The sequence below is a fragment of the Phyllostomus hastatus genome, unplaced genomic scaffold (genome assembly GCF_019186645.2).
Source record: "Phyllostomus hastatus isolate PE091 unplaced genomic scaffold, TTU_PhHast_1.1 phas_contig_80, whole genome shotgun sequence".
NCBI lineage: Eukaryota > Metazoa > Chordata > Mammalia > Chiroptera > Phyllostomidae > Phyllostomus > Phyllostomus hastatus.
Genome location: NW_025333960.1, coordinates 49423015 through 49707260, shown reverse-complemented (window position 1 = coordinate 49707260; position 284246 = coordinate 49423015). Strand labels below are relative to the sequence as shown.

The following is a 284246-nucleotide window of genomic DNA, read 5'->3' as shown; positions in this document are numbered from 1 at the left end:
CTCAGTGGTAAGAGCCCCCCAGTGAAATTAAGGCCTTGTATTCGAATAGCCCTGAGAGGTTTCGCAAAGGATCTCCATTTACCTAACCTCTGAATGCAACGAAAAAAATGTTCTTGGGTGAGGATTAAAAATTAAAAAACTCTAAAAGCAAAACTGTTACATGGCCATTTAAACAGGGGCTGCTTTTATCATTGTGCTTAACATGATGTTACACCATTTTTTTCTTTACATAGGAAGGCACAGGAAATTCGTTTCAACGACAAAGACGTACGCATGCATACATTTGTGTGCAGGCATACGTATCTATGGCTACCACCTACCCTCTTGCCTACCATATTACCTAAGCTAGTTCTCACAACAACCATGTCAAAACTAAATTAGATAACATAGGCCCCATTTTACAGTTCAGTACACTGAGGCTCCAGATGCTTCAGTGGACAAGGGGCAGTGCCCGGGTTTGACTCTGAGGCCGTGAAGACTCCAAGGCCATGCTCCTTCCACGCCCACACCCTGCAGCGATGGTGCGGACTCTGCCACCCAAGTCCTCCTCGAGACAGTCCGGCTCTGGCCGTCCAGACGGGAACTGCGTGCCCTTGCCCCAGAAGTGTGTCCCTCACTAGACTGCACTGGTGCCCGAAATATCCATCACGACCTTTCACCCCTTCACACCTCGGCGCTGAGTCCCAGCAGGTGCCTCCTGATGCTGATCAGCCCTCAAAACTCATCTTACTTCGAAGCCTCTTCTAGCAAGGAAGACTCAAGGAGAACCCACTCAAGGGTGGGTTCGGGGTCAGGAGAGGCCCGAGGGAAGCCCAGAGCCCGAGGCAGGACCGGACCAGGCAGATGCCGCAGAGGACACCGGGGCCCATCAGAGCACCCCAGCGGTCAGGAGGGGTGGGACCAAGGACATGTGTCCATCTCTGTGATTTGTTTTGTTTTTTTCATGAGTAGAATTGATTGCCTAAGACTCTCTACCCCTTTTGCTGTAATAAACTTGCAGAATAGTTGAGCTAGAAGCGGCCTCGGGGATTATCCAAGCCATTCCTTTCCAGGTGGAAAAACTGGACTCATGACTTGCCGGAAACCAGACTTTGTCAGAGGCACACGCAGCAGGGAGGCCGTGGGGCGGCTCCTCGGAGAGCAAGGGAAGGAGGCTAAGGAAGACGGAAGCACCGGGAATTCCTGCCCAAGTGAAAAGACGGTGGAAGGAAGGCCCACAAAGCCACGTTGTTGGAATGGCTTGACCGGCAAGAATTTAGCTTCTGAGTGTCCCAGGTTCGATTCCCAGCCAGGGTACATTCCTGGGTTGCAGGCCAGAACCCCCAGCAACCACACATTGATGTTTCTCTCTCTCTCTCTCTCTCTCTCTCTCTCTTTCTCCCCTCCTCCCTCCCTTCCCTCTCTAAAAATAAATAAATAAAATCTTTTAAAAAAAAAAAGAATTTAGCTTCTGAACTGAAAGCATCGCAGGCGCCCGCCAGGCATTCGATGTCCTGCTGAGCAGGGAGATTCGTGGGGAGGCAAGTAGGTACTTAGAGCAGAATAAAGAAAGATACTTGCCGTCTGTGAGATCCTTAATGGAGTTGTTGATCTGACCTTTCGTTTCTTCCAGTTTATCTTTGAAGTCAACAGTTTCCATTTCCTTGGCGTAGGGTCTCTTCGTGGAGCTGACGAACTCCTGAAAAGCAGCCGGTTCATAAAATCACAAGATAGTTCACGGTCTGTAGCCAAACTCTCACACTGTCACCCAGTTCTAACGAAAGGGCTTTTAAGTGTCCATGGCTATGAATACACTTCCAAAATCTGAACTGTCAGGTAACGTGAAACTTCATGCAGACACCTTCGTGTTTCTTTGTATTGAATGTTTCCTTTCTTTAATTCCAAGACAAGAACAATTATTAAATGCATTCATCAATTTAGTATCGACTTTGGGGGGAAAGAAGCACCCTGCTAAATGTATGTTAACAGTTAATGTGTGATTTCAGGAACATTAAAATGTGTGCACACAGGTGTGTCTTAGAATGGAAGAAGTGTACATACAGAAAAGAGAACTCTATCAGCAGAAAACACTACCCTCACTGAGACAAATATTCTACAGACTCTTGCCACTCAAACTGTGGCCCGAGAACGAAAGCCCCCACGTCATCCCCTGGGACCGAAGTGCAGAACCTCAGAGCCCCCCGAGTTGCTGCATCAAAATGCGGCTTCTATCACGATGCCAGGGTGATTCGCCTGCACCTTGAGTTTGAAACAGTGGAGAAATAGCAGTGGGTCTAATTCTAATGCTGGTTGAAATGCAGAACCCTAAATCCCATCCCTCGTCATTGTGATGCAAGCGACCTGAGGCCAGAAACGTGCCCTTTGCACACCCAGGTGGCTCTGCGGCAGGTGGCCATCCTCACACCTCACCTGTCTGCACCATCACCCGTGAATCCGCAAGTGCTAGACAGCCGCCAGGAGCCATGGAAAGCAGCTGAAATAAAATTCCTTGCAATTCCCGGTTTGGTTGAAATAATTCAAAATGTTGAACAGAAGTTCAACCAAACTAAAAAACACAGCTGATTAAATATGCAAACACAGAGCTCCCCCAATTTCTTCAGAGCAGCCGTGGCCTTAGCCCATTTGATTCCATTAATTGCAACCCAACCTCGGGGCCAAGTGTTGCCCTTGACCGAAAGAATGGAGGCCACCTCAGAACACCGGAGCCTCAGTAAGGTAAATGGCCTCCGCCATCCTCAATGCCAGCAAGAAAATGTATTAAGCATCTTCTTAAGGAGTACCTAAGAAGCTTTTAAAATTTTTCTATACCTAGGCCCCAACTCACATCTCAATATTTTATTTTATTTCCCTGAGTGACCGTGGGAAGGAAAATGGCCACGTATATGTCTTCACACAGCAAGAACAAACTCACAACCATGTCTAGTGACCAATGTCCTCAAAAGATCTCAACCAGAGAAACAAAAAGCTACTCCAGAAAGTAATAAAACTATGGTAAAATGTCTAACTGGTAGTCTACCTTTTAGGTTTGGAAAGCTCAAAATTCTGGCCATCCAAACACAAACTGAATCAACTCTGTATTACTAACATAGACAGGAAACTTCTTTTGTGTAGTCTAGGATGCTGACTGTGTATTTCAAGGACAGATTTTCCTAAATCTTATGTTATACTCTGGAATCAAAGCGAAGGGCACCACAGTGTTCTTTATGGGATTCTTTCAAGAAACGGCTGAAATTAAATACCCAGAACAACCTGTATAGACACCCCCATGACCAGCCTAGGAAAACCAACAAAAACAATTGGTGACTGATGAAAACTGTTGATTCATATAGTTATTACTTTTCATATTGATTTTGAGAAGGTCAGGAGAATGTTACACACACACACAATGAGGTGCAGAACTTGAACTGTTGCCCCAGCCTGAGTGCCCACCCTGCTATGTGGGGAGAAAGGTGTAAATCTCGAGTTGTCTTGCATCTACAGAGATTGTTATTACCCACTCCACTCCCCATTTCTCTGAGTGAGGAAGCCACGGGGAAGGGTAGGATCTGCGAGGGTTCAAGAGGGAACGAGGAGGCTGTGAACTTCTCCCTGTTTTGAGCTGGAAGATGTGACTGCAGTTGAATCCCACTAAATCCAACCCCTCCACTGGGACTGACTCATGTTCATGAGCCTCAGATCAGACATGAGCACCCCAGAAGTGAGTTTCACCGGAAATGACATTGAACGACTTACTGTGGAAGGATTCAGGGACTTGTCTACATAGAGCCGTTTGATTAGTTTCAGCGCATAGAAGGAACTAAGCTTGTTGACATCTGATGTTACTGTTTGAAATCCAAAGGGCACGTCTTTGACATTTTCAAAATGAAAGACCTGCGAAGAGGGGAAAAAAGCATCCGTGACCCATGAGGCATCATCGTGTCTTCCCACGGCAGTGGGACACATGGTGACTGTCACCGACCGTGAGGGATGCACAGTCTCCCTGCTCCGTTGTCCCACGAGGTGAGGCTTCTCAACCTCAGCACTGCTGATGTTTGGGGCAGGACATTGTTGCCGGGGCAGGGTGCTGGGTATTGTAGGGTGTTTGACAGCATCTCTGACCTACTAGGCACCCTTTGAGACAACCAAAAATGTCTCTGGACACTGTCAAAGACCCCCAGGGAGTGGGGGGCAAAATTGTCCCCATTGTACTCTGTCATTAAGTACTCTTCTCTGGATTTAACTATAAGGAAAATTTGCCCTTTCTTCAAAATGTCACCTCTAATGCTCATACAGAAAGCTTTTCAAACGTGGAAAAGAGTGACACAGGGTTATAATTTTCATCTAATTTAGACACACGAAGAGAGAGATGACTAGCAAAATAGGCATTAGGCAGTTATCAGACTCCAGCCCGGAGGTGTCTCCAGTGCCTTCAGTTTCTCTGACGAGTGCCAAATGGGCCAGCGCGTCATTTCTGGTGGGCCGCCCCCATCCACGGTGGGCTGCCTGGGGTGGGCCGGGGTCCGGCAGCCTGGCCTTGAGCCCCAGCCTGTGTCCACTAGGAATATAATCTAGCCCAGCTCTGCAAGGCTGCACCTTTCCCTCTACAAACCGGACTGGGAATACCCACTACTCTCAATTTCAATAATTTGAGTGCCCTCAATTTCAAGTATGAAGTTTTCACTTATCACGACCCAAAAAATACTTCATGGGTCATACTTTCTGGGGGCTTATAGATACAAGGAGATGCTCCCTGTTTAAATGCTATGAGCTCATGCAAAGAAAGATTCTGTTGAGCCTAGGATGGCCAACATAAGAACAATAATGAATAGAGTTAGACAGGCATTCACATACTATCCAAAAGTAAATGGGGGAGGGGGCAGAAACAGGTGGGGAGAAGTAAAAAGATACAAGTTTCCAGCTACATATAAGGCACAGGGATGCAATGTACAGCGTGGTGTATTATTATAGTTAATAATGCTGTATTGCATATTTGGAAGTTAAGAGAGTAGACCTTGAAATTGCTCATCGCAAGAAAAAGAAATTCTGTAACTGTGAATGACGACGGATGTTAACTAGACTTATTGTCCTGATCTTTGTGCAATATATACAAATATCAAATTCTTACATTGTACTCCTACAACAAATATCACGTTGAATGTCCGGTATACCCCAATAAAAAATAGCAATAAAGCATGATGCTGTGAATACATTTTGTGCACAAGACGGGAATATAGATTTTGTACTTTCTGGTCAGCGTATTTGCAGTAGAACATTCAATAAGCACCGCCCTGATGGATCCTTGCAGTAGAACACTCACAAAGATGCCAGGTGACTCGCCAGAGGCCACTCATTAGTGGAAACCTTGTGATTCCCTAGCAGATCCCCAGGTGCCCCATCACACACAGTGCCTGGGTCACAGGGCAGGTAGAGGAGCTTTCTTTCCCACTTAAAAATGGATGGAGAGAGTGTGAGAAGGGGCCCAGCTCTCCCTCCCGAGCAGCTCTGGCCTCAGAACCCCAGTCGCTCTTCTCTCGGCTCCGCCCACATTGTCTAACAACCATTCCCTCTCTCCCAGCAGACCCAAGGCGTGGGGCTCACCTGTCCGATTTCACTGGCTGTGTCACCTTTGGCTCCTACTTGAACGAGGGACAGGGAGGTGGAGAGACAGATCGGAGAGAACAGGACATTGCCCGCTGGCTCCTGCTCACACAGCTTTTTGAAGAGGTCAACCGCGAAAGCCGAGTTCGCCAGCTGCAGGGCGTCCATCGTGGGCCTGGAACAAAGGACACGGGCCTTTAAAGCCTTCTCGCCCACACGCTGCCAACCCAGTGAGGATCCCACCTCAACAAAGCAATGGCCTGCACTAGAGGAGAGGAAGGAACTGTCCACGAAGGGCAATTGTAAAGGCCGGTGGGGAAGAAACTTCTGGGCAAATGCCCCAAGGGCTGAACAGCAGCACCCAAGGTCTCCGTGTGCACAGCTCTGCCCAGAATCCTCCGATTCAGAGGATTGTCGAAAGCCAGACGCCCACGCCTCTTCCTCCGCTAGCAGTCAGAGCAGTTGGTGGCACTGATCAGAATTGCTTTGTTTTATTTATCCATATACAATCAATTAGCATGTAGGTTAAGCATACAAAAATTGAAAAGCAGCCAAAATCACAGCAGTTTTGTGTGGTTCAGTTTAATAGCTGGTAAGTGTTATGGGTTGGACGTGTGTCTCCCCCAAAAGATATGCTGACGTCCCACCCCTGGGTACCGATGAACGAGACCTTATTTGAAAATAGCATCTTTGCAGACTTAAGTAAGCTGAGGTTGTTAGGGTTGCCCTCATCCAATATGGCTGGCATCCTTCTCAGAAAGAACAGGAGGAAACACAGAGGCAGACATGCACAATAGGGGAGGTGACATGAAGACACACCGGGAAAGGCCAGGCGATGGCAGAGGCAGAGACTGGAGTGACGCTCCTGCGAGCCAGGGAACCCTGGGGACACACAGAAGCTAAGAGAGAGGCGAGGACACACGTCTCCCAGGGCTAAGGAGCCCAGCCCTGCCAGGACCCTGACTTCAGGCTCTGGCCTCCAGAACTGTGGGAGGATCCATCTCTGTTGCTCTAAGACACCCAGTGTGTGACACGTGGTGACGTCAGCCCTAGGAGACCACTGCAGTGAGAAACACCTCAGTAGGGCACCCAACACACAGCAGTGTTCCATGTGCAGAAGCCGTTACTGTTTTTGAGGTTAATACATTTTGGAAGGCCCTGTACATAGAATCACAAGGGTGAACTAAGTTCCTTCTCTCGTGAGTTTGCCATCTACTTGGGCAGATACGTGGAAAATAAGGAAAATGCACGACAGCCCAGTGCCTTATAAGCGGCACACCGAGTCCTGCAGAGTCCAAGGGAAGGCAGAGAGGGCAGCTGGGCTAAAGGTGCGGAAGCCGGTGAAGCGGAAAGAGTGTGGGTGACCTGGGTCCTGACCCAGAATTTCCGTCATTGTGATGCTGGCGTCCTCTCAGGGGCGTCCGTTGACCCCTGGCAGTCCCTACGACCCTTTCAGCAGGTTTGTGAGGTCACCACTGTTTTCATAGTAATACTCAGACACCATTCGCCTCGTCACTCACCGCCTCTCCCAAACATACAGAGCAGTTTCCCGGAGGCGGAACGGTGGGTCCCCCGTTAGCCCGATGGGAAGGAGACCTGCAGAGGTGGAAACCAGCACTGCGCGTCCCCCTGCCCTTCTTCCCCTTAGAAAACAGCTGTTTTTTCCCCATTGAAATTTGTTATCTATGTTAATGTGCAATGGTAACAATGCTTTTTGTTTACTTTTTGTTTTTATTGAATTGATTGGATCGACATTGGTTAATAAAATTATGTAGGTTTCGGGGGTACCATTCCATGTAACACGTCATCTGTGTATTGTACTGTGTGTTCCCCACCCCAAGTCAGGTCTCCTTCTGTCACTGTTTATCCTCCTTTACCTTCCTCCACCTCCTCCACCCCCGGTAACAGTATTATTTTAATGAAAGAGTAAATAAATATTTCAAACTTGCTCCAGTTTTAACTTCTGATTTGGTAAATATTGCTGGACATTACTAACATTTTCTGAAAGAAAAGAAAAATGGGGGAAAGAAGGGGAAGGGTCAAGTCAAGGAACGTGTATAAAGGACCCGCGGACAAGGACAGCAGGAGGAGGGGAAGGGGAGAGAGTGGGAGGTGGGTAGGGCAGGGGAGAGCCATGGGGGAGAAAATGAGGACAACTGTAATTAAATCATTTTCATTTTTTTAAAAAGATGGTGATAATGGTAACTTAACAATGAAAGAAGGAAAAGAAAAAGAAAAATAGATCCGCAGTAATCTGAACATGTAAAGCGGCCCCGAGACTTAAAAGTCTGAGAGCTGCTTTTCTAATGAAAGTTCTGCCCGTCTCGTCCTGTAGCGACTGACCACGTCTGGAGTTCCTGGGATCCATCGAGCCGCCGGGCACAGCTCTTTCCGGAAGCTGAGCTGAGCTACGTGGACCCGCCCGGCTCTGCCTGGCCCAGGACAGCGTGTTTCTAAGGAACATCGACTTACATGAATGCCCCTGAGTGACTGGTACACAGATGAAGGCTGGAAGCCCACCTCGGTCTGGCACTGTGCAGTCACGCGCACAGACATGGAGTGCAATCATGACATTGAAGGTCATCGGGTGGGGCATGCTCCCTGGCATCACCACTCGGGATGGAGCGCTTCCTTCAACCAGACCCAAGGAGGCGTCAGACCTCAGAGGAATCTGCTGAAGGAGTTTGATGACAAAAGCCGCAGAGGGCACCCCGGGGTAAGGGAGTGCTCGTGTTGCCCGTCTGTTCCACGGAGGCGTGTTTCTGTCACCCACCGTCACATTCTGAGACCCATGTAGTCCGAGCAGCTCCCTCTGAGTGCAGGCTCACGGTGGTTGTTGGGACAGTTAATTACACAATACAATCACCACCGTGTTGCAATTCCAGGCGTAGATTCAGGTCCCTGCCGGAGAATGCCAACCAGCCCACCCCTGACATCAGAGGCGTTTCCATGGGTGGCAGAACCTCCTTTCGAAGAGTCCCTTCCTTCGCACGAGAGTCCTCAGTGTGTGAGTCCCACAGACCCGCCTCCCCATCCAGGAGATCGGTCCCGAGTGACCTGAAACCACTGTGAATCTAGCCTAGGCTAAGGTGGTTCAAGGGATGACCTGGGCCTTGGCCAATGGCCGCCTCACCATGCTGCAACACAATCAAAGAATTTAAACAGATCTTAGCAACGTGAGCGACACACACAGGAAAATGTGTCAGGTTCCTCATGGGCCATTTTACGTAGCAAATGCTGTAAAACTTACGGTACAAGAGGAGAAATGAACAGGACCTCCAGAGTGAACTGACATGTCCAGTGACTTCTGTTCAGAGCGCTAAAATTGCTAGACGCTTTCCTTTTATTATCACTGTGTCACAGCAATAACTTCCTTGATCTTCATGAAAACCTCCCAACGATTATACCAAGCAAAGAGAATTTCATTTGCAGCTCCAATGTAGAAAACCCTGCATTTTTTGTCACTTAAAACTTTAAAAAAGCACTTTTTTTTAACCAGGGAAGAGCGAGATGGAAATTTAAGCAGTCATACAAATGCAACAAAGGAACAACAAAGAGCTGTGAGAATGTGTCACTCGGTGGCCTGGTTATTTGCAACACGTCTTCAAGTCATAAACCGTAAAACGGGACGAGGTCTTGGCCTGGACCTCTCCTGGCTCCACGCTTTCACTTTACAGAGGAGGAAAGCGAGGCAGACCGAGACGAAGTGATCCCCCAGGCCTCCCACGCAGGGACTGAAAGTGGTGAAACCAGCCCGGCGTTCCCTTCTCCCAGCGCCCAGCCAGGTGCGTTTAACCACACCTCACCCCCCGGCCCCTGCCACTGTCTGCGCGGGGGCTGGCGAGCTTGCAAGCCCAGCATTCCAAAACTCCCGTGTGTCCTGAGCTCCCCTTCGGAGACACCAAGGTACCCGGCATGTTTTTTTTTTTAAACCAACACAAACTTCTTTTTTGTTTTCCTCCTTGAAGAGTCTCTTGGTCTCTTTCTGCCATTTATGTTGCACATTATTAACGTGGCATCACTTTCGTCCAATAAGTATTAACTGAGCACTGAATGCACGTCAGGCTCTGAGTTAGGCGTTAAGACGTCAAAGGTGAACCCAACACGGTCCTGCCTCCACTGAGCTGGCAGCCTAGTGGTGTGATGTGTGTAATGAGTCCTGAGCATTTCCATGGTGGGGGGTGGGGCGGGGGGCGAGCTGCTGTGGGAGCCCTTTGGCGAGAGAGCTCATTTATAGCAGAAACCTCGGTGAGGTCTCCTCAGAGACAATGACAGCTACGTAAGCCACACTAAAGGTGAGTCCCAAAGACAAGGAGGAGTTAGCTATGCAAAAATGCGGGCCGGCAAGACCTGACAAAACTCTGAGACTGCAAGCAAGCCCGGATGAATGGAGAAACGTGCACTAGAATGTGAGGAGGGGCAGGCGTGCTCCCGTTCTGAGACTTAACAGCTGCTCGCCGGCCCTCTGCGTCAAGAGGCCCAAAGTTTTAATGCATCTAAGCCAGTGGCCCTCCCTCAGCCTTGTTGTCTGCAGACCACTGGGGTGAGAAAAACGCCTCTTTCATTCTCACAGCTGGGCTGTGTTTTGAGCAATGTATGTTCAGCCTTCCTACAGACCACCCACCCCACTCACCTACACACATGTGCACACACGCACACACGGCCAGGTGCACAGTTTTTTCATTCCTTAAACTCCTTTCCACTGTGCCAGGTTCTTGTGGATATCCCTCAATCCCAACCCGCCTCCTATTACAGATGAAGAAAAATGCAAAGGGGAAAAAAAAAATCTCTTAAGTATTTGGTGTAATCGATCCTCAGGCAATGACCTTGAGAAACCTTGCCCATTAGGATAACTACTGTGGAATGTCTAAGAACATAGGCTCTGCGGTCCTTACTCCAACTTCAGGAGGAAAAACACGGAGCCAGGTGCAGAAGACGGGAGACCGCGCAGGGTCTGCGGTGCGAGAGAATGTCAGGGGATTGCAGGAAGCGACAAAAGGCATGCTTTGGGAAGGTCTCTGTTAGCAGGAAAGGACAACGCGGCTGTCAGCAATAAGGTCACGTTCCTAATTTCCAACAGCAAGAGAGCCCCTTCTTTGCTCCGAGATTCTGGGACGTCATATCTGCTCCTGTCTGTGCAGACACCCATCTTGACCATTTAATCATCCCATGGGTGACTAACAGTACATGGGAGCCAGACCGGCCAGGCCAGCATAACCAAAACTGCTGAGGCTGCGACGCTCAAAGTCAACCCACTAACCCGGAGGGACTGAAGTGGCAGAACTCAAGGCGTTGGGAAGCGAAGGTGGAAACCTGCTGAGTCATCTTCTGCGGAGAAGCCTCTCTCCAGGCCGGCTTGCCTCCCGGCTGCCATCCCGGAACCCAGCAAGTGCTCGCACCTCTGGAGGGGGCTGAAGTTGGAGACCCACCCCGTTCTGTTCAAAACCTTTGGAGTGACTCGAGTGACATGGGGAGGGGAAAGGCCACCGAGAATACCCATAGTGTCACGAAAACATCTGCAAGCTGTGAGTGCGAAGGCCTCGGTTCTGCTGGTCTTGCCACGTAGAAGCCTTGTGACTCAGTCAGCCACGCCACCCCGGTGAGCTGCCTGAGAGGAAGCACGTCCGGGACCCCCCCACCCCCGCCCTGAATCCGAGTCTACAGGAGGACCTGGCACGTTCATTGATCTTTCATAGGATACACTTAGATGAGGCCATAAAAGCAGGAGCATCTATAACAAGAAGCTACGAGCCGGCGACCTGTTTGAAAAGTTGCCCAAGAACATACATTTGAAATCTCTAACTTGTTTCAACTATCCCAAAACACAGAAACAGGGAGACCGGATAGAAACAGGGTTTCTGCCCAGGAGAACACAGTTGCAAGTAAACGAACACTGACTAGATGTTTAAAAATGCCGAAAGGAAGAGCAGCGGTAACGTCTGACTCTCAGCCCCACCAAGCCAACCAGGAAGGTGAGTCAGACACCCCAATGCACCTCCACTTTCTCCAGGTTTTGAGTGCCAGCCCCTTCTGGAGGAGGCACTGCGAAATTCATTCTTCCTTCCCAGAGCGGGCTAAAAGTGTGTTCAGAAACACTTTCCCTTCTGTCAGTTACTGCGGCGCCCCCCACCCTCCCACCACCCAAATCTCCCAGCCACGTGATTTCTTCGTAGTCTTACCGTGTATGGCTAAGTGATTCTCTCCCTACCTGGCATCCTCGTTCCCAAAGGCCTGAGGGCTGGAGATGCCGCCCGAGGTGGGGGCTGCCAGAGATGGGGGCTGCCAGAGATGGGCAACAGTCCCCAGGCCAACGGCCTATCCCTGAAAAGCACCCATTCTGTCGACTGTGCTCACCATCTTGAATCAACCCAAACGCCTCTTTGGTTTCCAAGGATTGCCCTAGAGAGGGAAATCACCAGGCCTGCTCCCTCCACTTCGCTTACCTGGAGTTACAGTTACGCTGGAAAGCACAGAGCAGGGAAGAGGGAAGCGAGGCTCAGAAGGACCTGGACGTGGAAGCAGCTCTGAGGTGAGAGACACAGGCTGGCTCACCTGAACCCCGGCCACTCCCGCTGGCCACGCCCCTCCCGCACTCCGCGCCCCTCCCACTTCTGCGCCTCAGCTCTTCTTACTCACGTCTCCTGGCAGCTTCTCCGCGATTGAAGAGACCATTCAGGCTGAAGTTGCTGTTGCCTGTGCAGCTTCCAAAGGCCTCCGACATGCTCGGGCAGGAAAGGGCTGTCACAACCCCGCCTTGGCCGTGATACACACATATCTAAGGGCAACCCTAGGAGCCCACGTGAGACCGGGAGGTGAAATATTATATGAAATAGGAGGCATATGCGATGGTCGTAAATAACGCATACTTGTCGAACACGGTCTTGCCACAAAGAGCACCCTAACCTCTATCCTTTCCATGTAAATTCCAGTGGGTCCTTCTGTTGCAGCCAAAGAGGCAGCTACCTATTAAACAAAAAAGCAATCACAAAAGAAAGAAGAGGATGTATCAATTAAATAAATTGTACTTAGCAAAATATACAATACCAAATTGATGAGAGGAATTGATTGAGGTAAACCAAATCCCCTCGTTTTACCCATAAAATGTGGGGATTTGGTTTGCACGGCCCGGCCCTGGAGCCTCTCTGTGCAGCCTGCTCTGTGCCGATTCTCTCTCTCGTCGCCCTGACTTCCTGAGGGTCCCTCACTCAGGGGCGGGCCCTCCTCCTCCCTTCCTCCCCATTCTGCTCTCAGGAAAGGACCTCGACTGAGCCGGTTCCTTCTCTGCTGCTGTGCTCCCCCAATATTCCCTGTTGTCCGCGGACCCCATTGTTTCATAGTAATCTACTTGCTGCCGATCTCTATCTGGATACAAGAATCTTGGTAAAGACCCAACCTCCTTCCTTTTGGTGACACCGACCCTTGGCATGGACTTGACTTGCAGGGTGCCGTCCATAAGTGCGGGCTGACTGAATGAACGACAGCAACTCGTGTTGCTAAACGAACACTGACTAGGAGCTTTCCCTCCCCCAGACCCCTCGATTTTCTTATCGACCAGGACCCAAGTCACCAACTAAGCAAGTTAAACTCCAGAAGCAGAATTTCAGGCATCAGTGGAGCCCATGGAGGCACGTAGGTCCTACAAGAGTGATGGGGGCAGGATAGCTCCCAAAATGCCCATGCTCAGGGGCCAAGTCATAAACTTGGAGAAACCGACGCTACCCCTCATTGCTTGATAAATTTTAGACCAAGGGCTTCGCCTCTCAAGCCTCTGTTTGCTCATCTGTATGATGAGGCATGCATACACGTGAACAGACAATCTATTAACGTGTAAAGTGCCTGCACACAGCATGCGGTCCCTAACGACGGTGGTGATCATCAGCAGACAGGCACCTATTCCTCAGACAGGCACAGCCTCGAGGAATATCGAAATGGCCAAAAGGCTGGCACAGGATATTCACATCTAAGTCACTAAGATAATGTCTTGAACACCTGCTGCATGCTTGCTACTGTGACCGAAGGATTTTAAGAGACGGGCACTTGCATCAGACAGCTTTGTCCATTCTCCCTATTGATGGCTGACTTCCCTCTATCACGCCCCTATTCAGGGCTTGCCTAACCTGGACAGAAACACTTCCAGAGGCAGGAATTCCGTGATACCCAAGGAAGCCCACACATAGCTCTGATTGTTGGAGACAAATGTTTCTTTAAATATATTCAGTAGGAAATGATGTGCCTGCTTGCAGGAGAAGCATTTGCTCTGTAACTCCAAAAATGATTCATGGTTTTCTTCTCTTTTAATTGTCACAAAAACCATGTTATTGACTGTATATAAAAAGAGTAGTTTTTAACTTAAAAAAATGAATTACCCATTCATTCATCAAACAAACTTATTGAATAATAATACCCTCTAGTTTAGCAAACGTAATCATCAGCCCAAATATTTAATAACCTAGGAGACTGCTCTGTGGGTGCTTTTTCTTACCTATAGGTTGAAACGTTGCAGACATTATAACTTGATTATTCAGAATTCAGGTTGAGGAATGGCTGGCACACCCAGCCACTCCCAGGAACAACTCAAAAGGAGCTTTGTTATAGCATGCTTAGAACCATTCATAGTTTCTCTCTCTCTCTCTCTCTCTCTCTCTCTCTCAGAAGGTAAATTTCAGCCACAAATTCTTGAGCAACCTCCCCAGTTACCTACAAATAGTCAAGTGTTTTTCCCCACTGGTAAGTATGACGGTTTCCCTTCCAGCAGAGGAGTAAGAAGAACCTTGATCATTTCAGCAATTCGCTGAAACGATACCAGAACAGCTCCCTTCTAGTCGCTGAGAACTATTACCTCTGTTTCACACGTGGAGAAACTGAGTCGGGAAAGATAAGGCGACTTTACCCTAGAGTTTCTGAGACAGAAAAAGAAAATGGTACAAAACCTCCGATGTATAATCCTTGACCCTAACTACATCTTTTTCAAGAATAAAGGAGCCTGCCAGGATTTTGGTCTCACAAGCTTCTTAGTGTTTAAGAAGCCCAACCTTCTGTTTAGAAGCAAGTTTATAGGAAATGATAACTTGTTATGGAAAATAACTTACGTGTAATTTTCTGCTAAGAAAAACCTTAAGAAGAGAATTTTAAAAGACCAAAAAAATAAATATTAAATAAGTAAGGAAAGAGTAATACTCACAAGATTAAGTTGTGTGACAGTAGGTTAAGAAATATATATGTAGATGTATATTGAGGGACTTTTGTTTCTTGCTATAATCCACTTAAGGATTCCTTGATTTTGCAATGAAAATGGCATATGTGTGGGTATGCTTAGAAGACAAAGAAAATGCATAAAATAATTTTAACAATAGTTATTTCTGGCTGTTGAAGGTAAAGGTGATTTTAATTTTTTTATGTAGCGACCTGGATCTTCCAAATTGTCTACAGTCATCATCTATTATGTCTTATGATTAGAAAGTTCTGTTTCTTGACGAGTTACTTCCAAAAAGCTGTCCGCCACAACTGAGCCTTTGCATAATAAATCTCTACTTGTAGTCAATTACAACCCACTGCACACGGACAGGTACCTCCTATTGTAGTGGCTAACAAAGAGCTAAGTAACTTTTTAAAATAAGTTATGTCTCTGAAGAAGAAGAAATTCCAAAGTGTGCCTCGGTGAGGTCTAGGCGCTTGAAGGGGCCGGCCCAGCAGAAGCTGGGCTCACACCGGAGACAGCAAACAGCCCTGGCCCCTCCAGAGGTGGACCAGGCCCAGGACAGGAGGCGGAGGCAGTGCCCACCAAGAGGAGCACTTCCTGGAGGGTCCCTGGCCCTCACCCCCATAAGGAGATGCCTGTGGGAACCAGGCTGACCCTTTCTCCCCCTCCCCTGCCCCACCCTCCTCCCCCTCTGCAGCACCAGCCCCCATGCTGACTCTGCCTGATGGCATGACGTAGCTCCAGGTGTCAAGGAGAAGCCCACACTCAGCTGTGAAGGAACCTGGGCCACCACCAAGTCCAAACCCTTGTTTCCAAACAGAGGAGACACCTAAGCCCCCAGCGCCTGTGTGAGCGTTTTTAAAGCGAAGTTAGGAAGACCTTTTACCATATGATTTGTAATAACGATTTTTACATAAGTTCTATTATTATTCCATTTTATAAATGAAGAGGAAAATAACCACTGAGGTACGGGGCTAGTGGGCAACTTCTCCCAGGTCTCGATGTTGATTTTGGGGGAACCAGAGCCCCAAATTCAGCCCCAGTGGTGCTCTTAGCAAATGCACGGCCCCCCCTGTACTAAATAAACACCATGCTGTTGCGTGTAATCTGAGATTAAACGTGGATTGTGGAGCATGCTCTGCGGAATATGGGAAGTGCCCCTTCCTCTACAAGCGTTAGTTCAATGTGATGACGCGGAACTCCGAGAGCGGGAATGTGAGAATGTACGCATCCCAGAGACGTGAAGTCAGCTGGCTTCCCCAGGAAAAGGAGGAAATTTTCAGGAAGCGCCCGAGATATGTGGGAGGAGCAGGAGAAATGCGGGGGTTTCACCTGGACTGTGCGTGTAAGCCACCTGGCCAAGCTCCTCAGGGCAGAACCCTGAATTTTGGCGTCCTCCTCCTAAGAGGAGATCTAAGGCGTTCTCTCTCTCCTGAGTGTGCATTTCCCCACCCCCCCCCACCCCCCATAGGCCTGGAGGACTTTGGGGTTCGCTGGTTGTAGCTCCAAGTCCTCCCCATGTGGGACCCGGAGACCGGCATTTCTTCGCTTGTTGCCCTGCATCACACTCACTGTTGGGGCAGTTGAGCCTGGTCTCCACTCCCCAGGCCTAAGCCACAGGGAGAGCAGGGACCACACACCCCCTCCTACAGCTCACGCAGTGCTTTGCACGCTAGGCCTTAAATGCACGTGCCTGGAATTTGTAAAGGGACGCGTGAGCAGATATCCAGGAGGAGAAAGCAGTATTTGCAGCAGCGAAAAATGCAAACAATGATTGTTATGAAAGCAGCCGGTGCCCACGTCTAAGAAAGAGAGTTGCTATTTTAACCTTTTGAAGCATAAAGAATTAAACATTATAGTAAGGCCTACGAAGAGACGAAATACTGCCACTTGTGATGACACGGGTGGACCTTGAGAATATCATGCTACTCGTAAATAAGTCAGGAAAAGTCAAGAACCACATGTGAGTATTTTACTCCTATGGGGGATATGGCACTGAGAGCAACAAGTAAACAAACAAGACAATCAAACGAAAACTCGTAGACACAGATGACAGCGTGGTGGCCGCCAGAGGGAAGGGACATGGGAGAGGAAGCAAAGGGGAAAGGAGTCTAGTATATGGTGACAGAAGGCGACTTGACTTTGGGTGGGGGGCACGCAATGCAATATACAGATGATGTCCCGTAGAATTTTACACTTGAAACCTATATACTCTTATCAACCAATGTCACCCCAGTAAATTTAATTTTAAAAGTATTGGCCCTGGCTGGCATAGCTCAGTGGATTGAGCGCGGGCTGTGAACCAAAGTGTCACAGGTTCCCTTCCCAGTCAGGGTACATGTCTGGGTTGCAGGCCACGGCCCCCAGCAACCAGACGTTGATGTTTCTCTCTCTCTCTTTCTCCCTCCCTTCCCTCTCTAAAATTAAATAAATAAAATCTTTAAATAAATAAATAAAAAGTATTGTAAGTCAATCAAAGTTTTCCTTTTCATCCAGTCATATGAAAATACTCATGCTACTGGTTCTCTGGCATCATCGTGCATCAGAATATTAGGGATGGAGATGGGGTGGGGGAGGTAGAGGAAAGAAATGCAACCAAACTGCACATTCCCAGGCCCAAATCTCCAGATATGATTCCACACGTCTAGGCCCCGGAATCTGAATTCCTTCCTTCCAGGGGTTCAGCACTGGTTGTTCACAGCTCACGCTTCCAAAATCACAGGCACCTGGCGGGTGCCCCGCCGACACAGGCTGTCCAGTGGTGAGCGCTGATTCTGGCGGGAGACCGGCTGGTCCCCAGCTCTGCCATTTGCTAACTCCACAGCCTCGAGCAAATTGCTAAGTCTCCCTGTGCCTCAGTCTCCTCAACTGTAAAATGGGGTGACATTAGCAGCCCTCAGCAGCCCTCATAGGGTTAGAATGAGGACTGAACAAGAAAACGCATGCAAAGTGCTTAGAAAAGCCCCTTCTACCAATAAATGTCCAGAAATGTTAGCTAGCATGGTTTTTACTCCCTAAAAACTGTGATGAGAGATTAAACCTGAGAGAGATTAATTTTACCTATACAGTAAATGTGGAGGGAGAAAAGACAGACTGTTTTCATTGGAGGAAAATGTGACAGTGTCTCTGAAGCTTGGAAGGAAGTAAGAGTGTTGGGCTGTGTCACACGCACACGCACACACATACACACTCATCATGTGGGGTTTTCACGGTCTACATTCAGTTCCAGGTGTCTTACAAACAGCAAAGAGCAATAGCAAAAGAACAAATTTTAACCCAAGAATAAAAGTGGGAACTACAAGTAGTGAAAGAGGGATATGAAGACTTTGAAGACAAGAGCGTACATTTAATATATCATAAGAAACTTCATTCTAAATAATGGACACATCATTACCACCATTCTAACAACTTGTAATGCAATTTAGAAGTTTTTATTGCCTGCCCAGCCCTATCCCCAGAGCAATGTTACATATATTATCTCTTTCGAGTCAGTGACTTGATTCTAATGATTGATTCTGCTATGATCCTAATTTCACGAATGAGGAAAGCAATACTAGAAGCGTAAGCAAGGAATGGCTAGGAAGCAATGGGGTCAAGCTCGCACCCAGAACTCAGACTCCAAGCTCTGGGCCTGGGACCCCACTTTCCACTGCTTAAAAAAGAAATGTTTTCAAAGTTCACAAATCAATGTGGAGTTCAGAGTGGAAGAAAACAAATGAATCCAGCATAACTCCCTCGACGTCAATGATCGGTTTCCTGTTCAAAGGAGATTTTGAGGGGGAAAGCCCCAGCCTCCGCATAAAGCTGAACCGCTCTCTGGCCTCACTGGGCTGGCGGGGAGCCCCGCGCTCTCCCCTCCCCCCACCGCGGGCTCAGAGCCCTTCACGGGGGCGGATGGGGGGGGGGGGGGGCGTCCGGCCGCGCTCTGAGAAGGGCGTCTCCCACCCACGTCCCTTAACTGAATTACACTGTCAGCTGCAAGCCTTGTTAGTATTGCAAAGATGATGTAACCACTCTTCTTGTGTAAAATTATGCCTCCTTCATATTAGTCTTCAACCTACTTTCTTCAAGGTCTTTGTATTCCAGGCTTTGATAAGCCAACTAGTGTTTACCCGCTGATACCAATCTTCAGAAGGTGTCATTAGCCGGAGGAGGGGCCGCAGGCAAGTGGGGCAAGTTTGGGAGTCCATCTGGAGCAGGAGGAGGAGGAGTGGGAGAACGGCCAGGGCCGTCCTTCCCCTTGGCCTGTCCTAGAGATTACAAGGATGCCTTCGAATAGCTAGCACGCAGAGCATCGTGGGTAGCTGGAAGTTAGCAAGGAGAAACACTGAAAAGGTATGCAGTTCCCTAAAAAATAAGTCAATAAATACCTTTAGTGGCACATGAGTTGAGAATTAAATAAAAAGAAGAAACGGGAGGTGCAAAGTAAACAGATTCCTCGCCCAATAGGTAAAATATGTGGCAGTTAACTTCAGAATGGCAAGCCCACGGTACATTGAAGGTACCAGCCATTCTTTTCAAGGAGGAGCTAGGTCACTAAGTCGTCATCAGGTCACCAGGTGGGTTTCAGGAGAGTTGTCAGGTGAATAATAAAACAGATCTAATGTCAGGAAAAAAAGAGCTTCTCAGTTTCTTCCTTTTGAAAATCACCTTGTGTTGCCCCAGCTGGTGTGGCTCAGTTGGTTGGAGTGTCCATAGACCAAAGGGTTGCAGGTTCGATTCTCAGTAGTCAGGGTACATACCCAGATTGCAGGTTCAATCCCCGGTCAGGGTATGTACAAGAAGGCAACCAATCGATGTTTCTCTCTCACATGGATGTTTCTCTCTCTCTTTCTCTCTCTCTCTCCCTGCCACCTTCCTTCCCTCCCTTCCTCTCTCTCTCTCTCTCTCTCTCTCTGAAAGCAATGAAACAATGTCCTCCAGTGAGGATAAAAAATAATAATAATAAAATTTAAAATAAATGAAAATCACTCTATGTTAACCTTCTCTCCCCCTCGCTCTTGCACCACTGGCAGCAGCGCTTATGCTGACGAGGCAAGTTTCGCTAACGTCTAAGCACTTAGAGGCTGTTGGGGCAATTAGTCTGGGTGGAGAGCACGAACTGTGTCTGTTCCAGCTCCCAAGTGCTGGGGCGATTTTAACTTCAGCATCTCTCCACTGAAAAATCCGGGAGTCGACCCCAGGGTCGAGAAGACGGAGTCCCAAGAATGATGTCATCTCCTGTTTGACTCAGGCTCACAACTACATGTGACTTGTCAGCGTGAACTGAACGTGTTCGAACTTGAATACAGGCTTCAGACAGGAAGTGATCCATGCACACGAAACAGCTCTAGCTCAGAGAAGAAATGGTTGTGGTGTCCCAGTCCCCGGTGCATGACAGTCAAAGCATCTGACTCCAGAGGAGAGCTTTCTGTCCTGGTCACACTAGAGGGAGATCTGTTATAGCAAACTGTGGCAAATCAAATGTTTTAGCCAGCCAGCAAGCATGTGCGCATTACCAACGTTGTGTCAGGCATTATGAGATCAAGTACTCCATTGATAAGTCCCAGTGGCACCAAGTGTCCTCAAATTTTGGCACACTGCACAACTCACTGTGTCAGAACTGAGCCACTGGTCTCGAACCCCCTTTTTCTCTGGCTCTCCCTAGATCTCTCTTCCTCAGCATGAAATTTAAAATTAAGCCGTGCATAAATTTTCTCATCTTTCATGGTGACACCCTCTCAGCTCGGGGCAAGTTGCTCTTATATCTTTTTCAAGTCTCCATTTTCTTATCTTTAAAATGAAGGCAATAACATCTAGCTCTCAGAGAGAAGGGAGAAATAATTAGCCCCGAAATGCTTTGAAGATGAAAAGTGCTCACCGTTTAGCAACAGACGCCGAATCTCCCATTTGCCTTGGCATGCTCTTCAGGAAAACCGAAGGTGGGACTGCACGAAGGGAGTTTGTGTGGTTAATTCTTGGCAAATGAGGCAACAGAGTCTAGAGCTGCAATCTTCTCCCCTAACCAACTCACTGTTTTGAAAACAAAGGTAAAATGGAAAGAACCCAACTTTAATTTTTTCTTTCAGGTAACCAAATAGTTCATAAACAGTTTTCTCTGTATTGATATATTTCAGCTAAGGGACAAAGAAGAAATGGTAGGACTAGTACACCATTGTATAACCCCTAGTAAATTAACTCATCTGGGCGTTGACCATCAATGGCAGATCCCATGACAAAAAGAGACACATTTGGGCACTGGCCAGTGTGGTTCAGTTGGTTGGAGCATCGTCCCCTACACCAAAAGGTTGCAGGTTCGATCCCTGATTGGGGCATATATGGGGAGCGAGCAACCCATCGATGTTTCCCTCACATCTATGTTTTTGTTTCTGTTTCTCTCCCTCTCTCTCTCCGCCTTGTGTGTGTGTGTCTTCTTTCCTCACTCTCTAAAATCAGTAAATATCCTCAAGTGAGGATTTTTTAAAGAAGAATACACTTGGACTCCTACCTCACACTGTATTAACTCAAAATGGCTCACTGACCTATAAGTATTAGAGCAAATACTATAAAACTCTTCGAAGAAAACACCGGAGTAAGTCTTTGTGACCTTGGATTAATCAGTGTCTTAGAAATGACGTCAAAGCACAACAACAACAAATAGATAAATTAGACCTTATCACAGTTAAAAAACTTGTGATGCAAAAGATAAAAAATGTGAAAAGACCATATATATGTCCTCCATAGAATGGGAGTAAACATTTGCAAATCAGGAAAGGTATTTGCATCCAGAATATATAAAGAATTCTTATCTCTCCACAATAAAAAGACAAACAACCCAATTTTTTAAAGATTTTATTTCTTTATTTTTAGAGCGAAGAGAAAGGAGGGAGAAAGAAAGAGAGAGAGAAACATCAATGTGCGGTTGCTGGGGGCCATGGCCTGCAACGCAGGCATGTGCCCTGACTGGGAATCGAACCTGCAACACTTTGATTTGCAGCCCGTGCTCAGTCCACTGAGCTATGCCAGCCAGGGCAAACAACCCAATTTTTAAACATAGGTTAAGGTTTTGAACAGATGTTTTTCCAAGGAAGGTATTCTAATGGCCAATAAACATATGGAGAAACTCTCAGCATTATTAGAGATTAGGGAAATGCAAAGAAAAACCACGAGATCCTACTTCACACCCACTAAGATGAAAACAATAAAAAAGACAGCAGATAACAAGTCTTCAGATCCAGAGAAAGTGGACCCCTGTGCATTTCTGGCGGGACTGTCAAACGTTCAGCTGCTTCAGGAAACAGGGCGGCGGTTCTTCCAAACGCTAAGCACGTGACTGGGAACTTCACCCCTCAGGCCATGCCCCCCAAAATGAAACCCTGTGTGCCTGTGAATGTCCCTCACAGTATTATTCATAACAACAAAAAGTGAAAACAGCCCAAGAGTCCATCAGCTGAGGAATAGGTTAATGAAGTGTGGTATAGTCATACAGTGGATATTATGGAGCCATAAAAAGAAGCAAAGTCCTGATACATGCCACAACATGGGCGGACCTTGAAAACATTATGCTCGGTGAAAGGAGCCAGACCCAAAGAGTCACATATTATGTGATTTTATGTGTATGAAATGCCTAGAAAAAAAACAATCTATAGAAGCAGAACACAGTTTGGTTTCCTAGGACTGAGAGAGGGGCAGGAGGCAGGGAGTGGTGGTCAAAGCGAACCGGGTTTATTTTAGGGGTGATGAAAATGTCTAAAATCAGGTGGAAGTGCCAGCAGCATAACTGTGTGAATATATGAAAAACCACTGAACTGTATACTGGAAGAGTGAATTTTTAAAAATTATTTTATTGTTGTTCAATTATACAGTTGTCTGTATTTTCCCCCCACCCCTCCCCAGCCAAACCCACCTCCCTCCCTTGCTTCCACACTTCCCCTTGGTTTTGTCCATGTGTCCTTTATAGTGGTTCCTGAAAACCCTTCCCCCCGTTGTCCCCTGCCCTCTCCCCTCTGGCTGTTGTTAGATTGTTCTTAATTTCAATGACCCTGATTATATTTTATCTACTTTTTTCTTTTGTTGATTATGTTCCAATTAAAGGTGAGATCATATGGTATTTGTCCTTCACTGCCTGGCTTATTTCACTTAGCATAATGCTCTCCAGCTCCATCCATGCTGTCGCAAAGGGTAGGAGCTCCTTCTTTCTTTCTGCTGCATAGAATTCCACTGTGTAAATGTACCACAGTTTTTGACCCACTCACTTACTAATGGGCACCTAGGTTGCTTCCAGCACTTGGCTGTTGTAAATTGTGCTGCTATGAACATTGGGGTGCATAGGTTCTTTTGAATTGGTGTTTTAGGGTTCTTAGGATATAATCCTAGCAGTGGAATTGCTGGGTCAAAAGGCAGATCCATTTTTAGTTTCCTAAGGAAATTCCATACTGCTTTCCATAGTGGTTGTACCAGTCTGCATTCCCACCAACAGTGCACTAGGGTCCCCTTTTCTCTACATCCTCTCCAGCACTTGTTTGTTAATTTGTTTTTGATGGCCATTCTCACTGGTGTGAAGTGGTATCTCATTGTGGGTTTAATTTGCATCTTTCTGATGGCTAGTGATGCCGAGCATCTTTTCACATGTCTCTGGGTTCTCTGTATGTCCTCCTTGGAGAAGTGTCTGTTCAAGTCTTTTGCCCATTTTTTAATTGGATGTTTTGTCTAGAAGAATGAATTTGATGGCATGTGAACTATGTGTATCTCCATGGAGCTGTTATTTTAAAAAGATTTCTACAGGAAAGTCAGACAGATGACTATCAATAGTCAGGAAAGAATCAAGCTTTTCAGGACACCTCTTGATAGACTCAGGGCTGCTCCGGAGGCTCTGGGAGAAGAAATGATGCCAGGTGCTGCTGGGGGCCATCCTCGGGAGATGGCACGGGGGGGGGGGGTTGAGTGAGCAGCTGGAGCGGCGTGCAGCCCTCGGGTTGTGTTCCCGGGCTAAAGGGGTCCCCGGGCTTTGGGGAGGGGCTTGTTTTGCAATTACACATTGCACAAAAGACTTCTCTGTTGCCTTCTAGTCATCATTCCTGAGTCCTCCTGAAAAATCTAAAACCTAGAACATCAGTCTCTTTTTAAACTCAACAAAGTTTACCTTCAAAACCAAAGTTCTTGGGTTGTGACCCACTGAGAAAAATGCCCCTAGACATACCTCAAAGAGGCAGCAAATCTCTGAGATTCCTGTACTTAACTGAAAGGAGCACTGTACAAAGGAGAGTCAACTGTAATGGAACAATGGGTGGGGCAGCTCAGGGTAGTGTCTAAACAGCCCCTGGCTACTGGGAGCTCTCGGTGAGTAAGCGTGAATCTGCCAAAGTCAAGGCCAAGCCCATTAGTCTGGTGGCCAGTGATCTCACAGGCCAGGCAGAGAGGACAGCTCACGGCTGTGGTCACACCTCTGCACCAAAGCTGTGTCAGATCGGGCCTGAAACACTGTAAAGGAGGGGGTGAGAGATTAAGTACCCCCTCTCCATTTTCACGTGTGAATTCATGTTCCGCTGAAATTCAAAACCACTACGAAACTGGGAGAACAAGAGGCAGCAGTCCTGGGCAGCCCCTGTCCAGGAGGAAGTCACAGGCTTCGGGGAAGGGGTCTCCGCCACCGTGAGTGGGTGGAGTCACGACTCTGTGTGCAGGAAGCTGGCCTCCCTCTTTTTCTCGTGACGGAGACTCCTGGAAATCAGAAACTGACCAGGTTCTGTCCTGTTGGTTCATCATTCATGACATTGCAAGCTCAGGATCTACCTAAGCTTATAAAATACTATATACATCCTATACGAAGGCATTGGAACACCAGCTCATTCAAATTCCCAAAGTGAAACCCATCTGTTTTTCATTTTTCCATAGCATCTCCCTGCGGAAGGACACAGCGAGATATGTTAGGTCTTTGGCCCCGGAATCCAGTGCTCGTCCCAACATTCATAATATATACGTCCTTCGATTAATTATACAACTTGTCCGAGCCTCAGTAGTTTCATCTATAAAATGAGGACAATGATACTAAACTCACAGAAGTATAGTGAGACTTCAACGAACACCTTCAACTGTAAGTAATTCCCATTGCCCATGTGTGCGGTCGAATGCCGACTTCGCCCTAGACCACCAGTCGTCTGGCAAGGGCTCTCCCAGCCCGAGCTGCGTGTCCGAGCTGCCTGGGAGCAGGAAATAAGGACAGTTCCCAAGGTCTACCCCCAGAAATACTAGTGTAATGGATGTGGGGCGGGGCACGGCAACAGTATTCTTTTAAGTGCTCCAGAGCAATTCTAAATAGCAACCAGGGTTGAGAATCACTGATAGGTGTGCTCTCCCATTATGATTTAGGAATTGGTTTCAACAGAATCGCCAGGGTTGATTGTAGAAGGAGAATTCCAGGGCAGGGCACCGCCCTGTGCCTACTGGGTCAGAATTCTGGGAGGAACCCCCACATCTCCATTTTCAACAACTTCCCAGATAATTCGAATGTATGCTAAGATTCCAGATAGGAAAGAGGTGGGGGGGTGTGACTAATGCTTCCTAAATCTGGTTGAAAAGACAGTTCTCTGAACCCAACCCCCAGAAAAGATGGTCGTTTTTTTTTTATTATCTCTTTGAGATTCTGAAGTTTGGAGATCAGTCATCTGGACTTCCACCGCTGCTATCACTTAGCTGTAAGGGACAGATTGTGTGACAGATGACCCAAAACCCGTATTCAGGGTGAGGACATCCTCAAGCCAATTTGGCTATCACATTTCTGCATGAAAGAGTAGGTGCGAGACACAGATGCCTATTCAATTAGGAAGAAATATGAGTCAATAGTATGTTGGGAATCCCCATCTTCCCTCACCCTTTTTGAACTTCTCCCAATCTCCAGCTCAAGGAGAGAAACGCCATAAAAATAACATATTTGCCCTGACCAGTCTGGCTCAATTGGTTGGGTGTCATCCTGCAAAGCGAAAGGTCGCCGGTTCTATTCCCAGGAAGGCACATGTCCAGGTTGTGGGTTTGTCCCCAGTGGGGGCGTGTAAGAGACGCAACCAACCGAGCCCTGTTTCTCCCTCACATTGCTGTTTCTTTCCCTCTCTCCCTCCCTCCCCCTTGCTCTAAAAATAAATACAACCTTTTAACAATAAAAAGTAAAATGAACATATTTATTCAAAAAGAATATATTCACTAATACAGCCATTAGAATCACATATACATGTATCCATACATTACACACAGTTGATACATGCATACTCTTATATACACACAAATACACACACATATTCATTGAATTCACTCGGGAGTGTTTTTTCAGTGAGTTGATCCTGCAGTAAACCGACTTTAAGTGAGTCGGCCTAGAGCCCCTATTCTGATCACTGATATCGCTGCCCTGTTCCCTGGATAAACCTTTTTTTTTTTCCTGCTTTTGTACCATTTCTGCTGGCACACCTGGAGGAGCTCATTTCCCCTTTCCCCAGCAGTGAACTAATGCTAAAGAGCATCACGACATTGGGCAAGTCCTTTTGGTTGCGAGTGGTAGAAAAGCAAACTGGCCTGAAAACTAAACTGAAAGGGAGACAGTGCAGCCCATTAAACCCAGTGGCGGTTAGTTAAGGCAGGAATGCCCCAGGCTTCAACCCCATCAGAACTCTCTCCCATGCCTCTCATCGCCGCCTCTCATCTCTGCCTGTCGGCCTCACCCCCCCACCCCCCGCAGGTGGGCTTCCCCAGGCAGAGGGACTCAGCCACACAGGGTACCAGTCTCCGCCCTGAGCCCCCCCCCAGAACACAGGGCTGTTTCCCGCCAGCCCCACCCGAAAACCCTCAGGGAAGTGTCCCGCCCGCCCTGGCTGCGGGCACATCCCCAGACAAACGCTGGCGCCCGAGTCTGATCTCAGCTGAGGACACCCTGACAGCTCTTCGAATTCCAGTTGTCCGCTGGAAAGGGGAACACCCCTCGCATGACCTTCTAGAGACCTTAGAGCAGGTCTCACTCTAATGATTAAACAATAATTGCTCTAATATTAGCAATAAGTCAAACAGCTTCATTGGTTTCAACTCCATTAATTTGAAATGTATTCTCATCCATACATGGTACTGTGATTTGTATTTGCTTCAAAGTTCAAAACAACTTGGCTTTTTTATGTACATTGATGTATGACATAGGGCTAAAAAATTACACCTAACAGTTGACTAATAACCACAGGCATTTTAGTGTATTATCCATAACATAACATTTTTTTCATGGATTTTTTAAAAGATTTTATTTATTTATTTGAAGAGAGAGGAGGGAGGGAGAAAGAGAGAGAGAGACATCAGTGTGTGGTTGCCCCTCATGCAGCTCCTACTGGGGACCTGGCCCACAACCCAGGCATGTGCCCTGACTGGGAATCGAACCTGCGGTGCTTTGATTCGAAGCCTGCGCTCAATCCACTGAGCTACACCAGCCAGGGCTGTAACATAACATTTTAAAATAATAAATTCTTTCAAGTACTCTGTAATTCAGAATTTTCCCTTATCCAAATTCAGATTTTTCCTAAACATGCTAAACCATCCTTAAACATTTCCCTCTTTCCCCCCCTTGCCTTCCTCCTCTCTCTCACCTCTGGCACAGCCACCCCTTTTCGGCGGCACAGCCACCCCTTTTCGGCGGCCCAGCGTGGCGTCTTTCGGATGCAAATGTGATTGGTAGGTTCCCCGCCCCAGGTCTGGGCACAGTTCCCAGCGGGGTTTGTCCCCACGGAGCCCTGCCCCAACAAGCCCCTACAGGACCATGGCCAGTCCCAGTTTCTAGAAATGAGCGTCTGGGTTACACATTCGAAAGGAACGTGTCGTCAGGGTGTGGGGCAAGCCCTGTCGCCACCAAATCTCAGCTCAACACGATGAGCTCCCTTTGAAGAAAGGCCGGGGAAGGGACTTGGGGGAGCATTCTAAAAAATGCACCCCCTTTCGGGTCTTCCGTCAGCCCAGGAGTGAGGCTTTGAGGAACGGATACGGAGTACACCGACGTCACCTTCACTCTGCTGTAGGGATCCATTTTTATGTGGTGACAAGAAATCACACATATACGTGTGCATCTGCAGAGACACATGTACGTCGGAAGGAACTGGAAGCAGAGCAAACTGTTTCCCTGGGGACCCGGTTTTCCAACTTCCTGTCAGCCCCCGGGAGTGACTGCCAAGGAGTGACTTCATCGCTGCCTCATTCAGGCAGCGCATTCGGAAAAGACACTCAACTTGACCCACTCAGACACACGGGGGAGGGGTGGGGGGAGGAAGCGGGGGAGAGTAACCTACAAGCTACCGCGTGCTTTTAATTTATTGCACTTTCAAACACCCAGTCGTTTCCACAAGGTCAAACACAGGAAGCTTTAATGCCCAAGAAATAAAATAAGCGATCTTGTTTCCAATCACAATGAATAAATAAAAATAATAACAACATGAGTGTTTTTATCAGGACCACGGTGTGAAAAGCTCCCAGAACGCAGGGTAAGTTCTGGCTCCTCGGAAATGCTGCACCTCGGCTGCCAGGACACTGCCCTGACTCGGGTCCCCTCGATTCCAACACCTGCTGCCACTCATTCTCGGGGCAAACCTGAGATCCCATTTGTTCCCAGGCTCGCTCCCCTGTCCTGACTGGGTCCTGTGCTCCTGAGCCCCACAACCCCCCCAGCCACCCAGTCTGCATGGGGCCACTGGAGACCCCTGTGCCCTTGGGAACACAGTGGGTATCTTGTGCGATGGGGTTGCCGGTGGCTCCCACCCTCTGGACGCATCTGTCATTCACACTCTCAGGCCCGCCCACCAGCCCGGGCGTGGCCAGAATCAGTGACCAAAGATGCCGAAAGGAGGAGAGCAGAAGGGATGCGAAAGGAGGAGAGCTGAGCAGCCCTGGCTGCCTGAGGCCCTACTCCCTCTCCTCCGGGAGGGGGGAGGAGGAAGGTGTGGAAAGGAAGCAGGAGGGCGGCGCTCAGAGTGGGAGCCGCACGGCCTGCCCGTCCCTCGGCAAGTCTGGGTGGAGGTGGAACGAGGAGCAAGAGCACACGATACAGCCCCCTTGTGAGTTTCCAAATTCAAGGGCAGTCAGGGCCTGAGCCTCGAGTGCTGGGGCAGGGAGGCCCAGAGCGAGAACACACCCCTCCAACAGCCTCCCCCCAGAGTTACCAGGCTGCCGCAACCCTACAGGAGAAATGGCAATGTGAGACTGTGTGGGCATGGGCTTTGGGGGGGCATCAGCACGTGCCAGCCCCCCCACCCCACCCCAGAGGACGGCTGTGGCAGGGATGCAAAACCACCCCTTCCTGACGTCTCTCCCGGCACAGGGAGAGTGCCCGGCATGGTGACCCTGAATGTGGCTGCCTTTGTTCTGCCCCTGACAAAGTTCTAAATCAGTCATGCCTTCTGCAGATTCCTGAACGGACCTGGAGTGACCGGTCACTAGCCAGACCGTTTTCTTTCTCTCTATTAAAACTAAATTCAGGCATCGAAACAGTTACATGTGCTATGTCTGACTTTCGAAAGTTCGTCGCACGACCTGCCTCATTTGCCCTACGCCGTGGAACATTCCCTTGGAGGCCTGTTTGGTCTCCACGCACGCGGCTCCTTGGGCCTGGACTGGCCCCCAAGGTCCCCACCCGCCTCCCAGTCTCTTCTAGAGGGAGCACGTTTAGCCAGTTCTCCCTCCTGGGCAGCCTCCTAGGGCCACCCCTCTCCTCTCCGAAACATTCCCACCGCACGCTCTCGCCCGAGCACGTGTTGTACTTACGATTGTGTGTGATTATCTATCTTACTATTTATTTACTATTATTATTTACTGTCGTGACTGCACGATGCATCTCTTCTGGACTGTCTCCACCTCTGGGTCCGGCCAGGTGCCTGTCCCGCAGTAGTTGTTCAATAAAATCCGGTATACGCGTGTGCCTCACAAACCTCCCCAGCTTTACTCCAGCCCCTCTGGAAGGCGAGACCGCGTCACGTCCATCGCCGGCAGTGTTACGGGCTGAGCCCCACTGCCGAGACCGTTCATCTGCGGCTAAGGAAGTAGGCGGGCCGTTCCACTCTGTCTCCGTGCGTGAACTGTGCTTCTTCTGTGAAGAAGCCCCACTTCCATCCGCGGGCATCTCCCCTGATCGTCCAAGTCCAATTTAAAACGTTCGAAGTTCTATATCTCATCCAGAAGAACACTGAGTTCTGCTTGGTCTAGACCGGTGAGGATTACCCATTTGAAATGACCTTGACGATTTACTTTTAGCTTTCTGGGCAGACTTGGAGGCAAAGTCGACCAGTACAGGGAGGGAGAAATAAGAGCTACCTTGACAAGGAATTGAGGTCGTGGGAGCGGGGGTGGGGGGGTGTTGGCTAAGGTGTCATAACAGGTATGGAGAAATGGAAGGCCCTTGCCTCATGAATTCCGGCGGGGGGGGCTGTAATTGCCACTGGTATTCCAGACCCTTCCTAGAGCAGCAGGCCGTATACGGGCTGCCGCTTGACTGGTTTCGTGGCGCATCTCTCAAAGCCTGTCTGGACTGTGTCCCACGCCCAGTGGTAGGAAGAGCCGTGTGCGGGGTCAGCGGAGAGCAGGGGCCCAGCCTGGGGAGGGGCAGACACTCTCGGAGAGGAAGGGGGCTCAGGACCGGGGAGGGTGAGCGTCTGTCCGCCGCGTATGGGAAAGGAAGGAGCTAAGTCCTCACCTTCCAGAGTGAAAAGCCAATAGTACTGACTAAAGCTGCGAAATCCAGAAGCCGAAACGCCTACGTGCTCTTTGGGGGATTGGAAGTCGATTTGAAAGTGACCGATTCAAAAGAGGAAAACTGGAAGGAAGGGAAAGTTCTACGTGTCGAACCATGTAAAACTCTTGGGTGTCACCGACAAAAACTAAAAAGGAAGAGGAAAAGCATTCGTTGGAACCTTGCTCTGAAAGCTGCGTCCCATCATCCTATGAAGACGTCATGCTGTTAGGCAGTCTCCTATTGTTGAATATTTCAGTTGTTCCTGCTTTTCCCTAATAAGAGGCGGCCGTGTTGGACAGCCCCAGCCGGCGATCTTGGTCTGCGTCTCTCACTGCCTCCCGCATCTCTCATCACCTCCTGAGTGCAGATCTCCATTCTAGGGCAGAAGCTCATGCGCTCTGTTAGAAAGGCCATGCCCTTCCCCATAAATCTTAAGCCCTTCTATCAGACCCAACAAAAATGCCTTGAGAACAAAGACCTGATAATCAATAATAAATTCCATTAGTTTAATTATATACTCGTTTTAACCAGTGTAATCACATATGCTCATTCATTAGTTTAATTCTACATCTGCATCGCATGTTTAGCTAGCCACCCCCAGCCGCAGACCCCACGAGAAGGGGAAGGAAGCCAAGAGTGTGGCCGCCAGCGTCAAGGTGGTCAGCCATCCCGGGGCCCAGGACCCATCCCCTCTGGCCAGGCCTGTGGGCCCCGGGTTTGGGTCCAGAGCGGAGGGCTGCAGCCACCCTGAGAGCTGGCAGAGACGTACCAGAGTTGGATGGAGACGGAAAGCCATTACCCACTGTCCCGCAGGAACTCGGCACGCAAAGCCAGACTGGGGCTCAGGTTGCCTGGCGTCCATGCCCGCAAGCGAAACTCTGGGTGCGCAACATCCACCCACTTTCCAGGCCCCTTATAAAGTTATGCTCCACCAGTCATACAAAACAAACAAACAAGCAAACAACATGAACCTCTAGACTCCTGCAAACCAATTTACTCATGCTTAATGGTCCTTTTCTAAATGGATTTTGTGCCACTATGAGATGCTACCTTGAGCTATGTATGAATTGTAAACCACAAAACAGCTGATGGCACATCGCTTCTTCTCCCTGTTCCTGCTGGAGTTTCTCTGGTCCCTGCTCTTTCATGAACCGCCCGCACCGAGGGGCCACTGAGCACCTACCTGAACGTGACTGGTGCAGGTCGGGGTGTGCTACAAGTAGAAAGCACACCCGGAATTTCTAAGATGTAATGCAAGAAAAGGTAACTAAATATTTCTATATTGGTTACATACCGAAGGGCTATGTGTTGGATGCACTGGGTTAAAGAAAGATACACACTTACAATTAATTTTGCTTGTTTGGGTTCCCTTGTTTTAATGTGGCCACTGGGAAATTTAAAATGGCCTATGTGCCTTGCATTATTTTTTTTAATTGAACAGCCTTATTGTATAAAGAAGCATTTTTCTATAAAAAAGTGTTGTTCTGGAGAGCTGTAGGCCAATACTCACTTCAAACCTGGTTGCCTAACCCGTGCCTCTTCTTGTTTCTGTCCCAAGGCTACAAGTATCTCCAACAATTTTCAAGGGGGCAGTCGGGTACAACAAAAGATTAACTGCTTAGTTCTGAATCCCTGTGGGGCAGATGCATTGGTAAAAGAAAACTGTAGTTTCTATAACTAGCCAGGAGAGGGAGCCCTTACCACACTTAGGACTGAAAACTAGAGCCTACTGCAGAAAACAACCTCTTTGAAACAGGTTCTTAATTAACTGATTGAACTAAGAAAATGAGTTCACTCATTTAGTGGGAAAATTTCTTTAAAAGTAGTATGTGGACTTGATATTTGGGAACTGCTTCCCTGGCCAAAAAATATTTAAAAGGAGAACTATCTCTCAACTCCTCTTTTCATTTATTTTCCTAAAATTCTTTTAATTAAAAACTTTAAAATAATTTGAATTCCTCTCTTGGGCCTTTAGACAGTAAAGAGTAAAATTTTAAAATTTCCTGAACTAACTACTTCATTTATAAAGGAGCTTTGTCCTTTGGTGTTTGTGTAAAATAGTTACAACAAAAGGGTGACCTGGTAGTCCATGTTTGATGCCCTGTCAAAATTAATGCTTTTTTTAGCCCGTGAAAACACTAATGGGTTGCTTTATTATTATTACTTTTAATTTTTTAAAGATTTTATTTATTTATTTTTAGAGAGGGAAGGGAGGAAGAAAGAGAGAGAGAAACATCAATGTGCGGTTGCTGGGGGCCATGGCCTGCAACCCAGGCATGTGCCCTGACTGGGAATTGAACCTGCGACACTTTGGTTCGCAGCCTGCACTCAATCCACTGAGCTACGCCAGCCAGGATTACTTTTAATTCTTGCCCGAAGACATGCTCACGGATTGGAGGGGGAGAGAAAGGGGGAGAGAAAAGGAGGCAGAGAGGGAAGCGTCGGTAGTTTGACTCCCACTGCCTCCCACAGGCACCTGGACCAGGGCTCAAACCCATGAGCTTTTTTGGTGTCCAAGATGATGCTCCAACCAAGTAAGGCACTCGGCTAGGACTGGATTCCTTTATTTTTTAATTGAATTTATTGGGGCGACATCAGTTAATAACATTATATAGGTTTCAGGTGTACCATTCTATAATGCATCATCTGTATATTGCACTGCGTGTTCACCACCCAAAGTCAGGTGTCCTTCTGTCACCATGCACCCCCTTTACACTCTGCTGCCACCCCCACCCCCACCCCCACCCCGTGGGTCATCACCACACAGGTGCCTGCCTATGAGGCATAATTCACGTTCTTCATGGCAGTCACTCCTCTCATTGTCTCCGGGTCCTGCTGCTCTTTGGAGACCTCCGGGAATATTTGTATACGACGTTAGTTTAATTTGAGGTTGCCATACTCAGAGTTTTCTCTTGCAAACAAAGAAAAACTAACCTTGTCTAATGTAAATAAAGGAGAGGGAATGAGTTGAAAGGCTATCAGACAATGGTGGCACTGAAGGGAAGGTCCAAGGATCAAGTTCAGGAATCAAAGCCTGAACCAAAGGAAGGCAGAACTCTCCCCACTCAGCCACCCGCATGTCACCGCCACTCGCAGGGCCAGGTTACGGGGTCCAGGCACCCTTTGGTTCCTCTCCATAAAGCCCGGGGCCACTAGCTCAGGGATGTGAAGGTCAGACAAGGGCACCGAGCTGAGGCTGCGAGCTCGCATTCTGCACCCCAGAGTGACAGCCCCCCACCCAGCCTCCACACCGAGGGTCCTGCTTCCCTGCAGTACTTGGGCAATCCTGGTGTTGTGGTTGAGTTGTGTCCTCCCAAAATAGACATGTTCAAGTCCTAACCGCCAGTCCCTGTAATTGGGGCCTTATTTGGAAATAGGGTCTTGGCAAATGCAACCGAACCGAGATGAGGTCTACAAGAAAAAAAATTGTGACTGTGTGTGGTGATGGTTTCACAACGTATGCCCGTATCGCACCATGAGGTGGCACACCTGGAGTTAATTTGATGGTACATGTCAATTAAATCTCAATGGGGAATAAAATGAAAATGGGACCAGCCCTAGTCGGGTGGGGCATCGCCCTGTAGACCAAAAAATTGCGTGTTCGATCCCTGGTCAGGGCACATACGAGAGGGCAGCCAATTGATGTGTCTCCCTCACATCCTCTCTCTCTCTCAAAAACACTGAAAAAATGCCCTTGGATGAGGATTTAAAAAAAAAGATCACACTGGATTTGTGTGGGCCCTTAATCTGAGATGGCTGATGTCCTTATTAAAAAAAGAGAGAAAGTTGTGCAAAGAGGCTCAGACTCAAGAACACGATGTGACAACAGGCAGAGACTGGAGTCATTCAGCTACAAACCAAGAGACGCCAAGGATGGCAGGCCACTTGCCAGGAACCGGGAGAGGCAAGAAAGGGTCCCCAGGGAGCCCTCGGAGAGAGCGTGGCTGGCCAACCCTCTGACTGGGGACTTCCAGCCTCCAGACTTGTGAGAAAATGCACTGCTGTTGCTTGGCAAGTTTGGGGGGCTGGGTTACAGCAGCCCCCGGACACTGAAGCACTGGGGGAGGGGCCCTAAACAAGAAAAGGTGGTTTGGGAGCTGGCCCACCCCACCGCCCACACACGGCCTTCTGCTTTGTGTGCTGATACACTGGGCAGGATCTCTCTAAAATTATCTTCGCGAGTCTTTCAACCCATCACAGAAATATTTCAGAAATAGCAAAGAGTTAGGAAATCTACAGATTTACTACATTTGGTTTTATTCACCTAAGTATGTGAGTCAATTTGTGAATAAACTCATATAAAATCAGTAAACTGTAGAGATATCTGTGACCCCATCATGTACACACACGCGCGCGCACACACACACACACACACACACACACACACATATGGAGAGAGAGAGACAGAGGATGGAGAGTTTCTCCATCTCACGCTTCTCTGGGGGCTGCTCCCTCCCAGTAACACGGGTTCCCATTGTCAATGGACCCTCGACCCTGGCAGTAACTGGATTTAATACGGACTGGACACGTGGTCTAGCCGAGTTCATGCACCCAGCACAAGACGCCCACTCTTCTTCCCTGTGGAAAGCTATGAAGAGTGTCCACAGCAGAGATAAGCTTATGAACTGACTGGGAAGCAAGGACGGTCCGTCAAACTCCTCTGCACAAAGCACCTGGTGGGCAGCAGCCTGCCCCACGCCTGGCCCCGGCCTCTCCCCTCCTGCCAGCCTAGGGGCCCTTCCTCAATGAGCAGCCCGCCCCGCCAGCCCAGGGCATGTCCTCGCCCTACAGGCCCTGTGACCTGGCACACTCAGCTCGCCCGAGTCTCCCTGCGTGGCCTATGGCTCCCCTCCCCATGCAGAACAGATCACGCGCTCTTTGAGAGCAGGAGTTGTGCCTCATCCAGGCAGCTACCAGCCAAACCGTCAAAGCAATTTTTGGCTTAAAGTAGCAAGAGATTTCAGGCATGATCTGTCTCCGCCCCGCCCCCCCCCCCCCCCCGGCCCCTTCTCAGACAAGCAAAGTAAAGACGAGGGCTGCTAACGACCTTCCTAGTGTCAAGAAGCAAGGCAGCCAGCGGCCCAGCGGGCACAGAGCTGGGGGCTTCTGAGGAAATCACACAGCGCCTCCTCTGAACCCCTCTCTTAACTCTCAGATGAAGGACACAAAGCCGGACGTGTTACAGACCAACATGCACTTGTGAGCACCACCAGGAGGTCACAGGGTCAAGTGCAGTGGACAGGATAAACCGGTGATTTTCCCCTGGTGCGCTGCAAGAATCTTCAAGACATGCGGTACCTGACTGTTTCATCAGGGGCGCTGGCCCCTTTTCCCTTAGATTGTCAAGTAAAAAAACAACAGCCCACACAATAACAGCTGCCCAGTGTGAAGGAATCAAAATGACACCTATTTTTTTTTTTGGTCAGACCAACAACAAAAAAATATTACAATATATTTTCTTGGTGTGCCACATAATTTCAGAAATTAGTTTATGTGTGCCACAAGATGGAAAAGGTTGGAAATCGCTGGGATATATTCATTCGAAGTTGAGTCTGGGGTCAAGCTTCAGAGTGTAAGATTGAAGGGTTTCTAACTCTGCACCTTGTGGTGGTCGCTGTTGGCGCCGAGGATGAAGAAGGGAAGGAAGTGGCCGAGGATGCCAGAAACCTGCGTGCCGGCTTGCGTTTGCCCGAGAGAAAGAGGAAGCGGCCAGCAGCATCCAGATGTGGCACAAATGCAGAAGCACAGGGCCGCGGGGGCCACTGCATGCCGGGGGGCGGGGCTGGTAAAGGGGAGGAGCCTGGAGAGGATGGCTGAGGGCAGGGCCAGGCTGAGAAGAGGCTCCGCCCAGTCCGTACTGCTGCCCCTCCAGTCGACAGAGCTGCCCTGACCCCCTGGGCAGACCGCGGTCATTCGGTGTCAGAGTGAACTGTATGATCAGAGGAGTGAAAAGCGTCACAAAGGTAACATCCAATACCTTTGTACGGTAATGGACTCCCTCTGGGGTCCATTAGGACGCTTTCCTAAAATTTCAGGCTGGAACGCCATCTACATGACAAAAGGTGGCATTATGCTGTGTCTGCCACGGCGATGCCTTAGAAACTGTAGATTGTTATGAACTCTTTTATTTTCCCGGAGGAATAACGCTACACCGTGCATCGAGTCGTTCGTAGAGGGACAAATAAAGAGCACCCCCCATTTATTGAATGTCCACCATGGGCCCAGACATTGTAGTTCACTATCTCTCATCTTTGCAGTAACCTTGTAAAGCAGGAGTTATTAGTCCAGTGTTAAAGATAAAACTGTGTTTCAGAGCGGTTAAGTGCCCGACCTTGGGTCCCATTTCAACGTCCCTCATACTTTCTGCTATAAGTAGTGCCTCGGCAATCTGGCGTAAAAACAGAAATGCAACTTAAGCGTCCACAGTCAACTCAAGTAATACAACTCTGCTTTTCTGCCAGGCGTTGGTTTAAAGCAGCAAGAGATTTCAGAGATGACCTTGCCCATGCCCTTCCCAGACGAGCCAACTAAATACAAGAGCAGCTAACAACCTTCCTAAGGCCCCAAAGCAGGGCATCTGCATAGCTTGAGTATAGAACTGGGGTCTTCTGATGAAGTCACGTGGCGTTTTATCTACACTCCTCTCTTAACTCTCTGAAAAGGGCCACAGAGCTGTTGAGTGGGAGAGCCAGGATTAGAATCTCTGACGTCAAGACCCCAAAACCCAAAGAGAGCCCTTCCCGCCACACGGCAACATGCAGACACAGCGCAGTGAAAATTACGACATCCCTGTTGGCACTTCCAAGATACATTTGTGTTGTAATACCCTTGAGTTAGACAATGAATGCACAATGCTGGCCTTTTTCATTCGGGAAATTTAGACGGCGCTTGGAGGGTTGGATGCCTTTCACATAATAGTCAACTCAATTTAGATTTGTTAATTGACACATTGTCCACTTGGATCAATTACATGATACCTTACAGTCTGGGGTCTTTGAAGAGAGCCAAATTCTAAATAAGTTAATGTCTCCATCTCTCTCCAAGGTATATGTTTCCCCTGACCTAAATCCACCCCTTGGGGGCTTTTATAATATCCCTTTCCTGGAATTTCTCTCTGGCACAATAAAACCACTTTCTTTGGGGGTATTCCTTGCCTTGATAGGGGTAGTATACTTTCTCTTGTAAGAAGGAACCTGAATCGTTTGCATCTACAAAGTTCCACCACTTTAAAAACAGGCCCTAAAACGTGAAGGATGAAAGCTGAGCATTTCAGCCTTTTCGCATCTCTATTTGACATTTCCCGCAGCGCGATCGCTCTTATCACCGCGGTCGGACAGCCTGGCAGCACCTGATTGGCACGGCCCGTGGGAGGCAGTGGTCATCAACACCGCGCCGATTTGCCTCCTTCTCCGTATGACTGGTAGACTCAAGTTGCCTCTTTATAACGTTTATCACAAAATTGCTTTTGAGGCTGCTACTAGTTGTCATTCACGTTACTAAGTGTCTTTTATGTAAGTGTCTGGCCCCTCTGCTTTGTTGCACTAGGTGAGGTAAGCCGAGGAGCTCTCCAAGAGCACCAGGGGTGGAGGGTGACATTTTCCAACGAAAAGTACAGCGATTTTGCAACTTCAGAAATATCATTGGCCAGGAGTTGCCCTTGGGAGTGGTTTGCCTGGCGTAGAATATCCTATTTTGCAGCATGACCTTAGGATATAATTTGGTAATGAGATCATTTGGCAACCTTGAGCTTTAAATACAGTGAAATTAAATAATTGAATTGGCTGCGGTTTTCAATCTACCCTTCGTCTTCCAAAGTGGACTTTGGCCAAGATTATGAATACACACTTGAGCTTTCAAGACTCCTATTTTGTAATTATAAATTGAATAATATGAAAGGACACCTCTCCTTGGTAGCACAGAGTGTCTTTATACGAACACAGGGAAGTTCCTTCACCGGAGCTGAAGTTTTCTCTCCAGGCTCAATGCAAGCCCAGCATTTCCATGATCACTGTAGCCAGCGTTCCTCACCACTTGTTTTTCTTTTTCTTTTTCTTGCATTTATTGGGTAGCATTGGTTAATAAAATCATATAGGTTTCAGGTGTACAATCTCACTGCTTGTTTTTAACTCAGAAGGCATCCATTGCATTGATCATTTATGTTGACAGTAAAGACGGCTTTCTCTGTGGGACTGCTTGATTTTTCCAATTGTATTAGAAGAAGTTCCTGGACAAGGAGCTGTGTTTGACTTCTCCTTCGGATACATTGAAACATCAGTGTCAGGAACCGTATACCTACCAGGGGCTCAACCACCACCCAGTTGGCTGCATGATTGAAAAATATCACAGGTGGGCTTCAGGGATGCTCTGGGTTCAACTCCAGACCACTGCAATAAAGCAAGTATTGTAATAAAGCAAGTAGGAATCCTTTTACTGGTGGAGGTTCTCGCCTTCAATTTGTTTGGGGGGGTAGGGGACAAAAAGCCCTGGCTGAGTAGCTCAGCGGGTTAGAGCATTGTCCTGATAACCCAGGGCTGTGGGTTCCACCGATGGGCAGGGCGCACATAAGTGGAACAACAAGTCAGTCTCTTTCTCTCTCTGAAAACAAATTTAAAAGAATAATAAAATATATTTTAAAAAAACAAAGAATGACATCTGTGAAATGCAATAAAATGAGGTATGCTCATATTGATTAGTTCAAGTATAAGTGTGTCCCCAAGTCCATTGTCTCTTCTTAGAGTTCCAGGGCTCACGTCGACTTACACATATAAATAGGAATTCCACCCCACGTGCTTCGATTCCGAAGTCCAAGAAATAGAGTAGGAGTGGGAGTATTAAGTGTCTTATCTAGTGAAAAGATGGACCTTAATTAAGGGGCAATAAACAACAATACAACATTTTTTAGGTTTGGCACTTTTTGGTTTTTCATTTTACTATTGAAACATATCATTTGCAAATCTGTTTTTAAATACGAAACAGGGCAACTGATCGATCAAAGGGAGAAAGTTGACAGCTGATCTTCAATCTTAAAATGACCCGGTTGACCTTTTACTCAGAGCTCCGGGGTCCTGTCCCCACACACCCTCTCCCCAGAATCTTACCTGCTGAAATTTGCCACAGTGCCATTCCCAAAACACGTAGCTAGTAGTTAAATTATACGTTCTACACAAAACCACAACACATTTATTTTTTTTCCTAAAGTGATACCTCTTTGAAAATGTTTGCAGATGGAAGCTTATATACCTAAAAATGAAGAGACTTGGGTGGGGCCAGAGTGGAAAAGGGCATTTGAAGCTGCGTCTTGCGCATGCATTACAGTGTTGCTGGTGTTCACAGTCTGGGGCATGAGGGGGTTGGGCAGCAAACGTCTTGAGAGCAGGGACCTCAGGGACCTCATCTTTTCTTCCACGCTAACAATGTGCAGTGCGTCACATTTGCCTGAGGTCATCCACCACGACATCCACCATGGAGGACGGCTTCTGCAGTCAAGGTGCCTTCCCTCACATGGCTGAGGGGTCCCTTCTCAAACCCGCTTAGTCCAGAAGCTCTCTGTGGCTTCGAAGGAATTAAACGAAGAGCAATGAGGAAGCCAGGGCGGGGCCTCCAGGTGCCGAAAGGTATGCTGCCCCACATGGTGAACAGGTCCCCTGCCTGGGCACAGCCTGAGTCACTTCCTTCACATGACCAGCACTGTCAGAACACCACCGTCCTCGTGGCTCTGTTACAGGTCAGAGCTGGTGACTCAGCAGGCAGAGACCTTCCTTACTCCAAGGTGGACACACTGGCCGGTGTGCTGCGAGGGCTTTCGTATTACGTATTTCCTTTAAGATGGTCTGGGTGCATGGATTCGGTCCTGGACGGGCTGGACGGGAGACCCCCCAGAGAACTACATCTACAAGTGCCACCTACTGACCTACTGTCCCTTTTCATTGTGAATAGAGGGCACATGATACCAGTATGACTTATTATTGCTAATAAAGGAGGGATGTTTGTTTGGTTCATATTCAGCATCTAAAACAGCCTGGCTCATGGTGGTATTCAATACCTGAATGGACTCACGTTTCCCTAGTATGTGTCTGTGCCTTCCACCGAAGTGTAAACTTGTTCATGGCAAAGGCTGCACCTTATTCCTCTTTGTAGTTTCCTAATGCTTAGTGGACTTGGGTCTAGTGGGTGGTCGGTGAGCATTTAGGGATTGAATTGAAAGGTGCACTGGAGTCTGATTGTATGGGCAAGAGTCAGCATGTTCTCTGTGACTGTAGGGGACCTAGGGGTGTACAGGAGCACTAGTGGATGGAGGCGGAGGGAGGGCTTTGGGCTTTGAGTTCCGAGTCTGGATGACGGAGGCATGCCATGGTATCATTCTGAGGACAGACCAGAGAAAAAAGTGGTGGGGCAGAAGATAATTAATTTGACTCCCAATGTGTGGGAAATCCCTGTGGTTTTCGCAGACCTCTGGAGCTGATAGTAAATGCGAGGCAGGGGGCAGACACGATGCACGCACAGATCTAGATTTGAGGCAGCTTCTGCTCCGCTAATACCTGAAGGCCAGGCAGGGGCTAAGGCGAGCAGAGATGCAGTAGTGAGAGCGAAGACAACATCGGCCTCCAGGAAACTCTGCAGGTAGAGAGGAGTAGCAAGGGGAGACAGGGAAGGATATAAAGGCCACAGAATGCTCTGCAAGTGACATTTCTAAATTTAGGTTGTGGGCAGCACCAAATACAAAGGGGGAGCAAAGCGCTTCGATTACTGAGGAGGTGGCAGATGATTGGAAAGAATCAGGGAGTGAGTGGGAAACAAAATGCTGAAGTGGTTAAACGTCTATTCCCTTTCCTTTGAGCTTATGTGGACAGGGAAGAAACTTTCCTCTACCCTCAAGGTTCTTTGGGGCTGGTCTAATAACCAAAAGACATGAGACCAATTAGCAAGAGAAAATAACCAAATTTACTGCATACATATGCATGAAAACCCTGCATACATGACAGAGTCAGAGACTCCCCCCCCCTCACTCCCCATGCACGGGAGGTTCAGAGATAGAAAAGGGAACATGAGTCTGTGGAACGTTGAGTTAGGGATGAGGAAGGTGCCTTGGGGGATTCAAAGGGTCAGTACAGGATGGTAAGAACAGGCCCCTAGTTCAAGTTCTTCCAGATAGTTAAGGGATGGGTGGAGGTTTCTCTTGAGCCTGCGATTGAAGTTGCCTTTAGCTCAGTCTGCACACCAGAGACACATCTCGGGGTGCCTGGTTTTGAACCGACACACTTAACGATGAAAGGAAGAAGAAAAAGAGGGTTGTGACTGCAAACAACAGAAAGGCGGAGGCAAGGTGTCAGCTCTGCCCTAACCCCCTCGCTTGTGTGACCTCATATAAAGCGCTTAACCTGTCCAGCCATCAACCTTCCTGTTACATAAACCGCATCCGGTCTACCAGTTCCACAAGACTTGTGTTCGCCAGGCTGCGGGCTGCTGGGGACAGCGGCCGTACACACACCAGGGAGCTCAAGGCCTCTAGCACCGCGACGGTAATCATCTGAAACACGCTTGGTGGGTGAAGTGCGAATGAGAGCAGTAACCGGGGGCGCTCGGATCTTAACACTCGCCCTGGGCCGCGCTCTGCGCCCGCCCGAGCACGCCTCTTCTCCTGCACAGCCCTGCAATCGCCCCCGTTTCACAGCGGAGGAGACAGCGTAAACGGGGCAGGTCCGGGGCCCGACGTCCACGGCCGGCGGGCCTCGGAGACGGGCTGACTGTTTTCAACTCAATGCGTTAGAGTGACAGAGCAGGATCCAAGAGTGAGAAGACCCAGAGTCAACAACTCATCTTAAAAGCACAAAACTTCCGCTAAAAGGAAGAAAAGAGAACTGTTCTCGGCGAGAGGCGGTCCAAACCTCGGCGGGGTCCGGGAATTCCTCTCCCAGCCTCGCGAGGCCCCAGGCAGCGACGAGGCCCGGACTGAGACCTGGGTAGTGCGCATGCTGATGACGAAAGCGGAAGTACGGGTCGGAGGCGGGATCCTGAGATCCCAGAGGGGCTCAGGATTGCGGAAGTTTTGCGGGGAGGGTCTGGCGGCCTTTAGAGCTCCGTGTGGTTTTTGGACACGTTCCGGAAGGGAGGCCGCTGCTAGAGGTCCGAGACCCACCAGCCTGCGCACGTTTGGGGCTACCCCAGGCGCGACTCGACGTCGCCGCTGTTGGTCCAGTGCCCTCGTTCCTCCCCGAAGAACCGCTTCGGGGCTCCGCCATGGCATCCACCTCGTCTAACCTCCAGGTATCACTGTCGTCCCTCCGCCTGGAGGGCCGGAGCCGAGGGGAGGCGCCGGGCGGGGGCTGGGGCCGGGGGGCGGGGAGGTGGGAGGGAGCGGCCGCGCCCCCGGGGCCGGGCGGGCGAGGGGGGGGTCCTGCCGCAGGTGGGCGCGCCCGGTGCCTTCCTCCAGCTTCCGGGGTCTCCCGATCCCACTGACTTTCTGAGATCTTGACTTCTGTGGAGGCTTTTCTTTTTTTTCCTTCAAATCAGCCGAATTTGAACCGAACTGGGCAGAGCTGTGACCAGACCCTTCATCAGTGTGAGAGAGTGGAAAGCAAGTAACGTTGCAAAGCACCGCTCTGAAAATAGGCTGGTCCCAGTGCTCGCCCAGTCTCTCAGGCTGGCACTGCAAGCCCCTCTAAAGCTGTCAAGTGAATGGAAGCGCGAGCACAGTCTTGGACCCTGGAGAATCCGTGGGTTCATTGAGCATAGAGATGCGTGTGCTCACACTCCTCTATGGCTCCCAAAATGTGATGTGGGAGATCAGGGAATGTTATTTAACTTACTCTGTGGCCCCACCTCCCTACTGCCACCGCAGTCAGCACACTACTTTGCACACAGACCGTAGAGTCCTAAAATTTTAGACTTAATTGTTAGACTTCTGTGGAGTGGGCATTGAGAAATTTCTGAAAGTATCTCCCATCCTCAGAATGGATCTGGGGCTTCATTGGGGTTTAGAATGTGACTTGGGGTTCAGTGGGGTTCAGAATATGACTTGACGCCCAGTCCATGGGGTCAGTTCAGACTTAGGAGTAAAGGGAAATACCTGTGAAGATTCCTCGTCTTGGTCTTGCAGTTAGTAGCTGGCTGAGTGGGCATTTCCTGAGCACGTGGCATCAGCACCAAGGATAAGGAGGGCCTGCTTCACTGGGGACCATTGACCCTGAAGGAAGACCTCGGAGAGTAGACCCATTGAAATCTTTTCCAACAAGATTGCATTAAACCGAAACAACAGCCTTCACTTAATGGTAGTTTTTTGTAGCCCTGTTCAGAAAGGCTCTTTTGGTAAACGTACTTGGAAAAATTATTGGTGATTCCGTAAAGGTCTTGTTCTTTGAATATTGAAGGTGGATTCTTTTGAAACACCCATCTTGTCATCATCCTTTTTGGTTTGTCAGTTACCTAGTTTTACTCCAGCAGCTCTTCGCTTGTCAGACTTTGCATGTGACTTGGGCATTCTGCAACGTGATTCTAGTCCATTTATTGATACAGCTTCTCTTTTGGAAGATATGCATATTTGCTTTATGATCAGTTTGCATTATATTTGAACTGCATTACTGTGTGTTCTTGAGTCAGCTAGAGGTTGACCCACATTAAAGGCATAGTTTCCACTGTTAAACAGGGAGAGATACTGAGTTAAATTCTGTTAGTGGTTGATTCACAGATGCACTTTCTCATTCACCCTTCTAACCTAGGAAACAGGATGAAAAATACTTAGATAACAAATATTTTTCCACCAAATGAGGCAAAAAATCCCTGTATCCAGTTACTTGTAATCTAATGGAGGGATGCAGATAACTAAAAATGAAAATTATAAAATAATACAATAAATAGAATTAGAGGGTAGTGGTGGTGGGGGGGGGGAGGAAGGAGGGGTATGTCTAACTCTCCCAGGAAAAATGAGAAACATCCCACAGAGGAAGGATTGTGAGCTTAGTTTATACAGTGAAAGGTGCTGACGCTAATTGTCCACCTGTTGTTTGATGTGATTTTATTTAATCCTCAAAACAGCTCTTTAAGGTAAATATTATTTCAGTTTTGCAGTAAGAAATTGAAGCTTATTTAGGTTAAATTTTCTCATAGACATACAGTTAGTTAATGTCGAAGATAGTTTTGAATCCAGGACTTTGTGCCTACAACTTCTGCTCTTTTCGCTACAAGATTATGCATCCTTGGACAAGAAAGGGGGACTCATTCCAGATAGAGAAAAACAACATATCCTCAATTTAGAAATGGAATGAACCTTGCAGAGGGTTGGGAGAATTGCAAGTGATGCAGTATGCGTAGAACTTAAAGCTTACTTGGAACTGAATTTTTTGGAGTGTCTACTGTGCGGTGCATCTTGCTAAGTCTTGGGGAATCGTAAAAGAAATAATGTTATTCTTGACGTCCAAGGGCTTCTATTTTGGTGTGAAAACAGACATGTGGAGTGACCGGCAGGATACTCTGTGATCGCCGGAAGTGTGTCCAGGGGCGGTGGAAACCCAGAGGAGGCACAGGAATAGGCCCCCCGAGGGTGCTGGGAGGGGCTTGGCCGCAGGAGGACCAGGACTGCGCTGGCCCAGCAGCAGCTGCAGCGTTACGGGCAGACAGTGGGAGCCGGCGTTCCAGGTGGTGGGGACACTGAGGCATGGCGTCTGAGTGGCCGGGTTGTCCCCGGGGTTTGGTGTGGCTGGAACGAGTGTGCAAGCTGGGAAGACGAGCTGGATAGGCCATGTCACAGACATGACTCGTTCTCCTCCAGGTCTGGATGGGAGTCGCAGACGGCAATGTGCTTGGGTTTCTGTTTTAGAACGAAACCACCACGTGTCCAGGGAACAGCTTGACTGGTGGAAAGCCTGGAGCGGGGAGACCAAGCGGGCAGGGTTCTGTGTGATGGGAGACGGCGGGGCCCAAAGTAGGATCGCCCCTGTCGGAGTGAAGAAGGGAGTGATCAGACCCCAGCTGAAGAGGAGAATAGTTAGGCTTGGATCTGCATTTAGAAAGTGAGGGAGGAGGGGGAGTCTGGCTCCTCTTCCAGAGTCCTGGTTGGCTATCGGAGCGGGGAGGACTTGGTTCTGGGATTACAAAACGAGGGCCATATTTGGGGCCAGGGTGGTCCTGAACTCCTGGAGTCCGAAGTGCCTGTGGGGACAGCCGAGAGGAAGTGTCCAGTGAGCAGTTGGATGCGAATGTGTAGGACTAGAGAGAGAGGGAGTTGGGGAGTTACTGGCATGCAGATGGTAGCCGAGGGTGTGTGCATCCTTATAGAAGGAGGAAAACAAGGGCCAGGGTGGAAACCCTGGGGAGTAGGGGGCATGTAAGGAGAGAGGAAAGGGAGCCAGAGAGAGGACCGTCACGCAGTCAAGAGTGAAGCCAGGAGAGAACGGTGCCACGCGAGCCAGAGCAGCGGCGTGTCCTGGGGTCGGTTGTTACTGTGGAGAGGGCGGTCTGTGACAGGGAGGTTGGGCGCCCGGGGAGCAGGAGGCATCGACACGGGAGGAGTCGAGAAACCGGGATGGACCTGGGGTTCCCGTTGGGGCTCTGCGGCGGGGGTGAACAGGCAGTAAGGTGGGAGCCGGAGGGGAACCCAGGCCCTGGGGAGTGGTGTCCTTGGCCTGTTTGCAGACAGCAGTCCAAGGTGGGGTTTGCACACCATTGTACACTGAGGGAGGCCCCACCAGAGGGGAGAACTTCGGTGGGGGGGACAGTAGGGTGGCGTCTGACTGGCGGGATGAGTGCCCCGAAGGGAAGGTGGGCATGGGCTCAAGAGCACGGGGAAAGAACGGGCTCTGACAGACAAGGGCTGGGGCATCCTTCCTCCCCTCCCCCCGAGAGAGGTGAATTTCCCGGCTCCCCAGGCTGTTCCGGTGTGGATGTGGCGCAGTCTCCCGATCTGGAAAGGACAGTCCTGGGTGTCCCCAGCCCTTCCGCATCAGGGTGGATGACGAGGTCCTGACTCAGCCTGGGGTCGGGTATTCGTGCAGTCCGGTGCCAGCCCCTGTGCCGGCGGGCTCTGGGGTGTGAGAGAGTGGGTTCCGCAGGCGTGCCTCCCCTCCTCAGGGCGTTTGCCTCCCAGTGGAAGGAGACGGGCAGAAACGACCCCACCCCCACTCCCCACACACATAGGAGTGAGCCGCTGGCAGGGTTTTAAATGAACGGGTGATGGTTTTAAAATTGAATAAACCTAGGAGTCATCAGCATAAAGATAATCAGCTTAAATCATCAAAAATAGATTACGCAAGGATCGATCAGAAAGAAGTGACTCTCCCCCACCCAAACCCCGAAACACCCTAACAGTTCAGCATGGGGTGCCGGAGGAAGAATCGGCAAAGCAGACGGAGCAGGCGCGGCAGAGAGGTGGGGGGGATGGTGCTGCGGCGCTCAGCGGGGGGCAGTTGTTCAGCTGGGGAGTGGAGGAGATATCACAGAATGTTGTCAAGCCATCACGATGAAATTGGAGCCGGCCTTTGGATGTGGCATCAGAGAGAGCCTGGTCTGAGCCGCTGTGCTGAAGCGATGAGGGACAGAAAGGCCCAGGTGGGCTAGCTGCAGGGTACGTTGTGGGGAGAGGAGCTGGAAGAGGCTGCTTTGGTGCGGTTTCGGCTCTGAACGGTTGCAGAGAAACAGAACTGAGCCGAAGGGTGTGGCAGTGCCTAGGCAGGATTTCTGAAGGAGGCTGTTACACATGCTGATGGAAGTGTCCAGTGGGCAGAGAGACGGTCGTTGGAGGTGACAGAGGCGGAATGCTGAGAGGAGGGCTATGGCAAAGCGATGGGGGCGGTTTTTCATTTGTTCAGTAATTGTCTCGAGCACCACGTGTGCCACGCACTGTCTGGGCTCTGCAGGGATGACGCAGAGCGCCAGGCAAGGTCCCCGTCCTCACGGAGCTCACTGTCCCTCCCCCGGAGACAGACGGCCAGCGAGCGAGGGGACAGTGCGTGTAGCGCCAGACACGACGGCGGGGTGGGCGTGCGGGGGCGAGAGGAGAGCTGGCGGCGGGGTGCAGTGTGCCTTTGGAACGGGAGATCAGCGAGGGCCTTGAGGGCCTCTCTGGGGACTGCCGTTGGAACCGTGGCCGACAAGAGACCCTCGGGTGTCCATTGGCGGGGGAGAGCAGGGCAGAGTGTTCTGGGCGGAGGGCTCCACGGTGCACGGGCTGCGGAGTGAGGGAGGACCACAGGGCTGCGGGGCCGGGGGGGCGGGGGGGCAGATGGAGCCAGTCCCAGGTCCTCTAAGGTCTTGGGTCACGACCCAGCACGTGGGTGTTCTTGTTCACGGCGGGAGATTCAGCTGAGGGTGCCCTGCGCTGGCTGCTGTGTGGACTCCAGGGTGTCAAGTGAGGGAGCAGGCTGGCCCCCGAGGAGACGGGGTGGCCGTGTGGACACATGTGATCGTGGAGCGAACCAGAGTGGGAGCGAAGAAGATGATCCTCTGAGACAGTCGTTCGGACCCCCAAACCACACCAGACACCTCGCCTCACCTCACTTCACGTGAAACGTGCTCACAGAAACGAGGGTGGATTGGGGCGTCCGGCAGGGAAAACAGATGCGTAGCCTCAGCTTATCTCCTTGATTAAAGGTTTAGCACGTGGTGTCCAGAGCAGTCGCTACATGGGGCTCTTTAAATTGCGCTTGTCAGCCCGCAGCCACACCCACCACAGTGCTGGAGAGCCACATGCGGCTGGCGGTCCCTCCACTGGACAGTGCGGGTACCTGTCCATCACCAGAGAAGGGCTGGGGTGAAGCCACTGCTCCCTGTTTTGGAGTTAGATTAAAAACACCGATTGTAAGCGTTTCCCTGTGACCGAGGTTAACGCGGTGCCTACAGGAGGGCTGACCGTGCAGGAGGGGTTGCCTGGCTGAACTGGTGAGCGGCACAGTCGTTCAAAATGGAACGAGGAGGAGATGACAGTCGGACAGGACAGAACTTCTTTCTGTGGCGCATTTTTACGTGAGCGGGCCCCAGGTGACCGCCTGCTCCGATTCCACTTTAGAGGCGTTGGCCAGACTTCTCAAAATTCAGCTTTAGGTTCATGTTCGTTGAGCTCTGAAGCGCATGACTTCTCAGCTCTAGAGCATGTGATTGTCGCGCTTCCCTCCTGCTGTAGCGCGGGGTGCCGTGCCCAGTGAGGGCCTCTTCTCCGGTTTACGGTGTTCCTCCTTCCCTTCCCAGTGCAGTCCCCGAGTGACTGCCCCCAGAGGGACCGAACGTTCTCGCCTGTGATTGGTTTGGGGGTTGAGTAATTTCTTCTTACCCCAATTACATGCTTATTTCTAACGGAGTGTAACCATGGTCATTTTTATCCTCCTGGCTTGCTCTTCTGTTGAATACAATTTTACTACCTAAATTAGTCCCGTTGGAATGTTTTAATAAACCATGATTGTTTTTCACTTGTATGTATATGTTTTTTAAAAGTTAAAGATGGTTGTTTAATGAAAACTTCATTTTGACATAATTATAGATCCACACGCAGTTGTGAGAAATAACAGACAGATCCGGTGTACGCTCGACCCCGTGGCCTCGCGTGGTGGCCGCTCGCCAGGCTGCAGTACTGGGTCACAGCCAGCACGGTCGCGCTGGTACAGCCCACCGCCCGTGTTCCGGTTTCCCGGTTTCACTTGTGCCGGTGTGCGTCTGTGTGTGGGCCAGACTCTGGCACCTGCAGCTACGGGTGTCTGCGACTGCAGTCCCCACGCAGGACAGTTCCTTCCATCCGGCCGCTCCTTCCCTCCCCTCCCCTCCCCCACCTTTCATGACCAGGATCACCTCTTCCTCCCCTGAGCCCCGCCATCCCAGCCCGGTATCAAGAGTACCTACCTTTGTCTCTGGCTGGTGTGGCTCAGTGGATGGAGCACTGGCCTGCGAACCAAAGGGTCACAGGTTTGATTCCCAGTTAGGGCACGTGCCTGGGAAATAAATAAATGAAATCTTTTATTAAAAAAAAAGAGCTCCTTCCTTTGCGGTGCTAGTACCCCATGGTGCAGGTGTACCCCCGCTTGTGTACCACACAGCCGTCGACGGACAGACGTGTTTTGATGGTTTGATTTTGATTGCGTGGTTTGGACGTGGCGACCGTGGTGGTGAGGTTCTGACGGTGTGATCCCGCTTCTCTCCACACAGAAGGCCATAGACCTGGCGAGCAAGGCCGCGCAGGAGGACAAAGCCGGGAACTACGAGGAGGCCCTGCAGCTCTACCAGCACGCTGTGCAGTACTTTCTGCACGTGGTCAAATGTAAGGCCGTCGTTGGCGTTTCTGTTTAAAAACGCTAAAAGAAAAATTCTGTTTAATATTTGTGAAAATTGCAATACAGTGCCAGGAAATTCTAAACCATCAACGTATATAAAAAAAAAAATCCCACTGGCGTTCTAGACAGGCTGTAGGGACTCAGCTAACGTGTGCCCAGCTCTTCCGGTTATCACTTTGCTAACTGAACGTACGAAAACGTCATGTAGTCGGTGGAAACATGTTTTTATTTGATGTACCCCGATTACGTGATCTGAACCTACTCATATTCTGAGCATCTCTGTGATTTACAGGTGGGTTGGGAAACTTTTTTTCGTGTATTTTTCAGTTCTCGGATGTTCACCATGTGCCAGGCTCTGCTCTAGGCACTGGGATATAGCAGTGAGGGGAAAAGGGGTACAAATTCCCGCCTTCGTGTATCTTAAGCCTAATGCTGAACTTGGGGGAAATAAGACGTTAAAAAAGACATCTTTCTGGTAAACTTTTAAGTTATTTTCAAATAAAAAACTTAAGTAATTGGCCAGTTTAGCATTTTCCTTTGAGCTCTCCCACTTGAGTTCTGAGATTTTTCTGCCGAATTACAGTGAAACTAAGAGTGAAGTGTAACGTGGAGCACGCAGGGCTCAGCCCGCGCCGCGTGCGGGGCCGAGGTCTGCTCCTCGGGCAGCTCTGCTGTTGGGGACCTGCCGTGCACTGTGCTGAGGGGTCCGGTCACTGCTCGTGCTCCGAAATGCAGCTCACTCTGAAGTGTGGGCATTCATGGGAATGGGTCCTAGTGCTTCATTTCTGTTTGTCTTATAAATTGGTTCTGTGTGAGACAAGCAGCTTCCAACTCTCCGCACAGAATGTGAAGGAAGAGTATGAAACCCACAGGAATACCGACTGATTTCTTACTCCAAGCATTAAATTAAAAATGGCCTAGGGCCTTGCTCAGATCTCTTTCTGAATCAAACCCCCCAGCCTGAGAAGGACTAGAAGAGAATTGATAATCCTTGGTTACGGTGAGCCAGAGATGGTCTTCCTCCCCACAAAATAGGGTTTCCTTGTTTGCAAGTGTACGGAAGAGCCTGAACGCGCCTGGAGGGGGCACTGATGGGAGACTCTCCCCGTTTCCCTTCAACAGATGAGGCGCAGGGGGAGAAAGCCAAGCAGAGTATCAGGGCCAAGTGTACGGAGTATCTTGACCGAGCAGAGAAACTAAAGGATTACCTGAAAAATAAAGAGAAAAAACCACAGAAGCCAGTGAAAGAGGGGCAGCCGAGTCCAGCTGATGAGAAGGGGTATGTATTTTAGAGATTAAAAAACATTTATCTTTGATTAAAAGATAACCTTGAGTTTTGTTTGTCAAATGAATTCTGTCTAAACTAGGTGTTGGTGGGCCGTGGCTCATGGGCCAAATGCGACCTGCAGCCTGTGTTTTTGTTCTTTAATTGTATTTTTTCTCTGTTACCATTTAGTCCCTCTACACTCCCTCTGTCCTTTAGCCTCTTTTTGTAGATAAAGTTTTACTGGAACAGAACCACACCCATTCATTTACGTATTGTCTGTGGCTGCTCTTGTGCTGTACCTACAAGGCTAACAAGGTTGAGTAGTTGCAGCAGAGACTGAATGACCCACGAAACCTAGAATGTCTACTGCCTGGTCCTCTACAGAGGAGCGTTCCCAGCCCCTACGCTGCCCAGCGCAGGGGCTGGTGTAACTCCCGTGACTCTCCTGACCACTGGGCAGTGGCAGGGCCAACATTTGTGGGTTGGTACTCAGTTCTCGAGGCCGTTGTGTAACGGTGAAGTTTAAAATGACAGGAGTGGTCTGGGAGTCAAATCTTTGATTAGTAGTACTAATACCCACGTGGACAAAATGAAAAAGGACTCCGGTAATGTAAATCATTTTTTGGACATCTTATGTAAAGTTGTTTGATGTGGATTTGCTTTTACCTTGTCATTGTGAAGAAATCAACACGGCATAGTTTATAAACATCAAAACCCAGTTTTGGACGGTCTCCCCAGAGGGGAGAGGTGTCACTTGCAGACGCAGAGTTCGCTGTTCAGCGTGCTCGTGCCAAGCTCCGTGCCGAGCAGGGAACACATTCTGCGCGGATCCTCGGACCGTTGGTTCCATTAATCGGTGCCGGAAGTGGTTCCAGACGACACCACGCTCTGAGAAAATGAGGTTCGGGATGGAGTTGTTGGGCCTGTTGGGTTTGAGGGCAGGAGGTTCTGGTTAGCTTAGAGCATGTGACGCTCACAGTTCATGGGATGTAGGGGCACGCGCGACCTAGCCAGCCCCCGTGGCCACCGGGAGTGGTGCACCTTGAGGGCAGTGCCGTGGGGGCTTGGCGGCCACTCCCGCAGGCCAGTTTGAAGGACGTGGGCAACAGGAGAACTAGAGTTAACTGGCTGCTTCAGACTACATGGCAGAGTCGGAAGAAAGGAGTAAGCTCAGGGTTTCGTATTCTCTGTTCAAGCGTGGTTCCGGGAAGCAGGGGTTCCCGTGACCCCGAAGAGTGTTTTTACCTTCTGCAGCTGCAGCCCTGACATGAGGAAAATCAGGCCCCAGCTCATCCTGTGGGTTAGTGACCTTCAACTTCATCAGCCTTCTTTTAGAAAAGGTGGGGCATTTGTTGGAAGACTGGGACCCCACACTTTGAGTGAAACTCTTGGGAAGAGTTAGTTGCCCACCAGAGCCTGGGCCCCCAGCCCCCCGGAAGCTGCCCGGCCAGCAGATCGTCCCCTCCTGTCTGAGGGCGGAGGCTCTCCCGGCCTCGCCTGAGCGCCCCACAGTGCTCTCCGCTGAGGCGCAGCTCTCAGTTGAGCAGCGGGACCCACTTTGGCTGACTGAAGCAGGGTGGGGTTTATTATAGTGTACTACCCCCCAGAGTTGGGGGCCAGGGAATCGAGCTTCGGTTCCATGTGTGTAGGAGAAATGCCCAGCTCCAGCAGGGGCACGCTGCTGCCAGCTAACTGCCAAGCCCTTCAGCCGCCGGGGAGTGGGGGTGGGATCCGCCACAGCCCCCTTGGCAAAGCCAGCGCTCCCGCCCCAGGTGGGATCTCGCATGCAGATCTCCTCTGCCTGGCTTGCTTCCTTCCTGGGGAAACCTGGGTCTCCCGTGGAGCCCTGACTGCAGGGGAGCCCAGGAAGGGCCGTGTTGAGCAGCGCGGCCTTCCCCGCACGGAAAGCCCCGGTGGAAGGGGGTTCGCGTGCATGTCGGGTGGCCTGGTTTGCCCCCTCGGCCTTGCAGCCTCTCCGTCCCGTGACAACCGTTTGCGGATAAAACCTGCCAGGCTTTGTATCAGCCTTTATAGCTTGCGTTTGAAAAATGATGTAATGCCCTATTTTTTGCTTTATCACTTTTTCACTCAAATCGCATCATGAACATCTTTCCAGTGAGCTAGTTCTACAGCATCATTTTGTTAAGATGGCAGTGTATTCTCTCATGTGCTAATCCCTGTATTTGAACATACATTGTGCCAGTGTTTCCTGTTGGAAACAGTGTGGGCATCATTATCCATATAGTCAAACCCTCGAGCTCATTTTAAATTATTTCCTCAGAGTACATCCTTAGTTTTGAAGTGCCTGGGTTGATCTGCTTGTTTCTTGAGCTGTTTGTTTTCATCAGAAGCTTCATGTATCCTTCGGGTCCCCCAGACTGAGGGTTGTAGAGCATCGTACCTTAAATAATGAGTACTGGGGTTTTTCTTCCTGGTTATGACTTCTTGTTGTAACACATAGTTCGCTCGATTATTCTGGGGTTTTTATCGTGGCTTACAACTCTCCTGTAACTCATCGGAAATCTTTTATTGGACGAGGTGTGGGGTATGCGTCTGTATGAATTAACACGAGGTGTGTCTTGGGAATTGGGAGCTAGTTCCTGACTTCATTCTGGTCTTTTGCCCTTGTCCTGTGTGTGAAGCCATGTCGATGGATAATATGCTATGTAACAGTCTATTTAATATATTTTTAGAATAATAAAATAAGCATAACTTCTAATGTGAATATCTTATTTTGCCACTTACAAATATTTCGAGTTAATCTTTCCTTCATTTTTCCTTATTTTGATAGCAGTGAGTGACCATTTGAATATATTAAATTCTTTTTATTAGGAATGACAGTGATGGGGAAGGAGAATCTGATGATCCCGAAACAAAGAAACTACAGAATCAACTTCAAGGTTGCTTTAGATTTCATTTCTAAACTTGCTATCTCATTTTTAAAAAACTCATGGTAAATTGTTTAAATTGCTTTCTTTCCCCCGTGTCTAAATGAGGTTCAAGAACTGGCTTTAGTTCCCAGGGGTCACATGCTGGTTTTCATGGTGTTTTCTTTTTAGGGTCTCTAATGAGTGTGTTGGTCTTTTTTTCTTTCCCATGCAGTAAAATTTTTTTTTGATCTGCCTTAAAAAGTCTGTCAGTTGACCTATTCTCTCTCATTTTTGCCTCGTTTGCCCCCGTCAGAGAAGGGACCACTGAGACTAGTAGCACACGACCAGATAGGAGGGTGTTAGGCTGCCCTGCCAGAGGAACAGAATGAACTAGAACTTGCACTTGGCTTTTACTGCTGTTGCTGTAGCTTTTTCATTGACAGTTTATTTCATGTCTCCTACCTGCTCTTCCTCATCTCCTTTTTTATTCTCTTTCAGCACTGCCATTTATCTCTTCCCACTTCCTGTTTTTACCTCTCACACAGAAAAAAAAAAAATCCTTTCATTCTTCTGGACTGTGGTCGAGGGGCATGATGGAGGGAGCGTAGATTTTGGCTCCATTCAGATCTGCATAGCACCCGAGTCTTCTGCCTAACCATTGGGCGAGTTCCCCAGGGTCTCGGAGTCCGAGACCCTAGCTCTGAAAGAGCAGCGAATAATATTTCCCTTTCAGGGCTAGCGAAGATTTCTGACGACGTAAAAGCAGCCTAATATTGTACTTAACAAGTTCTGGGAACTCAATAAATGGTAGCTTTGTATATCTAAAAAGTAACCTATCTAATTGTAGGCTTCTTCAGTTACTGAGATCGGGTTGTTTTTTTAAATGTTAGCTAATGGTTTTTCAAGTTGAATTTGATGCATTTTGTTCATTTGCATCTTGCCAAATAGAGTGCGTGACTGGGACCGATTCGCATTCTGTAGGTGGGTCAGGTTAGTGAACATGACAGACCATAAAGGTCTGGCTGGGCCAGACCTTTGACCTTGCCACACTGGGCTTTTCATTTTGGAGTGTTCTGTCCCACCAGCCTCACTGGGAGCAACAGGAGACTCCTGTAGGGACATTGTCTTAACAGCACTGCAGTTAATGAGGATATGTTTACAAACCCAGAACTTCAGTGGTGGGTGTGGTCCGAGGACAGAACTGAGTCCCCCCACCACACCTCTGCCCGGGGCAGTGGGGACTCACACTTCAGACTCAGCGAGTTTGGGTGGACAACCCAGTGGTCCGTGCCAAGTGGCCTTATTTCAGTTGTGAGGCAAAAAGCGCTCTTCTGTCTGTTTTTTTCAGGGGGATGATGGGGGGAGTTGGTTTGCTTCCCCTCTCCCCAGCTCCACCCACCCACCAGGGAAAAATTGGATTGTATCTTTAATTTTTAAAGTGATACAACTCAGTTTTTAACTGGGTTTTTTCTTTAAAAATCAGTAATGAGAAGGACCAGAAGTGTATAAAAATAGAAATGCCTAAGACATTTAAATGAAGAAATTTGTTTGGAATTTTAAGATGTGGAATATGAAAGGAGCCCTAGTCTTTTATATCTGAGAACTCTTTTTTCCATCTTTTAATTTAATGGTTTGCTGATGGATTTCTATAATGTAATATATAATAAAATATTGTATAATATATTTTTTTACTCCTGTCTTTTTCCTTGAACCTTTTAAATTTTTAACTTCTGTTTTAGGTTAATGGCATGAAGTATAATATTTGATTGTTAAAATTAAAGAGGTTATGATTTGAGGCTTCTGTTAGCTAAATTTGCTATTAATGCCTTTTTGAGATTAAATCACAAGTTAGTATAATAAGTAGTATAATCAAGGCTACATAAATTTATGTAATTGGAAACAGTCAAATTATTTGACCTTCATTTTTCAATAATTCTTCCCCCCTTTAATTTGACAAACCATTAAGCAATGTCTAATAATTAATATTACTTTTATTTAAATAATCTTTTATCACTGAACATTCTAAAGCCACCTTTAAACTTTAAGATAAAAAGTATTAGTTAAGACAATTAATTTTGACATATTTAGAAAATTTATAGCAGAAAAACTTTAGTTGACTGGATGATGCTGATATATAAAGTAAAATCACTTTTGTTTAACTAGTCCTGTCTGATGCCCTAAACTGTTTTCTCAGGTAGGGTTACTAATCTGAATGGGACGTAGAAAAGAACAAGTGAATTGGTTTTCTTAATTCATATTTAGTCTGAACTTTAGGTGCAAAATTGTGTTTATGGTTTTATTTAATTTTAACATATAGCTAAAGATTTTCATAATTTAGGGAAGTTGCAGAGTAGAACTCCTCTTAGAGTAATAGGTATTTCCTAATGAGAAGAATACCCATAAGAATAATTTGACAGGTAACCAGTAGACTGTGTCCGTGATGGTGTTTTATTACACTTGAATAATTACACATCACTTTGGAACGGACTGCTTAATAGTCTGTAGTTGAGCAATTTCTGTACCGGAAAGTTGGACATGCATAAACTAAAATGCTTTGCCGATAGCTACATTAAAAGAAGTCTTTGGGAAAAAAAGAAGTCTTTGGACTCTTATTGCAACAATTGCTATGGTTTTTGAATATATGATGTTCAAAAACTGAATTATTTAAATAACTTTGTTAATGTAAAAATATTGTAACTAGGTCTGTTTAGAAGCCAAGCAGAAAATTTGGCAAAGTTTGGAAAAATATTGCAAGTCTACAAGAGTACCTGTTCTCTCTCTCCTTCCTCATCCTCTTCCCTTACTTCCCTTCCCCTCCTATCCCTCTTCCCTTCTGTCTCTCCATCTGTCTGTCTGTCTTCAGTGAACTGTGGTGAAGTGTATTCTCTTTCTGTGGCTAAAGCAGAGCATTATCAGATCACCATTTTTTGTTGTTGTTTGGTTAAAAGGAGAAACCACCCCCAATGAACAAGTACTTTCAGTGCCCCAGAATTAGTGCTGTCATGTAATGTTGGAGCCTTTCCAAGCGTTCTAATAGTTACTACGTCATCTGACCCTTACGCAGACCCATCTGAGTAGTTCGGGCAGTGGCAGTGTTTTTGTTTCACGGTGGGGAGGCGGCCGTCGGAAAGTGACTTACCGGGTCGGCTAGCCGTCCGCCCCAGGTCTCTGGCTCCTGCTCACTGCGCCCTGCTCCCAGCTGCTTGCTTCGCCATCACGCTCTGTCAGAGAGGTTTTTAGTACACAAATGTTCCCAGGCAGTTTTATGGTATGTTTCTTTCCATCATTATTTCATGTTGTCTTTTAACTCAGATGAAATAGTCCTCCTCAATCTAAGGGTGATGTAATTCTTCGTAGGTGCCATCATTATGGAGCGGCCCAACGTGAAGTGGAACGACGTTGCTGGTCTGGAAGGAGCCAAGGAAGCGCTGAAAGAGGCCGTGATACTGCCTATTAAGTTCCCGCACCTTTTCACGGGTGAGATGGCTGTTGAGCGGTCCGTCTGGGCGGTCTCCCAGAGCCGCGTTGACGACTGAGGCGGATCCTCGCGAACCTTTGCCGCCACAGCCCGCGTCACTGCCTTAAGTAAATTCTAAGGCAGCGCCACACCTTCATGCAGAGAGGTTTATTGCGTGTACAAACCCGCGCGCGTACTTTTAATGCACACACTGCAGAGCACCCTGCGTGTCCCCGGCAGGCAGTGCCGCATTGCGCGCTCGCCACGTGGTGTGCGTCGTCTGGGTTCAAAAACTCAGACAGAGGTCGTGGTTGCCACAGGAGGGGGTGCACCTGTGCTGTAAAGGTCAGAAAGCAAGTTGTGAAATACGTGTAGATGATCCCGTGTTCGGGGCATGAATGTGCATGCTGAGAGGTGGGTGTGGGTGGATTGACGTAAATGAGGTGGGTCGTTTTACTTTTCCTTTTGACTTTCATCTGAGTTTTTTTAATGGACATGCACTAGTTTTATAGGAGTATCTCTATTTCTTAAAAAGAGGAGTAAGAATTATTTACCGTTTTCGGGTGACGTGTGTATCCCTCAGTGGCGGAGGGACAGCCTGTCGGACTGTGAGGAGCATGGTGCTGGCCCGCTGCCTGGGTGCAGTTGGGGCTGTAGCTCAGCAGCGGGTGGTGGGTCTGTGCCAGACCATTCCTTCTCGTCCTCTTTGTGACTGGCAGCCTGTGTTTGTGATTTGTCTACACCCGCAGTCCAACAGTGAGACAGAGTTGGGGTTTTTCCCCTCTTACCAGCTGGCCGGTGTATGTCGAGAGCAGATCTGTGGTGCTGGCCTCAGCTGCACAGGTCCTGACAGTGAGGCCATGTAGAGCAGCGAGGAAGAGTAAAGAGCACGTGGGCCACCGCAGTCCCCCCAGCTTCGAGGTCCGCCTCGCAGCCTGGCTCCAGGAACGTGAAACTGCGGTAGAAAAGTTGGCGTCGTAGTCCCGTAGAGACGCAAATACAGATGAGTTGGCCTTACTGTATATTACGTATGCCAGTGTTTCTCAATCACGAGTCATTCATGTATTATCTTCATGAATTTTTTCATATGCGTGTGCCATTATGTAAAAATGTTTTTCCTTAAATCACTCACTTTGAGAGCAAATCTTTATTAAAGTACAGCATAAATACACAGACACATGCAGAAACCCTAAGTGTTCAGCTTCATAAAGTATCACAAAGTCAGCACAGTCGTCAACCAGATCAGCAAATACTGCCAGTAACCCCGAAATCCCGGCTGCCTCTTGCCTCCCAAGAGGCCGTCACTCTCCCAGCCCCAAATACCACACATTGTTTTGCCCATATTTGAACTTTTAATTCATGTCACTTTTTAAAGATTTTATTTATTATTTTTAGAGAGGGGAAAGGAGGGAAAAAGTGAGAGAGAGAAATATTAATGTGCGGTTGCCTCTCACATGGCCCCCTACTGGGGGCCTGGCCTGCAACTCAGGCATGTGCCCTGACTGGGAATCGAACTGGTGACCCTTTAGTTTGCAGCCTGTGCTCAATCTGCTGAGCTATGCCAGCCAGGGTTCATCTCACTTATTTTACTTAGTAACTTTATTTTAAAAGCTGCTTTGTGTCCACTATAAATGGAGAAACTGGTGTTTGTCTAATACCCATGAAAAAGATAGTCACCTAAGTACGAAGTGTCTGTACACCACTTAAAAGCACTTCTGATGCGGCCAGTGGCATGGGGAGCACGCTTAAGGGACACTGGCTGACTGCCGACATGTAAAACAGGGAAACCGAGTTCAAGGAGAGGTTGAGGCTTTAGAGACAATAAATGCAACAGTATTTGCTTTTGCCATTGGTCGTCTACACATTATTCTTTTGCGTGTACTCTGTGCGCACCCACAGTTTGCACTTAGCAGCTTTTTTCAGTGTGCTTTTGCTACTTTATTGTCATGTGTAACCCAGCCTGATTTATTCTGGGCAGCATTATAATTTCTCATTAGCAGAATTGAGATACAAAGAGTTGATTTGGTCACATGTTATATTTTGGGAAAACTAGGGTTTAGGGGAGAGTCCCTCTCACTGCCCAACTCTTTGAATGAGAGTGCGCTGCCTGTAAAAGTAACCCGCGCTTCTTTGTAGAATCAGGAGTTAAGTAGAAGAACTTCACAAGGGCTCAGCCACACTGTTAGTTTCATTCCTCCTTCATGCATGTTTAAAGGAAAATATTTCCAGCTGCTTTCCCCCCGTGGTCTGACATCAAGCAGTGAGCATAGTGGATGGTCAGAAGCGCCCTCTCACTGAACTCTTTTTCCCACCAGACTGTAAGCCCGTGGAGGGCCGCAGTGCTTGTGTGTTCGTGGTTCTCTGTGCTTTGTGGCTTCTGCATGGTGGGTGGAGGAGGGGCAAGCCAGTGAACTTCCTGTGGGAAGGATTGTATTCATGTGAACACTTTTGACAGAGTGGTCTCTCAAAAGAGCCAATAAAACACATCTCAGACTAGCCTTTGATTTATTTGAAACTTTTGATTCTGCTGATAGCTTTAGAGTGAACACCTCTCACAGTATTCTTCAGGATGGACAGTGTCTCTGGTACCTGAAATCGGCAGTCTGGAAATTCTCATGTCATTGTTCGCACGCATTTCAGGCAAGAGAACACCCTGGAGGGGAATCCTCTTGTTTGGACCACCCGGCACGGGAAAGTCCTACTTAGCCAAAGCCGTGGCCACGGAAGCAAACAACTCCACGTTCTTTTCGATTCATTCCTCCCACCTTGTTTCTAAGTGGCTGGGTGAAAGTGAAAAGTAAGTAAGAAGTTGGGTTCGGTTTGGTTTTCTTCCAGTTGTTCCTTGACTGGCAGTTGCTATTCACTCTATAAAGTAATAGGTTTCTTACATCATTAACAGACATTCAGAAAAGTGACAAGATGGAGGGGTTCATTTCTCTTGTCCAATCAGTGCCTCGCTGGGAGTTTATTGCATGGGGGAAGGTAATATGTGTATAGTTTAATAAAGCATCAAGTGAATTATCTGTTCGTAGCATTCTTATTTCCTGGATCAAAACCTGACTAGGCTTTTTTTAATCTATAGAGTTCCTGTGACATTGTGTATTGTTTTGTTTTTGTCTTTTCAGTAAGTCGTGTCCTCTATTGTTTTTTAGAAACTGAAAGCTTTTACTTATTTGTAGGCTGGTTAAGAACTTGTTCCAGCTTGCCAGAGAGAACAAGCCTTCCATCATCTTCATTGACGAGATCGACTCGCTGTGTGGCTCGAGGAGCGAGAACGAGAGCGAGGCGGCGCGCAGAATTAAGACGGAGTTCCTCGTTCAAATGCAAGGTGGCGCACTGACTCCCGTGCGGTTTCTGCTGCGTGACCGTTGTTACCGCAGCTTGTGGGAATTACCCCAGCAGTCGTGGGAAAGATCCGAGCAGAATCCGTTCGCTCCGGCCGACTGTCCACTGTGCCGTGCCCCCCTCTGAGGGTCTTCCATCCCCTGCGGTCGTCCGGCGGCGGGGTGTGCTGGCGCAGACGGCAAAGAGATCCGTGCGCTCCTCGCGCCGGGGACGGTGTCAGGGACAGGAACGTGCAGACTTCAAGTGCAGTCTCTCGAGAAGTATTTTAAAACAATATTCATAGGATTTGTCCACAGTCTAGGAGGCTCAGTTCTTGGCAATATTTGCATCATGTTTCAGTTATTTGGTATCTGATTGGATACAGTTTGTTTTGTTTTGTTTTTTTCAGAGAGAGACTTGCAAGATGAGGTACTTTGATGTTAAAGCGTCACATTGTTAACAGAACATAGAGACGAGGCTTAATGAACACTAAAATGACAAATTATCTAAAATATTACCTGTGTTGATGCAGGGGTCGGTGTGGACAACGACGGAATTTTGGTGCTGGGAGCTACAAACATCCCCTGGGTTCTGGACTCTGCCATCAGGCGAAGGTACGGTGCCGTAGGAAATACTTTTATCTGCCGCTCCGACGAGCGAGTGAGAGTTCCCACCCCGTCTGGGGCGGAGTCACTCTGATACGTTGGGAGCACTTTGTCAGTGTGCCCTGACCCTGTCGCCCCCTGCCCTGGGGACAGAGAGGCAGGCATCCGGGTGTCTGTTTGCCTGTCTGCCCCGCTGAAGATGCGAGACTGCCATGCGGTGGAGCTTCCCACGCTGGGGAAGGTAACACCTGGCACTTGCCCGGAGTGTTGATGAAGCCTCGCAGGCACCGATGCTTCAGAACTTCACACGTACAGTGTGACGTTTCCATGAAGAACCTTCACACACACCTTTGAGCAAAATTAAAATCATACAAGGTGAAGGACGACAACCAGGATCGTATTTTTAGTTGGAAACGTGTGTCTGTAATTTTTAAATTGCATGTGAAACTCGAGCTGCAGGAAAGGCATCTACTCTGATGGTTGTTTTACTGCCTCACAATCCTCTATTGCAGTCGGTTTTGAGGGGTGAAAATTAATACTTCTGTTTTTGCCACTTTTCTCTTACCCATGTGATGGCTTGCCAGGGTGCTAGAGTGCCATCCGGTACCAACAAAGGAAACGTGCTGATTACTTATGAAGATGGCTAAATTCCAAACCCATCTCTAGAGATAATGCCGACTCCTTAGATTCTTCTCATTGCCAGAGAATTACCTGAAGGAAAAAAAAACATCTTCACAGACCACTTAAATCCCTCCTCACTGCTTCCCCCCTGTCTGTAATGCTGAAATTCTGAGAGGCCAAGGAAAATTCTTGTTAATAAATGCAACATGGTGTTTATTTATGACATAGTAGAGTTATTTGTTCTGGATATGCATTGTAATAAAGTGGACATTTTGTGTAATGCATGCTTACTCTAAAAGATTTTCAGTAAGTTTCCTATTTTGAATTTAGAGAATTATTTTGTCATCTCTAATTTCATACTGTCAGCTGTACTGATGTTTTGATCAGGAGTTCAGGGTGTGATTCTGTGGGAGAGAGTCATCCTGGGGGACTAAGCCATGCGAAGAGACTAAACCTCTTCAAACCAGTTCCCTGGCTGTTTCGGTTTTACTTGTTTTGTGTTCTGAATATTTTCCCTATTTAACCTAAACAGATGTAGTTAACTCTGACACATGTGGGCCCATTTAACTTACTCAACTTTGTAGAAATGAGAATATCTAAATATCTTGTTTCTCCTTGGAAATATCCTACTTTTCAGTTGAAGCATACGTAGTAATATTCTCGTTGGGATTTTCGTTCATTCCAAGATTCGAGAAGCGGATCTACATCCCTCTGCCGGAGGCGCACGCGCGGGCCGCGATGTTCCGGCTGCACCTGGGGACCACGCAGAACAGCCTGGCGGAGGCGGACTTCCGGGAGCTGGGCCGGAGGACCGAGGGCTACTCGGGCGCCGACATCAGCATCATCGTGCGCGACGCGCTCATGCAGCCCGTCCGGAAAGTGCAGTCGGCCACGCATTTCAGGAGGGTGAGCGGCTTGCACCCGTGCTCTCGGGTTTTGAAATCAGTTTCCGGACCATCGTTGCTTTGTCTTCGGAGAATTTTAGGAAGGCTGTAGTTTTGTATGATAAATATGTGGACTTACGTAACAGACTTACTTCTGTTTCCCTGAAAACGAGCTCTCGAAGGAGACCTGACTTCGGCTGCTGAACCCTGGTGCAGTCAGTGCAAGGGGGGTGCGCCGTGGCACCGCACACTGGACACTGAGGTGCCGTTACTAACCAGTGTCACCCCAGGGACAGCGGTCTGAAAATGCTATAGCAAAGAAGGTTTTCCGTAGGTTTGTTAATTAGCCATCATTAATAGTCCTAAAATACATGTTTTAAATTTTCTATGCAGTGACTTCTGAAACACTTATTACTTTGATGTAAGTGTAGAAACGTAAATCTCTAGTTACCTCTGTGTAACTGGGATACCCCAGAGCAGAATCCGGTGTACCCGTGCCTCATTAACAAAGTGAAACTAAGAATGGCCAGCATCGTAAAGCCTGACGTGCCTGGCGCTGTGCTCTTTTCTCCTGCTTGTTCATTGGGGCTTCACACAGAAGACGTGCATGCAGGCACCTCTTGATGCTGCGCCTGACACGTAGGTGTCGGCATGATTAAACTGGCACCTGGAGGCTGACACCTGGTGCCAAGGTACAGCTGGAGAGGGGCAGAGGTGTGATTGTCCCCCGGGTCGGGTGGGCTGCAGAGTCTGAGGGCTCAGCCATTCTGCTCTCCTGCCTGCCCCCCCCCCCCACACACACACACAGTGTGCTGTGTATCTGCACGAAGAGGTTCAGCCTGGCTGGGTAAAAAGACCGGCCTGGGGGTGTCCGGTGTGAGGAACAGCGCACTAGGTGATGTGGGCCGACCCTTCTGCTGAGGACAGCAGTATCCAGCGTCACTCATGAACACAGATGTGACAGTTCTGAAACTCCCTCAGCGCACATAGCCCCGCAGTGTGTGACAAGACTGGTACGTCGTGACTAAGATGCGTATGTGTGTCTCAATCCCGCAGTAAAACTGGGTTTTTTTAAAGTATGAACGTGGGTTAAAACCTGAATATTAATCCTGACTCCACAGTTTTCTTGTTATATCTTCTTGAGCAAATTACTACATTATCTGTTTAAGGGTCATTTTTATCATGTCTGAAACAGGGGTGGTAGCACTACTTTGTAGTGGTGCTGGGAGGAAGTAACGGTCACAACACACCTTCGTGGTACCTGAAGAGCCTGGGAAATATTACTGTTCTCTTCTTCCTCAGCCGTTTCATTGCTGAGAGACGTGCAGTCAGCTTAGATCGAGTTACGCCACAACCACAGCGCCTTCTCTCAAATTCCCTTTGCCATTTCCTTTCCCACCCACAACGTGTCATTGATGCTGCCAGGGACAGCTTCTGTGACCCTGAAGCCAGGCCCTTGTTAGCCGTGAAGGTGACGTGGGCTGTCACCATCTACGAGGAGGCCTTTCGTGTCACCACCTGCGCAGTCCGCCCCCCACAGCTCCGTCCTTTGTCCCTCTCTCGGCCTCCAAGGACAAGTCCGCCTGCTGCTGTAGCAAACAGCTAAAGGACTCATCTTGGCCCGGAGGTTCAGCTGTAAAGCACAGAAGTCAGAACACACAAAAATCCCTGCAGCTGAAATTTTTTGTGAGGAAAGGCGGACAATAAATGAGGATACTTATTTCTATTTTTGGTTTTGAGAATTATTTCCACTTAACAAGCACTAGGAAAAGAAGGGAAATTGTAGCCACAGGAAACTCTTTTTTTTTTAATTTTAACTCATATTCTCCCTGAGATTATTGTAGGAAATTTCAGAACATAGAAAAGCATCGAGGAAGAAAATCAAAATCAAGCAGAATCTATCCCAGCCCCCAGAGATAACCGCTTTTTGTTTTATATTCTTCTATTTTCAGAAGTAGATATTTTAATGAAACAAGAAATGATAGTGTAAGTTCAGGTTTCCCGAGAATGGCCTGACCCCAACATTTATTTAATTGGTTCCGATGACGACGCTAGACTCTGCTCCTCGTTCCAGGTGCAGGGGCCCTCGCGCGCTGACCCCGACGCCATGGTGGACGACCTGCTGACGCCCTGCTCTCCGGGCGACCCTGGCGCCATCGAAATGACGTGGGTGGATGTCCCCGGGGACAAACTCTTGGAGCCGATTGTTTCCATGGTTTGGCATTTTTGTTTCATTTTAAGAAAAAGTTTAAAGCCTTATACTTTGTGATTTATCAAAGGTAAAAATTTTCGGTTACGTAACGTTAACTAGGAGATGTTAGCCTGTCCGACTTATTTAATACTATCTGCTCACCTAAAAAGTTGGAAAATTGATTGAACTTAAAAGATTAAAAAATTACCTTTAAAATATTTTCTTGGACTTTGAAGAAAATTTAAAGTGAATAAGCTGTTTTTCAAAAACACAGGTTTCTGACCTTATAGGTTTTGTAGTTGGGATACTATTGCCAAAATGTTCGTATAGGTTGCATAAATTATTATCAAGATTTATTAAAAAGGATTAGTGGAAAATTTTTTCCTCTGGATCTCATATTAGGTAAGATATCCAGAAACCCTATTGCATGTATCATAGTATTCATAATGGTGTTTTTCTATTTTATTTCTCAAGGCTTTATAGAAAGTTAATGCAGTGTTGGAAAAAATTGTGAGACAGTTTTTATAATAAAAAGTTACATTCCTGTTATTTATATTGAAGGAGTTAAAATAATTCATAAGGCTTTATTTGGTAAGGCATGTAATTTTTAGGGAACTTACTGTGATTGAAAAGGTACATTTGTTATGTTTATGTTTTCTGGTTGATAAATACTCAGTTTTTAAAATCTTCAGTCACAGATTTTCAAAGAGCTTTATGTCAGGATGAACAGAACTTGCAGGGAAGAAACTTTTGCATGATATGTAAACATTGATATAAAGATGTATGTAACCATATGTATGTATATAAATATATGTGTGGGTGTGTAGGTATATTTATGTGTTAATTACCTGTAATGCTTATCTGAGAAGTTATGCAGAAACCCTTTTTTCTTTATTTCAATCCTTGATTTGTTTATTAGTCTTGGTTCTTTTGACGATTTTCATACTTTTTTATAGGAAATAGCCGTAGCCCAGAACTTAATTTTTTAAAACATTTTATTTATTTATTTTTAAAGAGAGGGGAAGGGAGGGAGAAAGAGAGGGGGAGAAACATCAGTGTGTGGTTGCCTCTCACGTGACCCCCCCCACTGGGGACCTGGCCTGCAACCCAGGCATGTTCCCTGACTGGGAATCGAACCGGCAACCCTTTGGTCCGCAGCCAGTGCTCAATCCACTGAGCCACACCAGCCAGGGCCAAAACTTAATTTTTTAACAAGTACCAAATATTAGCCTATTTCCTTATCATTTTTATTTTAATTTTAACTAATAGTTTAAAATTCTGATTAGCTGAGTTTGATCAAATAACAACCTGTTTCACGTAAGTGTAAGTGAGTGACTGTATTCCTTTGGGGTAGCACCTGGAAACCCGCTCTCTCGTCTAGGAAAACAACGGTAAGGCCAGGAGAGGGACGGGGCGCGCACGGAGCGGGTCTCGATCCTGGTGCTGAGAGGCCTGGCTGCCTCTGGTGGGAGGCAGGCGCTGCGGAGGTCGCGGTCGGGACAGGGGGCAGCTGCCGGGCTGACGCGGGCAGGGCTGTGTGTAGGGGAGCAGGAGTTCAAGGGCGGCAGCCTGTGATACGGTGATGGTAACGCGGGATCGAGTCCAGGACCGACACCCCCCTTTCTTCCCGACAGACGGACATGTTGCGGTCCCTGTCGAGCACCAAACCCACAGTCAACGCACACGACCTGTTGAAATTAAAGAAGTTTTCAGAAGATTTTGGCCAGGAAGGCTGAACCAGAGACGACGAAGGCGACGTGGACTGCGGCTGCCCTTCCTTGTGGGGGTGTCTCTGCCCTTCCTGGGTGGCGGCCAGGGGTCTCAGCGAGACACGCGACCACGGGGAGCGCGGGTCTCCCTTCAGTGTTCCCTGACTTCTACGTGTGTTTCCGCTGTTACCAATTAAATGCTCCTTTTTAACAGAAATTATAAAATAATGGACTCTGAGGAAATGAGTGATACACGAATGGCAAAAAATAGAAATTACTCAGTACAAAAGAGGATTAAAATTGATTGAGATACAAGTATTTAAAAATGCTATGAATAGTGGTCTTTGTAAAGAACATTTATCTTTTTTTTTTTTTTTACTAAAATGAAATGGGGTTTGTTTCATATTTTTTAAAAAGCCTTACGTATCATTTTCGTCAATGTAAGTTTCTTTACTTAATCAAACATGACACAACCTCTACTCTCAGGGATGGGGCATGGAAGAGCAGAGCGCGCTGGGATGGGGCTTGAGGGGGCCTGAGTCGTGCTCCAGCCGAGGCTCTCATTGCTGTTTTCAGCGGGTTGTAGGTTTAAACAACGTCCTTAAGCGCTGCAGGCTTTTGTATCTAACTAAATAATACCTTTCACTGTGCAATCTCAAGAGAAAGCCTTTCTAAATTAGGCATTGTCTTTATCGTGAAGGAAAAATCGTCCCTTTCAAATGTGTCTTTTTGTAGCAAGATTGACCTAACCCAGTAGTAAATAAAATAGGTCCTTTTTAATCGACTCTGACATAAGATACTGTAATGGGAAGCTTTGCTAAAAGGAGTGGCCTTTTGTTGGGTTATGGGAGGTGTCCTGTGTGTGCTGTGGGTTTATCTGTGTACATACATATATGTAATTTTTTTAAAATAAGGCAGCAAGAGTCTTTTATTTTTTAAGTTCAGGAAGCAGTGTGTCCTGGCCACACGCACATGTTACCAGTGTGATGCTTCGTGACACTGTAGAAAGGAGCTGATGCCTCATTCGGTAGTAAATTACAGACATGACACTATGTTATTGTAATGTGTTGAGATAAATTCTGAGGGTCTGTGTTACTGACGTTAGCACCAACACTAAGTTGTGCCTTGTGTATCTGCGCTGGTTGTACATGCAGAGGGGAATTAATTTAGCTGGAATGAGGTAGGTTCCTGCATTATTGTAAAGCTCTACCTTGCAAATACTGTGGAATGACTTGCATTTTAAAATATATTTGCACATTTGGTGTGGTTGCCTTAGGGTGTTCTGTACAGACTGTTTTTGTTGGTATGAAATGGAAATCATAGCCCTAACAGATGTTGTTGTTCCGTGAAGTAAACTGGTGTAACCTAGTGTTGTCTGTACCCCGTGTGTGCTTCTTTATTTTGGGGTCTTCTGTATGGGGGAAAATATTATTGTCTACGTTGATTAGATACAAAAAATACTTTTACATTATTAAGAATGTACGCATGAAGATCCTATTTTCAACAACTTTTATGTAAGGATTGGGAGTTAACTTGGCAGACCAATGCTGAACTGTTTATGGATGTCTCATAAGATAATATGTATACTTTATCAGACTCTGAATTGTGTAATATTGCTATTGTATCATTAAGAGACTTAACATAATTATATTAATTATATAGTAGTTGAAATCCAGAAGTTTTTGTGAACCCAGAATTTGTTTTGAGGAAGTATTTCGCTTAAATAGATCAAATACATAAGCAAATAGTATGTAAGTTCAGTGTTGATGGTAAGTGGATAATTTATCACACTTAATTCTTACACGTGCTGTGAGAACTGTGCCTCAGTGTTCATTATCACTTCTGGCCACAGCTCTGCTTTCTGCGTGTCTGGTTCTAAAACCGCTTCTGGGATCTGATGGTTTCAGACTTGCTCTGGACTTACTCTAGAGCGGTGGGACACGGGCCGTGTCTGTGCGCTCGTTGCGGACGGATAAACAGCGGAGACCAAGTGGCCAGCCTTTGGTTGTCTTGACTGTTATGAAATTTTGGACGGTCGTTTCCGGAGCCAGCAGGTAAACCCTACCTGCGGAGCATCTTCGTGAGCCGTCGCCTGGATGTCGAAGAACATTTTTTGTCTCAGCCTGAAAACTCTCCGTGCACCTTAATTATGAAGTGTTTCAATATACAATGGGCGTTTGAGTTCCCTGTCGTCTACATGCAGAAAACAGAAGAAGTATATTTGATATATCAGATTACTTGATGATTAATGTGAAGTACTGTTTTCTTTCCCTCACCTGAGGATGTCTTCATTGATTTCCGATAGAGAGGAGGGGGTGGAGACGGACAGACAGACATTGATCAGTTCCCTCCCGGATGCGTCTAACTGGGGTGTGTGTTGGGTGACGTGTCGTTACCAGTTGGGTTCTCCAGAAGCTAACAGGTAGAATGTGGGGGCCAAGGTGTTTATTGCAGGTCAGCACCCGTGAGGAGAAGGGGAGGAGGCAGCACTGGCAGAAAAGGAAGTTAAAATAATACAGAGTTCCTGTGTAACCTTCAGAAGCTTCCCCTCAGGCAGGGGTGTCAGACTCACGTTCCCCGGGGGCCACATCAGCCTATCGGTTGCCCTCGAAGGGCCGAATGTAATTTCACAGTCCTTAACAGTGAAGGAGTAGTTACATTCGCACAGTCCTACAGTTATTTCGGCCTTTGAAGGCAGCCGCAGGCTGACGTGGCCCCCGGGGAACGTGAGTCGGACACCCCCGCCCCAAGGCTAACACCCCACGGAACCGTGGTGCAGACAAACCAAGAAATGAACGTCGCCACCCAACCGCTCCTTAACCGAACCGCAACATGATGTGGGTTTCATCGATGTTTCCACCAACGTCCCTTTTCTGTTCGGGGATTCCATCGAGGATGGCATTTATCGTCATGTCCCCTAGTCTACTTTAACTGGTGGTGCTCTTTCCGTCTTTCCTTGTTTGTCATGAACTGGAGACACTTCTGAGCAGTTTTGGCCAGGTATTCTGAAGACTGACTGTGAATGGAGGTTCACCCGATGTCCTCTCCTAATCGGATTAACTTTAGAGATTTGGGGGAAGGACACCACCTGAATGGTGTGTCCCACTATCACATCAGATCAGGGCGACGTGATATCAAGGCCCCATTCTCAGTCACGTTGGTTATCTTTGGTCCCGTGACTAAGGTGATGAGCAGTGGGCGTCTTCCACGGTAGGGTCACCGGCTTTCCTTTCCGTGCTCTGGTCTTCAGTAGCCGGTCACCGAGTCCAGCCGTGGAGGACAGAGGAAATGAAGCTACACCTCGTGGGGGGAGAGAATCAGAGAATGGGGAGTGCTTGTTAGCGCCTCACAGTGGTTGATGAGCCATGGGGGGAGACCCACCAAGGCTGTGCATCATTCCATTTCTCCTTGATTTTCTACCCGTTCGCCGTCGATCTTGCCGATGGCAGCGGCGACTGCTTGTTCCACTGGTGATTTTCTCAGTTCCTCTCACCTCTGCTACCTTCATTCATCGGAATTCTGTAAGTAAGAGTTGTCCTTTTCCAGTGTCAAGGTTTTTTTCCCTTAACCTACAGTTTTACATTATAAGCTAAACTGTGGAAGTGAAGTCTGTATTCTTATTTTTAATCACAAGTGCTGAAGTCATACAGATTTAACTGGACTTTTGTGTAAAACAAAACACTGTGCCCGAGTGTGGCCCGTGGCTGCTAAGGATGACGATGGAGTGATGCAAAGAAATGAACACCAACGCATCTGTATTCGTCTCATGTGAACAGTGGTGTAGTTCCCACTGGGGACTGATGGTGAGGTGTGAAAACCATGGTGAGTCCTTACTGAGGAGGTGGGCTGCTGAACGGAACAGTGCAACCCAGCGTACGTGGGATTTACATCCAACTGTAAAGAAATGCGTTCAAAACCAAAAGCACTTGAAGGACGATTGAATGACACAGCCAGCCGGTAGAGGCCCAGGGGAGTGAGCACTGGGCTTTGCAGGCTTTTAAATAAGCAGCCTGTGTGCGAAGACGAGACACGGAGATGGCAGGGAAACAATCCGACGGCAGGGAAGCTGCGCCAAGGAAGGCCGCCCAAGGGCCGTTTTCCCACCAGCCTCAGCGGAACGCCCAGGAACTGAGCGCCAGTTCGTAGAACAAGTAAGCCGGCTGAGCACCCTCCTCGCGCCTTCCTGGGTGCACAGACGCGGTAACGGCAGTTCTCTTAGTGTAAATGCAATTTTAACCTGAGATGAAAAAAGTGATTTCCAGTTTCCTTGCTGACAAACATGGTTAACTTGGAGATTTGTGAAACTGGGAAAGATGCCTCTCTCCACCTGTGGCTTTTTCAAAAAGTCCTCACCCAAGGATATGACTTTTGATTTTAGAGAGAGAAGAAGGGACGAAGGGAGAGAGAGAGAGAAACACACTGATTGGTTGCCTCCCATAAGCACCCCAACTGGGAACTGAACCTGTGACCTTTTTGGTGTATGGGGCGACACCCTAACCAACTGAGCCACCGAGCCAGGGCAAATGTGGCTTCTCGTTTCAGTTTTCTGTAGGGACGTGTTCGGACAGGGCCGCTGCCGTAGCGGGACCACGTGCTCTGATAGGGAGCTTGTGCCAGAATGTGCGTCAGGGCACTGCTCCCTCCTTGCTATGAACAGTAGGCTTCGTGAAGTAGTAAAACGTGTGGGTCCCAGAACGTTTATAACTGAAGTTTCAAATTATTTAAAATCTTTATTTTTTTACATTTTATTTTATTTTTCATTTTAGAGAGAGGGGGGTAGAGGAAGGGAAGACAAGAAACAGATGTACGAGAGAAACATCAGTTGGTTGCCTTCCACACATGCCCCAGAGGGTGACCTGTTAAGACAGAGGGGGAAGGGAGGACGAAAGACGGAGAGAAACATGGATATGTGAGAGACATCTCAACTGGTTGCCCCTTCAACAACCCCAGCCGGGGACCCTGCCTGCAATCCAGGCACGTGCCCTGACCAGGAATCGGACCCAAAGGTTCATAGGCCAGCAGCATTCAATCCACTGAGCCGCACCAGCCAAGGGCAAAGTTGCCATCATTTAATGGCATGTCAGCTAGGACAGCCGTAACAAAATGCCATTGGCTAGGTGGCTCGGACAACAGAAATTTGTTTCTCACAGTTCCAGAGTCTGAAGTCCAAGGTCCAGGTGCCAGCGGCTTCCGTTTCTGGCGAGAGCTGTTTCCGGCTTTCAGAAACTGCCTGCTTGCTGCGTCTGCAGCTGCCAGTGCTTGGATGTTGGGCTGCCCAGCCTGCAGAGCTGTGAGGAACAGATTTCTCTGTTGTTTATCAAGCAGCCGGCCAGTCTGTGATTTTCTGTTCCAGCAGCCCAAATGGACTAAGGCAATAGATAGCCTTAATACTTTCCTCAAGACGCACTCGTGGGGAAAGCATTTCCCTAATTATTACTTGTTCAATGGGCAAAAAACAGATTAGCTGGATATAAGACCTCAGCTCAACATTCTTCCCTTGAGAACCTCATCATTCTCGTGTGCAGTGTTACTGGGGAGAAATCTGAAACCAGCCTGATTTCTTTCTTAAATAAGTAACCTGATTTTCTTTCCCTCTGACCGACCAAAGTCTTCCTTCTTTTAAAATCCGATGTGTTTTCTGAAGGTCCCGTAGTTTTGCATGTAAGCCCGTGATCCCTTCTGTACTAGTCAGGGTCCCCCAGAGAGACAGACACAACAGCAGACACTCGGGGCCTGGTGATGTTAGAGAAACTCCCTCATGGGGAGGGCGGTGCCCAGAGCAGTTCACGGTGAAGGGGAACCGGTTTCGCAGGAACCTGCCACCAGGAAATGCAAAGAGGTGCACTGTGTGCACAGCAGATAGACTCTGGGCCTGACTTTGGGCCCCACCTGAGGGCTGCTGGGCCTGGAGCCACTCGAGCCACTCGGGCCACTCGGGCGGTGTCCTGGGCACAGGTCTCTGTTGTCCACAAGAAGAGCCACTTGGTTCCCGGATGCCAGTCTCAAGGTGAATGGACAGAGTCCTTGTCGGGAAGGCTGCCACTCTGCCCGAAGAAGGTAAAGACAAGTGGCTCAGCTGGCCAAGTTGCGTGCTGTCAGTCCCTGCATTTGGGCGTGGAACCAGCTCCTGTGCACTGGCTAAGGGCCTGGCCGTATGGCTAGGTAGAAGGGCGGTGGGAAGTAAGCCGTTCAGGGGATGGCTGTAGGGGGCACGGATGTTTGGAAGTCGTCATGGACGCCCAAGGGTACATTGAAGTAGGCCTTGTCCCTTGTCACCAGAAGAACCTCCTGAGATCAGAAGGCAGTCGGAACCAGCAAGGGCACATCTTGGTGTGCTCGCTTGAGGCGGCCACCTGGGTCCCCGGAGTGAGGGGATGAGGGGGCCGCAGCCACGCAGAGACGATGCGGATCCTAACGAAGTTCTCGTGTTCCCTCTGGGGCACAGCCGGCTTCGGACAGACGCTGGCGGCCCTGGAAGGTTACAAGTGGGTCTGGACAGAGTAGACAGACTCTGGACCGGGCTGGGCCCACTCAGAGGTCGATGCGATGCTCCAAATATTGGGTTGGCCCAAAAGTCTGTTTATGTTTTTTCCATACAATGACACATTTCATGTTTACCAATAACTTTATGGACTTGGCTATTTCGAGGATGTTGACTATATGCTGTGTGATATAATGATTGTTCTCAACGTCTCAATTTAATCGCTATCAACTTCACCCAGTCTGCTCGACCATGGAGCATCATCCACTGAGAAATCTCCAGCATGAAACTTTGCAAACCACTTCTGACTCATTCAATCAGTTACAGCACCTTCTCCACACACAGCACAAATATTTTCTTGTGTTTCAGCTGCGCTTTTACCTTTCTTGAAATAATAAAGCATAATAGGCCAAAAAATGTTGCATATTTTCTTCCATCTTCAATATTAAAATGACTATACAAAAATTCACCAATTTTGATAAAAAATTTTTTTTAATGCACGCTGGTAGGGCAGGTGTCCGACAGAATTAATGAAGTTGTTTCGAATAAAGAGAATTAAGCGCTGTTAGAGCCTTCTTACAGAAAAAAGCAAGTGAACTTTTGGGCCAACCCAATAATACTATTAAAGGACTAAGTCAGAAGATACTGCACCAATTTGGGCCTCTGAATTATGTTTCTTCAGACCTAGAAGTGTATTTTACAGCCCATAGTCTCCGACGGTGCTCTAAGAGATGTCACACGAAATGGACACAGTATGTTGCAAATCATCCTCCGAGCAAGGGTCTAATAGTTGACACAGGTGGTTGGAACCACAGGGGAAGATAAAGGCAGGAAGGGCTGATGCACACGCCTTGCTGGATGTGCGCTCACACTCAGGGGGAAGGGGGCCAAGGGAAGGCCCCACTAGGTAGATTCCTCTACCTTCTGGGGGGGATTTGGAGGAGAAGGATGCTGGAATGACTGTATAGTTCTCGCAACTATACACGAGTATAGTCTCCGTATCGTCTCCATTTTCTGTTTTTTTGAGCTGATGGAGTGAGCGGTGGAGCGCTGTCCCGGTCTTACCGGTGAGGTTGCCGTGCTGACATCGGTGGTCAGAGCTACAGGGAGATTGAGTAAAGAGCCTCCTCCCCAAATTAGGCATCTGTTTAACTGTGGGAGCGCTTGGAATAAAGACCAGGGAATGGCCTGTGAGTCAAGAATCTGGCCCAAAGAGGTCTGGCCTATTATGTCTTTGAAGATTTTATTCGTTCTCGTTTTTAGAGAGGAGGAGGAGGAGGGAAGGCAAAGAGGGAGAGAAACCCCAGGGATACATCAGTTGCCTCTCCCACGCCCCCAAATGAGGATCTGGCCCACAACCCAGGCATGTGCCCTGACTGGGAATTGAACTGCGACCTTTCTGTTCCCAGGCCAACACCCTGAACCACACCAGTGAGGGCTGCTGGCCTTTGTCTTTGGCTTCCACGAAGTAATCTGTGTCACCCCTGACAGAAATGTCTTTGTTTAGATGAGGTCTGAACAGGACAGAAAGACCAACTGTGTGGTGTACGTGGAAGCTGAGTATCTTGTATTATCAGTTGCCCTAGAGACCGAGTTCAGCCATGTGGGCAGTCCATCAATCACACCTACATAATAAAGCCCCATCACACAGAGGTTTTTACATAATGAGAACCTCTGGACACCAGATGAGCTTCCCTGCTTGGCAAGGCTCCATGCACAGTGTCACACACCAGCAATGGGACGGTCACAGCGCCCTCACTCCACAGGAGGGGCCGAAGCGTTGCTTTTACAGCCCTGCAGACTTCGGCCCATTCACTTTTCCCTGTAGCCGACTTTGCCACAAGCCATAGCCATAAGAATAACAGTTCTCAGTGAGTGCAGCGCGGCCTTGTAGAGACTCATCCACACAGAAGGTGGTCTGGGAACCCCTCCAACTTCAAACTGGTGTCAGAAGGCTCGGGGCCTGTGTCCTCAAACCTTGCAGTTTGGCTAACTCTGGGCAATAAATTAGTAAAGAAGAAAAACTCAGAACCTTTGCGCCTTAGTATTTCTAAAAATAACAACAAAAAAGAAAAGCAAGCAAACAAAACTATGTGCCTTATGCAAGTCAGAATTACAATGAATCATCGCTTCACACCCACTAGGAAGGCTGTAATTAAAAAACGTGATTAAGTGCCGCAGAGGATATGGAGAAAGGGGAATCCTCACACATCGTCGGTGGGAATGGACGATGGCACAGCTGCTTTGGAAACCAGTCTGGCAGTCCTGGGGAAACACAGAGTCAACCATAAGGTTGTCCGCATCAGAATGGTCAAACCTGTAGACAACTGTTATAAAAAAAATTTTATTTGAGGATAAGCCTGGAAACAAGATCTCAACACACGGAGATCCCGAGAAATGCCCGTGTGCAGCTGCTGTGTGCGTTTGGAAGTAAGGAACATGAGCTGAAGGTGGGAGAAAGCAAGGTGGGGATTGGGTGGCAGCATAGTTAATAAGATTATGTGTTCTCTTGAGGTCACACTTTAGAAGGAGGGGTCTAAAGAGATCATTTCAAAGGTGTGTAAACCTGGATGCACAGAAACAATAAAGTTTGCTTAAGGCAAAGGTAAGCCTTTTCCTACAGAAGTTGCTGGGGGTGACGCCTGCCCAGTTAGGAAACCATGACCGGATCACCGGGTGAGGTTACTCTCCGCAGAACCCCGTCCCGGCCACCAGATCCAGGGTCTAAACCCAAAATACATGAAAACATACGTCCCCAGAAAAACTTGTATGCGGAGGTTCGCAGAGGCATTATTTATAAAAGCCCCGACGTGGGAACGAACAGCCGAAATGTCCATCAGCTAGTGACTGGATAAATGAAATGCGTTGTATCCACACAGTGGAATCTCATTGGATGATGGAAACAATACAGTGGCGGGTGGCTGGGTTGCTTAGTCCATACACCAAGGTTGAGGCCCAGTCAGGGCACCGCCAAGAATCAACCAATGAAGTCGTACATAAGTGGAACAACAAATCAATGTCTTTCTCCCCCTTCCTCTAAAATTAATAAAAAACATTTTTAAGTCGGTGGATGCCGGCACACGGTACAGCATGGCTGAGCCCTGAGAACACCATGCCGAGGGAATGAAAGAAGGCAGACACAGCAGGCTGTGGCGTGTGCGATCCCACCTCCAGGAAACACCCACAACAAGCAAACCTGCCGAGACAGGAAGAGGGAATGGGTAGGGACTGCCAGCGGGGATAGGATTGGGGGGCAAGGGGGTGTGATGAAATGTTCTAAACTGCGGCGGGCGCGGGGCTGGGGGAGGGGGTTCTGCTCAACTCTTGAGAGCACTCAAGTCCAAGTACTGTGCACTTAAAATCGGGATGTGAATTAGATCTCAAGCTTTTCCTCATATTAATTTAAATCCTGCCTTGGTCAAAACAAAACAAAATAAAACCAAAGCAACTGTGTTCAACGACATCGAGTTATCTGAGTGATTCTGGAAGTGCCACATCCAGGTTTTCCCGTGCCTCCGAGGAGCGACCGCGGGCTGTGACCGTTTACGCCCAGAGACTAGGAAATGGAGGCCGAGGTTTCGTTTTGATGCCAGGCCTTCCAGGCACCGGCGCGGTCCGGTGGCCGCACAGCCCGCCAGGTCGTCCCGCACACAGCCTCCGGCCGGGCAGGCGGGCCCCCGGGTTCGGCGACACCCGGCGACTGGGCGGAACCGCACGACCGGAGCGGGCCCGACGCCCCGACGCGCGGTCGGAGGGTCCGGAAACCAGTTCTCCGCGGTCCTAAGACGCACCCGCGACACGAACCAACGATGTCACCGCGCCCACGCAGTGGCGCTCGGGTGGCGCCGCCGGGGGCAGAGGGGGAGGAAGGGGCGGGCTGAGGGCCCCGAGGGGAGGCTGCAGGGCCCGGCCGGACGCCGGGCACTAGAGACCCGGCCCCGCATCCCCGCGGGTGGCACCGCCCCGCGGCGGTCGCGCCCTCTGCCGGCTCCGCCTCTTCCCCTCGGCCACCGCCCCGCCCGGAACCCAAACGCCGGCTCCTGCTGCGCGGCCGCGCGTGATCGCCTGCGCCGCCGGCCCCCAGGCCCAGGCCCGGCCCGCCGAGCGATGCTGCTGCTCGTGGCCACCTGCGTCGTGGCGTTCGTGCTGCTGCTGTACATGCTGTCCCCGCTCATCAGCCCCAAGCCCCTCGCGCTGCCCGGGGCGCATGTGGTGGTGAGTGGCTCCCCGTGCGCGCGCCCCAGCCCCGGCCGGCTCGGCCGCCCGGAGCCCGCCCCCTGGCCGCGGGGCCGCCACCGCCCCTTCTCCAAAGGAGGGTCACCAGCCTTCATGCACCCCGGCACTGTCCCCGCGGAGGGCCTCGGGGACCCGTCCTGCCCTCCGCGGCTGCTGGCTCTTCCCGGCGGGTGCTCCGGGGGGCTCGCGAGCCGCTCGCCCATCCCAGGCGCATCCCCGGGTGGTGGCTGTTTTTGTCCTCGGTGTTCCCGATGAGTCACCTGAGGAACAGAGAGGCTGAGAAACTTTGTCAAGGACACCGCGGTCGGTGACGGCTCGGGGTGATGAGGCGGGGAACAGAGTCCCAGCCGCGGGGACCGGCCGAGGCGGCCCCGCAGCTGGGAGATGGCTGGTGCGAGGGGCAGACAGCTGTTGCCAAAGGCATCTAGGGAGTGACTCACGGGGGGAAAATTGGTCCGAGGCCAGTGGGCCCGGAGCCCTGGCTGGATGTAGGCGCTGGGACGCTTCTGCCCGGTCTACACTGCTCATCTGTCTCCGAGCTCAGCCTGGGGTCCCAGGGCGGTCCTGTGCCCCCGTGTCAGAGTCAGAGGGATGAGCCCAGCCACCTGGCAGATGCTTTAGGAATGAGGGGATGTGCACGGGCTTGCTTTGTTTCTTCCTGGAGGATCACGTCTTCAAAGGCCCCCTTTCTGCAGGTGTAGCACCTGTCTTCAACCGAGCCAGAACACCTCCCTACCTGCGCCTGGCACCGTGCTGTTGGCGGTGGCTCTGAATGCCGCCTCCCTGAGGCACACTGAGGCCGGAGGTTATGAGTAAAAGGACAGTTGGTTACTAACCAACCCTCCTGGTACCCGAGGTGACACACTTGAGCGTCCCCACTGGGGTGTGATGGGACAGGACGGCCATTCCTTTTAGCGTGCTTGAAATCTGGACAAGCAGGCAAGAGGAGCCAAATGCTGCAGTCACGCTGAACCGGGAAGGTGTCCCGTCCACGCACAGGACAACTTCTGCCGCAAAAGCAGGGCTTTAAAAGTTGGCTTCTGTCACAGCTTATGCTTGCAGAGCGTAACTTGGTAAAAGGTAACGCCAGAAGCAGTGGAGAATTTTGAGTCAGTTGTTGAGGAGAGTGTTTCCCTTGACCTTGACTCTGGTCTTGCCAGCCCCATCAGGCCGCCCGTCGCAGGTGGGTAAGACGGCAGAGGTGCCTGGGATTGACCGGGGTGGGGTTCTTATTTTCACCGAGTTTTCAGACGCCCTTATAAACAATGCGAGGATGATGTGGGTGACTCCCATGGAGTCACTACCTGCCGTCTTTGTTGACGCCATAGGAGGCGTGAAGGTGTGATTGTGTTTCCTGAGATTTGTTCGGGCCAGACCAGGCGGTGTGAGGAGGGGCAGCTGACGTGTAGAGTGCCTGCTTCTGTGGAGGTGTGAATGGACTGGGTCGTAACTGTTTGTTGTTCGTTTCTGTTATCGCCCTGACTACCTTGTGGATGTGTTACAGGGGGTGTGCTTATTTAGATCAGTTGGTTTTTAAAAAGCTGTTTCATTGACCCCAGGACTGGAAAATCAAGTTCTCCTTTCTTGAGGATGGTTGGCAGCAACACTCCCTGCCACGCTCCCCGCCTTTCGCCCTCAGTAGGAGGGTTGGGGAGTGATCAAAGAGTTGGTCCCATCTACACAGTATTTCCAATGAACATAGTAAGAGGGAATGGGAGAGGAAGGAAGTTAATCCTTAGTGTCCCGCATCTGGGCTCGGTTTACCAATGGTCAGGCAACTCCATACCGATTCACCATTTCTCTAAGTCATTGTGCAAATCTCATATTTGCTTGTAGCGTTCAGAATAACACAGCCCAGAGATGGCTAACCCTTAGATGTCTGCTGAGGGTTGGGTGACTTGCCAGGAAGGCTGGTTTCCCGTGAACCGTGACCCAAAAGCTGACGTCTTGCTCTTGTTCTTCTGGAAGAATCTTAGAAGCGATCGGGTGGAGCAGTTCTTTGATGTGCAGACTAGCTCGTTTGGGTGACGCTGTGGTTGGACGTTTATGTAACTCACGAAGTGATCCCCCAGTAATCCCCGTACCCGCCTGGCACCATGCACTGTTACTATGGCAGCATTGACTGTACTCCGTGCGCTGGGCTCTGCATCCCCGTGACTGCTGTGTAACCCCCAGCCTGTACTCCTCAACCCCTTCCCCTTCACACCCATCCACCCAACCCGCCCTCCCCACCGACAACCATAGGTTTATTTTCCCTGTATCTGTGTCTGTTCCTGTTCTGTGTGTTCGTTTATATTGTTCTTCTTAATGTAGTGGTTTAGATTCCACATATGAGTGAAATCATATTGTTTGTCTTTCTCTGACTGGCTTATTTCACTGAGCATAATACCCTCGAGGTCCATCCATGCTGTTGCAAATGGGAAGACTCCCTTCTTTTTTAGGGCTGAGTAATGTTTCATGGCAGACATGCACCACAGCTTTACCCACTTGCCTGTTGATGAGTGCTTAGGACTAATGTATTATTAATTAGCTAGACTAAGGGTACCACTTTCTCTCCAGTGAACTCAGGAAAGTACTTGTAGATGCGCTGTGTACAGCTCAGCGCCAGGGACAGTGACAGATTGCAGCAGAGCCTGGAGAAGTGACAGTAGTTATAGAACTACTTTTTTAAAAAAAAACATCAATGGTTTAGAGAGTGGGAGCATTTAAGAGAGGGAGAGAAACATCAGTGTGTGGTTGCCTCTCGTGTGCTCCCTACTGGGGACCTGGCCTGCAACCCAGGCATGGCCCCTGACTGGGAATTGAACCTGTGACCCTTTGACTCACAGGCCGGAGTTCAGCCACTGAGCCACACCAGCCAGGGCTCAGACCTACCTCTTCTGTTGGCTCTTAGAGCCCGTGATAATCATGTTAAGTACACTTCCCTCAGAAGGGTGACGCCAAGTGCTCAGGAGCCTTTTCGTGTTTTTGCTTCCAGGTCACCGGAGGCTCCAGCGGCATCGGAAAGTGCATCGCTATCGAGTGCTACAAACAGGGAGCGTTCATAACTCTGGTTGCCCGGAACGAGGTGAGTCGGCGCTCACGGCCCGAGAGGCTGCCCAAACGGCCCGGTTTGACGCCAGCACTGGGAGTCTCTGGGTCGAGGCGACATTCCCGAACCACTGGTTGTTTCTGCTGTTATTCAGGACAGTTTCTTGGCCGAAGACAGATCAGCTCCCCTAAAATGTATTTAGTGCCAGCCACCGTTAGGGGACCCTGTAGACGCTGGTGACCTTGAACCAGGAGCGGCCGAGAGGAAGTTGAGTGGCCGGCCGCCTGGCTGGAAGTAGGAGGCTCTGGAGGGCCCTCCCCGCGCCCGAGGTGGGAGGGGATGGCGGAGGTGACACTGAGTCCTGAAGGACGGGCTCAGGACCGGAGGCAGGTCTTCAGGGAAGCCACACGCCAGAGGAATATCACCCTTCCCGGCAACGTGGCAGAACGTGTGTTCTTCTGTGTTCAGTTTACACAAGCTCTGCCATTCTTGTTATTCGGGGTCTGTTGTTTTTTTCAAAGTTGCCTCCGTGGCCCTGCATTTACGGGGTCTCTGGCAAGTCCTCTTGCTCCATGGGGGGCGGGGGAAGTGACCAGGGTGGAACCGTCCGCTGCTGGTGTCCTGTGCCCGGCGCGGCTGGCTTCAGCGGGCACTCAGACAGCTCTGCTGGATGAGGGCATGAGGGGGACGACGGAGGGAATGGGGACGCAGCGTGGCCTCGGTGCTTGGGGACCCGGGCACCCCCACGCGGAGGGAGGGCAGGAACGGGATCACCATCACCGGCGAGCACGGCTCTGTGGGAACCGCTGGCTGTGGGGTGCTTCGGGGCACACGTTTAAATGAGGGTACAGGACTCAGCCTGGACGTCCACATTTTCTTTTTCAAATCAAGAAGGGCAGAATTAGACCTTTTCCTAGATTGGGCTGGTTGGCTCTCCTTGCAGAAAAGCATGAGTGTGGACTCGGCTTCTCCCCAAAGCCTGCCCTGCCCTGAAGCACCCAGTTCTCGGGAACCTTCACCAGCGCCTGAGGTTTGTGAGCCTGAGGAAAACCATGCATCCTTGCCAGTGTCATCTGCTGAGACACTCCACACACAGACTGGCCCAGCCCTGTACACTCAGTGAGAGATTTCAGAGACAGGCGTATCTCAGCCTCCAGCAGATGCAGGAACTTTCCAACGTCCTGAACCTCAGCCACAAACAGATTAAGACCCGGTTCCAGAACCAGAGAATGAAATGTAAGAGGCGGCAGAAGTACAACCGGCCGAAGAATAGCAACCGTTGAACTCAGATGAGCTCAGCAACTAACTACAGAGTACCTGGGCTTCTCTTCCTGTCATCACCAGGCGTGTCTGGTGAATGCTTCTGGAAACCTTCCAGTGTGGGGCAACCAGACCTGCAGTGACCTCTCTTGCAGCAACCATTCCCGGAACAGCCCATCTTGGAACGAACCTTCCTGGAATAGTCGGACCTGGTGCCTCCCAGGCCTAGAACAGCCAGGCCTGGGCCAATCAGGTCTATAGTCATGGAGAGGAATCCCTGCAGCTCCAGATCCAGTTCCAGCAAACTCCCATCGGTGATTTAGAGGTCACCTTGGAAACCGCTGGGGAAAGCTATGATGCAACACTGCAAACCCCTGTGTATTATACCACCCAGCGAACCATGGATCTATTCCCAGATTACTCCATGAATATGCAGCCTGACTCCACAGACATCTAGTCCTGAGCCTTCAGTGTGACAACAGGTGTATTCAGTCTCCATTTGGCAGTGGTCATAGCTCTCCTAGGATTTTTCAGCGTGTCTCTGCCTTCACATTATGCTGCTTCTCATTATGCCAATTTGGAGCGGTGGGGGTGAGGTGCGCAGAGTCTAATGAGAGACTTCCGTAGCCTTGCGGCTAGAGACACGTAAGATATCTCTGACTGTAGATAAATATAATACTATTTTGAATCACTCTGGGGTGTAGAATCTCAAACTCAAGAGTAGAAATGAAAAGTACAAAGATGTGTGATAGAAGATCATTTGTGTTTTCTGGGATTGGGAGGCCTGTTAAAAACCCCAGCTCAGGCGAATGGGTAAGCTGCAATATACTTACCTGATTTCCTCTGCCCCTTTTGCCGTTTTACCACGCACCCCAATTCATTACTCAAGTATTTGTGATAGATGTTCTGTATTCCGCTGTGTCATCAGATTACCAGTTTCGCTGGTTGGTTTATGAGTTTAAATGCAAATAAATAAAACACCTATTTTCCCATTAAAAAAAAAGAAAGAAAGAAAGGCAGAATTAGCGACCTTGTACTTATACGCTGACTTCTCTCCCAGTGTGTTTGCTTTGCGCTGACAGCACCTCACGGGGACGGAAACACAGCTTTGATAGAGAGGTGTTTTGTGAGGGTGAAACAGTGCCCATCTTGGACACGGGGCAGATGGAAAAGGGGGCGGGCGGCCCCGTGTTGTGGGTGCTCACAGGCCCCCTGTGTGGTCCTGGGAGGGGCGGGAGGTGAGGACCCCACGCCTCTGGCATCCGGGAGTCCTTTACTTTGTCACGTGATGTTTTTTAATTCCGATTTGGGCAAAGTCAGGCGGTGTCTCTCTTTATTAGTAGAACAGCGTTATTTTTGTCATAGACGCATTCACGTTTAGGAAACCTCTGTGTCTTTCTGGAGGATGGCCCTCCTTCTTTGTGCGGTTCTGCTGTCGTGATGTATTTGAACTACATCTCTTGTAGAGCAAACTAAGACAGGGTAGGTCGATATTTGTCTCCTTGAACGTGCGTGAAACGAGCAAAATCGAGGCCCTGGAAGAATGGCTGTCACCTGGATAGCTTTGCTTGTCTGAAGAGCATCTTCTAGAGCAGCCAGGCACAGGTTTGCCCCGTCCGCCTAAAGAGTGACTCGCTTTGGGGGCAGAGGAGGAAGATATCGGGCGACCCCTTGGCGTGGAATCGCGTGCACTCTGATTGCATATCCCTGTGGTTGTTCTTGTCTTATATCAACTAAAAAAATCTCAGATCTAACTATGGATTAGACCTGATAGGGCAACCCTCAGCGATTAGTACCGTTGATTGGGAGCTGGCAGTTCATTTATTTTCCTGTTACCTTCCCATGCCACGATCTTAAAAACCTGCCGTCACGAAGCCCTGACGTGTGACACACTCTGTAGCTCCTTTCCTTCAGAGACCGGCCCGTCGCCGTGCGACGGGGGTGCTGCCTTCTGTGTTTCCCAGAATCCAGTGCAGACACTGACCACGGCCTTTGCTCTCCCGTCGAACGGGCAAGCAGACGCACGGCCAGTTGCCAGAACTAACTGTTCTCTCTTGCTTTCAGGACAGGCTGCTGCAAGCCAAGAAGGAAATCGAAAAGCACTCTATCAATGATAAACAGGTAAGATCACCGTCCCCGTGATGCCTTTGCTGTATGCATCGACGCCGTCGCACAAAGGACAGGAAGGGTGACTTCAACTCTGAATGGTTTGTTAAAAGAGACGAGATTTTCCTGATTGTCAGATACCTGTGAGGCTGTTTTTAAGAAGGTGAAATCGTTTTGAATTGTCTGGAACTTCAGGTTATGACGGAAAACACAGACTCGAACGCACACAGATGATCTGACAACAGAATGCTTCACTAGAAAGCTATTTTATTTCAGTTCTTTATTTTAATCCACTTTAGAGCCACACTTAAGGAAAAGGGGGCCTTGAAAAACACTTTTGGGTGATGGAATTGTTTGATAGATGAAATGTTGTATGTATGTACACGTATTGGTACACCATGTGATTTGTTATTACACGCATCGCCCAGCTTAGACACGGGACTGGCCAGGGCCCCAAGGCCCCTCTGCGAGCGCCCCCCCCCCCCGTCAGCTCGCCCTGTGTGTCACCCCTAGAGGGACCCCTCCTAGGTTTTGTGTTGACCCTCTTTTTGCTTTTCTCTATATGAGCCACCTGAGCTACATAATTTATGTATAATTTGTGTATTGTTTATGTAACTTACAATTCTTTTAAATAACACTTGAGATAGAATTTATATGCGATGAACCACACCCATTTAAAGACGTACACACTTGTGAAACCACCGCCGACTTCCAGACACAGAGCATCTCCAGCGCCCCCCAGAGCCGGCCCTCGCCCCTGCAGGCCATCCCTGCCTCCCCTCGCGGCTGCACGTGGTGGTCCACCTGCCTTCTGTCACTTAGATTAGTGGCACAGTGGAGCATTTTTACATTTATTTCTGTGTCCAGCCTTACTGAGGTATAATTGACAAATAATAATTATATGTACTTCAAGTGTCTGACGTGACAATTGAATACACGTTCACACTGTAAAATGATCACCACAGTCAATTCTGTTAACACACCCAGCACCTCGCATAGCTGTGTGTGTGTGTGTGTGTGTGTGTGTGTGTGTGGTGGGAACAGTTAAGACCCACTCTCAGTGTATTTCACGTATACAGTAGGTCGGTATTAGTCATGACAGACCCCGTGTTCTATGTCAGGTCCCGGAACTCGGTCAGCTTGGACCTGGGAGTCTGTGCCCTCTGGCCCACATTTCTCTCGCGTGTGCTCAAAATAGTTTTCTACAAAAACTGGGTAGAAAATTCAGAGTCTGCTCATTGCATTGTCAACAGATTTGCAGCAATGCAGTTGGTGTACCCAGAGTGGGACTCCTTATCTTTTGGAAAGCATTGTCCTTAATTAGAAAAAAATAAACAAAAACTCGTTTCGGAGACCTGTGTGGCTTTGATCGCTCTCGCCCCCTTCTGACAGGTGGTGCTCTGTATATCAGTCGACGTCTCCCAAGACTACAGCCAAGTGGAAAATGTCATAAAACAAGTAAGAGGCTGGGCTACTGAACCCACCTGCCTTTTGGTGTTCCCCCCATTCCGCTGTGTGGCCGGGAACCGGGACATCTTCCTGGCGGGTTCAGTGGTTGTATGGATTTTACGTATTGGCATCGCCTGGCTCCTAAGGAGTCCTCCTTCCTCCCTGTCCTTGTCCACCCCGCTCACCTTTCCCAGGCGCAGGAGAAACTGGGCCCGGTGGACATGCTCGTGAACTGTGCCGGCATGTCGCTTTCAGGGAAGTTTGAAGACCTTGAAGTCGGGACTTTTGAAGTAAGTGAAAATCCGGTTTTTGCTCAGGGGGGCAGCCAATACACACTACAAGCTGAACCAGGCCTGGGGCAGGGGCTTTACGAACGACAAAGATGAAAGTGTTCAGGTTGCGTAGAAGCTTTGGAAGAGTAGACAGGGAGGAGGCTGTGTAAGCTTTTGGTCCCGGTGCCCTGACTGTCCAGCCTCTTAAGGGTTTAGATGGGTCTCTGGACCTGGGTGTCGCCGGGTGTGAAATGGGAATGGACCCTTCGGTCTGGCCCAGGAGACCCTGACGGAACCCTGAGGCAGTACCTGTGAGAGGGAGCTCCGTGAGCCAAGGGACGCTGGGTTTCAGTGTCAAGTGTCCGTATTCCTAACACGGAAAAGCCAAGAAGTTGAGGAACAGACTCCTTATTTAAGAGTTCTGAAGTCAGAATAAAAAGAGCAGGCGTCGTATTTATGGTTACATTTTTACGCAGGCATGCCGTGGAACCTCTCTTGGTCATTTATTTCAGCCCATTCTTCGGAAACGGACATCAGATTGGAAATCTTTTAAGTGCCAAACCCTTTTTTTAGCTGACATTGCACCAGCCCTCTTTTCCCTAATGTTCTCCCGAGCCTTCATCACGGTGCGCCAGCCCGTGCAGGGAAACCACGCCCGCTTTGGAGAAGGAGCCAGCGGCAGCGGCGGTTTACACACCTCGCTTCTGGTGGGCGGTGGGCGAGCCCCGTGGGCTCCGATTCACAGCCAAGTCCAAGTCCAAGTCCAGGTCGGGGGATCCCAGACGTAATACGCGCAGGGTGGTGCCCTGCCTGGGGCTCCAGAGTCTTACGGCTCCTCTATCAACTAGGCAGAAAGACAGACAACCAGTCCACTTCTGTCTGTGCGTGACCCAAGGGGAATTTGGGAGATTATGTCGGTAGCTGCGTGAAGAATCAGTGAGGGGCAGGGAATGGCTATAGCAGCCATCGCAGCAGGAAATGGTGGCAGAGGGACCTCAGAGGTGGCTTCACAAGAGGAGTGTGTGTGTGTGTGTGTGTGTGCGCGCGTGCATGTGCACACGCACACGTGTGTGAGAGAGAGATGACAAGCAGGGACAATCAGCAGACTTTCCCTGACGCAGTGTGGGGGGCAGAGAGGACAGCGGGGTTCCTGGTTGCAGGGTTGCAGTAGGTGCACGCACAGTTGTAAAGCTAGGGCCTTGGGGAGCGGGACGGGTCTGCCTGGGGACGGAGGAGTCGGGGTGGTCTACATTTGTGTGTCCGTGGAAGTCGGGAGGTCGCTGAGTGGAGGGATGTGTTGTGGGGGGTGTCACCGAGAGCAGGGACAGCGGACACTAAGTGCACGGCCCCGGGGGTGGGGGGAGGCCTGTGCGTGGTGTCAGTGACGAGGAGCAGTGCGAAGCAGGTGAGACGGAGGGAGAAGGAAAATCAGCATAATGTGAAGCTTGTAAAACACTTAAAAATGCACAATTCTAATCTTGAAAAAAGCAACAACTGTGCTCTCAAATTTCTATCTCCTGCTCAGTTTCCTTTCCTTCCGTCCCTCCCTTTTTTCCTTCCTTCCTTCTTTCCTTCCTTCCTCCCTCCCTCTCCTCCCCCTCTCTCATTTAAAAATAACACACCAAGCACAACCGATTTCTTGTCCGCACACCAGCACCTTTCCGCCCCTGCGGGCGCCCGTGTGACTCTTTGCTGCTCTCTGTCCCCAGCAGGCACAGCAGAACAAATGTGGACTTTGGCATCAGGCTAGACCAGCTTGACCCCTTAGGTCTAATGGTTTCTGTTCTGATCATTTGGTGGCTGTGTGATCGCAGATAGATCATCCTTTCTCCTCCGGCCCCAGCTCCCATCTCTGTACTGGATAGACAGCCCCCAGAGCTGTGAGGATTAGATAATATAATGTGTGCACGACACCCAGCCCATGTTACTTGCTTAGGAAATACCAGTGTCATGAGCCCTGGCTGGTATAGCTCAGTGGATTGAGCATGGGCCTGTGAAGCAAAGGGTCGCAGGTTTGATTCCTAGTCAGGGCGCATGCCTGGGTTGCAGGTCAGGTCCCCAGTAGGGGGTGTGCAAGAGGCAACCACACACTGATGTTTTTCACCCTCTCTTTCTCCTTCCCTTCCTCTCTCTCTAAAAATAAAATAAATAAACCTAAAAAAATACTAATGTCCTTCCCCTGGTAAACACGCAACCCACAAATACTTGTGAAAGTCTCTCCTGAGTCCAGCGTTGTTCTGGGTCCTGAGGGAGGTGGAGAGCAAGAGAATAAAGTCTGGGCCCTGGTGAGGAGGGCAGAGCCCACAGGAGCAAACAGACAACAGCGTGATTGCAGACTGGGGTATGTGGTGTGGGGAAAGTAAAAGGGGCTCGGCCTGGTGGTGTGGAGGGAGACCCAGCCTGGGGGCTCTGAGACCTGGAGGAGGGGGGCGGCCAGAGAAGAGACCTCAGATGGAAGAGCCTGCAGCTGCGTGGCTGCAGGTGGGAGGAGCTCTGCAAAGCCCAGCAGCCTCCAGCAGGCCCACGTGGCTGCAGCATCCCTGAGGGTGGGTGGAGCAGAGCACAGCCGGGTCTGCTGGGGCCTTGAGGGCCACCCAGAGCAGGATGGAGTTTAGTCTGAAACCTCCCAAGAGGTGTAAGCTGGCAAGGCAGTCGGGCTCTCCTGCTGCGTCAGGGAGACTTCCAGGAGCTCTTGGGGTGGTTGAGGGAAGAAGTGGTGTTGGAAAGTGGATGGGGGTAGAATATTGGGCGACCAAGGAGTGTGGAGTTGCAAGAGTGGGGGACAGGTCAGCGCAGGGGCTCAAGCAGCTGATAGTGGGTGCTGGAAGAGGCCCCGCCCACAGTGAGAACTGGTAACAGTCCTAAAAAGGAAGGACCGTTACCCCCAAGCTTGGGGCCTCCAGTCCAGCCTGACGCTGGGAGACCCTCTCTGCCCACCCTCCTCTGGCTGCCCCCATGGAGGCCTCAGGGACCCGGCACCTCCCGAGGCCCCTCTCCCCTCTGGGGTGCAGTCACTTGCTTTGTTCTAGTCAGACCCAGGGATCCTCAGGGAGCCCTGTTGGAACACACCTCTGGTGCGTGTTCCAAAGCTAAGAGTTCATGTTCGTGCAAAACAAATTCTGTCGCAGTTGCTTTTGTTTGGCCTCTTGTTTTCAGTCTTCATCATACTGAAATTCACGTGCCCATAGAGCGCCTGTGCACCGTTCCCAGCCCACGTCCTCACTGCACAGGGCGGGCTGGGGTGGGGGACGGTGGGAGGAAGCGAGCATACCCTGTGTGAGCCCACAGACAGCCAAGCTCCAGAAACCAGTGCCTGGCATCTTTGGACTCTGCCCCGGGCGCCTCTGCGTCTGCTCCCTGCAATAAGCCCTAGTCACGACCAGCACAACGCTGGGCAGAGTCCGGCGAGGCCTTCCCGTGAATCACAAACCTGGAGGTGAACTTGGGGACCTCCCACGCACTTCCTTCTCTTCATCGTCCTGTATTTTTTTTTAAGATTTTTAAAAAATTTATTTGTAGACAGAGGGGAAGGGAGGGAGAGAGAGGGAGAGAAATGTCAATGTGTGGTTGTCTCTCCTGCACTCCCTACGGGGGACCTGGCCCACAACCCAGGCATGTGCCCTGACTGGGAGCTGACTGGGATGCGAACTGGTGACCCTTTGGTTGGTAGACCGGCGCTCAATCCACTGAGCCACACCAGCCAGGGTCATCGTCCTTTTTGATGCCTTTCTTTGCGGTGTCTTGGAGCTGTGTCTTGGGTTCTCTCCACCTGTGGATATTGAGCTGATTTACATTTTTGGTTGGGATTCCGTTGACTGTAGGTCCACTTAGGGAGAATTGACATCTTAACCATATTGTCTTCTAACCCGTGGAGACGGCCTAGACCTCCCCTTGGTTAGGCTTTCTTTCGTTTCAGCGAAGTTTCGTAGTTATCTCAGCGCACGGGTCTTGCACGTTGCTTTTTGGTATTTCATAGTTTTTGATTCTGGAATGGTATAAATTTTATCTTTTAACATTCCGGTTTCTGGCTGTTCATTGCTCACACAGTGAAGGACAATTGAGTTTTGGATATTGATCTTGCAACCTAGCCAAACTCAATTACAATTCCAGTGTTCTCTGGATTTCCGACTCTGAAGGTCACGTCCCCTGCGACCGTTTTGTGGGTCATGTCGTCTTCCGGACAGCCTTGTTGCTCTGCCGGAACTTCCGGCGGGCACAGTTTTGGGTGGCAGTGTTGAGAACAGGCATTCCTGTCTTGCCCCTGATCTGAGGGAGAGCACACTCAGTCTTGACCATTTACGCAGGCTGGTAGCTGTGGTTTTGTTTTTGTGGTTTTGGTTAATGCCCTTTGTCGAGCAGAAGAAATCCCCTTCTATTTCTAGTTCGACGAAGAGTGTTTGTAAAATAAGGAATGGATGTTGAATTTTGTCCAATGCTTTTTCTGCATCTGTGGGGGTGATCGGACATTAGTTTCCACATGTTAAACCAACCTTGCATTCCCGGGATGCATCCCACTTGGTTGTGCTGTCTTATTTCTATGTTCTTGAGGGATAGTTTCCTTTCTCGTGATGTTATTTTCTCGTTTTGGAATAAGGGGTAATGCCAGCCTCGTGGGATGAGTGGGGGAGTGTTCTCTTCCCACCAGTTTTCTGGAAGAGTTTGTATAGAATTGGTATTGTTCTTTCTTAAATGTTGGGTGGAATTCTTTGTGGGGCGATTTATTTATGCCTTTAATTCTGTTTCTTTAATAAATCGATGGCTACATGGGTATGTTCTTTTTGAGTGGCTTGTGGTACCTGTGTCTTTCAGGGAACTTGTCTCTTTCATCTAAGTCGTTGAATTTGTTGGCACGGTGTTACTCACTGTATTCCGTTATTGTCCTTCTCGTTTCTATCGAGTTTGTAGTGTCACCTCTCTCACTCTGGGGACTGATAATCTGTCCTCGCCCTTTCCCGGCCAGCGTGACTGGACGTTTATCAATTTTATTGATTTTTCTCAATAACCAGCTTTTGGTTTATGATTTTTCTATTGTTTTTTTTTCTGTTTCCTATTTCATTTATTCCCTCTGTTATTTTCATTGTCTCCTTTTTTCTGCTTGCTTCTGTTTTAATTTGCTCTTCTTTTCATAGTTTCTTCAGGTGGAAGCTGAGATCATTGACTGGAGGCCTTTCGCCGTCTCAGCCCCACTGTCACAGAAGGTGTTTCCACTTGCGTTCAGTTAAACTATTTTATAATTTCCCTCATCATTTCTGCTTTGCCACTTGGGTTATTTAAAAGTGTGTTATTTAGTTTCCAAATATTTGAGTGTTTTTTCAGAAATCTTTCTCTTCATTGATTTCCAGTTTCATTCCATTGGGGTCAGCGAACATACTTGGTATGACTTGAATGAATCTTTTCACATTTATTGAGACTCAGTTTAGGGTCCAGAATATGGTCTACCCTGCAGCCTTTCCGTGGGCACCTGAAAAGCGCACCGGTAACATCGTTCAGATCTCCTGTGTCCTTGCTGGTGTTGTGTCTCCTTGTTCTGCCGACTACGGAAAAAGAGATATCGAAATCTCCGATTATAATTGTGAACTTGCCTATCTGACTGTCTTTGCAAACAAACTCTTAGTCGAAACTCTTGTCTTTCAGCCGCGTGCCCCCCACTCCTGCCCCCAGAGGGCCTTGGGTCTCCTGGGGGTTCTGGGCTGCATGCTTTTTAGCTTCTCTACTCCTTGCCTAGCATTCGGCTTTCTGCTGAGCTAGTTATCTGTCACTTGTGCTTCTGTTCCTCAGCTTTCAAACTATCACTGCTGGTATTTTCTTTCCTATTTCCTCTGCTCTTTTGGATGCTTTAAAAAAATATATAGATTTTTACTGAAGTTGTAGTGGAGGGTTCTGAAGGGGCTGAGGGTGACCCTGGGATGCAGTGCGTCATCTCTTTTCAAATACCGTTTTAGAGAATTGTTATTACTAAAACTGTATAACAGTATTAAAAGATGTTTGGGGAGGAGGGAGTGGGAATCCCAGCATCCTAACACAGTCACATAGAATTTTCTGCTTCTTTGTTTTTATGCCTGCGCACGTAGGCTTTTATTTCCTATTTGAAATAGTTACAGTCACAGTGTGAATTCATCATCTGCCCTCGACTTTTTTTAAACGTACAGAGTAACGATTCCCCCCTCCTGATGTTTCTGGTCATTATTTCTAAAAGTGATCTAACATTCTATTGAGTTAACAAGTCACGATGGATTCAAAGTTCCCCCAATGAAGTGTTTGGCTTCACATGGCGGTTGATCTAATATTTTTACAACGCCTTTAACGTAAGTACATTTCAGTGCACGTGGTCTTAGATTTTCAAGTGAAGATGTAAGGTGTTTAAGAATTCCCAGGAAGAGGGGAAAGTATACTGTGGGTACTTAGGTAAGATCTTACCCACTGTAATATAAAAGCCAACACTTACCGAGTACTGACTCTGGGTCAGGGGCTGTGCTAGCACCGGACCTGGGTTCCCTCTTGTAACCCTCGCAGCAGCCCTGTGGGAGAATCCCGTTATGAGAGAATACCGTGTTTCCCGCTGCCCAGGGCTTTCTTGCGGATCGTCACATGGGCAGTAAACGGTAGGGCCGAGGCTCCGAACCACAGTCCAGGCTGTCGGGGCACCGTCCTGGGCTCTCTGCGGTCTGTCTTGAGCTTAGAACTAAAGGGCTGGACCTGTTCGGAAGCTCATTTCTCACACTGCCTTCCCAAAAGTATTACCTGCAGGGAGAAAACGAGTTTGGACCCATTTTCAGCAAAGACGTAGCTGTGGTCACCGTGAGAACGCAAGACCGGATTTCAAATAACAGATCCTGAGCATCGCAGCTCAGTTACAGGGTCCTTTTCTTGTTCGTTTGTTTGTTTGTTCATTGGTTCATTCACTCGTCCATTCAACGAGTCAGCCAAGCTCCCGCCTGGAGAGCAGACCGCATGCCCGGGAGCGTGTGCAGCCTTGTGGCTTTGACCTTCCGCGTGGCCCCTCTGTTCCCTGCAGAAACTGATGAGCGTCAACTACCTGGGCAGCGTGTACGCCAGCCGAGCGGTCATCACCACCATGAAGGAGCGCCGGGTGGGCAGGATCGTCTTCCTGTCCTCCCAGGCGGGGCAGGTGGGACTCTTCGGCTTCACCGCCTACTCCCCGTCCAAGTTCGCCATCAGGGGCTTAGCGGAAGCGCTGCAGATGGAGGTGAGCCCCACACGCGGTTTTCTGCTTCTTCCCGTCAGCACAGCAAACGTTCCCCCTTTCGCTGGTCGCGCCTTCACACACGTCGTTACAAACTACAGATTTGTAAACTTGACATTCGTGAAAGAGCGCTGGCTCCGTGCCCAGCCGCACCTTGCAATTACAACGTTAACATTTTTATTGCATAAAATGATGATAGTTGCGATGAGCAAAATGGCTGTGGGGTTTTTGCTTGCTTAATTGAGTGCACGAAGTACGACTAAGGTCTCCATTCCATCATGGGTCTGATACCGTGTGAGCCTGTGTAGTAAGGTTGACCAGATATTTCATTCTCTAATGGTGTTTCTTGAACAAACAGACCTGCCCTTCTGACTGGCTAATACAGTGAGCGTGTGTTTGAGGGCAGAGCTGAAGCTGTCTCGCTGTGAGCTTTTGGACACGTCATTGAACTTGCTCTCGGTTTACTTCTCTGTAAAATGGGAGGGTTGGACTAAAAAACAATCATTTGATTCTCCTAATACTTACATTCAGTTTCTTAAAGAAATATTGATCAGAGTGATGGCTTTTTATTTTCACAGTTGCTAGAACCTTTTGTGGCAGAGGGGGAGGTTAAGGTTGGTGTCGGAGGGAGTGGCTTGCGGCGATGTGACCGTCTTGGGCCTCGGCTGTGCGGAGTCGGCTCCCGCGGGCCTGTCACGCGGGAATGCTTACAGCCCTGCACGCAGACCTGTCCGAAGTCGCACACTGAAAAAGGCAAGGCAGACTTTTACTGCTGCCATAGGTGCAGAGACGTAACACTGCAGCCTGATGTTAAAGACCCAGAGGACAATTCACTGGGACCAGCCCTCTTGTAGTTACTGTGTGATTTGAGAATCCCATTTAACGACTTCAGTCAAGGGTTGGAACATTATTTCTCTGTCACCGTCCAAATAGTAATATTTTAGCCTTCGAGGGCTCGGTGGTTTCTGTCATAACTACTCAAGCCTCCTGTGGGGAGCAGAGGGAGGAGAAGCAGACTGTGGACAGGTGAGCAGGGAACCAGGTGGCGGAGTCCTGGCTGTGAATTCTCAGGGACACAAGTGCTGATTGCTGGGGTCAGCAGTGACGTAGCACACTCAGGTGACGCCAGACTGACCTCATTTCCTTTTCTGCTAGGGTTGCGGGATTCATCGATGAAAGGAGAGTACAGAGATAGTTTAATGTATTTAGATTTTTAGCACAGTATCTGACCCAGAATTTCAGGAGACTGGAAGCTCCGTGAGAGCAAGGGTTCTGTCTGGTTTGCTCACATCCGTACGCTTTCGCCTTAGGACAATGCCAGCACATCGCCGTAACTCAGGAGGTGTGTGTCGGATGAATGAGTGAAGTGGTTGGCTTCCCGGCCACTGGGAGGTATCCAGGCAGAGGCTGAGAGAGTCGCTCGGCTTCCTGATTGTGGACAGGATACCGCATCCAAAAAGGGGCAGGACGGGTCTCTCCCAGCCCTGCTCGTCTGTGCCCACGCCAGGAAAAAGCTGTTCTGAAACCCCGTTTTGCTTATTTGGAAGCCCAGCCAAAACCTTGAGTCTGGGGAGCTCGAGAAACGCGGCTTTGAAACTCTGTCTTCCGTTGGCTGATGGGCCACAGTCCGTGCTGTTGGGCAGCCTGTCTGAGCTGTCGGCATCGGGCTCTGTAGGGTCTGACGGCTGCTCGTTGGCTTTCCCTGATTAAGTTTCCCCACGGAGGTGAGGCCTGGCTTGAGTGGATTGAGAGCTGGCCTGCGGACCGAAAGGTCGCTGGTTCGATTCCCAGTCAGGTCACATGCCTGGCTTGTGGGCCAGGTCCCCAGCTGGGAGCGTGTGAGAGGCAACCAATGGATGTGGCTCTCACATACTGTTGTTTCTCTTCCTCTCTTTCTCCCTCCCTTCCCCTCTCTCTAAAAAAAAAAGTAAACAAATAAAATCTAAAGAAGTAATGATTGCGGTGACATTGGTTAGCAAAATTACGTAGGTTTCAAGTGCACAGTTCTAGGGTACATCATCTGTCTATTGCATTGTGTGTTTCCACCCAAAGTCAACTCTTCTTCCGTCACCGTATTTTTGACCCCTTTTACCCTTTACTACCCCCGCCCCTTCCCTCTGGCGACCACCATACTGTTGTCTGGGGGCGGTTTTGTTCGTCTTGTTCGTCCACGTGTTGCTTTCAGTTTTCTGTCCCACAAGCGAGTTCCCTGGTCTGTGCGCAAGGCCGTGGGAGACGGTTTTTTTAAAATCGCTCTCTCAAAAACAAGTGGAAGAGAGCTTGCTTGCTCATCAATCTCCCCTCCCCGCCTGGCCTGAATCCAGAGCCATTCGTGGCCATAGCTGGGCTCTGTAGCTGCGTACCCGGTCCGTGCTGAGGGAGCTCCCACGCCCTGGGTGCCCTGGGCGCCCTGGGGTCCCGCTGACACAGGCGCCCCCTCTGCACTTGCTTGGCCCAGACGGCTGCCGGGAAACCCGCTGTCCACACGGTCCTCTGGGGACTTACGGCTCCTCCCACGGGCTGCAGGACCGGCCCGAGGAGGGACCCAGGGAGAAAAGGGCTCTGTGATGGGAAGGGACCCTGGGAGGCGCTCCAAGGCTGCTGCCCTGGGCGGTCCTGCTGTGTTCGTTCAGCCTCCGTAAGACCCACAGTGGGCGGACCTGCCCTCAGCTGCCTGTCCACTTCCAAGTCAGCCAGGGTGGTGGCAGAGGCTCGGATGGGGTGGACCCTCACCTGCAGAGTCGCTGAGCATCCAGGTCGAGCAGGGCTTTGGGGAGGTGTGCCCCACCAGACCAGCGGGAGAGTCTTCTGGAATCGGGGAGGGTGTGCGTGTGAGGGGAAGTTTGGGGGCAGGGCAGTGAGGTAAGAGGGCCCAGGAAGGGGCTCTTCCACACCGCCCGCGGGGCCAGGTGGGTTCCAGGTGCGAGGGAGCCGTGCGGAGACGCTGGACAGCGCTTCTGCCTATAAAGGGGGGGTGCGGTGGGGAGGGGTCTGAACGACGTCAGCACACCTCGTGGACGAGCTCTGCGCAACCAGAGTTTCGGAAGCGGCGTGGGGAAAACACGTCTGCAGCCTGCTGGCGGAGCAGCAGGCCTAGGCCACTCCCTGCCCTGAGCCCAGCTCCTGAGCAGCGGGCGGCGCGGCCGAGGGGACCCGTTGAGTGTCGTCCCTTTGTCACTTTCGTCACTGGCAGCAGCAGGAGCGGGGAACAGGTGTCTGCGTGGGGACCAGCTGTCTTCTGGAGTGGCAGTTGGAATGAGCCTTCGACTTTATGTCTGAATGAGCTTCCTGGGGAGGCCTTTCCTGGCTCCGTGGGCGGTGCTCTCACTCCTGGGGATCAGCCTGGGCCACCTCGGAGAGAAGCAGGCAGGCTTTGGTCCCGTACTCGGCCTGGCACCCCCTCAGGCTGACAGGGGGGGCGGGGCAGGGTCGGACATGTTGCAGTTGTGTCTTGTTTACTGAGGTGCAGCTGTCGTTTCTGAAATGCAGGTGAAGCCCTACAATGTCTACGTCACGGTCGCCTACCCGCCCGACACAGACACACCTGGGTTTGCAGAAGAAAACAAGACAAAGGTGAGTGTCCCCGCCTCTGTGCTCTGGCCCAAGTCTTGAACGGCGCCAACGCCGTTCCTGATTTTCTCCTTCCACACTCCAGCCTGCAGGCGTTTGCGTCAGTCAGAAAGCTGAATGCCTTTCAGTTAACAGGCTAGCCACAGGCCTGTGTTGAACTTTCTGGAACGTTCATTTGACATCTTGGAGAATGCAGCCACATTTTCAAAGGCCTTGAGTGTTGCTAATGGTCGTTGCAGCCTTGTCGAATTAACAAGGTATCTTCTTTGTGACGGAGCGTGCAGCCTGTATTTGTAACTAATGAGATGGTATTCTTTAGAAATCACATTCTTCTGAACTTCAAGACCTGGTTGCTGTTCCACTGTCTCCCTGTGGAGGTCTAATGGGCACCTCAGACCCTGGCACTTCCGAACGGGACTTTTGATTCCCTCTCAATCCCCCTCGTTATTTTCCTCTCGTTGTCTGGCGCCCAGCGCTCACCCAGCAGCGCAGGCTACCAGCTGGAAGCCAGCTGGGTTCTCCCTCTGGGCTCCCCTGTCAGAACATATCCGGACTTTGACCTGTTTACTTGTGTATTGTTAACTGCATGTGACACTACCACTCTAGCAGCGACAGCCACTGATATCTTTGCCTAAAGGTACTTTACCAGCTTCAAACTGGTCTGCCTGCTTCCGTTCATCCGCTCTGGGGTCTGTTCTTTATAGAGTCGTTGGCAGCCTTTTTAAAGTTTGAGCCAGGTCTTGCCACTCCCCTGTGTAAAACCTGCCTGTGATTAAAAAAAAAAAAAAAAGGCCAAACACCTCTTGGGCCACACCGTCCACGGAATGTTCTAGAATGGTGAAAATGTGCTGATTCACTCTCTTCACATTGTGGCTTTGGAGCACCGGAAATGTGGTGAGTGGGGTTGAGAAATTGAATTTTCAGTTGTATTTACTGTTACCCAACCCCAAGTTAAAATTAAATAGAGCGTGTTGGCGGTGGTGGTCATCGTGCCCGGAGGAGAATCCGGAGGCCTTGCGTACGGTCCCCAGGGTCTGGGCCGCGGCCGCCCACCTGCCTGCAGCATCCCCTCCTCCTCCTCCCACGCTCAGTTCCACCGGCGCCTGGCCTGTCGTCACCCGTGGGTGTCTCTCTTGCCGTCCCCTCTGGGTGTTCGAACGGCTCCGGCTCCCTCCCTTGGTTCTTCCCAGCTCTGTCCAGCGGTCACTTCCCTGACGCTCTGCATCTCGGATGGCACCCCTCTCCTGGGGTGGCCTCCACCCTCTGGCCTCACATTTCCTCCAGGGTGCGTGTCGCCCCTGGACACCGCGCACAGCAGCTGCCAGTGGTCCAGAGCGGAACGCAGAGCTTTGCGTTGTGTCCGAAGGGACCTCCTCTGTGCCTTGCTGCGTGGCAGCCGCTCCGAGCAGACGAACCCGGCGGGGAGGAAAGGAATCAGTCAGAACCCGCCACCTTGAACTGGCATTGCTCGTGTTTCTTCTGGTCTGTAAGGAGGCTCGGGGTGCATCCCCACCGCATAAACGTGGGCGCTTGGGCTCCGTGGGCCGTATATTTGCAGAAAGATGTTTGTGATTTAGAGGCTTTTTTCCTATTGATTTCTCTCCGGCTCTGCCTCTTTTAAAATGACTACTATTTCAAAGGAGTAAATTTAAGCCAAATGTCTGTCGCAGAGTAAGCGGGGAATCTGCTAAGCAGATTTGCAGCATTTGGTAAGCAGCCTTTTAGTTTGAAGCCAACGCTGACAAAGGGTGGTGATTTCCCTGTGAAGATGTGATTTTGATGTTAAGTTGGGGGTTTTTTTCCCCCACCGCTAAAATGTTGGGCTGACAGACTTCTTAGGGAAAATCAAATCCTATGCTGGCCTGTGGCGCCCATAGGGGGCGCCATCGTGCTTTTAAATCTAATGTGTGTCTAATGCCGCGTGGTTATGCCAGCCTTGTGGCCCGGAAGAATGAATCGTGGCACCTTCAAAGGGGCCTTTCTCTTAATTCAGGTTTATCAAGAAATACTGGGCTTTAAGGAAGTCCTCTGCTTTCCTATTTTAAGAAGATACATGCTGTTTTTCATTTTAATTCTTTTCAGCCGGCACAGTAAATAAAATTTACAGCTTTGTGCGGTGGAAGGCTTCAGTTTTGAAACTTCTAACGAACTCCCTTCTAAAGAATTTTTGAGTGTGCGTGCGCATCCCCACAAAGGAGATTTTTTTTAAGACTGGGGGGAGAAGAAGACCCTGTCCGCAGAGAATTTAGGAGGTAAATTGTAAACACACAGGCAGCTACAATACACAGGAAGGCAGAAATGTTCGAAGATGAGGTTACTGCCGGTTACGAATTCACAGAAGCTTTTTGGCCTCTGTGACAGTGGGGATGGCCAGTTAACAAGAGGCTAGGATGTGGGGTTCTCGTGTCCCCGACCCAGTACCAAGCACACAGCCGCAAGAGGGACCGGCCACTCCATATTTTATCTTCCAGTCTCCTTGTGGCCTCTTAAGAAACCGCTGCCGTGTTGAGTGGCGCTGTGGCGGTCCCTGCTCGGGACCTCCGCTCTGCCCGGGGGTCAGTGTCCTGCCAGCCTGGAGAACCATGACACCTGAGATGCAGGCCCATGAGCAGACTGGCCCGGGGCGCCCGGTCTGGGCTCTGAGGAAACCGCACCGGTCAGGCGTCTGGCCCGCGGTGAGGGTTCAGGAGGGGAGGTTGCTGGTCTCTCATAGCCCTGGTGTGTTCTCACTCAAGCTCTGATGGTCCTCGCTGGGAGCCGAGACCCCCCAGAGGTCCTACAGAGAGTGGCCAGGGCCACTCTCTCTCTCTGGGTTCAGGTTCTGGGCTGAATTTTGTACAGTGACCAGGTAGGAACTGATGGAGAATCCAGATGGACCTAACTCCAAAAACAGGAACCTACTCAAAAGTAGAAAACTGAACTTAGGTCTAAACAGGGGGGGTGCAAGGGGCGGGGAGGGCTGTGAGAATTTTATTGATTTTTTTTCCCAGTGTAATGGTGTTGATATGTCCCTTCTCCGCCGCAGCCTTTGGAAACCCGCCTTATTTCAGAGACCACGTCCATCTGCACGCCGGAGCAAGTGGCCAAGCAGATCGTCAAAGACGCCATCGTAAGTCAGTCCTGGCTTCCTTCCGTAATGGCTGTAGTCGTGTATTTCCGAAAAGGAATTTGTCCCCTGGGGCTATTTCAAAACATAAATCAGTGTACGTTTTTGGTCAACGTCATCCTATCTAGTGTGAGACTCTGCTTTTCTTCCCCGAGAAAGGTTACTGGTTCCATGGTAATTAGCAGGCTTTTTGGAAATGAACGCTGCAAGGTCTGGCACAAAGAATACCCCTGTTTTATTGCAGACTCTTGTACTACAAAATCATAACCATGGAATTCTGTAACATAACAAGAGCACACTCAAGCATACCCGCCATATGACATTTTAGGTGAAATGTTCAAATTAAGACTAGATTATTACACCCACATTATCACCCTGCCAGCCACACCCAAGCAGGACTTAACTTCTGCCGGACCCTGCATGACACAGGCGGCAAACACAAGGCCCAAGGGCGGGATCCGGCCCTCCACCTTGTTTTATGCAGCCCAGCACCTTGTTTCCACCCGGCAGCAGTGCCGAGCTCCTTGCCCCTAGTTAAGGAGTAGTTACATGTACACAGTCCTAAAATTAACATTCGGCCCTTTGAAGGCAGCCACGAGGCTGACATGGCCCCCGGTGAACATGAGCTTGACACCCCTGCTGTACGGTACCCTGACCTTAGGCACAGAGTGATCGGTGTGGGTGTGGGAACGTCGGTGCTTTGGGAAAACAACGAGACTCACCTGAGACACGTCAACGACTCATTCTGTGCACTGCTTGCGGCATCCTGCCTCCTCGCCCCTCTCCCACGGTGGCTGCAGTTTGGGGTCATTCTCGGTACCTGGCCATGCTCGTGGGTTTGTCTTTTTCACCTCCCTGCTTCCTCCCAGAGTCATTCTCCCAAATGTTCACTCACAAGAAAATGCAGCCCGCAGCACCCGCCCCCCCCCCCCGGGCCCTCCCACCGTCCGCCCAGATACCGTGCTTCTGGGCTACAGAGTGGACGTGGAGTCAAGAAGGTCAGCTTCAGAAGCCACGTGCTGTTTCGTAGAGCAACACACGTGCCGGAGGCTTTTGCACAACATTCCTGTTAGCCCCCACGCAGGAAAATGGCCAGGGGCGGGCGTGTCTGTAAACCTAAGGCCGAACCTAGGAAATCTGGGGGCCCCTGGCGCCAGAGGTGCACCCGAGGCCGGCCTGGGCGGAGTGTGAGAAATCTCGGGCTCTGCAAAAACGCATGCAGACGCAGGAAGGACTTCGCCCTGCCGCGTTCAAAGGCACAGAACAACGGCACTGGGGATGGGGTGGACTTTGTGTTTCCTGCTTATCTCAGGTCAGAGCAAACAAATCTGTTTTTGACGATCTGACACGGCTCTCTGTGTTGCGGCGGGACTCATCCAGGCCAGCGGTGGTCAGACTTTCCCCCCTCCTGGCCACTGGGCACTCTCAAGGGTTGACAGCCCCGCAGAACTTTGCTTTTGCTTACGTCGGTGATATTTGCCCTATTACAAGTGGAAACTGTGTAACTCTTAAAACATTTATGAATCCCACTTAAGCGAACAGTAACAAACCCGCTACGTTTTAATGTAACGTTTTTACAACCGTAATCATTTCTCAAAACAAACCTTGGGTGGAACGGGAGGCTGTTTTACACGGCAGTGGTCGCCTCGCTGTGTGTGTTCCTGGAAGGCAGCTGGGTTCTCCGAGCCGCTTCTGAGAACATACTCATTCTGGTGTCACATGTGGTTTTGAATGAAGGATACAGAGAAAACCTGGCCTTACGCAGACACGTACTTAGAAGAGGGAAGGGCGTTCCACTAGGTTTTCAGATCAGCACGGACATGCTTTTCTTGGTTGGAAACCCACGCTGGAGGAAGAGTAGTTTCTTAAAGGTTAGTTGCAGTATGGCGTTGGGAGCTCCGTTAATGAACTTTTTGTTCTCCGTTGCAGGGAAAATCCATTGGTCTTTGCACTTTGAATGTTTTGGACCCATTCATGATTTTGTAACGGCATGCATTAGTCATTCGGAAAATATGGGTTCGCCGAGTTATCCAAAAAATTGCATTTATTAGTGTCGCTGCTGGTCTTATAAAAAGTCTTCATCTAGTGGGAAGCTGACAGTCTCATGGAAAGCTCAGATTTTAATACTGACCATAAACACTGCCAGTTTTTTCTTAACACAACAGGGCGTTTCATTAATTTTCCAGAAAATTGATGGTTCTTGCATGTTCAAAATGGTATTCCGTGAACAGAGCGGCGAGTTTCATGACTGAAGCCATCGGAAGAGGGGTGCTTGCTTCTCAGAAGACACGTCATCAGGGGTTGGGCTTTAATTAAACAGTCCATTTTACCACCCTACCCAGGGCATTTTAGAACAAAATAGACATTTTAAAACTTTACAAGGTCTTTCGGAATTTCTGTTTCCTTCGTATATTTATCCCGGCGGGTGTGTGTGGCCGTGAAGAGGTGCCACTATCGTGACTGGTGCCGACGAGACAGCATTTTGCAAACGTCACTCGGTGGAAGAGTCCGAGAACGCTTCCGTCCTGTGATGACGATGGTTTTGTCGTCGCGGACGCCCAGGGTCCTCGGCCTGGCCCACGTTCGGAGAACCTCCCATCGAGCCGGCAGCCCCTCGGCCAAGGCCGTGTTCTCTCTGAGCTGCGAGAGGAGCTTTGTCAGGCTGTCATCCCGCGCCGGGGAAACAAACACGGTCCCCTGCTCCCCTGCTCGTGACACACTGAGTTGGTTCCTTGCTGTGTAACTCCTGTTGCTGCTTCTTTCTTCTCTCTTCTCTCCTTGCAGCAAGGGAACTTCAACAGCTCCGTGGGCTCGGATGGGTACATGCTCTCGTCCCTCACCTGCGGGATGGCTCCGGTCACATCCATCACCGAAGGGCTCCAGCAGGTAAGCGGTGCCGCGGCCAGCAGACAGGCGGACAGACGACAGACAGCGCCTTTCATTAACCCTCGTGAGAAAGGGCTAAATAACGGAGGACATGACCTGCGCGTGTGAACAACTCTCCTTCACGGGGCAACTCCCCCCCCACCTCTCCCAGGGCCCCGTCGCCGGGAGGCAGGGTGAGGATCTCACCTGGGTATCGCAGGTGGGGGAGCAAGGCTTCCCTGCCGGGCCCCGCAGACACAGAGCCGCGGCGCCGTCCCGGCCGCCGGGCAGCCAGTCTGGCTTCCCGTCCGGTCGGTCGATCGGAAGTGTTTGGGAAACAGAATTCTCCCTTGTGGAGTGCAGTTCAGGGGGGCCTCTCGCCCGACCGTCCTGGGGTATCAGACTAGAGCTCCCCCTTTCCCGGTGAGTCCGGCCACAGGTAACTCGGCCACAGGTAACTCGGCCCACAGGTAACTCGGCCGGGGGAGACCCAGGCTCCGCCCCGCCCCCACCCTGGCAGATGCTGCAGCTCGCCCGGGACCCAAACGGTGAACTGTGCCTCGAGGCGCTGGGGGCCGTGTCCGCTTCCGGGGGGTCGGATGTAGACTCCAGGGGTGCCCAGACCACCAGGGTGGCGCTAACACAGCGTGAAGTCATGAGTTACACCAGGGGGGCCGGGACGGGGCGGGGGGGAGGCTGCCCGCGCCGACGGGTGGGCTAGAACGAAGCACCGAGTTAGGTGCCGCACTCCACGTCCAGACCGAGTGTGCGAAGGGCTCAGCAGCTGTCGGGTTTCCTCCCGCTCCCCTGTGACGTGCCCACGACGTCGCTGTTCCCTCTCAGGCGGGCGCTCCGTGACGTGGAGGCGCCTCCTCCCCTCTCAGCCCCCCTGCTCTCTGGACCACCTTCCGTGAACCTTAAGGCAAAAATCTTGATGTTAGTTTGGATGTGGGTGATGCTGGAGCAGACTTTCCCGAGCTTCAGAGCCCCGAGACTGCTAAGAATGCCTGTTTTTCTTTGTTTAATTTGAATATCCGAACCGAGCCTGTGTCCTGTCGTTACCTGTCTGGCAGGCATCACATGCCCAGTGATGCCCAGCAAATAGCTGCTGTCCTCTGTGTTTTATGGACACTCCCCAGGTTTTCATCATCCTTCTCCTTGCTGCAGGTTCGAAGATGTGGTTCAGACACTGTTTATTCGCGACACGTCCCGAACCCCCTTGAAACGCGCTGCGGTGTCGTGCTGTTTGACGGCCGAGCTCACGGGTCTGTCTCTACCTTGCAGGTGGTCACCATGGGCCTGTTCCGCATGCTGTCTTTGTTTTACCTGGGAAGTTTCGACAACATCATCCGTCGCTGCATGGTAGAAAGAGCAAAATATGAAACCGCAGACAAGACTGCCTAACCCTTGGGAAGGAGGAGTGTTCCCTAACTAATGCGAGCAGCTTGCTGCTGGACGGGACCCAGACTTTGGACCACAGACGCTTGTGTGTTGATTTTGAGTGTGTCAGATGGGACCAGCGGTCTCCGGCCGCCTGGCTGCGAGCGAGGGGATGGAAGCTCAAGTGCGGACCATGGGATCACTGCTATGCAAACGTGGAGCGGGAGACCGTCTGGTTCTCCGGGAGGAGAGGCGATGACGGTGGGGGAACGGGTAGGTACGAGCAGGTCGGGAACGGGACTCCAGAGCGATCATTCACCTTTTCTCCAGTTGTCCTTTTCCCCGCCCGGAGGTCAAGCTCCGAGGTGGACGTGGACACGAAAGACATTCTGAGGACTTGTTAAACCTGCCATGTCAGACGGTTTATGGGTTTCTGAAGCCTTTTTTTTTTTTCTCTCTTTCATTTCATATATTTTACTCAAAATGAGTTTTACATGTTGTGGGTGAGTCTGAATACGTAATCATGTTTCTGGATCCCTGTGCAGCTTGCTGGTGGATGCTTGTGGATTATCTAGCTCTTGGAGTTTTCCATAAAACTCCGAGAGGAGGGGAGGTCAGTGCAGAGAAGAGAAAGGGGGTAGGTATTTTCCGGTAGGAAAAATCAGGCTTTCTTGTCTTCTTTAGGTTCCAGTTATTAGGGCGCTTCTCATTTTTCACTCAGCGGGAAAGGCAGCCTCCAAAAATGTTTTTTTTTTGAAGAGAAATAAAATCTTAGAAGCTTAAACATTTACAGTGTCTTCACCAGCCATGATGAGCTGAGGTGTCATTCCATTATATCAACAGTTTATTCCCATCTTTTCCTTTCCAAGTTTGCTTATGCTAGTATAGTAGTTTTTGTTAAAAAAAAAAAGACCAGTTAAAAATTTTTGACTTGACTTTTTCAATTCTTTCATGAATTCATGAAAACAGAAAAACAATTAAGATGTGAGATGTTCTTCCCTAGTATATATGTAACTGTTAGAAAAGGCTGGTGATGGCATATTTAAATTTCGCTCACTAAGAGAAGCCAGTTGGACAACAAGGCCGATTTGGAAGATATTGGTCTTTGAAATGAAATGACCACCGAGTTCTTTCTGTGAGTGACTCTCCCACTGGCCCGGCCAGTTCTAGAACATTCTCCTTGAACCGCACCTGAGGGAAGCACAGTCATCCTGCTCACAGCACAGCTCTGCCACCTCGCGGCCCCGAGAGTGCTGTTTCTGGACCACAGGCTTTGTTGGCCGTTCGTGGATTCCCACAGGAAGTGCCTGCAATGAGGTGCAGCCAGCAAACCCACGCCACCCTGTCCGTGTGCACCGCCGGCTGGGGACGGCCGCCTTCATGCTGACCCACGCCACCCTGTCCGTGTGCACCGCCGGCTGGGGACGGCTGCCTTCATGCTAACACCATGCCCCTTCCTCGCACGGTCAGAATGCGTGTTCGGCAGCAGGTTCCAGCCCGCTTGGGCGAGACAGACCACTGCATCTGAAGAGGAAAGTTTTTATTGTTTTTAAAAAAAAAAACTTGACAAAAGATTGAAGACCTAAAAATGAGAGCAGAGAGTTTCTTTCCTCTTGAGTTTTCGATCCTCTTGACTTTAAAATGACTTAGTTTTTTAAAAGTACGATGTTTCATGGCTTTATTCCATGGGGTCTTGTTAATCGAAAGCGGAAGGTGGCCTGTTTAAATGCTGTCGATGGCAGGAGCAGTGACAACGTCATATGTGAGCTGCGTGGGGTGACCTCCGTGCGGTTGCTGGGGGCGGGGGGCGGGCCCTCGTGGTGTGGGAGTCCCAGCCTTTGGCCTCCATCAGCTGCGGACGGACGCCGCGCAGTGTCGGAGGTGTAGTCAGAGCTGTATTTTCATAACTCGCAGACGACAGCTGCATTCCTCTGTGTATTTTTCTCGACTCTATTCTTTTCTGATCAATGTCCCTCGAATGTTGGCACCTTCTGCTGGTCTGTATGGCAACCGAGTCCAAGACGGTGTCTCATTTAATAAAAGTACCTAATTAACAGCAGTTATTTCAATATTCGTTTCTCAAGGCGTCCCCCTGGACAGTACTGGGACCCCAGGTGATCTGCTGCCCGGACAAGGGTAGGACCCCCGTTCCGTGGTGGGAGGTGACGTCCCCACCCCCGCCGAAGCTCAGGCACGCGGGCCTGTGTGTGGGGACACGCCGTCGGGGGGGGGAGGGGCTTGTCACAGACACCGCAGGGCCACACACAGACAGCGCTTCATCCCGACAGCTGTGGAAGTCAAGGTGCATCCCCCCCGCCCCGAGTTTGGTGCCGTGGTACATTTGACAGGGAAATGTGACGTGAACAGGTGTGAGATCACTGTAGTTTTTGTTCACGCTCCTGCGTGGACGGACTGTGGGTTCGTTTCACCTGAAGACCTGCGGGTGGGTTTGACCACAGGGGGGACCCCCCGATCCTGTGGGAATGTTCCGCACTCTCCCGCACGTGCCCTGTGTTACCTGTACAAGATGCCAATGTGAGCCTGAAACCCATCTGGCCGGAGGGCGTTTGGGGAAGGGATTGTGGACATTTAAGCAGCATCACCCAGAGATCCGGCTTCCCCAAAACCATGCACGTATCACAAGGCAAATGCTATTTATTTTTTTGGCTTTGTTCCTTTGTACCTGTTTTTTTTACACTGACTTTTTTTCCTAGGGGAAGGGATAAAAAGCCCTGAGTCAGATTGTTGGGGAAATTATTGGGTTTTTTCTTTTAAAGGATCACGTCGATTCAGCGCTTGCTATTGTACCTAGAAGGGGATTTGTCCTCCCCGTGGCAGGAGGAGTTTCATTATAATTCTGTTGAAACGTTGGTTCTCCGTGAGCAGCAGCGGCTCATTATGTGCGCCTCAGTCCTGAAGTGCCTTCTCCGCCGGGTTCGGGGTCTCTGTTTCATTGTAATACACTCGCGAGGACGTTTATTTTAAAGTGTTGAACGTCCTTCAGCCTTAGAAATGCCAAAATGGGTAGGACCCTTCATAATTGAAAGAGGGTATTTAAAAATACTCATTTCTTTTCATAGAAAACAAAGTCAAAGGAATTGTTCTTTTCTGTATTTTTTTAAGTTTAATTTTCACAGATAAAAAGAGAAGAAGTTAACAATGTTGTTAACGATGGGCAGCCACTTTACATTAATAATGTGTGTCGAGTTAGAAATCTCTAGTTTGTTGTGTTGCTAAATGATACATTGAAGTGAACTTTTGAGAGACTGTTTCCAATATTTAGATGACAAAAGCATTTTGGTGATACTTGCTTTAATTCAAATAATTGTAGGGATATGTCTTTCTAGGAGAAAACAGTACTGTAATATGTTTACTAAACTATGTCATCAACAGATTTAATTTTACTACATTATATTCTAATTTAAACTCGTCTTCTTTGAGGGCACTTATGTATACTTTTTGACTTAAGATGCTCTGTAGCTTCCTTATAGTTTTTAGGTCCTGGTAACTCAACTTTAAAAAGTACCTGCTGATCATAACCTTATATCTTCTGGACTCAATCTGAGTTAGTACCCTAATATCAGATTTGGTATTTTGTGAAGGAGATACTAGCTATTATGTTTTACACTTGCTTGGTGTCACACCTCTATAAAGACTTTTTTAAACCCATAAGGGTGCACACGGCTATTTTGATATCTGAGAATTTGCGTTGGCTACTTTGGAAGCTTTTGTGGCATAAGTGTAACCTAGCTTTCATACCTTGTATTTCTGAATCACAACAAAGAGTAAATGGGGAATAAGCTTTGCAGATTCGAAAACTTACTTTTCTAGAAATTTGCATTTTTAAAGAGACATTTAGCCAAAAAAAAATAAACAAACCTCTTCCATCAGTTTTCCTTGCCTCCCATCCTGACAGGGTTTGACTTGCATCCTTTTTTAGGAGGTAACTTTTCCGAGTAAGGACTTGATGTAGTGAGCTCTGCTTCAAGTAGATGGTGTGTCTGTGAGACTCTGGTGTGGGATATATGAGTAAAACTGTAAGAAATGTGGAATTTAGTAAAATGTCTTAAGTGATTATGTGTCATATACAAATAAGTTGACGTCCCATACTTTAAACCTTCATACTCCAGTAATAAAATATCCCCTCCACCGAACAGTGTACAACACTGACATGTCAAAGAACATTTTTCTCAATCTTTCAGCAGAAAAGCTTCTCAATGTGTTGAGAAGAGATTTCTTGGACACCTTGGTCTGCAAACTGCACCTTTCTTTACATTTTAGCAGTTTATATATGTGACTGGCGTACAGTATCCCTTCTATCATTTTTATTTTTGGACCTTTAAGAAAATGTTTCTTCTGTTCCACTGCTGACTGTGTGACTTCCATTTCCTCTCCTTCAGCATGTATCTGCGGAGTGCCTGTGATGAGCCCAGTCTCCCCGGCCCCAGGCCCCGGGCACGAACTGCACCAACACCTTGTCCCTCCTGCGGCAGTTTCATGTCTTGCTTCGTGCCCTCCCCTCTCCTCCATCCCTCTTTTCAAGTCTCCTCGGAGGAAGGACCACTCCCCATTCCTTTCTTTGGCTGGGGGCCTCTGAATTTTATGCCACAAATATTTGAATGCCAGGCACTATTCTAGGCTTGGAATGCTCAAAGGAAAAACACGGTCCCTGCTCTTAAATAGTTGGTAATCCAGAGGAATGCCAGAAATTAGCACCGTGGATCCAGTGCTAGCTGTGATGAAGATGCAAACAAGGAATGTCGAAAACATAGCCGGTGCCAGTCACTGTCGTGAGTGCCTTACAGTGAGCTCACGTAAATCGGGCTCTAGCCTTCTGAGTACATAGCCCCCCCCCCCTTATTCACGGAAGGTACATCCCAAGACCCTCAGCGGATGCCCGAGACTGCAGGTAGTACCCCACCCTATTAGATATTGTGGTTTTCCTACACCGTATGGTCAAGTCGAAGTTAGAAATTAGGCACAGCAAGAGATTAACCACAACCAGCAATAAAACAGAACAATGAACAATATGCTGCTTTAAAAGTTACGTGAGGGTGGCGTCAGGCAGTAGAATGAGGGCGACCTGAACACAGGCGCTGAGACACCAGGACTGTGGGTCTGGTGACGGACAGCTACCAAGCAACCGAACGGCTGGGGAGCGTCAACAGTGTGGACAAAGGGGCAATTCACCTCCCGGGCGGGACAGAGCCGGGTGGCAAGAGATTTCATCACGATACCCAAATGCGCAATTTAAAACTTAGGAATGGTTTACTTGTGGAATTTTCCACTTAATATTTCTGGACCTCGGTTGACTAGGTAAAGTGGAACCTGAGGATGTCGGGGAGGGTACCGTCTAGTTCCCCGTGTGTTAGAAAGGAGGGCCCAGGAACTCGTCCAAGGTCACACGGGCGAAGCCATAGAGGCAGGATTCGGATCCCTGTTTTGACTCCTAAGCTCCCAGCCCCGACCGAGTCTCTCCTCTCGGCACCAGTGGAACCCTAGCGCTGCCCGGGAAGGTCAGGGGCAGTCTCACAGGGGAGGTGAGACCCGAGGAAGGAGGATGCCTTTGCCGTGAGCAGGTGGCCTGCATCTCAGGGAGACGAGCAGATGTGCGGACACAGACGGCGTGAGAGAGCTTGGCATATTCCAGAAGGCGCACAAAGGTGGTCCAGCTGCACGGAGAGAGGACAGTGGCAGGACACCCAGCTGGTGGGCTGGGGCCACGTCATGCTGTGCCAAAGGGTTGAGATTTTAGCCTCTGGAAACGGCTACCTTTGAGCAGAAACGGGGCTGGATTTGACCCTCAGAATGATCCTGGTTCCCCTTGAAATGCAGGAGTTGCTGGATCCAAGGACCTTAAAATAAACAATCCCCATTCATTTGAAAGACGCCTTACTGGGTGCATAGTAGGGGTGTCGTTTTGGGCCCTCCAAACATGTTGGTATCTTAACCTCAAGTACCCACAAACGTGGTCTTATTTGGAAATACAGTCCTCACAGAAATGATCACATTCAGATGAGTTTATTTGAGTCCTAATCCAGGATGACCGGTGGCCGTACAATAGGAGAAAACACCCACACAGGCAGAGCCCCGTGTGATGGCAGGCGGAGACGGGAGGGATGCAGCTACAAGCCGAGGACACTCAGCCACCACCAGAAGCTGCCACAGGCCAGGGAGGCTTTTTCCACCCAGAGCCTTGGAAGGCGGCATGGCCGGGCTGACCCCCTTGGCTTTGGATTCAAGCTCCAGAACTTGGGGAGAATACATTTCTGTTGTAAGCCCTCCCTCCCAGTGTGGGGTATTTTGTCATGCCAGCCTTAGGAATCAACCCCTTGCATTTTCTACACGGATGGATCAGAAATTAGTATCTGGGAGGAAGTGTGCTCAGTGCTAGCTAGCACGAGAGAGTAAACGTTACGGTAATTTTGGCACATTTAGGATGTACACTTGTTGTCTGTTAACCCCGTCGGCACCATGGTGTTTCATGTTATTTGGTTCTGTTAGTGTGGTTTCAGTCCAGGGAGAGCAGCAGGCCTTTGAAAAATACAGGTTTCTTCTTTTATTTCACTTTAAAAGCAAAGTCACTAATCTGAAAGGAAAAAAATGACCACAAGTGAATTTCTGGCGCGTTCCTTTATAAACCAAAAGTAAATGTTACTGGCCCACTATTAAAGTCGCACGAAGGATGATTGATGTGCTGCTCATTGCCTAGTTTCGAAGGTTGTTGCTAAACTGGTCTAAGCATTTTTTGAGGTTCAGGACCAACAAGCCTTGCTTTAACGGAGAAACACGGATTCGGCAAGAGTTTCCTGATGATAAGGACAGTTTGAGAGGACAGACGAAGCAGACAACTTAGATGGGATCACTCTTAGAGCACAAGAGAGACCTTGGAGCACCAGTGATTGGGAAACAGTATTACTCTTAGTGTTAATACAGGGCCTGGCACAAGTCATGCCCCTTTTTTATTGCAAAACCTTTTACAAAATCATAAGCATGTAATCCTGTAACATAACACCACCATACTCAAGCACACCATAGGACACTTTAGGTGAAATGTTCAAATTAAAAGTATAAATTATGACACCCATATTATTACCCTACCAACCGCACTCAAGCAGGCCTGCCCTCCGACGACGGATCGTGTATTTGTAACTAATTAGTAACACTATTACATGTCGGCCAACCGAGTATACAAACCGTCTGAGAGTGTGGCACTAGGCATTGGAGGTCACCACGTAGCCCTGCCTGGTGTGGCTCCGCTGGGTGTCGTCCCCCAGAGGGAAGGCCTGTCCCCTGCCAGGTCAGGGTGCATGCAGGGGTCGCAGGTTCAGTACTCAGGCAGCGTGGGTACGGGGGGTGGCGACAGATCTGTTTCCCTCCCTCCCTCCCCCCTAAAAATAAATACATAACATCTTTCTAGAAAAGAGTTTATAATGTATAAGATACTCATGGCAAGTATATCTCAGTAAAGCTGGAAACAGTGATTGAGAAGATACTTGAAACTGGAAATCAGCATTTTGGATAGTTTATCTAGGTCTGTGAAATGTTATTTCTTAAGCAGTTCGTTTTATCTTTTGTGGAGACTATATGGACTCCTTGATTTTACGCTTTCTAGTCAGTTGGTTTTGTGTACGGATTTACCTCCACTTCAATTTGCCTACATGGTTTGGGGTCATGCTTTGCATTTTTAACTCTTTTACCTTACTTATTAGCTGTCCGTTCTGTCTCCAAGATGCCTTTCTATCCCTATTTTAAATAAAGAGTTGAATAGCTGGGGAGATTCGACGCACGCCTATATTAAACATCAGTGTAGTATGTCCAGATTAGAAGAATGGTCTTTTTGAATTTCATCCACTTTGGACAACACCCTTCTAGTGGTGGCGGACAGAGAGCGCTTTCTGAGTGATGCCATTACACATCCACCAGTAGGTGGCGAAAACTGGCAATAAAACGCTTTTTGTTTGGCAGACTGGAGAAAAAAAGAAGGAAAACACAGGCCTTTCAGACTCCAGATTCAGCCTCCACTCCTTGCGTCTTGCTCTTTTCCCTTGCCAGTGCTGCCTTGCTCCTCGAATCGGGCCTGGCAACGCTGGCAAAGGGCTTGCCTGTCGGGCCGTAACAGCGGAGGACGACGTCTCGGGACATGAAGAGTCCGTTGGCGCACGATTTGGGAGGCTGCTGGAAGGTGCCCGTCACAGAGCTGAGATTCAAACCCGGGTCTCCGGACTCAGGCCGGAGCTCCCTCGGCCAACTCACCCGTGCTCAGGGACAACGGGCTAAAGCACACCCTTCCGAGGGGTGCTCCATCTCATCATTGCGAGTGGGGTCTAATAAAGGGCGGAATCCAAGTGGAAGCAGGGTTTCACGGCTGCCCTTCCAAGTCCCAGGGAATATAACCCTCCATCAAGGACCGTCGTGAAGACCTGTCCCGAGGATATGCCAGGTCTTGGTCAACGTGCCACCTGAAGAATCTATCTGGGGGCATCTGCCAGGGAGGGGAAGAATGAGGAAGCTGGTCTTTCTCTGGGAAAGGGGTTCTGTTTCGATCCGCCTACCCCTAGGCAGAAGTGCAGTCTCTTTTCCAGCTCTGTCCTCTCATTTCCTCCCTCACGGGCCGGGCCTCAGAAGCACTGAGCCTTTCAATTCCTCTTAAGTCATTTTGGAGGTTTCTGACAGAGCTCTCAGAAGATCCCCAAACCAGAATGCTGCGGCAGTAGGTGGGTTTCTCCTAATTCTGTGGGAACATACATCTCGGGTCAGTGTGTACCCAGTGTTCACCTCCAGGCCAGAACGCCTCCCGGTCATTGCCACGGGCGCTAGGGGACTCTGTCCCAGCGACCAGAAGGCAGGACAGAGCATCTTCCTTCATCCCTTCTCACCGGGACACCAAGTTTGGACGCATCCCCACACGCAAGAGGTTGGCAGGTGGGCTGATTGGGACGATTAAAAAGAAGGAACATAATTTGCTGTGCTTATCGTGCTTAGGAATAAACGCTTTGATTTTAGGCGAGAACGAGACAAGATAAAGATAGCGCCTGAACATATTCATACAAAGTGCAGCACTCATCGGTCACGGTTCCGTGACCACAATCCAGCGTCCCCTATGTACTTGTCCTCTGGCCCTACTCGGTGAGCTGCTGTGCTTTCAATAAACATTTTTTCCCCTCCGGGCTTTATTTGTCAAAGACTCTTGGAGATAAAAATAGTCAAGCACGTGCAACTTGATTGCAGTCTCGGGTTTTTCGCGGAGGGACTGTTCATGCTGATGGATTAAAAAACGTGTGTGCTTGTGCACATCTTGTGTGTACTGTGTGTGTCGCTAACTTGAGAAGGTGTGGCCATCTGGGATTGGCTGCTAGGCGACCCTGGAGGCCCTTAGAAACCCACCCGGGCGCTGGGACTGTGGGCCTGAAAGTTACCGTGTAGACCTTCTCCAAGGCCGGCCCTCACCCAAGGCCGAAGTTCTCAGGAGCAGAGGAAATGCAGCTACAGAACCATTTCAAAGCCCCTGCATCCTCCACTCGCCCCTCCGCCGGCCGGCTGAGAATCCCGTGTGGCCTTGGTCTTGGATGGTGCCTCCAGAGTGCGTGTTCCGCGTGGACACCTAGGAAGCAACTTGAAAGTAAACAAGACGCCGGGAGCTTCCCTCGCTAACGAATGTGCAGTGTCGCCTCTCTTCACGGGAGGGCAGCGCTGAGGACCCTGTGCTCGGGTTCAGATCGGCCTGGGCGGCCGCGCGCTGGTAACGCGATGTGGGTGTACACACACACACACACACACACACACACACACACGCCACTCACACGGCCAGGAAGGGTCGCAGCGATTCCCCGCGATTGTTTTCTTGGCGCACCCACCCACCCAGCCGCCGCCAGCCCGGCTGCGTGCAGTTCCCCGGGCGCCCCGGCCCCAGGCGGGCCCCGAGCGCGCCGCAGGCCCGAGGAGGCCCCTCGCACACCCACCGCGCCGCGGCCGCGCGGGAGGCCTGCGCCGCCCGCGCCACCCACCGGCCGGGCGGAGCGGGCCCAGAGGGCGGGCGGGGGCCGTCCCAGGCGCGCCCTCCCCGGCTCGGCCCTGCGCGCCATGTGTCCCCGGCGAGGCGCGCCGCTCCCGGCCCGGCCGCGGTTCCTTTAACCCGGGAAAGGGAGCGGGGCGGAGGGGGCGGCGGGGCCGCTCAGAGGAGGGCTCTTTCTTTCTTCTTTTTTTGAATGAACCGTGTGACGTACGTACAGGAAACCAGTCGGTTCGAGCGGAGAATGAAGTAAGAGGCCAGGCCCCCCCCCGCCCCGCGCCCGCCCCCTTCCTCTCCGCCCCCTCCCCCGCCCGACGCGCGCCCGCCGGCCCGCCCGCCGGCCCGCCGCTCTCGGTTTCCCCCGCGGAGCCGCCGCCGCCGCCGCCGCCGCTGCTCGCGAAGGTGCCGAACGCCGGGCCCTCCCAGCCGGCGCGGCCGTCACCGCCCGGAGCGGGTGCGCGGCGGGAGCGCGGGGAGACGGCCGCCGCCAGCAACGCCGCGCAGGAGCAGGAGGAGGAGAAAGGGTGCGCAGCCCGGAGGCGGGGTGCGCCGGTGGGGTGCAGCGGAAGAGGGGGTCCAGGGGGGAGAACTTCGTAGCAGTCATCCTTTTTAGGAAAAGAGGGAAAAAATAAAACCCTCCCCCACCACCTCCTCCCCACCCCTCGCCGCACCACACACAGCGCGGGCTCCCTGGCTCTGCACCGGCGGGCCGGGCGCGTCCTGCCTTCATTTATCAAGCAGCTTTTCGGAAAATGCGTTTGCCGTTCGGAGTTTAATCAGAAGAGGATTCCTGCCCCAGTGCCCGGCGCGTCCCCGGGCCGCCGGTCCCTGTCTCTCCCCCCGGGGAGGCGTGAAGCGGTCCAGCGGACCAGGGGTCCATGTCTGTGCCCGCGCGTGTGCGCGCGCGTGTAAATTGCCGAGAGGGGGGAAATCACAGGACTTATGCAAATACTGGATTGAACATTGTAATTCCTCTGCCGCCACCGCTGCTCCCCACTTTTTTTTTTTTTTTCTCGTGCTCTTGAGCTCTCCGGCCGGGATTCCTGCGGATTGACGTTTCTGTGAAGGAGAGAAGTCTGCGGATCGGTCCGCCGGGGCTCGTGTTTGACCGCTCCCCACGCGCCCCCAACTCCTGATTCATTTGGAAGTTTCGCAGCCGCTCGCGCCGGGGAGTTTGGAAGACCGATGGGGTCTCTGCCTTACGCGTTTGTTGTGTTTTCACAAAAAGGGAAACTTGACAGAGGATCATGCTGCCCTTAGAAAATACAAGTAAGTTCTCTGCACAGGAAATTGGTTTAATGTAACTTTTAATAGAAACATTTGGGATTTTAACTTTAAGTGCATTCGAGTAAGCTGAATGTCCAGGCAGTCGGAGACGTGGTGTTTAGCCGTGTGACTGTGGTGTGTGTGCCCTGCGTTCACCCCGAGTGTCAGGGGACATGCACCTGATTTTGACTTACCGGTGTTTTTCCCCCCCTAACCTTTCAGGGTCGTAGAGGAAGTAAACTGGTCTTGACAATAATTTAATAACAATGTGCCTCATGAAATAAAGACCCGAAAGGAATTGAAATAAAAATTTCCTGCATCTCATGCCAAAAGGGAAACACCAGAATCAAGTGTTCCGCGTGACTGAAGACACCCCCTCATCCAAGAATGCAAAGCACATCCAATAAAATCGCTGGATTATAACTATTCTTCTTTCTTTCGGGGCCGTGGGGCGGGAGCGGGGGCGAGAGGTGCTGCCGGTGCCCGGCTGCTGCTGCTGCTGCTGCTGCTGCTGCTGCTCGGCTGCTCCCGGGGGAGAAGGATGGCGCACGCCGGGAGAACAGGGTACGACAACCGGGAGATAGTGATGAAGTACATCCACTATAAGCTGTCGCAGAGGGGCTACGAGTGGGATGCCGGAGACGCGAGCGCCGCAGCCCCGGGGGCCAGCCCCGCGCCGGGCACCTTCTCCTCCCAGCCCGGGCGCACCCCCGCGCCCGCCAGGACCTCGCCGCCGCCGCCCCCCGCCGCCCCCGCCGCCGCGGGGCCCGCGCTCAGCCCGGTGCCCCCCGTGGTCCACCTGACCCTGCGCCAGGCCGGCGACGACTTCTCCCGCCGCTACCGCCGGGACTTCGCCGAGATGTCCAGCCAGCTGCACCTGACCCCCTTCACCGCGAGGGGACGCTTTGCCACGGTGGTGGAGGAGCTCTTCAGGGATGGGGTGAACTGGGGGAGGATTGTGGCCTTCTTTGAATTCGGTGGGGTCATGTGTGTGGAGAGCGTCAACCGGGAGATGTCGCCCCTGGTGGACAACATCGCCCTGTGGATGACAGAGTACCTGAACCGGCACCTGCACACCTGGATCCAGGATAACGGAGGCTGGGTAGGTGCATGTCTGGCTGCGCGTGAGGCTGGGATGCGAGTCTCGGGTCTGAGGCGCGGTGGCCGGAGTGCGGGTGGGCTCCCGGGCCGAGGACCGGCCCGCGAGCCGGGGAAGGAAACTCGGGCTGGTTGCTTCCCACCCTCTCCCCTCGTCCGAAACGCGTCCTGCCAACCCTCCTGGGATCGTTCCTTGCCACCCAGAGCGTCCTCCTTGCTTGCCCGCTGTTGAGGTTCCGAGATCCAGCATTTGCTGTCCAGCAAGATGTCGGGAGAAATGGCACCCTTCCAGGGTCCCCTCAAACGCGGGGGCCCAAGGACCCCCACCACCGCGGCTCGCTGGGCTGCGTAGCTTGTGGAAATGGGAGAGCCCGGTTGGGTCCCAGCAGTCCTCACCCTACGCGGACTCCCCTGGGGGTTTCTTCTTTGTACTACAATTTGAGGAGCGCCCCATTAGGAGAACTGACTGCGTCCAGGGACCCAGGGGCAGGCTGTTTCTGACTCACTTGGTGAAGTCTACCCCAAGAGGACAGCCGAGGTGGGCCCTGTCCCTGGAAAGCGTAGCTGTGGTTTTGAAGAGGTGAGTCCACTTGCCGAGAGCCCAGGGTCCCCAGCCTGCGGGGCGTGCCCCATTCCCAGTGGGCGTGGCCACGTGACTTTGAAGGACACTCAGCTGCCGATGCTTTAGTTTGTCTCATCGGTGACAGAATTTGCATTGGCTGCGAACTTCATGTTCTATTTCTATAACTGGTGTACATCTTCAAGTTCACTGGAATCGTAGTACCTTTGAGGGTTCGCCCCCCCTGCCCCGCCCAGAACCCGCGTCGTCTGGTTCCTGTGCTGAGCAAACTTGCACCCACAGCCCCTTGCAAGAAGCATGGAAGAACTGCTTCTTAGCTGTGAATTCCCTCGTGCCCTGCGTGTAGCTGCAGTGATGGATGTCTGTAGTTTTGAGGAGCATCTGGGAGATGATTTTTTTCCTGGGAGTGTGTTGGATAGAGCTTCTGGCATGCTACCCTAAAGATCTTTGTGTTTGCGTGTGATCCTCTGGGGGAGGAGAAGAATTGTCCCTGAGACCTGTACCTCGTATCTAAAATTGCTGATTAGTGAAAGAGTATACAAGAGGAATAATTCTTGTCTGAATTGTTTTTTCGGACTTTGTGTTTTACGCTACAGAATTACCTTTGAAAAAGGAGTCCGTTCAGTGCTTCCTTTTATGGTCTCTAGGGAGAATTACTGATGTAATTATTTTATAGGACTTTGCAGGAGCAAAGAGCCCAGAAATGATTACCGGTGGGTTCAGTCTCAAGAAGCATGTTCCGTATTTTACTACAGTTTACCAAGTGTGTTGATGTTCAGGGGCCACAAAGAGAAAAGGCGGAGAAAAGTACACGGCTGACATGAACAGCTGATCCTCCCTGAGCAAAGCTGACAAAATGTGCGTGCTGCTCTTTAATGCGTAAAAGTGAAGTGGACTAAAATACCCCGCCCCCCTGCATTTAAACCTCTACTTTGTAATGCTCTTTGTAAACTGTTTTCGTTTTTGAAATGCTATATTATCCGATCTTCAGGAATTCTGGAAGAATTCACCAAAAGGCAGAAAGAATATTTTTTTTGTTAAATGTTTGGTTAAGTAGGTGGTTTTATTTTTAACCACCCTAGCCAGAGAGGTGGGGACATGCAGGCTCCAACATGGTCATTTTTAAGAGCAAAGTAAAACTGATTTAACCGTTTTACTACTTCATATTTTTTATGAAAAGTAAAACATATCTAAAAAATGTCTTTCCAGTTGACAGAAAGCCAAGGTGGTAACTGTCATCTGTCAAGTAACTTCAGGAAAGGATGGGAAACAGGCACTTGTTTAGGATGGAAATGAAGATGTAGCTTTGATCTTTGTTGTTGACTTGCAGTAATCTCGGGCAGCCGAGTGTTCTTTTTAAGTGAGGGCTCACGTTTCCTCCTTTCAAAACAGAGTGTTTGTTGTAGGGAGCCCATCTTTGTGGTCAACAGGTATCTGAGGTTAATAAACGCAGAGGCTACGTTTCATGATGCCAAACCACAACGACATACCATAGAACATGATAAAAAAATATGTTTGACACAACCTATTATAGGAAAAATAAATCAGAGAGGCGTACACGTGGCCGATGGTAAGATGTGGAGTTTTCAGAACAACGTACAGATGAATGGCCCTGCAGGAAAATGGAAACCTGGCAAAAAAGTACATATCAGGAAATGCAGTCAAAGTTTGGGCACGTCGGAATGAAAGTGGTAGCAGTGATGCACCCATTCTTGCAAAGTTGCATCACTGGTCCCAAGTTTTGTTTTAGGCATCTGGCATACAGACAGATTCTCCTCCACGTGTGCGTCTGTCGTGGTTGCATCTCTAATACCATGTTGCGTCTCCCAGTGTAAAGCACGCTTAATAACAATAATAAACCTTCCGAAGAGAGCTAGCACATTCTTTTGACATTCGGCAGTGACTTGCGCTGGATCCAGGACTCGGTGGGTCAGCCCGTCTACTGAACAGCTGCTACTAGTGGGGGCTTTAGACTCGAAGTCACAGTTTTTCTTTGCTGCTGCTGATGCAAAATCAGAGGCTCTCGAGGCCGAGGAAACTGTTTGCATTCCTGTCCCATAATTTGGAGAAAGCAGGGCCTTGGAATGAGGGGCGTTTGAGAGATGGTCCCAGAATCCTACCAATGAAGGAAAGACTGGAGAAGAAACTGGGTGTGGAGCGGGATGTGCCTTTTTCCCTAACTCTGAATCAGGCACCGTGTGGCACGGAGAGAGAGGCGGGGCGGGGGGAGCAGGCAGACGGCCGCCGCCGTTGCAGGGAATGTCTAAGCCCTGGTGGTCAATGCGTGGTTCACGGCTCAGCAGCCTGGGCGTCGCCTGGGAGCGTCTCGGAGATTCAGAATCTCAGTTCCCGCCCCAGAGCCACGGAGTCGGAGCCCGTGGTTCACACGCCGTGCGGGAGTTTGTGTGCCCATTAAAATGAGAGATGCCCCGTCTGCTACCGTTCCTGGGGACATCCTCTATAAAGATGGACAGTCTGGGGTGGGTCCTCCAGGGTCCCTTTGCCGTGGCTTCGCAGGTCCCTGCTCTTAACCCTCGGGGGAAATAAGTGGGAAGGAAAGAGGCGGGAGGTCCACAATGATGATGGGCTCCGTCTGTCTTCTCTGCAATGTTTTTCGTGGTCGTTACGCAGGTTGTATTGGCATCGTCCGTTCAAGTCAGATTGCTTTCCTGCTTCGGTGAGAGGCAGGAGATTCAGTTCTTTTCATCTCTTTGTGAGTGATTGGTTTACCCCCCTGTAACACAGTTTAAATTCTGTAGATGGGTTTAGTGGCCCCGGTGCTGCTTCAAGAAGAAGGGGCTCTTGCGAGCAAAGGGTGGAGACCCGGGCACGCGGATGGTGAGTGAAAATTGATAGCACCCTCCGCACTGAGAAGTGTGAGATTTACTTGCACGTTTTAGGAGAGAGCGAGGTGGGAGGGCAGGCGGGCTGGCTTCGTGCTGCCGGTGAGAGGGTGGTGCGCCTCTTTTTTTTCTCTTGGGTCTTTGGGTCTTCTGGTCTTTGTGGTTTCGGGAGACAGAAACTTGCTTCTCCACGTGTCATAGAGAGCTTCCTTTTTATTAGCTGGTCAACAAGCAATTTCTCTTTTCTGCGTCCAGTCCAGTTCTACCAATAACATTTGATTCACTGGAAAGCAGTCCCGTTCCCAGGCCTGTGTACAAAACACACCAAACAGTGTCCTTTTTCCAGGGGCCGAGGATTGGCGGCTCACGGCCCATTTTGGCAGCAACATGATAAGATTAAAAATAGCCCCAAGATGATCCAGTCTTAAATAATCTATTTAATGATGAACTTTCCTTGGGAAAGTGCATCTGCCTGCTAACAACCACATGACCCCATTTCAACAATTCATTTTGTAGGGGGAAAAAAATACATGATTGCTCGTGGAGTTTGCAGTCATGTGCTGTTGAGTAATTATATTTCTGGACCTTTGTAAGATGTTATAGTTCGCTCCGTTCTCTTTTCTCTCCTTCAGGGCCGTGGTGGCTATTCCACGTCTGCTGAAAACACGGCTTGCTTACACGCCTCCTGTTACTTTCAGCTGCGCTTTCTAGTGAAAACTGATTGATCTTGTTAGCAATCCTTGGTTGGACTGGTACATTTCAGATTGCTTAAATGTCATTAGGCCACACAGCACACCCGGTAACAAAAAGCCACAGATTTGTTTTGTTTTGTTTTTTGTTTTTTTCAAGCCAGACTCTTACAGTTTTTCCTTATCTCTACTCCCAGTCCTAGCCGGCTTTTCGGAGGCATGATAAAGCACTCATAAAGCAAGTGTGTGGGTGCGGTTATTAAGAGTGGTCTCTCCCACTCAGCACACCCCACGCCCATTTCTGAGGTTGCCCGTCACCTCTCTGCCATCATGGAGCAAAGCAGGGTTTCAGCCGAGGCGCGCTCGTGCTAGAAACACAACACTGTCTTTGTAGTGCGCGGGTAGAAAGGTTTTTCCCCCAGAGATATATTGTATTTGAGGTTCAAAGGTTCTGTTAAACCTTTTTAAGGTAATCTAATATCACCGTATTCAGGTACAGCAGTAACCTCCAAAGCTGGTCACCCTTTCCTCCCCCGCTCCCTGCAGAGACCACTCGGTGACTTGCCTTCCTTGGGAAGCCTCTCTTTTTCATCCCTCTTGGTTTGATTCGAACAAAATTACTGAGACATCCACTGACGGTGAAAAGCAGCCAAGGACTGAGACAGTTGTTCGGCAGACGCGGTCACAAGGCTTCTGTGTGCCCCGGGCGAGTGGGGGGTGCAGGAAGGAAAGCTTTGCCCCTCTCCTGGGTGCCCTCACAGGCCCGTACTGGGTGATCGGTCCACTCGCGGTTGCCACGCAGCCCGCCGGGCACAATCCTCGACTTCGGAGGGAAAAGAAGAAAAGTCAGTGTATGCTCTTTTGCGCACACATCGGCCTTTGTCTGAGAAAGTTTTTTTCTAATCATGGCCGTTCACTTCAGCACGAGGTCTGATTCACAGAGGAGGAGAAATGTAGATACATTTTGAAATCCTGTATAACAAGATACATGCGTAAGAGAACTGAAAGGTAAGGGGAGTTCCCTTGTTAAATATTTACCCATTCAGTGCTCTTTCTGCACATTAAGAAGACTTCATAAACACTCGTCTGCCATTCTTTAAGCATTTCATTAGTTCTTTTTAGGCGAAAGACAATCAAGGCTCTGATGAGGGTGATTGGAATAGCTTCCTTGGAGGAACTGTCTTCCTTGAATTCTTGCCTGCTGAAAAATACAAGTAGATTTCGAACCAGAACAAGGGTTCTTCTTTGCGTTAGAGGGAATTAAAAAAAAAAACCCGTGTTTTGTTTTGGTTTGGGGTTATAGTGCTGTTCTGTTCATCAAGAAGCTCCTCTTCCAAAACCTTACCTGCAGGAAGTCCCCAAAACACCGTGATGTGTGTTCCCAGAGAGCAGGTGTTCTGCATCTAACTTCTCGCCCTCCTGGTCCCCTCTCTTGAGATGGAGATGGTAAAACTTTTGAAATTACAACAGAGCCATTTGCATTTTTAAAAGCATTGCTGCCAGTGGTCTCTTGTTCCGATCCACAGTCAGCTCTGGAGTGCTAACATGATTTCTCTGCTTTCTGTTTGCCAGACAAAAAGGTAAAGCCAGCTGTCCTCTCGGGACAATGAAGATTGATTATTTCTCTCTCTCCAAAGCCATGTGGGCTTTCTTAGAGGGACCCCCATCTCACCCCCCACCCCATTGACTGTCCTCTACCTGCCCGTGGTCCCACCGCAGACAGACCTCCGTCCTAGGCGGGGCCCCTGGTTCCATTCCAACACGTGATGGGGAGAGTTCCCCTGGAAAATGACCCTGACGCCTGGACACCTGCACGAGGCAGCAGGAAAGGGTCTGACCGAAGCTAGAAGTAGCCCCCACTCCAGTCTTGCTAGAGGCAGCAGGGCGAGGCACTCGGTTTCTCTTCACAGAGACGAGGCCTAAGTTCCCTCTACACCGTGAGTTCCAATCCCGTGCAGGGAGGAAAGGGAGTCTGCTGGCCGAATTTTTCCTGGCTCTGATCTCTGCTGTGGGAAATTAGAGTGGGGGCTATGCTGTAGCCTTCGATAACGTTTTGACTTACTAAACTAAAATAACTTAGACTAAAGACACTTCCCCAAACACCCTCTTCAACATGTGCGAAAGGGAATCTCCCTGACATGCTGGGGTGACCATTTGTAGCAATATGCTAAGAGCTACTTGGGTGACTTGCTTGGGCCCCTGGCAGATTCTACCAGAAGGTTCACTGTAGAATCTGTCTCTCTGAGACGTTGCACACAGAGTGTACACTTCACTGGGAAACCTTTTATTTGGAAAATTGGTATTTCCACCCTTCTCCCGGTTTTGCCTTCGGAACTCCAGGAATAGAGCTCTATTTCGTTTCTAGTTAAGAGAAGTTTCAAATTTTCAGGGGGGATTTTTACCCCTGAAACCAACACCTCTTTCTTGTGACGGTTCCAGTGGCTGTATTTCTCCGGTTTTAACGGCCTTGCCTTAAGCTTCAGAAGAGAACAGTGAGTTAACACTTGGGACACCAACCAAGGGATCACCGAGGTGGTCGATGGATTTTTCTTGACCTGTTCCAACTCTTCTGAAGCAGCACTAAGATTTCTTCCACTTTATAACACGGCGAACGTTATTTCTCTGTGTTACCTCTGACGTTGAATCGCAGCCAAATGTTCCTCTCAGAGGCGTGAGAATGTTCTGAGAGAATATGGGACAAATACTCAGGGCTGCTCATTCAGTGCCTGTTTGCGACATATATTACCTTCCTACAATTGGGATAGGAATAAAATTAATGACAAATTATATCATCAGCTTTAGATATTGATTTTTTTTATCTCTTTGGAAAAAAAAAACAAGTTCATAAAGTTTGCCAGTTGGCACTTCCGAGTCTAAAATTTCAGGACTGTCTCGGAGCCATTTCCATGATGAATCCCAGGGGGCATCTCTCTGTCTCTCTCTGTCTATGTCTCTTTTTTCACACTGAAAATTTTTAGAGGTGGTTTTGAGCTATTTTGTACCCAAATTATTAGTACAATGAGGCAGAGGCACTTACCAACGATTAAAGTGACAGTGTAAGAAGAAAAGGATTTGCAGAAGTCTTAATCAAGGAAAACGAGCCAAACTTAACCCTGAGCTCCTAGCCACCAGGACAGCGATGAAAAATGAAAGGGTTGTAGGATCTTATTTGAGGTGGCATGCACGCTAACTTTTTTCACCGAAGAACCATTTATTGAGAACCTACTATGTACAGAGCTCTATGCCAGGGTCTTCAGTTGAGTGAAACAAGTATAAGACATATAACCTTTGCCTTCGAGGAACTTACCAGCCAGTAGTGGGACTAAGTCCACATGGAAACTGCTGTGCAGTTGACACTCTTTGGTGAATGGAGAGATCTGGTCCGGCTGGAAGGGGATGTGGACGAGTTTCAAGCCCGAGGTGATAGGGAGGAGATGGGGGGAGAGGGCACCGGAAGTTACCGGAGCAGAGGAGTCAAAGCAGGCAGAAATGGATGAGGCACATTTGGGGATGAGAGCTGCGAGGGACAGGAGGAGGCAAAGGACTCAAGTTCAAAGCCCAGCTGGTTCAAAAAATGATATTGCTCTTAAGAGAGAAGGGAAAGATAAGAACAGTTACTATCATGTGGGGTAAATGTGATGAAATTGATTTTGGACACTTTCACCTTGAGCTTCCCGTAAAACATCCAAGTGGAAATGCCCACTAGCCATCGGCCTGAAGGATGTGGCGCTCAGGAGAGAGGTTTTGGTTCGAGTACAATATCCACTCCCCCAGACCATGTGGATTTCCCATTTTCTCTTTCACGTCCCAAAGTAGTCCCGGTGGCCGCTGCTGATTCTATCTTCTTGTATCACTGCTTTCCCCAAAAGTTCTCTGTGGCGTTCTCCCGACTGGTTTAAGATGATTAACTCAGAGTTTTACTGTTTGAAGGCTGGGTTCCCACGGCCAGGTTGCCTACTTAAAAAAGAATTCACCTCGAGTGAAATTAGTGTTCCGACGTCCTGATAGCATCTGTCCTCCGTTTGTGCAGGCTTATACAATCTGGGTGTTCTCCTTCCCTGGGACGTCCTCATTTAGTAACACGTTTCCCCTGCTGGATGTACCCTGGCCCCTAGCATAATAGCTGGTGGTGCACACATGTTGATTGTTTATTGAATTAACAAACTAATAAAGTGATCACGTTAGAGGCATTTGGGGCATTTAACTCATTCTAACCCAACTGACATTTCCTGTTCCCCCTAGTATAGTGTGCGTGTGTGTGTGTGTGTGTGTGCGCCAAACGCCCCACCCCACAGATGTTAATATTTAATAGAAATGGAGAAAGAAAAATGCCTGTTAACTCTTTTGACTTCATCCTTCATCACGGAATTGGAGAGCTATGTCATTCATACCTGAAGAGAAATTGTCTAGATTTTGCTTGATAGTAAACACTCAACCTTCATGAGTCCTCCATGCTGTTGTTAGACGCCAGCCTGCTGATTGTTGCGTATGTCTCGTGTGCACAAAGAACATGTACATACCATCTACATACATGTGCATAGGTGCTCTTGGTCCTCACGTTTCATAGGGCAAGCCCAGTCCAGAGTGTGAAAGTCTTGATGTTTGAGACTACCCATGCCCTTACTGTTAAAGAGATCAGGGCTCGTCCAAGGTTCGCCCAGCAGGCATGAGGAGGGCTTTGCCTCTGAGCCTCGTGTTAGCTCAAATATAAAAGAACTGCAGCAGGAAAGTCGTGAGGGTAAGTGGTCCTTCGGCTCCCGTGAAAACAGGCAGCCAGGTGAAGGTGTAGCAGTATAGCTCGCTGTTCCCCGAGGTCAGGGCACCCGAGATTTCGTCTCCCCAGACAGTGACCAGCGAGGAGAGGACCACCAGGGGTGTCACGGATGAAAGCACTGGCCAGGCGGCCTGGGGCCAAGCTCTCTGTCCTCACCGACGTGGGCATGGCGGCCCGTCTGTGGTTTTACGAGCTGGTGGAGTTTGCATTTTGAGACTCCTCGTCCCCTGGCATGAAGCAAACTCAAAGCCTTATTACTCCCCATTTGTCATCCGTTTGAAAAAGATGCAATGATTTGTTTACTTGTAACGAAGCTTGACCATACTGCTCTAGGGACTTTTTAAGAAGAGGGATGTGTCAGCTTACAGATTTGTCCCCGTGAGTGAAACCACAAGCAAATTTTCTCTCCTCCCCATCCTCCCTTCCTCCCTGTCGCCTCTGCGGGGACCGCCTGCGCGCCCTGTTGCCGTTGCCAGACCCTCTTCAAGCGGCTTATCTAGGAGTGAATTCAGAAACTTCAAATTATAAAGGACACCCAGATAATTGGCCTGTTTTCCAACGTAGCCGTCCCCTGCGCCGCTGCCAGATTCCTCCTTAATGAATACATCCACTGACAGTGGGACTCTCGAGCTTGCCCGTATCCGTGAGAAAATGAGCTTCCCAGCTTTGTAACAGCTTGCGGCTCAGGGAAAGAAAAAAAAAATGACAGCCATTGCACAAGTTTCCTTTGAATGTAGTTTTCTTTCCCATAAATGATACTTTGAGAATACACTTAAGGGGTTATTGGTTTTCTGTTTCATGCCTGGCCTGTGTGTGAGAATAACACAGGCTGTCACGGCAGATCAGTAGCTAAACACGCTTTGTCTGGTTAATGCGCGCGTTTAATATTTGGCCCAATTAAAAATCAGCTGATGAAAGTACACGTCAAGTGGAATTTGAAAATACCTTTGGAAGGAATACCGCAAGGGCATGACCGACGAGGAAATTAGCAGTTTGCAAAGGTGGGGACTTTTGGGATGTTTAATAAGAGTGGAGACGCTGGACTCCACCTTCCAGCTTCTCCACTTATTTGGCTCGGCACGGTATGAGAAAGGGTGTCCTCCCTCTTCCTGTGAAGGACCCACTTGCATCTCTGTTCTCTAGGGAATAGTTGTTTGGGGTGGGGGGCTGGATCATACAGTTAAAGCAGACAGGAGCTCGGTTATTCATTCATCCCACACATTTTAGTTTTTAAATTGAGGACGTGCTGTAGGCCAGACCCGTGGGAAGTGGGAACCGAGCAGACTCTGGCGAGGGGGGGGCGGGGGGGGGGCGAGGATCGTTAAACAGCAGGTACAGTCCAGCAAGGGCAGAGCCGGGAGAGAAGAAATGCAGCCACAGGAGGGGCATGCATGAGAGTCAAGGACGTCTCCCCAGGGAAAGGGGCTGAAGCCTGGAAGGGGAGCTGGCCTTGACCTAGGGGAATGGGAAGGAGGACCAGACAGAACACCGAGAACAAGGGCCAGAGGCCCGAGAGCATGTGATGAGCCGCAGGAACTGAAGGGCCAGCCTGGCTGGCGTGGGGGGAGACCAGAACAGATGGGTGAGGCTGGACGGGGACCACCAGGGACGGCGTGGCTCCTTCAAGGTCATGCTGGCTCCACTTCGTTCGGTTCATGAGACTGGGGAGAACTTAGCCCAGTCAGTCGCTGTGCTCGACCTACAGGGATGGAGTAGGGACAGCCAGCAATTGATAGCCTTTGGGCAGTGGGTAGGGCCAGGATGGAGATGTCTGGGGGAAGATGTGATTGGCTGAAGGCTTCCAATCATTGCTCATTTCTTCTGCAATTTCAGCGGTCTTTTTCTGTGATCCTTTTAAAAGAATATGGTCATTGTTGTGGTTATATATGAGGTTTGTTTTTTTTTTCCTTTTTTCCCATTCTCTTAAACTAACACTGCCTGGTGGAAAAAGCCTTGTTGGAATTCACATTGTATTAAATTGTCATTAACAACTAGTTAATAAAAGTGTATTCGGAGAATGAATTCCATTATGAAGAGCAGTGTTCATGGAGTCTTTCTCCAGGTGAAAAAATTTCAACAGCTCGATAGTAGGTCGGATTTTAAAGTGTCCAAGTGCGTTTCATATCTACTGACCCATTTAATCTTCGAGGCAAACCCTAGGCAAGGCAGGTATTGTATTCCCACTTCTCTCTGCCTCCCCTCCCCACCCCCTTATTGCTATTTGTTTATGTCCCACGTGAAGAGAAAGCTTTGCTGAACGCAGCCCCACGAGAGCCCGCAAGTCCAGAAAAGCTGGTATTCGTTCCCAGACTGCAGTCCTGTAGCTACTTCTTCACGCTGTGCTGCCTCTCGGGGCGTGTTTTCCTGAGGGCGCCAGGTTCCTCAACAGAAACGGAATCAAGTGTATCTATTTTTTTTAAAAAAGTATCCTCTCCTGCTTCTTATCTAAGGATTGTCAGGAAATTGAAATGCAGTCTTTTCTTTCGGGTTATTGTTCCTTCTCTGAGTCTGTTCTTGAAGTGTGTTCTGTGTTTACCGCAGAGGGGCCTCCCCCTGGTCGTGGTCACTTCATTCCTCCACGTTCACTCAAGACCCTGTGGGTGTGCGTGGGAGGCGGGCAGGGCGCCTGGCCTTGGAATGCCTCCGTGGGGGACAGCAGGGTGATGCTAATGAGCATGCCCTGAAGCTCCACGCGACAGCTCTGGAAACCAGCCCCTTTCACCGGGGGACAGGTGGAATTACACCAACGCAGACGATCGTTTTTGATGGTTGGTGTCCAACTAGCAACCCGCATTTTCATTTACTTTTAAAACTGGGCTCCCCTCTCTAGGGAACCAAAATGATTTTGGCCAGGGGAGTGCTTACTGAATTTGGAAAAGGGTGGAGGCTTCCTCAGGTAGTAGTTCCAGTGTCTCAAGGGCATGTGGCTATGGTGGTTCAAGTTCTCGTTCACTCAAAAAATACTTATAACAGTGCTGGAGCTATAATGGACAAAGCAATGCCAGCCAGGGACTGTCTGTACCGGCGATTTTCAACCTTTCTCATGTCACGGCACACGTATACTTAATTACCGACGTTCTGTGGTGTGCCAAAAAATACATTTTTGCCAATCGGACCAAACCAAGTAGGTATAATTTTGACTCATTTACACCAGGTGGCTACTGTTGTGTTGGCTGTTGTCATTTTCTTGACGATCTAATGGAAAAGGGGTCCGTGCCCTTGACAAAATAGTCGGGCATTGCACGTTTTAAAAATTCTTGCACCGCACTGGCTGAAAATCGCTAGTCTGCACCGTTGCATCGTGAGGAAGTCGGAAGAACAGACAGGCCAATAACTGGCCATAGACGATGAGGACTGAAATGTAGCAGAAACAGGACAGGTGGACACAGGCATGCTTATCCTCTTAAGTTAGCTGTTTAGGTCCGTCGGGTCCTATTTGCAGTTTACACAGAGGAGGTCGAATGGCTTTCTAAAAATTAACAGCCGAAAACAGGGTTCCACCTGGAAAAAGGAACATATGTGTTGGTATAACACAGCCTGTGCCTCAGTTTGAATGGGTTGCAGGGCACGGTACAGACTTATAAAGACTTCTCTGCTGTTTCTGGCTCAAACCTCCGGGGCACTGGCCCCGGGTCCCCGTCGACCCTGTCAGTTTCCCCATCGCCCTCCGTCTCGGCAGGTCCCTGGCTGCGGTCATGGAAGGCACGGGGAGGGAAGGAAGCGAACGTGTCTGAGCCCCGAGGTGTGCCAGACTCTGGGTGCAACACTTCTATGGGCAGGAGACTATTTAACCCCAATCACCTCCCCCGAGGGTAGGAAGTGGAGTGATAGATGAGGAAACAGAGGTTCTGCAAAGTCAAGGAACTCTGCCTCCTAAGAGGCAACACCAGATCCTTTTTTCAGTCCATCTGAGTGATAATTGATGTCCTCTGAAATTTAAAGAAATATAAAAAAAATGTAAACCAGAAACCTACCGAATGTAACAATTTCACGCATGTGACTTTGGGGTTTCTTTTGCATCTCTTTCGAAAGCCAATTAGCTGTCTTTCTTTTTAGTAAGGAGGAGGTGGATTTTTTTTAAAGCTTTTATAGTTTAAAAGAAGAGAAGGAAACATTTCGTTTCTGTCTCTCTCCTCTTTGGCTCCAATAGTCTGCATAAATAGCCTTTGAAAAACAAGTAGTAAAAACTGCTGCATTCCAAGACCAGATACTCGATTCAGAAGCTCTCTGGGAGGGAGGTCGGCGTGCCCGTGCGTGCGTGCGTGCGTGTGTGGGAATGACATCCACCCTGTGCTCCTGGTTTGGGAGAAATGACCTCACTGTCCAATTTTCACAAGCCTCATGCCTTAATCAAAAGGCGGGGAAGTCTGTGGTGCTACCTGGGGTGCGATGCTCTGCCCCCGGCCGTTCTTATTTTTAGGCATGACCTGAGTGTGTTTTGCAGAGGGCTGAAGTGGAATGACATGTTACTCAGGTTTACAAGATGATGATGTGTCTGTTTTTATATCTAGCTGTAAATTTTATTCTGCTCATAAACAAACCCACCTTTAGCCACCCGGCTGTATCAAGGGAGAGTTATTTCCATCCCCTCAGTTTCATTTGGATACGTTTGGCTTAGAACACCACAGTGTTTCCATAATAACATTTCAACAGGATGCTGCTGTGTTGATCTGCGGGGCTCAGGGAGTTTCACCATCAGCCAGGAAACTACTTTCTTCAAGGAACTTAAACGTGAACTCCTGACAAGATAGGAAAATCTTACTAGGCTCCTTATTAAACCTTTCTCTCTCTCTCTCTCTTATTTTTCCTGCATTCTCATTAATTTATGTATCTCTCTGTGTTATCACACAGGTATAGAATGAATACGTAACTAGTTTGAAGTTCATGCACTGAATAAGGAACTCAAATTCAGGAGAAAAAGAACTTGCTGCTGTAAGGGCTTTGTTTAATAAAGCATGCATAAATAAAAAATTAAACTTTTCTCCCAGGCACAACATGTTATAACTTTGGGAGTAGAACTTCATGGTATTTCGTAAGGAAGCAAAAAAGGAAGGGAAATTATTATTCAGGCAGAGAGACAATAGTAACCTTTCATTAAGTGAGACAGAGTTCAACACCAGGTTCCCCAAACTCTGGGCTCTGCGTTTGTGGAACTGAACACGCCCCCACCCACCCCACCCCACCCCCAGCTATTTCCTCTCTCTTTTATGGACCAGACTGCTTTAAAAGTTTTGGTCCAATATAATGTAAAATGCCTAATTTATACTCTCTAAGGCAACAGTATAATATTTTAAAGCCTGCTTTATGCATTTTTAGACATCCTTAAAATCCTAATGGCTTCAGATAATTAGGATCTTTGTTCTTGAACGGCTTTATATGCGACCGCTTAGTTCTAGGGACCGATCTCAGAGACAGCAGGGGCGGCGTGCGGTCCCTGCCCAGGACGGGCACACTGGTTTCCAGTGCAACGAGGTGAAAGCTCGCCCTTCCTCTGCCCCAGTTCTCCCTGAGATTATTTGTAATGTCCACATGGAGGTGAGGTGCACCTGTGTTGTCACCTGTGTTGTGACTTGTAAAGAAAAGGCCTCGACGGCTGCAAGGTCCGTCAACACCTTCGAGATCTCTGTTTAGCAAGTATAGGACCCTCCTAAACACGACTTGGAACCAGGAAGTCTCTTCAAGCCTTGCTGGGCAGAAAGATGTCACAGTAGTTCACATGCTAAAGGTCACACCCTGACTCATAAGAGCTTGCACACGGCTCTTAACAGGCTTGCTTCTTAAAAAGGTTCTGTATGCAGCGGTAAAATATACATAGCACGAAATTGACCATTTTTAACCATTTTTAAATGCACGGTGCGGCGGCAGGAAGAACATTCACTAGTCGTGCAACCATTGTTTCCCTCTGCCTCCAGAACTTCTGGTCACCCCGAACTGAAGCTCTGTCCCCAGAAAACGGCAACCCCCCACCCCCTCCAGCTCCCAGTGCCCGGGAACCACTCCTCCACCTTTGGTCTTTAGGGAGTTGGCTGCCCTCGGTGCCTCCTGGTGGGATCGTACAGTATCTGTCCCTTTGTGTCTGGCTTATGTCACTCGGCATAAGGTCCTCCAGGTCTGTCCATGTTGTGGCCGGGGTCGGAATGCCATTTCTTTTGAGGCTGAATCATTCCCCACCCAATTTGTTAGAAAAAGAAATACAGTTTCTTCCAAAAGGAGTTATCATTTTTTTCCCCAGGTAATGGAACCACGAAATACAGTCAACTAGTACTGAGTCCGTAGGAGAGGCCTGAAAATTATTAGAGGAATTATTGTAAGAGTCTGATGGTAAGGGAGAAGATGACAATGCTATTAAAACCAGTTTGGGAACTAAGACACACAGTCCTCGGAGACCCCTCTGTGTGGGGCAGAGAGTGACGAAGACGTCACCAGCCCTGAGGTCACCCCGGGACCATCTTCCTTAGTCCTAACGATGCGGCTGCCTCATCGGGACTAGGTGACCTTCCATGGGAAGTGTTGAAGGGTTCAGGGGGAGAGGGTGACAGGTTCCAGAGATGTCTCCGTTGCAAATAGTTAAAATTTTTTTTTTAAAGTTTCAGCAGCAGTTATCTGAAAAATCCACTCTGGTGAAATGACTCATTCCACAGTAAGGTAATAGAGGAAGCAAAGCAATCGTAGTGTCAATAAAATAACAAAATAAAAAAAATAAACTAAAAGGAGGCTAAGAGACTTGGAATGGCACCTGCTCACCTGTTCTATCTCTTCTCCCATCTCACTTTTTTTTCCCAAGCAGAGAACTAATAGGAACATGACTTAGTGGATACAAATATGGGTGTTCCTGGGGGAGTGTGTGTTGTATTGCTGTATCCAAATTACCCTCCCGTGCAGAGCTGCATTGTTCGCATATTTTGAATAGCGGCCCGTCCTGCTGCAGGGCCTGTAGGAGCTGCCTGCACTCCCTTAACTCCGCACATCTGCCTCGTGGCTTCCCTTGGAAACCAGGGTACAGTGAGATCTGCCCCCAGGCTCCTTCGGCAGTCCCCGCGCCTGCAGTGTTTCTGGAAGTGTTCTCTGGCCTCGCCGGGGGAGGTCTCCTGGGGGACCAGACACACAGACAGAACTTCTGCAACCCAGAGCGTCTATCCTGAGAAACTGAAGGGTGGCTTCCCAGAGGAGGTGCCATTTGGCCCGGGTCTAGATGGACGCGTAGGAGCTTGCCCTGTGGATTGTGGGAAAGGGTAGCCTGTGCAAATGAACAGTGTAATATAAGAGTCTTCCCCGAATGCTACGAAGGTCGGCGTGACCAGAACACAGGGGGCATGGGGTGAACCGGAAAGAGACAAAGCTGGAGACTTAGTCGAGGCCGACTCCCCAGGGCTCTGAGTGTCTCCTCCAGGAACTGCGATCTGATCTTTCGTGCAGCAGAGAGCCAGGGCCTGTGTCCAGCAGGGCAGTGATTTTTGTTGGGGGCGGAGGGGACAGCAGGAGGCCAGATGGGGCAGGTGTGCATCCCCGGATGGGCTGAGCCCCTGGCCCACTGGGATGGCGTGCCCAGGAAAGACACTGCGGACGGAGAATCGGCCAGGTTGCCCACAGGAGGTCAGCCGTATGGCTGTGATTGGACCATCGCCAGATCCGCCCTGCTCAGTGCAGGGCACGCCCATAGTAGGTGTGTCCCGGTAGGTGTCCACTGCCCGACTAAATGCGTGGACATTTTGCCCTACCTTTGCACGGGTACAGGCAGGGAGTCCCTGGCTGTGTGGAGGTGACAAGGAGTACTGGCAGCACTCGGGGGACACTGTGGTTCTACCGATGGTAGAGCTGATGTTCACAGGTGTGCACTCCACGCCAGACACTTTCTGAACGTTCTGCCCATGTGGATACATTCACCTCTTCCAGCAGTCAGGGGTCGTGGCTGTGCTCAGAGGGGACTGAGTGCAGCTGCTGTGGGTGCTGCGCGGGGACTCGAACCCAGGCGCCCATGGAGGACTTGGCGCTCTCGATCACCATACGCCGTCCCCTGTCTTCTCCTGGGGCTTCCAGGACGCCGCTTCCCTCCGGGCCCCAGAAGTGATGACTCGGGCAAGCCCAGCCAGCGGCAGGATGCAGAAAAGCCTGTTTAGGAAACCATTTATCTCACGCAGACATACCATCGGAGATGACCTTCGCAGAAACAACAATGGCGATCATAGCAGCGCCGCAGCCCTTTACCCTGGCGGCAGAGCCCGGCTTTTGTCATGAAAATGGAATTTCTCTGGGAACGCGTCCTAGACGGAGATAGGCAGCTGTGATGAAACAGCACAGTGCACGCTGGTGCCGCGCCGTGTTCTCTGTGCGTGTTTCCCCCCCGCACCCGCCTTCTCGGCTGTGTCCTTCACTCTGTGCACTCGCCGTGCACGATTGGGCCCCTCACCCCCAAGAAGGGGGGGGTGGTGTGTGCACGTCACCTCGAGTCTGCCCCTCGCCATGCCCGGCTAGCGGGAGACGGGGTCCTTCAGGGTAAATGTGGCTTTGGGGACGGAGGCCTGTGGCTTTCCGGAATGAAGGGCGGTGAGTCTGGTTTCCCAGGTGACCCGCGGGCCGGCGGCATCCGCGCTGGGAGGTGCTCAGGTGTGTGTGTGCCGTCACGGATCGCCGCAGCCCCGGCCGACGCTGCGTGTCGGTGCCGTAGGTCAGAGTCATCGAAAATACACTCTTGTCATAACAAAGGATGCGGCCGCCAGATTACATCTGAGTTCGTCCCCCGAGGACACGGATTCTCGTGTCCGTGTGGGGAAGGGACTCCATTTTTATGCCGATTCTAACTGGGGGTCTGTCTGGCTCCACCGCCTGAGTCAATGGGGGTGAATAGCGGTGGTCATAGCCGCCCCGAGCGCGAGCGGGGCCTGGAAACCCAGCCAAGATCTCTTGGCTCCGGGTTGATGCGAATCCGCCAAACAGCATGCAGATGATTTCTTAGTAACACGGGGCCCGGGGACAAGTGCTCATCTGCTTCCAGCAGGCTCCCGGGGCTTTTAGCTGCGGCCGCTGCAGAGGCAAGGACAAGTCCGTAGCGAGGCAGGTTAAAAAGACGGTTTGGGGAGGAGTGTTCGCTCCATCAGTAGATTCCGCGCCTAGAATGTCATCCTGACCGGCAGCTTGCCTCTTGGCAGCCTGCAAGCCAAGATTTCTGTGTTTTGAGAACAGAAAAAGATCAGCACAGATCTGATGCCTTTCAGAGCTCCGATTCCAACTCTGATTTTAACGATGGTCTGTGGTGCAGGCTGTGTCCACACGCTTAAGCGTCCCACACACGCCGATTGGGCACGGACTCCCCACCAGGCTCAGTGCTAGGCACCGGAAGAAAAGCTCACGGATAGGCACCGCCGAAGTGTGCGGCCAGAGGCCGCGTCTAAAGTCGGCCCTGTCCAGACCGGTGGCCACTAGCCAGGTGTGGCCACTGGGCACGTGGCTTATGGCTCGTCCAGGGCCAGTGGGGTTGGAATGTAATGCACACCAGATTTCAAAGACTTAGCATGGACAGACCAATGCAAAATATTCTGTTAGCAATTTTTGTTCGTTCCACGTTGAAATGATATTTTTTGGAGATAGTGGTTTAAGGGAAGTACACGTGGCCACTAGCAAATTTCAAATCATGTAGGTGGCACCCATTCCATTTCCATTGGGCAGCACGAGGCTAGACGGCCAACTGTTCATTGAACGGTGTGGCCGCCATTTTATTCCCGTACTTGGATATTATTATATAGGAGGGTAGAGAGACCTTTCTTTCTTCCTTTTTTATTTTTGCATAGATTGGGTCGAGTTTAGACATTTTCATGGCACCTGGTGTAACTCTTTACAAAGTGTGTTCGCATCTGGGTTCTTGTTGATGCCGTTGCTGGTCCACTGATGGGGGCAGGAGAGCCCCGGCCCCACCCGTACGGGTGGGCATGTGCTGGAGGGAGAGGGGAGCCTGCCCACCTGCTCTACGTACTAGTTAGAGCAGGGAGTACAATTTCAGAGTTTTGACTTCCAGTCCCACACCTGCTAGAAGTATACTAATAATGACCCATGGAAATATTTGCTTGTGTTTCTGTACCAAAGATAACAGAGCAGAGTCCTCTTTAGAAGTAAATATTTTCATGGGTGTATGTGTTCAGTGGACACCAGCATGTCCTGCAGCTGGCTGATGCGACACGTCAGTCGAAAGCTGTAGCTGGTGTCGAGTGGAAAGTTTTGACTCATGCCGAAATTCTAGACCCATCGGGTCCAGGCAGAGCCCGGGCGGTAGGCAGGTTGCCGTGACGAGGATGTTCCTTCTGTTGGGAGCCAGCCATCGTCACGTCAGATTCCTGGCAGCACGAAGTCAGGTCGGTGGAGCTCACCTGTCGGAAAGGCCCGAGGTCAATTGCCCATGGGATGACAGACAGGACGCAACAGGGACCCTGGGCCCGAAGGGGCAAGGGGTCAAATCCAGGAAGTCACCTCTGAGTTACTGTATTCACAGCACTCATGACACCAAAGGTGTCACACCAACAACCGGCTCTCCAAATCTCCAGCCGTCAACTGGTAGCCCTAGAAGTTCATTTAACTCTGGCACTGACTACCTGGGGTTAGCATCAGACCCCACAGGGGGAGGGCTCTGTCCCACAAGGCTGCCCCCACGTCAGGGGCCAGCCAGAAGTCCGGGCCACTCACACTGCTGACCGGCCGGCTCTCAGTGAGAGGTTTCCAGGAGCCCCTCCTCACGTCTGATCATCCGTTAGAATGGTTCCGGGGGCTCGGGAAAACGCTTTGCCGACTCCGACTGGTTTGTGATAGAGGGCACAACTCAGAAGCAGTCAAGTGGGAGAGGTGCACAGGGCGAGGCATGGAAGAAGGGGCAGGGAGAAGAGGCATCATCACCTTCCCTTCACCCTGATCTGTTCACCCGCCGGGGAGCTCTCTCAGCCCGACACATTAGGGGGTCAAAGGAGGTTCCCCGAGGCAGGCACAACTGACCGAATCATTGGCTGGGGGTGATTAGCTCGACCTCCAGTCCCTGCCATCTCTCTGGGTTAGGGGGTGGGTTCGAAAGTCCCAGCCCTTCCCTCATGCCTTGGTCTTCCTGGCGACCAGCCCCCATCCCAACCCACCTAGGGGTCCCCAGCCACCAGTCATCTAATTAGCATACAGAAGACAACACTCTAGGGGCTTCCGAGGGGCTTCGAGGCTCTGGCATTAGAAACTGGGAACCAAGACCGACTACTAGAGCCAAAACGCCCCTCTGGCACCTGTCACACAGGAAATGACAGGGGGTTTGGGAGCTCTGGGCCAGGAGCCAGATCTGCATATGGGCCTGTCCAGAAATTATCCAGCCACGCACTATGAGAAATAGGGACATTTCTTGGAGAAGGTACAAGGCACAGGAGACACTGTACACAGGACAATGACGACTCAGTGCCCTTCAAAGGAGGCGCCTTGGGACCTCACACAGTTCTCCCGATCGCCATCAGCTGCCCTGTCATATTTTCCTGAATCTCATCCATGGTCTGGAATCTCTTCCCTTTCAAAGATGATTTTAGTTTTGGGAAAAGTTTCAGAAGTTACAAATCTGGGCTGTAGAGGGGCTGAGTCACCTGGGCGATTTGATGTTTCACCAAAAACCCTACATGAGATGTGATGTGTGAGCGAGTGCATTGTCGTGATGAAGCTGCCAATCACCAGTCGCCCGTAGCTGCGGCCTTCTGGATCATGCAGATAGTTTCCACAGAGGGATGTTCAAGCTTCATGCAGAATCTGATGCAGATTCATTGCTCTACTCACTCAGTCATTTTTAATGTAATGGCCACACACAGTTCACGTGCTCACTCAGCAGCGTCTGCCACCCCCACTGACCCGTACAGTGAAGTCCTCATTGTTCACACATGCGCATTCCAGCCCCCTCTCCTTGGCTGCCAGCTTACATCGATGTCGTGCAAACCGTTCTCGTTATATTAACAATGACTGGACTTTTAGGACAGACCTGGCATCTCTTATTATATAACGACATCACATACTTAGTACAGACAGAGAGTGGGGAGCCGGTCTGCTGGGGGAGAAGAGAGAAGCCGTCAGCGAGGTCAGGAACGGGGGTCAGGGATGGCCGGTGCGATCAGCACGGTGCTGAGAGCGCTCAGGGCCGAGGGCTTCAGTTGTACCCTCCTGGCCGTCCCAGGAGCATAGCCCGTGGGGCACATCACACACTTCTGAGCCGCAGTGTCTTCATCTGCCAACGGAGTCGGTTAGAAGGTCTCCCATGAGAAAAAAAATTTGTGATCTTACGAGTTTCGAAGGCTAGAGAGTCCACAAGAATAGCAATAACAAGCTATGGATGACCACAGAGGGGCTGGGTTCTTGCTGCTCTTCCTTCTTCGGATACACTCGCGGGGCACTGCGACTCATGGGAAATCCAAGCATCGGTCTGGACCAGCCGGCTGGCCCTGGATGAGGCAGGGGCCGGGGTGAGGGTTATCGTCCAGCTGAGCCGGCCCACAGGGACTGCAGCATGATCTCTGAACCCAGTCGGGCTCCTTCGTCTTTCTTGGCTCGCTCTGCTGTCCCTACCCCTGTACTTGCTGTGAGTTATAATTACTTCTTCTTTTATATCTTGAGAGTCTAATGTTATGCAGGTAGTAATTCTCCACGTGGATCGTGGACTTTCATAAATCACCACTTGTTCTCTGTCTACAACTATTTTCTCTGCCTTATTCTCCCGGTAAATTAAAAAGCTTCTGGGCTATGGATGAATGACATAAAACTTGAACTACTTTTCCTTCCTCAAGTCTATATTTTAGTTGCTCTCGGCAGGTGTGGGGAGACCGAGGCCCTTGGATCTTGAGAGAGCTTGGTGCTTTGTAGAGGAGCACCCAGGAGCACATCCCCCCCCCCCCCCCACACACACGGAGGGCTTCCAGCCACCTCTTCAGCCCCATGATACCTGGCTGAGTCCCGAGAAAGCTGGCGTCGTTTCTGCTGGAATGAAAAGATTGGCAGAGCTGCCGCAGACGGCAGCGCCGCAGAAACACCGCGGCAGAAGGTTTGGTCTACATACCAAGGCAGCCGGAGTATTAATTGCAATCTCTGTGATCACACACACAACAAGGCGCCAAGTTATTTTCTTCATGTTTTAAGAATGACAGGCCTGTGCTCTGCCGACTGTGAGCATCGTGGCATCACTTGGAAGGGAGAGGCTGGATGCGAGGGGGCCAGTGTGGAGGCGAAGATCTGTGGGAGGCAGCCCGTTCTTCACACAGCTCGGAAGACGCGCTCTTTCGTGACTGGTACCTGTGGGCAGTCAGGAGCACGGTCAGGCAGCGCTTCTGTACACGCGCAGGATCTCCGAAAGCATTTTCCATTCCAAGGTATCCCTTTACGTCTCGGAATGGGACTTTTCGAGTTGCCCACTGCAGTTCGATCCTGCTCTTCTCGGTGTGTGGACTAGAGAAAAGGCGGTGTTGGTGATTTCTGTATGTGCTGGTTCTCCCCCAGGTCCTTAGCAAGCACACACCCGGGAGAAGCCCATGTATCCGGGGTTCTCCGGACATGCGGTGCTGTTCTGGCTGCCGTGTGGTCCCGTGCAGCCGTGCTTGTCCCCTGCTGCCCCGTGCTGCCAGGTCGTTGGAGCCTGAGGTCCCCTCCCCGGGAACACACCCCCGACACCACCCCCACTCACACCCAGAGCACCAGCACCTGCACGCTTTCTTCCTGGTCACTGTCGTCGCTGAGCCTGGGGAGGACATGGTGTCAGGAACTGTCAGCGACGATGTCTCGAGTTTGGGTGGGGAGCTTGGGTGGGGAGCGTGTGAAGCAGGTGTCTGCCTTGTGTTGGGGATTTTCCTAGGCTGAGCATTGTTACTGGGGGCAGCACCTCACCCCCCTTCACAGCCCCCACAAAAGAGAAGTAGCAACATGGCTGGTGTCCAGGGTTTGAGTGTGTTTCGGTTTGAAATGCTCAGCGGGTCGGAGAGCGTTTCATTCTGGGTGGTGCGCCCCGAGACGTAGCTCGATGTCATGTGATTCCGCCTCCTCTCCCCATTCCTGCTCTCGGGGTGGGGGTGGGGGAGGGGAGCAGTTGCTGGCTCCGCCCTGCCCTACTGGGAGGAGGGCTGGGTCCTCCCCGGAGCTGGGGCTGTCCGAGGCACACGTCACATGTTCACAGGTGGCTTCGAGCCCAGCGTGGCTCTTCCAGGCACCCCTGCCAGGGCACAGCTCCCACCAAAGTGAGGGTCCTGCAGCCTCCAGGGCGTGGTACAAGAGCCGTCGCTGACATTACCTGTCACCTGCCACAGGAGGAAGATGCCAGATCACGAACACCTGTCTCCAGGCCTGTGTGCCCCCAGCCTGCGGCAGAGAACTGCTTTGCCTTCCTGGTGCATGGTGTGGACAGTGCTTCCCCCACTCTATGGAACCTTCCACAGCAGAAACCTTTTCTGACAGCGCCTCCTCCCACCTACACACACACACACACACACACACACACACATCTGTCGCACCCACAGAATCAAAGGGACTGTAAGCCATTCCTCAGTGTCGTCACTTGTGGCTCAAGGGCCATGCACTCAAGACATTGGTGAAAATCGCGCTGGCATTGCCTTCTTTTCCAGACCATTTCACCTGCAGCCCATGTCCAGAGCAACGGCGGGGGGCCACACAGTAGCCCTCGGCTGCGTGCCGGGGCCCCCCTTCGGCATCGGGGCGCCCCTCCCAACCCGGAACTGTGTATGGGAGCGCAGTACATAAAGTCCGGGCCATTTATTAAGTTCAGTGCACAGCTCAGAAGGAACGCCTCTCCAAAAGGTTGTATCTCGTTTCAGTGTTCCCCTTCGTTTACGAGCTTGCCATTCTTTCCTGTCTAGGATGACCACACGTTTATTGTCCAAGCCGGGGAGCTTGCGAACGTGAAAAGTGGTGTTACTAGTTGTTACCCTGGACCGTCCTGGGAGACTGGGGAGGTCCCAGGCCAGCTGGCACCTACAGCAGTAAGAACCCTGGCCATATCAGGCTATCCAGTCTTTTGTAGGGATTGGGCATGATGATTATTATTATTGCTAATTTTGAGGTTTGTGCTGAGCCTTCCTGCATGCTTATGAAAACCACATAAAGGAATGCATCTAAAAAGTCCTTTCAGCATTTTTTTAAAAATGTGTTGAGGGGAAAAAAAAAGAGAATACCCACGAATACCTTGTTTGATAGAGTGACCCAAGGGTTTCCGATGAACTGAGTCTTCCAGGGATTCTTTGCTGACTTTCCTGCTGCCGGGTGTGCCCTCCCCTGCGCTTTCGCGGGGCAGCACGGGCCTCCGGGGTTTCCACTGCAAATGCCAAGAGGCTGCGAGCACTGTCTGTCTGTCTGTCTGTGAGTGGTGCCCAGGGCTGCGCTGGGGAGCCTTGATGAGCCTGGGTTTCCACGGGAGCCAGGATCTGTGGAGCAGCAGCTGGGCCGCAGGGGCCGGTACCTGTGCAGCGAGGTCATGCTCCCTTCAACACTGCCTGGTGAGTCTTGGATAAGAAAAGTGATGACTTTCTTGAAAAATGTAGACGATTTTTTTTATAACCGTGAGCTTCTAGTCAAAATAATACTATCTTTTGGAAATAATTGAGAGAGTTTTTAAACACGTAAAAGAAGGATGAAAACCCAGCAGACCGCCCCCCACCTCCAGAACTTGATATTGGAAGGAAATCAGCTTCGTCTCACTAAGTAACTCTTTTGAAACCCTTCTCCCCCTTTTTGCTTTTGTGGCACTTTGCAATCTGCAGCTAAATTAGGCCACAGGAAAAGGAGAGCATGCCTTCAAAGAGACAGTTGGGTCGCGGGGTTCTTTCTCTTTGTGGAAAACAGCTGTGGGTGCCGCGGGCAGAAGTCAGGCTTTTGTTCCACGCCAAGGTGGGAAGGTTCGGTCTCGAGACGCGCCTCTGTTCCGTGGAGGGGTTTGCAGATGGGGGAGCCGCCTTATCTACATCTCGGAGGGAGGCGTTTGAAAGGCGTTGATAAAGACCTGGGAAAGAGAGACGGGCGGGATGAGGGTGGGAGTAAGAAAGAAACATTCATCCTACACAGTGTTCACATCTTCTCTTGTTTTTCTGTCTGTGGTGGCTGAAGGTTACACGAACTGGGTTACTCATTTCCATTGCCTTCCAACGCAACAGAAGTACTTACACCAGCCCGTCGTTATTTTTTCCCTTCGCAGAGTGGGGCTCGAATTCAGCCTGGGAAAGGGGGGGGCTGTTCGGAGCAATGGGTGTGTCTCCCCTTTCCCTCCCCGTGTTTCCCTCCAGTGGACTTCCAGCACGGGAGTTCCCTTGAGTTTTGTTGAAAAGGATTATTGCTATCACCCTTCTTGTGAATGGGGTGTTTTCTTTATTTCGAGTTGAAAACCAGTTTCAGGAAATGCTCTTTCACTTTGAAAAATGTGTTCTGGGAGACTATGTTGAGTAAATGGTTTGGGCGGTCCTTTAATACTTACTGTTTACCTTGATCTCTCTCTCTCTCTCTCTCTCCACCGCCCCCCCCCCCATCCTCACAGCTTTAATAGTGCCTCTATGCAGATGATTCTCAAGTGGGTATTTCTGCAAACTCCAGTCCTGTGTCTATACTATCCCCTGATGAACCCACACCTTTCCAGCTGGATTTTCTGTTGGCAGCGCAAACTTCACATACAATCAAAACATTTAATTCAAGACTGAACTCATCATTATCCCCACAAAATCTTCCTGGGACGCAACAGTGTCCCCCACATCCCCGCCGTTCCCCTGACCACCCAGGCTCAAACCACAGGGTGCAGTTTGGGTGTTTCTGCTCACCCCTGGGCGGGGAGTCGAGAACCACGCCATCCCTCCATGCCTCCCTCACCTTGCTCCCTCTACCCTTGCTAACTCTGGCTACAGTGATTTCATTACCCTGCTCTGGTTTCCCCTCTCTCCAGTTTACCTTATGCTTTGAAACAGATTTGAGTAAAGTTCTTTTCTAGTTAAAAAGAAAAAAAGGCGGATCCTCTCCTACAAGACACAGGAGGCTGACGGTCAAGGTCCCCTCTGGCTGAGAATTTTCGGCATCCAGTAGTCCCTGCTGCTCCTTCACAGGATTTGCTGTTCCTTAAAACCACCCTGTCCCTTCCACTCTAGGGATGTTGTTTTCCTGCTTTTTTTTTAAACATTCCGGAACCCTCTCATTCTGTCCAGTTTTACAAAATTCTTTGCCCCTTGAGGCTCGGATCTCCCAGGGAAAGGTCTGTTGAGAGTGACCCCGCTGACCTGTAACTCTGCCCCACCCTTCCACCTTCTCTGGGCCTCCTTTCCCAGTTTCCCCGAGCAGTGCTCTCTGATGATGCTTTGATATACAAATGTTCGCTATTTTGTTCTTCCTCTTCTAAGCTGTAAATGTGTTGAGGCCCAGAACTGTGTCTCCTGCATTTGCATACCCACCACCGTGCCTGAAAATGGGCTGGTGCTAAGTGCTCCATGTTATTTGATGAATGAGTGAATGAATGAATGAATGAAAGAAAGCAGCTTTGCCATCTCTCACTTTGACTTGTTCACTTCTAGCTTCATTCATTCACTCATTCATTCAACAGTCACACATTGGAAGCCTGCCATGGTGCTAAGCACGGGATACATTATTGAGCAAAACAAAGATCTGCTGCTTGAAGGCACTTAACATTGTAGCTTCTGCCTGAGACTCACCATCTTCCCATTCACCCTACTCAGCTCTCGGAAAAAAACAGGAAGCGTTATTTTAACTGTTATTAACTTTATATTTTGTTATTCTGTGACTAAACTTTACAGCCAAGAACATTATGCCTTCTTGTTGGCTTGTAACTTTGAGGATCCGGTTCTCCAAATTGGTTACATATCCCAGGGGCTGTGAGGGTGTCGAAAACGCTACTTCTTTCCCCTGCCTGTCACATCAAGTCATTTTGCAAACTGCTGTGGAACAGTGACAAAAGTCTCCCTGATTTCAGCCCTGTCTGTAGCACCCACACTTGTGCTGGGCTGCTCTGGGTTGACAAGCAGTAACTCCGTGCTCCTTTTCCTTGGGTTGTTTGCTGTCTGTGCCTGAAAACAAAAGCCAAAACAGAGCAGTGAATTATACCCTGGCATCGGCAAGGATGGGAAACAAGTGTTTTCCAAAGTTTGGTCTGTGTGTTCTGGGTGAGGAAGAACAAACTTTGTTGTACTGCCGCATGAGCATATGGCAGTGTGAGTGGCAAACACACTCACGGAGCACGTGCCCGACATCTCATTTGGATCAGTGTCCTTATTTGCGATGTTCGTGGCTGTCAGTCGCACGCACACAAACTCAGACAGTCTGAGGTGCCGTCTTTATGTAGGACTGGACAGCTGGGAGTTCTTTTCTACTGCAGCTGCGGTGAAACAGTATTTGGGGAAAGACACTGCTGTTTTTTTTTTTTTTAATGCCCAAACCTAACCATTTTGTTTTCAAATTCCTGAAACCTAAAAAAAGAAATCTCGGTGACATAAATGTTCCAAATTCAAAATATCCAAAAGTGAACTCATCCACTTCCTCCAGAGCCCGCTGTCCTGTGTCTGCTCCGTCTGGTTAATGATATCACCATCCAGCCAGACAAAGCCCAAACCCTGAAATCATTTGTAACGCACTCTCCTCCTCTGCGAGACACAACTTTCCTGGAGGCTTGGTTCAGAGCCCGCCCAACTGGAAAAATCCAGAGCCTGGCGTCTGGGATTCCTTCCCCACACGCCTACCCCACACGTCGGAACCTCACCTCTGGAACTGCTCTCCCCTGGATCGCCCCTCTTTTTAAAAAATTCAACCTCACGATGGCTAGAACTCAACTTCTCATTACTCTTGACTGACCTATAATCTCTCAGCCAGTTTCCCTGCTGTTTTTTTTTTTTTGAAATTTATTTTTAAATTGACGTCCAGGAGGATCCACTGACGGTGTGCAGCTGGGTGAGTTCTGACAGCTGCGTAGACGTCACCGCCGCCGTAACCAGGGCCCAGAAGGGTGTCTAGCCCTTGCCAGTCTCCGACGCTTCTCCATCCGCGGAGTTTTGCCTTTTCCAAACGGCGCACCCGTGGTCTTCCTCTCCTTGAGCCCCTGTTTCAAACTACTCCCTTCTCTTCGGCAGTGTGTAACTCTCTGAAAACACCTGTTTTCTAGACCTGGAGTAGTCCTTCCTTTCTCTGAGCTTCCATTTCCTTCTTAGTATATGACTGGGCAAGACTCGATCATGATTAGCCTAAAGAATTCTAGTACTGTCTAAGGAGGGTGGCTCCTGAACAGGGCCCTTTGTCTCGCCAACGTGAGTGATGGATGGGGAAAAGCAGAAAAGCAGCGAGTTGCTGGGAGTGAGAAACGGTGGTGGGTGCACCGGAGCGACTGGGGCCGGAGAGGAAGAAGAAAGAGGGGGAGCGGAGAGAAGAGCTGCGAGGGGAAGATGAGGTGTTTGCAAGGGGAGGCTTAGGGAGAGAGTTGCCGTGGAACGTGCCCTGCCCCCGAACCCGGCACTGGAGACCTGCTCTGCTTCAACCCCGGTAGAGAGCCGATAGGGTTGGTTTTGAACGAGCCTCCCTGTTGAACAGGGAGTCGCGGGACCTGGGTCTGCCGTGGGAACGGCGGCCTCAGCTCAGCCAGGTCATCAGCAGGTTTCCTGAGGCCCACCGCGCCTGGCAGAGCCCTGGTGCTGAGCAAGGGTCGACCCTCTTCCCATGATTCCTTGCCATCTCCCGCCTCTCCTTTCCCACGCCACCTTTCACTCCCAAATGGCCCCAAATACTTTTTTTTTTTGGAAAAGAGAGTAAGTGTTTATTTGTAGACAGCAGCCCATGCCTGGGACAGGTGAGCTCATGCTCGAAGACCTGGCTCCCCGATGGGTTCCAGGGGTGGGCAGTAAAGGGGGGGGGATCCTTCCTTCCTCTCGGAGACTGCGGGAGTCAGGGTTGTGCGTGGCCTCTCCTGGTCGGTCAGCACTGGGCCAGGGGGTGGTTGGTCAGTGCATCTGGCCTGAGTCAGCCAACCCTAACTCTTTAACTCGGGGCACAGGGTCCTCTGGGCTGACACCCTGGGCTGACACCATGTGTCTGTCTCTCTCTCTCTGCCCCCCCCTTCACCTTTCTGACCCAATCTCATGCTCCAGCTGTGTTCAGCTCCGCTTTGTTGAATCCTGTTTCCCCTTCAATCAAAATTAACCTCTCCTTTGTTTATGTTCTCTTTTTGTTTATATAAAGTACAATAGGTTTTGTACCACATTTATTCATCTGTGTCTCTATCAACACCCACCCGCCCCCCCGCCCTTGGGCTGTGTAAAAGGTTCTCAGTTCCTATCTGATTCAGTGAAATCGATTCCTCAGTAACTCCTCGACTTGGAGAGCAGGGAGGGGAGCAGCAGGTGTGGCTCCTGCCTTGTGCTCCCGTTTTTACATACAGGTAGCGTGGCTGCTCTGGGCCAGGTTTTACCCTGACAGATCTCTGTTCTCAAACAGCTGTCGTGCGGTCAGAGCTCCCCAGGTGGCCCTTTCAGGACGCAGTCCAGGTAGACGCAGGGTAGACGGGTCCCCCGCCCTGGTACCGCCAGGCTCCCCCGCCCGCACCCCACCCCCGCCACTGCCCTTCCCCACAGGCCCACCAAATACTGTGTGTGTGCTCCCAGATGTAAGTTGCCAGCAGAAGGCAGGGAACACGGAGACATGCTCGCTAAGTAACGTTCAGTGAGTGCATTCCCAGTGTCTTCCTGCAAACCCAGGCCGAGAGGCAGAGATCCCCTCCAACCCACCCCAAAACTTCCACACACACCCCCACACACGTTCGCCTTAGTGTGAACCCACCCCGCCTTCACCTCCCGGTCTCGGCCCTACACGACAAGCCTGTTTGTGAAACCCAAGCTCAGGACTCCGTTCCTGTAGCACATGGCAGACACGTGTTCAGTCTGTGGCCCACACAGCCCCCCAAACACTTGTCCTGCCTGGCACCTCACCAGCGGTCCCCCATCCCATGCTTGCCCACCTTCCCCTTCACAGGACTGTGGGGAGGGTGTGGTCTCCAGCTGCCTCCCTGCCCAGATACAGCCCCAGTTAAGGCCCTGCATCCTCCGGGCCATGTCAGCAGGCCCGCAAGGACCCTCCTGGGGCCCTGGCCCAGAGGCCAGCCAGAGAGGGAACGTAGCAGAGGCAAAGCCCACCTGAGGGGTCTCTTCCCAGCAGCGCCCTCAGCAGGGAACAACACCCCCCCACCCCGACTTCTGCCAGTCGGAGCGGAGTACATGCAGCCCGGAGACCAGCCAGAAGTTCCCCAATGATCTTCATTTTTCCATTTGTACAGAATCCTTGTTCCAGCCTCTGCTCTCCAGCGACTGCCTGTGGGCCCTTCCGGGTCCCGTGGGTGGTGTCGCTGAGGGTGAGCTGGCCCGGTCAGCACTGGAGGGGAGGGAGCCAGGTGGGAAGCGCGGCTTGGGAGACCCCCACACCTTGGGGATGGAGGCTCTGCAGCTGGTGCCCCTTTTCCTGCGTCTACTCACACTGGAGAGGAGCCGGGTGGGAGCCAGCCCCGTGGCCTCCAGACCCCCCTAGTCCGCAGCCAGAACTGCCTGCACCTGATGGGCTCAGGGGAGGACTTCTGTTTTTCTATATTTTATTTATTTGTTTAGACAGAGAAGGGAGGGAGGGAGAAAGAGGGGAGGGAGAAAGAGAGGAAGGAGAAAGAGATGGAGAGAAACATCAATGTGCGGTTGCCTCTTGAGTGCCCCGCACTGGGGACTGGACCTGGCCCCGCACCCCAGGCATGTGCCCTGATTGGGAATCCAACCAGCGACCCTTTGGTTCGAAGGCCGGCGCTCAGTTCACTGAGCCGCACCAGCCAGGGCTTGGGGAGGACGATTTTGCGTCGAACCCCACATTTCTCCCGCCCTCAACCCAGAACACACTGTGACCAAACATTTCTTCAGGGTGCCCCTGTGTCATTTGAAAACAAGATGCTTTAACTAGGGTTGCAGAGTTCTCTGCCCTGGAAATTTGGGCTCTTGAGTCATGGATTTGAAGGGATCTCCCTTGACTTTAAAATTTTAAAATTATGAGCTCATTTAAAGTCTCCTTTGAGCTCTGGGGGCCCTCCACGTAAGTATTGGGGAGGCTGCCTGTGGGGCAGCCGGCCTGGGGCCTCCTACAGAACCTGCCTTGGTGAGCATCACCCTTGTGAAGAGTCTGGACACCTTTGGGACAACCCAGACCCTGGGAATATTTACTCGTGGGGTCCCCAAATAAGGGAGACTGGGATCGGGGTGACGTTTGGGTCCCTGAGGATGTTTGGGGGATCCGGAGGCTTCCTCCCAGGGAGGAAGCCGTGGCCGACCGTAGGGTCCCTCCCTTCTAGGAGCCGCCGCTACCCCTCGGCTCAGCCCTGGCCCCGCTCTCCTCCCTCAGGGAGTTTCAGCGCACTCCACGCCCAGAGGGCGCCCCCACCGGCCCTTTCCTGAAAATGGAATACGGGCATCTTGACCAACTTTTTGGTTCCTATGGACTGTTTGTGTTGCCCCCCAACCCCTCAGCCAAATTTGTATGTTAAACCCTGACCCCCCCCCCCCGCCATGTGATAGCATTTGGAGGTAGGGCCTTGGGAGGTGAGTCGGTCAGGAGGGTGGAGCCCTCGTGAATGGGATTAGTGCCCTGATAATAGTGTTCCTGGGGGAAGTCCCTGGGCCCCCGAGTGGTTGAGGACACAGAAAGTGGCTGCCTGGGGACATGGAACCTGCCAGCTCACTGATCTCGGACTCCGCGGCCTCCAGAGCGGTGACAAATTTCTGTTGTTTGGAAGCCACGCAGCCTACGACGCTCCATTCTAGCAGCCCGTACAGATGGCAACACAGGGGTTTCTAACCTTGGCTGCCGCACGCCTGTTGAAATCACCCTGGGAACATTTAAAAGTCCTAGTACCCGGCCACACCTCGGACGGATTTAATGAGAACATACGTGGGTGGAGGGTGGAACTCAGGACTCAGTATTTTTACAAAGGTCCCAGGTGCTCCCAAGCCAAGGCCGCTGGCCTCGCATTTCCGAGCATTCAGTGGCACACGGGTGTCCCTCTTGTTGACCTTCTGCGGTGATGGTGACAAAAGCTGGATCCTGGTTGCCCAGAAAAGTAGGGCTTCTCTTCTGTGGCCTCAGAGTCTGAAGTCAGATTTTCCATTAGAATAGGAAACAAAGGCCAAGTTTATTTTAAAATTAGTGCTCTTGATCTACCTAAAACTAGGAAGTGCCGAGACTCCTGGGGGAACCGTTTATTGTCACACTTGAATGAATCGTTGCTTCCTCGGAACCCAGCCTACGGTTTTGCCCGATACCGAAGGGGCCTGCCACTTCCCAGGAACACGGCTGAGCTGGAAATTCTCGGGCTGTGCACCGGCTGACTGGAAAAGGGGACGGAGCACTTTTCCACGATGCAGGGAGAAAGGACTTGGAGAGACCAGGGGTCTCTGTCCATGGCACCCTTTTTCTGTCCCGTATCCGGGCTGGGGTACGTATCTCATCAATAGGAGGTCGCTCCTAGCTGATTATTGTCCAGTGAGTATTTCGCTTAAAACGTAAAAAGAAGAAGAGCAGATCCAGTACATTTGAACTCAGTTAACCACGCAAGCATTTTTAGGCCAAGAAAATAAACAACTAGAACGGTGGTTTGTTTTATGACAAAACCGGTCGAGTTGCCCAGGCAGGAAGGAGTCTAGCTCCCAGACGAGAAAAGGTTAAGTATTCTCGTCGAGGAAGACTGAAGACTCGAAAAGCTTTACTATTGGTTGGATTTCACTGAAATCAGACAGCGATCGCTTTGATAGGTAAGGACCAGAGACCTTTCACATGGAGTGTTTTTAATTCCAAGAGATGGGCTTTTCGGAACTCTGCAAATTACATTTGTTTTGGCATTTGGTGTTTTTGTTGTCATATTTATTGCCTTTAGTTTCTGGTGGGAGTAGGTTTCTGCTCCTAATTACCCAAAGGCAAGAAATAAAGAACGAGAATTAAAGGGGGGGGAAAAAAAGCAGAGGGGAAATATGTCTTGAAAGTTTCATTAATTGCAAAATGAAGTTAAATGGAGCGTTCAATAAAAGGACTTCTCAGAATCGATGGAGGATTTCTCAGAAAGGGCCCATTAAAGCTGGATCCTGTAAAGCAGTGGAAATCCCAGGAACAAAAGCCAAATGCCTGGGAATTGAGTTTCAGGAGAACTTTTGAATTGGTGCAGCTCGGCAATTTACGAAATGGAATGGAATCATTGACTGTTCTAAAAATCTGCTGGGCTAAAACGGGATCATACATTCAGCTTACAGGGACCAGGCCCGTCGGACTCTCGCCGTTATTGTATTTTTTTTTTTACTGCCATTTATTAAGCGTTTTTCTGGGGGCCGGGGCCTGTGTTCTGACATTCATGATGTTACTGTTGATGATTACAAAGACTCAGTGCCTCTCCTGGGCGTCGTTAGTAGATTATGGAAGGGTCGTCCTGCCCGCGCGATGCTTCCACCGTGACACGTGAAATGTTATTTAGGTGTATGTTAAAGCCGACCTTGAAAAGAAGATTTCCATCCCTTTCACATGCGTTACAAATTGGACGTCTGCTGGGGAAGAAAAAAGAAAAGTGAGTGGAGCCCACTTCCTCGTTGCTGAAACCGTGGGCTAGCACGGGGGCCGGGCGATCCTCCCCGAGGTCCTGCTGTGGGCTGTCCCGGGCGGAGCTGGGCTTTTGTAGGTTGGAAGCAAGTTTGATAAACTTCCAGCGTAAATTCTGATCCCGTGACACATAAGAGAAACAACTACCAGTTGCATCGCGTGGACTGGAACTTTAGCTTCAAGATTGTCAGACTTTCACCCTAAACGTCACAAAGGGCGAGCCGTAGCTTAACTTTCTTGCGCACGCCCTGTCCAGAACGTGGGGGTTGGCCCAACATGAAGTGAGTTGTCAGGGACTATTCATGCCCTTTCAGCCAACTCTCATCCTTAGTTTCCCTGATGGGCTGCAAGCTCGTTTTACCTAGTGGAGGCTGTGGGCCATGCCACGCTGCACATAGAATATTTAGTTAATATTAATAGTAAATCTGATAAAGTTAGTTACTGCTATGGACTAACTTGAGTGCGCTCTTACCATTAGATATTCTTATTGGTATTTATGTTGAAAAGTTAAGTAACTCAGGGGAATTGTTACTGCGTATTGGATAGAGTGATAAAAAAAATAACAACTACCAGCCCTGGCTGGCATAGCTCAGTGGATTGAGCGCGGGTTGCGAACCAAAGTGTCGCAGGTTCGATTCCCAGTCAGGGCACATGCCTGGGTTGCAGGCCATGACCCCCAGCAACCACACATTGATGTTTCTCTCTTTCTCTCTTTCTCCCTCCCTTCCCTCTCTGAAAATAAATAAATAAAATCTTTAAAAAAATAACAACTACCAATGGTCAGACAACCTCGCACCTGGGGTGGACACGCTGTCCTCCCTCGCCTGAGTGTTAACGTGAACCTCTCTGGTTTGTGGGTGCGCCTCCCAGGGACAATTGCTGTCATTTTTTACATTTTAAAATAGTTTGTAAAATTGTGGTATATATCTATATCTGTATACCTATATATAGATACACACACATAAATAAAAAACATACATGTTGCTGTTTTAACCATTTTAAACTACAGTTTAGTCACATTAAGTGCATTCACATAACCCCCCGCCTCCGGATCTATTTTTTTTTCATTTTCCCAAACAGAAACCCTGTCCCCACTGAGTGCTCACTCCCCAGTTGCCCCTCCCCAGCCCCGGCCACTGCCATGCCACTTCCTGTCTCTGTGAGTCTGACTGCCCCAGGCGCCTCGTGCAAGTGGGGTCATATTTGCGTCCTGCTTGTTTCACGCAGCACAACGCCTTAGAGGTTGACCCGTGCTGCGGTACGTGTCCACACTCACTTCCTTTTCAAAGCTGACGAATATTCTGCCGTGTGCATACTCCCCATTTCTGTCGGGTTCGTCCCACGTAGTGGGGTTGTTGTAGATCTGGTTAATGCCAATCGGTTTTCCAAACTGGTGGGATGAATTTACACTCCCATCAGGTGTGTATGAGAGTTCCCGATATTTTGCATAAACTCCAAACTTAGAATTGTCCGTCTCTTTTAAAAATTTTTTTTTATTTATGGACTTGAGAGAGAGAGAGAAACATCGATGTGTTGTTCCACTTATTGATGCATTCCTTGGTTGACTCTTGTATGTGCCCTGACTGGGGACTGAACCCACAACCTTGGTGTATGGGGACAATGCTCTAACTGACTGAACTGCCTGGCCTGGTCCCAGTCTCTTTATTTTAGCCACTCTGGTGTATTCATAACGGTAACACACTGAATGCTTTTTTTGTCTTTTTTTGTTTTGCATTTCTCTTATTACCAATAATTGGTTAATATTGCTTTTCATGTATTTAATGATCATCCTCTTCTGTGACTTTCCCATTCAATATCTTGCCCATTTTTTAACTCTATTGCCTAACCTTTTCCTTTTGGATGTGTAGGAGTTCTTGTACCTCTTGGACTGACCTCTTCACCAGTCAGAGGTGTTGCAAATATCTTCTCCTCTGTGACTTGCCTTTTCACTCTTCTGACGGAAAGAAGCTCTTAATTTTAATGTGGCTTTATTTATCTCTCTCCCTTTATGGTTCACGCTTCTGTATCTTGCCTAAAAATTTCTCCTATCCCAATGTCAGGAAGACTTTCTCTAATATTAGCTCCTAAAAGTTCTATTGTTTTGCCATTCACATGTACGTTTATGTGATGCACCTGCAGTCAATGTATGTGAACATTTGGGGCTGGATGGGCAAAGTGTTCTTTTTTCCCATACGGTGTCCAATCCACTTGGCCCCGTTTGCTGGGGGAAAACATCTTTCTTCCTAATGCTGTGCAGTTAGAATTTTCAAAAAGTAGGTTCTGTGTACGCGGGGTCTGACTGTGGTCTCTCTCTTCTCTTCCACTGGTCTCTGGGCATCCGCCAGCGACACCGTGTCTTACTGTTTAGAGCCTTAGAAGGCTCGACATCCAGCAGAGTAAGTTCTCGGCCTCAGCTTCTTTCCTTCAGGTGAGCCCTGGCCGTGTTGGCCGCTTGGGCTTCCCTTTTCAGGTCGCTTTGTGGCGTTCCAGCACAGCAGCTTGTCCTGAGAAGACGGTTGTTTAAGACAAGTCACCCTCCTCCTTTCCCCGGGCCCCTGTCCCTCTCCCGGCTCTTCCCCCAGGCAGAGGGGGCGGCGTGAAGAGCGTGATTGGTGGAAGAAAGAGCACATTTTTAGCAGCGGTTATGGGAGGATTTGCTGGTTCCCAGGGAAGCTGGGCCCTTTAAGATGAAGCTTTGTTTGTTTGTTTCTCTGTTTGTCAGCAAAAGTTAATTAAGTGCCTTTTATGTGGCAGGCACTCTTCCTGGTGCTAGGCAACAAGACAGGCAAGTTCTGGCCCTCACAGAACTTAACTCTCGTAGCAAAGAAAGTCCAGCAACAATTGAGTGTGAAGTTTAATGTTGGGAAGACAAACAAACAAACAAAAGCCTCATAGACACCAACAACAGCATGGCGGTTACGGGGAGGGGGGAGGGGACGGGACGTGAAAGTGGGTGAAGGGGCTCACGTACACGGTGGCGGAAGGAGACCTGACTCTGGGTGGTGGGCTCACAATACAACATACAGAGGATGCATTAGAGAACTGTACACTTGAACCCTATGTAATCTTTTTTTTTAAAGATTTTATTTATTTATTTTTAGAGAGGGAAGGGAGGGAGATAGAGAGAGAGAGAGAGAAACATCACTGTGCGGTTGCTGGGGTTATGGCCTGCAACCCAGGCATGTACCCTGGCTGGGAATCGAACCTGGGACACTTTGGTTCCCAGCCCGTGCTCAATCCACTGAGCTACGCCAGCCAGGGAACCCTATGTAATCTTATTAACCTACATCACCGGAGTAAATTTGATAAAATTAATAAAAAGCACTTAGCGTTGGGCAGTGATGAATTCTATAGCAAGACAGCAGAGGGTAAGGGGGCCGTGAAGGGGGAGGAGGAAGGTGACTGTGTAAAGTCTGAGAGAGACACGCAGGAGCCAGGCTGTGCACAGGTGAGCTGCGGGGCGGCTCAGGGTGGGAGGGAGGGGTGGGCAACAGCTGAAGGGAGTAGCCCTGGCCGGGCCCAAAGCTCGCTTCTTATAGTAGAGCTTTAGTAACACTCCTTTTCCTCTCCTGCGACGAAATGTGTAGAAAGTACAACCTACCTACCTCCGTCATCACAAACCATCCGTATGATGCCTCAGCCATCTTATGAAAGGAAGACTACAAGAAAGAGTCCGTTACAATAACGAGAGTGTTTCAGCCCAGCAGAGCTGCTACCGGGAGTCCTAGCACCGTGGTCAGGTGTGCACCCCTGGGGGGGGGGGGGTGGGGGGTGGCCGCTGGCCCCGGGGCAGCGGGGAAGGCAGGCAGCCGGCTGCGGGCGGGTTCTCCTGGCGGCTCCAGCGCAGTCCGTGCCGCCTGCAGGGATGTGACGGTGCCGAAGGGGCGAATACTTCTCATCACAAACAGAGCACACCGTTCCCCAGGGCATCCCTGGAACCTCAGTGTTTGTGAAAATCGTGGAGAAAGCACTATGTGCTGGCCGCTAAAATGGCATTAGAGTTCTCACCCGGAGGCACGTCTGGTGGGCTTCGGACAGTCATGGGGGGCGTGGGGCGTGTCTTGATGGTGCTGGACCACCCCATGCATCTCAGGTTCCCCCCCTCTACGTGCCCCTGATGATCCCCAGTTGTCAGGTGACTACCCACATGGTCCCCACAGTGTCCCCAAATGCCCTGGGGCAGTCCTGTTCCCATGGAGAACTCCGGGAGGCAGGGTGCTGGTGGACTCTGGCAGAGATTTTGGATTTTGTTTTGTGTGAGAACCTCACTCAGGTTGTAAAGGCACCTGCTGACCATGAACAGAAGGAAGCAGAGACCCAGGTGTGTGTGTGTCTCAGCCAGGACTCTTCCCCAGAGACAGCTGCAGGGGTCCTGAGCCGACCTCCTCGGTCCTTCATTCCTGCCCAGACATCTGTCTGTCTGTCCCAGAGCTGCCCAAATCACCTCTTGGAGGGCCTCTGTGAGCATCTAGGCAGAGCCTAGCTGTCCACGGCCGTGTGGCACCCCCTTGGTGACAGCATACACCTCTGCGCCCTTTACAAGGGCAGGTGTAGGCCGTCCCCCAGACAGCTTTCAAGAGCTTCACTCCCCCGCCCCCAAACATACTCCTGGTCTATTTTAACTCCTCTTCCTACAGTGAAACACAGACCCATACAAAGCGGTCAGAAGCAGCTTTGCAGTTGAACGCGACGCCAGGCTACTTTGCCAGGTGGCCTCCCCTCGGGCGCCCAGCCCTCTGGCGCTCGCCCACCCCTGGTGGATGTGGCACCATCTGCTGCGGGGTTTGCTCGGGGCCTGCGATCGCGGCGGCATTTCCTGTAACTCGAATGCCCGGCGCGGGCCTGCCAGACAATAGATAGATAATTGGATAAAGCCTAAACTGGAAACTGCAAACAATAAAACAGAAAATGACACATAATGGAGCGGGGACGCCGCTCCTCTGAGCTGGGCTGTTTACACACGAAACTCCTTAAGCAAGTCCTTCATTTTCCAACAAGGAAACTCCGTTCAACCTGGAACTCCAGGCACTCTCCAAGTGGGTTTAAGAGCAGGCTGGGGGCTGGCTCACGCTTCACACCAGAATGCAGACAGGTCCAAGTTCTCTGCCGTCCCGTGGCTCCCGATGGGTTCAGAGTTGCCGAGGAGAGGACCGTAGGGACAGTGTTGCTTGTGATCGGCTGTGCTTGGGAGAAGGGGCGGCAGGGTGAAAGGTCTTCTTGTTGATGTGGCAGGTGTTTCATGGAAATCTCACCTGATTGAACCTGGCCTCAGTCACTCACTGGTCTTCCGTTCACCCACGTTTGGCCAGCAAAAATTATTTCCAGATTTTCACACGTAAAAGGATAGCGGATCGAAGTAGCAAGTGTGTATACCAGAGTAGCCACATAAATGCTTCCCCGGGGACCACACACGGAACGAGAAGGCAGAATCTGTCTGTTCTAAAGTATGTCAGTGAACGCGAGTTCGCGTCCTCGAATGTAGCAATAGCAGGACTACGTTCTTGACATCGTGGGTAGAGCCAGACTCAGAATTCTCTGTTTAAAAAATTAGGCTTTTTATTTAGCTTGACCAGATAGGTTGACAAAGACCTGGACTCATCCAAGTGCCTGAAAGTTTCCTCCTTTGGAGGACAGCGGGTTTTGCGGCAGAGTCTACACTCGGCGCCTTCTTTGACGTGTGGCAGGTTGCAGAAAACTGTTTTGCCTCAAAAATAAGGGTGGGAGGAATTCAAATATTAACCTTTGTGGACATCCAGTGTGGGAAAGTGTTATTTCAAACGCCTTTGCGAAAGGTCAGCACCCGTGCTGGATGGGCCCTGATGGGGGTGTGCCAGCATCTCAGAAATCAGGGTATGAAATTCTCGGCGTGAAGCAATGATCCCAATTGGGCCACATCAGAAGGCGGGGGAAATGTCTCTCCGTCTTTCCTGACCCTGAGGGAGGTCAGCAAACAAGAATCAGAGCTTCAGGGAGGCGGACTGAGGAAGTCAAGCATGCCGATGGCTTTCTAGACCCCTTTTCTTGAAAAAACATGTCCAAGGAGTCTCCCAAAGTGGCTCTTTTCCTCCGCACAAACGTGTTTTTCTTCCTCCTTGAGGTGTATCACCTCAGTAATCTTCGTGCATCCTTTTTATCTTCTTACTATTCACTTGATCTGAGATGCTTATCAAACCAAGAAACAGAAAGCATCTTGATGAGGAAGGTCTGAGAAAGATCTCGCCTTGGTCTGCCTCCATTGCCTGCTGGTAACACGGTGTAGACGGAGCAAGGAAGAGATGAGCCAGGCGACACTTGGAGATGCGGGGCGGCGGGGTGGGGGGCGGTCAGAGTCAGGGGGTGGCCGGAGCCTTTGATCATAAACCGTGGACAGTCAGAGCTGAAAGGAGCCTCCGAGTCACCTTGTTCAACTCCCTCATTTCACAGATAAGAAAAAGAAGGTCTAGAGGGACTGGCAGAGGCTGAACAGCTCATTGGGGGCTGAGCTAAGAATCTAAGGGCAGATTATGGGGAAGAAATTTTCTGGAGTTCTTCAGAGAGGCTCACGTACCTGACCCTGAGAAAACAGAGAGGGTTTAAAGGGTTTTGTTTGTTTGTTTGTTTGTTTGTTTTTAAATAACCATAGGCTGTTTTTTAATTCTTCATCGTTGTCAATTTACTTTGGTTTGCTTTTGACCTTCACCACCCCTGCTGGCAAACGTAAATTGTAGTTGTTCATTTGCTTTCCTTGACACGTGTGTGAAGGACTCTTTTTAAGGAGTCGGTGGGGTGTGGAAGGGAGAGTGTGTATCGTACATTGTGCGTCTCCACTCTGGGATCGATGAGGGCGGCCTTGGGAGTTCTTAGTAGGTGGACTCGATGTACAATCTGGCCGCTGATCCCTGGTCTGCCAAGTTCGCTTGGGGTGTTTTCCATGTGCACGGGTTGGTTGGTTTTGTGGGAAAATCCAGCCACGCCAAAGCATTCTGACATTGGCTTTAGCCTTGCTCCTCGTGCATATGATTTATACTCTCTACTTTTTGTCTGTAAAATTGGCCATGTAAAGAGGGACTCTCCTTTCATGGAAAACGGACTTCATTGTTTTCTACGTGTAGTATTATGGAAATGTTTCTGCACCAACGAATCCTCCTCAAAGGTTAGGAGGCATATTTTTATTTGATCCCTGTCTTTCCTGTGAGTTGAGACGAGGCTGTAAACAAGGCATCAGGCAAAGGGGCCGCTAAGAGGCGTACAACAGACCTAGTCTCAGAAATAGAAATTGAATTTCTAGGCAGTGAGATAGAGTAATTAGTTTTTATTTTTAAAAACATCCTCAAACCAGAGGGGCCTGCTTGTCTCAGACAAAGAGTGGAATTGAGTTTGGATCCTAATTCTTCAAATACAGCTCAGTTGAAACCGTCTGCTTTGTATAACATGCGTACATAAATCTGTGCCTGTATATATGTGTATATAATATGTATATTCCCCTCAAATACATCAGTTAAAGTGTCCGTTTAAGTCCAAAAATTCAGATTGCACCCATTGTTTTTACTTGTAACTTTTAGCCTTAAATGTTGTTGCTACAGCTAAGGATAATCTGGTTAGCCCCCATCCGCCTTTGTTCTGTGAAGTGTTGTTGGGAGTTCCGAAATCAATCAAACAAAAACCTTTCCTGCTTTTTGCATGGAGAGCAAGCACTGCATCTGATGTTTCCTCAGAGCTGTATGTTTTTGTGCAACTGTTGTTCGCTCCAGAATGTACGTTTAAAACATGATATGTAAGTAAAACAAAGACGCGAGAGGATGGAGTGTCAGTTGATGTTGAATATGTGTCCATGCAACATACCTTCTGTGAGGACAGTGTTTTAGCCCCGGCCTCTGAATTGGCAGAAACCGGATTCTGGTTTTGGATTGCGAACAGATTTTTGTTTTCGGGGTTGCATCACGCCTTTGGGAGGGCACCGTGTCTAAAGTGTGCTGTGTCCCCAGCCTGGGTCAGCGGGGACAGAGAGAAATAGTATCTGTCAGCTGTGCTGAAGTCTCCCACCTGTGGGGTCAGTCACTGTGTTCTTTGCCGAGTGAGTGTTCAGCTGACGGAACCGCTACTGCGTGTGGCAACCTTGTTTTCCAGAGAAGGCGACAAGAGCGGGTGAACTTGAAAATGGGGAGATGATACCTTCCCTGCACTCGAGCAGGGAGAGGTCAGAGAAGCATGACTCCCTCGGTCCCCGCTCTGCAGGGCCCGGAGAGTTGCCTGGGTCCGGGGATCTTTGTCCCTTCCTCTGCCTCCCTTCATAAATCTGTTTCCAAGGAAAGGAAAGAGGTGGTTGTTAAGGCATAAACCTCCGGGTCAGGTCTTGTTACATCAGCTCCCAGATGATGTCCAAAACCTTTTGTTGAACCGCAGTGCTAGGTTGGCTCGCAGTAACTGAGCCATTCATGGCCCGGGGATAGGAAATCTTTCTGTTGTAAAAAGGTGGCGGCGTGGTTGCTGTGTGGGAGTGTTTTTGTCTGTGAAAGTGGAATGTCCTGGGCCTCGTGAGGACCGAACCCAGCGGCAAAACCGGAGAACCAGAGAACGTGGTGGGATAGGGGAGCGCTTCCCGGCTTTCAGAGAACTTCCACTCAGGTCCGATCTCTCCCGGTGGCCCGAAGTGTTCCACGTCGGATCAAGTTTTCTCTCTTACACCCCACTTCCTCACGTGCTTGCTTGCCATCTGCTCATCTCTGTCGCAAACTGCTCTTAACACCACGTTACTCGGTGTTAATTAGAACATGTGTCTCTCTGTCATTCATCTGGGGAAGGGGTTAATGATGATTTATGGCCCTTTAATTGGTTTTCCTCCAAGCTGTTATATGTCATTTATTATTTTATAAGAATGGAAAGGGAAAGAGCACCTCATTTTTATTCCTTTAAAAGTCAGCCTTGACCTCGATGTTTCGGTGTTTAAAGAATGGGGTCCTTAAGTTCTTCTTAAGCAGCAAGGCATACGAGTGTGTATTTATTGCTTTGCGGGGAATGGTCTATTATTATTTACATTGGTGAGTGTATTTCCCGAGAGGAAACATGATCACAGGGCTCGCAACTCCACATGTATATATCGGCGTAAGTAACATACCTGCAAGCATACAGGTGTATGCTTTTTTTTTTTACTGGGGGGGAGCAGACCTGTTCTGCCCACGTGCTTCTCACTTAAATACACTTTGGAATCCAGTGCCTGTGGATGTCAGGGGCGCACTTCCTCTTTCTTTGTTAAGGCTACCCTGTGTTCGAGTGCCCTGACTTACTAATGGTCCCTTACCGATAGACATTTAGACCGTTTCTGTTGGTTTTTTTTTTTTCTGGGACAGACAGGGATGCAGGGAATAGCTTTGTGTTTCTTTATTTTGCACGTCTAAAGGGAAGAAATCCTAGAAATAGAATTGCTGCCACCCAGAGTAACGTGTGCCTGTCATTGTGATTGATTCTGTCAAATGGCCCTTTCAAAGTTGCCAGTTTACAGTGTAGAGCTCTCCAAGTTCTGTGAATAGTCATCAGCCCTTTTTTTTTCATTTGTGAAGATAACAGGTGAACTATCAATCTCAGTTTCTGGTCTAATTTGTCCCTTCTCTTATACTGAGTGATGTTGGGTATAACGAAGGATTTATGTATATTTTACTATATATATAAATGTGCAGTGTGGAAGACTGTCTGTGCATTTCCCCCCTCTGCCCCCTCAACACACCAGTAAACGATATCTGGTTTCTGGTAAATTAGATATCTAATTTCCATACTGCTGTGTTGTTAACAGTAAATATGCCACAAATGTTGGAAGATACCTAATATTCTCCTTTATGTAATTACCAAAAGCATATTGCTGAAATCAGATGTCAACTGAAATTTTTAAGAACAATGTATTTCAAACTAATCTAATCCAGCTTCGATTTGTAAGGGCACATTACACGATATCTCTTAAGATACAATATTTTAAGTCAATTAAGCTCTGGCATATGTTGCTTTTTACTGAAAGTACACAGATTCTAGGGAAATTACATTTTGAAAGATAGGATAAAAATTTTTTTAAATAAAAACTGGCCCTCTCTTTTTCGATACTTTTCTTTGTGCTGAGCTTTGGATGAAAACCCCCTCCCTCCTGTTTGCGTTGTCTGTTGCCGCTGCTGCCCTGACCGCATCCAGAGACGATCCGTGACCGCCGCGGGAGCCGGAAGCTGGGAGTCTGTTCCCGGCGCTGGGTCTCCTGGTCCACGTGTCTCCTCCTTGCTCTCTCAGAGTCACGTAGATCGCTACAAATAGGAAAAGACATTGTCCGTTTCTTGCTAGACTGAACTTCCTATTTTCTGTTTTAAAAAGGTAAGCGGATAGTTCACGCAGTTCCAGGCCGTATAATAATTCCATGGCGTGAGTGCCGGTTTTTTCCCTTCCCTGACGGGCCCAGCTGTGGATTCATCAGACCACAGAAAGAGATGGCTTCCCTGGCAAGCAGGACGTTTGAAAACCGAATGCCCGCTGTGTGGTAGTTTGGGCCTCTCTTTGAGGTCAATACACTGGCCGTTGCACAAACGTTGGGAGTGTTTCCACTGCCTCGTCAGGAACTCAGACAGTGTTCAGAAATGAAGTTTTAAAATGTTTAACGGCAGTTTTGAATTGTTGAAACACTCCTGTCATGAAACCAATTTTCAATCTTCCCTCCAGTCTAGACTCTTTAAAACTTTAGAGCCAGAGGGGAATTGGAGGTGGCCCAGCGGCGAATCCCCATTTCATGGGTAAGGAAACCGAAAGTGAGAGTTTAGGATCATTTCTGTGAGTAAGTAACAAAACTGGCAATCTTGAGTCCCGGCCCCAGGTCCCACCTGGCTAAATTGTTCCAGAAATCTTGCTTGAGCGTGATTTTTTTTTAACTGGAAAAATGCATGCTCTTGGAGAAGCCAGTTCTAAGGTAAAACCCTTGGGCTTTCAGCGGGGAGGGTGGTTCTGTGAGAACCTCCTAGTCCTCAGGGCTCACAACAGGAATATTGGAAGAGGTAAAAGCATCACCACGGGTAAGCCAGGACCGCTCACAAATGGTTTGCTTTATGTGGAGCATTTCAGGAAACCTCTCATGAGGACTATCCTTATGTTTTTAGGAAGGAAGGAGGAGAGGTGGAAGAAAGAAAAAAGAGAAGTGGGAAGTAGGAAGGGAGAGAGGGAAGGCGAGGAGAGGGAAGGAGGGAGGAAGCAGGGGTCTTACCTGCTTACAGGTAATGTACCTTCTCAGAAGTCTCTTACTGGGACCAAAGGGGCCCTTGCCATTGCGAGACAGCTGCCTCAGCCATAGTCTAGAGCTTGTAAGTGTTAAAAATTTGTCTAGTACCTGCCAAAGCTGTTATTTCCAATGCCAGTCCTTCCTCTAAAGTTCCGACACCTGTAGCTAACTGCAGATGACCCATGAGACGTTTGAATCTCAACAAGTCTGGGACTCAACCTGCCGTCTTACCGCCTCCCCAACCAGTTCCATTGTCCGAGCTCCTTGTCTCATTGAGTTGTATCACAGTTCTCCCGATTGGCCGAGTCATAACTTTGGGAGTGAACCCTGGTTTCGTCCGCCCCGGTCCACAAGCCCCACGAATTGCACCTCCACGTGGTCTTCCGAATCTCTTCCCTTGTACGTCCTCACGGCCACATCTTTGCTCCCAAACTCACCATTGCTCCTTGAGTTGCTGCAACAATCTCCACGTGTCACTGGTTTTTTGCCTCCCTCCAGCTGTCTTCCAGACAGTGGCCAGAGAACGCTTTCTAGGAAAGCCTGTCCAACCCTGGAATTCCCCTGCCTGAACGCTCCACTGGCAGCCCATCCCCCCACCCCCCACCCCCACCCCAGCGGAGAAACGGTCCTGATGGGCTGTGCTTACTCCTTCAGCCCCGACTCTTGCTCTCTCAGCCTCATAGGCTATACCTGTTTCCTTGGGGACCACGGTGGGTTTCCCGTCCCCTGACCATTGCTTCTGCCTTCTAAGCGGCACGTTCTGCTTCCCTCTGCTTCCCTTCCCTGTGTCTAATCCCCAGTGATCTTTCTGATCTCCTCTGAGATGACACTTTTCAGAGATGTCACCCCTGGCCAACCAAGTCAACTTAATGTAACAAACACTTGCCTACTTTTCTCGAGTGCCAGACCCTGGTCTGAGGGCTTTACTGGTATTCACCCATTTGTTCCCCAAAACCTCAGCAGGAGGGAAGGATTAGCGCCCCTGTTTTAGGGATGAGGAACTGGAGGCCTTGTGTGGGTGGTGCCCTGTCTTGCCCAAGGCCACACAGCTGGAGTAGGGGAGCCCCGCCTCGAACCCCTCGGCTAGGCTGATTTCCTGGGGAGCTCCTGGGTGTTCTTCTGTAGCTTCTCTCGCTGGCTGGCTGGTTGCAAGGCTTGATTTCGATTTGTATGGGGTATGTATCAATTTATGTATATGTGTGCATATGCATGTAATTTATGTGTGCACATATGTAATAGATACAATTATGTGTATTTGTATAAATATATGTGTATATATAATCTATTCAGATAAAGTGCATATGCACATATAAATATGTTTATAAATGTACACATATAAATATATATAGTTTATTTTTGAATGGGTAACATAAGCACGTGTTCTTAAATTCATGAGACCCAAGTTTAGGGATTCCCTCTGGTCACCTTGCGTCTCCCCCGCTTCTTCCCGGAAGCAACTGTGGCCGCCAGTGCCCTGCGTGCCCTCCCAGGGGCTACAGATAAGTCTATGGGGGAACACGGCACCGTTCGTCTTTGTGTTTGTGGTAGCGCGTTCTGCTTGCCATTTTTAATGTGCTTTGTTTGCTCAGCAGCGTTCTTCGGGCCTCGTTCCCTATCAATACACGACAAGCTTCCTCACCCCTTTTGTGGCTAAACAACAGGCCATTGGAGAGGGATGCCCTGATGTGTCTCCTCGGTCTGCCTTTGCGAGGCGTTTCGATTGTCCTCAGACTCTGGCTAGTACACACTTGGCTGTGACGGTGGCCTTCCCTCAGCCACCATTGTGCACACATATGAGTTTTATCTACAGGATGAAATCCTGGAACTGGAATTCGGGGTCAGAGGGTAAGTACATTTATAATTTTGATGGATCGTGCCAGATTGTCTTCAGAGCGGATGTATCCGTTTGTTCTCCATTAGTAATTTATGAGAGTGCCTCTGTTCCCCCAGCCTCGCCATGCGTCCTAAGGAAACGTTCTGCGCTCACCAGCCCTGCTATGTGCAGTCTGCATTTCTCTTGTGTGAGTCAAGTTCAGTCTCTTTTAATGTGTTTGCGAACTACTTTGATTTTTTAAAAAAATATATTAGTGGACAGTCCATTTGGCTTTGTTGAATCTCTTTTCTTACTGATTTATAGGCATTCTTTATCTATTAATGAAATTAGCCTTCTGTCTATGATTTATGTTCCAAATAGTTCTCTGCTTTGTCATTTGTCTTTGTCGGTGTTTTTTTGGTGCCCAACCCCCCCTCCCCAGGCAGAATATTTTTATTTTCATGTAATCTCATTTATCAGCGTTTTTTCTTTTACAGCCTGTGGGGTCTGAGTCATAGTGCCATGAGCCTGCCATCGTGCCTAGGGTGTAGAGCTCTCCTCCACGCCCATGTGCGTGTGTGTGAGACTGTTTCAGGGAGAGTCAGTAGAGTGTGAGGACTCAGGAACCAGAGTCTGGAGTCCGACCGGCCTCGTTTTCAGCCCCGGCTTCCTCTCCGTCCAGTTCTCTCATCCTGGATGAAGTGCTTAAATGAGTTATCGGTACCGGCAGCCTAGAGTTCCGAGGAAGGTCAGGTGCAGCAGCACAGGGAGGGGTCTTGTGTTTAATGACCTATCGCTGCTTTTATTGTCTTCTTATTCCTCTGCAAATGCAGTAATAGTTGCCTGAGGACAGAAGCGCACTTTTCTCTTTCTTCTGCACTCCTCGAGCCATCATGCTCACCCCCCATCTCCCTGGCCCCCCTCCCCTACCTCAGCCTGGGCTCTCCTGGAAGAGCCTGAGTGGTTATTCTGATTGCCTCCCTGTTTATGTGGGTTGGAGAGGGCGAAGCCTGGAGTTCTGGCTGGAGCCACCTGGAGGGCCTCGGGCCTCTCCAGAGTCCTCACCTGCCACGCGGCGTCTCCTCCAGCCCCTCGAGGGCCCTAGCGCTTTGCAGGACCTTGAAGCTCTGTTTCTGTCCGTGGGTCATCAGGGAGAGTCCGCGTTCTTCCCTTTGATCATCTTGCAGCCCCTGCCATGTAGGGTCCCCTTGCCGCTGTGCTGTGCGTCCGCCCTGTGGAACTTCTTCCTCTGTGTGCGGTCCCCTCGGCTCTCACTGCTGGTCTCCGGGGGCTGGTGGTGTCCGGGTTCTCGTTCCCATCTGAAGGCGCTGGAAATAGGAGCGTAGCCTCCATGACAGGGAGCAGGGAGACAGTGTGGCCCCAGGAGCGGAGCAGTCAGAGGTGTGGGACGTGTGTCTGAATCATAAGAGCTGTAAAGCGCTGGACTCGGTCTCCATTCCAATAAATAGACCACATCGAGGGAGGGGGGTAACCCAAAGGAGGCGGTTTTTTAGTGGCTGGTCACCCTAAACATTTCCATGATGTCAGCATCTGTTAACATTGACTCAAAATGTTTGTCGTCACGGCTGTTAACGCCTTGAGAATGTTTAAGATTACACAGGCTGTTCAAAGACACCAGGGCTTTGGTGTCAGAGCTGGGGGGTTTGGCCTGAATTTCCTGACTGTTATCTCTGTCCCTCCCCTTAATCCTCCTGTGCCTTCTTAAGTGTTTCCCTGGGACTCACAGCGTTAGCCATGGCCTCTTGACATTCCAGCGGTAGGAGACGCATCGAAGCGGTAAGATCATCTCCTGCTTAATTTTGCCCCTGTCCTGGCCATCAAAAAAGTAATGCTTGGAGCACAAGTGTCAGTGGGGCGTGTCAAACGTCAGTCCTGAGTGACCGGAAGCAGGCTAGGTCAGTGAGTTGAAGGGCAAGGGCAAGGGGCAGTTTATGAAGGGGGAAAAGGACAGAGGACATAAGGCATCTAACTATCGTATTCAATGTCTCAGGAGCCCTGCTGGGGGAGGGGTGGTATAGGGGCCGCAGAGATGAGTCCGTCACAGCCCCTGCCCTCCGAGGAAGGACCCACTGCGTGCCGAACACTTGACTCACATCGGATATCTGCCGCAGTCCTAAAAGAGGGGCGTCTTTATTCCGACGTCGTGCGTGCGGGAGTGGAGTTGCAGAGAAGCTGGGAGACGCGATGTTGGTCCCGTCGTGATCGTGGAGCTGGGAGCGAGGTGGCGAACCTGGTTTCAAAGCCCAGGTTCCCTGGCTTGAATTGCCACCACCTCCCAGGCACTTAACTCCAGTCAAGGAGAGAGGGCGACTGTTTTCAGTGGCAAAGTGAAAGTCACGGCACAAAAATCGGAGGAGGGCCTGGATCTCCTCGAGTTTTCTTGCTGGTCGGGGTTCTGGCTGCGTTCTGTGGGGCAGTGAACGTTCAGGAGCGAAAGGTCCCTCCCCAGCCCCCACTGTGATAAAAGACGTCTCCTGACCACCTGACTCGCCTGCAGGTAACAGAACAGGTTTTTAAAATATGTACGAAAGAAGCACCGCTTGTTCCTTCCTGGCTGCGGTCCCGGGGGGAAGCGGAGCCACTTGGCACTGCCTCGGCCCCCCGGGCCCAAGGGGTTAATCTTAAAAAAATGCCTGAGGTTCCTGAATTCTCATCATGTGTTACCAGAATATCCTGTAGCTTTAAAAACCCTCAGCCCTCTTCCCCGCCGCCGCCCCCTCCCCTCGCCCATACCCTTTCCACACATCCAGGGACGGACGGGCTCGTCCTCCACCCTGGATGCCCCTCAATGCTGACATTCACGGGGAACGTACAGTTTTCTTGGAAGGAACTCAGCCTGTCCGTGAAAGGTTTCACTTATGTGCTCTCTTGCTTCCAGAAGGAGCTTCTCTACCCCGACTTGAAACCTTGCTGTCTTCCCAAGTGTTTTGGAAACAAGCTGTGTAGTGGGAGAATTCCTGCTTTGTGAATATTGGATCACTTTGTTCCCTGGCGCAACAAGCTCCCCTTTGTACTACACATCTGAGAACAGAAGTTCTAAATAACATTTTTATACTCCCTGTTGATGTGAGTTCTTTATTTGGGGACAGCACTGGCAAGTTCAAGTTCTGATGTGCTTTTCCCTTCCTCTAGGATGAGGATGCTGCTGACCCACAGCACTGGGCGGGGGTGAGGGGCAGGTGCCTACCCCCTGGGACTTCCTTGTTGGGTGTCTCCTGTCTCCAGTGGGTGCCCCGTGCCAGGGTGGGATGGATGAGTGGTCAGAGCGAAGGCACTGAATCGTCCAGCCGGACCATGAGCTGAGCAGCTGGGCTAGCCAGCTGCAAAGGGACCAGATGGGCAGACAGACCAAAATAGCCACTTATCCACCTCCCTCCTGGAAATGCAGAAGGGCTGCCCCAGAGAACCAAGAAGGTCTAATGTGGTCAGAAACCCCGCGCTTACTCTGAACAGGAGACGGAGTTGTGACCCTGGCAGGAGACCCTACCTCCCGTGTGCTATGCCCACTGACCCCTCTTGCCCATCCCTGGGTTCGACCAACAGGGTCAGCAACCACTAACTGGTAAGATGCCTTCCACCTTGGCGCCCCTCTGACCATCTTCCTTTATTTTGTACTTGTGCAGAGAGCTTGTACTTTTGGAGAATAAATCCGTGTGTTCTCACCTTTAGGCAAAACCCATATTATAAAAATTCAGTGTTGTAACATTTTACGTTGTTTTTTAGAAAATGAATCACTAGATTCCTTCAATGGCGCAGATAGTTAATAAAATAGGATTTCCTCCCCAAGAATAGTTATGCTTCTGTGTCAGTTTCAAAGCCGTCCTTCTCCCACTGTCATTGGACGAATACACGTTGAGCTGTCCCGCGTGAGGTCAGGCTGTCCCGCGGGGCTCATACGAGGAGCCCATGGGCTCCGGTGTTTAATAATCCCTTTGGGTCAGAAGTGTGTTTCCTGGTCCTCAGGTCTTCCATGAATATTTAGCTCGCGCTTCCCGTGGGCCGGGCTCTGTGCCGGTTCGCTCTGTGTCCCCTGTCCCTGATGGGAGCTGCTGGAATGGGGGGCTGTGGCCCCCTTGGGAGGAAGGGGCCGTGTTTGGTCCACGGGGCGGCCAGGAGAGCTCCTGGAAGCCAGTGCCACACGAGGCCCCATGCGCCCGAGGTCCAGGGCAGATTGGGGTATTTCCTAAGGGGACGAGCATTCCTGCTTTTCCTATTTAACCTTTGCTTGCCAACGCAAATGGGAAGTTGACTGTGCTAACAGACAGGCTCGTGCGTTAATGCAGACAGCTCTCCAGGAGGCAGCCGGCGGTACCTGCACTAGTCAGCCGGTGTTGGGATGAGGGCGAGCCCCCCAAGAGGGATGGAGCCCTTCTCCGGACCCTAATTGGCTTTTGTGTGCATCCTGCCCCCCTCATTCTGTGTCATCAAGTGACTTGTAGGGCCAAGCGGCTTACGCTTACGTGTTCTGGGCGCCGTCTTATGTAATACCAGTCTTATCAAAAGATCATTTCTGCTTGTTTGGCCGTTTTTTTTTCCTGATCCAGCTCATGTTTATTTTCTTTCTCATTTTATTTCTTCTTGTTTATATAATTATTGTTCCTCTTACTCGTCCCACTTTGTCAATCCCCACCATCGGCTGCCAGGACCATGGGAGGAGATGGGGCACTCGGTCCAGGCTCCCCACCCCTCCTGGCCCGCTCCCCGCAATCCTTCTTAAACCTGACTGGCCAGACACCTTTAGAAATAGTCACCATGTCCGCAGTGAGTCTGTTACATCCTGTGGGCTTCACTAGTTATAAATCTGACCCTGAAGGAGCTGGGTCATGTTCGCTCTTAGGGACCGAAGGATGTCCCGGCCTGGGTGTCCCTTTGGGGTGTGTGCCATCACCCAGCCCTGCGGACCAGGGTGAGCCCGGCTCAGGGACGGGGCCCCTCCTTTCATTCGTGCCCTGCCATGGAAGGAAGTTCCACAGAATTGTAGCTACGAAAATCTCGTTTTGGTAAAATGGGGATGTGAAGCCCTCAGTCATGTGCCTCTTCATTGACGAAATAAATCCAGGACCTGGAGGTCTACAGGGTATCAGCGTGTTCTGAGCGACGTTGCTAGGGAACTTGTCCCATGTCCTCGGATGATACATTGCTGTGTGTGCACGCGCGTGTGCGTGTGGATGGAAGGAGGAAAATGAGATAGTCTGTTGTTATGCACTAGCGAAGACCGGTTAGGGTTCTAGCAGAACGAAAAAGACAGAATGTGTTTACAGCAGCATTAACGGGACCAGCAACAAAGCAGCTGAGATGTAGCCGGGCATGCTCGAAGCCCATCTAGTAGATGGGGTTGCTGGAACCCCTGTGTTTACGGGTCTGGTCTTCATCACGACACGTCGAGAGGTGATGCTTTAACACAAGAAAGGAGAAGAGGCCAGCTCTGGAGAACGGTACCTGAGACCGTCGGAAAGCAGATGCGTGAACCTGAACGTGTCAGTTCTAGGTGGGTCCATAGTCTCTTCTCTCTGCGGGGCTGGAGGGAAAGTGCGGTGAAAGGTCACGTAAGAAAAACCAAGCCATTCTGTTCTTCGGGTTTAATATTGATTCGCACATGCGGCGGCTTTGTGGAGTGTGACTTCCTTTCTCGTGGGCACAATTCGCATCTGTCTTGGGAAGTCATCCTGGCGGACCTTGCCACCTGCCACACGGAAGGGAAGATGCTTGCTGAGTCTGGATGTCTGGTAGCCTAGAGAGGAGGGAAGGGAAGGCCTGGGTGGCTGGGAGGTGTTACCCGCGGAAACCGGAGGCTGGGCTGGCAGTAAAAGCGAACCGTCTCCTCTTGGGCAGTGGGTTGACTGCCGCCAGGACGCTGCTCCTGATACATCGCCACCCCTTTGTTCTGCCTCCTGCACGTTAGCCCATGATAGCTCTTAGCTCTTAGACATTTCCCCTGCTTTCAGCCAATGAATGGCAAGGTGCCCCCCAGCTGCCCCCGGGGGAGCCCTGTGCAAACAGGCCTGTGCTCGGGCCCCCGGGCCCGCACACCGCGTCTGTCCCCTGCATTCTGTTTCTCTCACGCAGGGCAGGCTCGGAACACCGATGCGCTTCCTGCTCTTTCTGCGACGGGGCTGGTGCCCTTTCTCTAGGTCCCACAGCCATCAATAGGCCCGGTCACGTGGGAGGTGACAGCACAGCCTGCCGCAGCAGTGCAGGCTGCTGGGCTCAATGTGAGCTTTCTTCTGAGAGTGAGCAAAGGGCATGCGACTTCTCAGGGCCGGGAAGGGCAGAGCCCACAGCGCACATGGACGATGCTCGGTCCAGGCCGCAGGGGAGCACTGAGCATTTCTTCTTGTGGGTTAAATAAAATGTGATGAGCAAACGTTTGTGATGAAGCCCTATTATGAGGTTTTCCGATAATGCATAACCTAATCACTGAAATCTTTGTCAGGCATTGTGTTTTGCATGTTAATCTGCAAAGGAAGCCAGTGACAAGCTCTCTCTCCGATGGTCTCTGTCTTCATTATGGTTGATGCTTCATCACCCGAGTCAAGAGGGAAAATTACCATCATCGATGATACAAAGCCACAGAAAGTCCCAAAATACTTTGTGTTTGATGCTAAGATGCGAACAGAAGGCCAGTGAGCACACAGCACCCGGGGCTTCAGACCCGGGGCTTCCTGGGCCCCTCCCCCCTGCTGGGCTGCAGCCCTCCCCGCAGACAGCTGGGGGCAGCGCCCAGGGAGTGTCCTCGGGGGTGCGGGAGCGGGGCGAGGCCAGGGGGCTTGGAGAAAGCTGACCGTGACCTCCCAGGGATATTTCATTTATGCATTTTCAAGATCAAAGTAACACATGTGAGGTGAAAAAGCCAGCGAGCTGGAAGGCATTTAATAAAATATAATGGCCCCTGTACTCCCCTCTCTTCCCCTAGGCCCACTTCCCCGAGGCAACACCGTTTCCGCCCTCCCACCCTTTGTTAAAGTTCTTTGGGCGATTACCTCCAGACCGTTAAATAATGTACGTGTAGCATTTGTTCTAGTGTCTCGGGGCTGCTGCGGCAGGGCTCCGCAAACGCAGGGGCTTGCAGCAATGGAAATGCATTCTCCCCGCAGCCCAGCTGGGGCCTGGCAGTCCCAGATCCCGAGGTGGGCCGGGCCACACTGCTCCGGGGAAGAGTCCTTCCTCCTCCCTGCCAGCTCGGGGGGTGGCCTCCATCCTTGGCTCCTGGCTTACAGCCGTATCTCTCCAATCACTGTCTCTGTGGTCGCAAGCTGTTCTCCCTGTGTGCGGCTGTCGTCACATGGTGGTTTCCTCTTCTCACGAGGACACCCGTCATTGGAGGAGCGCCCACCCCAGTGACCTCATCTTAACATCTGCAAAGACCCTATTTCCACAAAGGTCACGCTCGCGGGTACAAGGGTCGGGACCCGAATGTAACTTTTGGGGGGGACACAATCCAACCCCTAACACCCCTCTTTCGCAGTTCATAATAAGCCTTGGCTTTGTTGACTTCCTTCTGGGGCACATGAGGTTTCTCTCTGTCCTTTGGCCCCTTCTGCCCCCGGAGTTTGTCCCCTCCATGGTATGTCACCCCCTCCAAGGACCTTGCTTAAGTTTCAAACAAATTTCTTGTGACTTCCTTTCCTAGTCGGTCAATCAGAGAGAGCATCCCTTAATTACCTATTTTAAAAGATGAGAGCGTTAGCTCTTTTGGCTCCTATCCCCTCCCCCACCTCCTAGCCTCCGTCAACGGGTGCCAAGTTTGGTAACACCTGGTTTCCTTTTGGTTAGCTGCACGGTTACATCCTCGGCCATCTCTCCTCGGTGCAGAATCGGCGTTTGTCTAAAGCTTCCACGGAGGGGTCTCCAGGCGGCAAAGCAGGCAACAGTCTCTCCGTGCTCCACTGCCGTGACCGTGTCTGCTGGATTCCGCCCTGTGGGCTGTCGTGAAAATGCGCTGTCCCTTGTGAAGGACACTGTAATGCATGTTCGTGTAGTACCTTAGAATCCACGCTGTGTTTGACTTCAGGTGGCAGCGTACTTTCCGAGCTGAGTTTGGAAATCCCTTTTATTAGTGCAGTTTTCGAAATCCTTTTGCGTTACATGTGGAAATGGAGCTTGGCATCTTATTAGGAAATGTTTGATCACACGAAATAGTACCTATGTGGGTCTTTACTCTTTTTTTTCTAACTTGATTTGAGAGGGAAGGGTGGGGTAGAGAGAGAAACATCGATTTGTTATTCTACCCATTCATGCATCTACCAGTTGATTCTTGAATGTTCCCTGACTGGGGATTGAACCCACAGCCTTGGCATATTGGGACGATGCTCTAACCAACAGAGCTACCTGGCCAGGGCGGTCTCTACTCTTTATGAGTGATTAACAGCAGGCCACTCATTCTAAGCCCATGCTGGTTAAACTTTTGGATTTCGGAGCTTCCCCCCACCACTGTTTGCTCCCTTTTCTCTTTTAATTTAAGAACCAATATAGAGATACTAACTTCTTACTTTGCCAGCTTGGGATATTAAGAACTCAGCTATTATTTACTCTCACTGGTAAAATACAGAACACCAAACACCAAAAAAGTAGGAAGGACATACTCTCAGAATAAATTTCACTATGTGTTTTTAAATGGACTGAATTTTAACTTTAAAACACTCAGTACCTTTTCTAAAGTTTCCCATTTTCTGTAGACCGGTGGAACCGTCTGGGGGAAGGATGGCCTAGGTCAGCCTTGTCTGGTGGATCTGTGTTTACTTTTCATGGATGTGGAGCGGAACTGCTAATTCTGCCATTTATTTTCTGGTTAAGTGGATTCACTAGAGCCTAGGATGGAAGATGCCCGGGAGCAGAGGGCAGGCTCCATGGGGGCTGGGAAGGATGATCACCCTATTTTGTGACCCCACGTGATAACAGACCCTCCCCCAACTATGTACCCCTTTGTCCAGGCCACCCGAGCCATCTCACACATGTGGGGTCTGTGTGGGAGAGGAATCTAAGATTTGTCATCTTTGCAGAGGTAGCCTGTGATTCAGGCTAGAAGTTCAATAACATGGGCACAACACAGGATCTGTCCGTGTGTGTGTGTGTGTGTGCGTGCGTGTGTGTTCCAGCAGGCCATTTGGTACCTGAGGAACTAGAATAACCGACAAACTGAAGCTTCAACAGATGCGCCATGACGGCGTTTTTACAGTATGCTCAAACTAAATTTAAAACAGAATGAGATTAGTGGCTAGGTTTGTTCCAGCGAATATATTTGATTAATTAACCATCTGGTTAAGTTGTTTCTCTCCTTAAAGAACATGCCGATTGGGGTATTACCATGACTAAGTTTTATGACATTCCTCTGCTACATTCAATGGAATCTAGGTATCAGAATGTTAATGTTTTAATATGACATTTTGTGAAATTCCCCTCTAAAAGAACAGAATTAATCCCTTGTTTGTTTGGGTTTTTTTTTTTTTCAGTAAGAAATGTGGGTGGGTGTGCCCATAATCAGCCACAGACTGTTGTAATGGCTGGCTGCACAGAGCACATGGTGCTGTCCTAGGGCCACGCAATTTAGAACATCAGTCGGGTTATCTTCGCGCCACCCCTGAGAGGTAGTTAGACTGTGCTTTCCCACGTTTTCGTGCACAGGGGAAATCCAAGGTTAAGAAGTGAGTAGCCCCAGTTTACTCAGCAAGTGAGTTCCAGAATGAGAAAAGGAAGTCCAGTCTCTGCAAACCGCATCACCTGTCCTGGCTGGTTAAGCGGCACGCTCTGGACCACATTCTCAACCTTCGGTACTCACTCTGGGCCCCGTCGGTGTTTGAAGAACCGGAACAGTCCGCTGAGTCAAACGCGGCTTTCCAGTGAGAAGCACAGTGAGGCGTGTCCCTCGTGGCCTTGGGCCTCCAAGAAACAGAGGTGGAGGTGGCCGCCCCGCCCCGGGGTGCAGTCCCGTTGGGGTGGACGCGGGCGGGGCTCTGAACACGAAGCCTCCCCAACTCTGAGCTGTTTATTCAGAGGAACGACCAGGATGGAGCTGTCCACCGTGTCCTGTCGTTTCACGGGTGACCTGTGACACGTGACACCGAACAGATCCGGCTGTCATTTATGGCGCTGGAAAAGGTGCTGGCTTTACACTGCTCTCTCTCTGTGTGTCGTTTAGCTCTTTGGACCTCAGCCGCGCTACCGGTAACATGGAGAAAAGGGTGTTAGCTGCCCATAGGCCGGGGATCAGGACAGACCTCCCCAGTGCTTTGGTTCTCATCAGTGTCCTTACAGGGGAGTCAGACTTGGAGACCCACGCTCCTTAGGTCTGCACCCTCCCCGGCGGGTCCCCTGCCCGAGGCCCAGGCTGGGACACAGGCCCGGGGCCTGTAGCCTTGCCCTCATCTCTGCCCTAGTTCCCCTTGACCTCAGGAAGACCCCGCACCTCGCTGTCTTTTTATTCCCACTCGGTGGTTTTTGCCGTCGGACAGGGAATGTGCCGCATGAATGCCATCAGAACAGGGCCTCATGGCCGTGCCGTGAAGATCTGATCTTCCTCCGAGCTGAAATCGAACACCCAGTGTAAAGGATAGGGGTGGCACCCCTCAGAGGTTTGGACCGCTCCGCACCGCCTCTTTTCCAGAACCTGTACTTGGAATATATGCATTAATTTAAAATATAAACAATAACACTGACTCACAAAAAAAAAAAAAGAAAATCTGGCATTGATCGTCCTGATCCCCATGGTGAGGTGGACTCATCAGAAAGATGGAATTCACTCGGAGCGCAGTTTGGTTTCTGTCTGGTCATGTTGTACGTGGTAATTGTTATGAAACAGAAAAACACCAGGCATCCCTTTAACTCCCAAACAAACATTCTAAGTAGTCGGGAGTTTGCTGTACATAAAAGGAAGCTTGCTCTCACGCCGAAGCTTGCCAAATGGTGGGTCCTGAAAGTAAAGCCCAAAGAAAGAATAACTTAAGCTTTCCGTGGGTGGAAAATAAACACTAACTTTATATGCGTTTCAAGAACGTAAAAGACACAGGTGGGAAACGAATCCTCCTCGATAAGAAAGAAATGCTTAGTCGTGTGGAAAAAAGAAAACATTCAGCCCGCTTTGGAACTGTGCAAGTCCCGGCAGTTTCTTTCTTTCCTTTTTTTTTTTTTCTGGTTAGCTGCTCATAGCCACAAATATGTATATTATTTCCTTCTTGCCCACAATTGTACTAAGAATCATCTTTCTAATATACTGGGGAATCCCAAATAAAAATCTCATTTTCCTAAAAAACAGACAGGTCTTTAACTCCAGCAATTAAATTATTTCTATCTAGAATCTAAATTAAAAAAAGGGAATCCTAGAGGTCTCAAATGTCTACCTCAGATTTTTTCTCCCCCAGTTTATACTGTACATGGCTTCTGTGCAGAAGGAGGGGTTTGCCCTGGCCACTGGTGTTTTGAAAGAGCCGTTAGAAAGCTCCTTGGGGGGTCTCTCCAGTTCTGCGACATAGTGGAAGGGCCACAGAATATTTTAACCCTTTTATGAGCATTGAAATATGTTCTTCTGTGGGAGATGGTCATTAACGACCTTGAATATTCTTTTTAGCCAAGTATGTCAGAAGAGCAAACGCAGCTAACTTCCTCATCGGCCAGTAGAGTGTCAGGTCCTAGGCGCGTGGACCCAAGCCAAGGCCATCTGGGTTCACACGTCATCTCTGCCCTTTTCTCTTCGGTTCTCAGTGCTTCCTTTTGCTCATCTGCAAGTGCCAATCATGGAGCACCTTCCCCGTACATGTCATCGTGGCTTAATATGAATCCAGTCCTTAGAACGGTGCCTGGTGAGCACCATGTACTCTGTAAGTGGTACCTGTTATTTTGGATCATGAGGAAAACAAGTAAATTCAGACTGTTCATCACAGTAGTCATTCCACTCGCTGTTAAAATAGGTTTCGGTTTATGGCATGGGTATTTGTTGCTGTGCATTCATTTAAAGATGATGGGGTCTGGAATGGCAGCAGCTAGGATGCTAGCTGCTACCTACTCTGTCCCAAGCAGCTCTGGATCTGTCTGGTCGCTTTCTCTCTGTGGACCCTGTGTGGAGCAGACCCTGCTGACAGACTTGCATGTGGGAGGAATGGAAATAGTATTTTTTTTTATTTTTTAGAAAGGGAAGGGAAGGGGAAAGAGAGAGAGAGAGAAACATCAATGTGCAGTTGCTGGGGGCTGTGACCTGCAACCCAGGCATGTGCCCTGACTGGGAATTGAACCTGTGACACTTTGGTTCACAGCCCACACTCAATCCACTGAGCTACGCCAGGCAGGGCTGGAAATAGTATTCTTTATAGGAGCTCTCCCACTGGGACGGGAGTCCACGCGCAGAAGGAGGTTGGATGTTCGTGAAGCAAGGGAGCCCGTCAAGGAGGAGTTGTCAGTTCACTTGAAAGTAGATTTTCTGTCAATAAACTACGACGTGACTGGTCCAGATTTAACAAGCTCTGCTTCCTTGTAGACTTTCACTTCATTATATCTAATAATCTCAGTGCATAAAGGTTTTATTGGTCCTTTTTGAAGTATTCGGAAAATTGGCATCGCTCCGATGTCAGAAATAAAAGATTGGTAGAGACATAAATTCACCCTTGTAACTTGTGTTGTCTTTTTAATTTCCAGATGGTAGGCCTGGTGCTCAAGTTCACTACCTAACACTGACTAGAAAATGACATTAAAATATAAAATGTCCTCCTTAGTCATTCTTTTTCTTAAGGGTATACAGTCATGGTTGACTTTTAATTGCTAAACTTAACAATTTCCCCTTCTACCAGTACTGAAAGTCCGTGGTATCCCTAAACTGAGTTGCACATTAATTATTATAAAGAACACTATGAATCTTCCCAAGCCAATTTTTTCATCGATTATTCATACTGTTGTTGACTACTATGATCTGTTGTCATTTTTAATGTTTATTCAGACTCATGGACCACATGTTGCTCCAGAAATGCTTTAAAAGACAGTAATTTTACTAGTAAGTGGAATACATTCCTTAACTAGTGTTCAAAACACCTGAAAAATTAAAATAAAGAAGTTTGAATTTTACAATTTAGATTCCCGAGAGGTGAAAATGAAAAAGAACACTGTCCAGCGTTCACCCATTGACTAAGTCTGGAGGCAGTCTTCTTTCCCTACTAGAACCACAGCAGTTTTGAATGGGATGTGTTGTGTATATAGGATGGCAAATACACCACTCGCCATCGTCACCACATTAACTGGACTTGTGCCCGTCATGGATCTCATGAAACATCACCAGGTAACCACACCTGAGGGAAGCCACTAAATTCTAACATTAAATGATCATGCAAAACTTGGCAAATACATTATTTGCAGTATTCAATACTACCAGAATTTTGTTCTCATTACTTGATTAACTGGATTCAATTTTCGTTCATTAAACACTGCCACTTCATCAACAAGGAGGGAATTCAGAATTGAATCCCTGTCTTCTTGACATCCTCAGACGATAGAATATTTTGACAGAAAACAAAGGCTCACCTTGTGCACTCCCTCCAGGTATCGGCGAGAGGCTCTGCCTCTCATTTCAAATATGCGAATCCCTGGTTTACTACGTAAGTCAGCGTGCTTCCATCGAGGGCCTCTCTCTCTGTGGAGGGAGTATCAGACTCTAGCAGGAGGATGTGTTTTGGAGTCAAACTGTTCTTGGCTCAAATCCTGGCTCAGCTACTTGCTTACTGTGTGGCCTTGAGCTCCCTCGTCTTTCCAACAGCAGCCCACGGAGTTACGGAAGAGTTAGGTAAGAAGGTGGGGTGCACGTGTATGGCCTTCTATGGGTGCTCCAGGCCCTTCTCTTGTCCACGGGGGCCCACTGTTGTAACCCCTGTCCACAGCGTGGGTGGGGAGACGGAGCCTGGGTGTCAGAAAACAGCACTGCCAGTAGGGAGCCAAACGTAGTGTGTTGTGACATCCTAGGCCAGAGTCTTCACCACCGCGGGGGTTTTGTTTAACAACCGTTCAATTTAGGGTCGGCCTTTACCTTATGATTATTTCTAAGAGCGCTTCCGGATCTGACCTGCTGGGAGTCTGTGCTGTTATGAAGCAATAGGTTAAAGAATAAGAAACTAATAGTAGGGTGTTACATGGGCCACACCGACCACAATGATACAGCGTGAGGGAAGAATGAGTTGGTCTTAAACGACAGATTAGAGGTGATCAGCCATGAATCAGAAACTGCTCTAAAGCACATGCTTGAATGTGTCCTCTGCCAAACGCCAGTTCCTCAGGATGGTAATAGGTGCTCATTGAGAAAGGTTTCTGAAGTCACCGGGGAAATGTCGACTTCTCCAGGTCTCTTTCCTGCAGGCTTTCTCAGCATCCCTCCTGTGCGTTAGGGTTCCAGTGTGGGGGAATCTAGTAATTGGACGAAACATCTCCCAAGTGCATTTCATCATGGAATCAGAATTGTGTGGCACCCAAGTAAACATCTTGTCGGACTGTTCTTTCATGGGAGTTATTTTGCAAAGAGGCTGCTCTGCGGTTGCAGACCAGGACTGTGGTATAGCATGGATGCCATTGACCGAACCCACGGGACGTGCAGAGCGTCGACCACTGGTGAGGTCCCATTAAGCCAGAGATGAGTAAGACCCGTCACTGCGACACGTCTGCTGACAAGGCTCCGAGGGTGGCCCTGTCCGCGTGGCTGAGAGCAGGATGCCCGGGGGGACAGCCTCCCACCAGAATCAGCCGAGGGTGAGGAGCTCTGGGTCCTGCCTTGCGTGTGTTTTTCTCTGTCTCTCCCCAGTGCTCTCATCAGGATTTCTGCATCCTCCCTGCCTCAGAGAAGTTCAGAAGGTGACACAGAAGTGCGGGGCCCACCCTGCGGTGGCTGCGGCGAAAGCAGCTAGTAGTTTCATTCGGGAGATTTTACAAAATGGGCTCCAAGCTTCAGCTTTGGGGCCGTCACTGTCTCACCACCCCTTTGACACTCAGCTCTAACATCAAAATGTAATCCGAGGAGAGGAGCCGAAAAACAAGCAAGCAAACAAACAAACAAACAAACCCACACCCGTGGGCAGCGGCCAACCTCTTCAGGAGCGGTGTGACCCCGAAGTGCTGGTTGAACTTGTTGGCGGAAGCTGTAGTTGGGCATCTTACCGATGACACACGAACGGGTTTCGCTCAGGGCCGGTGTCCCTGGGGCGAACGTGCCTTCTCACCAGGCAGCTCTGTCCGTGCGCTGCTGCGCCGCTGGATTTTTCCGCCTGTTAGGGCCTTAGGAAACGTCTTGGCAGGTCGCGCCGTTATTTTGCTCGTGTTGTGAGTAGCATTTCCCTGACCTTTTGTTATTTACCGAAACAGTCTGGCCTGTTTTCTTTTAAGAGAAGCGTGAAACGAAGGGGAGTCAGGGAGTGCAGGCTGACTTCGGTATCAGAAGACGGACTTCAGGCCTCTTGGCTCCAAGGAGACTTTTAAAGTCCAGGGGTCGGTGGCCTCCTTGCTTCTTATTCTGGGATTGTAAGGGGTCTTTTGGGGGGACTGTTTTTCTCCTAAAGTGGATGCATGTAAGGTTAGCCATCTATTTAAAACATTTCACATCTAAAGCATAACCCTGTAAGAGTTTTCTTCTGACCGCTCGGGCACAGTGGGTGGTCCAAAGTCTCTCCTGTTCGGAACAGGGATGGGACCTGTTTAGGGGAACACGGACCCCATTTCAGGGCTGACCTTTATGATCACCTCTAAGGGCACTTCTGGATCTGACCTCCCAGGAGTCTATGATACCGTGAAGCAGTCCGTTCACGAATAGCAGCGCGGATTCGAATTCTAGGCAGGTGACTGGGTGGACAGGGCAGCGCTCATCCTGTCCCTGGGAAACCACCTGGTGAAGGTGATGACATCGTTTCAGAAACTCGGTATCCCGAGGGGGCCCTTTCCCTCTTCTCTCTCTGCTTACCTGTGCCCACCATACCTGTCTTCCCGTGCTTTTCGGCCTCTGCCCCGACAGAGGACCTGCATTCGTTGCAGGATGACTTACGGGGTAAAAGAAGTACCAAAATCCTGTTACATCTTTGGAGATGAGAAAACGAGTGTGTGCATGTGTATTTGAATATATATATATATATGTTCATTCCTATCTTCCCATCTGACTACTTACCTGCTGGTCTCTTTCTATCTTAGAAAATTCAACAGGAATCGTGTCTTTTCATTGGGATTCTCTTAGCCTTTGCCTAGTGTTTAAAGATACCACTCACATTTTTGTCATGTGTATCCCCTCACATAAAATGGTCTTGACATGCATGTCGTTGCATCATGATCTATGTGTCTGAGAATCACCACAGTCTAGGATTAGGACATTGCTTTGGAAATCATTCATTTTTCTAGTCATTCGGTCAGAAATATTGCACTGTGCCCAGTGTCGGGGACACACTAGGTAAACAAGGGCAAGCTGCTTGTGGCGCGCACGCGTGAGTGCCCAGATGCAGACGATAAGCAAAAAGGCCAGGAAGTAAGGTGGTGGTGGACCACAGGGTGATGCCGGCTAACTGGGGAAGGGACGCACACATCACAGTCAGTATCCCGGGAGATGTTGCTTTGGCCTCAGACCTATAAGACGAGGAGGAGTCATGAGAAGTCCCAGGACGATTTCGGGTGAGCAAAATCTGCCATCAGGATACAGGACTATTTCATCACTACCAGGAAACTCCCCAGTCCCAAGGCCTGCTTTTTGTCTGGATCACATTCTGGGTTTTTTTTTTTAAGATTTCATTTATTTTTTTTTTTTAGAGAAAAAGGGAAGGAAGGAGAAAGAGAGGGAGAGAAACATCGATGTGTGAGAGAAACATCAATTGGTTGCCTCTCGCACGCCCACAGTAGGGGACCTGGCCCGCAACCCAGGCATATGCCCCGACTGGGAATCAAACTGGCAGCCTTTCAGTTCACAGGCCAGTGCTCAGTCCACTGGGCCACGGCAGCCGGGGCTGGGTCGTACTCTGTTCGGTCCGATAGGGAGGTTGCATAAGTCTCTCAAGTCTATTGTTTGGTTTGGCTGCCGTGAATGAATAATTGACTTACAGCAAGGATCCCTAGCCTGACTTGGAGGAAGCGCCCCTCCAAGCCCAGAACCAAGAGGCACAGGTGGGAACACATAGCCCCGACCTTATTGTGCCAGCCCAGCGGCTGACACCCAGTCATGGGACCTCCGAAAAACCAAACGCTTTCTGTTCCCCTACCTTTGGGGACTTCATCTAGATGGGACTTCTGCTACTGCGCTTCTCGGAGATGGCCGAGGAAGAAGACACCCCAGTGATGGGTGACTGGGTGACCCGGTGAGCAGGTACATGCCTGATAGAAAAAAAGAACACAGGATAGAAACCGTGCCCCTTTCCATCTGGAGGGAAGAAGGTTTTAGGACGTGCAGCAAGCAGGAAGAACTTGAGGTGCAAGTAAAAGGGAAACAGCTATAAACAGATGGAGGGAGACAGCGGGTTTAAGGAGAACCATCTGCCTGACGCGCCTGACATCCAAGCGCCGCATCTGGAGCCCAGGATCAGCCTTGTAATGCTGGAAGAGGAATGTGGGGGGGCCCAAGGCAGGCTCCAGAGCTTCTCTCGGCTCGCGATTTTCTGGTTGCTTTGCCTAGAAGGCTGCCAGGGACCGATGAGGTAAACTCAGGGGGTCCCGTTTCTGGATGCTGGAGTAGCATTCCGCAGATGCTAGCTAGCTTTAGAATAGTGGATGTCAGAGGCATTTTACCGGTATTGTTCCAGACACATGGGTTCAGATGAGCTATTTCTTTATTGAGAGAGAAACATTGAGGTGAGAAACATCCACCAGTTGCCTTGCAAGTGCGCCCTGACTGGGGATCAAACCTGTGCCGTGACTGAGACCCTCTAGTGCATGGGATGATGCTCCTCCAACTAACTGAGCCACCCAGCCAAGGCCAGATGAACCCGTTTAGTTGGCCCAGTGAAACCTGTCGAAGTCTTAACATGGACTCTTCAAAAATTAGGCATTTCATGCGGCAGTTTCGGCATTAAAGAAACCAGAAACCAGACGGAAGGAGCAGGTCATGGTCTCACGAAGCCCCAGAAGTGATCCAGAACCTTTCCCAATGTCCGATTCCACTTCAAATGTGTCGAATAAGCCCCTTATCTTGGGCATTATTTTTCCTTGTGAGTCATTGGTTTGTGTCCTGGAGGCACGGTCCACGGGGTGAATTTAAAGAAAGTAGAGACCAGGCGATCTGCACGGACAGGCTGTTTCTTGGCCCCTCCCCACCGCGCCTTCACCGTGGGACACCAGCACACACACACTTCACAGTCAGCGGTTTTTCCCTTGAAGACCGTAAACGACCCAATCCATGTTCCCTGAGGACAGCCCTCCTGAGATGGAGCAGAGCGTCCTGACCGATTGTCAGCAACTTTTCTGGAAATGTCACTCCCTGGCTTTACACTCTCCTCTCATGGACTCCCCAACGTGACCCCTCTCTTTAAGTCTAGGCTTCGTTTTTATTACACATCGAACCCCAAACCAAGATGGCAGTTGGAGTCCTACGTGTCATCACCAAGTAGGTTTCAAGCCGTTGGAAAGTTGATCAGATGTGCATTAAGTGTGTGTTGGTCACAGCCCTTCCCAACTGTGGTGCTGGTTTGCTAGGGCTCTGTTCTGAGCAGGGAGGAGGAGGGAGTGTTGCCCCGAGGAGGGGGGACTGATAATCAGGGACTGTGACCAGGGAAGGGGGAGGAGAGTCCATACACAGAGGAGAGAAACTGAGGACGGTTGGGCGCCAGAGTGTTGAAAACCAAATAAAGCTGTGCGTGACGGTCGGCCGCCTCCTGTGCTCAGAATCTGTGGCGTCTTCATTTTCCACTCCCCAGTGCTGACACACAATAGGCTCTGAACATCTGTTGAAATAAATTGGGCCATAGATAGTATGTCCCCTGATTTCCAGATTGCCCGGCCCTATGTGGATCCCAGCCCTGTGTTAAAGAGGAGGGCGGGTCACACTAGAGTCTGATCCTCTGCCTCATGTCCCGTGAGTTGAATGTGGTGGGCCTGCACCCAGGTCTTTCAGTGGGGTCTTCGGTGGTTTCTCATTTTCTTAAGGCTCAGAATCCTTCTCAGTTTTCATACCTCCTGCAGGTGCTGAGGAATGCCTGGCCCACTGGATAAGCGCAAACTTTAGGGTTTGTTTTTTTTTTAATTTTTTACAAGAAATCTCAAGAACTCTTTTCAGGACGCCCTGGGATGACTGATGCAGTTGGACGACCTCCACCTGGGAGTAACACATCTCGGAAAGCGACTGCCTGGGCACTCCTTGGCGTGTCGTTGGCTGCGCATTTCCTCATCCCTGGAGAAGGACGAGCTGAGTTTTTCCAAACCCAGCAATTAACCCTAGGACATTGCATCCTGTGTGTTCCCACCACCGTTCAAACCTAAACTTCTTTTTTAAGAGCCGTGTTGTGCACGAAAGGTAGCCCGAGAGGGAGAGAGGAATGATGGGCGGGGCACCCCTTCATCAGGCCAGGGGGACAGGCAGGGACGTCTTGTTTCCATCAAATTCCTGTCGCTGCCCTTTCTTCCTCTGTGTGTTTGCTGGGCGTTGGAGGTTCTGTTGTGCTTTTTGTAGCTGGATGTTTTCCAGAGGGTCATCGAGCAAAAGGAGTACCCCACTCCGCATTAGTGACCTTTGGAAGGAACTCGGCAGTAAAATCAGAAGATCTGGTGGGGAGTGGGAGTGGCCGGAGGTGGGTGTTCACGCCCCCTCTCCTGGGCGTGATACAAGACCGAGCTTTCACCCTGCCCCAGCGCAAGACTCTCCCTTCCCCCAGCAACTCCGCGGTCTTGTATCACGTTTGCTTAATAACGGCGATGTCGATGGCGAAACTGCTACCCTCGTTTTGGGGGATAAGGATTGCTCCTTTTAAAGGTATGTCATGTACAAAATAAGTGGTCATGGAATACCCTTGGAGTAATAGCTACTCTCTGCGAGTGTTTTCCTGTTTCGTGTGAGTGCGTGTGTGTTTTAGTGAGCTCATTCGAGTGGAGTTCTAGAACAACTCATAAAGGTTTACACACTCTGTACTTTATCTGATTATTGCCAAGTACAGGTGCCATATGAAAATGCAAAGAATATATGGGGATTTATGGCAAAAATAAACATCCTAGATTGGAGGTCAGAAAACTATGCCCCCAGGGCCAAATCTGCCTTGCCACTTGTTTTTTAAGTAACGTTTTTCTGGAACACAGCCGTGCCCGTCTTTCTGTGGATTGTCTGTGGCTGCTTTGCTGTTGGGACAGCAGAGTTGAGTAGTTATGATAGGGAGCATATACCTTAAAATATCTACCGCATTTTGCTGTATATAATGCACACTCTTTGCCCAAATTTTTGAAGGGAAAATAAGGATGCGCATTATACATGGGTAGTATCTGAACAGATACTCTGCATCTGTTCTTGTGTTTTGTAGCTATTTGTTACATAGAATTTATTATACCATAATATATTAAAAAAATAAATGCTAAAATTCATACAAAAACCAAGCAAGTAAATATAAATAAATTAAAAAATCAAGTTAAAAAATTAAAATGGAAGATTTTTCTTCCTGGAAGTGGGGGCCAAAACTGTGGGTGTGCATTATACACAGCAAAATACGGTACTCTCTGGTTGTTGACCCAGAAGTTTCCAACCCCCATCATAGACGTTCACTTACTCATTCATTCACGTATTCTTTTCGTGACCCCCTGGGGAACGGCAAGATGAATAAAGCAGTCCCTGGAGTCCAGGAACTCATGGTGTAACAGAGGCGAGCCGCGCACTCACACGGCCGCCTGACAAGGTGGACGGCAGCACCTCCCAGGCCAGAAATAGCGAAGTTGCTGCGCAGAGGTGGCGAAGGCCCTTGGCGAAGGGAAGGATCTGGGTTAAGTGAAAGGATATCGCTTTCATAACTGTGGCTCGCAGCGATTTCCCCGTGGGAACTTCAGGAGAAATAAGAGTCATTTCCTTCATGGAATTGTATAAATTGTAGTACCCAAAGGGGGGAAGTGATTTAGGATATTGCTTAGCATCCAAATTTCTTTATCTGGAAGCTTATTTCCCCTGTAACTATGGGGATAATCATATTTCTAGAAAATTTTTAAAGGGTTGAGGGAAGGCTTCCTACTTCAGGGTGGGAATACAGGGAATTCCTTTTCTTTCCACTGACCGTTCACCGAACAGAGTCACATTAAGTACTGGGACAAAAAACGCGTTCTACAGAAAGTAACCTCCCCGGGTGACCTGGCCACACCTTCCTAACTGGGCTGGACACTCACATGCCAGATGCGTCACTTTTTAGTAGAAGTTTATCTTTGCCTGAAGCAACCCCGTCCATTGTTTCTGGGCATCAAGGTTAACTCGCCTTTCAAATGCCTCCTCTTCAGACCGGTCCTCCAGAAGAACGCGTCATCTCATTAACTGTCCTGTAATCTAATTCCTGTCTTGCTTTCTCCCACCTGCGTGTCATCCTCCTTACATTTCCTCCTTAATTTTTAAAAAAAAATTTAAAAAATTGATAGAGAAGCCCTGGCTGGCATAGCTCAGTGGATTGAACACGGGCTGCGAACCAAAGTGTCGCAGGTTCGATTCCCAGTCAGGGCACATGCCTGGGTTGCAGGCCATGACCCCCAGCAACCGCACATTGATGTTTCTCTCTCTCTCTCTCTATCTCCCTCCCTTCCCTCTCTGAAAATAAATAAATAAAATCTTTTAAAAAATTGATAGAGAGACAGAGAAATGTTGTTCCGCTTATGTACGCACTCGCTGGTTGCTTCCTGTGGGCGCCCCGACCAGAGACGGAACCTGCAACCTGGGCGTGTCGGGACGGTGCTCTGACCAGCGGAGCGACCCGGCCAGGGCCCCTCTGGTTGCTTTCAAGTGCATAAAAGAAACGGAAAAACTCTTGTTCTCGGGAGCCTTTGAGATCTTTCTCCTGGGCACGTGGTGTTGTCACTTTGGCTCAAATAAACTCTTCTAGGTTTTGACATTCCTCCTGTTGGCGGGGGTGTAGGTCTCAGAAAAGGAAAAAGGACAGGAAGCCGCTCGAATATTAGATGGATTCATAATGAGGCACAATCAGAGAACCCCAGCCAAGAGAAGGCATGGCTCAGTGACAGAGTTCTTTCCTCTACAGAATGCCACCGTGCGCGGGTGCGACTGGAGCTTTCAGTGAAGGTTCAGGTCACGTGTCACCTCCCCCGGGAAGCGTCTACGCAGGAAGCCTTCCCGGGTCCTCCAATTGGACTTCGTGTCTGCCTCTTCATTCGTGACCTGCTGGAGGGCAGGGTTCATGCCTTTTTGGTTTCTGTGTCGCCAAGAGCGCCTCCTTCATTATTTGTGTTTTCTAAATGGCTCTTGAATGAACAAGAATGGAACATAGACCGAAGCTGTGTGTTCAGAATCTAGGTGTGTGGCTTTGGTAAAGGACCCAAGAATTCCAGGTTTGTCTAAAAATGAAACAAGCGAGACTCTTTCCATTCTGCTTCTATTGGAGGATTGGAGTCGTTGGCTAAATTCCAACCCCCCATCCCACCCCATCCTCTGTCCTCATGGTGAAAAGATGCCAGGGCAAACAGCCCAGTTTTGTTTCAGAAAATGACCTTGTCGTGAAGTTTTACCCACCAGAAGTATAATATTTGGGCTGATAAAGTGAGTGTGTTTGGTGAGAAAGCTACCGAAAGAAAATAATATCGGACACCGCCCACCCTCGGACAGGTCATTTTAATATTTGAGGAAGCACGAACCCAAATATTTCACATTTCCTCCCTCTGAGTGGGAGAGGCCCCGAAGTTAGCTGCTGACCGTGACCCCTGGGGCTCCGGCCTCCCACCACCAAGAAGCCCCAACTAGCTTTTGCCTTCAGACTTGACCCTACTCTGCCTCACTTTCACAACGGTCTGGGGAGGGAGACATGTTCTGGAAGCTCACCTTGCCCGTCCCCTGCCCCTCCCTCAGCCCCAAGAGGAGAAGCCAGCCCTGGCACACGAAGAACACACGTTAAGGCGTTTACTGACGAATAGAGGCAGCCACTGCGTGCACGTGAGTGCTGTGTTCTATCAAGACCATCTCCGTAAACACAGCCTCAGCCGTGTCCTTCCAGCCCCACGTGCATTTATGAATGAGATTGCTTCATCCCTTCCTTTGAGTGTGGGTAGCAGGGCAGTCAGAAAGCATTACCCCTAACACGGGGAGGGACACGGCGAACGCGTCCGTTCCCAGCCAGCCGGCCAGTCACCCGCAGACAGGACCCTGCCCTGCACCCGGGCACCAGGGGCCCCGTCCCTGCAGGATCTCCCCCGAGTTTCTCACTTAGAACCATCACGTTGGGAGGCCCAGAAACGCCGAGGTGCGAGGCAGGGACCGAGGAGCCTTTCTGGACGGCTGCGGATCCCGTCCTGCTGGAAGCGGTCGGTGGCAGGAGTCCACCGCGTTTCTGCCCACATCACTGCATTCCTGGGATGCCTTTCACAGGCCTCCGCTGGATCATCTGACAGCCGCCTGTGAGGTCAACGAACTTTATACATAATTAAACATTCGCAGTTGGGAGAATTCACTTCCCCCCTCCCCGAGCAGCGGGGAGAGAGGACGTGTTCTCTTGCCCTCCGTGACCAGGGAGAAGTTACGTGGACCGATCAGGCCAGTTTCACATGATTTAATGCTGAACCGAGGACGAAGTGATTGCATCCTCTGCTGGGCCTCACCGCGCAGTCACCACCCACACTGTTTATTCAGACTCGGATCTTGGCCATTTGGGGTTTAAGCCAAAAGAACGGGGAGGGGGGGCATGGAGGGGGGGGGCGGTGAATCCAACCCTGGAACAGGCGCTTTTGAAACTCTGTATTCTTGATGAAATGCGGCCAAGGATTCTTTTAAAAATCTATTTAAAATCAATTACCGGGATCGTATTTTCATTTACAGCGGATTGTTAGCAACAGCTCATTTTCTGTGTTTCTGTCCAGCTTTGGAGCTGCGGCGGCAATAGCAACCATGGCTGTGTTTTGCCTGGGTATCTGATGCTACCAGCAAACTATGTGTGGGTAATTGGGCAACTCTGACCTTTGACCAGCTTTTCATAAAACAACAAGGAAAGGTGTGACGAGGCAGGAATGGAGTGAAAAGTAGCCTGAGGGGCTGCAACAAGTGTGCCCCTCTGTGTACGTGTGTGTGTGTGTGCCGGGGGGGTGGGGGCGTACAGGCAGCGTAGTGTGCAGCACGGAGAAGAGGAGAGAAAGCAGGAGGCAGGACGGGATGGCTGGTTGGGCAACAGGTCCGTCTGTCTGTACTCGGGATTGCAAAAGATCATGTCGGATATGTGAGATTGTACAGGGTGTTTAAAGATCTCCAGAGGACATTCCAGAACCTCCCTTGGTTACTCTTTGGCAATTCCGACAGGCAGGAAGTTCCGATTTCCAGTCTAATGTGTGCAGGGACTGCTGTGCTGGGGGTTCAGTTATTGATCAGACCACCCTAGCTCCCGGCAGCGTGAATTACCCCGAGGGTGGGGTGGAGCACGTTACTTGCTGCTTATTTAAAGCTACAATCACATTGACCTTGGTGCCTAAGGGTCTGCGGACCCTGAGCGTTGGGAACGGGGCTGGGGAGTCGGGCAGAGGAGTAGCGCCTGTTGCCACGTGCAGGTACCAGGTACTGGGACTGGGCACTTCGTGTCCATCACCAGAGGGAAAGAATGCAGCCGTGACACATCCGGCGGCTGAGCCTCAAAACCACGGGCCAATATTAAATGCCAAAGCTCCTCTTTGGGGTTTTCAAAGGAAAAGAGATTCTGAAAAAAAAAAAACAGAAAGGTGATAGATTCTAGAATTTCAGTGGCCTTCAGATGGTCGTCCGCTTCCGAGGTTTTCAGTAAGGAGCCCTACGCGCCAGGGTGTGTAAAGGACCGATCCCAGGCTGGATGTCTGGTCCCGTGACCCTAGGACAGCAGCCTGTCGCTCCTTCGTAGAATGCTGTGTTCCGAAGGCGAAGGATGCTGAAGTTGAGGTCATTTTTCTCACTTCCTCTGGCCACCGCTTCCTCCTCAGCAGGTGCACAGTGAATGGTCAGCTTGTCCACCAGTGAATTACAGATTCATTGAGAAGCGGTCAGATGACCCAGAGAGCCCGGCTCCTTCCCTTTTTAACCAGTTATGTCATCGCCCTTCCTGGGCTGTGGTTTGTGCCAGAAGGGAAGAGGTTGTCATCTCTCCCCCCCGGCCTACCCTGAGTTACATCAAGTTCCTGTTCCCTGTTATATAAATTACTGAATGAGTGGGGTGAGCATCAGAATTTGACGACGAGGCCTTGAGCCGTCGGACAGGAAGCCGTGTGCCCAGGGGCCTGCTCCTCCCTCGCTTCCATCCATCGAGTGACGGTCATGCGTCTTGCCCTACCTGCCTCGGGGGGCTGCAAGAAAGAAACAGTAATATCCACTGCTATCTCAAAAATGTGCAAAACACAGTGGTTTTTAGTAGGAAGTATGTCAAGCAAGCAGGAAATGCAGAGAAGAAGAGAACAAACACATCCACATTCTGCCATCGTTTGCCACGCCTGCTTGTCATCTTCCCCCAGACCTGTAGCGAAAAGAGGTACAGCACTTCCTCCACGCCCACCCCCCTTCCCCAAGCTCCCACAGACAATACGTACTGTATTCGAAAGTGTTTTCAACATTATCTCAATGACATCACTGGGTTTGTGTTCCACATCATGTGTGTGAGATGTATCTGTGCTCTGCGTCATCTGTGTTCCGTGCTGCCCAGTGTTCTGCCGAGGGAAGGACCGTCCAGCTGCTCCTGACGTTCGGACGCCGCAGACGGTGCTCCAGTGTGCACGTGTGCTTTGCACACGTGTGGCCTGCTGCTCCCCTGTGCTCTCTGGTCTAGCGTGTTGCTCCCACGCCACAAACCTGTTAGCCTGTCACTGTATGAGGTGACGGGAGATTAGCTCAAACACGAGGGAAAGTGACGCAATCAAGAGACACGGGAAACACGGGGAGTATGCGGCTCCTGCCAGCGCACGTGGCGTGCGGTTTCATGCCAAAGTTGTTTTTGCATACAAAACAGACAGAGCACACTCTAAAGTATCGATAAATAGTATAGTGTCATGAATATATAAACCAGTAGCATAGTCGTTTATGAATATCGTCAAGGATTATGTGCTTTTCGTAGTTGTGTGCGCTGTGCCTGCACACAGCTGGAAGCACTGTAGGTCTGCTCATGCCCACATCACCACAAGCTCGTGAGTCAAGTGTCGCGCTGTGTCGTTGCCATGGCTACGGCGTCACTAGGCAGTAGGAATTTTTCTGCTCCGTTGTCCTACGTGGTCTGTGGTTGAGTGACACGCCATTGTGCAGCACACGACCATAGTGCTAAATCCAGCTTTAGGCCGAGCTTGCAAAAACACATAAGGAATCTTTTGTATCTTCTTCTGTTATATTTTTGTGTGTCAAGTTTGGTAACATTTTTCTAGATTTTCCCATATTACCTGTCTTTAGATTTGTTGCTGTAGAGAATAGAATGCTTGTACTCGAAAATCCTTGCTACATTCATAATTATGTCCCCTTTTCATGCCTAATAGTGTTTATTTGTGCTTTCTTTTATTTCTCTTGCTCCTATTTATTGAATATCTACTGAATTTATTAGTCTTTTTTAAAGGCTCAACCTTTATTTTATTCCTACTCTATATTGTTTCTTTGTTTTTATCTTACTAATTTGTTATCTTTATTATTGCCTTTCTACTACGTTATTCCTTTGTGGGCAAATAATTTTTTATATTGTCTTTGAGTTTACTTTATTGCTCTTTCCCTTCTTCATTTAACAGTTTTCTTGCTTTATGATACTGCATTTAATGCTAAACATCCTTTCTACTGAACTCCAGGGTTTTAATTATTGTTTAGTTTGAAATGCTATGTTACTTTCATTTTGATTTCATATTAACATCTTCATAGTGTGCTTCTGAAATTTCAAAATGTACCATGTTGCTGGGTTGTAGTGTTGTTTATTGATTTCAACTTTTATTGTCTTTTGGTTGATGAATATGGTCTAAATGTTAGTAGTTCTTTGCAATTTATTGAGGCTTGTCCTGTGGTGTGGAACATGATCAATTTCTATCAACATTTTATATGTATTCTTTCTTTACTGGGTGGAGGATTCTCTTTCCATATCAATTAGATGAAGTCTGTGATATGCATTATTTAAATCAACCTTTTCTATTTTTTAGCTTGGTCTACTGATTCCTTAGAGATGTGTATTAGAATTTCTCACTATAATTTTGAATTCATTACTTTCATATAATTAAAATATATACATATATATATTTGATACTGTCTTGCTAGATACACAGAAGGATTCCTGGTGAATGTATCTTTTTATCATTATACAGTGATCCTCTTTATCCCCCAAAATGCTTTTGGCTGTAAAGTCTATCTTATTAGATTCATTCATTCAGTTAAATATTTATTGAACATGTATTACTTACAGGGATACTTATTATTCAAATATATTATGTTATGTTTATTTTTGCTGTGACATTATGTTTAAGGCTTCTTTCTTTTAAACAAGTGGAGTTTTATAGAATTGAAGCTGGTCATCTCTGCCTTTTAACGGAGTAGTTTAAGCCATTTACATTTATTATGATTAATCATATATGTGGGATTCACCAGGAATCCAAGTGCTTTCTACATGCCATGCTTCTCCTGTGTGTGTATTTTCCGTCCTGTTCTGTCTTCTACTAGAGTACTAGTGTTTTCCTGTTGATTTCACTGTCCCCTCCCTGTGCATCAGGCCCCCTGGCCACGGCTGCTCTCAGGGTCCAGTCTGAAGCACAAAGCCCGGGTGGATGTGTTTGGTGAAAAGCTGTGTAAAGGTCGGAGAGCCTGCTCAGTAGTTATTTCCCCAAGAAGCGTTCCTAGTTGGATGTATTTTGAAAGGAGCTAGCTCTCATGGAAGCCAGCCGGAGCAATCTGAAGTCCTGGTGCCTGACCTACTCCAGGAGAAAGAGAAGGAAGAGCCGAAGAAACAGGAGAAGGAGGATAAGGATGGAAAGACCAAGGGGAAAGATGAAGGCAGAGGCCCTTTTGCTGGCCCAGTAAATAACAAGGAGAAGATTGTGGTCCTCTGTAGCACAAGTGACAACCACAAGGCCTGCAGGCCAAATCTGGCTTTCCACCGTGTTTTATCCGGCCCGGCACCTTGTTTCTACCTGGCGACAGTGCCGAGCTCTTGCTTAACTGTGAAGAAGTAGTTACATTTATACAGTCCTAAAGTTACATTCGGCCCTTGGAAGGCAACCGCAAGGCTGGTGTGGTCCCTGGTAAAAATAAGTTTGACACCCCTGCTCTGTAGCAATGGCAGCCCAGGACCAGCGATGGCAACCTGGTCAGTACATGGTTGCAGCCGCAGCTACCTTGGATGGAGGATGGGGAACAATTTTGGAGTGGCTCTCTAGGTACAGGTGTCTGAGCTGATGCACCGCACTCTTTGCACCACGCTGGAAGGCTTCCATGTGCAGCTGTCCAGGGATCCCTCCGAGCGGGGCAGTGTGGCCAAGCAGCCCCAGGAGTGAGCACACTGATGGAAAGCTGGCATGCAAGCTGGGTAAGGCAGAGGGGTCAGGACCTCGGCCGATGGCCATGGCTATGTGCAACACCCATGCTGTGTTATTTGACATCATCCCGGAGAACTTGGAGAAGCTCCAGAATCCCAGTGGGGAGACAGAGGGAATGGTGCATTGAGAGCCTCCCCTCTCTTTCTGTGATGGGTTCTGCAGAGACCTCCCGCCTCTTTCTGGGGACACCGGACTTTCCCCTGCCTTCCCCCTGCGGTGGTTTCTCCCTCTCCCTGACTCCCGGGCGCAATACATAGTCATAATGTTTAAAAATGTATTACTGTTTTCCCCTTCATTTGTAACATATATGTTTTGTTGTTATTTTAGCTGTTACCCTTTCTTTAATCTTAAAAATATAGATTTTAATTAACAAAGTCTAAAATTAAAGTTTATCTGTATCTCTATTTACTTCCCAAACAATATAATACAGATGCCTTAGAACACTTTAACCTTGCTTTTCTCTCTCTCTCTCTCTCTCTCTCTCTCTCTCTCTCTCTCTCTCTCTCTCTCTCTCTCGATCCTACTGTTGAATATGTTATCATCTATCATTTTGTTTCTTTCTTTTTTGTTCCCATCCAATATTTTGTTAAAAATCTGCCTTTTAAAATGTATCCAAACAAGTGCCATTTTACTGGTGCTGTGGTTGAGCACATGAAATCCAGAACCAGACTGCCTTCATTTGAATCCCAACTTAGTCGTAGTGAGTCACTGAGAGGGGCTCCTGGCGTGTAGGCAACTGTGGAGCCAGCTGTCAATCAGTGTAACGGATGCGGCTTCTTGGATTCTGCCCCTCCCCTCCCAGCTCAACTTCCTTCTTACCGAAGCACATCCTTGAGTAGTTACTCCATCAAGGACTTGGGAGTCTTAAACTATTTCTCTCAGTCTCCATCTGAAAATATCTTTAATTCGCCCTCGGTGTGGAATAATCATTTTCTAAGTATAGAATTCTCCCTGGATATTTTTTCCTCAGCATTTGAAAGTATTATTTCATTGCCTTCTGGTATCTCTTATTGATAGTGTCGGTCTGTTTCTCATTTAGAGGTATATGTATTTTTCTCTCTAATTACTTTAAAGGCTTTCTCTTTTGGTTTTTGTCTTTGATTACCTGTAGTCTCACCACAGTCCTGCCTGGGATTCAGTATGCCTCTTGGATCTCATGATTCCCAGGATTGATCAGTTCTGGAAAATTCTCCATCACAATCTCTGAAGGCTGCCCCTCCCCAGCTCTCTCTGTACATCTTTCTCAGCCCTCTGTTGACGCGTGGTAGGCCTCGTTATTCTCTCCTTCGTGTCTCTTAACCTTTGTATCTCCTACATCTCGATTTTTCTGTGGTCTGTTTTTTTTCTTGGCTTCCCTTATCCTTTTCATTCTTCACCTTCTCAGGTGATCAACATTAGCATCTTAAATGCATCCTTCAACATGTTTCTCCACGTTCATATAAATACATGCACACATATATATGCATATAAATTAAATAATTGTTTTATTGTTGTTTGCAAAAATTCAATCATATCATGTACAGTACTTTACAACCTGTCTTTCTCTCTTAGTAGTACATTAAGAATATACTTCAAGATAAGTAGATGTATATTTAACTGACTTTTTATAAAATAGCTAAGAAAATTCTATGGTATGGCTATATACTACAGTTAGGTAGCCGTCTCACCATTATTGGTGAACATTTTGGCTATTTTCAGTTTTATGTTTCCACAAACACTGTAGACAAACCTCCTTATGCATACGTACTTGTGTGCTGGTTCCTTAATTTCTGTAGGAACAAATTGGACCCACCCTACCTCCCCAATCCTGCTCCCCAAAGAAATCACTCTTTATATTTTAGCTTTTTCTTTTGGCATGTATATCTCTATCTCCACATTTCTAAATAACGTACATACTGTTATCTTTTGTTTTATCTATTTTATTCCTGATGTCTTAACTTGCTATTAAAGTAGGTAAAGATTCACCTTTCTTGCATAACCATATCCACTTTCTCTCCCCTTCTGCCCAGTATAATTCTATTGCAATTTTTGGTTAAATCAGTTGTTAGTGTTTTCCCTATTTTGCCTATGTAAATCACACGAACAGCTGAGCTTTTTATTTTTGTGAAGTGAATACCTGTCTCGTTTTTCATTTCCTTAGTGTTCTCTGGGCTCACTGCAGGCCCCCCTGCATCTGCCACAGTCTTGCAGTCCACTCTGCACGAGGCTGACCTCATCTGCAAGTTCAACCTCTCGTCTTCTCCTGGAGATTCCCGTTTGCCTTTTGCCTGGACTCTTCCTTCTGCCTGCTGCACAGCGGTCCTGCTGGGGCTTCCCTTCCTTAGTATTCTAGAACTTTCCTTCACCTTTCTTCTTGATTGACACCATTTTTCGGGGGAACACAGTCCCCCACAGGCAGTCGGAAGGAACTCCGGGTACGGTGGTGGGCTTCGTTAGGTCTTCTTCTTGATCCTCCGGCCCCGTCTGGAAGCACCGCTCTCTGCGCCGGGACCCCGTTGTCCGCTCACTCGACCACATCGGCCCCTGCTCTGGGCCTGTGTCGGACCGCATGCCATTCCTCTTGGGTTCCCTCACTCATCGCTGTGGCCCTCAGACAGCCGTAGCCTTTGGAAAACGGGTCTGTGAGAGACGGGTGCATATGAGTGCATACGTGTACAGTATCCGTCCAGTGTCTTCCCACTCGACGGCTTGTCTGTCTTGCACAAGAAAAACCTAGGCCCCAAACAACTTTCTTCAGAAGTTTGAGCCATTGCTGTCTTTTATGCCATCTCCCAGTGTTGCTGTTGGAAGGCGAAATTATTCTGATTCTTCATGTTCGGTAGCTGGTGTTTTTTTTTTCTTTTTCCCTGGAACTCGTGGAATCTCTCCTCTTCCCCAGGTTTCCAGACTCCACGGTAATTTTCCCTGGTGTCTGTTTTCCTTTGTAATACTGAGATGTCGTCGTGTTTTTTTTCAGTCGACCGACACATGCTTTTCTCCAGTAGCTCCAGTTTTCCCTGCAGAGCTTACCTGGGTGTTGTACATTCTAGGCCGGTCCCCTGATTCCCTCGTGTTTTCTCTCCTGCTTTTCCATCACATTACGTTTTGGCTCTCTTCTCACGCAGTTTCTTCAACGTGAATTTCCAACCTGTCTGTTGGGTTTTCATTTCTGTTATTGTCTTAAATTTCCTCTTTTCATCTATAAATAGTTGGGGTTTCTGTTGGTTTTTGTTTTTTTTTTTTTACAAAGCATTCTGTTATCTTTTCATGTGTGTGACATTTTCTTCTCTTTCTGAAAAATACTTGTATTCTCTTGAAATTTTCTTCTCCCTTCGTGGTCTCCGTTTCCACCACGTGGCCATTTTCTGTTTGTTTCGAACTCTGTCTTTCATGTAGAGAGACCCTCCTTGTGTGTCTGCTAATCCTTGGCTGCCTGTTTGTCTTGAAGATGAAGCACTAGCCCCGGCCGGGTAGCTCAGCTGTGGAGCATCAGCCCAGTAAACCAAGGCTGCAGGTTCGATCCTCGGTCGGCACAAGAATCAACCCATGAATGCACAAATAGGTGGAACAACCAATCGACGCCTCTCCGTCTCTCTCAAAATCAATCAATAAAAACATTTTTAAAAGAATGAAGAACTAATAAGCGTATTGAAAGCCCTGAGGTCGTGTGAGGGGCTTACTGACTTGGAGCATCGCTATAAGTAATACACATTTATGCCTTTTGTTGGGGAATTCCTCATGTCAAGCCCTAAAGGCTCCTGCGGGGAACCTGGGGAGGTCAGATTCTCCGGAGAACCCTCATCGTCCAACTGTCCCCTGCCGGGCGCAGGTCCGTCTGTCCCGGTCTGGTAGCTGGGGGGAGGAATGAGACTGGAAGGGTCAGCATGCAGTGTGCACTGTTCTACTTCGTTTGGCGCCTGGCATCTCCCCATCCAGGAACCTGTTTCCAGAGACCAGACTTCTACTTTTGCCAGTTGGGATAGAGGCTGCTGCCCAGTGGGGTGGAGTTACGGAGGGCACCCGAGGACCCAGGGCTGTAAGTGTTCTTAGTCAGCTTTCACTCTCCTTATTTTAGTTGCCTTTCTTCCCCCTCTGTCCCCAGTTCCAGAGGTCACTAGTGCTGTCTATTCCTGAGCCTGGTGGGCATCTGTGGTTTGGTTCTTAACTTTCCTCACTCCTAATTTAGGATTGAGCTTCCTGTGGTCTGTGAGTTCTCATACAACCTGTTCATCTGTTTTCCATCTTCCAAATCTCACTACTATTATCTCTTCGCTTGTTCTCCTCGTCCTTGTGGGTTTATGTTTTTTAAGTGGCCACTTTTCCCAGTTTTAGTGAGGTTTCAGGTGAGACCCTAATGAGAGATGGGATATTCAACTTTTCATTTTTCCTTGGAAGTGTTATGTTACACTTTGGTTGATTTCCTCAAGTCTAGTTTTTTTCAGTTCACTAATTCTATATTTGCGTTCCTCTATTGTCTAACTTTTCTGTCGTGTTCATCTCAGGAGTTTTATTTTCTTCTTTTTCAAGTCTGCTTTTCTTTTTTATCTTTTCAGTTTTTAGGGTTTTGATTTATAAAAATGTCTCTTTGTAACTGCCCCTCATGGTCCTTGATTCCCTTGTGTGTGGGTCTGTGTGTGTGCGCGTGTGCGCACAGTGTGTGGTTTGGCAAGTTCGTCTTCACAGAGATTTCTACGGGAGTCTTGTAAGTCCTGAGTTATGAAATTATTTCTACATGGTGGCCACATACTTGTTTCATCTGGACATTTAAGGAGTTTCAGTGGTCCTGGAATTGTGATGTAATTCATTTCTTGCCATGGGACTTGACACCCCCAATACGCATGTGATATAAATTCTGAACCTACAACTGAATGTGACTCTTTTTACATGTTGACTTCTCAGCAGTGTCCTGAGCTCTGGATATAAGGCTACTTTCTGCTGTTCATCTTTGGGCCAGTGGGCAGAGTGCTTTGAGTCCACTTCCGATGGATGGGGCAAGATTTATGAAAGGGGTTCAGTCCTGCCTCCCCCCGCTCCATACCTGTCTGGTCATACGCATTAGAATTCAGTCACCACCCTCAGATCCCCAAGGGCCTTTGTGCGGGTCTGGACCTCCCTTGGGTACCACAGAGTCCGTGTTTTGTTAAAGTTCTGGCTTCGATTTTTATCTGCATTCCTGGAGCCCATGCTGCCCTCCCTCCCTCCCTCCCTCCCTCCCTCCCTCCCTTCCTCCCCAGCTCAGCTCTGGGACATTTTCTTGAGAATCTCCCATCTTCGTAGTGAAGAGATCCATAGCATCAGCCCAGCGCTGGCCGTTTGGCTGGAAGGGAGCCCTCATACCCACTGTTAGCTCAACCAAGAACACGTAAACAAAACGTGCAGCTGGCTGTGCAGGGCCATGGATCGCCAGAGATGAAAATGTCCCAGAGATCACTTCATCCAGCGTTTCATTCAGGGACACCGAGGCTCCATGTGGGTGAAACCACTTGCTCCCGGACACGTGGCCAGTTAGCGGAAAGCCTGGGGCTGGAACTCAAGGAACGCCAGGCTTTCTCTCCCCGCGTCGCAGGGCCGGAACGGTCAGCCGGCAGCGAGCGCTTGTCTGGTGGCGAGGCACCTCAGCCCGGTGACGTCGGGCTTTCGGTCACTGCGCGAATTTTGGGAAAGCCGCACAGGCCACTTGTGTTTGTTTCGTCTTGCTTGTATCCTCTGGAATGTAAATGAATGCTGCTTATAGAATCACTCGAGGACTCCTGCCCCAGTTTTCTCCTTTTATTTTTTCAACCAAAAAAGACTCGTCCCTCTCCTTTCTTCCTTCTCCTTTCTTTAAGGCCCAGCCAAGTTTCCGTCCTTTTCCAGAAGCCTCCCCGAAGCCTGAAGCCCATCAAGGCTTTTCTCCTTCTCTGATCCTTTCGACATCATCATGTAACCACACGGCTGGCACCGTGTTAGGAACATCTCCGACCCCGTTTAATGGGTGCATGTGAGTGTGGTTTATCTCCCCGACGGCACCGCAGATGCTGGGTTGCAGAAACCACGTTGATGCTGTCTCTACCATTTCCCAAAGGGTTTTACCTGATTAATTGATGAGGAAACAACTTAGAGGAAATATGTGCTCCGAGATAGAGCCCGGCGTGGGGTCAGGAAGCCTGGATTCTGTCGAGTTCCTCGGCCCCGGCTCCCTGGGGATTTTGAGTGGCGTGTCTTCCCCCGTGTTGCACGCCATGCAGAACGGCCGTGCGGTTTATCACTCACACCGGGACAGTCGTGGGAGCGAAGGGGGGACTATTAATAACGTTGCAGGGACAACAGGTGTACACCGGGACTCTCCCTGACAAGCCGGGACATGTGGTCACCTTATATCATCGATCACCTTGAGCTCTCCAGAACATTTTGCACAGCTGTTATCAAAATACCAATCTCTACACTCACACACACACACACACACACACACACACACACACACACAAATTATCATCTTTTTCAAAAGTTTTCATCCACCAGCACAGCATTACCGGCAATCAGATTTTTAGTTTTCCCAGGCATTCGTGTTTTCTCAGCTACTTGCATGGCTTTGAATGCTTGTTATAACTGAAGTTAAAGCAAATTATGGGTTTGGGAGTCATTCCTGCTAAGAGACAAATGCCTTTATTTTCCATACCACCCACTTGCTGTCCTGGAGGGAGAGGACAGCCCTGATCTCCAGGGCTCCTGCGTGCTTTTCCTTGGGTGCTTTTTGAAGCACAAAGACCTTACCCCTAGTGCATGCAGCGACAGGGGGTGGGAAGGGCTGTGACTGACTGCTGGTCCACGAGACTGGATGTGTCCTTATACGATGGTGTGTCGGCGGCTTAGCATAAGAAAGTGAAGTAGGTCTTTAAAAAGATGCGTTACACGGACACGGTTCTGCCTTGCTTCTGCAGCTCCTACCTGAGTGGCCTGTACCTAGCAGGCACTTATAAATGGTCGTTAGCTCAACACTCTGAGGAACATTTGGAGGCCGGTGGGGGCCAGTAAACCCCCTTGTCAGCGCTAATAAGTTCAGTGCAGCTTACACTTAGGGAGCATCCCGAGGTTGGGGCACGGTGTTGGAATGCAAAGCAAAACAGATGCTATCTCTACCCGCTAGGATTTTATGATCTGGAGGCAGCTTCAGAGCCGTAAACAACAAAATCTAAGAAAGTTCAGAAGAAAGAACAGTGAGTTTTGATGAGGGGAGTGAGGCGGCGTTGGCGCTCGCTCTGAAAAGCAGGATTCTCCTCCAGGTCGGAGGCCCCTGCGCGCAGTGGGAACCTGCCCCGACAGCAGCCTGCGGGAGCGCGTTTGCTTGGTCTGTGCAGGGGGAATCAGAAGCGGCCCTGGTGTTTGGAAGGGAGGTTCTACACCATGGTGGGATGGGAAAGGTGGAGATCCTCCAGGGTCAACCGGGGAACTCGAGTTCTGTCGTGTAGGCAGTAGGGGTCACATCAAGTTTTGGGTGCATGCAGTGATACCAGAACTCACGCACTAGAAGCGGGAGGCCAGTTGGGAAGAGCATGTCAAGGCTGGGAGTGGGAAGGAGGAGCCAGGCGCGAGGTGCAGAACTGGGGGGGATGGGGGCAGTTGCTCAGAGGTGGGGCCGAGGAGGGGTGAAAAACCAAACACGACACCCAGGGACTGAGGCGATGGCGACGGTGTGAAGAGACCCCAGAAAGCTAGACAGGAGCAGAATCCAACGGGCTGACCGCTCCTGACCCCTAGGGAGGCCTGTGAGGAAGAGACTGCGTGAAACACATGAGGAAAAAACTAAAACCTTGAACGGTGCTGTGCAGAAAGGACGTGTTGGATGAACACCAAACAGAAAGAAGGAAGGAAAGGAGGAGGGCAAGGAGCCGCTCCTCAGTCCACGCCGTGCTGCAGCAGGGGAGGAGATGTTCAGGGTTTTGGGGTCTGGTGCGGGCCATGCACTGGGGCCGTTTCTGTCAACAAACCCGCTAATTACTTCATGGTAATGGAGTGCACACGTCAGGAGAGGACTCAGAAAGAATGAGAGACCAGAAGTTGCCGGGGTCATACAGAGGAGAGTTTGGAGCCAGGCCTGGAGGAAGGGAGAGAATTGGGGTGACGAAGAGGCCATACTGAGTCAGAGGGCGTAGCAGCGGAGAAGGCAGGAGGCAGAGCCAGCACGCAGAGGAGGCGAGGGGCGCCCCTGACCTTCGAGGTAGTTTTGCACGCAGGGAAATGTTGCAAGGGGCTACGGGCGAGGGTGTGGCTTACTTTTCGACAAGCCGATCCTGAAACTATCAGGACAACCCTGCTTTTCTATGAAAACCAACCCAATTCCTCCTAATTTTTTTTTCTGACCATTTGGAATAATAACAGGGCAGTCCTTTGGGTGATTAGAAACCAAATCGCAATGACTTTTTCCGAGGAGCCAGTTGGGGATAATACTCAATCCGTTCTTTTGTTGGAAGTATTGGCCAGTACTTTGTCTTACAAAACGCCTGAGCCTGCTTTGCCTAAGTCTTTGATTATTGGGTAAACATTTCAGTCTTGTGATTGCATGGTGTTTAGATGGCAATGCATGAGTTGCATTACTGAAATTGTTTGCCTTCAGTGATATTACATCTGCTTCAGGAATGCCAGAAAACATAAACACAGCGTATTTAGTAAACGACCTCCGTTGGAGGATCCGAGAGGGAGAGAGAGAAGGCGTAGCGTCTGGCAGTTGGCATTGCGTCTCATCTGGAACCAGAGACTCTTGACGCCGGGAAGTTCTCTGCAGCCGCTGCGGCCCCGTCTTCCAGCTCGGTGCCCCCCTTCCCCTTCCTGAAGCCTTCTCATGAAGGAGAGTTCTCAGAACGTGCCAGCCCTTAGAAAAAGGCAAACCACAGTTAAATAAAAACGTTTTGTTTTCTCCTAACCCTGGTCATAAACTTGCTATGTTGGCTGCAGAATGAAGTGAGTGCCAGCCAGAAGGTACCTGGGAACGTTTTCATTTGATCTACAAAACCCCAGGGTTTTTTTGTTTTGTTTTGTTTTGTTTGTTTGATTTAACGCTTGTCAACCATACGTCCTTGTGGAAGAAAGCTGCTCGCATCACCTCATCACATCGTGTCTCTTCATCTTCTATGGTTTCCACCATTTTTTGTCTCTTCCTCCGAGTCTGGCAGCTTTCCTGAGTATGTCTTCCAAGAGGTGGCTGCATTTTGAGACCTGCTTTAAAACTGGGCCAGATTCTAAAATGTAAAGTCAGAGCCCTCTGGGGTGGGGGGCGGAGTCCAGCGACCCTGACCTCTGGCGGGGTTCTCACAGACATCCAGGTCGGCCTCACCAAGGCCACGGAGACTGAGCCTGTCTTCTCCAGCAACGTTCCACTCATGCCTCCTTATTTAGAGGCCGTCCGAAGCCCACGGTGTTCCCTTCCATTGCCCCCATTTCCTCCTTAGCTGGGGCTGTCATCCGTGCAGATCGCCCCCCCCCCCACTGCTTCACAAACGGGTTGTAGTCTCCATCCCTGGGGGCCGCTGCATAAGGCCCTAGAACGCCACCTGGACGGCTACCCGCTCCCACTGAGGAGCCTTCGTGGCATTAATTCTTAAAATAATACTTTGGTGCCGGTTATGAAAGCAAGCAGTGGTGTTTGCAGAAAAATCTGGAAAATAGAGAAAATCAAAAAGAAGAAAAGAAAAGCACTCATCATTTACCACCAGAAAAAAACAAGACAAAACAAAACAATAGCCTGTTGTTAGTGGGTTGGTCCCCCAGCCTGCCCTCAGCCCTCCCATCTTTGCCCGGCCCTGAGACCCACCCCCACTGGGGTCCCAGCCCGACTTCACGGCTCTGCTCGCTCTCTCTGCTCACGTTCTCCCCGGGACCCGTGATGCCCGGCAGAGGGCTCGCCCTGGTTCCCACTCGATGGATTTTTAAAATTAAATACATAAAGCACGTGGTTGTAAATATTGTTCACAATAGATGCGAGGAACGTGAAAATGATATTTAAAAACATCTCCGCCCCGTGGAATAAAACCATTGACACGCTGCAGACCAGCCCGTCGTCGTGTGTTTACGTGCGGGTGCCCAAGTAAACACACATGACTTCCGATAAGTGACATCGTAGCGTCCATGTGGTTTTTTGGTTAGCATCTTCTTTCATTTTCACTTACTCCTTTCCTCCTGCTCCCTTCCCTCCCTCCACCCCAGCCCCTTTCCCCTGGCACTGCCAGTGGTGTCCATCTCGGGGGTCGCCCACACGTGGCTCCACGTTCAAATAATTGTATCAGACATTTAGGCGGACGCAGATAGAGATAGTAGCGTATACGCTGTGCTTTTGTCTTTGGATTTTCAAAAATTAGATCCTAGGTCCCTGTCTGCATCTGGCTTTTTCTCACTTAGTGATTCATGGTTGAAATGCCTGCGTTTTCTTTGTCATGTCTGTGTGCTACTCCTTGGCTGACTCTAGCACCCCTGGTCGCGTGATTTCACCACAAACGGTGCTGTAGTGAGTGTTCCTGGGCCCCCAAGGGCGTGGGATGGCCCGATCAGGGACGGCGGTGCTTTCAGATTGGGGTAGGCATTTCCAGATTGCTTTATGAATGGACGGCAGGTTCTGCGTGCCCCAGCAGTGCAGGAAAGTACCTTTTCCGTGCCGTGCCTGTGGCCGTGGCCTTGCCAAGGGGCGGTGTCGCCCCTAAATTGCAGGGGAGGATGCCTTTGAAATCTCGAACTTGAAGACAAATATGGGGCCATCATTGGACCGTCAGGGCAATATATATACATCAGAGAATTCGTCCAGAGGAGCTCATGCTTTACCAGAGTCGGGTTCTGGGGAAGTAGTATTTACAGAAATGAACCCTGGGCCTGAAGTGTTATTTTATTTTTAGGGTGATTTCTTTTTTAACCCAACACTATTTGTTCAGTGTGGCAGCTAGAAATTTCCCTGTTGTCTTTAGTTTGCTTCTCTACAGCGTTTGTCAGAACTCAGTAAAACACATCACCTACAAATCCTGAGCTTTTGAGTCAGCCTTGAAACTACGCAGACGGATGGTGTCAAGTTGAGAGCTGACTGAGTGTTCCCGTGAACGCGCTTTATAATTTAGCTGCTTTTAGAATGACTGTCGATGTGGCGTTGGAAGGTCAAGGCCAGCGGGAGGGTTGGGGCTCACAGGCCATCCGTCTCCTGAGGGGGCAGGGCCGCTGGCCTCCCCTGCTTTCTGATGCAGCAGCACCATCCCATCGTCTGAGTCTCGGAGCGTCTGGTGTTCTCTGCCCACACCCGGGCTGCCAATACCTGCCACTGCTTCTGTCCTCCTCACCTGTCCTCTTCTTGGCCCCTTCTGCCCCTCCCTTCCACGGCCCCATATTTCTCAGCTTGCCACAAAGAGGCTCGCCTTTGGAGCCGTTGAGGCTGTGTGGTGGGGCCGGCGAGCCTACCTCCTGCATGATCGTCAGTGCAACCTCAAGGTCATCAGCCTGTGTTAGCTATTTTTACCCCTCATTTTTCTGTGGACCGGCTCTCCACCTGACGGAAGGGCTTCTCCCACGCCCCCCTCTGATTTTTTCTTTATCTGACGTCATATTGCGACCTGAGTCCCCAACAGCCTGAGGCCTCCCTGTACTTCGAAGTGGAAACAGAGTCTGTCTCTGAGAATGCTCGGGGCGGCCCGTTCTGCGAAGGTTGGCTGTCGATGTCCCACCCAATAAAGAACCTCTAGATTATTAGGGGTTGTGCGGGCCGCATGGAGAGCAAATGAGCTCATCTGGAATAGGCTTTTTCCTCTTTTTCAGTATATTCTGCACGTCAGGGAAAGTTGGGAGAAGGATTCTGGCCTTGACCCCTTAATTCTGAACTTACTCACTCTGGTGGATGAGACAGAGCCTAAACATGATTTTGATATAGTTCGCGTGTGGTTTAATATGTACAACTTGTCTGAACGCAGTAGCTCTGTGGTTTATCTTTTACTGAGAACTGCTTTTTTTTTTTTCGCTTTTCTAAGAAAACGCTAGTTTCCTAAACTCAAGCCTTTCTCGTGAGTTCATCAGCAGTGAAGGGTGTTGGGTGAGGGCCTGTTGCTGGTGATAAGATCAAACAATCCCCCGATTCAGGTGACTCTAACACAAGTCATATTGACTAAAATAGTATTAGGCATGTGATGCTGGTGTGTGATATTTGAATATTGGCCAAGGAAAGCACCCGCGCCGCTGCGACCGGCTGCAGGAATGAGAGAATTGCCTGTTCTACTGTTTTTACATACATTTTTATTTGAGAATCTGAAACCAACCTTTATAGTTTGGGGAGGGAAAGTAACATATTCAGTCAGCATAAATCTGTTTACCTACTTTTTTCCTTTCACTGCTTGTAAGAATTCAGGTCACTTCGTCCTAATCAAGGGCGATGTAGAGCTTTGGCTGGGTGGCTCAGCTGGTTGGAGCATACACCAAAAGGTACACCAAAAGGTTGAGGGTTCAAGCCCTGGTCAGGGCACATACCTAGGTTGTGGGTTTGATCCCAGGTCAGGGCACATAAGGAAGCAACTGATTGCTTCTCTCTCCGTACCTCCCAAGCCCTGCTCTCTCTAAAACAATCAGTAAACATATCCTCAGGTGATGATTAAAAAAAAGAGCAACGTATAAATTAGGGGACGTGGATCTTAACAAATCTGAGATTTCTATACCTTCCTTTTCTCTCACAGCCCCTTCCTGCAATTCCTTTCCACATGGTTTCATCCATGTCAAGGCAGAGGCATCTGTTTGATAAAGCTGGGAGTCCAGAGATGCACCTGAGTCCCAGGCGTGGCTTATGGCCACTGAGTACCCTGAGAGCCACTCCTGAGTCGGGGTTTTCCAGTCTCTGAAATGGCACAGCCTACTTCCTACTTTCCCTCCTTTCTTCCTTTCTTTTGGAGAAACTCGGGATTTTCAAAACTGCTAAGTGCGCTATTTTTAGGGCCTCTTAGAAGTTGTCCGTAACAGTGGAGAACTAGAAATGCCATTTTCTACAAACATAGTCATGAAACTCCTCCCCCACCCAGAGCACACAGGTTGCGTTCCTGGGAAAACCTGCCTGCATTCTGGTAACACCGGGCAAGGACAGGACCGTCAGAGGTGGGGGGCCCCCTGATTTTCATGATGGAAGAGCTTCCCCCCGGGGCCTCTGTTAGAAGGGCCTTTGCCCAGTGGGCCCTGCCTCGGGGGCCGTCGGACACAGAGGTCGCCACCAAATCAGAATAATGCCAAATGCCATGCTCTTTTGCACACAAGAGAACCAGTCAGCCACACGTATGTTGGGGAGGACCTATGTCACTGCGCATGTCTGAGGGACTCCAGTGAGGCCAGACTCCCTAAGATAAAACGTAGAACGTAGGGGTCACTTAAAACGGCCGTGCTCTGTCAAAGGGAATTTCACTGAAGGGTTAACAGTGACCACTTGAAAACTAGAGGCGGCTTAAAACTGGAAATGAAGGATGCCACACAGAGATTCCTGTGGGCACGAGTCAAGAGGAAGGTCTGAGTCAAAAGAAAACAAGACCGGCCGCTCTCGAGGGGTCGTTTTCCGAAGGCTTTGGGAAGACTCGGAGACACGGAGGCCACCGAAGGATGGGCGGGCACGGCGAGAACCAGAGCAGCGTGTGAGTGTCGAACTCAGTCTTCGGGGCGAGGTGCGTGAGGGAAGGAGAGCGCTGGGGATTTGGAACTGGGTCAGAGACGCCGAGACCGCTGGTGAGAACAGAGCCTGCGGGTTCCGAGCAGGGACAGGAGGGGCCAGACCTTCAAAGAGTCGCACGAAACCACTGGATTTATTTAGCGGAGCCCAGCAGAAGTGAATGGCGAGAACATTTTTTTTTTTTTAAAAAAACCTACCCCGCCGTATGAATGGCAGGGGCAAAATGAGCTGAAGGGGAGAACAGAAGGCCTTATGGGCAAGATAAGCTCCTTCGGAGACATATGACTGAACTGAAACCCAGATAAAATATTATCTTTTAATCCTGTGTCTTTCCTTAGAAGCTCAGTTTCTTTGCATGTCATTCACAAAAGAGCAATGTGCATTTAAATTCATGTATTTGCGCCTAGAGTTGTGGCTAGAAACTCGGTGCCGATGAGGATGTTATACATTAAGGGAGTTTTCAGCAAGCCCATACTGGGAGCGTACGCCATGGGAGTGAAATTTTAAGCCGGTGAGAAGAGAATAAAGGCTCAGTGCTAATCGAACATGGACTCCTTTGTGAAGAATGGAAGATTATTCTTACTTGGGCCTGAAGTCTTCCTCTTACCAAGGCCCCCGCAAATCACTTCCTCTGCATTCACGTTCTGCCCACGCTCCTTCTTGTCCTCTTGTTGCACTCATCTAGGCCCTTCCAGGGGTCCCCGGCCCTCCCTCGCCTTCTAGAACCTTCCTCGCCTCCCCTTCACTGCCCACCAGCATTTGCAGGGCTCTCAAATCCCAGAAAAAAAAATGGCCTTCCCTTCTGTCGCTCCTTTGGATGGCTTTCACGTCTCCTCCCCATGTTTTTAAGCTTCTTAAAAGCTAGATGGTCTCTCTCTGCCTCTGCTTCTTCGCTCCTCGCCCCCCGCCTACCCCCACCCCCCCCACCCCCGCCCTGCCAGCGGGCTTTCTGCTTCCCCGTCTAATAAAACAGCTGTTTTATAAGGGGATTACACACCAATTTCCGAGGACCTCGGAGCCATGCTGTTTCACTTTCCTGCAGCAGTTGGAACCCGGGGAAACGTCTCTCTCTCTGAACACTGGACCTTCTTGCTTCTATTGCGCAAGGCTGATTCTCCCTCCGATGCGGCCAACCAGCCCACCTCGGTCCAACACGCTGGCTTTTCTCTCTTCCGCTGGGGTCAGTCCAGACATGTGTCCCGACGCAAGCCTCATGCCCGTCTCCCTATTTTCCCTCCCTCAGGGATCGCATCGACTCCCCCTGGACCTTTTGACCTACACGCAGGTTGTTCCAAAACCCCCATCTCCGGGCCTGAGGGCTCTCCCGTTTCCTCCCCGTGTTCCGAACCCTCTGCTGGCGACATCCATGTGGATAGCCCACCGCCCTGTTGAACTCGGCTGTGCCCCTCCTTTTCCCGAACCGAGCCCCCCTAAAGTCGGGTACTGGAGGCACCTCGCGCTGGTCCCCGCATCTCAGTCGGGTTTGGTTCCTTCTTCTCACGTTTCTCTGTATCCAAACACAAACACCTCCCTTCCTTCATTTCACACTCGGCCCTCCTGGCGCTCCTGCAAGCGAACTGGACGGGGAGTCTACGAAGTTCTTACTTGACCGGGGCAAGCGGGAGAGTTCTAGGCCCAGCAAACATGAGTCTCGCTTGAATCGTAAAAGCAGAGTCGTGGCCCCTCGTTGGGTTGCGGACTTGAGCCAAGTGCAGACAGAGAACACCTTGAACGACAGGGAGGCATCCACCCCGCCCCAGGAACAGCCCTGCTACACTGCCGGATACTTACACTGTTAGTTTTCCTCCCAGCCTTTTTCAGGGTGACTGCTCCGGGGAGAAGGAGAGAGGCCTTTCGGGGGTTGCTGGACACTGGCCCTGAACTGACATTAATTCTGAGACCCCCAAATGTCACCGTGGGCCACCAGTCAGAGCAGGGGCTTACGGAGGCCGGGTGGTCCTGGCAGTGTCAGCTCCAGGGAGGTCCATTCCCTCGTCACTCTGTGCAAGCTGACGGGGCGGGCGGAGCTGGGCCACAGGGGCTTCCCGAGGGCGTGCTGCCCTCCCTCTGCGACTTCAGTATTCCTTGGTGCCGGCTCTCAGGAAGGGACCAGGCTTCCTTAGCCGGGGAATTAAAATCCTCACGAAGGTCCTGCCCCTCTCTCCCAGACATGTGGCTGCAGATCTTCAACCAAGTTCCCCGCCCTGCACCCTCCTCACCCCGATGCACCGGTCCCCAAAACGGCACACCTTCCTTCTTCGTCCTTCTTCCTTCTTCCTTCTTCCTTCTTTCTCAATGTTGCCTAGACGCACGCCATTCCCCGTGCCTGGTATTCCTTTTTGGCTCCCTTCTCTGGCATTGCATGGTGCCTGTTTCTAGCACAAATATACCATGTCCCCTCGTAAAACCGTTTTTCTCCACTTTCACCCCTAACAGCCAGGGAAACGAGCAGAAAAGTGTGGACGGACTCATTCACCGGTCTTGGGGGAAAAGCGGGGTCCTGCTAGGAGTGGGTCGTTAACAATCTTCGTCAACAAAAGATTGCCTTGTTTACACCCATTCTTCAGAGTCAGCATTTCTTAAATCTGCTCAAGGTGAAAGGGAGTGCCTTGTGTGGAAAAAAAATCATAGGGGGCGCAGAGAAGTAAGAAACGCTCACTTTGTGTAACGCGCGAGTCTATTCCGCGACAGGTGGCCTCCCCACTTGCACAGATAAGACAGAATCCGTGGGCCAACCCCTGTGGGCAGGGCAGACGGCACAGCGGCCCGGTGGCGGGGCCCGGAGCACACAGGGCTCTTGGCGTCCACCTCCAGTTCTTCTGGTCAAGAGTCTGTCTATCCAGTACCTTCCCTTGGTACAAAATAAACTTCCGGTGTCTTCCAGTAGTCTTTGTTTTCTTAAGGTAATTCCCACGTCAGATTCTCCTTTTTCCAAGGTCGAGGGTAGGATAACCAGTGTCTGCAGAGTTTGTGTGAGCTTGAATGTTCCGAGCACCCTTTCAGACTTTTATTCAAAGTTTCCAGATCTCACGGTCAAAATTAAAACAGCACTGAGATTAAATGGAAAATATGGGTTGTTTTTTTTTTTTGTCATACTACATGGGGCAGCGTCGCCCCAGTGGTGTGCGAAGACTCTGCCGTCTGGCGGGCTTCTGTGAGTGGTCCGCCCTCCCCAGCGCTCCGACGGCCTCACTCACGGGCAGGGACCCTGGGTGGGACCCTCGCTTTTGGGAAACCTTGTAACTCTCCCCGTGGCATTGGCCCTTGACCGTCTGAAATCCTCTCCTTTGACGTCTGTGACGTGGCTCTGTGGCTGGCTGCCTCGCCACTTCCACGAGCCCCTACAGACACTTTGGAAGAAGCATTTATGCAGCGCCTACTGGGGCCCAGAGTGCTCAGTTGCACGGACCTATGCAAAGATGAAAGGGATGTGCTCTGCCCTTTAGGGGACCCGGCCCCTCCCCCCATGCTGACCCCGCTACCTCTGCACGCCCCTCTCCCTCCTCCACGGTGACACTGAGCACTCAGAGCTCAGCGGACCTCTGAGGGGAGGTCCCCACACCATTCCTTCCTCCTCTCCTCCCCTGGGCCCTCAATTCTTCCAAAGGGCTATTCTTCCTTGCGGCTACACTATAAAACTATATCCCCAGTCCTATTTTCCTACCTGTTTAGAACTCAATTTCCTCTTGCTTTCTCCAGAATGCAAACATGTCCTGTGAGTGAGCCAGCCAGCGAGCTCCCCAGGACTGCCCCTCGCCTCTGGTAGGAATTTCCACACCGTTTTCCTTTTTCCCTGGGCTATCATCCCCCTCTGTCCCCTCAGGGCCCAGGACAGCATTCAGGCTTCCTCTGGCGGTCGATTCCTCCATCTCTGCCATTCATACCGTCCCCATTCTACCTGGTCCTGGCGGCCGCATGCCTGCCTTGGCCCTTCCGCTGAACTCTGCGTATCCACGCAACAATTTCCTCTTTGCATCCCACCTCGTGGGTGTCCATCCCCCTTGTTACATGGCAGAGAGGATGTCTTCCGCTTTTACGTCTCCTCAATGACAGCATCGTACCTGGCTCCTTGCACATGGTTGGCACATAGCCAGCGCTTGTTGATCTAGTGCAGCAAAAGTGTGCCGAGATTTTATATTGTCAACCTCAGCTTTCCCCCATCTTTCCCTTGCAGAACCTCCACACGGTGACCCCTGCGGTGCCAGGGTCCTGGCTCTCATAGCTGTTGGTGGGGTCTGCAGGGAGAAGGGTTTAGAAGTGCAGCACTGCCGAGAACCGTGAAGCAGATCAAAAACAATGGGACACACAATCCAGGAGGAAGTGAAAGAGTGGGAATTCTTTGCTGCGGGAGAGACAGGGACGGTGGGGACTTACAGAGTGGACGGTTTGAGTGCCCTGCCTCCGCTGAGAGTGTTGTGTCCACCCCCTCAGTTTCCACTCGCACTCGTACATGTCCTGTGATACTTAGTACTTTGCTTCCACCTTGTCATCGCCCACGGTTCTTCCACGTGTTGTGTTCACGGAGCCTGGCCCTAGTGCCAGGGCTGCAGGGCGCGGCCCGACGGCTCGGTCCAGGACGCACGGGGGGTTCGGACGGCTCTGCACCCTGACCGAGCACATCCTCGAGGGAGGGCTGTGGACACAGGCATGGACGTGACCCAGACTTCCTCCTCGGGATCAGGCATGGACACAGAGAACTGTAATAGAAGAGGAAGAGGGCAGGGCCCAGTGCGAAGGGTGCAGCTTCAAAGAAAGTGAAGATTTCCAGTGAGAATTGTCAAACCCAAAAGGGGTTACAGAGAAAGCTGTGGTCTCCTCTTTCGTAGAAATGCTGCAGTCACAATGACCAACTCCACCGTGGCCTGGGTGCCGACTTCTCCCGGGGCCCGAGGGTGGGACGAGGGAGCCCCCTTATCTGGATGGCTCAGGTTGCCCTGCAGGGTTGGTTTGCTGCCGGCTGCTGCTTACTCAACCACAGAAGTGAAATTTGTTACTTATGAGACATAATAAAAGATCTGTCTTTTTCTAGACTTCCTCTAATCAAATGGGTGTCGGTGTTGTCTTTCTAAATGGGGGAATTTGCTTTTTCTTCCTTTCGTGGCATTCAAATTCAGCTTCTGTATATGCTCGGCCTAGTCGATCTCAGTATACACGTGAGCGACTCAGGACCCATGTCCTACTCATCACTCACCGCTTTCCACAAAGATGGCGTGCGACTGTGTGTCCAAGCGGGAGGAGTTAGGCTGTCGAAGATTTTACAGAGCTCACCAGCATCAACAGTGGAGACATTTAGGGGATGTCACTTATTTCTTTGACTCAACAACTATTTATGTATTGAGCAGTCACTCTGTACCCTGCACGATGCTTGTCAGTTGCAGAAGAAACAAAAGTGCGTGAGATGAGGTCCCGGCTTGCAAGGCACTTACAGCCCAGCAGGGAAGATGAACGGCGGTGCCGATCACCGCGCACGTGTGTGTGTGTGTGTGTGTGCGTGCGTACGTGTGTGTGTGTGTGTGTGTGTGTGTGTCTGCTGCAAAGAAAGGGCTGTTTGGGTTCACAGGAAGACCACTGGGAAGGATGGCATCATGGTGGGGTGATGATAATGGGCAGGAAGTTCAACATTTTCAAGCTTTGTCATTTCTATTTCGTACTAGCCTGGATTTTCACTTTTTAAAAAGTTATTTCTGAACCGGTAACATTCACACTGTTCATGTGCTGAAACAATTTAAAAAGTCATACAGTGGTAACTCTCACTTGCACCTGGGTCCCCCTCTACCCACGCACTACCCCCTTACCCACTGACACAGGTGACTGTGCTTTAATTTCTTGAGTGTATATCCAGTGTCTCTTCACACTGAATAAATACATGTAAGGGCTGGTTTTATCTTTTTGTTTGTTTTTGCACGAAAGGCAGGGAACTACTTGCCTTGTTCTTCCCTCGGCCTATCAATGTAACGGTGGGTCTCGGAGACCGTAGCGTGTCGGCACACAGAGTGTAGCCCTTTCTTTCCTCACGGGAGGGTTCTGCCTTCATAGTGTTTCATTGTTTGGGGGTATCATGGTGCACTGATTACCTATTGCTGCATAACCAACTGCTCTAGAACTCAGAGGCATAAAACAATGAATTTGTTTATTCACAGTGCTGTGGGTGAGCTCTTTGGACGGGGTCCTCTAAGGGGTTTTGCATGGACTGACTCCTGGGTGGGACTGCGTGGCGGGTTGGCCAGGCTGGCCGGCCCACGGTGGCTCCGTGCACTTGTCAGTGGGGGATTTGGGCTGCCAGGTGGCATATGGATCTCCAGGAGACCTGCCCGAGCTTCTTCCCATGGCGACTAGATTCCAGAAGCAAGAGAGGGATTATGTGCCAATGCCAAAGGGCTGTTGGGCCTCTGCTTGCCTCACATTGGCTCATGTTCCATCACTAAACTGGGTCACAGGGCCAAGCCCAGCGTCTGTGTGGAAGGGACTTACACGAGGGGGCAGATGCTGCAAGAAGCCGTTCACCGGAGGTCATTAGAGAACTGTCCACTACACACGTGTGATTAACCCCACCCTACCCCCGCTGACGGGCACCTGGGTATCTCCAATCTTCTGATATTACTAAATAATGCTCCCACAGATAACCTTGTTCAGTAGTCAGTTCGCATGTGTGCAGGATAAATCACCAGACCTGTGTCGCTGGGCAAAGGGTGAATGCTTTTAAAATGATCTATCTAGTCTATTTCTGTGGTGCTATTTCTCTGGTTATTTTAAGCTTGTGTTCTTCTGCTGCTTGTGCAGGAGCTTTGAAAATGTGTGAAGGGTTTGGATGAGAAATGCATCTAAACTGAACTCAACTCATTAGAAAGTCATTCCTCCCATAACCAAAAACATGAAATACTAGAAATCAAATAATTTTGAATAAAATAACATACCTTTGAATAAATATGCCTATTGTAATTAATCTGTTGCATTTCTATTGCGTTTATAGTATAGAAACAGTTTACTTATATAGTATATCACTTAATTCTCATAATTCTATACATTGAAGTTACGATTGTCCCCATTTTATACATGTAGAATATATATGAGTATATTTTATACATACACACACACACATATATAGTGTGAGTGTGTTAAGACTTAGAGAAGTGTCTTCTGTTTCCCCAGCTAGCAGGCTATAGCCAGGGTGCGCACACAGCCTGTGACAATAAACTTGACCTCTTCCCTTAACGGCATTTTATTAGCAGGGACTCGTGTCTTCTCTCTTAGCTTCAAATGACATTCCTTGGCTCTGCTCGTTAATCGCCGCATCAGTCCATCACAGGCACACTTGGTATCCTCTCAGGGGGCTCTTGGAAGAATTAGAAATAGTTCATTTGTGATTTCTGAACACTTGTGGGACACCCCTGGAGTTTCCCCTCGTTTTCATGGGTGACGTCGTTGGCCAAGTCCTGCCTTCCGGTCTTGCTTGGCAGTAAATCCTGAAAGAGGAATTCCCTTTCCACCCGTACACTTGCTTCCCGTCTTCAGGAAAGAGGAGCTATTTTAAATAAACCTTGTCTCGGCCCTCCCGCAGCGGACACGGAAAATAGACTGTTTTCCTTTTCTCACTCACACGCAAGTTTTCCTGCGGGCTTGGTCACGGCACAGTGGGCCGCGGACACACCGCCCGCTTCCCCGAAGCATGTTGATTGGCAAAGCTGTCCTGCCCAAGGGCAGCTCGTCTGCCTGGGCCTGGACGGTGACAAGGCCGACAGCACAGATCTGAAAACAGGTTTCTGGTCCCCGGGCTGCGGGCTGCGGGCCAGAACGCTCAGTCTTGAGGGAGGAGAGACGATCCACTCACTTCGGGGAGCAGGACTGCATGGGTCGGAACCCCCCCCCCACCTCCCAGAATCCCCAACGTGGGGCGCAGGCTGTGCAGACCCGGCAGAGAGAGGTCCTGACGGCTTCGGTGTGCCGGTGGCATCCGGGCTGCGGGAGAAACGGGGGGCACGGAGTAGGGTGAGTGAGGACGCTGAGCCGACCCTGCGTGAGCAGGGGTGGGCCCCTTGGACCGAGAATCTCTCAACATCACAGAGGGGCCCGCGTATAAAGAAAGATCCAGTTGGATGCCCCGTCAACATAACCCACGATGGAAGCTTGGAAACATGGTCAGGCGTGCAGGGAGAGCGTAAACAGGATGAGGTCGGGACTGTGTCCTGGCGTGTTTGGCTCCTTCGTGGCACCCAGCGGGGGGTTCTGTGGTAGAGTCACATCCACAGAACCCTGGAGCCCCGAGGTGCTCAGGCTGCAACCGGCTTCTCCAGACCCCACTCACCATTTGAGAGGTCGGTCCACTGAGGTGCAGGGCGGCTGGGCAAATGCCCTCAGGTGGTCCTCCTGGTGAGGGACAGAAATCCGGTCTTCTGGGTGTCCGTCCAGTTCATCGTCCTAGAAGTGTGCTGCCAATCAGTATTAAGCGAATGAACGAATAAATTAACTTCCTTTGGAAAGAAGCGCCTTTAAAAACCACTCATTCCCTAGAGCCCCATAGAAGCCTGGACTGAGTTTCTTATCCATCTTTGGAGATCACCCCAGATACTTGTGTTGGGGTGGAGGAGAAAGGCGGGGACTAATCAGGATGAACGGGTTAGCATCCTTTGAAAGAATTTCAGGAAGCTGGGCTTTAAGATCGTGAGACCATCTCATGGAAAGTCTTAACTATCAGCATTGGGTGAAGAAATGGGACCTTTCCAATTCATTACACACTCAAAGTGGTGGCCGGGAGTTGACGAGGCTTCTCTCCGGCGACGCGGACGTCAGGGGCGCCATCAGAGCAGACGCACTGAGGACCAGGTCCACGCCCTGCCCCCCCCACGCCGCTGCCCGTGTCCACGCTCGTACTGTGCTCTACGAGGTGTGAGGGGGAAACCATGATACCTCTGCTTGGATCGAAATCAGCTTTTGTTTTGCCAGCCACAGAGCACATTTTAGAGGCCCGTGTAGTGTAGTCTCTGCAACGGCGCCTCACATCTGGTTTCCTGTGTTGTAAAGAAAAACCTGCAAATAACTAAAAGTAGGGATTCCAGTGAAATGTGAGTTCTCTTCGCTCTACCGGGTGTGGGAGGTTGTGTAGCTCTAAGAATACCGGTAGTGGTATCTACCTACATTCTAAGAACTGAGAAGGAGGCGAGGTTTGTACAGAATTAAATCACCATGTCATAGCGGTGAGGCCGTGCAGAGCCCAGGCGAAAATACACCCAAACAAACAAGACGGGAACATGGCAGAGACAGTGGGGTGTGCGCTTCTCGAACAGCTGAGGATTTGGATTGGTCCTTGAACATTTTATCAGAGACCTACTTGCTTGTCAAGTTGCTTTTCTTTTCTTGTTTCTTTTTGATGTTGTTGTTGTTGTTTTTGGTTTTTACGGTCCTTTTTACTCCGTGTGTGGTTGGAAATGTCTGGATTTTCTTGGTAAAAAGGGGGAGGGAAGATAGGACTTGGCCACCCGCACCGCAGGGGAGGTGGGACAAACCTGGACAGGATGTGCCTGCCTGGGTGTGTCTACCTGTGTGTGTGTGTGTGTCTGTGTTTATGTGCATGGTCGGGTGTTTGAGTGCATGGATCTGCCTGCAGGGTGGCACCTGTGCAGGTACATGCGTTGTCAGGTGGAACCTTCTTCCTTCAGCATCTCAGTTCTCCTTTCCCCAACCTGAAATTACTTTGCTTTGTTGTTAAAGCACACGTAACTACCTTCTTACAAAATAAAGACCAAACAACTTGAAGAGCTCAGATAAAATCCATTTCTGACCCACTCTTAGAAAACATAGGAGTTTTCTGTGGAGGAAATCCCACAGCAGCCTGAGGAAGGCGGGCCAGTTCAGCTTGTGTGTTGGGCCTGTCGGGACCCTCTCCCCCGGTGTGCCCACAGAAGAGTGCTGTCTCACTCACTGGCCACACATGTTGCCCCCCCCATAGCTGCTGATTATGGCTTTTACGTGAAATTAAACTCTTCGGTGATAACTGGGGAAGGGTGAGGATGAGAAGTGGAAGGTGACATTATCTTAGGAAAGCTCTCCTCCCTGCTGCGTCCCTCCCCCCTCCCTTCCCCTCCGCCTGGCCGTCTCTCACCTATCCCCTCTGCCTCTCAGCCACCATTCCTCCCAGGCAGCCCCTCCTCTGAGAACTTCACAGACAGCTCTGGCCCCATTTGACATGCCACGGCATCCTGCCCCTTCGAGCAGGACAGATTGCAGCCAGAGATGGTGACAGAAATAGCCACCAGGTAGTGGGTTCTCACCACATGACAGACGTCTGCTGAGGGCCCGCCCCGCACCCACTGTCTGGGTCCTGACAGCCACGGGCAGGTACGAACAGTCGCTCACTTTCAGGCAAGGAAACCAGAGTGCAGAGGGAGTGGGTGATCTGCCCACGACGGCGCAGCTCGGAAGGGCTAGGGCTGGGGCTGGGCCTGGGCGGACTTGGACTCCGGTGACTGCCCCTGGGCCCTGCAGTGTCCGTAGAAGAAACCCAGTGAGAACCCAAGACACACTGAAGGCTATTCCGACCCACTGGAAGTAGGCGGCCCCGTGTCCCTGAGCTGTGATTATCTTACCTCTTTCAGGAAAATGGTACTTTTTTCCCACCTGTATTTATAATCATCTTCTGTTTCAAGAAATCAAAACATACAGATTCTTTTTTTTTTTTTGTCTTTTGTTTTTTGTTTTTTTGTTTTGCCACTTCTGGTTGTGACGTGCAGCCTGGGAGATGGAGTTTAGATGCTAAAATATTTGGGATTTATATTAACAGTTACATACATACAATAGTGACGGCGGACAGGAAAAGTAGGTGCCAATGTGCAGTTTAGGAGGCTCAGGAAATCCTAGCCGAGAAGCATCCACAGCTGTGACGGTGCCTCCAGGGGGAGGAGCCCCCAGGTGCGTGCCTGCCCCAGCCCTCTGGAAGGGCGTGTGTGTTTTATCCTGTGTGGTAGGGCCCCTGCAGTTCCTCCTTGCTGCCCGAGTTAACTAAGCACATTAACTGCATGCAATGCTCAGCTCTCATTAATTTTCCACATGTGGCTTTGATCTTTTCATCCCGAGGCGCCAGAAGCCCACGCCGAGAGCGCCGATCACATGGTGGGCCCCTCCGGTAGGTGCAGTGCACCCCCTCCCCGTGCTGGTTGGCCGGGGAGAAGGCGTCCCGGCCAAATGGCCCAGTCACTCGATGAAGCGTTCCCCCACCTCCTTTATCAATACTCAGTTAGTATTGACCCTTTGCCGGCTCAGTCCCGTTGCGAAGTCTGCACCAATGAACTTGTTTCCCTAACCGAGCCTTTGAAAGTATGTATTTGAAATATCTCTAAGCCTCCGAGAACAGCTTTGAGACAAGCTGCGCATTGATTTCCTCTTACTCCGAATTATTTCTCGCCTGATTTTCCTGAGGTTTTTCCTGAAACGTTCCTTGTGGTTCATTGAACACAAAAAACAAACCATGTGCCACGCTGGGGTTGCGGGTGGCGGGGAGAGCGGTGTGGGAAACACCGCCATCGGTCTCAAGGAGCTCATGTCTTGTCAAGAAACTAAGCCGCTTCGAAAAATAGCCATAAGGTAAAACAGAAACGCGTCAAGTGCTATGATTTTAATGGCGATTATTACATTCCTAAAAGCCGGTTAAATTACACTTTTATTGAATGCTAACGAATTGTTGCTCCCCTCCCGCCCAGAATTTTTAAAACTCTTTACTGTCTCTGGCTTATAATCACGGTGACCACATTTTCCATACCAAAAATTAGGACACGTGGTCTGACAAAGAATTCTTGTACCCCTTCTAGGTGTGAGACCACCCATAGTTCTTTCTTTTTTTTTAAACAGGCTTTTTTAGGCCGGCTCTATAAAAATAGAGGTTTGTTAAATAGGTGTGTTTTGAGACTTTTCATTAAAAACCTACCATACAAACAGTATTTTATTTCGTTTCTGAATCAACATGTATCCTAAAGCGTGGTTTTACAGCCTGAGGGTCTGTGTGAGCCTATTCATAAAAACGTACTGCTGGATGGAGTAATAATACCTGCCATTATCCGGGTATAATAAAAAGGTCCCAAGTGGTCTGCTCCAGGCCCTTAATTTTCCTTTTGAAGCTAAAGCTCCTTATTTCACGTCCAAGGCCCCGTGTTTTTGAACCTTGCCCACGATTACCACTGAGGCCTGCCAGACATGAGCAACGGTGAGCACAATTCTTGCAGCGTCGGCGAAGGAGTGGCTCTTTTCTTCCCGGTTTTTTCCTCCTCGCATCATCTGCGGTTTCTACACACGTAAGTTTTACAACAGCGAGGCCGTGTGGATGGATGCCGGTGGGGCCCGCACGGCCTAGGCATGGGACTTTTGAACTTTTAGAGATAAAATAGGCTCTTGTTGGTCGCTGAGCACGAGAGCTTTGGGCCTACCTGACCAAGCAGTGAACGACTCACCCAAAGCCACACAGCGTCTCGTGGCAGAGCCGTGCCCCGATGCCCAGCTCTCGGGCTGAGGTGGGCTTCTTGGCCCTAGCGTGCTGTCTTCTGTTCTGGAGTCGCTGTGGTTGGTCCCCAGCTGCGCTGCTGCTGAGGCAGCCCCCATCCTGGAGAGGTCAGGACTGGAGAGGTGGCCTAGCAGGCACTGGGACGTCCTCAGGCTGACCCTCTGCTAGCCTGAAGTGAGTTTAAGGCCAGCCGTATGTATATATGGTAGTTCCCACTTTCCTGGGGACCGTGGATCTCCTGCTGAGCCCAGCACCCTTGGGACCAGAATCTCCTCATTAACGCTTTTTTTGAGGCTGAAGTGTCACAATACAGAGTGCAACCACTGTGCTCTTTAGTGGACGATTTTGATCATGTATTTGGAAGATGGCAGCATGACAAGTTGATTATCTGAATATACTTTCGGGATATATCTCTTCTACCAAAAACATGTCAGACAATTCAGCTCTCAACATGACCTTCAAGGTCAAGAAGGGTGACCTTCAGACTCAGCCTCATGTCACTATATATAATCTCCCATTCGTTCGTTCCAGGACTGTTTACTGAGCACCTACCATAATCGGGTACTTTTCCGGGCGCTGAAGATCCAGCTGTGAACAGATAACAATTCCGGCCCCTTTGCTCATATGCCATTGGATGGCGTTAATAAATGTACCCCCCAAAATGAAAATGCGTAGCTCGCTAAAAAAAGGCGGAGTACCACAGAAGCAGAGAGCCGCAGGAAGAGTGAAATGACATTTGTGGGGGTCAGCCCCTCTGCTGGGCACTGCGGTGAGTGTTACTGTGTCCTGTAACTACTGCAGCAACCCTGTGAAAGGTGAAGGGGACGATCTTTATTTTTTCTTAAAGATTTTATTTATTTATTTTTAGAGAGGGAAGGGAGGGAGAAAGAGAGAGAAACATCAATGCGTGGTTGCTGGGAGCTGTGGCCTGCAACCTAGGCATGTGCCCTGACTAGGAATCGAACCTGTGACACTTTAGTTCGCAGCCTGCGCTCAATCCACTGAGCTACGCCAGCCAGGGCTGACGATCTTTATTTTTTACAGGTGAGGAAGCCAGGTTTAGGAACGAATATCTTGCTCCCATCAAGGTCGAGCTAGGAAGGGAAGAAGTCCGTGTCGGTCTTTTCAGTGCCGTGCCGCGTGCTGTCCTTTCCTCTTGAAACATGTACTTGAGGCATGGCCGCCATACTACCATGGAAAAATAAGCTCAAATAAGCTAAAAAGTAAGCTTAGAGCACATTTTTTGCCCATGTTCATAGTAAGTACCAAGAAATGTCGTTTCACTGGACTCATTTGAAATGTCATTTGAAGTGTAGATGCTAAGTCCACGCTCCCTTGACCATTTATGTCAATTGCGTCAAGTTTCTGAACAGCGGGACTCACTGAAGGGCGCCCTGCTTTCACAACAAGCATCTTCCATGGAGCGGACCCTTCCCCCAGATTAGCTGTGTGATGACCACAATAGCGCGTGCGTCTCAGATAACACATGACCTTTCATTTGGCTCAGCCTTGAGTGGTTGACTTTGCTAAAAATAGGTCCCTAATGGTTGAGTGTACCATTTGTCACGGGCGCTGATATTCGGGAGTTTTCGTCTTCATTTCGTGAAATGTGCCCACACAGAGCTGCAGGGTTGATTAGCCCCGTTTCTTCGAGGGAATGTATTAAGGGTCTCAGAGACACTTCACTGTATTTTTGTCCCCAAAAGTAGTTAGCAGAAGTATGGAATCTGCCTGTGGATGGGGACCCACACCCTTTGGCATGTCTAAGCAAGGGGTGGGGGCGTAGACTGGGGCAGCATTTCTGGGGAAGAGGGAGAGGCAGGATTAAGTCCGGGAGCTGGCACAGGGTCAAGGGACAAGGTCTGTTGCTGACTCGGGTGTTTGCTAAGTGAATGCTGATGTCATGGCATGTGCTGATGCCGTGGTGTCACACCCTGATGTCATTCCAGGACCCCAGCTGCCATCTGTGCCTCCCAGAGCCCCGAGGATGGAGGGAGGGGCGCCAGGAGATGGGTACACTTCCGCTGTCCCTTCTCCCCACTTGCTTTAGTTGTCTCTCTAGTTTGGGGTCGTGTTCAGTTTGTCTCATCACCCCAAATACTGCCCATCGCTCTTAGGATAAGATGCAAACTCCTCGGTCTGATGTACAAAGTCTTTCACAGCCTGATCCTCCCACAGCTTGAAGCCTCATCTCTTACTACTTGCCCACTGCCCACACACCACGCGGGCAGAGTTCCTGACGCTCTCGCTGTAGCAAGCTTGTCCCCTCCCACTGGGGCCTTGTGCTACCTGTGACCATTGCCTGGATTGTCCCCCTAATTATCCCAGGGCCACTCCCTTTTGCCTTTCAGGTCTCTGTTTAAATGTCACTCTCCCAAAGATGGTCCCCCTGACCACCCAGTCCTCCCCCTCTCCTGTCACCCTGCTTTAGTCCTCTGGGCATTTTCATCTCATGCCTCAGGGCTTTGCATGTTTATTCTTTCGGCTCCACGAAAGCAAGGAGCGTGCCTGTCTCGCTGTCCACAACATCCCCAGCCCTCAGAGCAGTGGGAAGAGAGGACAGCTGTCAGGGGCAGGCAGGAGAGCACTCAAATTGTGGGTGACTTAAATGCCACAAGTTGTATTTTTAGGGTTTTTTAAAAAAGAATAATACAAAAGAAATTTTTTAAAAAAGTCATTTTTAAACATTTTACATTTCATATCTCAACATTTAGCACCTTCTGAGGGGCCAGGGATGAATTCATCACACACAGCAGCCTGTCCTAAGGGGGCCCACGTGCACTGCTCCTCTCAGCTTTGTAAACGCAGAGGTGAAGCTTGACTAAATGAGTTTGTGCCAGTCTGTTCTCCATGATTTGCTAATGCAAAGGTAGCCCCTGGTTTGCATTTTAAAAGTTGTTCTGACAGTTTTTCAAAAGTCAGGTTGTTGAAGCTAATCTACATTTCCTCCCCAAATTCACAAGGTCACGCCCCCAGGAACAAAGCTATGGTCCCTAAAGTATCAGAAGCCGTTCTGTCCTAATACGTGACTCTCTGGCACCAGCTGCAGAATCCCCACTCGATGCATCAGAAACCTTCAGGGCTTATGTGGAACTTCAAGGTCAGTTTCGCTTCTTCACCGAGCGTCTTCTCAGCACAGGGACCGACAGTGTGTGATTCCACAGAAACCCGCCTCCGGTGCTCAGAGTTTGATGTGTTTCACACACGCAAAATGCACTTTTCCATTTGAGTAGCTTAGCGACCGTCTTGAATACAGATGACCGGTTCCTGGGAACGTTGGAACTTCACTAAAATTTTTCTGGTTAAGAAATGGAGTTCAGTCGAAGATAGGCCTGTTGTAGACAGAGCAAGGGGATTTATATTGACTAAGATAAAGATTCTCGATGTGGCTTCGTTTGCTGGGGTAGCCCCATGGTTTCTAGGGCTTGGAAACAATCTCCAGGGTCTTGGCCCTCAGACGAGGGGCCGGGCGAGCCCCTCCCCCTCACAGGGGGCAGAGCCACACAATGGTGTCCGTCCTGCCGTCTCAACGTAAGACAGGGACTCCGGTAAGTAGAGACAAAGTCCCACAGCACGGTTGGTGTCCGGCTTCTGATACTTTATGGTACATGGCTTCATACTTGGAGGCATAACCTTATTAATTTGGGGAGGAAATGTAGATCGAGTTTTAAAAATCTTAGTTTTGAAAAACTGTTAGAAAACACTTTAAACGCTATACTAGGGGCTACCTTTATATTAGCAAATCACAGAGAATCAGTATATTGTGGCACGAAATCACGGAGTCTGGTTTTGCGTTCCAGACCTATCGCTCACTTGCTGCGATTCAGTGACGGGGCCGTTCACTGGGAGATCCTTCTGGAGGGTGGGTGGGACACTGACACTGAATTCTGACAAGGGGGCATGATGGGAAGTAGCTGTGCTTTTTAAAAAAAATTTCACCCTGGGAGGGGAGGAGCATCTGCTCTTTTGCTCAGTTGGACAGTAGGAGGGAAGTAAAGACTAAGAAGTTTTGACGGTGAGACCAGGGTGAGTAATATAGTAATGCCACTTAATCTTAACTACAGTTAATTCTCCAGTTAGCCCGAAGGAGAGTGAGCTGTTCCATTCAGTTCACATTCTGTTTAACCCACAGTTATCAATACACCACTTCTCTCTGACCAACGTTTATAGAATTCCAGTACAACAGCCCTGGCTGGCGTAGCTCAGTGGATTGAGCGCAGGCTGCGAACCAAGGTGTCGCAGGTTTGATTCCCAGTCAGGCTACATGCCTGGGTTGCAGGCCATGACCCCCAGCAACCGCACCTTGATGTTTCTCTCTCTCTCTATCTCCCTCCCTTCCCTCTCTAAAAATAAATAAATAAAATCTTTAAAAAAAAAAAAGAATTCCAGTACAACAAACATACCGAGCACAAAAACTGTACCAGACACATGTGTCTCTTGGAACACTCAGTTGTAACAAGAGATATTTGAGGACCTCACCAAGCCCCGGGTCATGAAGAAGCACATCAGTACATCAGTTATCTCAGAAGTGGCAGTTAGTCGGGATGGGGGGGCTGATAGAAGGCTGGCCTGTGACTGCTGGTTGGATGCTGCACTCAATTTCCTGGGGGTGTCGGGGAGGGGAAGGGGGAGGGTTGATGCCATCACCACCGTTCATCAGAGGTGAAGGACAGTTCTTATTGTCCCAGGTCTCATCAGGCAATCTGCGAGGCTTTTATTGGGCTTATAAATACTCACAAATACATAGACCCTAGAGGGAGATAAGCTGTGTAAATGTCTAGGGCTGTGCCAAACAGAGAGAAACCTTGAGCGCCTGCAGAGCGAACCCAGTGAGTTTGTCTCACTGGACGTGATCGCTGTGGTTCATTGTTGCTTCTTCGTTTGCAAGGGCGGGGAGCGCCTCCCTCACCTCCTCTGGGCCAGAGGAGCTGTGGACACCGAAGCAGGACAGGCAGGGACGCTCGGACTTCCAGCATTGTTCCTGGTGTCGCGTGAAGCGTCTTCAGATGGGAGCTGTGAGAAATTAGCACAAATTAAGGGGAAACATCGAAGGGCCAATATTTAAATCAGTTACTATTGTAACTTCAGATTATACCTTCTTCTCTGGGACAAGTCTAGAAAGAGAGAGAATTAGGAGAAGCAAGTGTAAAAATGTCTAGTTTTTTTGATAGACGTAGACTGTTAAAGGAAGGGGATAGCCTAGTAAGTTTTGGGGAAGGGAATTCAACCTTAATTTTGAAAATGTCCATACCCTTTGACCCAGCAATTTCATTTCTAGGGGGTTTTCCTGCATATGTATAAGAACACCCATTGGAACATTATTTATTTGGGTTTTGCAGCAAAAGCAAACAGAGAAAACTGCAGGGGGTGGAGAAATAGCTGGGTGGGGGCAGGCTGAATCGTGGTAACCTGACAGCACAAACGGAAAGCCTGGGAGACATGCACGAACTCAGTGAGAAAGACCCCGAGGTTACTGTGGAGGGGAACGTTGAGTCCGCTCCGTGTGGAGCGTGTGATCTCACAGACGAGGAGAAACGTTAGATGCGTATACATATGTTTGTCTATGCATAGCCTTTTCCGGAAGGAAATATAATGCGCTGCTCTGTTAATCCACTACTATTTAATCACGAGTATTAAAAGTTAAAGTTAGAAACTGTGACACAATAAGAATAGGTGATGTAAACATAGTGTTGATGGTAAAGTGGATGTTATTCAATTACTTAAAAGCTTACTGTCTTTAAGTATTTTCTTTCCTTTTTTAAAGAATTTATTTATTTATTTTTAGAGAGAGGGGAAGGGAGGGAGAAAGACAGGGAGAGAAACATCAGTGTGTGGTTGCCTTTCCTGTACTCCCTACTGGGGACTGGCCCACAACCCAGGCCTGTGTCCTGACTGGGAATCGAGCCGGTGACCCTTTGGTTCACAGCCTGTGCTCAACCCACTGAGCCACACCAGCCAGGGCTCTTTAAGTCTTTTCTAGTTGCATTCTGACGTGTTTATTCAGACGCAGTGCACATCACACACACAGTTACACTTCAGCCCAGCCTAGGGTCATTCATCGGCGCCAACTCATGCTTTCACCGTTCCTCCAATATTTTTAAGGATAATGGTGGTCACGCTAGCCATTACGTATTGAACCTCCACTGTGTGCTCAACACTTGCCGTTTCTCTACACTTCACAAAATCCTGAAAGGTGACGAGGAAGCAGATGCGCTGCCAACTTAAGTAACTCGCCAAAGTGGATCCGCCAGGAGGCCCGGGAGCCGGCACCCAAACCGAAGCCCACGCCGCTCCCACATGTCCTGCTGCCCCTGGGCTGTGGCGCCAGTGGCCTGGGTTCTCAGGGCGTCTGGTTTGCTGTTGCAACAGAGAGCTTTGAAAAGAGCTATAACAGAAAACATGCTCTAATTGTTTGCTGTTATTCTTGCTTTCTAGCACATTCCACTCACCATTGTTATTAATTTTTCATCCTGTGCTTCCCATTTGTCTGAACTTTGAGCGTATAGCTGTGAAGCTAGTGGAAACTTCCCAAGCCCGTTGGATTCTGCTGCTAGTTCCATGTGTGAACGCCAGCCCTGTGTTGGCCAAGCGGGGGGCGCCCTCTGCAAACTGCAGCAGCCTGCGAGGCTGGCCCTGATTTCAGATGAGAACGCTCTACCATTGTTTACTTTCTTGAGATAAAGAACAAAGAAAAAGAAAAGGGCAAAAAACCAGGCTCAGCCTGGTTTTGATGGAAGAGGTCTTCCCGGTTCCGTTGGGTGCAGCCGAGGTGGCCAGGCAGGAGTAACGGTGACAGTGATAGGAAGTCCCTTTCACGCTCCGTGTCCCAGCTCACTTTCCTGCCGTCCTTCATCCAGTCTTCATTCAGTGCTTACCTGAGACCTGGGCTCCACCTGAAGGTGATCCTGGCATTTTCAGCCCCATAAAATAAGTGGGGTGGGCACAGGGAGTTAGGGCCATGAGATAGGCTTCCCACCTAACTTTAGGAAAGACTCTTTGGAGCAAAGGGTAACTAAATGAGTCCTGAAAGGCAAATAATAGAGGTGCCCAGTTACTTTGGAAGAGAGAACAGAATAGGCAGAGGCCCAGAGGTAAAAGAGAACTCGGGATATCTCTACAGCTCTGAGTCTCCGAGTGTCAGATCTTCTCTTTCGGATGAGGATATTTACTACAGATTAGTCCTTGACCTTCATCACATCGGTAGGACCAGGGCACAGAAACATTCTTAGAATAAGTGACTTTGTTTCTGAACAAAGTCCCGCAGCACCGCGACTGATACTGTGGGTATTTTATGACTCTCCGATCCCCCGTGTCTGGCCACGCCTGTCCCACCTTCCTGCATTCCCACCCTCCGGAGACCCGCCTGGGCAAGGTGAAACGTGAAGGACTCGTGTAGAATGAAATGACAGCTGCCCATTTCTGAAAACTTTTGGTCTCCTGTCCTTTTGGCAAAAACAGGGAAATGCGTAAGTAGGGCTGGAGTTTCTGTTTTCAATAACGGAGATGGATATTCAAGTGAAGGAGGACAAAAGAAAACAGAACACCCAGCCTCCGGCGAAGCGTTGGGCTATTTTTATTTGTCACTGGCAGAAATATCAAATGACAGCTCTTCCTTCTTTCTCTGGACGCATCCAGCACCAGGGTGTGCTTCTCAATCTCATGTCCTCTCAGCTCCTGGCAGTGCACGGGCCCGGCTTCCACTGTATGTCCGCCGTGGTCTGGACTCTCGTCCGCCCCCCAGCCAGGCGAGGAAAGCTTTCCGTGGTGTTCTTTTCCTTACTCGAGGGCATCGAAATCTGCTTTTTGCCCATGAATATGAAAACCGAAAAGGAGAAAACCAAATTTGGAAATGCATGTGTTCCAACGCACGAATCAACATGAAAAAAATGAGAAGAGTATATCATGAACTGCAGAAAGTCAACTAAGTTATATATAAAAAAGAGGCAGTTGTACCTATAGTTTTAAAATAACATCTATGCTGGTTCAAGCTCAGCCATAAGTGGAACTGGAAAGAAAGGATAAAAAATTATATATGTTTAATATTCAGGGACGAGAATGGTCATATCAGACGCAGAATGCATTTAGCGAAGAGACCATTAAATGCTGTTCTTTAAATGTCAACAAGTTTCCGCTAATTATAAATGAAAGGCAGTGAGTAAACCACTCAGATAAAAAAAGAAAGTTGAAAACTGAGGATCCTGTAGTGAATAGTACGCATTGTAGGGCACATTAGTCACATGTGCATGCTGAAGACAATAAATCGACATAATAGCTATGATGAAATGTTTGTAAAGCACTTTAAACTCCGCAGCAGTAAGCAAAGTATAAATAGATAGCATGCTGGGGCAGACAGAAATCAAGCGCTATTTTGCACTTGGGCTAGGGATAATTTATCGCGCGGGCACTCCAGTTGAGTCAGAGTTTATAAGTGCTTCTTCATATTCACCGAGACAAAAATAGTTGGTACACATCGCTGTCCTGGATAGATGGCTGAGTGATCCGCAGAAACTGTACCCAGTGACCACTCCCCTCCACACGAGAGATTTCTGATATTTAAATATTCACTCCCCAAACCCAGACTGCTCCGACAATTTTGTCCGGTCATGAATGGTTCGAAGACAAGGCAGTGCGGCGAACGTATTGGAAAAAGGAAGTAAATTGGCTCACATCCGAAACTCAGGGCGCAGATTGTCTGGATTCAGGTCCTCGCTCTGTGTCGACCTTGGACAAGTTCCTTAGCCTCTCTGTGCCTTGTTCTCCTCATCCGCAAATGGGGTTAATAATATGTTGTGGATGTGAATACAATACGTGAGTTAATACAATAAAGCGTCTAGATAGTGCCTGGCGCAGATGAGTTCACCGCCTCTGTCACCTCCTCCTTGTCCCCTCTGCGTGGATACTCTGTAGTGACCGCTCCTTGAGCACCTCCCATGTGTCGGGCACTTTGTCGCCACTCTGCTTAGCCTGGCCTGCACCTCATGAGGTCACAGTCAAGCCTTTGAACCCAAGTCACTTTGACTTCAAGACCCATCCTTTCATAGTGACACTAAGCTGCCTTTCCTTAGAAATTCTTCTCTCAGAAAGCCTTTCCAGATGAAATCTGGCTCAGTCCTTCATTAGTTTGGGGTATATTGTTATTCGTGATGTTGAGTATATTTGATCCTTTCGTATACACGTCACATCTCCCCAGACTCCGTGTTCTTTGAGAGCAGGCGTCATAACGCCTGGCTAAAGGTTCCAGCAAATCAAAACTGATAGCAACAGTGAGGTCTGCCCTGTCGCTAAGGAGTGGAACAGAGATGTCCCTCGCTCCCAGTGCCATGGCAGCCATGCCCAGCATCCGGGCCCTGTTGAACTCAGCCCATTTCTGAGCCCATCATCTTCACTCAAGAAGAAGTGTAGAAACTCAGGAGGTGGCCCTGGGACACGTTCAGCAATTTCTTGGGCTGTCACTAGGGAAAGACTACGTACTCGTGACCTCCAAGACACCGCTAAGGGTGGCATTACTTTTTGAATTCACCCCAGTCTGGGGTGGAACCTCATAATGGCACCTCAGAGTCCCAGTTTGTCCGCCCCCCAAGGACAGATCCCTTTCCTAGGGGCTGACTCTCATCGACAGCCCACTGGTAGGTGCTCCGACCAGAAGGCCAGGATACTCATTGGGTACAAGACGTGTGCTTTCCGGCCCCAGCCCTTGGCCTGCGGGCAGATTTTTCTGGGAGGCCGGGGGGGGGGGCTCCTGAGGAAGTTCGTGAGCACAGAATATGAACAAGGCAGGTCAGGAGACTGGGTTGGTGTCCAGATAATGGCACCAGGTGAGGTTGCACATTCACTCCTGCCATTGCCTCAGCCAGTCGGCCAAGGTTGGCACCGGCAAGGCCGGCGTCGGGCTCGCCAGCTCTCTGACCGCAGGTGACAAGCCTCTGTTCAGATTGGCCTAGCCAGCTGCTGAATACACCTGTCGGGCTGCAGTCAAACATTTCAGCATTGGATCCAGTCTGTGAGTCTGTTGCTTTAAGGTGCGTTTTTCTTTTCTGGCCTGGCAGCCAGGTGTCCGCACCTGTGTGCACCTGGAGCCAGAGCGTGCCGGCGGGGCGGGGCCGCCGTGCAGGCTTTGTGCAGCGTGGAGCGGCGCGTCGGCGGTCCATGGCGAGCAGCCTTCAGAGGAAGCTCCAAGTCAGGCGATAGGAGAGGAGTCCAATTATTTTTGCTACAATAAATCACACCACGTAATAATGTGCACAAGAGATAGGAAAGAGAAGAGAGCAAAGGAATTCTCTCCAAGCAAATGTTTACCAGTCCAACTGCGTGCTCACAAGATGTCCACACAGAGTTCTCAGACGCATTTTTCAGACCCCGCACCCACCCAGAGGGCCGTGCCCTGATGTCCTCCCCTCCCTGAGCTCCTAGCGTACAGGGGACCATTCAGAGGCCACTCCTTGTCTTTGGTCACCTTTCTCGGAGTTGGTTTAATGCTTGATGTCTCTGAAACCCCCCTCATGTAGAAGCTGCTTCAGCTCCCCGAGGTCCCCACGGGCACAGCTGAGCTGGCAGCCAAGTGCGGGGCCCCCTCTGCAGCTGTCTCTCGTGAGGAGCAGCTGTCCCAGCCCGGAGAGGGAAGCCTCTTCCCTAATGTTCTCGGAGTCCCCACACCCATGTGGCTGTGGCTCTCACGTGCAGCCTCGCGGGATGGGGCCACATGTGGGCGCCCCACAGTGCCAGGTCCTGTAGGAAGCTGGGGGAGCAGACACCTCACCTCCACTCGTCTTCTGCTCCTCGACCCTGGTGCACGGCCGAGGAGAGGGCTGTCCAGAGGTGGTCTGCACCCGGGAGGTGCCGGGGCTCACCCTGCACTCTGCTTTGCCAGCTCATCTTACTCCTCGAAGAAAGTGCCGTGTTTGTTACCCTTCCCCAGCATTTCCTGCCTCATGACAAGCAGGGGGTCGAAGCCCCACGTTCCACAGGATGTGCCCTTGCTCACTCATGGGTGACCTTGTGCGCAGGGCTGCATATACCACAGCGGCACCATGACCTGTGTGCAGCCAGCTCGCCCCTCGTGGGCTGCAGTCTGTCTTATTCCCAGCGTCCTCGGCAATGACTCGTCGTCCTCGGACGAACGCCCAAGGAGACAGGAGGCGTGTCACCATCTGAAAGAAAGGTGTGCTGCAGCCTTCCTGGTGGAGACTGGGCAAAGCAGGGCTCAGCGTGACGTGTTCTGTCCTGCACGGGGGGCGGGTGTGCGGGGCAGACCGGGGAGCTGGTTTGCAGACAAGGCTGCCGAAGCCAGGTGTACGGCGGCCACCGCCCTGGGAGAGCCACGTTTGCACAGCCCCTCCGAGTTTCAGGCTGCTCGCTGCGCAGGGAGGCCCTTCTGCTCCCCGCCCGTGGACATGCCCCGGTCCCAAGGGAGCATCGTGTGTTTCCCCAGGGTCCCTCTGCAGACACCAGCCCTTCCTTTCAAGCGCTGGGTTCTCCACTCCGTGTGGTCAGCCGCCGCCTCGACCTGAGCGTGTCTGGCTCGGTTTCCGGATGCCGTAGGCTGTGCCCAGCGGGTTTAAGTAAGGCAGGTCTTAATCTGAGCTGCCTGTTAGAATCGCCCGGGAACATTTTTAAATGCTGATGCTGAGGCTACATACTGAACAAAATTCCGTCGGCCTCTCGATGGGTCTGACCCAGGGTTCTTGAGTGAGGTCACCACGTTGGGTAGACGGAGAGCAGTGGGTCTGCCGGAAAGGGGAAGGGTCAGGGCAAAGCAGGACAGGAGGAGAGAGCGACCGGGAGGCAGAGAAGGGCGGACGGGTTGCCCAGGGGTGGTGGAGAAGCGGGGTACCTCCAGCACGTGCCCAGGGCTCCCCCACAGAAGAGCGACACCCTGGCCCCCAGATGTGCACGTGGGGCATCGAGGAGGATTCACTCGTGGTGTCTGCCTCTGGTCTTCCCTTCAGATGAGCCGCTGAACAGCGGTGCGTCCTGGGTGTAGGGTTCGCTTAACCCTCTCAGGGCTTCTGTGTCCTCACCCCCAGAGCAGGGAGGTCCAGGCCACCCGCGGGTGGAGGTACGGGCTTGATGGAATGACGGTGAACTTGGACGCGGGCCCGGCATTCCGCAAGCCTTAACCCACATTTCTCGCCCATCCTCTCCGTGCTCCTGAAAGGCAGGGATTCTGAAATGTTCGTTTAGGAAGGCAAATAAAATGGGCAGAGCACGGGCCCTGGGAAGGGCCTGGCATCTACAGTTTTACCAAGATGGGTTGCTCGCTTCTCACCCCCCCGGTTTCCTGAACTTTCTAATGATGTTGGTGAACTTCTGCCCCACCCCACCGTAGGAAAGAGGGGTACATGAGGCGTGTTGGGGTAGGGAGGCGCACAGAGGGTAATTTTGGCGAGGTTACACCTTTCATTTACAAGTCAAACTGAGCCGAACTCTAAAACCGGCATCCTCCAAATTAGTAACCCCCTGGCCAACACGGCGAAAACCTTTTCAGTTCTGACTGCAGAGGCACAAATGAGTTGTTTCACACCCTTTTTTTAATGTCCGCGATCGGCCTGAAAGTGTCTCATTTCGAGCCTTCCATCATCCGCGATGGGAGTCAAAGCGAAACAAAGCGCCCTCTCAGCGTTAATATTTATTTTTAAAGCACGAGAAGCCACTCAGACTACAATGAATCAAAGGGCCTGTGCATTGACAAGTTTCCACGGGCAGTGTGAGAACGCCGGGCTGGGGGAGCCTACAAGGACCCTCGGTGGATTTACTGCTTATTGTTTTTGCTGTAACTATAATAGGAAAAAGGATGTGTCTGCCCATAGGAGCAGCTACTGTGGGGAGGGGGTGGGGGGGGGGGGCGCGGCTGCAAGGACCCGGAGCCCAGGGGTGTGGGGTCCTTTGATGCTGCAGCCTCGTGGCTAGAAGGGGGGTCAGTGGAGTATGGGTGGGCGACCCGCCTGCTCTGCCATGCGGCCTCAGCCTCACTGCTTCTGGGAGGCAGAGTTCTCACCCCGGCCTGGCCACTCAGCGGCCTGGCAGCAAATCATTCACGCCGTCCCGGTTGGTCTGGGAAAGTGGAAAGCACCATGGAGACTAAGCCTGGACCGCGGGGTGGCAGGGTGGGGGGAGAGCGGGGGAGGGGGCCGGCGGCCCGCCTCCACCCCTCCTTCCAGGGGTGTGAACGCTGCCCAGCAGCCCCGAGCATTGCAAGGGACCCCGCAAGTGGTTCATTACCAAGGGGGAGAGGGCATTCCTGCTGCAGGTTTTGCTTAAGGACAAGAATTCCTAGCAACACCAAGGGCTCTGCTTTATGGCAGGATTTTCTTTCTTTTCTTTCTTTTTTTTTTTTTTCTCCTGTGCTCCGCACAGTTTGGCCAGAGAGCTGATGTTGGATTCAGAAAAGCAACTTTATACACACCTATCTTCATACTACTGAAACTCATCCTCCATAACCTGTCAGGGGTTAACGAAATATCTGGGAGGGCGCCAGAGGACTTGGAAAGGAGAAGAAGGGTGAAAGGGGAAGGAAGGAAGGAATGTTGCAGAAATACAAGTGTTTAAAATCATGTGAGAAATGGTGCCTCATTGGTAGCTGACTAGCACAGATTGCAATGGGCTCCCGTAGCTGGGGACCCTGCGGTCCCTTCAGGAAAGGAGGGGGATACGCAACAGTCATCAAAGTCCCTTTCTGGCACTCATCAAAATACGGAAATCTCAGTGGGTGAGGAGACAGGACGCCAACTGGGTGAGCAGCGAATGACGGCGTTCATGCACAACAGAAGGAAATGTAGCGCCTGTTGAGCACCTACTAGGTGCCGGGTTCTGCCGGAAGCACCATGCATGCCGACACGTTTCAGCGTCAGAGGGACCCGAACCTATGAGTTCGGAATAGAAAGGAGGCTGAGCTGACTTGAAAAATCTCTGGACCTGAGCAGTGAAGGAGTATCTCTTCATTGTCAGTGTCAGTGCCCTTCAGGCCGGGTGACGACGCCCAGGCACGCTTCCTCCTGCAGGCAGCATTGGGAGCTCCCCAAGTGGGTGACTGTCTGCAAACCAAACCCTCGGGATTGGAGCCACTTTGGTGTCACCCACGTTCCCTCGTTTTCACAAATGACCCGAGGAGAGAGAACATGGGGAGGGGTTCGCGTGGAGAGCAGGCACGGTCACCTCCGACGATTTGGAACCAGATGACAGACCCAGGGGCCCTGGGGGAGCCAGGGCTGCCGTCTGGAAAGCCCAGGTGTCCCGCGTGTCCGGGAACCTGGCAGCGGTGGTGTTCTTGCGGCCTGTCCCCAGCGCCGGCTGCCCACGCCTTGGGAGCGCCGTGCGCTTCTGCCCCCCCCCGCCCCGCCCCAGCCGCTTTGCCGGCCCCTCCCTGGCGCTCAGGCAGTGTTCCGCGGTGGGCGGGCCACTTGGTCTCACTCTCCGCGGCAGGATCTTTGTGTGTCGAGGGCAGGGACGTCGGTAAAAACAGCTGCACGCTTGGCACCCGTGCTGTGCGCCGGGAAACCTCCCGGGTCCCCGGGTTCCCGGGCCGGCTCGAGAACGGGGGCGGCGAGCAGCCGCAAGGGCCTCGCCGCTTCGCTTTACGGCGTGTTTCCGTGGCGCGTCTGTGATCTCCGCGATTTGTAACTGAGTCAAGTCCCATGACTTCTGCGATCCTCGCATTCTCCGTAAATTTGCTGCGACGGACTTTCTCCCCTCCCTTCGAACTCCTCTCCCTGTAGCGCCTGGGAACCTGCCCTTTAAATTGGACATGGCTAGGGTTTTAATCTCTCCTCAAAGGCACAGTGACAATTTCACAACAAAGCAGGGAGGTTGGTTGGGGGGGAGGGAGTTTTGTTTTCTGCTCCCATTAAGAGAGCAACTGTTCTCTCTTTGTCCCGTGGGGCCAGCTCTTGGCACCAGACCGGGGAGACCTCAAACTTGATGTTGCAACATCCATCAGGGCCCAAGTGAGTCCGGGCTCCTTGAAGGTGAACTGCAGCTGTTTGGATAAAATTCTAAAATCTTGTTTGTGAGATTCTCAGCCCTTGTTTTACAATCACTCTTCCTGGCAGACAAACCAGGAAGTTCTACTTTCCCAGGATCCCAGGCAGGTAATTGTTTTCCCAAACTGCGTTTTAATCTCGGTCATGGCCATTTCTGTCTCTGAGAACCTTCGCCCACCTCTGCAAAGGGTTCACATCCGCCGTGTGCCTCGGAGAGGCCAACAGGCCGGGGACCCAGTTACAGAATGTCCTTCCCCCGCTCTCCGTGCATTTCCATTTCTGTTTATAATTTAGGGCGCTTTTACATTTCTGAACAACAGTGTGAGCCTTCAGTCTCTTGGAATCTTGGAACGCCTTTCCCACTGAGCGGCTGGCCGTGTCCAGGTGGCGGGTGATCTCCGGAGAATGAGAATTGGCAGAATTTGTTACTCGGTGCCATTCTTAAGCCAAGTAGTGTCGACTGTGTCTTGTGGCAGCTCATGCCACCGACCTCCCTCCTGGCCCACGGTCTTGTGTCTGTTGTGCCTGAGGCCCCGTGCTTGGAGGACACAGCTCGGGACTGGAACCCCAGAGGCCCCGGTTCCGTCCCCGCCCCCGCAGCATGCTGGGACTCTGAGCTCAGGGAAGGGACTGGTGGCCAAGGATGACTGAGAGGTGTGCAGATGCTACACCCTCGGAGGCTGGCTTCGTGGCGCTCTTCTGGGAGGAGGGGGAGATGAGCAAGTTCTGCACTGTCATCTCTTCCCGGGGGTGGAGAATGTACTAGAAGGAGCACACCCAGCCCTTCCCTGGTGAACCATCAGTCTGCAGACAGGCGGTTGTGGGTGCTCGATGCCCCCAGACCCATCCTGTGACCCGGCTCCTCTGGCCCCTCTGAGCACCTGCCATCACTTCTCACCCAAGGGTTCGGGGCTCCAGTTCCCGAGGGTCCCTGGAAATGCACACACGGAAACACATGAAGGGAAAAACCAAATTTGCTGTGATAGCATAGTTATCCACCATCAAACATCCGTCTGCCAAGCCTGGTACGAGGGTCCTAACACCGGAGCGGCTGTGGTCCAACCTAAGACATAGAACCTCTGCTCTAGCCCAAGGCGCCTGACCAGCGCCCAACCAGCACCCAGAGGGGAGGGCAAGGACAGGCGCGGTGAGGAGGGCCTCGGCACCGTGAAGTCATCTGGTGTCCTGAGACGGGCTGTCTAGGAAAGCAGTGACGACAGAGAGACAGAGAAGAAAAGGCCTTCTGGGCTAAGTGGACAGCTTGACGGCGGGAAGCCCGGGGAGGACATTCAGAGACCCGCAAGGGGACCCTCTGACACCCTGTCATGGAGGGGACTCACCCTGCAATCAGAGGCCCTGGGTTAGGGTTGGGTTTGTATTTTTATTTTTTATTTTTAACATGCAAGTAGGGTTTCGTTATTAGTACCTTCTCGGAAAGGTCTTTTTTCGAGTGTTCGCTGTGCAGGTCTTCATTGTGCAGAGCCGTGTCTCGAATTAGATCGGAAATGCAAAGGCAGGGCTGAGGGGCTGGCCCTGGCCCTGCCCTTGGGAAGACGTGTTCGGTGCATTCTCCCCGGGGGGTTCCAGAGCAGGCTACAACCTGAGCGAGACTGCCCTTGGCCACTTACCTGCATACCTACCGCTCACTTACTCACTCACTCACTCATTCATTCATTATTTCACTTATTCTTTCATTCACTCATTCTATCAACACAGGTTTCCCGAGCATACGCTGGGCCCCGCTGGACAGACCAACAGCGGGAAGGTTTTAGATCCCTGGCCCCCCCTCCCCGAGGCCTGACCACCCACCCTGGCCTCCTGGGCCTCCCTCTGCACACTCACTGGGTCTCTGGTGTCAGAAACGTGTGGGGAGAGGGCTAGAGGCAGACCCGTCTCTCAGGAAAACACCGATCAGTCTGCAGGCGATTTTGTCACAAGGGTTCTCAAAGCACTCGTCTGCATTCCCCCCGCTGGCCTGGTAGGGTCCTGTCTTGTCAGTGGGCCGCACAGAATGCTGACCAGTGCAGACAGAATGCCCACTTGGGGAAGTGCAGAACCGAGAGACAGTGACAGTCGTCAGAGCTCAGGTCCCTCTGTGTGCGAACATGCCGCCCACGACGTCCATTGACCTTCCCGTCATCCCAAGTCCACGTCATTCGCGCTATCCCGAGTCAGACCTCTGGTGCGCGTGCCTCCCCGTCTCGGGCGTCACGCACGCCAGTGGAGCTGGAGCTGCTGGCCCACGTGCATCACTCAGCTCTCGGACATGCGGGCCGCATGGGGGGCTCGAGGGCAGAGGCCCCCTGTCCCCAGGCTCTGCCAGTGAGTCTAAACAACTCGTCTCCGCGGGGGTCCCAGTAGCTTCACTGTCACTGAAGCTAGTGACAGCTATGCAGCCTGGGGCTCCAGGTAACCTAGGCTCCCAGAGAACACTTTCGGTCACCTGTGTCGTGGCAGGAAGCTGGAGCAGGGCTCAGACCTGAACTTGAATCTCATCTCTGTCATGGACGAGCCAGTGGGCCCAGGCCACCTCTTAACTTCTCTGAAGTTGGGTTCCTTCACCTTTGAATTTCTTTTAAACCCATAGGTAGAACAGGGTGAGCACAAACAGGGTCCTCAGAGGCGCTAACCGGGGCTGGAATTCACCCGGACCCCCCCGCGCAGCTGTGCCGGCTGTCTGCAGCCGGCCGTGGTCCGTCCCGAGGGGGCTGGGCGCAGCCCGTGCTGCCTGTTCGATGTTTTGAGCGTGGCTCCTGGGGATAATTCAGGTCGAAGAGTTTGTGGGCAGTACAGCACGCCCCGAGCCAGTTCGACTCTGGCATTTGTGTGGTCGCCACCTCCACATCTCACTTATGCGATGCATCCCCTGCATCCCCTGTTTTTATTAGCTGACAAACTGACCATCTTCAGAGTGGGGTGTCTGTCTTCAGAGACTCAAGAGAGGAGGGCTCCTGCCCCACCTAGGTTCACACGTGTCTGTCCAGTGCTTTTCTGTGCGTGACGGTATTTGGCTCCCCCAGGGCCCAGAGAAGGAACTGTATCCGAACCTGACGAAGTGACTCCTGTCAACCTTCTGCATGAAGATTATCATTCGAGGAAGCTGACTTTTGACAAAATAGGGCAGACGTCTATAGAAGGTCAAGGTCTCCCTTCACTTTGATTTGTGGTTCGGCGGGACACCTTAGGTGAGATGGCCGAACTTCAAACATTTCTAGAAGGGAGTATGGTAGTTCCTAGTTACGGGGCTTGATCTGTAATAACAGGGAAAATGGTCATATGGACATATATTAATTATTTCTGAGCTTAACTCGAGGGCTAGTGTTTCATTCCTCACTTGTGCAGGGTGGTGAGGTACCACTTTACTCTTTCAGTTTGTTTTTCCACATCTATTTAGAGCCGCCGAAGTAGGAAAAGTACTGCCCAGGTCCCGAAATTCACTTCCTCCCTCCGTTTTCTGCGCTCCGTTCCAGGGCTGATGACTGCAGCTTTTTAAACCTGCCATTTATTTTTATTTTTATTTGAGTCTGAGTGTCCCTTCAGAAACACCAGGGGGAAATATTTTTAGCTGAACTAAGAAAACAAACATGTTTAAACAAATAACACCCCAAGCGTTCAGGTAGAGGTGGTGTTTTGGTGTTTGTGCGTTATAACCCTGAGCCAGGAAAATAGACACTGAAACAGAATTTTTTTTCTCTTCATCTGAAACGTGCCAGTTTCTTTTAGGATTCAAACAGAGAACAGTGGATCACACCTTGAACACTGGAGCTAAACGCTTGTGCTGTGTTGAGAAGTAATTTCAAGCTGGATGTAATTTTGCCTCCCCCCTCCCCGCCCCCCAGTCTTTAACTACTATTTATAGACCTCCTGTGCAGGGCCAGTGGAGAGGCAAATAATGGTGCGAATGAAGGAAAGATGAGCTAGAAGAGGAGTGAGTGCTTCATTCCCATTATCCTAAGTCACCATAAAGAGGTGACCCTGCCCCCAGAAAAAGCCTTCTATGTCCCATGAACATACACTGCCTTTGTGACCTCTTAGGAGGCTTTCTACATTTTTAGGTGCAATTGATGGTTTAAAAATCATTGTTTCCGCCCTGGCTGGCGTAGCTCAGTGGATTGAGCGTGGGCTGCAAACCAAAGCGTCGCAGGTTCAATTCCCCGTCAGGGCACATGCCTGGGTTGCAGGCCATGGCGCCCAGCAACCACACATTGATGTTTCTCTCTCTCTCTCTCTCTTTCTCCCTCCCTTCCCTCTCTAAAAATAAATAAATAAAATCTTTAAAAAAAATCATCGTTTCCCATTTAACCCCTCCTCTAAGGGCATGACCCTTGACACCTCAAACATCCGAGGTGGGAAAATAATTCTATTTCAATTAAAAAGTAAGATTCGTCCCACCAGTTCCTCGGGGCCAAGCAGTCCCCCTGGCTTTACTGTCCGCATTGTTCCTGTTCAGTGAACAGATGAACGTAGGGCCACACTCGTGAATGAGTAACAGAACTCACGGAGTAAGTAAACGAGTGGAAGGATGAATCCAGGAATTATCCAGGGAGGTGCTTCATCGACCTTCAAAAATCGTTCGTTCATTCACTGAGTTTGAACTGCAGACACCATGAGTGGGCCCAGGCTCCACGTGATGGGTCCGCTGGATACTTGGGGCCTGTCTGGGCTGTCTTACCCCAGCTACAGGGAGTCGGAGTGGAAATCTCTGTCCTGTTCATTGTGTTTATTATGTGGGTCTCCTATAACTTGAAGCGTGTTTACCGTGTACCCTGGCCTCTCTTCCTTCTGAAAGGCTTCCCAGTTTCACCTTTCCCAGTGCGCCGCACAGCTCTTCCGTGAGTGCACTTAACCAGACAGGTACAAGAATAAATGACGTTATCGGCCTGCGGGTTGCTGTCCGTATCATCCCCCTCCTCGTCTCATGATTGTAAGTGCTTTTCTCCTGCGGGCCTTCTGAACCCTGCCGGGCCCCCAGTTGCTAAGCATTTTCCTTACACTTGATCTGAATTGATCAGCATCTCCTAACCTTCCTCACCCCAGCAGTGAATTAGGCTCATTCACACCCTGCTTGTAGAAATGCATGGGAGACACTATGAGATCTATCATCAGGCTCTTTAAATCCTTTCATTTCCTAAAAGGTGAAAAGGCCAGATCTTTGAAATTAAGGTGGTCTCTCTCTCCCGCTCTCTCTCTCTCTCTCTCTCTCTCTCTCTCTCTCTCTCTCTCTCTCTTTAACCCATTAAGCTGGCACAGACACTGAAACTTGAACACAGTCAACTCCAGCCATGGATACAGAGGCAAAACATGGTTTTTAAAGATTATGCCCCAAAAGTTCACTTTGAATTCAGAACCAAGGAGGCCTCAATTTTAACAGTGAGAAGAATCTCACAGGTAAATGAATGCTTTTCTGAGCTTCTCAAAAAAGCCCGTCTACCAAGAGTTCCTCACGAAAGGGTGGTCCTCTGTCTGAGCCTGGGTTTTGGAAGAAGGCACCCGACTGGTGTAATTCTCTTTCCGCCGACTTCCCAGCCACGTCCAGCAGCGACGCCAGAGACGGGCGCCCGTGGGGACACACAGAGACCGTCGGTGAGCAGCCCGACCGGTGTCACGCCCTCTTCCCACGTTGGTCATTTGCACCTGTGTTTCCTCACAAGCAGCGCAGAGGTGCGGGTGCACAAAGCGGGGTGCAGAGGGCTCCACGATTTGACGGCTTCAGGACAGTGACGGAGGGGAAAGGGCTGCACAGTGGGACCCAACTTACTGGTCGCGTGCGGAACTGTGACGGCGTCTCCGAGCGCCGACGGTGGCGGGGAGGAAGCACAATGTGAAGCAGTACCATAGAGCTCCTCTGGGAGAAGTCCAGGTCGTCAAAATAAGCCGTTCAAATAGAAGTCTGTTCCGGATAAAAGTGGGGCCCAGGGCCCCAAGGTTGCCACTGCTGCCCTTGAGCAGGCACCACGCACCAAGCTCTTGGCTGTATCACTATATGCCCTCTACAACCCATCTTTCTCGATGCTGCCCCTTCTCCTTGGTGTTAGTCAGCTCCTTGAGCTATGGATTCCTAATGATAATAATAATAGTAGCTAACAGAGTGTACCTGGCACTGCTTTAGGCATGTCCCCTATACTAACTCATTTACACCTAATGAGAAAGGTGCTACCATTATCCCCACTTTACAGATGAAGAGAATGAGGCAGGAGACAGTCGGAACCTTGCCCAAGATCAGGCAGGAGTGAGCAGTAAGTAGACCAGGCAGGAGTGAGCAAGAGTATTAAACCTATGTTTCTGCTATTAGTCATCATGTCAGCCTTCCTCTTCAAGCACTGACCGCTGGTTATAACCATAAGATGGTTATTGATATTACTTTGGTTGTTAAAATTGCAAAGAAAACATTGAAACATGTTATATATATATATATATATATATATATATATATACACACACACACACACACACACATATATATATATACACATAAACAGATCCCCTCTGATCCCCAAAAGATACCATTTAAAATAGGATTGAAATGAGCTCAATGATGACCATTGCATCTGCCCCTAAAAGGAAATGCATCTAGAAAACAAGGCATGGGTGCTTCTGGCAGGCCCAGGCACGTGCTCCATGGGGTCAGTTATGGCACGAACGGCACCAGGTTTTCCTGGGCGCCTTCCTGTGCCTGCGGATCTGGGGAGCCCTCGTCAGACTTCGGCATCAAGGACTTGGAGCTTCTCCTAGAGAGCATAGCAGAACCTCAGAATCCGCTCTCTTGGTTCAGTGGGATTAGGTCAGTGAGAAGCTGCTCTTTGCAAAGACAACTAAGGCCCCAAGATAAAGACTCCCGACCGCTGGGCCTGTGCTGTCTGCAGGGCAGGGTGGTGCTGCTGTTCAGCTGCCGAGGGCGGCTGGCCCTGTGGTTTGGGTTCCAGGAGGGAGAACGCAGTAACCATCGGCTAGCAGTGCTTCTCCATACCCCCCTCGGATTACCGTTCCTCTCCCCACAGGCACACAGACCACCTAAAAAGCCCTGTCTTCTGAGGGGACCTTCTACCTAATAGACGATGAGGGAACCTTTGGAATTTTGTGCTGCACAGGCCAGAGTTTCCAATGAACAGAGCAGTCTGCGTTTTCCGCCAACTGGAGACAGATCAGAAGCTTTAGGGCATTAGAAAATGCAAGCTACATAACAAAATGCAGAGTTCAAGCATCTCATGGATTCTTGGCTCTTGATGTCAGTTATGGATGATTACAACCCTGCTGTGACGCTCCGTGCAGAGTTGGCAGTCTCCGTTAGCACTGCGGCCAGCTGCAACGGTGTCCTCTAAGATCGTGGCAATGTGCCCTCCGGGCCTGCCCTCCCTCACCTCAGCTTTGGTCTGGGCAGCCCGTCCCAGTATTGAAGGAGTCGCAGTGGCCCTTGGTCCCAGGGGACTTAGGGGTTCTTGGCAGTGAAAGCAACAAGCATGTACAGGAGCCCTTGCAAAGTCCTCTCGTCGGCACTGCTGCCTTCACGCAGGACCACCCCAACATCTAAGCCAGATGAGAATGGTCCTGTTTAGAAAGACCCCCTGAGAAGCAGCTGCAGACCCCCTTTGTCAGCTTTCACTGTGGTAGAACAGGCTTCGGTAGCTAGGCCGAGTCTACTGCAGGAAGAGGAACCTGTCTCAGAAAGTTGTTTGATTGAAAATGAAATCAAATCTATTGGATAGGTAGGTAGAGAGATAGATAGAAAGTTACGAGATTTAAAATGTTCTAAATAAATAGATGAGATAATGTGAAGGTGGGTAGATGAATGTGAAGAGAGAGAGAGAGAGGGAGATGATAGAAAGTTGTATGGTCGAAAATGCTCTAGGTAGATAGATGGGGTAGACAGATGGATAGGTGTGTGTGTGTGTGTGTGTGTGTGTGTGTGTGTGTGTGTGTGAGAGAGAGAGAGAAAATATGAATAGGTGACTGGGAGAGACCGCTAAACCCCTAGCAATGAGACATATGAGAAACATTCGTTACAGAATCATATGTCAGAGGAGTCCTCTAAACCCCACTCAAAACAGATGCCACCTTTCATCGTGTGGCCGTAGCATTTCGCACATACCTCCGTCGTAGCGCCTTATCGTGTTGCATGGGAGCCCGTTAGCTGTCGGACGCCCTGGCAAAAGTGTGCGTTCCGTAAGGCAGGAATCCCATCCCTACTGTGCGGTCTCGGCACCAGCCCAGGGCCTAGCTCCGAGGAAGGTGGGAGGGGGAGGGGAGAGGGTGGTGAGCAGGTCAGCCAAAATGATCAATAAATTCATGTAAGAGGATAACGCCCCCTTTGAACAGTGCATGATTCCTAGTGGTGTAATCTCGAGTGTTTTTCTACCCGGATTTAACCTATCTGATGTCCCATTTCTCCTCGGTTAGCTATCACCCTCACAGTCAACATAATCATACAATATGCCCACTCTTGGAAGGGTTTGCTGATACCCCAATTTAACGCTGTTCTAAGGAACACTAATTCATTATAAAACTGTTTGTCTCTGAAATACTTTGCCCCAAAATGTATTTCATTAACATTCCTTGTTCATCTATATATGTACACATTTTCCATGGTCTGGGAACTATTGTACGGTCTCAACTGGTGAGAGCCGGTGCGGCCACTGGCCGGGTAGCCCGTCCTCCAATGACTGTTCGTGCGCGTACACTAGCGTTCGCAGCCGGTGAGTCCTATCTGTGTTCTCCATCGCTGCGTATGTCCTGTGTCCTCTGGCTCTCCTTCTGCACTGACACGCGATGGCTGACACACGGTATGGAGATGAAAGGACTGTCTCCCATGGCCATCGTGGGAAGTTAAGGAGAATGGGGCAAAAATCAGCTGGCAATGCAGGTGTGCGGGGGTGTCCCGGGACCCGGCGCAGGGCGTCACCCATGTCATTGCAGCTTGAAGGAGCAACTGTGAAGGGCGCTGGAAGGACCTGGGGCTGGAAGCATGGCGTGGCTCTGAGGGATTCTAGGAGAAAGGGAAGTGACAAAGTGTAATGCTAGGGATGTCACTCCACAGGGACCCCGTATGCCCCAGGTGGTGTCCCGGAGCCCATCAGGGTACGAGTATTATCCCCACGCCTCCGGAGCTCCTGCCAGCTAACCTGTTTGGAGAGACTCCCATTCCTTCTCCCCGAATCCAAATCCATCATCTTTCAAGGCCCAATCCAAGGTGTGGCCAAGTGTCTCCTCCTCCACAGAATACCCTCGAAGCTGTCTCTGTCCTCCTGAGCACCTCCTGGCGCCCCTCTTTTCCCAGCTAACCATCCCTGTCGGGGCCATTGTATTCAGCTGCCTACCACACCCACAGCCCCAGCCTGAGAGGGGCGTGGCGCTGTGCCTCGTGGGCCTGCAGCCCCGACCGTGACCGACCCTGAACTGAGGCCCAAGGTTGAACAGAGGCAGAGGGCTCACTGCAAGGCAAGCAGCACAGGCAGGACATGATTAGGCACAAGAACTCTGCCCATTTGGGCATTTGATTTTTTAAAACATTTTATTTATTGATTTGTGAGAAAGGCAGGAAGATAAGGAAGGGAGAGAGAGAGAGAGAGAGAGAGAAACATCAATTTTGTTGTTTCACTTACTTAATGCATTCATTGTTTGTTTGTTGTCTGTGCCCTGACCAGGGATCGAACCAGCAACCTTAGTGCATTGGGACAATATTCTAACCAACTGAGCTAGTCTGGGGCATTTGACTTTCAATAATAACTCATCCAGTTAGACCCTTCCTGGGAATTACGTGTTCTTAACATCACCACAGACTTTGCTTGTTATTTGCACTCTCCTTTGAGCTGAGGTCTTTTTATTCCTTCTCCAGATCATAGGGTCCTTGCAGACGGAGTCTTGCCTGATCCTCTCTCCCCCTCCGCCTTACCTGGGCTCTTGGCATCTGCCGAGCAGGTGAATGTGAACCGTGTTGGCCCGAAGCCTTCACCCAAGGAGGCGGTTCCTCTGTGGCTCCTTCCCAGGTTGTGCAGCCAAGTGGTATGGGGGTGATTTGGGGGCAGGGAGGTCCCCCCAGCCTTCCCGACTGCTGAGCAGGCCGGGGAGTGGGAGCAGCAGCTGGGCTAGGATGTGGTTGGAGGGATGAATACAGAAGTTGCCTGTGGGCTCCCTCCGCCAGGGAGGTCTGAGGCTTCGGGCTTAGGAGATGGGGACAGAACAGCCCCAGAACAATGGAGACAGAGCCGGAGGCATGAACCGCGGCAGCAGCATGCCAGGCAGAGGGACAGGCTCAGGGACAGACAGTGAAACCAAATGACGCTTGTCCAGACCACGGCGCTCCTCCCGTTGCCAGGCCGCCCCAGCTCCTACTTCCTCCCCCGGCGTGGAAATCCCTGGTGAGCAGGCCTTGCGTTTGGTTCATCGGGGCATGCTCAGGGGCTCACAGAGCCTGCCTGGGCCTGGCTTGCGGAAGGCTCTCAGAAATGGTTTTGAACCTGAACTGAATTGATAGAAGAGGATTTCCTAGCCTTTCCTGACAGTATGTATCCAAAGGGTTACCTAGGTTTTGATCACTTCGAACATTATGAAGTTGTCTCCCTTAAATCTAACTGTGCTTTCTTGACACAGATTAAGTCCATTTCCTCTCCAGTGGTTTAAGAGGCTCGGGATGGTTTTTCAGCCGTTCAGGAAGAAGGAATGCTGTGTATAAAGCCTGGATTCAATAAAACCAGATTTTTAAAAACAGCTCTTAGCATCTTCTACTACAGACATTGGTCTGGGCAGGGCTTTCTATTTTATTGGATCCAGCTGAAGAGCTTGACTCCGTTAATAATGGGGCTTCATTTCCAACCACTGCCTCCCAGCCTTATCCCCTAAAAGCCTTATGGCACTTAAGCAACTGCTAATACATGAATAATTGCTGGTGGCATCATTTCCTGCCATGATGTGACCACCAGGATGAGGTTTTTCTTCTGGGGCTTAATCTGGAGTTCTCGAGCCTGCCGCGGGTGGGCCAGCGAGGTCCTATTTAAAATGAACCAAACGCATCTAAGGACAGCTATGATTTGGGTGCTGTTGAGTTTCTTTATGTTGAGACATTAAGGGTCTGGGGAGATTCTGTAGGGCATGTAGTCACAGTGGGCTGAAGGGGATCCATCCTCAAGGTCACCCCAAGGTTCAGACCTAGTATTTCTGAGGAGCCCAGGCAGTGCCAATTTGCAGGGGCCCCGGGATGAACTGGTAGATTGTATATCCTGCACTTCAAAAAAGATGCTCTTTAGTTAGCTCCCACACCATCGCGCTTCTTTTTAAACTTCCCCTGGAAGGTCTCTTTCTATTGGACGGGAGTGATGATGGTTCTCAGTGTATATGACTGGCGGGGTATCCATGTAGAAGACGGACTATTAAGAACCACAGCTGTTGGCAGGATCGCAGCAGAGCCCCGAAGAGCTCAGACGGGAGCCACACTGGCTCGGGTCCGAATCCAGCCTGGCCGCCTTCTCTCTGCGTGGCTGCGGGCAAGTACCTGTCCCGCTCCGTGCTCCTGTGCGAAGTGGGGGTGATAACTGGACCTGCTTCGCTGGGGGAGCGTGAAGTTCAAATGCGTTGATGCTGGTGTAGATCCGTGCCTGCAAGCAGTGCGTGAAATGCCGGCTGTTGCCCGTGTTTGCCACGTTGTTGAATATTCAATGTATTTGTTCCTCTCCACGCAGCTTCCAATGAGGATGGACAGTCAAGTTTATCTTTCGGTTGACACGCAGTCCAGTTTAACAGAGGGCTAAAAGTTAGGAAGACTTTGTGATATGACTCTTTCCTGGGCAAAAACAAAATATCATTGCTCTTCATCTGCAAGCTCGATCTGCCCATTGCTGTGGGGCCAGTTTCTGGGGGGACACACAGGACTTGGCACCACACTGAAGAAACATGACTGTCGTAGGTGAAGTGGCAAAATAAGACTGGAGCACAGACCCCCACGCATGAGACGCTTAGGAGACGTAGAGGTGAAGACCCCTTGAACGGCCAGGTGAGGCCTGACGGGAGGGCTTCAGGTGGCACAGGCTGAGTCGGAGGACTGGGGTAAGACTCGAGGGAGGAAGGCAAGATGACGCCATGAGGTGGAAACGATGGGGAGTGAGGAGAGGTGCCGGTGGGGGGTGGGGGGTCGGAGGGAACGGGTGGAACTCGGGGTGGGAATGACTCAGCTTAGCAAAGGGACAGGGAAGGTTCCGTGGCCGCAGTGGCCAAGGACAGACGGCACCGTCGACACAGTGCTGGGAAGTGGAGCGAGACGGGCGAGGCTGTGGAGGCCTCCGCTCAGAAGGCAAGAGAGTGTTCAGACTCGGCTGAGTAGAAAAAAGGAAGTGAGAAGGAGGTAGGAAATGCTGTCTAGAAGGCTCATCACCCAGCTGTCAGCCAACGGGGTCGTTCCTGCGGGCGTGGTGTCCATGCCGGGCCTTGTCCGTTCTCTGGCGATGGAGGCGTCGAGACAGTCGGGGAGATGATAAACTTGTCCCTGGACGAGAGCTAGCCAGGCAGACCCCTGCAGCTCCCGGGAAGGGGTTTCCGTTTTGGAAATGAGGGAGGCACGGATTATGCGATGTGCATGTGTGTGTTTTCCTCTTTGGGTCTAAATTTCTACTGGGACAGAGAGAGAGAGAACGTAGAATAGTTTTTCTTTATACGGATCCTCATTGTGTTAGATTTTTTAAAGATGTATTTATTTATTTTTAGAGAGGGAAGGGAGGGAGAAAGAGAGAGAGAGAGAGAGAGAGAGAAACATCAATGTGCGGTTGCTGGGGGCCATGGCCTGCAACCCAGGCATGTGCCCTGACTGGGAATCGAACCTGCGATGCTTTGGTTCACAGCCCGCGCTCAATCCACTGAGCTACGCCAAGCCAGGGCTCTCATCGTATTAGATTTTTGTGGCTTTTTCTCAGAGCACCTTGATAATCTACCAACACAAAAATAAATGTGTTAGGTCGTTCTCCTGCTCCGTTCCTCCTCAGGTCCCTGTTCTTCCCTCTGGTTGGCTGGTTGGTGTGTGTTTCCCCGGGCAGGACCAGTCCAGGTCGAGCGAGGAGCAGGCAGTCTCCAGCAGCTCATCTGCATCGTGGTTCGGCCCCTGCGAGGTGAAGGGAGATAAACAGCACGTGGGAGGGGGGAAATCTGTGTTCTAAGAACTGCTTTGGTTTACACATCTATAGATACACACTCACCCAGCACCGTGGGTCACATGTACCGGCTGGTAAAGCTGAGCATGAGTCACTTTTCAATTACTCATAGAGAAAGAAATATGCCTCTAAAAGCCAGCCCCGCTGGCTCGCACATGGAGCCGGGGGAGTGAGCAGACAGCCTCATAAAGCACTCGGGCCTCCCGTGACAGCTGGCGAGCAGGGTGCATCTGGTGGGAAGAGGGGGTCCCGGGCTTGCGAGCTCCTGGCTGCGCATTAGACTCGGAGGTGAGGATCTCCGTCAGTGGGAACCCCTGCCCTGGGGCACTGGGTGCTTGGGATAAATATTCCATCCAGCCAGTTTCTCTGACAGCCTCGATCTGGCACCAGAACTCCTGATGAAGGCCATCGGTGAGCGGCACAGTCTAGGGGTGGAGACCCGCGCATCTGAGCCTGAAATATGGAGAAGTGTGTCAGTTCAACCGAAGGTCAGAGAGGGAGCGCGCAGGAGAGGTCTGAGAGCCTCGTGGGGTCTGTGAACTTCAGCTGAGCCTTGGAGGGCTTAGTTCATCAGGATGGAGGAGAAATCCCACCCTGGGCAGGATGGGAAAACCGTCTGGGAAGAGAGAAAGGGTAGATGGCGGATTGTGCGCCTTCATTTCACCCGCTGGGAGCCTAAGTTATTTTGACAGAAAAAACCGTATATACAGCAGACAAGAGCATGATCACAAGGAAGCCCAAGGCACTGCTTACTAAATTGGTCCAAAGGAGGGATTTCACCAAATGCAAATGAACAAAGAACAATACATGTGACTCAAAATATCCGTTATGCTCTTAATGTGACAGGGTGTGAGGCAAGGAGGTGACCTTTGAAAGGTTTTAAAGTTGTAAACTTTTGCAACCACATTGTTTTGATTGCTGGGAGATTTGAGAAAGGATTACCTCAGGGTACCATTTTGGAAAAGTGATGTTTTAAAAAAAAAATTACTTCCTGCATAATATTTTGGGACTTTTTTTTTCTCATTCTGTTGTTGCTTTGAAGACACACCATTCAAAGGCCCGTGAAGTCGCTCAGCCCTTCACGAGAAACTCACGCCCCCAGAAGGGGAGAGGTGCGGGCTCCCCAACCAGCCAGTCTTCTGCGCCTGGTCCCTCTGCCAGAATTTCGGCCCACTGGAGCAGGGGTGCCCCCACCCCGGTCCCTACCCCCACCCCCACAGGAAGTGCCTTTGGCCTTGGTTTTCCTCCCGGCCACGCCCCCACCCTTTTGAACAGGCCACTGGGGCGACAGGAGGCCGAAGTGGAGACATTGCCCCTCGCCCTGAATGCGCAACTGTGGGCCAGACATTCCCTGAAGGTCTCCCCTGATATTTGGGAAACAGGAAACGTTAAGAAAATTTCTAATTTGCCTGGTCATGTGAACTCCTCCGTCGATGTTGCAACAGAATTTTGGAAAGCAGTGCTGAGAGCTGTGGTTGTCCCCTCCTCATCGGAGAACATTTGCTCCTTTGAGAATATGGTAGATTTGACTATCCAGCCCCAACTTCCCTCTTTCTAAACCCTGCCTGATGCCTGAAGCACAAACCCAGAAAAAAAAAACCCACTCAGCCCCAGGGCCACAGTCAAGGGCCAGCCGGGCCGCTGAGAGGGCCCGTGTGCCCGCCCCTGCACGGGCCTTGGCGTGTGCTCACAGCGTGCATCCCTGCACACGCAGGGAGGCCCGTCTCCAGAACCTTCACTACCTGTGTTTGTCACAGATGATGGATGAGGAGCCTCCTTCCTTCCCACACAGTTGGCCTCGACACTCTCCACGCACAGACATTCAGATGCCAATGATTTAAAAACAAATCGGCTTCAAGCGATCTTTCTGGAAGGATGGAAATGCGCCCTGTCTTGATGGGGGTGTGGGTTTGGGGGGCCTGTACTTGGGTGAGTACCCACCAAACGGTACCCAGGAAATGTGTTCATTTTGCAGTATGTCAACTCTACCTCCATGGGAATTTTTCTTTTTGTTTTTTGGAAATAAGAAAGTGGCTTGAGTTTGGCAAAAATCAACAGGAGACAGGCTGTAAATGGCCCCATTAAAAAAGATTTAGAAACTTTTGAGTTGGCCAGCAGAAACGAAGAAATATATGTGGGCAGTCCCCACCGTACGGGAAGTCTTTGCAAGGTGAGCAGATTCGGCCCAGTTTACGGAGGCGACAGCTGGTGTATGTGCACGCGTCTGCGTTTTCGTAGGTGGTTTTTAGAAAAAATCTTTATGTCCCATTTTTGTTTGGCTCATTTCCCTATTCAGTTGGATTTTGCCTTCTATTTCCTGAGCCCGACTCCCCCACAGCCCCGAACGGTGCCAGGCCTGTAAAAGGTGAATGCCCAATAAATGCCCACCCGTGCCCCTCGCTGGAACATTCCACTGAAAGGAGCCCGTGCACGCTGGCCCTCGGGGCATATGTAAAAATGGAAAGTGAAAGGAGAAACATCCATACTTACACTAGTTTTGAGAAAATTCCCAGCTCCCTTTGCTTCTCAGAAGCCCACTTCAGAACTTTTACTTTGGAAAAACTCTCTTGGCCCAACCGGAAAAATGAAGCGAGGGCTAAGAAGAGATATTGATTTTAAAGGAGGGAAACGGAGTTCATGGTGCCGTCTGAGTGTGGGTGGGTGGGGGCAAAGGTACCCCGCTCTTTCCCGTCCCTCCTCCTCCTGGCAGCGCAGAGGAGCAGGTGTGGAAATTCCCACGAGGCAGGCTGTGTCAGTTTCCACGTCTGTATAGAGTTTCGTGTTTTCTTGTGACAAGTCGGTCTTTTTTTTCATCATCTCATCTTGAAACTAGAGAGGAAGGGAATGGAAGGGTGAATTGCTAATATCAGAGGCTTCTGGAAATTCCCCTTTTATGGTACATGAGTCTTCTTAAGAATAGTGTTTTCAGTTGTGTTTTTGTGATTTGGGTGAAGACCTCTCTGCCCAGCCACACCTCTCTGGTTTCTTGGACCTGCATCCCCCCTGTCTTCCGGGCATGGGGCTGGTGACGGTGGACGGAGGGTGACTTGGTTTGCAACCCCTGGGTGGAAGGAGCTTGATACAGAGATTTTTGCAAGAAGTAGATAACCCAAGCATAATTTATACTCATGTGACTTTAAATAATCAACTTATCCAGTATCTTTATTATCAACTGGCGACTCTCCCACGAGCTAGTGACTCACCCCCGCCAGAATGGTGGGCGGACAGGCAGCTCTATAAATTTCTATTGGTGTTTTGAGTGTTAGTGTGCACGATCAGTTCCAGTTACAACCTGGCTTCACTGAAGCCGGCCGACCTGTTTGCCAGTCAGCATAATGCAAGGTTGTTGTAAAGCAAAGAGTTCTTTTTCCCACACAGCTTCAGAGGACGCCTTGTGAAAGACGGATGTGGGCCTTGGATTCCGGTGCCGGGACGGGCTGGTGTCTGAGGGGCCCCAGGTGGATGGGCCAGGGCGGGCCCAGCAGGTAGAAGGGCGGCCTGGAGGAAGGTGGATCTTGCTGGTCTTGGGGCTGGCTGGCCAGCTGCCCGGGGGGGCTTGGAGGACCCAGCAGTAGACTGATGTTTGGAATGTGGGAGAGGGTGTGACAGCCAGCCAGTCCCAAGGCTGTGCTCTGAGGGACTATGCTAATTAGCAAAGTCCCTGTGGGGGTCAGGTCACTCCGAGGCCAGGTGAAGGTATCAGGTGAAGGTATCATTTTGTGATGGCAGAGGAGGGAGGCGGTGGGCTAAATGCCTTCACTTCGAGCTATTCTGGGCTGTTACTTATTAATTGCACCTCAAGGCAGCACTAGGTTAGGCTAGAAAAATACTCCTTTAGCCTCTCCCTCTCTCTCTCTCACTCTCTCTCTCTCTCTCTCTCTCTCTCTGACTTCCTCACTCTCCAACACCTCACCCTGCACCCTTGAAGAGTGGGAAACAGCAGAGACCTCCTACCGGGCACAGCATTCTGCTGGGCCTCGGGGGTCTGCAGCCTGATCCCACCTCAGTCGAAGGAACCCTAGAGTCTAGGCCAGGTGGGTTCAGACCGGAGGCTCCAGTTAGAGCCTTTCTTATGAAATGTCTTGACTTTTGAGTTTCTTTTTCCTGCCACGTTGTGCCCTGAATATGTTTGTTTTCTTTCTAATTTTGGCTTTAAGAAAAAAAAAAAGAATGTTTGGGTACAGTGTAAAAGTTTTTTCATGTCCACTTTGGAAACTCCCTAGTCATCCTGAAACCGGACAGGTGCCTGTTTGCTTCTCTGTCAATACCCGGCGCGTGTGGGCCCGGGAGCAAGCCACTGGCCGCCGCCGCTGCCACCGCCACCGCGCCGCCCGCCTGGGTCGGTGTTCGAGGACGGCGAGGCCCTGGTTGGTAGGAGGCAAGCCTGCCTCTCCCCATCTTTTTTTGACCTTCTGATAGAGACCACATAGTGTTCCCTTCACGGTATTTTGATAGCACATGGTGTATAAACACAGGTGTGACCTTTACAATGTGCACAGTGTTACAATTAGAGTACGTGAGAGAAGATAAAGCCAGCTGGAGGTTCAGGGTAAAGCCGAAAACAGCTAATACTCATTTTCACTGCAAACCACGTCACAGAGCCGGGCTAGGGACTCTGCCCCGTTCCCTCTTGCCTGGTGGTATGAACCAGTCCCAAGCGAAGGGTTTCCACGAAATAAGCCTCTCTGGAGGTGCAGGCATGTTCGGTGACGCCCTTTGTCTGTGGGTACCCTCCTGGCTACACTCCCCGCCGTGCGTTCCTGATGTCCGTCTTGGTGGAGGGGCACCAGGGAACTTTGTTCCAAAAAGGCATCATGAAATGCCATGCTGGCTGGCATTCCACTTGCCCAGGACTCAGTTTTGTCACTTAAAAAATAAAGGGATTTGCACCCTGTTCCTTCAGTTTCTTGCATTCTAGTTTTTGCAGATAAAGGCTCAGCCTGGGAACCTAACCCCACTTGGGTACTTAATTCCTCGGGAAAAAATGAAATTGTCAGACCCACAATTAACTTAATTGTTTATTTGTGCAAAGGCTTTCTTACTTAGCTCCAGGACTTGCTGTCTAAATCTGAGAGAGGGTGGCCCCAGACTCCTGTTCACACGAGTAGCTGCGGCGGTTTTTTCCCCCGCTGTGCACCCGCTGGGGGATGGGAGAGAGAATGGGAGGAGGAAAGAGGGTGCCAAGTCTCCCAGGTTCACACCTCCAACCCCAGGACTGCCCCTCTGGGCAAGCGCTCCTACCTGAACCTCTGGTCCCCCAGGAGACGGGACTCTGGACACAGAGACCCTTGGAGTCCCAGAGTCCCCTTATGTGCAGTTACTGAGCAGAGAGGGGCCCCACAATTCCTAGGCCTCTAAAGGGAGCCTCTGTTTGTGCTTCCGTGAATGTCAAGTGGACGGGCAGGTAGACGCAGCATTCTTGCCGCGCTCAGGTAAGGGCAAGATGGGGAAGCACACCTGTGGGCGTGTGGGGCGGGCCTCCCAAGCAGGGCTCTCAGCGGGGGGTGGCTTTGTCTCTGAGGGAACAGTTGACAAGGTCTGGAGACATCTGTGGTTGTCCCAGCTCGGCCGGGGCTGCTTGCGGGTCGAGGCCAGGGATGCTGCTGAACATCCTGCGATGCCCTCCCCCAGCAAAGAAGGGTCAGGCCCCAAATACCAGCTGACCCAAGCCCTGCAGCCCGGTCACACTTTGTAAATGGAAAGCAGCAGGCCGATGTCATGGGGGGAGTGGTTTGCTGTCCCCTGACCCCCACTTCCAAGGGGCTGGCCGTTACCGCCTGCTGCTGGACACGGCTCTGTGTTACGTCTCGCTTCCTTCACTGCTTTCCTTTGCTTCTTTGCCTCTATCTTTTTTCTCTCTTTTTCTTTTCTTTTCTTTTTTTTTACTTCTCAACAAACCTTGTGACTACTGTTCAGAGCTAAAGTGCTTTCTGGCCTTAGAGCCCACCTTGGTCACACCAGTGGTCCACCCTGGGGGCCTGGGGGTGGAAGATGAGCCTCAGACCTGCAAAGAGAAGTGGGGAGGCAGAGGACGGTGTGACAAGCACTCTTTCGCACCTCGACCCACTGCCCCCATCGCTGCATTTCTCTGTCCCTTCCTCACCTGCGTGCCCTTCCCTCCCTCCATCACAGCCAGCATGTGCTCCGCCCTCTCCACACCAACAGGGGGCAGCAGAGAGCAGAAGACAAGTCTTAAAGCAAGGCACCCAAGCAATGAAACACGCCCTCACCTGGCTGGCACCCTGTCTTCCCCCCACACACGCACTAGGTCAACTCTCTGAGACCCTCCTCTTCCCCCAGTCTCTCTCCCCACCCTCACCCCCCCGAGAGCCCTCCCCACTCCCTGTACCCCCCATCCCACGTCAACCTGAGGGTAGGGTTCAGCCTCCTGACTCGTCTAGCATTGTTCACGTGCTGTGTGGTTTCCCAGCCTCTCGAGCGAGGATACGTTGCCTCCTCAGGTTGACCATCCATCTTTCGAGGCATGAGCTGTGCTCCAGCCTGCTGGTCCCCCAGGCCTGGGACAGTGCCTTTCAGAGTCGGCTCTGTCCACGGATGGAGGGGACACTGCCGTCCGCTGCCCACCCGCCGTGCCCCCTCTGAGGGACACCATCTCGGCGTTCTCATCCCAGCCTTTGTCCACAAAGGCCAGGAGGGTATCATGCCCTCATCTTTATAAACGGATAACCTAAGACTCAGAGGCATTCCCTATCTTGGCCAAAATCTTAAAGCTATGAAGCAGTTGGCTTGCACATCTTAACTCCATGCTAGACTCTTCCACGCACCATAGTGCTGCCCCAGTCCAGGCAGTCCTGACACTCCGTGACCGAAATGTGATGACTTCATCTTCCTTGAGCATAGCACAGCACTTATGGGTTATGTTCTTTAAATACTTGTACTTTTGACTTATTTATTCACTGTGCACACCCTTACACAGCTTTTACCAGGTGCCAGACACTGTTGGAGCCTGGAAGACAGAGATGAGTCACCCGCAGGTGCAGTCCTGCAGGAGGAGACAGACCTGTGGCCGGGAGGTCCGCAGTGAGCAGAGGGGGCCAGAGCGAGAGCTGGGTGTGGTGGGGAGGCGGTGGGGCTCAGACAAGAAAAGCTTCGCCGAGGAGGGGGTGTGTAGCAGAGTTTTGAGAGGCACGAGGGTGTGCCACGAGCTGGGGTCGGCTGGACGTGTGAGGTGAGGGGCGGATGCTGCCAGTAGTTACCTGGAGTTTCAGGGCGTGAGGGGACATGGGGTGAGGTGAGGCTGGAGGCAGGGCTCAGTGCACCCTGTGGGTGATGGGGAGCCATCAGGCATTTGGACAGACGGAAGGACACAGTCGCTTTGTGGTCGAAGAGGAACCCCCTAGCAGCAATGCAGAGGGCAGGCTAGAGGGGGCAGCAAGACGTAAGGTCAGGAGCAACAGCGTGGGGCCGAGGGAGCTGGCTTGCGCAGGACTGGAAGGAGGAGACATCCGTGTAGAACAGATGCCAGTGGCGGTGTGGCGGTGGGGAGGGAGGAGGGAAACGTTGAAGATCACTTTTCTGTGTTTTCTGTCTAAGTCGTAGGCTGTCAAGGGGGCTGAGTGGGCTTTTAGAGGCGGATTTAGGGGAAGCTCATTGAGTTCACTCCGGGATACATTGGGTTTGAGGTACCTGATGTGTAGGTGGATACATTGGGTTCCAACTCAGGGGTTAAGGCTCCTGAGAGATGTGGGAGCCATTGGCCCAAAGGCTCTTGGCCAGGGCAGTGACTGCAGTCAAGGAGGAGCTCGAGATCTCTGACACTTGGGGGTGGTCGTTCGGGCACATCTGTCCCTGTCTGCAGACTGGTACTGCGTTAGTGCTGACCCTAGACTACTGCTCCGGGTTGACAGGACCGGCTCAGAGCTGGAAGGTTTAGGTGTGTGGTGGCTGTGTGACTGTCACCCTTCCTGCACCTTCAGGAGATCAGGAATATCCCCAGCAGCCAGCTTGGGCTTTCTCTTTCCAGGACCACACCTGAATTTTAAAGACCCTTGCCTTATAGAAACTCCGCCCCCGCCCCATCTGTAAGCTATCTGTCTTCTCTGGACCTGCCATTGGCTTTTGAAATAGCCATCTCTGCATAGAGCAACCCGGTGGGGACCTTGTGACTTGGTTAGTACAAGGCCAGATGTTCTGTTGGCTAGGAAGTCCCATCCTGATGGGGACCAGGCTGGGCTTTCTGCGCCGAGGGCTGGTGGACATAGCTTTTACTGCTTCCGTATCTCTTCCTCTAGGCCTATAGCTGAGAGCTCAGAGGTATGAGTTCTGGTTTGAATTGTGTCTTATTTTTAGAGCTTACTTTGACTAATGGTGTTAAGAAATAAGATTCCAAAATCAAAAACTACAAACCCTGCAAAACAAAAAGAGCTTCACGAGCTTCAAACATTTCCCACTGCTATTTTCATATGTGCATTTCCCATCATTCCCTGTAATAAAGAAGGTCCCCAGGAAAGGGAAATCAAGATCGCTGACGCTGAAATGGGAAGTTGAGGGAGGAATGGAAGGGAACCACAACTACCGAACGCCAGTCCCTGTGTGGCGCGCAGAAGTCACTTCTTCTGATGACTACTCCAGAACAGTCTTATTTTCCATGTTTCGTGAATCCAGAAATCGGGGCTCAGAGAGGTTAAACATCTCATTTAACGAGAGTTGGATTTAAGCATTCCAGAGCACCAGTAAGGTACACCAGTAACTAACTCATCCAGCTTATTGAGCCAGCTGGTAATTTGCGGAGTTGAGCTTCAAGTCCAGTTCTGCTTTATTGCACGTCTGCGCCCCTTGCTCTTCATCGAGCTGCCTTCTGGAGGGCGGGAAGCAAAGGTGCAGAATCAGACGCTGATTTTCTCAGGTGGAGGGTGGGCAGGCTGTGGATTTTCATGCAAGCGAGTTGGATGCCTTCTGACATCTGAGCCGAAGTTCCATGGGTGTGAGAGCCGCTTATATTCTCTGCCGAAGGAGCCATTGTCAAATTGGCAGCACATTCTAAGACTGAAGACACGGCGAGGCATCATCACCGGACCAGGAAGCCATGGTGTTACGGCAGGTATCCTGCAAATGTCACCGCACCCGAGTGGCTACACCTGCCAGTGAGAAAGGGATCTCTGGTAGGCAGGTGCTGAAGACAGGCACTCGAGGTGTTTTCCTTTATTTTTCCTCCTGGGAACACTTTGCACTTGTACCATTGAGTAGTAAGGACATTTAGGAGTAGCGCTCTGTAAATGGGTCGGTTGGTTCACTGGACGAAAGCCCCATGAAGAACAGATTCGGTCATGACCACCTCTTCTGCCTTCCCTTGACTTGACAATAACATAAGCGGTATTTCGACCAACTTGGGGGAAAGTGTTTACAAACAAATGGAAGAAAACCGTTCGCTTTAGAATTTTCTTGAAAGGGATATGTTTTTAAAAGTTCAAGTCCCTGGCATTGGGCACGCAAGGTGTTACCGACTGGTGGTTCTGCTTAGCAAATAACGACCACATCGAACACCAGGTTCAGTCCGAGCGCCCCGTTCGTATGGAACCTGCTCCTACAGCATTTACACGGGTTGGGTGACAGACGTGCGTTTCTAAAGAACTCGAACACTGTCTTCTCTTCGTTATGTAAACAGACTCCTGATGCCTATGCCTAACGACTTGTGGGTGAGGCTCTCGTCAGCGATACCGAGTGGTCAGAACACGAGGGAGATGTTTTGCAGGCTGGCTGTTGAGTAAAGGCTGTTGGTGTGGAGCCGGGTCTCAGTACCTCCCACCCAAGCCCCTGCTTGAAGTTCTGATTTAGTGTTTCTCACACCGTCATCCAGAGCTGACCTGCCAGCTGCTGCAGATGACACACACACAGTGCAGCTACTAAGCTAGTTACCTCCCCGGAAGGAGCCTAGCCTGGCCTTGAGAATTAGCCCACGGGCCCATTTAACTCTGTATTCTAGCTCATTTCTTCAAGGGCTCAATGCACCACCGAAAACTTTCATGTAACAGAAAGCCAGTGTTTGAGGGGCATTTGGTTTCAACTTGCTTGTGTTTGAACATTTATATTTATAATAGTGCTAATCTCTAAGGGACTCAAATCACATTAAGAGCTTTATCTAAGGCTGCCAAGGAAATTAGCATGTATCCACATGACTGGGAACGACGAGAAATGGGGTTGGGCCTACAGAAATTTAATAAGCTCTGACTTTCATTTCAATTATCTTTTCCATGAGATTTTGTTTTGACCGCGCAGGCAGGCATTCCCCGGGTCCCCCCCCCCACCCCCTCCAGCCCGAGGCCACCCTCCCTCCCACCCCCTCGCCCACCGTGGCCTCCTCACCTGTGTGGACGGCTCCAGCCAGTGCAGCCCTTCTCAGAGCCCTTGCGGCCCAGGTGTCTGCGTCACACAGTCTGCCACTTGGGCCGTCCCATCTTGTGTGTCCCTCTCCTGGCTTCCCCGCAGACTGGCCTTCAGCAGAGGGGTAGGGATGATGGTAATTTTCTCTCCTGTCCACCCCGGAGTCGAGGTCAGGCTAGTCCCGTAACCGGTGCCCAGGAAGTACTGCAGGTGGAGGGTCCGTCCGTGAGCGGACAGAATGGACAGTGGGAGGGAGGTGGGCCAGGGGAAAGTTTCCCTTCCAGGGGAAGGGAACTTTGAGGGGAAATCTGCACAGATTAATTAGAGGCTAATTTATAGAAAAAGCGTGAGAAGGGGAAAATTCCCTCCGAGCAATGAGTGAGATAAAAGAGAAGCAGGGAATGCCCCTGATTGCACTATAGGAGAAGAAACCAAGATGGCTCACTGAGTCGTGAGCTGAAGCTGCAGAGACAGCACCGTGGGGTCCGGGTGAAAAGAGGCCCCGTTTGTCTCCTCAGTGTAGTCCTCAGCAAACGAGAGAAGCGGGGCAGGAGGCACCCGGGCGAGGCTGGAAAGTCAGTCTCCACTCCCCCAACCCAGCTAACTCTGCCCCGAGCATCGGATTTTATGTGGCAATCCAACATTCCCAGAACTTCTTCTGCCAGGAGTTCTCCAGAATGTGTTTGTTAAGCCTCAGTGTTTTGAGGCACCTCTGTCTAAATCTCCATCTTTACCCTCCGTAGAGACTGCTGACATGTCAGGCTGAAACAGCCCACCAGAAGACTGAGCAGAGTCTGCTTCTAAATGTGTGCCCTGCTGTGGGGTGCAGAGAAGGCTTATGGGAACAAAACCAAAGGCTGAGACGAAATCAGGGGGATGGAGAATTAGCCGGGATAAGAGAAGGGAAAAAAGAGTAGCTATACATCGCAATAAAAGAAGAAAAGTTATTACAGTGCCCAAGGGACTGAAAAGTGATTGTCCTGGCTTTCTTTGGGCCTCCTGGGCTCACCACTGTTACTGGAGGTGAGAGCAGAGTGCTCTCCTCGGAATGCCCCCCTGAAACGGTGCTGCTGGAGGAAGAAGAGAGAAACCTTAGCCACCCTTCTACCGGATCTCCGTTTCTTGCGTTTTCAGGCTAGCCCGAGCCATGCGGGGAGAAAAAGTCACCTCTGGACAAAGGAAAGCTCTCTCCCCGAATCTAGCAGCCTCGGGTCGGGAGCAGGCTTTCTGTAGAGAGCGGAGTATAGTTCAGCATCATGTGCGATCCCCAACAAAAATTAGGTAAGGAGCTGGAAATCAGTATTACTAGTGGCAGGTCGCCTCCTCCTCACTCCGACCCTCTGCCAGGACTCTCTGCTAACACGGATGTTTTTCATGCTCAGCAGGAAAATAGGAGATTCCACCGAGAAACGTCTCGTAAAGGCTGTTATTGCATTATGATTTGGACTCTCGCTGTAAATATATGAATGGTTCCAATTCCTTTTAATATCAGTCGAGGGTGGTGGAAGGAAATCTCTCTGGGTTAGAATGGTGACTCAGTCAAAACCCCCTCCTGTCAGCCAACATTCATGATCAAAATGAGCTTGATGTTTTTCTTGACGATTTAAACTTCTTCCAAGAAGCAGGGCTGTTAGTCAAGTCACGCTATCTTCGCGCTTCAGACGCCCTGGTTCTGTGAAGCCCGTTTAGCTGGGAGTCTTAACGACGTCTGGGGAGGCCGTTTGAGGGAGTGGGAAGGCCAGGAGTTCGGTGTCGGAGTCCTGGGCTGGGGTCCTGGTCCCACCAGCCATTCACCATGTGTGCTTGGAACAGTTACCTACTGCTGGTCACCTGTAAAGCAGGGGTGACAACAGCCATAACTTACCTGTTGTCATGAAGAGCAAAGGAGTTGACAGATATGGAAGCTCTGTATCAACTCAACTACGCCATGGGAATATTTGTTTTCGTTTACAAAGGTCCCTTTATAATCCGGGGGGAGAGGAGACACGTGTCTCGTCCTCGGTGTAGTTCACTCTTTATTTCACATCGCTTTTTGTGTCCTACTGTGTTCCCGGTGGCAGACCAGAGACCGGGAGGGTCCATTGCCAATTCTTGGTGTTTATGGTATCGCATTAGTGGGAGGGTTACTCCTTCCCCGGCACCAAATGATCCTTTTCGGCTTTTAAAAATAAGGGTAAAAGCCCAAGAGCCAGAAAGAGGAAGGATTCTGTTAATTTTAAAAAACAAACAAACAGACAGATTTTTTTCATCTATTCTCTTCTCGTTTATACGGTACTGGTAATTTTTAGAATTAGATTTTCCTCTGGGCATTTCATACTAAAAATAATGAAGTTCCCTTTTCCTTGTAATTGCGTTTCTTTTGATTGTCTCTTATTATGACTTGCACATCACTGACACTTTTTCCCTGGAATGTTAAAAGTATACATCATCCAACTAAAAGGAAAAAAGACTGTCTTAATAAAACCGGGAGAGAGAGAAAGGGGATATTCCTCTCTTTCGGTTCCAAACCCGGCAGAGTCATTCTGGATTCTCCGTGCATGCCAAGGCTGATGTCATGGGTCCAGACCAGCTTTGAGTTATCTGAAATTTAAAAAAAAAAAAAAGCAGCTCAACCATCTTCTGAAGCTTGAAAAACAAAATTTTCACAGTCTGATAACCCGAGAATGACTGAACAGATTTTCCCTGTCATTTCCGAGGGGGCAGCAAAGGAAGGAGGAGATCCTCTGGGAAAGGACTTGGGGGCGGGGTGTCGCAGGTCCAGGGGCTCCAGGAAGTGCTTGCTGGAGGGGCCCAGAAGGAGTAACATGTGACTCTGTTATCTGACAGCCATAAAATTCCTTTGGTTGATGTATTAACTTCTCACTGAAAGTCAGCGCTGATGATTCTTACTGGCGAGTGGTGAGTAGGGCACGTCCGGGGCAGGCGCCCCTTCATTGCACGTACGTCACTGAAACAGGGGTTCCCTTCTGCGCCCCCCCCCCCACCCCCCGCCGTCCTGCCTGGCCGTGGTGGGCACTCCTCAGCAGGGCCGGCTCGGGCTTCGGGAAGGCCGTCTGGGGTTCTCACCCCCCGCTGCCCTGGAGGGCTGGGCCTTCTTTCTTTTGATGTCCAGAGTATCAGGCACATTCCTGCCTCTCTGGGAGGGCAGTTACTTCCAGGTTCCCTCTTGTGAAACCAGTTCTAGGATTCAGGCCTCCGTGTGTACCTAGAACAGCAGGAATGGCAGTTCTGGGGCTTGTAGGGAGACCCCAAAAGGCCCTGGTGGTCCGTGTGTCCCAGCCTCCCAGTGACTTAACCCTCGCCGTCCTTCCTGCGTTTGACGCATGAACACCAACGGGGTCCCAGAACCTCCACGTTACGGGACCTCAGAACCGGGACGGGTCCTCTCCTCTTGTCACCAGTGGGGCTCTTGGAACCTGGAGAGCTGGTTCCCTTGACGACAAGCAGAGGGCCCGAGCCTGGAGTGGTCGGCGCCCAGACGCCACAGTCCGGCCACCGTGGGGGCCGTGACGTGACAAGGACGGCAGGCCCGAAAGACGCGCACGGGTGTCCGCTGGGGGCGGCGCCACGAGCTTCTGAGCCGCGCTGCGGCTCCGCTCTGTCTTGCTTGGAAAGGACCCGTTCCCTCGCCCAACATTAAAACTTGGAATCTTACGTTCTCCTTAGACGTTCTTGTAGACGTGATGGCAGTGAAATTATTTTAACATTTAAAATTACCCTTGGTAAAATTGCCTTTTCCAACTGATGGACCAAGTTAGTAAAACTTACCTATTGAAATCTGTAAACCATCAACCCTGAATCTGTGCCCAGAGTCAAATACCCCTCCAAGAGCCTCCGGGTGGGTGCGTGTGGAATAACCCTGATGTCTTTTCCCAGCTTTCGGGTTGTTTGAGTAGGTCAGGATGGCCACTAAAGACATTTAAATGGCGTTTCAGGTTTAAGCGGAAATGAAAAGCACATCAAGTTATAAGACTTAAGGATTCCGAGAACTTGGCAGAGGTGAAAACTCACGAAAGAAACATTTAGACACTTGCCATCTGCTCGTTTATCTGACACACCTTCCTGTCTACCCGTCCCATCACCGCGTCAGGGGTGTGTCGCCCGCGGGGTCAGTGGAGGCTGGAGGAGCGAGCGTGTGGCCGAGACCTCGGGCAGGACGGCACGCCTGGTGCCTGTCAGGCTTCGTGGCCTCACACCCTCTCCGGCAGGGTTCGAGTCCAGCCCAGATTTTTCCATCAGTGCCCACAACCAGGGTCCTGCCACCAGGCAGAGGGCCAGAAGGTCCCCATGCAGCTGTAGCCAAGCCCTTCCCATGGCCACAGGGGCCTCAGCTCACTGAGCCACCCCAGAGGGTGGGCATCACTGTCTTCTAGGGAACTCGGAGCTGCCTGTGTGTCCTGGAAAAGAGCAGAAAAGGGAGACCAGGAACAAAACCAGAGCTTAAGAACAAGCTTCCATTGATACAATTCAAGACAAGGACAGAGTAGGAAAGCAAAGGAAAAGAGAAAAACAGAAAGGGTGTTTTGGAGGCAAGGGGACTGGTACACGAGAGCGGCATCCTGTGTGCATTACAGTGGACTCGGGACACCGGGGAGGTCTCCGAGGACCGGCTTGGGTCCCCCTCTGTCCATCCCCTGTACCCCCCCAGGCAGGGGGGTTGGGGACCTGCCAGACTCTGTGACTCTGCCTTCCCTGATCTGGGATTTGGTGTTTTGGAGTCTTTGCCCTGACCGTCTTCTCGGCCGTGGCAACTTCTGAACTGTTTCGAATTTGGCCCGAATGCAGCAAAAACCTGCCCCACCAACTCCTGCCTTCCAGAAACACGGAACACGAGAGGATTCAATGCCCGGTGGGCGGACAGGCCCTTGTAAAATGCTCTGCCGGCAGGTTCCTAGGAATGTAAAGGCCCCTGGCTTTGTCGAGGGATGAAAGCTCTCCAAACGTTAAGTCCGCAGAGAAGACCGTCGGGAGTCCTGAGAAGGGCGGGTGGGGCCGCGGGAGGAAGACCGCAGGGTGCTGGCCCCGCTGGGTGGCAGGCTGGCGAGCGGGGCCGGGAGGGTGGCTGTGCCCGCAGTCGGGGAGCCACTTCTGTTCCTGCCGGGGCCGCCGTTGCTTCTGGTCCATCAGGATCCACGGCTGCTCGGAAGGATCGAAATCCAGGAGCCACTGCGGAGGTCCTTGGTTCATCGGTTTTCATATCCTGAAGAGGCCTCACGTTGGCTTGTTTTTGTGACTCCAGGAAATGTTACTCTTCTTGACATCCCAGAATACCTTGGGAAGCAGCCCCGGAGACAGGAGGGCTTTTCCTGAGTCTCGCTCACGGAATCGCTCAGGTCTCCGCCCATTTAAATACTCTTGAAGCGGCGTGTGCAGTATCACCCACCAGGGCCAAGCCACTGGCTGAGGGGTCCCAGAGCACGCAGGGTGGGGGAGTGTGTGTAGTAGGGGGGGCCTTGTGACTCATGCTTTCTCTGTGGTCACAGGGCTTTCTTTTTGTTACTGCGACTCTGCTCTCTCTGCCTGCGTACACAAGCCCCCCCGCCCCAGGACCTCCCACCACGGGGCCCCAGCCCCCCACATGATTCCATGCCCTGAAATGCCATCCCCACTTTTCTGTCCTTACGCAGAGCCCTCCGGGCTCTGCTGCTAACCTTGTGTCCCCTTCAGCCCATCCCTGTCACTCCTCGGGACTTCCTCTTTAACCTCTCATTTATCACGTGTCTCCCCAAGGCCTCGATCTCATGCTTACTGTTCTGCCCCCGACAGGAGAAGGGAAATAGAGTTGAAAAGCGCATGCCTAGTGTTTGCACAGCCCTAGATCCAGATCACAGCTTTGCCCCGCTGAGCTGGGTGACCCTGGGCAAGCTGTGGCACCTCTCTGACCCCCGTCGCTTTGTATAATGTCGTTTAGAAGGGCCACCTCTCGGGGCTTGGCACAGCAGTGAGATCTCTCTCCTCATCCCAGAAGTAGACACTGAGTAAATACTTGGATAAGTGGCTTGACTGCGGGGGAATCCCTTGGTTCGGACACGTCCAAAGGAGAGATCAAAGCAGGAGCGACCATGGGCACACTCATGAACGGCACAGCTAGCAAGAGCCTTCCCAAGTTCGCACCAATGCATTATGAAAAGCCTGTTGCACGGGGACCCAAGATCCATGCCCTGGACCCAGGAGCTCCCCACGGTGGAAATAACAAGTGGCTAGACCCAAAGCCCATTCTGAAGGCTTCACCAGCCCAACTGGAGCGTCTTCTGATGACCTGAGGGGTCATCTCGGAGCTGTCCCACTGACAGAGTATTTATGGAGTCCTTGGTCTGGGCGAGGCACAGTGGTGGGTCCAAGGAGCGTGTTGTCATGCAGACGCCATGGTCGCCTGCATTGCCCCTGAGCGCCAAGTGCAGGGCTGAACACAGAGCAGGTGCTCGCACGTGTTTGCAGCATGAATTCAACTCGCGCTGACCCTCTCCGAGGCGCCGGCAATGGCAGGAGCTGTGAGACCGTTCGTGTAGGCCAGGACACTGACCACTGACCTGCCAGGTCCACCTGCCAAGCTCCAGCCCTGCTCCTCGCCAGAGGGCGGTCGGTGCAGTCAGGCCCCGGAGCGTGGTTCACGTCCGCTGGGGCGCAGCCAGCAGACCCTGGTGCCCCTTCCGCAGGCAGGTCTCCCAGGCTCCGCTCCGCCTGCGGCAAAGGTGCCTGAGCAAACGACAGTGGCCTCGGAAGCCGAGCTCCTGGGGACCCAGCTTCTCTCCTCGTAGGTGCCTACTGCCGGCAACTCCGACGGCCCTTGTTCAGTGCACGCGGGCCATTTCCTGACCTTGCTGATGTCCAGAGCAGGCTCGCTTCACTGCGAGGGGCTGTCCTTGTACCAGGTCAGCCAGATGTCAGCTTTCCCCGGGGGCCGTGTGACGGAAGATGAGTGCTTTCGGGATCTCTGCATCTGTCTCTGTCTGTTTCTCTTTTTCTGGCAACAGAAAGTACACCCTGTCACAAGTCCTTCGTGGTAAATATCCATTCGGACGAGCAGCCACACGGGCGTACCTCAGTCCACACGTTCACGATCCTGGAGCTGGAACCCCAGTGCTGACCTTGCTGGGGTCTGCCCTTCCCAGCACCGACAGCTGCGCCCTTGACAGAGACTTTGCACTTCGCTTGTGCTGGAAAGGGCTGCACTCCTCCCCGGACACAGGAAGACCATCTCCCGCGGAGGGAAGAGGATTGTCAGAGAGCCAGCAGTGCGCCTTGACGTGCATCTGTTTTTATTCATGTTGAGTCTTTCCAGGTGAACTGAACTAAATCATAAACTACAAAGTGAAAGCAGATTTTGCTTAAGACCCCCATCTGGAGCCCACTGAGCGAGCTCACCAGCATGCTCCCGCGCCTGGGCCCCCAGCGCAGACCGCACACTTGCGCTTCTCGTGCGCAGGGTGGGCCCATAGTTTGGGGCGGCGTGCGGGATCGCCTCGGCCACGTGGACCTGCACACGGAGACTCGGGGCCCGCAGAGCTGGGGGGGGCTGGGGACAGGGTAAGGCTTGTTAGAGCGCCGGGTGCTTCTGAGCGCGATGTTAGCAGCCTGGGAGGTTTAAGCAGAGTCGTGGCTGACTCGCTGCAGGCTGAGAACACCAGGACCAGCACCACTGGGGGGCATATCTGGTCTCGGGCAGATGTCTGAGCCTGTCATCAAGGCGAGGGCCCTGGGACCCGTGCAGTTTGGAGCTCCCAGAAGAGACACCCGTGCTGATTTCTCAGCCAGTCCTCAAAGCCAGGGTCAGAGCTGGCATGGCTGAAGGTCGACGCTGCCCACCGAGGTGTTGCTCATGCCAACTCCCTCCGCCTTGGCTCTTGTCACTCTGACTCCCCCATTCCAGGTCCAAGGCCACTTTCAGCAAGTTCCTATTAGGAAATGTGGGTTCTTTGTACTCCCCACCACTACCCACCTCAGTCAACACTTGCTGATTTAAACAAGTGAGAATCAGACATTTGGCCCCCAACTCTGGCCCTCCACGGTTAATAAATGGAGGTCCCCCCTCCACCCCTCCTGATGACAGTGATTAGGCCAAGCCGCAGAACTCAGCAAGCATCTGCTTTCAGTTCCCATTTTTGGCATATTTTCATGAATTAACTCTTGCGGCGGCAGTGAGCGGGGTGCGCACCTTGGCCGTGCCCTCCCCGCCCACGCAGCAGGCACCGCGGGGCATGGCGTGTGCGCCCAGCGTGGACAGTGTCCTGCAGGGAGGCTCAGGGGGGTGAAGGCCATGCTCATGTATTCTGAGGAAGGCATGGACACTGGCAGGGCGGGGACAGGGAGGGTGGCCCCACCTGGGACTGCAGACCCACGAAAGAACAGTTGGTGGATGTATTCCAAACGCTCATGTGCCCGAGGGATCCCTGCCCCACTTCGGACATGGAGAGCCCCGCACGATATCGAGGAGAAGCAGAGCGTCCCACCTGCTCCCCACGCCGAGGCCCACTGATGTCGCCGGCTCTGATTCTTGCCAGCACCAGAGGCAGAGGGCTCTGTGGGACCAATGCCTGGGTTACGGTCACCAAAACAAAGAGATGGGAAGCGCCCGGGCACATCAAGAGGCCAAGGCCGTGTGGCCACCACGCTGCAGAGAGGAGGGACTCTCTGAGCATGCATCATAGCAGGAGGCACGCAGGCCATGCCTGGATTTGGGGAAAGGAGGGGCTCAGAGGCCAGAGGAGACAGAGGCAGACCCCACAGAGACCAGGTCAGTGATGTGCAGCAGGTGGGTGACACAGTCTCTGACACGCATCCGGAGATCTCGCGCCACACCCTAAGAGGTGCGCAAGGCAAGACGGGGAATAAGGTCCTTCACCGTGGGAGCCCAGGATGGCAGACGGGAGAGAGAATCCGTGGGACAAGCTACCGATAAAGTGTTCGGACAGGGAACTCAAAGGCCCGAGAGATCAAGCGGGTGGCTCGCCCAGATGGGCACCCAGCCAGCCTAACTCCTCATCCAGAACAGTGCTCCCCCGCCACGCCACCGCCTGTGCTTGAAAAACTTCATCCGAAGGAAGATGACAAGGGTACGGACTGTCTAAGCAGGGGAACTGCATCTCCCACACCCACGCTGTGAGGGAGGGTTACAGAGCCCGTGCGTCCCTCTGTCAGATGCCACGTGTCGTAAAAAGCGTTTCGTCCCCGTTTCCATGCAGTGTAAGCAACGTCATTGTTTTTTTATATGTGACACAGCGTGAAATTCAAAGTGATTGGTTTGCAGCGTTTCACAAGGGTGTGCAACTGTGATCAATGTCTACTTCCAGAACTTTTTTTATCACTCCCCCTCTCCCCCCTAAAACCTGCACCCTTTAGTAGTCTCTCTCGATTCTCCTCTCTCCCCAGCCCCTGGTAACCACTAAACTACTTCTGTTTCTGCAGATTTGCTTATTTTGGACGTTATGTTTACATGGCATTGGTACAACGGCTTCTTTCACCGAGTATAATGTTGTTAAGCTTCATCCGTGTGGTATGCACTTCTTTCCTTCCTATGGACAACTTCCATTCCATTGCACGGACGCACCATGTTTTGGTTATCTCTTCATTACTTGGTAGACATTTCGGTGGTTCCCACTTTGGGCTCTTCCCGATAATGCTGATGTGAATGTTTGTGTGCGCGTTTTTGTGTGAACATGTATTCTCAGTTACCTAGGGTGTGTGTCTAGGCATGGAATTGCTGGCTGGTACAGTAATTGTTCAACTTTTCGAGAATCCACCACTGTTTTCCAGTTTCTTTTCCTCCTCGCCAACACTTGTTATTGTCCAGTTTTTACATTGTAGCCATGGTGGTAGGTGGGAAGTGGTATCTCATTGTGGTTCTGGTATGCTTGGCCATTTGTGTGTCGTCTTTGGTGAAATGTCCATTCAAATCGTTGCCTGTTTTTTTTTAACTGGGCTCCTTGTCTTTTTACTGTTGAGTTGTAATAATTACACTTTCTTCACTCCACGTACATTCATGCCCCACCCAGCATCATAAAGCGACATTTTCCCCAAACCAGTGAAAACAGCATAAGCCCAAAGCAAGAAAAGGCCGAGCGCCAGCAGCCACAGAGCACACAGAGGCTTCTGGCCAAGAGAAGGTGGTGGAATGAGGAAGGTGAGCAAGAAAAATGGAGACACTTGGTTTTAAAGCCAAACCGCTCAGGCAGGTTACTGAGGCCTCTGTGCTGGTGAGGTCCTGCAGAAGGCACCCTTGAAATGAGGTCAAGTGCCTGGGTCTCTTCTCTCCTCCCCTGAGCTGGGCAGGGATGAACGCACCTACACACACACACACAGCTTTGAATGTGTTGAGAAAACTCTCGGGCCCATTAAAGCTGCTGTGAATGCCCGCGACTACTGCCCAGCAGTTCTTGGAGGGCTGGGCCTGTGTCTCACGTGACTTTGACTCCTCAGCACCGTGTAAAAACGTTTGGTTCCTGAATGAATAAGCAATCGGAAGATGAGGTTTCAGGTCTAGTATAGATAGGGCCTTTACTCTCTCCTGCTTTGGTTCATTACATGAACACACTGAACCAATAACACAGTTATTAACATATTTTAGCACATTTCTGTCTAGATGCATTGCGTTGCCCATTTTCACCTATGGTCTTTTTTATATCCCGTCCTCACCCAACAATATATTTGTTGACTTTAGAGAGAGGAGCAGGGGCAGAGAGAGAGAGAAACATCCGTGTGAGAGAAACATCGATCAGTTGCTGCTGGTACCTGCCCTGACCGGGGATGGAACCCGCAGCCTAGGTGTGTGCCCTGGCCGGGGACCAAACTGACAACCTTTTGGTGTATGAGACAACGCTCCAGCCAACTGAGCCACCTGGCCAGGGCTTCACCTGTCATCTTTTGAAGCACTGGGTTGTTGGCCCCTCCTGGGGGGAGGGATCCGTCCCAGGGGTGGCCGAGTTCCTTCTCCCTGCAGCATTTGCATGGCTAGTGGAGCAGGGAATTTGTCTGTGGTCTTCCCTCCTGAGAGCACCACCTCCCTGGGCCTGGCCTGGGAGGCAGTGAAACTAACAGAACCTCTGTGATCCCACCCCCCTCCCCGGAACAGCCAGCTCTGGCTCAACGCTCTCCTGGCAGGTGGGCCAGGCAAGCGGCCTTTGACCCAGCTCCTTGGCTGCAGGGTCCCCAGAGTATCGGCCTCCCTGGCAAATTATTCTGAAATCGCGCCCTGCTGGGGAAAAGAAGAAACCATGTGGGCTTCTCACTTTCTGCCCTGCACAGGCTCCTGAGGGCCCCTGCCTAATTTGCATCCTCAGCTTGATTTGCATCACAAAATATACCCAAAAAGTCTGTGGACCTACTGAGGTAGGCGGGCAAGTTTTGTTTTTTGTTTTGTTTGGGTTTTTCATCTCCTGCCATTTCTCTAGCAGGTTTCTAGTTACATCCAGATGACACTTAGATTAGGTTTCATTTTATGGCGTTGGCCTGTGATTCAACTGGCCCCTCCCCCTGGGCCCAGACGCTGCAGGTTCAGGCCCATTCACTGGGGGTGGCTTGGGGGTGGTCCTGCAAGTCTGGTGGCAGAGCAGTCACTGGGCAGCTGTGTGTCCTTCAGTTACATGTGCGAAGGTTGTTTGTTACTCCTTTCCTCTTCCCCCAAACCTGGAATCAATATTTTGGGAGTAAGGGGGTGGGGGGGGGGGTGAGGGTGAGAGGAAGAACACGGGGACAGAAGCTTGCCACGGCCACAGGGCTGTGATCTGCAGGCGGAACCCTCAAGACTCATTCAGCACAAAGCGGCTGCAGAGGAAATCCTGCCCAGCCAATGATAAGGGGGGAAATGGAGTCACTTCCTCACCAGCTGCGTTATTCAGGCAGAAAAAAGTCCTCACTTCCTTGCGTGTGCTCCGCTGGCCACCACTCACAGGCTGGGCTGCCGGCTTCCCCTTTTGCTCCCAGACACATCGGTGTCCAGAGAATGACCGCTTCCGGGGCTTCTCGGGGAGCTGTCCTCTCCGCTGGGTGCGCCGCCTCCTGCCTGCCTTCACTTCCTCCTTTCCCCTCCTCCCCACAGCCCCTCTCACCTGGCAGGTGCGTGCCAGCAGGCTGTGGGCTGGAGCAGTCTCGGGCACCAGGCCATCAGGGGAGTGCAGGACTAGTCCCCCTGGACTAGTGTTCCCGAGGACGTCCAGGGACAGCTGGGGGCCTCGGGCCTCCTACCCTGTCCTGCATGGCCCGCCCCAGGGGCCTCTCCTGGAGGAGCTGAGCTTATTGCCTTTTCCCTCCAGGCAGCATCTTACAAGTGTGTCTTCACGACTCAGCAGGAACCTCCCTGACGGAGGGGCAGGTGGTGCAGTGAGTTTGGGAAGTGCCCTTGGAGACTCACGGGCATTCAGGTGGGGTGTCATTCAAAACACCAACCCGGCACAGACGCGGCCCCGTCCGATCTGATGCCGACCGTTGGCTCTGGTTGGACCTCCGCCCCTCCTAGGAGGAGCGGAGTCTGCGGCCGAAGCGAAGCCCTGGATTCTAAGCCCATCATCCCTGACGTGTCCTTGGAACACCTCCCTTTAAAAAATACATTGTTTAGTAAGATGTGTTTGGAAAACCTGTTCTTTAGGAAAAGGTATCAGTTTATTTCAGGCCCACACACCTTTGCTGAGGGCCTAATGTGTGACAGACACATGTGCCAGGGGCCCCGATGGTAAACAGAACAATAAAACGGGGCCCCTGCGCCTCCAGGGGCTGAGCGGGAGAAGATGTCCCTGTGGATGGAGGACGTTCCGATAGTACCGTGAGCAGGGAGCAGCCCGAGAACATGTGACCCCAGCTGGGGGCTGGGAGAAACTGCCTGAAGAAGAGTATTGCGCCCTGGCTGGCGTTGCTCAGTGGATTGAGCACGAACTTCGAACCAAAGTGTCACAGGTTCGATTCCCAGTCAGGGCACATGCCTGGGTTGCAGGCCACAGCCCCCAGCAACCACATATTGATGTTTCTTTCTCTCTCTCTCTCTCCTTCCCTTCCCTCTCTAAAAATAAAAAATAAAATCTTTAAAAAAGATTAAAAAGAAAAGAAGAGAATTGCACAGAATCCCCGAGGGACCTGAAGTTAACTCACAAGCGGCAGAAGCAGAGCAGGAGAGCTGGGTTGGGGCCAGAGCACCGGGAGCGCTGGATGGCCTGGGGCAGAATGGGGATTCACACACGTGGCAGTGATGGCTTGGACTGTGAATAGACCGCTCTGGGCACAGTGTGGAGAGGGCACTGAGGGGCAGGCTGCAGCCTGGGGGCCAAGAGACCAGACGGGACATCATAGCAGTGAGGCTGGGGAGAGCAGGTCCTGGGGACGGAGCAGTGGGTGGGGCACCCTCTGCCCTGGCCACGCCTGCTGCCCTGCCCTTCAGTGCTCACTGGCTGACCTCTGGCTCCAAGAGGGCGGCATCTGCATCCCTCTCCCCAAGGGCTTTCTCTGGCCTCTGGAGCCCTCCACGCCCATGCACAGGACGGGCAGAGCTGCTGGGGTGTTGACGCCTCTATAGGAGCAGCCCTCAGCCAATGAAGGCCAGGAGCTGGTTCGCACAATAAGTACCGCAGTTCCGGGGCCCCTGCGTGGAACAGTGAAAGGAGCATCTTCTGCACCGGCCGCCAGATTTCCCAGCAGAATTAAGGTCCAGTTACCAGCAGCGGGATTGAGTTATGGCAGCTGTCCTTCCCGACCCCCTTACTAGTGGGTCCTGGGACCATCTCCCCAGTCAACTGTGCGGTTTACCAGTGAGGGAATGGTGGGGCACAGGGATGAGGAAGGGGGAAGACTCCCCGAGTTGGGTATAATATTTAACAGTATGGCCACGGCGAAGGCAGGAAGGGAGGCGTGCTTGCCGGGGGGGGGGGGAGGCAATGATCACCCTGGTTTGGGGCCGGTTGCACTGCAGCTTCCCGCAGGACGTCTTAGGAAGCAGCTGGGGTCAGAGTCTGGTTGTCAGGGGTCCGGTGAGGGCGGGTATACAGAGTTCAGAGACGCCGTGCCAGGGATGGTGTCCGAGGCCGTGCGGGTGAAGGAGATTGGCCAGAGACAGAGAGGACCGTCCAGACGGGAGCACAGGGAGCGTGAGCGGAGGCGCTGCCCCGGGGGGTGCGGGGGGGGTGGGGGGCCAGGGAGGCCGTTCTCCAGGAGGCGCTCGGTCCCGTGCCTCGAAGCACCCAGGGACATACACCTGGAAAGCATCCCGCGACTCTAACCAGGGGGAGGGCATTCTGGCCTCTGGGTGGCGGTTTAGAGGCATAGGGGAGAGGAGGCAGAAGCCCGATGGGGTGGGTTAAAGCAGGGCTGGGAAGGCAGCCTGTGTGTGTGTGTGTGTGTGTAGGTGGGGAGGGGTCGGCAACTGGTCCTTGTCCGGGCGGTGAGGAGAGCAAGGTGATGGCGAGGGTGCAAGGCCGCATCAGCGTGCCCGTTGTGAGGAAACCTGAACTTCTTATTTTTATTTTTTGTCAGCGGATAAATGCCCCCAAGTCCCTTGTCCTTCATGGATTAACCCAGAAGTGTGTGTTCTCTGCTGAGGAAATCTGAAGGTTTATGTGCCGAGGGAAAAAGGGGCCGAAGGGAGGGTGAGGTTGAAAGGGTGGTTGAAAGCAGGGACAATGGAAGGAGGAAGGTTCCAGAAGCGACGGGAGACGGTGGGATAAGAGTGCAGGGTGAAGGGTCCGGGAAGGACGGGGAGGTGAGTTCATGGGTCACCAGCATGAGAAGCTGTGGCCGTTCTCACCCAGCGGCCCCGGTTTTCTCAGAGAACAAAGAAGGGACACCGGTTGCGAAACAGGAGAACGCACGAGAACAGTGGCAGCTGTGTGGGATAGCCATGGAAAGGAAGGAGCAGAGAAAACATCTGGCCAAGGTTGAGGGCGTGTAAGTGGTTTCGGGAACTCGCTGAGCTGGGAGGCCGTGAATTCAGAGCCGCGTTGGTCTGCACGGTTGGGTGGCTCTCTTCAGCCTCACTTGAGGCCAGAGGAGGCCGCTGGGGGCGTGGTCAGGGCCCGGGTGCAGGGGACGGCCAGGGAGGGAGGGGGCACCGGAGGGGGCAGGTACCGGAACCCACTGCTTGCCGGGGCTCTAGCCCATGAAGCACCGGAGTCAGCGGGGTAAACCCAGCCTCTATTTTCCTCCTCCAGTCTCAGATCCACCTATTAGTCCCTACTGTACGCAACTCCCTTTACCCAGCTCCACTTCCTTCGCCTCGCCTGTTAAAAAGGGCCGATATCTTTAGTAGGCATGATAACCCCCATCCGAGAGATTCGAACTCACTGGGGGCGTCCCAGCGGCTCCAAGTTCTGTGTGACGGCAGTGCGTCCTGGCCTTTTCCTTCTCCGTCCCTAACCCTCAGGTTGGCGTTGGGGAGGGGATCCCCACGGAGACCGAAGTCAAAAGCCGTGAAAGATAGGAGACCCCAAGGGCGTTGGACAGCAGCGTTTGATTTCCCGTTGGCGCCCTTGGGTGTTCTTTTTCCTGCCCTCTTGCTGCGGACGGACGGACGGGTCTTCCGCTCCGCGCAGGGCACCCCTGGGCGCGGCACACCTGGCTCTGTCGGGCGCGCGCACGGAGGCGGCACCTCTGCCTGCGCCGTAAGCTCTTCTGGGGCAGCGTGGGCTTCCCCCTGGGGCTCTCCCGTGATCGAATACTGCTCCGACCCACAGTCGGTTCAGGGACTGTGAAGCCGGATTTCTCGTTCGTGTATAGCCAGCCAAGCCATATTCAAGTTCCGCTCGGCCTCAGGAGAACTGAGCACTGGCTTGGAGCCGGGGCCTGAGCCTGCGGGAGCTGGGTTAGCCGGTGCCTGTGTCACTGGGCCTTGGGTCGGGAACACCGTTCCTGCCCAGCGGACCTCGGGCACCGAGTTCAGTGGCCGTGGCGTGGGTGTGCCCACAAGTCATTGACCTGATCCGATTTTCAGACGTGTAAGTCGTTTTCCGATTTAAACTATGACAAACCACCCGTGCACTTTATTATGTTTTCAAGATAAATAACTAGAAGGGGAATTACAAACAAAAGGACGGTGTTTTCAAGGTTTCGGTACGCACGGCCAAATCCGAAAAGGTCTCCACATTTATCTTCCCTGGGGGTGGGGCAATGTGTAGGAGCATCTTGGGGTCCCCCCCACCGCCCCACCCCGGTGTTTTCAGCAGAACTCAGCATTCTTTTTCAGTTTTTGCCCATCTGATTTGTCTGTATTTAAATCTCATTTTATTTGGAATCAACCTGAAACTTTCTGAAGGGTTTTTTTAATTCTCACCCAAGGACTTCCCCCCACCCCCAGTGCTTTTAGAGAGAGGAAGGGAGAGAGGGAGGGGGAGAGAGAGAAACATCTTTTCGAGAGGGAAGCATTGATCGGGTTTCCTTCCGTATGCGTTGGGCCAGGGACTAAACCCACAGCCTAGGCATGTGCCCTGACTAAGAATCGAACCCACAACCCTTCAGTTATGGGACGATGCTCCAACCAACTGAGCCACGCCATCCAGGGCTTTTTGAAGGATTCTTCACGGAGAAAGGAAGGTTTTGGAAGGTGGGCTGCCTGGAGGCAGGTGTGGTGGCAGGAGAGAGGGGGGTGGGCGGCAGTGGTCCCAGGGCTGGATTCAATGCAGGAAGGACAGGAACGCTTTGGGTGCCGCCCATCTCCCCCCAGCGTGGGAGTCTGAGGCTGGTCTGTTCCGGTCCACAGCTCCCCAGCTCCCCTCCAACCCCGCATCACAGGCCCAGGGGTGGGAGTTTGGCCTTCCCGCACTGGGGGTGCTGTCCCTGGCTGGAACTCATGCCTCTGGCCACTTGTGACCTCTGAGTTCAAGTTCGTGGAGAATCTGTCTGCGAAAGAGGGGCCTGAGCTGGGGCACAGCCTGTCTCCTCCGGGACGCGAGGGGCCAGCAAAAGGAGACAGGACCTGCCCCCGGAACCGGTCTGCGCACGCTGACATCGGGCGGAGCCCTCGCCGGTCCTGACCGACCGGACCCAGGCTGGCGGTGCCCCCCAAAGCCGCACACCGGGGTTTTGTCTGGGTCACATGACGGCAGCCCAGGTTTGCTTTTCCTTTCGTCGTTGCTTCTCATACATGAAATGAGCATGTGTTTGTTTAATACAGCTTTCAAACTTAAACAAATAATGACAGGCTGTTCAAACAGACTTCGGAAATCGCCCTAATCAGGATGTTTGAAAAAGCAAGGAGACTCTGTGTGGCAGGAGCTGTTAGGACTCTCAGTCCCGAAACCCCGGGGGCCTGCTCGCCGCTTTGGAACGCAGACGGGAAGAGCTCAGCGGCCAGATCAGTCCCGGGGGGCTCACGACGCCCCTCAGCCCTGCAACCCGGCTTACCGATGGGTGAGGAGGCAGAGATGGGCACTGCAGGCTCACTTCCTGTCTTCCCCGGAACACAGAGTATGTGCGTTTTAATCCATAATTTCTATAGGAGTCACCCAGCACCTTGAGCGGGAGCTAGTGAAGTGCTTCCGTGGGAGCCCTCCCCCCTCCTCCGTCCCCCGCCCTCAGTGGAGCCTGTGGACGGAAGGGCGGCAGGTTTGCAAAAAGACAGATGAGAGAGCAGGCCAATATTTCCACTAGTTCAACGTTCTGGGCCACGTTGACACACGCACGGCTTTGAGTCCTCTATGTTCATCATCACAGTAACCGATTTTACGGGTGAAGTAAATGAGGCTCAGGGCTGGGTGATTTGTTCAAGCTCATCAGCAAGAAAATGTCAAGGCCAGGATTCCACCCAGACCTTCCCCCCAAGTCCAGAGCGGTCCCCAGAGCCCAGCGGGCTGGGTCAGCACCTCTGCGCTGGGCCTCTGGGCCAAGGGAGGCTGTGCTGGCGCATCCCCCCTCCCCCCCGAGCTGGGGTGTGTTCCCTGGGATGCTCATCAGAAGCGACCCCTCAGACGCCCAGTGTTCCTAGGGAGGGGGTTATCCCAGCCCCCGAGAGGAAGGGGTGTTCGGACAGGCATTTCTGCCGCCCCCAGGACTGTGCACCAGGTGGATGGGGGGGCAACGCCCACCCGTTTATCCCTTCCTTCTCCCTCCACTTCCCCGGGATGGCTTCTTGTCCAAAAAGGTCAGATGGCCCGGGTCTTAGCCCGTGTCCTGGTTGGCCACAGGGAACTCCACGGGCAGGTCAAGAAACGCAGCGCCCAGCCGCGGACCTTCTTTCTCAGTGTCCAGCTCCATTGCACACGGCCCCCCCCCCCCCCCATGCGTGGTCCGAGGGCGTCCCTTGCTGGGTTGTCGTGGTTCCGGCCTGCCGCTGCCTCGGAGCGAGCCTCCTGGAGGGATGGGTCCTCGCCGTTCCCAGCAGTGTGCCCCCAGGGTCCCGGGATGCACCCCGCAGGAGGCAGTTTCTCCTGCCCCCAAACAGGCGCCGGCCGGCCCCTTCCCGCCCTGCTTGTTGCTGACCGTGCCCGGGGAAGAAGGCACGTCGCTCTTTCCACACGTCACCGTGAGTGTCACCTCAGCGCTGCACTACGAGCACACGAAGCCCATGTTTCCTTCACATCTGCCAGAGCCTCAGTTTGCTGAGGCTCAAATTTGGAACATTTTAACACTAGGTTGAAAAAAAAAAAAAAGAGAAGAAACCCCTTGCGCCCTCTCCTGGTGCGAGTTGACCCGGTGCCTCTGCAGGGCAGCTCACCTGCCGGTCGGCTCCGCCGCTCCTGTCGTGCTCATGTGACCAAAGCTGCTGACGAACCAGAGAGGCTGCTGGGTCTCCTGGGGTCTGTGATCCCAGGGTTCCTTCCAGATCTTTCTTCACAGGGTTTCTCAGCCTTGGCACATCGGAACTCCGCGGTGGGGGCTGTCCTGTACCCCTGCCTCTACCCCCACCTGAAATCTTGACTACCAAAAATGTTTCCAGAAACCGCCAAACATCCCCCCCCGGGGGGCAGCTCACTGCCCCCCCACCCCCCGTGAGAAACACTGCCCTGAACCCTTGTGGCCTTTTGTACGTGATGTCACTGGCCCAGGGCAACCAGTGAGCAATTCTGATGGCTGGTCAAGTGAGTTCACTGCTAGGAATTGGTCCCCCCTGCACCCCCCAAAAAAGAAAGCCCACATCTGAGCAAGCACATAAAAGTATATGTAAGAGATATATCATAATACCGTGTATCATAGTAAACATTTAGAACAACCGGGATGAAGAACTGGTTCAATACAGCACAGTGTGTGTGTGTGTGTGTGTGTGTGTGTGTGTGAGAGAGAGAGAGAGAGAGAGAGAGATACTACGCAGCCATGAAAAATAATTACGTGAGTCGATATTTAATAATGTGGGAAGTTCCCCTAATGATGCCTTAGACTCCCACCTCCAGGACTACTCCAAGATTCCCAGAGGTCTTTGTGTTTAGAAAGAATAATTTCGAAACAGCCAGAGTAGGCATCTGGGTGAAGTCTTAGGCCAAACAGAATTCAAGCCCGTGTCTGAATTCAGAAAACTTGAACTGTTCATTGAAGGAACATTTACTAAGCACCTACATGCACCAAGACCTTGCACAGCACGGAGGAGGCAGAGATGACCCCTGGCCCCGGCACTGCGGTGCCGGCCCGGAACGGATGAAAGCACCGTGCAGGCCGCCAAACCTCAGCCGCAGCGCGGCGCCAGAGGTGCCCCCTGCCGTGCGCTTCCCGTCTCCCGGAGTGAAACCGTGTGCCCCAGCCCCAGGCTGTTGGGATGCCGAGTGAATCACGCCATGTGAAAAAGCATCTCACTTACTGATTTATGCATGTAGATGGGTTTACAGAGCTGTCCAAATACTAATTGGGTCCAAATGTAGAAACTGATCTCCCCCAACAAACCTAAGAAACGAGTGTGCAATGCTTGGTTCATGCTACAGCCCACGGACCTTTGCTATGGCACGCTGCCGGCCTGGCTTCCCGGCAGCTGCACGAAGGAGAGACAGGAGCCATCTCCTCTCCTCAGGGACCTGTGTGTCCATAGGGGACCCCCTGCTTGTCAAGTGCACAACTTGAGTTACACACGGGGTTATGGTCATCCAGTCTAGCCCCCCCCCCACCCTGCCCGCCCCAGGAGAAACCCTGCAACTTCTTCCTTTCCAGGGAGCACCCTGTCCTTGATCTCAGAGGCTAGGCCTGCCACCAGTGGGGGTCACCCTGCCGTGCCCACCACATCGGCACCCGCCGCAGACTAAAGACCGAGCACTCACAGACCTGCTGTGAGGGCACTAGCGGAGGGAAGGGCACTGCTTCGGCTCTGGGTTCAAATCCTGGCTATCCCATTGATTCGACAAACCCTTTAACCTCAGTGAGTCAGATTGTTTTCTCTACAGGACAGGAATAAATAAGACGACTCCGTAAGATTGGTACAAAGAATAAATAAAGTAGTGTGTGTAGCAGACATTCGATAAAAGAATGTAGTCATAGTTGTTGGTTTTTTATTCTTTTTTTTTAAGATTTTATTTATTTTATTTTTAGAGAGGGAAGGGAGGGAGAAAGAGAGAGAGAAAGAGAAACATTAATGTGCGGTTGCTGGGGGCCATGGCCTGCAACCCAGGCATGTGCCCTGACTGGGAATTGAACCTGCGACACTTTGGTTCGCAGCCCGCGCTCAATCCACTGAGCTATGCCAGCCAGGGCTTTGGTTTTTTATTCTTATGAATGGCCATGCTCACAAAAATTGCAAAGCCTCCCGTATTTCTAATGTCCTTTGTCATTTTCTTCTGCCCCTCACACTACCCGCTCCCTGATGTGCCATTTGACACATTTACTCCGTTTACTGTCCACCCCACTCGACTAGGTAAGAGCTTCATGAGGTGAGGAGCTTTCCAACTATGTCCCTCACTGCCATTCCTCCCTGGTGCCTGCCAGGGACCCAGGGTCCGCACAAACATTTCCCGAGCGAAAGCGAAGAGAGTGCGTCTGCTCCCCGTCGCTAACCCTCTTCCTCTTCCTCCCCTCCACTCTCCCCTGCAGGACGCCTTCGTGGAGCTGTACGGCCCCAACATGCGGCCTCTCTTCGACTTCTCCTGGCTGTCCCTGAAGGCGCTGCTCAGCCTGGCCCTGGTGGGCGCCTGCATCACGCTGGGGGCCTACCTGGGCCACAAGTGAAGCCGACGGGCCCGCCCCCGCAAACAGATATGCAAGAGGTTCACGAAAGCAGCAGAAAAACACATGCATCGTTAGTGACGGGCCACGACGCGGAGCTGTGGTCTGTTGGAAACAAGCTAGCAAACAAACAAACAACAAACACACACACAAAAAAAAACCCACAAAAACAGCTTTTCAGGCTCAGCATCGAATCAGCTATTTACTGCCAAAGGAAAATGCCGTTTATTTTTTACATTTTTTGAGGGAAAAAAAAGATTTATTTATTTAAGACAATCCCATGACGCAGTCTATCTTTGGAAACCCTACCTAGTTGCCAAGCCCCTCCGGTGTGGCCCCACCCAGACCTCCTGGACCTGGGACCGGGTCTGCTTTCCCTGCTGTTGGCCGGGCGGACTCACCCGCCATCTGAAGCGCAAACAGACTGACGGAGGACAGGACTGTTCCAGAAGCCGGGCTTGTGGCTGCTGGAGGTTTGGGAGAGAAGGAGTTCATTTGCCTTGCATGTATGTGCCCTGGGGGCTGTGATATTAACAGAGGGAGGTGCTTGGGGGGAAGTGCATTCTTTCCCGGCTGGAAGAACCTGGACTTTGCATATGGCTCATGTGGTACATAGTCGGTTGGAAGAAAGGGGGGAAAAAAAACCCCGGGAACTTCAGATGGACCTGGTATCTGCCCAGATATCTACACCAGAGGACAGTGGGACAGGGAAAATGCCCTTAAACCGTAGGAAAGTATTTTTTTAAGCTACCGATTGTGCCGAGAAGCATTTCAGCAACTTATACAATATCATCCAGTACCTTAAGCCCTGATGTGTATACTCGTATATTTTGGCTACACTCCGCCTCCGAAAACTGGCTCTGTGCATGAAACAGAATCCCCTGGAAATCGAGGAAGGGAACGGTCCGGTGACCCCTTCGGCATCGGCAAGGCTAGAGGTCCCCAGAAGCATCCGGCCGCCACAAGTGCCTGCTTTTTCTGCAAGAGGCCACGGACTGCAGTCCCGCCCCGCAGCCCCAAGGCCCCATCCTGGAGCTGAGCCTGGGCACTCACGGGCCTGCTCGAGGGATTTTAAACAGAGCAGTGTGGTCTCCCAGCGTCTGGAAGCTGACGGAGCCCAGAACCCCTCTGTCAAGAAAGACCAGGAGGGTCGGGCCCGGTACCCAGGGGCGCCCTCCAGAAAGGGCTTTTCACACGGAGCCTGGAAGCCAGCACCCTGAAGACGTTTGTCACTGGAGGGAAGAAAACCGAGGCACTGGGCCTTGCCTGGCAGAGGGAGGTGGCGAAGGTTGGGAGTGCGACCACCGAAAGGGAAGAAGAGCAAGGAGACACAGCAGCCTCTGTGCCGTGTGGCCGACGTCGTGCGTGCGCACCGGCTGCACGGCCACCCGCCTGTCTGCGTGATTTCCAGCAGGGCTTTAAATGACTTTGGAGAGGGTCATAAATCCTGAAGGAAGCGTGGAGATGAGGTGTCACGGATGGATTGATCTGTGTCTACGGAATTACGATGTAAAACATTAGCCTATCATTGCAGTTTGGTTTTATTTGAAAACCTGACAGAGAGGGGGGGTGGGGAAAAAGGTTCCAGGTGTGGAATGTGAGGATTATCTGTACATCCTGGGCATTAAAAAAGAAAAAAAAAAATAGTGGTGGACAATTCTAGAGCAGTAGCAAAAGAAGTGATCTTCAGCCAATGAACTAGGAGATGTTTTTTGGAGTTTAGAAAACCTCGAGACGCATGGCATAACTCTGGCATTATTGCATTACATACCATTTATCTGTGTGAACTTTGGAATGTACCAACTTCAATGTTTAATGCTATGGTTGATATTTTGAAAGCTGCTTTAAGAAAAATACATGCATCTCAGCGTTTTGTTTTTAAAAATTGTATTTAGTTACAGCCTCTACATTATGTGTTAGCAAATTTTTTTTCCACTTGACATTATTGCCTCTTCCTTTCTAAGCAGATGAGATAAGCCCTGGGTGTGAGCTACCTGAGAAACCCGGGAGCCTGCTGGCCACGGAGGCTCTTGGTTTCAGCCAAGTTCCACGCAGGTCCAAGCCGCCGCCATTGTTTATGGTGACGGGCAGACCTGCGTGTCTCCGTGCCCTTGTTCCTTGAGGGTCACTTGGTCCCTGGGCAGAATCTAACCCGCATTATTTTGGACTGCATACGTGTTTGGTTAAACCCACTAGGTTCATTCCGTCGGAGATCCAGATGGGAGGGGACCGGAGGATTAAATTCCGGCTGCGAGGGTTTCGCCTTGCAGGCGTTGCCGCACATGCCCGTTTCCACCCAGCCTCGGACTCCCCCGGAGCCCCCCGCCGTCCTCCCGCAGGGCCCTGGCCCTGGCCCTGGCCCTGGCCGTCCTTCAGGTTTTTCCTGAAACACAGTGGCATTTACACCCCTCATGGAGAAAGCAGGAAGCCCCACGGAGGAAGCCAGGCCCGCCCCCCACGGGCCTCAGGGAATGGGACGATCAGACCTTGGAATGATTCTAGTTTTTAAGAGAGAGATTATTTTATGAAAGGTTTACATGGTCAGACGTGGTGGGAATGGAGCATCAAACCCCGTGCTGCTATCCTAGCAAGATCACCCCGTGGAGTCCAGGTGCAGGCCGCTCCAGGTGACAGCAGCCTCCACGCTGCTTTAGAAGTGCCAGTGAGGAACGTGGGCGTTTCTCATACAGAGCTTGTCTTTTATTGTTGTTATTGTTATTGTTCCAACTGGGATTTGAAGAATATGCAAAAATGTATATATATTAAAAGAAAAAACTCGCAGGGGTTGATTTCTGGCTGGTTTCCTTTTGCCGTGGGGTTTTCTTACCTGGTTTGAATGGTAAAGGCGCCCCACGGCCTGCCCCAGACCTGTACAGTATTGTGGCTGCACTCACTCGGAGAGTAGTTACATTGCATTTTTCTTCTTGTTAAAAAAACATGCTAGAAGCAATGAATGTATATAAACGCCTCAACTAGTCATTTTCTCTCTCTCCTCCTTTTTCTCATCGTCTCCATTATTTTGCGATCAGACAACCAGAGAACCATTCCTCCTTGTGTCTGGTTGAGAAGGGAGTCACACCTGAACGCGTGGTGCGTATGTGGGCCAAGGTCAGGGTTAGACAGAACACGTGCACTTTCCAAATGGGGGTCAAGGGCTTTAGAAAGAACCACGAGGAGGAAATCATCCAGGAGCCTCCTCGCCCTCCCAAGCCCTCCCTGCACAAGCACTCCGAAAAGAGATCAACACAGCCAACATGCCCCACAGCAAATGGTCCCTCTGTTTTCACAGTGGCTGCGGATTCTGGTACATGTAAGATTTGGATGAAAGCAGCTTTCACTAGTTCGTACAGACAAGAAAACATCCTCTGCCCGAGCCCGCTTATCCCTGCTGCTTCAGCCCTGGCCCACCGTTTGGCCGTGACCTGGAGTTCATTAGTAAACATTTATTGCTTATCATTGCAAGACCTCGTCCTGGTCCAGCGTGGGAAATTAGGAAGTGAGTATAAATCAAGGAGAGTTAGAATAACCGGGATGAAACATAAATAAGGCCACCCCAACACACATCTGCCTTTCATGTTAAGGATTGACTGATCAAACAGGATTGCACATAGCCTGCCTCGTAATGAAACTTACGCTGAAATGACCAATTTAGCAATGGGAGCCTAAATTCGGATTTCAATTGTACTTTTAAGGCAGCGGCTGTTTTTATACTTTCTTATCACTTATAGGTAGTAACTCGCACCTGCTCTATCGGAACGGAACAGGAAGGGCTGGAAATGTGAGCCATTCCGAGGAAGTTAGGGGGTCAGCTGAAATTCTATTCTGATCTTACTCCATGGTGTCTTTTGCTGCCCAGACAAATGTGGCTGCACACTTTTTAAGAAATACAATTCCACATTGTCAGGCTTATGAAGGTTCCAACCAGATCTTTATTATTCTTCAATTTGGATCTCCCAGGGAATTTTGTTTTTCTTATAATGAATGGGACAAAGGGCATTTGTTGCAGAGGTGGGAGGGAGGAATCTTCCAATGAGCAAACATCCCCAAGAGTGACTGGACCAGGGTATGGAGGTTTCAGAACAGCCAGGACTGTGGGGCATAAAAGGAAAGCCATTGTGACTTTTCCTAGGGGTCAGTGTCACCCCTCCATGAAGGACCTTGTGCAACAAGCAAGAAACATTTTATTTTTTAATCCTCACCCGAGGATATGTTTATTGATTTGAGAGAGAGAGAGAGAGATTGATTAGTTGCCTCCAGTATGTACCCCAACTGAGGATTGAACCCACAACCTAGGTGTGTGCCCTGACTGGGAATCGAACCTGGAAACTTTCTGGTGTACAGGATGATGCTCCAACCAACTGAGCCACCTGGCCAGGGCACAAGCAAGAAATGTTTCACAGCTCTGCCTATGTCTAGATTCTAGAGAAGTTAAAACAACTGAAAATCCAGCTCTTTAGGGCAGTGCAGGTGGACCAAAACTCTTTGAAACATTTGCCAGCAAGGGTATATTATTTCCAACCTGGACATGTCTACTGGCTACTTAAACAATAAATTTTCCGTTTTAACCAACAGGATATTTTATAAAAACCCTCTGGCTGATAGGGATATCTGTTTCTAAATGTCATGCACAACACAGAAAGAAAATAAAGCAATGGGAAACTCAGTTGGATAAGTGATAATGCAAGCCCTTTGTCCTTACCCCAAGAATCATTCTGTTCCGTGTCTGTGTCCATAGGACAGACTTTGGACAACTGTGATGTAAGCATCCCACTGGTCACGAAGAAAACCAGGTGGAATGTGAACGGCATTGCACCAATTCATCATGATGGCTCCAGAAAAATAAAGCCACAATCCTATTGATGCCAAGTTTGCCTTGTGTACCAGTGTAAGGCCAGCAGACAAAAACACTTTGCAAGAAGGAAAGGCTTACTTGGAAGATCTTGGGACTCTTCCCGAATATGACTGTGATGCAGACACTTGGTAATGCCACATCCCTAAACCTTTTGGGGACTCGGCAGTGGGTCTTCCGGGCTCACTCATTTTGTTAGGTTTTTCCCTCCAGGGTTATTATTTGAAGGAGTGATAGCCAATCAAGTTTCTTTCTGGGACGTATTGGTGGTTGTGTTTATTATACTGTCTTCTTAAGTTTTCAACCAAGTTTTGCTTTTGTTTTGAGTTATGAGATTATTTTTTGTTTGAAATAAAAATAAGTGTATAAAAAGTGGTTTTGCATTGAAAGCTTTTGTTGTCAAGATTCTACTTTTACCTTCCATGGCTGTTTTTAAGAAATGCTTCTTAGAGGTGGCTGACACCCTCCAACACTTTACACACACATAAAAATGCATGATAGACATTTTATTTTGTATTAATTCTAGAGAAAAAAACACCTACTTACGGTTCCACTTACTTATACCTTCATTGGTTGGTTGTTTTATGGGCCCTGACCAGGGATCGAACCTGCAACCATGGCATGTCAGAGCAATGCGCTAACCCCCTGAGCTACCAGCCAGGGTCTGTAGTAGGTGCACTTTAGATGGTTAAGAGATGAAGTCCCTAGTTGGCCGGCACTGAATATAAGGGCACTTTTTTGTGTTATCAGGAAAAAAGCGACATTGCCATTAAACTTCTCTTGTCTGTGCAGTTAACATTGTGAAGAAGAAAACGCAGTGTGAGATATTGGTTATACCCTAGAATTGTGTATAGAGCGGTGACAGGACTTGGCTCTGCCATTCGTCTCCATGAAACTAGACTTTCACAAGCTGGTAGAACCACCGGAAACCTCATGCTAATGGAGCCCTGGGGGACCGGGCCACGGGATGGCCCTCCAGGTGGAACTGGCTTAGAAGGAGGCCCTTCTGTTTCTTGGTTCCTCAGCCTCCTGGTGAGTTGGGTCCAAGATGGACCGGGAGTGCGTTCTGCTCCCAGAGAGAGCCGCTGTTGCTGTCGGGTGTGTCCGTCCACACCCAGGGATGACCCCAGCCTGACGCTGCGGTCCAGAAGATAAAGGACTGTGTAAAAAGGACAGAAACGAGCTGAAAGTTCTGTTTGGGTGCGAGCATTTTAAGATACCAAAGCAGTCCCTTATGTGGGAGAGAAAAAACAAAAAGCCCTATGTAGCACAGCTTCCGTGTTTCCCCCTTGTCCCGATGCCCCAAACGTCAACCCCCCAGGGCACTTCCCTGCAACTGAATTAAGAGGATTCTGAAAGCCACGCCCCTCCAGCAGCCTCTGCTGCTTGTCAGCTCTTACTGCCTTGGGGGGTAGGCACTGGCTTCTCCTGTTTGTAGAAAACACCAAGGCCGGTAGAAGTTGAGCAGTGTGCCCAGGTCCTCCTCACATGGGACAGGTCACAGGAGGCCGTGATGCAGCGCATTCCAAGCCCACACTCCTTGTCTCAATCCCTGGTCTTCCGATTCAAATGGCTGCCCATGGGGCCTTGGGCACAGGCTTTCTGAGGGATAACCAGGTGTTCAAGGGACAACCAGGTGTTCAAGGGACTCGAAACTCTCAACAAGAGCCTGGTGCGCAAGCACTAGGGAATCACGCCTTCTTGTACTTCGAATGTTTGAGTTTGGGTGGGTAACTATGCCTCCATGGTGGATTCTGACCCCTTGACATGGAAAGGTCACTCGAGGGTGAATGCTTTTTTTAGTGCACATGTGTACCGCCCAACTTCAAGACTTTTGGCCTTGTTCTGTTGTCTCTGAAACAGGAGGAGGCCAGTTTAGACTGGCCTCTGTGGTCATAGAAGGGTTTACACTAAGGGCGTGAGCAAAACCTACAAAAAGCCGAGTTTGCTTTTTTAAAAATTCCCCCTCCCCTTTATTTTCCATTGAGCCAACTTAACTTCACACTCCCGGGCACTGCCCTTGGGTAAGAAAAACCCTCAGTTACCGAAAGGTCTGATTTGAATCCTTAGGAGGAGGAGCTAATCCATTTGCAAACTGTTTTTTCAATTCTTTGCTTCCAACAAACTTGGAAGAGTACCTAGTCAAGACAGCTGGTGGATATGTTTTTTTTTTTTTATGTGATTTCAGAATAAAGCCCAGAAGTCCAAAGGGTTGAGTAATATTACTGTAACAAACTTCTCCCACCCCGTGTGCTTGTTATGTGACCAACACGCCTCAGAGCTTACATCTCAAAAACAAGAAAAGCAAGAGCAGACTTGGTGTAGGTGATTTATATTTATGGGTACACGTTCCCCTTGGGGAGGTGGAAGAAACCAGCCCCATTCATTTCATTATGAAGCGCATTTCCAATAAAGTTTAAAATTTATATTTAACAATTATCCATCAAAATGTGTAACGTAGTTGTAGGTTTTTATCAACTGCGTAATAATAAAAATTTTAATAATTACTCAACCCTGAGACAAAAAAAGGAAAGCCGTGTGGTCACAAACATTTTTAGACTGACTTTTGTTGTAGACAATTATGAGATTAACTTTAAGCTTTCGGTGGTAAGAAATGTCACATTAGGATAAAATGGAGGGTAGACATGTGAAT

At 50.6% G+C, this 284246-nt stretch overlaps 4 protein-coding genes, 1 long non-coding RNA gene and 1 pseudogene across 7 annotated transcripts in view; 4 read left to right on the top strand and 2 right to left on the bottom strand.

Annotated features, from left to right (window-relative positions):
* Positions 1–12140, bottom strand: part of SERPINB5 (serpin family B member 5) — an 18756-nt gene extending 6616 nt beyond the window's left edge. The window contains exons 1-4 of the mRNA XM_045849605.1: positions 12021–12140; positions 5578–5752; positions 3733–3870; positions 1561–1678 (exon numbers count right to left, since the gene is read on the bottom strand). Coding sequence (XP_045705561.1) covers positions 1561–1678; positions 3733–3870; positions 5578–5745 — 424 coding nt within the window. The 5' untranslated portion in view covers positions 5746–5752; positions 12021–12140. The remainder of the gene's footprint in view (positions 1–1560; positions 1679–3732; positions 3871–5577; positions 5753–12020) is intronic.
* Positions 12141–41900: 29760 nt separating this feature from the next.
* On the top strand, positions 41901–68034 carry VPS4B (vacuolar protein sorting 4 homolog B). Its single transcript, XM_045850040.1, has 11 exons — positions 41901–42755; positions 49614–49725; positions 50861–51017; positions 53838–53905; positions 57233–57352; positions 59973–60129; positions 60512–60660; positions 61189–61270; positions 62569–62788; positions 64841–64981; positions 66592–68034. The coding sequence occupies exons 1-11, from the start codon at positions 42729–42731 to the stop codon at positions 66691–66693; spliced, it is 1335 nt and encodes a 444-aa protein (XP_045705996.1). The 5' UTR covers positions 41901–42728; the 3' UTR covers positions 66694–68034.
* Positions 68035–77044: 9010 nt separating this feature from the next.
* KDSR (3-ketodihydrosphingosine reductase) lies at positions 77045–105685 on the top strand. The gene is made up of 10 exons (XM_045849823.1): positions 77045–77362; positions 80361–80450; positions 83739–83795; positions 85173–85238; positions 85424–85519; positions 92517–92708; positions 96195–96278; positions 99301–99384; positions 102166–102267; positions 103531–105685. The coding sequence occupies exons 1-10, from the start codon at positions 77255–77257 to the stop codon at positions 103648–103650; spliced, it is 999 nt and encodes a 332-aa protein (XP_045705779.1). The 5' UTR covers positions 77045–77254; the 3' UTR covers positions 103651–105685.
* On the top strand, positions 81364–82131 carry LOC123826306 (annotated as a pseudogene).
* On the bottom strand, positions 99227–100270 carry LOC123826052. The gene is made up of 2 exons (XR_006786994.1): positions 100104–100270; positions 99227–99456 (listed from the first exon to the last, which is right to left on the bottom strand). It is a non-coding gene; the product is annotated as an uncharacterized LOC123826052 (long non-coding RNA).
* An 8026-nt stretch (positions 105686–113711) lies between the features above and the next one.
* On the top strand, positions 113712–281965 carry BCL2 (BCL2 apoptosis regulator). Of its 3 annotated transcripts, none has more exons than XM_045849819.1 (4): positions 113712–113887; positions 114665–114907; positions 115127–116006; positions 276613–281965. In XM_045849819.1, the coding sequence occupies exons 3-4, from the start codon at positions 115446–115448 to the stop codon at positions 276745–276747; spliced, it is 696 nt and encodes a 231-aa protein (XP_045705775.1). In that variant the 5' UTR covers positions 113712–113887; positions 114665–114907; positions 115127–115445; the 3' UTR covers positions 276748–281965. The 3 variants fall into 3 exon arrangements, 2 of the variants coding, with proteins under 2 accessions (XP_045705775.1, XP_045705774.1); XR_006786993.1 differs by lacking the exon at positions 113712–113887 and having other exon boundaries at positions 113965–114907; positions 276613–280240; positions 281480–281965; XM_045849818.1 differs by lacking the exon at positions 113712–113887 and having other exon boundaries at positions 113965–114907.
* Positions 281966–284246: the final 2281 nt, after the last annotated feature.

What these genes read in the sequence shown, in the direction of transcription:
- VPS4B (XM_045850040.1), top strand. Translation starts at nt 42,729, where the DNA reads ATGGCATCCACCTCGTCTAACCTCCAG. An exon ending in CCACCTCGTCTAACCTCCAG is followed by an intron (nt 42,756 to 49,613) that starts GTATCACTGTCG and finishes CTCTCCACACAG; the next exon opens with AAGGCCATAGACCTGGCGAG. An exon ending in TGGCTGGGTGAAAGTGAAAA is followed by an intron (nt 60,130 to 60,511) that starts GTAAGTAAGAAG and finishes ACTTATTTGTAG; the next exon opens with GCTGGTTAAGAACTTGTTCC.
- KDSR (XM_045849823.1), top strand. Translation starts at nt 77,255, where the DNA reads ATGCTGCTGCTCGTGGCCACCTGCGTCGTGGCGTTCGTGCTGCTGCTG. An exon ending in ACTCTATCAATGATAAACAG is followed by an intron (nt 83,796 to 85,172) that starts GTAAGATCACCG and finishes CCCTTCTGACAG; the next exon opens with GTGGTGCTCTGTATATCAGT. An exon ending in CGGAAGCGCTGCAGATGGAG is followed by an intron (nt 92,709 to 96,194) that starts GTGAGCCCCACA and finishes TCTGAAATGCAG; the next exon opens with GTGAAGCCCTACAATGTCTA.
- BCL2 (XM_045849819.1), top strand. Translation starts at nt 115,446, where the DNA reads ATGGCGCACGCCGGGAGAACAGGGTACGACAACCGGGAGATAGTGATG. An exon ending in TCCAGGATAACGGAGGCTGG is followed by an intron (nt 116,007 to 276,612) that starts GTAGGTGCATGT and finishes TCTCCCCTGCAG; the next exon opens with GACGCCTTCGTGGAGCTGTA.